General features: G+C 39.9%; 2 protein-coding genes across 6 annotated transcripts; both read left to right on the forward strand.

Annotated features, from left to right (window-relative positions):
• The first annotated feature begins 2,428 nt into the window (after positions 1-2,428).
• TACC2 (transforming acidic coiled-coil containing protein 2) lies at positions 2,429-169,455 on the forward strand. Of its 5 annotated transcripts, XM_067561349.1 has the most exons (23): positions 3,882-3,941; positions 15,398-15,579; positions 24,379-24,507; positions 30,637-36,588; positions 37,633-37,743; positions 62,042-62,164; positions 70,434-70,574; positions 116,323-116,501; positions 125,594-126,914; positions 131,499-131,559; positions 133,020-133,227; positions 137,064-137,125; positions 138,032-138,147; positions 139,001-139,172; positions 140,956-141,096; positions 142,132-142,221; positions 153,234-153,377; positions 154,382-154,458; positions 158,375-158,418; positions 166,009-166,169; positions 166,787-166,893; positions 167,758-167,878; positions 168,948-169,455. In XM_067561349.1, exons 4-23 carry the CDS (start codon positions 30,815-30,817, stop codon positions 169,011-169,013), a joined length of 9,219 nt encoding a protein of 3,072 aa, XP_067417450.1. In that variant the 5' UTR covers positions 3,882-3,941; positions 15,398-15,579; positions 24,379-24,507; positions 30,637-30,814; the 3' UTR covers positions 169,014-169,455. The 5 variants fall into 5 exon arrangements, with proteins under 5 accessions (XP_067417454.1, XP_067417450.1, XP_067417451.1 ...); XM_067561353.1 differs by lacking the exons at positions 116,323-116,501; positions 125,594-126,914 and adding an exon at positions 2,429-2,463; XM_067561350.1 differs by lacking the exon at positions 142,132-142,221.
• Positions 169,456-177,639: 8,184 nt separating this feature from the next.
• BTBD16 (BTB domain containing 16) lies at positions 177,640-216,556 on the forward strand. The gene is made up of 18 exons (XM_067561294.1): positions 177,640-177,755; positions 178,406-178,472; positions 180,710-180,869; positions 183,325-183,445; positions 183,565-183,641; positions 183,805-183,948; positions 184,580-184,708; positions 186,576-186,690; positions 190,557-190,626; positions 191,249-191,379; positions 197,747-197,866; positions 208,663-208,754; positions 209,826-209,908; positions 211,264-211,341; positions 212,442-212,540; positions 214,477-214,665; positions 215,694-215,754; positions 216,337-216,556. Exons 1-18 carry the CDS (start codon positions 177,640-177,642, stop codon positions 216,411-216,413), a joined length of 1,929 nt encoding a protein of 642 aa, XP_067417395.1. The 3' UTR covers positions 216,414-216,556.
• The last annotated feature ends 14,301 nt before the right edge of the window (positions 216,557-230,857 follow it).

Raw genomic sequence — 230,857 nt, forward strand, 5'->3', positions numbered from 1 at the left:
ACAAAATTTGGCGGCAGTCGTTGGGAGTTACGCAAGCTACGCAAAGTAGTTTGCGTAACTCCCATCGACTTTGCAATTTGCCTTTAGTGTGCTGTCTCCACTGTGCTGCACTGATGGGAAATGCATTCCTGTCAATACAGCACTACCCTTTTTGGGGAGGTGGTTTTATTAGATTGACTTCCGGATTGATTGAGCATGTCTTCATTGCCACTCAATCGAACCGGAAAAATCGATCCGACGGCGGCGAATTCATCTGGCTCTGTACTCAGATAATGTTGACATTGTGACACTAAATGACTAGGAATATGTACGTCAGCATTATCTGAGTATAGAGCCAGCTGTTTTTCTGCCATAGAACAAACTGTGAGAACAGAAAACATTTTTGGTCAGCAGCATGGAAACATCAACAAAGTCTTCCTTTGGGGAAAGGATTATAGTGTCCGTAGTGTCTTGTGGTAGTTGTTTAAGTAGTTTGTAAAGGCACTGCTACATGTATATATTTCAAAATATATTATAATGTTTACCTGCTAGTCTGGAATGGCTAGTAGGATCTTGTTTCAGAGACTCATCCAATGAGATTGGAGAGGCAAAGTGGGTGAAGTAACAGCTTTTATTGAACCAACTTCTGTTGGTGAGAAAGACAAGCTTTCGAGTGTACATGGAGCTTTTCTTCAGGTCTGGGAAATGTACTCTGAATGTCACAGCTAAATACAAGATGCAACAGATTGTTTAGCATAAGTGGTTAACATATTTCAAGGAACCATTCAAGGTGAAGTGACCCACTAACACCCCTCCAGTCATCGGGGGAGGGAGAGGATTGGGAGGGAGTGGGGATGATGGTTACTGGGATATAGATTATTGTAATAAGCCTTAAATCCAGTATCTCTATTCAATCCATGATTTTTAGTGTCTAGCAAAGTTATGCATTTAAGCTCCCAGGCTCATCTTTGAAGGTGTTGTATAGGTTTCCTTTGAGGATGGAGAGGTCAGATGCAGAGTGATGCCTTTGTGAGGGTCCTAGAGCTCAGACTCCAGCCCGAGCCTGTAAATCTACACACATGCACAGCAATGAAACAGCCCGGCAGCCCAAGCCCGATTCGGCTGGCATGGGTCAGCCACGTATTTTTCTTCGCTGTGTAGTCATACCCTAAGGGTTTAATCCCGTTCCCATGGGAGCAGGTTCAGGCAATATACATAAATATAGCACCAAGTAACTTAAGAAACAAAAAATGTCAATTTTAAAAAGTTAATACTCTGTCATGGTAATAAAATACTCTAGAAGCCTATGTCATTTTATGGACTACTAGAGCCCAATTGTTTTCTTATGCCCACATAGTGAAAGTTACTTAGTTAGTTACTCTTGATTTACACAAGGGCAGATTTAGGCCAACAAGCTGGAATTTCATTATAAGGCAAAAATGGGGGATGTGTTTGTAATATTCTGGTATAGAGTTTCTTGGTGATTTTTAACACCTGAGTTTGAAACCACAGGAAACGAAGTCTGAACATAGCCTACACAATTGTCATTGGTCAATCATGATAGTGAGTTGATAAATTAGGAATGGGGTGGTAGTAACCCCTAACTAGAGAACAGTTCCCCCTTTTTTTTTTTTTTTTTTAATCTCCTTGTGTCAATTTGGATGTAGACTGGATGAACAAAAGTCCAGTTCTGCACTTCTTACTCAGGGAAATGACCCAGTGGGCTTAATTTCTGGAAATCAGGAGTAATTCCATTAAAATCAATGAAGTTACAGTGGTAGAAAACTGGTGGAAATGAAAATCAGGCCCTGTTTGCATGAAGCTAGCATGAAATCAGAGTCAGGCCCGCTGACTGTAAGTGGAGTTTTGTCTAAGTGAGGACAGTAGGATAAGACTTCATCTATTTAGGGTTGAGGATCTAAAACCAACATGTCTTTATCTAGAGCGAGGTAGAAAAATAGAAAATTCTTCTAATAGTAAGTGGACAGACTTAACATTACAATTCCAGACTCTCTATGAATTCAGGGTAGTACAAGAATTTAAAAGATGATTTGAATACAGTTAAAACCAAAAGATTCAAATGAGCTGTCCATCAGAATTGACTTTGGCAAAGAAAATCCCTTTGCTACTCAGATGATATACACAGTGCTTGTGGTAACTGAGAAACATAGCAACAAAATTGTAAGTAGAGGAGTCTGCCAGCTTTAGCAAAAATAGCGTTGGGGAAGAGGTCAAGGAGGAACATCACAGAAGGAACCTTTCGACAGCTATTTTTCCATGATGTGTCTAAGATGAAGATTATGAGTCCTGACTTGGGGAGAAAAAGGAATGAGGAGGCAGTGTAAAGTTTCAGATCACTCGGTTATACAATGAAGGTTTATGGCGTTTTTATTTCTTCCAGTTACCTTGCTTAACCTAATTATTGTGTGATACTGGATCTCTTGCATCACAATGGGGAATGAAAACAGCAGAACAGAAAATCAGGTGAGTGTGATGAAACTTTCCCTCCCCCTTATTGTTACTGCATATCCTTACACCAAGACTTTTAATAGAACTGCTCATTTTCACAACAATATGTTAAATTCTGCTCTGTAACACCCATGCAACCCTCACTGAAGTCCAACGAATTTAATGAATGCAACTGAGGGCAGAATCTGGCCCTTAAACAAGAGAATGTTATGTTCATTTTCTCTTCTTTCAAGATAACTCTTTAGTTTAAATGTGTTGATCCAGGCATTTATAACTGGCTCAGCACAAGAGTCTTCTAGTATTTAGTTTTGGTGGATGGTGATCTTGGATTATTTGTCTGATAAATTTACAGATGTGTTAGTCCTTCAAAAATTTTATTTGTTAAATACTACAGTGAAAAGTACTTGTAAGCTTTCCCTTTGCTAGCTATATGACTAGTTACATTGGCTATAACTCCAAGGACTGCTGATGTTGAGTTGCAGATGCTTCAGTATCTCTCAGAATTTGGTTCATTGATTAACTGTGAATAAAAGTTGTGGTTAGCCCCTCGTTCCAGGAGCTAGAGATCACCAGAACACAACTGAGATTGGGAGTGGGATCACATAAAGTTGATTATGCTGACTCTATATGTCTGCACTGCAATTAAAGATCGGCAGCTGGCCTGGGTCATCTGACTTGGGCTCAGCAGGGCTCAGGCTGTAGGCAGGGCTATAAAACTGCAGTGTAGACATCCCAGGCTTGGGCTGGAACCCAGGCTCTGAGACCCTGCAAGCAGAGAGGGTTCCAGAGCCTGGCTCCAGCCCTACGCTTCAATTTTACAGTTTTGCAGCCTGAGCCCCGCAAACCCGCATTAGCTGACCCAGGCTAGCTGCAGCTGTGCCACAGGTCTTTTATCACTGTATGTCTCTATCCTTGGAGTGGCTGGTTAAGTGAGCTTTCCACCTACCATGTGCAGTTGGAGTGGTACTGAGCAAGCAAGACAAGTGCCAGATCTGGCCCAAAGAATTCGAAACATTGTGACTAAAAAAAACCCCAAACAAACAAACAAAAAAACCCTTCTTCTCTTAATGGTTCCACTTTTGTGACTCTTGTAATGTTATAATTTCACTTGTTCCCAAGTCACTATAGCACCTTCCAGGGCAGACATCTGAATTTCTAATGAAAAAAAACCTTCATAAACAAAACAAAACAAAAAAAAACAACAAAAAAGCTTCATGTCTTCGTTATACACTATAAAGAAAGAAAAAAAGGACACAAGCCCAAATTATTTTCCAGGTCACTGTTAAAAGAAAACAGACCAATAGGCAGTGAAAATTACAAGTAAGTAGGATTAAAAGAATCACTGAAAACTGCAAAGCATCCCTTGAAAAGATTTGTTACATTTTGTTTTCCAAGTGATCCACATTAAAATGTTTAACTATATTTGTTTCTAGTTAGGAGTTGCTGGCACAAATAAAATCATCCTAATACCACCCAACGACGGAACACAGCAGGTATTAGACAATGAAAATTATTTGCATGGTTTGTGTTTCAACATTTTAGCATAAGTTTTGGCTGTTTGTTTGACATGCATCAACTTTTGGCTTTGCTTTTCTTGACATTGGCTGCAAATTTAGTAAGCAGCCATGTATATGTTTTCAGCAAGTCGTCAAAAAAAAAAATCTGGTTTCTTTTAAATGTGTGGTTAGATTTTCAGTAACATTCTGTGCTATTAGAGAAATGTCCAATGCTAGTATGTTATTGCATGCCGGCTTTCCTTCCTGTTCCTTATGAATTAAGATGGAGATGTGAATTGGAATTGGTTTCATCAACAAAATTCACGTGTTGTTATATTTATCAGGCAGCAACATCCCAAAATTCCAGTACTGAGCTGTGTCATGAACAAAATATACAAGCATTGAATCAGAGATGGGAGAATGTATGCTAAATTTAGCACCGACTCAAAAGTTAGAAGCGTCTGTTTATTACTTTTGAGCACTCAAGACTGTGCTAAAACCTTCACAGAAAAGGAGTAAAATATACAGTCCTGCTCCAGAGAGTAGATAATCTAAATTAAAAAATCACACATCAAGTGGTGGTAATAAACAGATAAAGTAAAGCAGAAAGCTATTTATAACTGAACTTGACACTTTTGAGATTCGAGTTGCATTTGACTCTGGCAGTGCATGAGTTCTAAGCGACTGTCTGACTTTTAAGCCGCCCATCCTCTGGTCATCTTAGACACAGGGCAAAAGTTACTTACAGAAAATTATTCTTGTTGGTGGCATAGCACATTTAGCTTCCACTGAGTTAGAAATACAGAAATGTTAAAGTCACATTTCTTTTGAAAAGCAACAATTCAAATTAAGGGGAAATTTTTTGTTAAATTCAAGGAGAGTTTGTGACAACAAAAGTTTTGGCCCAGATTGTGCAATTAAGGGCCAGCCCTTATTAGTGCTATGTTCACAACATATACACAGAGAAGTTAGATAAAAACATACAATACTCTTGCTGGAAGGTTGCAGTGTAACACTGCTTTCTTTCTTAAAATTCAGAACAATAACACACAAGAATCCAATGAGAGAGAGACAAAGCAGGCTGCTCCATAAAACAGAGGCACAACTCACCCCACCTTACCTGACTGGCTGTAGATTGAGGACATGTCTATACTGCAATTAAAAACCCATGGCTGACCTGTTCCAGTTGGCTCGGGCTCGTGAGGCTTCGGCTAAAACAGCCGCTTAGCCTGGATCCCATGAGCTTGAGTCAGCTGGCGCAGGCCAGCTACAGGCTTTTAGTTGCTGGGTAAACATGCCCTGACTGTTATACGTCCAGATGGCACTCTTCCCTATAGAATCCCCTCCTCTGCAAACAGGACCAGGAAACCCCTCACACTTAAAGTGATAGCTTAGGAGTTTAACACAGTTTTCAATACACCACAAGTAGGTGCTACTGCAGAGTCACCATTCCCTAAGGGGGAAGCTGTGGGAGAAACAATGACTTCTTGAGCTCCAGGAGAGCCCTGCCAGCGTGCATCCCATTCGGCACTTTAAAACACAGCAACTATCACTTATCTTCCTTATAAAAAGGAAGTAACAGGAACTTCCTTCCCCCCCACCCCCCCACCCCAATTAAAGTGGAAGGCTTCTTTTGTGTCTGTATCTGTTCTGTTCTCTCTCCACATCCTCAATATTTAGAAGTTATTTCTCCAAATGAATTTAATTATTTTCCTCATCTGTGTCTATCATTGTATCTTCCATTAAAAATGGAAGTGGCCTTCCTACAGTTTCTGCTTGAAGCCAGAGTTGCTTTTTTCTGTTGTCAGACTTAATACGAGGTCCAAAAAGCCCGTCAGTTTCCAGAATTTCCACTGGGCGACAGATAGCTGCGCAACAACAAAGTGAAGTAGATCACATAGGTAGGTGAAAAACACCAAGCAATTACCAGGAATGTGAAAGCAGTTCTGTAGCTGTCATGCAGTCTCTGGATACAGACTGCTATTGCTTTTTCTGAAAGGAAAAAAAATATATGGCGCGTGATAGTGAGATTAAGACAGTGGCTCAGTGTAGAAGTACAGCATTTTTTAATTTTTTAAAATTTTTACATACACAGCTAGAGATTTCAGTAGGCGGGCACTTATCACTCAAAAGGAGGAAAATAACATGCTACTGTAGGGTCAGACAATAAGTCTCTGAGCAGAATTTTGAAATTGCCTTTGCTTTCTCATTACCACAGTGCCTAAAATTTGTCCTGTTGTTTTCAGTTATAAAGTGGTATGGAGAAACCTCCATGATAACTGGCACCCTCAGCAGGGAGGTTAAAAACTGAATGGTTGTGAAAGCTTAATTACTTCCTTATTCACAGACGTAGTCTCTCCAAGGTTACTTTTAAGACACATTGACGTTTTGTTTATTTATTTATTTGTATTACCGTAGTGCCTATGAGCCGTAGTCAAGGACCAAGACCATTGTGGTTGGGGGTGCACAGACAGAACAAAAAGATGGTCCCTGCCCCAAGAGAACTGCCACTGCCTTTGCTGTGTTGGTAGAGAACTCCTCATGTTACAGCTCTGTCAAGCAGCAACTTCTGCATTCACTAGAAGCTTGTCTACATAGTGCGTTAGAGCACACCAGAGGGTCTGTATTCTAGTGGGCACAAACTGGCCTTGTGGACTGTGCTGATAGGCACTAAAAGTTTCCCAATATGCTTCTGAAACGGGGAGTTGTTACCTGGGGGCACCGATCACTTGCAGCAGCATCCTTTGCTCCCATATCGCAACCCTAATCTTGGCCTGGTGTAGGCGAGAGGCCAAGGGGTCTGAGTTGGAGAGAAAACCCATCCCACACTCACCCCACAGGCCCAGCCCCACGTGACAGGAGCTGCTGCTAACTCCCTGCTCCGAGTGTTGAGAACGGACGCATAGGATTGCAGTGTTGCTCAGGTTTGGCCTGGCCACAGGGTTGTAATGCCTGAGTAGGGAGCTTGTACCCTCCCTGATGGGACAGGAGCTGGGTGAGTAGCAAGGTGGGTTCCCAACTCTCCACACTGGCTCAGGATTAAGGTAATGGTGCTGTGGGGAAGGGTGCTGTGGCACCAGCCAATCACCCCACCAGCCTTGCACCCCAGAAATATATCATTTTACACGGCTCAAGACTCCCTCGGACAGTGCAAGTTCACTAATTAGTTCACCACTCTGACCAAGGGTAGTGGACGTGCAACAGGCCTTGTTAACATGAGCTGAAATTCCCCGAGCACTTCAACCAAAAACCACACTGTTTTCGGTAAAATATAAAAACAGATTTATTACCTACAGAAAGATGGATTTTAAGTGATTATAAATAGTAGGCATAGAGATCAAAATTGATTACATAAGAACAAATGAGAAACGCAGTCTAAATTCTAACTTTAACAGATTAAGCAAAATTTGGTTCTAACAGCTTTTCTCATCCTAAAATAGGTGCTAGGTGTAGCTCACAGTCCTTAATACAGAGGCTGTATTCCGTTTCAGCCTGGGACCAAGCTCCCCAGTTCAAAGTCTTTGTTTTCCAGACAATCTTTCAGGTTTTGAGAGGGGAGAGGAGAGAGGCCAGCAAAGTGATGATGTTACTGTCCCTTTTTTATACTTTCTTCCAGCTGCTGGAAAGATCTTTGCTGTGACATGGGGTTCAGATAGCCCTCATTGCCTACGTGTCCTCTGAGGAGGCTCTGGGATGGCCATTTGGAGAGTGCATTCCCCTTAATGGCTAATCAACACATGTCTGGCTGGTCCTGATGTACATCTGTCTTAATAGGTGTTTTGTTGCCACTGAAAGGCTGGCTGTGGGTGTTTCCCAACCTCACGACGTATTTCAGTAACATACACATACTAATACTTCATAACTTCACATATAGTGATAGTACATATAATTCAACAGGCTATTAATGTTCAACAGATCAAGACTTTTAAAATACCTCACAAGGCATACTTTGTGAAAAACATATAATCAGATCACAGTGGTGAATATGGGGGTCTAGGGTGCTACTTTGAGGTACGGAGTGTCACAGCAGCGAAGGGTGCTGCTGCAGGAGGAGGTAGTGGCGGCGGCAGAAGAGGAGTTCACCCATCGAAATGGGAAGCTGCCGCTGCTCCACTGGTTATTGCAATAGCTTACAGTGCAATAACATCTCTTCCGAACCACTAACAACACCAAAGATATCAGTACTAAAAATATCATTTACCTGACAAAGGGGACTGCAATAGAGCAAAATGACCTTGGCAATAGGGACAGGACAAAAATGCAAATGCTGGACTCAATGTTGCAAGTAGCTCTGCTCAGACAGTTCTCATTTTCACAAAGTGATTTCCAATCCACATGATCGGCACAACTATATTACTTGAAAACTTTTTCAAGAATCCTTCTTGTAAACTTTCTGGCCAATTTCATAGCGTAGATGGAACATTAATACATGCACGTATATGTATATAGGCACTTCTGTCTCATAGCTGCCAGGGTATTAGATTGGTGTTTCTGGCAAGCAGCAATATCCCACTTTGTTTACTTGGATGCACTTTGGCTCTTTTCACAAGGGTTCAGATCCAGTTATATGAAATTGATTTAATTTGTAACTATAAGAAGAATAATGACCAACACTCTATTTCGAGCTTTGGATGAACAAACTTTCCACTCCCCTTTTCTGAAATCAGTTCAGGGCAGGAAAATGAGCAGTGTATTGACCACAAAGTATTAAGTTGAACCTTTTTTCAGAGTATCATGTACATATTTTTTCACTTGATAATAGCCTGTTAAGTCACACATGTGCAAACCATTTGGCTGAAAAGATGTGTGGCCTGCTGTCTTTAACAGTTAACATGTGTTACCCTCCCTATTTGGTCAGCTTGGCAGTTGTTTCTGAAATCTGATTCTTGACACCATGGGGATGACCTTTGGTCCACTTCCCAGCATTCACCTGCAGTCAGATTGTTCACCATAAGCTTCTTACAGAGGAAGTGGTTGACTTGGAGTGAAAGAACTGATGATTCTAACAGAAAAACTTTTAAAGCAATCTAAGAAATAATTTGTAGTTCACATTAGAAAAGAGCAATGGAAGATGTGGAGAAAATAAAAGGTAAGATCTGGTTTATTGATTAAGACTTTCAAAGCTTTGTTCCATCTCTTTTCCCCTTCGCAATAAACACAGGGAGTTATTAGGAATGGAAACTTAGTGTAACTCTTCAAAGATTACTTTCAACAACAGTCAGAACTGTGGCATGTTCCAACAACTGCCATAAAAGGATGTGTGTTTAATGTAGGGAATGTACCACTGGGGAAGATTTAAAAGGAAGTAACTTTATTCATTCAAAGAAAACAAAATAATGTCCACCCATCTCTTGTGCTTGTTAAGTACAAATTTCTACTTTTAAAACAAACGTTTTAGTGGTGCCTAATGAAGAGCCTGCTGATCTGTTGGGGGAAACTGTCAGACCTTTTGGAAATTTGTAATACAATACCATGGCAGCCGCTAATGCTGTTGCTAGGGCTTTAAATCAGACTGGGAGATTCAATGAGTGTCAGAGAAGTGTGTTGTGAATAGAATACAATGTTGTATTCAAGAACTTTCTGATTCAGTAATGTTTGCCATAGTATAACAGTGGATTTTAATGGAAAATTTAAATCTCTTGGATCTAAAATCATTTAATAATAGACTATCCTTGCAAATCATCTGTCTCTTTAGCCCCTGGTCAAACAGACTGCACAAGGAGAAAACAGTGATTGGGATACTGAAAGCTGATCTTTGTAGATTTGCCATGTGCATTCATAAGGGACCTGTCCTTTTGCAAGGATTAAATACAGACCCTATTATATTTTCTTTTTCAGAAGAAATAATTTTGCTCTCTTAAATATAATACAAGCTTAAAGAAAAATGTAATATTGAGCTATTTGTTCTTTCTTCTGATATTTGTATGTCCTTTAAGGTATGGAAATATCAGTCACTCCTATTTTAATGCACACTTTTATTTTTTAATCATCCTTAATTTACAACAAAGGTTTGTTTTCTGATTTGTAATATAAAGGTTTAAGCAGTTTCTCCTTATTTAGTAACTCTTCATTTAGTAACTCTTTTCTGATTTAATGGGTTAAAAACTATTTTAAAATTGTATCAATGATCATTGAATAAAAATAAAGAAAATAGCATGCTCCACTGACAGGTTACATGTCTATATGGTAACTGCAGTGTCAAATCACTTTAGAGACTGCTAGAGTTCAAACAAGTAGTAATCTTTAATTTCATGTGCATGGTTTCTTTTAATGGCAGCTCTCTAACTGTACGTTTTGTGGTAATGATCTCTATTAATTCTTTTTTCACCAGGTGAGAAAAGAATTTTGGTGGAATCTGAGCCTGTAATTTTTTTACTTTAAAAAGAATGTATTGTGGGGAAAATCTAGTAAAGCAATTTGTTTGCATATCTTTGTGATTTAATTCTGAACACATTGACAAAGGGGTTGAATTTTATTTATCTGCTGCTCGACATAGACTTAGTGTGTATATCCTTTTGTGATGGAAAAGTAACTATGAACTAGAAAGCTATGAACACAAACCTGCTTTTGTGTTATAAACACAAAATGCAGTTTTTGATCCGTTAAAAGATATGCTCCCCTTTTGGTTTAAAGACCTAAACTTTGATTTATTTTTTTAAAGATCCTGATATTTGATATTAAAAATTTGAATTACCTGACTGTGTGCTCTTGCCTCAGTAGGTGAAAAGTGCTTTTTACCTTCCTATCATACATGATGGCCCAGACACCTATTGGTGTGGGAATGTGGGGGCAAGAATGAGATTTGCATTCAAACTGCTCAGTACCATTGAGCCAATATATACATATTTTTGCACATTACACTTGTTAGAACAACTACATTCAGAATAATACATATATATAAAACCAGGCCAAGTTCTACCCTTAGCCAGTCAGAGTTGTACAGGTATAGCTGAAGGCTGATTATGGGCCATAATCTCTTAAATACTAAGTCACTGACCAGTAGAAAGATATTTGGAAAAAATGTTAGTATAAGCATTCTAAACTGAGTTGGATTAATTATAGAAGGTTTGTTCATACTTATTTATGGTATGTGGAAAAACTTCTAAATGATTTATGACCTTCAGTTTGTGCTTATAGCTAACCTATGGAACCATCTTCTCATTACTGTTGCCCTTGTCCACTCATTCCCTCTTCTTACTACTGTTTGTTACACACATTCATTGCATCTTGGTTTAATAGATTGTAAAATAATTGGGACAGGGCCCAATACACCCTCCTATATGACTAGTACAAAGAGACCCTAACCTTCTCTGGAGCTATTGAGTGCTACTGTAATATACACAAGTACATAATATAGATTGACGTATGTGCATGGAGGTAACCTATAAATTGTGGTAATAAATAGTAGAAGCCACACAAAATAACACAAAACCGTGCCAAAATAATTCTGGCCCGGGAGTATTCTGGGGAGCAACAGATTTTCTAGAAAAACTGGATGTACATCACAGTGAAGCATGACACCATATAGGGTCTGGAAGAATCAAGCTGTTAGCCGGCAAATGAGTAACTGTATATCAACATATTTTTTTCATCACTAATATCTACTACCTGTGTTTTGGTGGGTGATACTTTGATGATAATTATGCCATCTGACATGCTGATGAGCAAGGATTTTTTTTTCAGTACCATAATCAGGATTACCCTGATCATTAATTTTAGGTTCATCATGCTCCTCTCAAGATTCATGGCTCTGGGTGTAAATTTAGAGGACGTGAGTTGTCTCTATAGGAAACAGTTTTGATAAATGGCTTTGTGTGCAGGAGACATCCCCCATTGCCCTGTGACATTGAAAATGGGATGACTTCAGGTCTGTAGGACACAGAGGATTTGTAACCTGAAAGAGACCTGTGAGTGAAAGGGATGATCTTGTGGAAGAGAGATTAATTAGTACTGAGGTGTAGATACCAGAACCACAGTGGGTTAATGCCTTAATTCTTCACTGCATTTCTTTCAACCTGCCTGAGTCTGAGAGTGGGACATACTGACAGAAAATGAGGTGCTGAGAGCTACAGGTGGCTCATCTGCATCAACTATTATTATTTATGATTTGTAACCTGGTAGACCCAAAAGGCTCCAATCAGAATCAGGGCCCCATTGTGTAAGAAGCTGTACAGAAGGAGACTGGGTTCCTGCCCCAAACAGCAAGTACAATCTAATAACGTTTTAACTAACCTCAGTTTCCTGATTTAGCATTTCTGATATATCTCCAGTTAACCTGAAGGATCTTGTGAGCAACTGTTTCTCTACATCCAGAAACCTTAACAGTGGAATATTAATAGCCTCAGTCCTCTTTCCCTTCCTGCTCAACCTTTATATGAAGGCATGGGGAGACTACACAGGTTTTAGTGCCAGCAAACAACAGCTATCTGTACATCACTCACAGAAAGCACAGCCTCCCAGCTTTCTTAGCTGAAGTCAGCACCTTGATAAAGCGATTGACTAAAATTGAACCCAGGAAAAATTAAGGTGATGTTAGAAGAAGAGGGAAGTACTTAGAAGAACAAGTTTTCTCTATAACATCCCCACACTGCCCAGAGATTGTTAAATTGGTCTGTTCTCTTTTGGTTCTATTAAGTTTCTGTGCTACTGGATTTTCAAATAATCATGGCAGCAAAAAACAAAAAAAAACCCAAACCAACCAATCAAATAAAAAAACCCATATCCATCTCTCACTGGCCAGAAGGTTACACTCCATCGTATTGGACACAGAGTTGGCTACTGTGATACTGGGATTTGTGACCTGGCTTTGATTATTGCAGCTCATCATAACTAGAAATAAAGCCAAAGACATTGGGAAAAAAAGCTATAACTAGTACAAATCAGTTTATCTGCTTAACAGCATAGTTTGCTGTGAGATCTCACCAGGGTACTTTCTGCACTGCTTTCCTATTTAATTAAGTCCAGTTTAAGGACTGACTTTAACACAACAATGCAAAGGCCTCCAAGAGATTAGCCCTGAAAGCTCCTTTCCTTCTATGACCATAACTATTGTGTGAGGTTAATTTCTGCTGCAACTACAAAACTGTCAACCAGCAGAGGGAAGGCTCAAGAGTGAGGGAGTCAGAACATTCACATGAGCAGGACCTAGGCTTTAGAACTTGTTCTGCAAGAGATAAGATAAAGACAGAGGTCACAGCTTTCAGAATAAAATGCAAAATGCAATTCTTCAATATTCCTTTCCCTCACTGAATTCTTCACACACATGTATATACACACACCACAGAGTCTCTCTGTTTTGCACACAATTATAAATTACTCAACCTCTGTTGGTAGAAAAGAGATTTTCTTTTTAAATCTTGGCAGCTACTCAGATACTGTAGTGATAAGAGCCATATACATACCTAGAGAGAGAAAAAGCCCACAAACTAGATGTCCACACACAGAGTAAACAGCCCTGGAGCCCTCAGCCCATCACAACTGAAAAGGTTGTGACAAAGATGAGCCTGCAGCACTGTTATGTAAACAAAAGTGTGTACTTTCCCTCCAGGGATAGGAAGATGATGCGAGAGCTTATCGGTTTTGCATTGAGCCTGAAGGATGTTGACAATTCTTTCTTTCCTTTATGCTTGTAGTATGTCCGGAATGTTTACTCCTTTTCATTGTGCTTACATGCACAATTTTTTTTTGATCCACTGGGTGTCTCTGGCTCTCAGGTTTGACCATGAAAAGTCCAACTTATCAACTTCATTGGTAAATGAAGAAAATTCAAATATAGACACTCAGAACAACAAATCAGTCGTATCAGCTTCTTCTTGTCTTACCCCTGGGGCTCCATTCATATTAGTGGTTGCTGTTTCAGGACTGGGCACTTTGGGCTGCACCAGGCCAGGTGGAGCATCAAGAAGCATTTTGCCTTGGGGAGACAGAGTTTCTCCAGAGCATCCTGGAGCTTAGTGGATGCACCACTAAAGGGGATGGATGCAACTTACCTCTCCTCCCTCTCTTTTAGGCAGCCAGTCAGATCCACTGACCCCACAGTGAGTAGCAGAGCCAGAAAATGGCCCCATGTCCTACCCGTTCATCCCCTTTGGTGACCTTTGCATGAATGATGCAAGGTGTAGGAATGCTCTTTGCACCCTCCTTTCACTGAGTAAGTGCCAGGCAGAATTTGACTCTAAATGGATAAGATGTCATAGTGTCGGTGCCGTCAAGGAATGCACCCAATTGGACAATATTTGTGGAGGTTGTTTTAAATAAATGTGTGTAGATGTCGCTTTGACCTTGCAGCTCAGGCTGAAGGTTGGAGTCTCAAGCCCACCCTTCCTCCCAGGTGAAGAGTCTGAGCTCCAGCCCCAGCTGCAGTGTCTATTTGGATATCTTTAGCACTCTAGTCCAACCTCTGCTAACACAAGTCTGTTGACCCAAGCTAGGAGGTTTGCTCCTAGATACAGTGCAGACATGCCCTTAGAGCTTCAGGTATGTGGATGGGCGATAGAGAGGGCCTCCACACTGAAACAAATGCTGAGGACAGTTTCTCTTTTGAAGTAAAATACGTGTTTGTCAGCCAGGGAGCTAATGCCATGCTGAAATTTCTGAAACTGTTACCATTTGTAGGAATGTGAGCGGGGAGACTTCATCAGGTCTACGGAAAGCTACTGTAAAGAAAAATTCATGCCATATTTATATGACCTCCTATGCTGCCAACAAGGCTGCACGCTTGGCCTACCGAGTCCTGAGTGGAGCCTACTCACACTCTGGGCGAGATGCTCCTCTGATGTATATTTTGTGCAAGCATTTACATCTGTGAAAAGTGGAGATAATGTTATCAAGTCAGAATGACAATATTTCACACTCCCTTTGCATGGGTGTGGATGATTGCACAATTGAGAATCAGGCCTTCCTCTCTTTTTTCTATCTTCACTAATCCAATCCCAAACCTTGGGTCTGAACACCCTCGTAATATGGGTGAGAATTAGAAATATGGCTCTGAATTATTATGCCTTGGGTCCTATACTGATTAATGCTGATTTTTACTGTATTTATTTGTCACCATTATGAATAAAAAAGTTACAGCTTGTTTCCATCCTTCCTTCTGGTCCTTGTAAATGTTCTTAGCACAAGGAAACATTTGCTGGGCTTGAGATAGAGAAGATGCTACTCTCTTTGGGCCAATAAATGCCCTGAGTGGTTTCAGAACAGTTGTTGCATTCTTTCATCCCTGCTCTTTTTCTTCTATTTATTTTTGACTCAACTATTTCCCTCTGTTCAGTATACACTTAGGAAAAGAAAATGGCCTAAGGATGGAATCTCTGACGTCCATCATATGTACCTACTCAAAAGTTTTGTCAGTGGATGGAACAAAATGATGGAAGCTACATAATGGTCTACAAAATCTTCTGTACTCTAGACTATATTATGAGCTATTTACCTGATCCTTTTCCTTAATGTTTCAGAATGTTTCCTCAGCTCTGACTCCAGAACCAGGCCAACCTCCTGGTGATGGGCAAGACATAAAAACGAAAAAGCAGCAAAAGAAGAGTACAGAAAGATCTGGTGATCAAGACGTCTTGGATCTTTTACCTGCTGCTGCACCACTGCCTGATAATGTTTCATCATTAACAACAAGGGCTACAAGGTAGGACATGGACTTTCTTCATATGGTCAATATTCAGAATGTAACATTAAGCTTTGTTATTTGAGAAATTTGCTGTGTGTTGTGTAACTTTGTTAATGGGCAATCAATATTTAAAATCTGTCTTACTCACGGACAATGTGGTGGTCTGCAAAAGCAAAGGATGTTAACATTAAAATTATCTTTTTTTTTTTTTTAAACATACATCAATGTAAATTAGTATTCTCTAGCTGCTATAATAACTGTTCAACTAAATCTCCTTTGCTCTTTGTTCATGTTAGTAAATCTTCCCCTGGGGCACAAAAATACTGAGAAATATCTTTTAGGTGCTAAAATATGGCTGTGTGATGGCTAGTATGTATATATATAGATTTGAGAAATGCCATAGTTTGCTATGTGCAATAATTTAGGGCTAGATTTTGCCACTCTTACTCACACTGAGTACTTCCTTATTCTCTGAATAATCACAGTAGAATCAATGGACTACTAAAAGAGTTAAGTACTATTCGGTGTGATTAAGGATGGCGGAGGGTAACAGAATAATTAAATGACACAGAAAAACTGCTTCCCCCTGAGACACTGATACTATCTAAAGAGAATTTGGATTCCACTTTCTGATGTTAGTAAGGTTTTCAGCTGTTACAATGGGGAGATTGTTTAATGCCAGCATGATTCAACAGGGTTGCATTCTTTCCAAATCATAAGCATGACTCAGGATGCAAGTGATATCTATCATTCACAAGGAGTGGCAGGGATTTACTGGTGTGTGGGTAGGATTTTTGCAATTGTATTTACGTGGAATCTTTTTCAATAAGATAAAGTAGCCACTATTTGGGTGCATTCTTCTTCAGCAGTAATTAAATCCTATAATGTGCACACAGGCTTTCTTCTCTCTCCACCAACAATCGCTTCCCTCTCTCTCTCTCAGCAGTTTTTTATATTTTTAACTTTTTAACCAAAACTGTTTAAAAAAGTGGTGGGCAAGATAGACACAACAAAACACTAGATACAATGATTATCATTAAAAACTAGAGATAAAAATAATCATTTTCATACTTTTTACATTACATTATATTTTAATTCTTTTTACAGTCAGAAAATGTTATAAATATACCCACTTCCAATCTCTACCAAGCATGCAACATGTTTTTTGACCAAACAGAAGTTGGCTGCCTGAATTGTGAAAGACCAGAGAGAGGCTGCTCTGCAGGTCCTCTGTAACATATATCTTGGATGGATGTAACGTAGCATAGTCAGGGGGAGCAACCAATTTATTTCTGTGGCTTTGCGTATGGGACTGCCCTGCCCTGCTCACAGCCCCCTGGCTATTAATATTAATATTATTATTATCGTTATTTACTTATTATTACAATTTATTTGTATTATTATAGCACCTAGGAGCCCCCAGTCATGGACCAAGATCCCATTGTACTAGGTCCTTTACAAACACAGAATAAAAAGGCAGTCTCTGCCCCAAACAGCTTACAATCTAAGCATAAAACAAAAGATGACAGGTGGATACAGGCAGACCATAGCAGGATTAGTATATGTGAAGGAGCCGCAAGTCAGTTGATCTCACCCAGAATATGGTGCTTTTGAAGTATATTAGTATACTCGTTTTGAGAGGTATTACCTCTGTTTCCAGTGCCAGTCAGAACTTGGCCCTTTATGTTATTTATTATAATACTTAGGCAAATGATTCAACTTAATTTTAAATTGTAATTTTAAAAAGTCTTGCAGAAATAATGAAAACTGGCAAACATCTCCCCTAATGTAATCAGTATATCTCATAATACTTACATTAGTAAGGTGACTGTGAATTGGAGTCACTATACAAAATTCAGGTGGTAGCAAATATGTTTTAACAGAACCCTGTTTACAAACACAAATGTCTCAAAACTGGTTCCTCATTCAGCAAGAGCCAAATAAAATTAATCCCTCACTGAAAGAACAATACTGTCTCAAACTATCCAAGACAGTTAGCTCATCTCTTTCTTCTTTTAAGTGATGGTGCAAATTGAGAATGAACACAAAACAGTAATGTTATCCAGTAGGTTGGATTTAAACTCCCACAAGCACAAACATTAAGAAGTAAAGCTATCACTGATGGCTTCCAAAGGGAGTAGCCAAGGGAGGAACCAGCTTATATCAAAAAGGTTTACACAAGGGAGACCAGTTTTAAAATCTATTTGACTGCTGTCTTGTGCCTGCTGTTGTTTTGGAGGCTTTAAAATTCCATTATCTGATTATTATGCTTCAATGCACACAGTATTTTTTTAGAAAAAGAATGATACCTCTTACTTTTGATGACCATAATTAGACAAGTTATTCAAAGCACTTACTTAAGGGAGTTAAGTCTGAGAGAGTCTGTGACAAAACTCCACAATGCACTCCAAATTTGCCCCAGAGTATCATTTAAATAGCAAAATTGGCAAGCGGAATGAAAAGACGTCAACAGTCAAAACTGGTTTTAGTAAGAAAGTTTCCATCAAAAATTAGTTGGATAAATGAATAGACATAGTTCCTGTTGGACACATTCCCAATTTTGTTCTTGAAAACAAAATTAAGTTGATGAAATGTTGCACTTTCTAACGATGCATGAATGAGTCTGTCCCATGTGGAATCATTTTAATATAATTGACTAGGTCTATACATGAAAACATGTTCTTTCTTGGATTAGTTCCTAATATCACACAAAGCATCTGTTTGCCTCTCCGAAATCAGAGAGGTCCCAGTGTGTCATTCACACTAGTTTGGCAAAATTCATTTCAAGTTGTGATGTAAACTTGAGGAGGAGAATTTCAAAGGCACATGTTTTTCCTCACTGTTTATTATTGTGGTTAACACATACCACATGCAGCTACACAGATTCTTTCCCTAGAATATACAATATCAAAGACAGTTTATGCTTGTGTAATCATTATACCATACACTTGCTTGGGGATGGGATAACTAACGAAAATTTAAATTTCTTGTAAATTATTTGAAACTATAAGTTACCATTTGATGCATTAATGTGGGCACTTCCTGCTTTGTTTCTTTAAGTTCCTGTTTCTTAGGCCTTGTGTACAGTAGAAAGTTTTGTTGACAGTAGTTTTTTCGGTGATAAAAAAGCGCTATAATTACAGTGCTCGCACCCGTCCACACAGCACTCATTTTGTCATAAAAACGCATCCACATTTGGTGCTCTAGTATTGACAGTGAGAGCAGTGCATCGTGGGCAGTTAGCCCACTGTGCAACTCGGCAGCTTCTGCCGCTAGGAATTCTGGGAATGGGGGATAGAAGCACGGAGCAGCATGAGTGCTGGTTCAGTGTCCCATGGTGCATTGCGTTTCCATGCCATCATTCATTTCATTGCTGGCAGCGACTCGCACCATTTTTTCAACGGCTCCCTGCACCCACCATCTGTATCAGAAAAGATGGATCCTGCACTACTCTCCACTGTTGCTTTCAGCGTTCTGAACGCTGCGGCTGGTCGCGCAGTACATCATGAGCTCTGTCTTGGAAGTGGAATCCAAGGAGCCTGACCTGCTGAGTGACATGCAGACAAACAGCACTGCATTACTGTTGTCATTCACGGAACATCTGCACACAGTGGACTGCCACTTCTGGGTGCGAGACGAGCACTGAGTGGTGGGATCGCTTCGTTATGCAGGTCTGGGATGATGAGCAGTGGCGACAGAACTTTCGAATGCGCAAAGTCACCTTCATGGAACTCTGTGCAGAGCTAGTCCCTGCCCTTCAGCGCAAGGACACCAGAATGAGAGCTGCCCTCTTAGTGGAGAAGCACATGGCAATCACTGTGTGGAAGCTAGTAACTCCAGACTGCTACCGGTGAGTTGCTAATCAGTTTGGAGTTGGTAAGTCCACCGTTGGAGCTGTGTTATCACAAGTGTGCAGGGCCATTAATCGCATTCTGCTACTAAGGACTGTAACTCTGGGCAGTGTGCGTGAAATAGTGGATGGATTTGCAGCAATGAGATTCCATAACTATGGCAGGGCAATAGATGGCACACATATCCCAGTTTTGGCACTGGACCACCTTACAATGGAGTACATCAATAGGAAGGGGTACTTCTCTGTGGTATTCCAGATGCTTGTGGATCACCGTGAGCATTTCACTGACATCAATGCAAGTTGGTCAGGAAAGGTGCATGATGCTCATATCTTCAGGAACACTGGCCTGTACCGGAAGCTTACAAGCAGGAACTTTTTTTCCAGATGAAAAGATTCCAATAAGGGATGTTGAGATGCCCTTAGTGATCCTGGGAGACCCAGCCTACCCACTAATGCCGTGGCTCATGAAGCCTTACATATGCAACCTGGACGTCAGCAAGAGTGCTTCAATAAGAGGCTGAGCAGGTGCCGAATGACTGTTGAATGTGTGTTTGGTGGGTTAAAGGTGCACTAAAGATGCCTTTATGGCAGGCTGGACTTAAATGAGGACAATATTCCTGTGGTTATAGCCACCTGCTGTGTGCTCCATAATTTATGTGACGCTAAGGGCGAGAAGTTTGCCCCTGGGTATTAGAGGGGCACAACGGGGGGCCATATGCATAAGAGAGGCACTGAGGGCCCATTTTGACAATGAGAACCCATTAGTTGTACATACAGTTGTACATGTGTGTCGGTGATAGGTGCACATATCATGTTCAGCACATAAATAAAGAATGCTTCTTATTTTGAGAGCTTACTTTTATTATTAAACACAAAACAGCACACAACATAAACAAATCCTAGAGGGGAGAAAGTAATGGAGGGCAGTGCCAACTATGACAGCTGCATGTAAGTCCAGCTGTCATTCTCAAAGCTATCTGAGGGGGTGGAATGAAGGGAGTAGCGAGATGGTCCATGACTTTGGTAGGAATGTGTAGGGGGAGTTGGTGGAGTGCAGGGAAAGAAGTTCTGTTGTGGCTGAAGGGGAGGCCAAGCTTGTATGAACTGTGTCTGCAATGACACTATTGTCTTTAGAAGCTCTGTCTGCTCCTCCATGGCCTTGATCATGCGCTCATGGCCAGCTAAAATTCTTTCTTAGTTTTCCTTCCGTTCTTGTCTGCCCATCTTCTGAGATTCTGACATGCCCTTTTCTCTCTTTTGGATGCCTCAAAGGACAGGAGGAGTTCTTGGAACATCTCCTTCTTGCTTCTCTGGGGTTGCTGCCTTATCAGTATTAGGCGGTCCGCCGCTATAGGGGCCTTGGCTGCGAAGGTCACATCTGTGTAAGAAAAAGAAACAATGAACAAAATTATTATTGTGAGTCCCCTAACAGAACACATGAATCACTGTGAAACACAGCTCATTCTCACTGCCCTGCGCAGAATACAGCTCCTTGATCAGCCTGAGAATGGTGAGTTGGGGGCGGGAGTCAAGACCATACAAGTAAGTCTAGGTTCTGGGTGGATGCTTGTTTGGTGCATAAATGCAGGTATATAAGGAAAACAAATTTCAAATTGTGCCACCATTCTCCACCGGCAGGGGCCGTAGAAGCAGATATCTCACTCCTTAGAGTCAGCAAGATGCTAGGATGCATCTCTTCCACACGAGCAGCTTCAAACCGGGCCCTTATGCTGCATAATTGTGCACTGCTTTGGTCCCCACTCAAGTGATTGCCAATTGGCATGGGAAAGTGACCTACAACAGGGGCAGAAACACAGTTGTTCTGCCCTGGAATCTGAGGCAGAGAATCGGGGAGTACCTCCAAGAAAGTTTCCTAGAGGTCACACCAGAGGATACCCACGAAATCTCAGCATGCATTAACGTGCTTCTCAGCCATACTGTCTAGATGCGCAAGGGAACAGGAAAGCACATGCAAACACAGCTACTTCTGTGCATTTCTATCTCTTCCAGTACCTGTATGTTTTAGCCAGGCTAAGGACCCCATGCCTCCAGTACACAAGCCACATCACCTTCCAAACACTTACCAGAGCTCCCCTCTCCTGCATCCTTTTTGTTTTGTTGACAAAAGGATCATTGTAGTGTGAACACCAGGACTGTTTTGTCGACAACAGTCAGCCTGTGTCGACAAACGTCTCTAGTGTAGACCAGGCCTAAAACTCAGTATATTTTAGGGGAAAAGAGGCAAGAGAGGGAAAGAAATAGGGTGGGATAGGGATAATTGCTGGTACTATGTTATAGATAGCATGGTCTTAACATAAATGAGCATATTTTTACAGCCTACAGTTGTTATAAACCCGTGAAATGAGGAGTATGTATCTGAAACTGCATCTCCACCATATGCACACATCCTTTTTATTAGTGGTACTCATTAGAATTGTTTGTACCCACATCTGTAACATAATGAACTTCTAAGATCTTTAGAATGCAGTAGTTCCTCCTTGATCTCTCTCTCTGCTTCTTCATTTCCAGCTCCAAAGAATTATTTCAAAATTTATTTTCTCTTTTCAAGGATCAAAAAGCACCTTTATATTTATACAATTTCAGCATTTATACACAGTTAAGAAAAAAACATACAAAACCCCACTACAATATCTATGTGCGGGCCCTTTCAACCCATTACCAATTATGTAACAAAATTAGAAGGTTGGGTGGTAGTTAAAACATGGGACTGAGAAATCTATGTTCTAGTCCCTGGTCAAGGTTTGTCTGCATAGTACAGCAATGCACACTATGGGGGTTTGATTTCTGATGTGTTGTGCATTAACTGGTCCATGTAGACCATGCTGGTGTTCCCTAGTGCACTTGAACATAGTGCTGTTTGAAAGAGTCCTATGTTAATGCATGTTAACTTAGTGTGCACCATTAGGTAGCATGCTTTAGAAATCACACCCCCATAGTGCACTTTACTGCACCATGTAGACAAGTCCTCAGATTGGGTCAGCCTGGGCAAGGCACTGAATCTCCCTTTGCATCATTTTCTGCATCTGTAAACTGGGGATGTGTGACAGACAGTGCCTGGGATTCTCCTGTCAGGCCGTGCAGGCCCCGAGGAATCCTGTGTTGCCTCTGGCTGCCTCCCTCACCACTGTTCGAGAGCTCCTTTGGTGCAGTGGGGCCCACCAACCCACCTGGGCTGAGTGGGAGGCAGTCCTGGAGTCTCTCTGGGGCTGGCAGTGCTCAGCAAAACAGCAGTGCTGAGCAGTCAGCAGTCCTGAAGCCCTTTTAGGTGTGGCAGGACTCAGCAAAACACTCCTTCTGGCAGGCTTTGGGAGTGAGTCTCTCTCCTCCATTGTCCCACCTCTGCGGCCTCTGCTTTTAACCTCCACTTCCTGCCAAGGAATGTGTAATGTGCATGATGGGGAGGGGCCTTTCTGGCCCCTGAAGGAGCTGAGGGCTCCCCCGCTGGTGGGAGAGGCCTATACACCCTGTCACAGGATGGTAATACTTTTATTAACATGGATTGACATTGGTGTTGAAAGGCTTAATACGCTGATATTTGTAAAGGAGTTTGAGAACCTCAGAGGAGTTCTTAAAGTGGAAAATGTTCTAAATAGCAGCAACTGATATAGTAGAAGGCTTAAATTTCTGCCTATTTAAACAGTGGAATGTAGGCTAACGTTATTCTTTTCTTCCTAAGGAAGATGTCTGAGAGCAATGCAAAAAGCTCAAGCACAGTAAATCATTGGGACACCACCCAATAGTTCAAAGGAAACAAAAGAATTTTCCAAACAATTTTCCCCCCAATTTTTTTTTTTAAATTGAAACTTAACCTAAATTTTGAAATTTGAAATATTTCAACCAGCCTTCTAATGTATAGAAAAAAATGAAATGGGAGGGTGGGGGAGGGGGAGATTTGCAAATATAATTTCAAATTTCTCTGGCTTGGTTGTTGGTTTAAATTTGAAAAATTTTGACCAACTCTTGTCAAAATGATTTCCAGATATTCTTTAAATTACATGCACTCTGGATTACATCATCCCCCCGTCTTCCTAAATTTTGTCGCTGAAAGGATGAAATGAGAGAATAAACCTGCTCAAATGGCCATAAATCTGTTCAAGGGAAGAAACTGAGTTTATCTGCATAGCTACATTTCCCTCCACTTCTCAAAAGCTCATGGAAGCCTCTCTATGTTAATTACATATAGTTAGAGCTCCTTGAGGTGGGGAGCTGTGACTAGGCAGAAAGGTGTGTTTAGAATGTTCTCAGCAGTATCATCCCCCGGCAAACGCGAAGGGGAATGCTGTCCTTGCGATTCCTGCACGTTGTCATTCTTCTGCTGCAAATTTCCACACAGTATTTTTTATTCCAGCCATTCAGGCATGGAAAGCCATTGCAGCTAGTCTTCAGAGAGGTCTGTGCCAATATGTGGAGAGAGAGAAGACCTAGGAAGTTTCTCACAAGGTCTGTCCCTTATGAGTTTTTCCAGAGACCCACAGATCTCAGGACATCTTAGGGGTGGAGTTCTGTCCTTATGTTGCTTGCCAAACCCTACCCACAGGAGGAGCCAATGTGTAGGAAACAAGGCTGTCACATTTTCTGCTTAACTTTGACCTTCCTGGGCTTTTGATGTGTTAATGAATGATCTGGCCTGCTATCATTTTGGTGAAGTTTCTCCTGAGTATCCAGAAATCCAGTTCACGTGCTGTGAAATATTTGGGCCGAATTCTGCTCTCAGTTTATTGCACTGACTTTAGTGGCATTGCTCTGGTGATACAAGAGCAGAATATGACCCTATCAGAGTACTCATGCTACATTTCAGAGGCTAGCAGGAAGAATGTGATAATATTTTGAAAATGTTCTATAAAATGTTGATAGACTCTTGTTATCTTGAGATAAATAACAGGGCATATATTTGTAAGAACCTGTAGTGAGTGTTTCTCTTTTTCCTGCTCCACTTCTGGCAGAGAGAGCTGGCCAGTAGTGTCTGATTTCAAAGAAGGGGAACCCCAGCAAGGAGTTGGGCCCAAAAATCTTCTTTTTGCTGGTCTGGATATTAGTGAAGATGCAAGTTCTCAGATTCCAGCTATAAGCAGGTATAGAAATGCTATGTATGAATGAAAAATAACAGAATTGCTTTAGCTGGCATGTGAGTGTGTGTGTGATACCTTACATTAATATCAGCAGTTCTCACATGTGGACTTTCAATACAGTAAGTCCACTGAAGAAGCAAAGGATTACAAACAAATTGCTTTGGTTTAAAACTATAGTTTGATACATTTGACTGATTTTAATTATGATTTAGAACCCACAATGCCACAAAGTACTAGAATTTCATATTCTCCATTCCTCCAATCATCGCAAAACAGTTTGTTTAATGGTAAGCATGCCACTTTTTTGGTAGCTTTTCAGGGTCTGAAATGCTAAGCATCCCCAAATGTATACTGTAGTTGGTGGAGACAACTTGACATTTTGGTATGGAAAATTTTGATTTTTTTTTTTTTTAAACTAGTGGGATGAAAATTTAGGAAAAAATAATTTTCAAGATATTGATGAGATTCTTGCTTCAGGAGGCATCCTGGATGGTAGAGGGTAACTTGGGAAATAGATCTTTCAGTAGCCCCCACTCTTTAAATTGCTTTCACATAGCCAGGAAGAGACCTGATGTTCACAAATATTTCAGACCCTAGTTTGTTTATTTTAAACTCTCACTCTTTCGTACTTTCTTAACCACATATGGATAGACCTAAACAGAAAAGCTGTGTAACAATCTGTAAAGTTTTAATACTCACTGTGCAAGGCCTGCATTCTTCTGTTAGAACATTAGTGGGTAACATATGGAAAAACTGATTTTTACTGGCGAGGCACTTATCTTCAGTATATAAGGAAAGATTCTGATTTTAGATTCTGTTTCCCTTTTATAGTACTGAATATCCTCTTCACCAGAAATTATTCTTTCCCCACCATTCATCTTTTCAGATGCAGTAGGACTGTTGGGGAGTCTGAGTTGTTAGCTAATCTCAAACTTTGCCATGGCCTTGATGTAACACATAGCCAGATCATTTCCCCCAATACATACACAGAGGGGACTCTATTCACACCTCCACTGTACTATCTTCCCAGGGTTGAGATCTGTATGGGGGAAGTGGGCAGGATGGACTCACATCATACCCTTACAGGCCTTATGAAGTTTGACCAGGAAAGGCAATACGGCTCAAGAACCTCTCTTTAAGAAAATCCCAGTGGCAGCCATGGCCAATGGAAGCCTTGGTACATGCTTCTTTGGAGCCTGCTGTCAGGAGGGCACTACAATCCCAGAGAAAGTGCTGAGGCAGTGGGCTTCTGCCTGGATGATCTTAGCTTCATGCCAGTCCTCAGTGATGTAGACAGATCCATGGGATCCACACAGTTTGGAGACCAGCCCTGTGACATCCGCAGGAGTTTTCAAATTGCCATGCATCCTGCAAGACCCTATTCAGTGCCACATTTCCTGTGGCTCTCAAGCTGTCTCACACACAGAAACCAGAGACCAGTTGCTGAGACAGAGGATTGATTAGGGCATCATGAATACTGTTCGCTTTATAAATTATTTCTTGTCATTTAATGACGTTATTTTGAAGCCTTCCTTAATCATCATTTAGAATACTATAGGTGGTAAAACAAGTTTTGTAACTTAGCTGGAGTCAGGAGGTAGAACTACACAGCTAATAGTTCAGGCAGTGTCTCTTAATAACCCTGGAGTGTTTACCAAGGCGTGGCTTCTCGTGAGCCTTTGGTTCACTTTCCTTCTTGTTTTCCCTTCAGCCCTTTTGGATTTAACTTCCATATATTCATACAGTAAACGTTTCAATATTTAACCCACTACAGTTATACAGTAAATATCCCAACAACCAGGTCAACATACTGTGTTTAATAAATTACAAAGCAGTCCATGTCTGTCTCAGTATGTTTTAAAAGGTGTAGCAGGCTGCATACTTTTAACTTTTGCAGTTACGGGGCTCTTTAAATGTTCGACTGCAAGCAAACGATATTTCTCTGCACTTCTGTCTTATGCAAAATAACTTGATATAATTTTAGCCACATAAGAATTAAGATTATTATTATTTGAGACTATAATTTTAGGGCAGGGTTCATATATATGAAACTTTAGGACCAATCCTGCAAAGACTGAAGCATATGCTTAACTGGAAGCATAATCCCCACTGAGCACAGTTTAATACAGTGGGATTCTCACATGCTTAAAGTTAAACATGCGCATAGATCTTTGCAAGATCACAACCTGTTGTATCTTTCACTGCATGCAACAATTAATTTTAGCAAAATGCTTTCACATGCTTTAAGCTATACTGAAGCGATGAAGACCTACTTTGTTCTTTTACACTTTCTCATTTGCATGTACCTGTGTTTCTCATTTTAAATGTTATCATTTGGTATGAATTGTCCTTTAATGATACCAAGCAAGAACAGATTATGGACAAAGAAAGACCAAGTAGAGGACGTACATTTATTTTACATTCGTAAAGAACTTGTCAGGGGTATAGCATCTTTTAATCATGCCACATTACGGAAATAATGGAAAGGAACACATATTCCCTCCTGGTTATTACTGATGAATAATATTTGTTCACAGAAATTGGATTATAGCTAGGAGATATGTTTTAACTCCTCTGTTGCAGCACAGAATAAAAAGTTAAGACAAATTGGCATACGGTAGAAGAAGACATAGCTTAAGTACTAGATATTTATGTTGCCAGTACAATATATGCTATCATTGTCAGTTTGATTCTGTGTAGGATACATTAAGGTTTAAAACTAACGTACAAATCCTATTTGTCTTTAGAGCGACCAGATAGCAAGTGTGAAAACTCAGGATGGGGTGGGGGGAAGGTAATAGGTTGCCTATATAAAACAAAGCCCGAATATTGGGATGTCTGGTTATCCTACTTGGCTCACTGGCATGAATAAGATGAGCAAGATTTGATCCTTAGACCAGACAACAGGGCTATAAAGGGATATTTGTGTGCTATAATTAATGCACCATGTTAAACAGTCTGGCTTGCAGATTTTCAGGAAAAATAAATCTGCTTTGATGAATGCATCTGCTAATTTAGCACTTGAAAATAGCTGTCAACATGGCATTAGACAGATCAGGAGCTCACAAATCTATATTCAAGAAAATGAAACCAGTCAAAACTTGTTTACAGATGTTTGGCCTTACACAATGTGGACACTGCAAATATCAGTCTGTTGTGATAAGGGGATGTCCCATGCATTTGTCAGGTCGCAGTGATACTCCGGTGAACATCAGGAATCTATTAGAGTTTATGCCCTTATCACTTTTTCTTTATCCGAGCCTGAGTTCTTCATTTCTGATCCCCCACCATTAACCTTTTTAACTATTAAACTGTTTGATAATTCAGTTCATAATCTGGGGTTAATGTGTTGGCAGCACTCTGTATAAATGACATCCATCATTAGTTAAGTGCCTGTGAGTACCATCGTTTTTCAGACCTCCTCACTCTCAGTCTCACATGTCTGATTTTTAAATAATACCTTTTTCTCTCACAGGAATGTGGTTCTAGCTTTAAGAGCCATAGGGTAGGTCGATACTACAAGCACTGCACAGGCACATCTCGCAGCTATGCCACTGTAGTGCTGTAATGTAGACACTGCTGCAGCGATGGAAAGGATTTTTCCATTGCTGTAGTTAATCCACCTGCTTGAGAAGTGGTAGCTAGGTTGACAGAGGAATTCTTCTGCTGAACTAGCAGTATCTATACCGGGTTTAGGTCATGTTAACTACATTCCTGGGGGTGAATTTTTGCCACCTCTGAGCTACATAACTAGGTTAACTTCAGTTTTAGTTGCAGACTAGGCCTTAGGCATGTCACAACTTCCATTAAATAATTTCTTTAAGGAAGAGGTGAACTGCTAAAGGAACAAAAAGCTAAAATGAAAATTGATGTAATCCCAGATATGTGGTGGTTGTTCCTCCTCCCCCAGCCAGGCAATGGGATGCATTTAGCACAGAAGTAAACTTTTCTCATTTGAAATTTTCCTTCCTTACTGAAATCCTACTGGCATACTCTGGTTTGCTGAGGGTATCATTTTGTGACATCACAGATACCAGATATCTCATTGCCATTCATGATGCCATTAATGTCACTGAATGATACATTATGAGGTATCTTTAGTGAGCTGAAAAGTGGCAGGAATATGTTACATTGGAGAAAATAATTTTTAAAAGTTCGGTTGAATCCCCTTAATCTTATCCATTTAATTTGTAAATTAATATTGATTGGTTGATTCCCTGCAGCTTAGTTAATAGAATTAAGCACACATTTCTGGTCTTGATTGAGTTTTTCCTTTAGACTTGTAGTTCATCTTTAAGACATGCAAATTCAGGTGGCTGGCCATTTAAAATTGTTGAGCCTGGGAAAGAAGCCACTCTTTAAAAATCAAATCTTCTTGTGGGATTTGGGGAAACTTTTCTGTAGTGTTTAGAAATAGGATCATATCCTGGAACTTGCTTATAGGGAAGTCATTTGTTCTACAGGACAGTTTCACAGTATAAAGAGAGATTTTTACTATGGCTGCAATAGCATTTTGCACCTTAGACTGCATTACAGCAATCTGAGATTTTCTTTCTACTTCACTAGTCACCTGAGGCTCAGTCTGGTCTAGTAGAGAACTAAAGGTAGTCCTATAAATCAGGCATTTGTGAGTTCTAACTCTGGTTTTGCCACTGACAATGTGTGACTCAGAAGAAGTCGCTTCCCCTCTCTGTCTGGGGCATTCCACGTGCACAATGTAGGTGAGTATTATTTTCTCCATCACAGGTTTTGCAAGGATTAATTAGGGTCCAGTTAGGGTTGCCACTTCTGAAGTACAAAAAACCAGGACAACCTGGATAAGCTTATAAAATTCGAACGTTTGCAGTGTGTATGGAGCACCCTTATAGATTTCCCAGACAGCGACCTCAAAAAAGGGATGATCCTGGGAAAATCTGGACAGTGACAACCTTAAATTTAACCCATGTCCATCCTTACAGAAGATGCTCAGCACTTCAGAGGAAGCTAGACCTTAAAGTTTGTCCAGTGCTTTGAATGCGTAAAGCACAGTATACCACTTCTAAGTATTATAAACTGAGTTTTGCTACCTCTGAATTCGTTATGAACATGTTTCTATGCAGGTATTAAAAAGTTAGGTTTCCAGTCTTTTCCAGCACCCTGAAATTGGTGGTGCATTGTTAGTGATATTAAGTGAAATGACTATGGAGAGAAATCATAGAAAATACCCTATTCCCCCTGCCCATGCGCGCACACACAAATGCAAACAATCTCTTTCTCTTCATTTTTATTTCCACAAGCTTTCTTTTGGGGAGAAGGGGGAGTAGCTGTTGCAAGTAGTTATCTCTTATATGTATTGAAAACATAAACAATGTATCAGAGTGGCCGGACACAGTGTGTATTATTGCTTAACAATGCAGCTTTATGTGCAGAAACCTTTGGCCTTATGACTAGCCTCAACTGTGCTAAAATACAATTTTATGCAGTAACACAGTCATGTCTTGAGGCCTGGTTTTGCAAACCCTTATTACCAGGTGCAGTGCTTATTAGTATCGTCTATGAAATCAAAGGGACTGTTGTACTGGCAGAAGTAAGCACCACACCCAGAAGCAAGTGTTTAACAGATGGGGCTCTTATTGCTTAATTGAATAAGATCAAGAAAAGCACAACAAAATAATGATGATGATCAGGGACATTAGGTTCTTTAATCTTGAACAAACATTTCTAGCTCCACTGGCAAGTCTATGCTAGAAGAAATTCAACAATTGAGGATTTTTGTTGGGTTTTTTTTTTTTTTGTCCAATTATCTATTTTATAATTTGTTTTCATATTTTTCTGTCAGCATTTTAGAAGGAAAAAACATATTAGCATATGAGTTACACTATTAATACAAAATCTGTGGAGAGTTTAAAAAACAAACAAACTGTAAGGCAAGTATGACAGATAGTAGAAAGGCTGAGGAAGTATATTTTAATGTAACGAGTTTTGGGATCACTATAGACTGTGCCTCTGATATCTTGCCTCTTGAAAGCCGATTGTCAGCTTTCTAGTGCATGTACTGCATGGCTTTGAAACCCCAGTGGTATGAATTGTTTTTATGTTTTGCTCCACTTTCTTTGCTCTTATGAAACGAATAAACATTTCCATTGTTGGCAGCATCAGTAATGAAGGCGTCGGTACCCACACTGTTGAAGATTTATCCGATCCAAATTCATGTACAGTGTCTGCAGAGGTGACAACACAGAGTAATATCCTGCAAGAACATGGAGGACAAACTGATTCTGACTTATTAATACAGGCTGCAGAAGCAAAGGAAAGAAGCCTACCTATCTCAATGCCTTTAGCAGAATGCACCAAAGAATATGTCACAGCAGATTTCACAGGCAGCAGTGATGATTTACCAACCCCAAATAGTAAATCCCCAAACTCTGTGAATAACAAAGAAATAGGAACAGCAGATGCTGTATTTGTGGACAGTGGCCCAGAAAGCGACAGTATTGCTGCCTCTTGTATCAAAAAGAGTGAGAATGAGCCAGGAAATACAAGCTTAGAATCCAGCCCTTCTACAGAAGCTACTTTGACACAAGGAGTTACACAAACAAATTCAAGTGAATTAGAACCATTATGGCAGAGTGAACAGCTGGATAGCAAGAGGGTCTCACATACTCTCTCATTACCCCAGGGTAAAGAAACAGGAGATTATTTTACCACTCAAGAGGCCAAACAGGGGCCAGGGTTTTTGGAAGTAGGTCATAAGAAGCAGACTGTCATACAGCGAGGTGGACAGAAAACAGATGGCACAGAGGGTCTGTTAAGGAAAAAGGAAACCTTAATCCTAAATTATCCCACAACAGGAGGCTCAGACAGTGAAAAATATGAAGCAGTTGTGAATGTTCATTGTTGGGTTGATAACCCTGAATTTAGTGATGTCAACAGTTTATGTAGAGGAGATGTAACCACAGCTAAAAGGAATGACCCAAGCCTACATCTCTCTGAAAACAATTGGAAGCAATCAGAAGCTCACACTTTAAAGCCAGGTTTGGCTTTTAACCCTTCAAACCTGTTCTTGGAACCAAAGACAGATGAACTTTCAGGGGAATCCATGTCTGCAAATGAACACGAAGATCCAGTTAGAAATAAAGCACAAAAAACAACCTCTGAAACAGCAGATCCCGTTTTTGAAAGAGAACCTCAAGAGGTAGATTTGTTAGTTAGCTCTGAACCTTTCAATGTGCCTCTGTTGTTTAAGGCAGAGGAAGAGCAAAAAACGGATCTCACATCTGAAAACACAAAGGATCAAGACAGTATTAATGAAACAATAAAAGCTGATATTGTATCTGTAGAAAACATCCTTCTTTCTGATGCAGAAAATGCTATGAATTCCACCAAGGAAGATTCCATGGTAGATGAAAGACTGGCACTGGAAAAATATGTATTAGACTTACCGTGGGGGAGTAAACCCACAGAGCTGATTCTAAAAGAAACTGACATCAAAGTACTTGCTGAAAAAACTGAAGACCCTATGGGAAAGGCCAGAATAGAGAAAGTGCAAGTTAGAGCAACCAGTGCATTACCTGAAGGGTTAAATGAGGCTGAAGGGATGTTATTGAACTCTGGTAATAGCAACCAGCAGGACAGGAAAGATGCCAACTGGGGGGATGATTTCAAAGAAATCAGCTTTTCAGAAAAGACTTTAAAAAGTGATATAAATGAAAAAGCTGTGGAAAAGCATCTGGATTCCGAGAGTAACTTGAAAGTAGCTGAAGATAATTCACTCTGTTTCCAGTGTGCACCTGAGCAACAAATGAGCGAAGAGAAAGCAGTTGCCACACATGACTTGTCCTCAAAGTGCAGCTTTCCCCTTGTGGAAACTCCACAGTTATCCAGGGAAGAGTGCCCTCTGAGTTTTGATCTTTTTAACACTGATGCAGAAGACAAAATTTTAGATTTGCTCGGCTGCAGAATGACTGAAAAGGTGTGTTCAGTTACTGCACATGGCTCTCCGCTTCTGCACTCTCAGAACAGTAATATTATGCAGACTAAGCAAGATGAATCCTGGGAACACGCTTTTGCTAAAGAAGCTGTTTTGGAATCAGAGTGCAAAACTAAGCATCAAGAAATGTTTCCAAGCAATGAAGGGTCTGAAGAAAATATACAAACTGCCAAATCAGAACTTGAACATCAGGGCTTAAGTGAACAGATAGGAACTACTGACTGTATTGCACTGCATAGAACAAAAAATCAGGAGGCCTCATGTAGTTGTGAAAGCAAAGAACAGAACAGACAAGTAACAGAAGTACCTACTATCGCTCCTGCGCTTGTACCTGTAACTGTTGTTGAACAAAGCAATGCTGTAGACATTAAAGAAAATAATGAAATTAAGCAGGAGGAATGCAGAGCTGAATTGGAAAGCTATGTGGATGATAAGGATTTGGCACTGAACACGGCATGCACATCTGACACACCGAGGCACGTTCCGCAGGAACAAATGGCTGCAAAAAGTGACAAAAGTATGCAAGTGGCTCATTCTGAAATCTTTCAAGCATCAGCAAATACTGTGGAGTTCAGTCCCCAGCAAAAGCAGTGGAGTTTAGAAGACTCACATCATAGCAGCATAACTGAGAATAAACAGCCATCCGAGAGTGACAAAGATGGGTCTCCAGAGACCCTAAAAAGCTATATTATAGAAAAGCAAAAAATGGCAGATGTTTCAGTAACTCTTCCACAAAGAGAGCAAAGAGAGAGCCTGAACTTCGCTGCCAGAAATAGTCAAAAGCACGTTTCAAATGGAGGCTTTGAAAAACACAAAAACCAAAGCAATCTGAAAACTATCAAAAGTACTGATAAACAGGAATGTAAAGAAATGACTCCGAAAAATGACCATGTATTGGAGTTAAGTTATCACAGTGACTGTCAGGACAAATCAGATATGTCTCTAGACATTACAAGCAGCCCTCAAACAGCACCTTCTGTGCTAGAGTCAGAGCCATTCAAATATAATCCTGATGAAGTGCCAGGAGAGGACGCAAATAAAAGTACTGTTTGCATGGAAGCGAATATGTGCAACACTGAGCATTTGCAGAATATTTCTGATACTTTGCAAGACTGCACTCAGCAAAATAAAACAGACCTCGAGGCAGAAGAAAATCGCTTCAGTAGGCAGATCTCTAGCAAGCCCAAACAGGAGAATAATTCTTTGATCTCAGTCAGTCATGATGAAAAAGCATGTCAAGAGGATGCGTTTTCAAAAGAATCTGACATAAATGAACAGCCAGACAGCATATGTAAGACAGCAGACAATACTAATGTAAGCAGCGCGGGTGCTATCGACTATATTCCAGGGGCACAGAATTCAGTAAGTGTGACTGATACACCACAGACTTCACTAATTGATATTGAAATAAGATGTTCTGATGATGACTCTAAGAAAAGTATGATTGAGAAAAACAAGAATGATATTCAAATACCTAGTTCAGAAAGCCAAGAAAAAACACGATCGTTGGTGAAAGGCTCATATCTAGAAACAAAAAAGGATCTGACTTCAGAGAGTGAAATCATTCCAAAAGTTGAAAATATAAAAATAAACTCTGAAAGGGACTCTTCTATCGCAGAGAAGAGGAAGCAGAAAGCTGATGCAAATTCAGGTGCAAAGGAATATCCTTCTGCAATACGGGAACACAGGGAAGTGGCTCCCAAGAATGCTTTGTATACATTAAACTGCATTAAAAAAACTGAGAATGAGCATCTTCCTGCTAGCTCTGAAACAGATGAATTCCCTATTCTTTCTACATCGACCTTTGCATTGGATCATCACAGTGAAGCTAGCCAGCAACTTGAAAATGATAAGAATGATGGTGGTGTGTGTGAATTACTAAATAATAAGCTGCCAGTTAAAACATGCCAAAATATCTTAGAAGCTGCTTCTGATTTGCAGAGTACAACTGATGCTACTGCAGCTGTGCACTTAAAAGACATTTCACCAGGAATAGTAAGCACAGCTGATCAAAACAGCACTGAAGTAGCACATTTACAATATACTTCTGCGGAAAATACTTCCATGAAAGAAACGAGTATTCCTGACCAAAGTTTCCAGTGTGAAGGAGAGAGTATTTCACCCATACCAGATTCTGCTGATGCAGGGCAGTTTGCAGGAAACTTATCACAATTTAATTTTGAGAAGCTGAAGAAGGAGATCTCTGCAATTAAAACTAAAGGAACAAAAAGTGATGTAAACTTCAAAGCACAGCAAAGTGACAGTTCAACGGAGCCTCTGTTCAGTCTTCCTAGCCTAGGAGAGAGGGTGCTGAGCCTTTCATCTGCTGATAAACAAGAAGGATGTAATGAGGAAATCGCAGCAAATATCTGTGTAGATGACAAGTATAGGAAGATCTTAGAAAACTCTGGAAGTGCAGAGAAAATTGAAAATATTTTGAAAGAGAATAGCATAACCAAGACAGAAATAAATATTTACAAACAGTCTGCAGAAAACTGTGAAAGGGAGAATGATGTTCTGAGTTCCAGGACCTTTGGTACCAGTGCCAGCTTTCCTGATTTCAGGGAGCATATCAGCAAAATATTTGAGAAAACTGTGCACAATGCTCTGAATGCTGAATTACCCCAGGTTTCATCTGAAACTTATACAGGCAGTGGGCAGTGTCCAGTGGCTAAAGGTACACCAGTTCTGCGAAGTGCTGAGAACTTTTTAGAGCCCACCGTAGGTGAAGGAGTTGATGGAAGCAGCAATAACGCGGGACAAGAAAGTGACTCAGAAATAGAGAGACTAGAGTTGCCTTTGGATTCTGAGATATTCAACAAAGTTCCCAAGGAGAAGTCATCACAGCAAGAAGACATGCTGAGAGAACTAAAGCTGCCGGATACTGAGGAACATAAACACCCAGATAACTTTTCAGAAAAAGAAATGTCCAAATTCGCTGACTCTAAATCTGTTGAACTCTCGCTTATGAACTTTAGAAAGCTGGACAACAAAAGTGACAGCACAAAAAGCAGTCTCATGGAAAGACAGGAAGGTACACATGCTAGCACTGTGAATGATAGCACTCCTGTGGGCCAAGAGAGAGAAGAGCTAGAATCTGCTTCATCTGATGGGGTCGAAACTGCAAACTTCACTGCATTTTCTGACAATAAGCAACAGCTCGCTATTCCTGGTACCTCTTCAGAAGATATAGGCACTGTTCAGAAGAGTGATTTAGAAAGTGCTGCCATCGCAGAGGCAGAGGAATGTAATTTAATTTTACAATGTAATACAGAATCAGTTTTATCTAAGGAAGATCTAATGCCTTATGGAAATCAGTGCCAGGACTTTATGCCAAATGAGCAGAAGAAAATTAAAGACAGTGACCCAAACACCATCAAGGGCACCTGCAACGTATCAGCAGCAACAATTGTCCAAGGAGACATCTACAAAGCTGAAGTAAAAACAGATGATCTTCATATGCTGCCTAGTGAAAACCAAGAGAAATTCACTCCCAATAATCTTGTGCATGAAATTAAGTCTCAGGATGACACATGTATGATGCTGGATGCTTTGGGAAGTAGAAAATGCCTGGAAATATTAGGAAACATACAAGTCCCACAGCAGGGAAAAGAAGCAACAGTACATGGGTTAATAGATTACTTAAAAAATGAAGTAAGCCAGGATGATCGTTCCCAAGCCGACTTTAAACAAGAACTCAGCAGTGTGACTAAGGGGGATGTTAAGGAAGAAAGTGACACCATGTTCAGCACAGTGAAGACAGAAGCTTCTATGTGTAGCAATAAACAACCTGGAGACACCCCTAAAACTGGTATTACAAGGGCAGTATTAATTGGTGATGGTGACGCAGTTTTGCAAGCGAGCATTGAAGATCAAGGGACAGATACAAAAAAACATTATTCAGAAACCATTGCAGTGATGGAGCCAGAAGAGGATTTTGTAAGTACAGATTTTAATGTTGCTTCTGAAAGTCAACGGAGCAAGATGCATTCAGAACATGACAGCTCACTGCTGGATGCCGAAGGAAATCTACCAACCTCTTCATTAGTTGACCCTAAAAAACTTCACATCAATGAACTTCTGGATATGGCTACTGAAGGATTACCTACAGAAAGGTACTTGCTTTTAATCGATTTTGTAAGACACAGTTGTCATTGTCATTGTCCTAGGGTTGCAGAGGGATAAGCTTAATACAGATAAATCTGTTGTTTGTGATGCAGCTTTTCAGGTGGGCATAGCTTCCATTGAATTTTAACCAAAATTTGGTCTAAGTGGAAGAAATTTTAAATAGCTTGTAAGGACTAAATATAATAGAAGAGACCATTTGGGACTTATAAAGAGCTTGACCTTCAACATCTCCCTTGACCTTTCCTAGCTCTTAAACTCCCCTTTAGTGATTCTGTAATGATCCCAGTTTTCACACTTGATTGTCTAAAATTAGGGAAGTAAATGTCACTTAAGAGCCTTAAATAGGTGTGCGGATACTTATCTTTAGGTGCCCAAGTTAAAAAATTGTCCCTGCAGTGTTTTCATTATAGACTGCAATTTGAAACCTAAAAAAATCAGCTACCTTACAACCTTGATTACTCTAACATCATTTATCTAAGACCTGCTGTTATTCAAAACAGTCTGACACATTTAATATTATTTACATTGCCACAGCATTTAGGAGCCCTAGTCATGGAGCAGTGCCTCATTGTGCCAGGTGCTGTACAAAAACAGAACAAAAAGATGGTTCCTGCCCCAAAGAACTTGTGATTTAAGTATAAGACAGACAAAAGATGGATACAGAGAGAGGGAAGTACACATGCTAATTATATTAACAATGCCCTTGATTGTTTGATAATATTCCTTGTCCCCAAAGACATTCAATTAATTGAGGTTGCACTTGTATATTATTTGTGTACTGAGCTAGGAGTTCAGATGTGTAGTTTTTTTAATCAGGATTTATGTAGGTGGAATACATTTTGCTGGGAGTTAAAGAATGCCTGAAACATAGTTTTTATTTTAAAAACAGTAAATGAAATTCTTTTTCTGTGCATTTTTTGCATCACTATTTTGAATTTCTAGTATAAGTATATATGTTAATTCAAAAGAATATCAACCTAGAACCACTTTATCACTAACTAATCATATCACTGCTTTTTCCATAACCTCAGCAACTTCCCTGAACCCTGTCATTCTCTCCTTCCTGTACCTGAGAGGGATGCTATAGCTGTAACTGCCAAGGCCACCTCAGATGAGGCAAGAGATGACATCAGAGTAGAAAGGTACCGTGAAAAACTTAAGTATTTCAGAGGACAATAATGCTCTATTTAGATGCATACTTTCTTGGTGTTATAGATATGAAAAAGATGTAATTTAAAAGCAAGGAAAAATGATGTTTATCAATGCCACAGTCTTTAAAGTTGCAATGGTAAAACAGTGATATAAAGAGAAAACTATGATTTCTGTCTTCCATCCTTTACTACTGCCCATTACGTTGAAAAAAATAGGAATTTTACTTCCTTTCTATGTAATTCTGGGGCAGAGGCTCAATACAGCATACATTTCTGAACAAAATATGCACTATAAAAGCCATCACACTGCGATATGGTTTAATAAACAAAAATTTTTTTTCTTTTGGTCTCTTTAGAAATCTATTTATAAAAGTGATAGGATAAAATTAGATCCCAAGTTTCATAACCTGTCTCTCTTGAGCTTGTTTTCCTTTTTGTGTATGTGTTTCTGTTTTTAAAAGGATGGAGGATTCATAGTGTAGTAGTTTTCAAATTTACCATTCCAATTGTCTGCCTGGTTTAGAATAGCTCAGAAGCCGAGAGAGCGTGTGTATGTGTTTTAAATTAGGGTGGGTATCATTCTTTAAATTAATACCTGTGGCAAACAGGGTGAGGTCTTTGGAACAGCTGTTGGCAATTCATAAGTTATTTGCTTAATACTTGCATATACTTGAAGAATTCGTTATCACCTGTTTTTCCAGTATGAGTATTTTGTACCAACAAGCAGCTGCTACTTCTGTAACCACAACTGTAACTTTTATATCTCTATGAGTATACATTTACGCATATGATATACCGTGTGCAGAGCAATTTGAAATGTGTGTGTGTGTGTTTGTGTGTGTGTGTAAGTGTAGATTCAGACGACAGGTAAAGAGAGGAGACCTTGCCTTTGTTCAGTCTTGTTTCTTCTAAGAAATATGCAATTATTAAAAAAAAAAAAAGAAAAGAAAAATAGAGCTAGAAAACATCTATTGAGCCAACTAGTTTATCCCCTGTTGGTGCAGTGTGTTGCACAGTTCATTTTTAGATAACTAAAGAACAGGGGCTTCCTCCACATTCCTTGGCAGATTGTTCCACAGTCTGGTGGGCCTCATTGTTAGCAAATATTTCCTGATATCCAGCCTAAAATCTCCTTTGTTTAATTTCATACTCTGTCCCATATATCCTGGTCCCTGGACCTTTTGCCCCAAAGTGGTATCCATTTGTCTATTTCCTATGGTAAATGTCCAGGGGTGGAAATTTGCAGACATGAGAAAAAGGCACATGAATTTGGGCCTGAGTTGTTTATCTGGAATAGGGGCAGAGGAGATTCCAGTCATGAAAAATCCCAAGCCAGGTGACTGGAGTGGAAATAGGGTGCTTTGTTAGGAAAAGGAAATTGGTGTGTCTTGTGTTACTTAAAGGGTGGTTTTCAACCCCAGTCCATTCCGGACATAGCAAAATACCTCATAGTGAAACTCCAGTTGTGTTAGGTGGAGGGGGCCCAAATTATTGTTTTTTTAAGCATGTTCTTAGAAGGTGGAACTCCCAACTTATGCTGAGACCTTGCCTGGGTAAAGGGAATTTTCCAGCCCCAGTGGCTCCCTGTCCCCACCAATGCGCAGCATGGGATGGGGATTATTTTGGGGAGAGTGGCTTATGCCAGAATTGTTTTTTTGCTCAGAGTTGTGTTGGCGGATTTCTGATGCAGGCCAAGCTGTTGAAGCCTACAGGAGCTTCAGGAGAAGGAGAGGGAGACTATCCCCTGCTTCCTCTTCTCCAGTGGCCACAAACTTTCTTTACTACTTTCCAGTGTTGTCAGTTCTTACCATTGTATTGCAAGTCTCATGATATTTGTTGTTTTCTGTTTTTTTTTAAAGTCCCAGCTCCTGGAGTCTAATGATAATTAAATGGAAGAAGAAGGGGAAAAAAGTAAATTTCTAGCCCATGTGGTTGCAGAGAATAGTTCAAGAACATGATTCCAAAAGCTCAAAAACCAGGAGCCAAATAAAAAATAACCCACATTTTATTATTTTAAAAATCTTATTTTAAAGCCAATCTCATGATTTTTAAGGGCCTGGATCATGAGTTTGGAATGGGGCTGGCAGGACTGCTCAGGTCAGTTGGTGCTTAGCAGCTGACTGATCCATCACCCACTACTTTCCTCCTGCATGTGTTCATTACTGGGGGAGAAAAGGAAGTATACATAGAAACGGTCTGAACATGCCCCTAACTGCAGACCACAAACCCTTGGAACTATGGAGTGATGGCACTTTCATTAGATGTGCTCTCATTTTCACTTTTTGTTTTTTTTGCTCAAGAGAGAACCAAAATGGCATCTTGTGCTCTTGTTGCTGCCTAGGTGTGCTGGGGGAAGAGGTTCCCTATACAGAGGCACTTCCTGTAACAGAACAACATAGGTCCTATGTATATTTAGGAATCATTGCACATACCACTGATCTGCCTCCATCTGTGCAATGGAGTAAGGCGATTATTGAGCAGTGCACCACAACCATTTAGAACAAGATATGAAGAAAATTTTGTATCCCATTGAAAGTGGTAGGGTAATATTAGATACATTTCTGTAACTACACTGGCATTTGGCTGGGATACCAGAACTAATATCCATTCTTGAAAAAGTACCCCAGGAGCTTTAATGATGAAATGCTGTGATGTCATTCCCAGATGTGCTGCTTTTGGGTGCTAGCAGTAGATTAGGCAAAGTAACCAATTTATTGGTGGACCTCCAGACAATCCAAAGGTTTGAAGATGCTCAGTTTACTAAATTGGGGCTAGATTGTGTAGGTATGTAAGGGGGAGAAGGGCAAAAAGAGCCACAAAGCTGGCCACAACTGCAGATCTGATTTCACAATCTCTTCTGAGTGCAGTTACTCCCAAGATGAAGCTATGACGTTCTTCCCCTGCCCCCAACCAGGCATCAGAGCTGGCTTGCTGTGAGGGGCAGAATGTGCTGCAATTCTTTAAGTGGCATTAGCAATACACCTGCTGCCCTTGACTGCCTTGTGAGTTCTGGAAGGCGTCATGCAATGGTACTTGTATTTCTAAATAGAGCTGGTTGGGAATCTTTTGACAAAATGTGGTGGTGGGGGAGGTTGTTTTTGTCTGAACATGCTAATTCATTGAAACTGAAACTTTCCTCAGGACGATTTCTTAGGTAGCAGAAGGAATTTCTTGAAGGGGAGGGAGGGAGGGAAGGAAGCAGGGACTTGAACTTGGGTCTCCCACATCCCAGGGCTATTGGCTACTCCAGGTTGGGCGTCTCTTTCTCTCTCTCCTTGTTTTTGTTCCACATTGGAATGAAAAGAAATGTCAAAACCTCAAATTTTTTTGCAAAACAAAATTCGTGTTTTCTGGCCAGTCTTACCCTAAATCTCTTAGGTGTTTTTGAAAATCACACCCAATGTCTATTGAAGCTCATGCCATGATGGTGCAGACCCTATTCCCTCCAATATATACTTTGGTTTGCACTCTTTATATCTGTATTAAGCTAGCTCTTTTATAAAGCTAAACCATATTGTTACATGTAAAATAAATCACAGCACTCAAAGTCAAAGCTGGGTAAATTGAAAAACCCTTTTTATTCCATTTACGTAGGCCAGACAGTAATCCTATAAGTAAAATTAGCCTAGACATGTTTTTTTAATTTTCTCCCATGCACTGTTCTTGCAGTTGGAAATTGGCAAGATTAGTTAGCTGTCTGAAAAGAATGTCGACTCCTTAGTAAATACTGTCTTGATCTTTCCCCCCTCTGCATAGTAAATACAGTATTAAATAGTTTAACAGTCTTTCTGAATGAGGTATGGAATGCATCGCTCTTTCTCAGATTATGCACTGAGGTAGGTTCTGATTGCTGGTACTTCATGCCCATTTGAATCCTGTGATGTTTGAAAACAGAATTTTTGAGTTAAAAATGAATTTTGTATCTTAACTGTGATTATGGAGCTTCCCTTCCCACTCTGCGTCCCTGCCCTGCTGCTGTTCCCCACTTCAGAATTTGCTGTTTTGTATTTTCATCTTCTTCAGATATTGCATATGTCTCAGAATTACAACACAGAGAACAAAAAATAGCTGAAGCCTAATCACACAAAATGAAGGATATCTGATTTCATCAGGCATTTATGTCTATTTGCCTTTCTTCCTGGCATCTAGCATCCATATTCTGTCTCTCCAGTTTTCTGCCTGTTCATCTCATTCTCGCTCATAGCAATAGCCATTATAAAAGTGTTACCTTTCTAGTCATGAAGCAACCTGTCCTGAAGTCCTTACCTAAATAAAACTCCCATTGATATCACTACATTGACTACATAAGATGCAAAGCAATGGCAAACCAGACCCATCATAGCATTTTGGTTAAACGTTTTATCTCAGTTAATCCCTTTATGAAATAAGGAGATAAGTGCATGAAAGCAAGGAACTAAATATTTATCTAATAATCCATCCCCTGCCAGCTGCAGGTGGAGCTTACTATTTTGCAATTACACTCAACTACATTTTTGAGAAATATATAATATACTCTTAACATAGGTCCTGAAATTGACTTGGATATGACATATGCTTTTTAAGTGGAAAGGTCCCCTAATGCATCTAAAGAAACTTTATTTCTGTTTAATAAAATGTAAGCATTCTATTAAGGAAATCCACTGATTGCTTTGTGATATTTTCAATGTATGAGTGTTATTCTAATAACAAATATCACAGGATCTTTTTCAGGGGATAAGGCAACAAGCCCGGTTTATTGTGAACACAGAAATTTGGTAAATAGTATCAATAAAAAAGTATCAACACTGTAACAACATCAATATTGTTCTTTACTTAGTGAAATAGTATCAATAATGTAAATACTACAAAAACAGCATCAACATTGTATTAATACTACAATTACAGAGATTCTTGTTTAATAAAATATACTTCATTGACACGTTTCAATTGGTACTTTCATTCACACTCACACACACTGACAGGCATACACAGACAGGGAGACAGACAAACATACATAGGGGTCTCACAGATGTTACAGTTACCAGCCTCTTGATGCTTGTGGTAGTCACTGGCCAGGTGACTGTAGCACGAGGGTGAGGAACAAGGTTCTTCTGATGTGCATCGGTACTCCTGGCTGGTATGATGATGTAGACCCGAACTTCCAGCCTTCATCTTTTTTTCCCCATTTTATAGGGAAAAGACCCCATGTAAGTCTATGGGTTTTTGCTCTGTCATGCTGCATCTGCATTTGGTGTGATCCTTAATCACCCACATTGTTGCAAGCCTGATCAGATTTTGTTCTTTGAAGTGGGCTTTGCTCCAAAGTTATCAGGGTGGGCTCCTCTTCGGCCATTTGAATGGTAAAAGTTATTGTCTTCACTCCTTTCTTCTTCCCTCAAAAGTTTTAGGTGAGGCTGGTGTTTTCTTCCTCTTTTTCGATATCCCTTATTTAGACCAATTGTTCAATCACTCTCCCTGTCTACACCCACCTCAATTGCTCAACCATTCACACTTCAATCACTCAGTACCAACTCCTAGCTGAAGAATTCACATATTATTTTTCAAGCAAACATTATTTCATTTTTGCCAGTGTCTTTCACAATTAGGTAGGTATATTACATTTCACAGTGTGGTTTTTATACTTAAAATAGGGTTTTTACAAATATATTGAAAGTGGGCAAAATTAACAGATAAATGGTCAGTTGAGTGGTTTTACAAACAATCTTAAAACAAATAGAATTATAGAAAGTAAAGACAGGCTTGAATTATTATGCAGTAAATGGAAAGGCTGAAGTGAACATTTAAAAGGGTAGAGCAATATGAGTCAGTTGAGGTTTTAACTTTTGATTAAAGTTACAATGTGTCAGGCTGAAGTGCCTCTTGGTAGGAAGAGAGGAGTGGGGTGGAGTGTTTGTGGCTTTGTTCTTTCATGTATTTCATGAAAACAAGATTGGGCCAACATGAGTAGTCAACTTGCCATGACTTCTTAATTTCCTTCTTCTTTGCTTTCTTTCCCATTTAGCTAAAACACAAAATATTTTATATTGTTGTTAGTTCTCCCCGGATGCATCTTTCAACCTTGCAAGTTCCCTATAATCTCCATATGTCCGCTCTCACTCCTCTCTTTGTACTCTCTTTGCAAATTTAGCAGTTATAGACACAGACATTTTCTCTGTGACTTTGGGTTATGTCTTCCTTCCAGTTTTTCTGCTTCTTGGCACTCTTGCATCTTGATGGTGCCTCCCACCAAAGAGTCCTCTGTAGAGATGTTCTAAGATCCAGAACCTCCAATGTTTACCTCTTCCTTTGCTTTCCATTTTCACTCTAACTATAGTCTGCAGCTGCTCTCTCCTCTTTCCTTTCTCTGTTCCTGACTCTGAACTAAGGTCATAGTCTCTATCTTTCTTGACAATTCCTGTGTATGGAAAAGGTCAAGCATAGGTATTGTTATGCTCAGAGTGAAATTCAAATGAGTCAGACATATAGATTTGGCCAGGCAAATGGCTCAATGCTCATATCTAAATATCAGTGACCACAATTGGCAGTACACTTGTCATTTCAAGGGCAGGTGAATGCTTAGAGTTGACTCAAAAGTGTGTTTGCCTTTGTGTGCTAGCCTACCTTATCATGCATGCAAATATGCTCAACAGCTGTGTGGTACTTGGAGAAGCAAATCCTATGCAAGCAGTATGTAACCATTCTCACCTAGAACTTTGTACTAAGCACCATAATCATGGCAATTTGAATGTGACATCAGAGAGTTTTCAATTAGGATGATGTAACCTGCATGTTGATGTAATGATAGGCTTTCTGTTTACAAATGATGTATTACCCTAGGTGCTTGGAAGCCGACGTGTGTGTAGTTAATAGCGTCTGGGGCTTATGCAAAATTAGCTAAGCCTTAGCATTTATGTAGTGCTTATTGCTGGTGTTGTTAGCAACATGAAAAGTTCTGGATCAGTGTGTCTGTCTTACATACTTATTGTCACCCTTTAAGGGTGACTGCGCCTGTATTGCCTCTCCATAGTCCACTTCAGGAGTGCCTAGTTAGTCAGGTCTTAGGTCTCCAGCCGTCATCTGTCTCTGGGCAGGGGCCCTTGTCCCACTCTTTCCTCACTGGGCTTTTGAGGCTGCACAGCTCCCTGTTTTATGCTGTGGTATCCACAGGAAGGCAGTCTTCCAATGTATTGCTTTCTTTTCCAGGGCTATGAACAGTGTATTGTCAGCAGTTACAAGTTACCATGCAGCTGTTTCTAAGCAAGCACATTTATTCTTAAGGTAAAAGCATTACAGAGAGAACATAATAAAAACAAGAGACAGCTTTAAACACTCTCTAAACATACCCAGGAGTCACTCTTAAGTCTTATGAGGCCCTGGTAGGCTGAAGTCTTTCCAGCCCTGCCCCAAGGGTTGCCCCCCACCGCCTTGGACAGAAGGTCCTGTTACTTTGTTGGTTCTGAAAGAAGCCCACAAATCAATTGAAGTTCATCCTTTTATACCAAAAGCCCCTCCCCCCATGTCTTGGGAAAATCCAGCCTTACCCAATATATGTAAACCACTTCTCTGGAGTTGTTTACAATCTCAGGGGCAATCATCCCCTATTGTTTTTAGCTTCTGGGTAAGTTGTGGTAACCTTCCCCATGGAGCAGAACACAATCATACAGAAATCCATTCATAAATTAAATAAAGTGGTCCCCAAGGATACTGCATGGAGTTACAATATCTGTCACACTTACATCTCTCTATTTTGGGTATCAATGCAGCCCCCATCCCCCCATTATCCGAGTATCTGAGCACCTCATGATCTTGAATGTATGCCCCTATGAGGCAGGAAGACATGCTCCAACTACACTATAGAGAGATCCTAAGTGACTTCCAAGGTCACACAGGATATTTGTGGCAAGAGCGGGAATTGAACTCAACCTATGCTAACCACTTAACTATCTTTCCTTGTATAGATGTGTTTCCAATCAGTAATTTACAATTGCTTTGACCAGTAGCATACTGGATTATTCTTGTAGTTCAGATCTGGAAAACCCCTGTACCTAGGGAGCTGAGGGTAAAGTGGAAACTTTAGCCACAGCAGTCGAAGGCGCTTTGCTGTGAACTCTCTAAGGATATAATCCTGGAAGATGCTGAGTGCCCTTCCAGATCAGGACCTAATTTAATGGTGTTTCAGGACCTAATCACTGGATATTTTTAAACATATTGGAGTCTCTCCTGTTTTATATGCTCGATCTCACCTCCTCCCTTTCTGTCAAGACCACCCATAAGACTCTCCCCATTAGACCCCAATCAGTCCTAATCTTCTTTTAGTAAAGAATCATAGGGCTCAGTAAGACTCTGGTCTCTAGAATGTTTCTACTTAAAATTCTTTCATTTCATTTCACCAACATCTGATAAGTCCCATTGGAGAAAGCCTGGAAAAATAGATAGGCCTTTAGCATAGCATGAAAGTGAACAAACATTGGGATAGAGTCTCGGCTCCAATGGAGTAATACTAGCAGAGAGAATTTGGCACTTGGCCTCGAAAGGCCAATACACTGCAATAAAAGACCTGTGGCATGGTTGCCGCTGGCCCATGCCAGTTGACTCAGGCTTGTAGGGGTCAGGCTACAAGGCTAAAAAATGCAGTGTAGATGTTTGGGCTTCGTCTGGAGTCCAGGCTTGGAAATCTCACAAGGGTAGTGGGTCTCAAAACCCAGGCTCCAGCCTGAGCCCAGATGTCTATACTGCAGTTTTTAGCCCTACAGCCTGAGCCCCACAAGCCCGAATCAGCTGATCCAGAGTCTGAGACTTGGTGCAGTGGGTTTTTTATTGCATTGTAGACACACCCTAAAGACCAGCAGGGGAAATGCATTGCAGAGTCAAGTGTCCTTCACTGGGCAAACCCTGCCTAACATTCCCTTTGGGTTTAAACTGGAAAGCACTTATCTTGAGCCGTTCAGATTCTCTCAACTGCCACAGTAGCAAACGAGGAGGCAGGACATCTGTAAATTGGGCAGGATCTAAACTGGTTGCCAATCTGACCCGTAACTAGCCACTGTTTTTCATCCACCCATACACACACTCATTTCTTCTGATGTTGTGGGGAGATGCAATCTGTGATAAGGGTTCCTAGAAAGTATAGGCTTCTGTTCTGTAGATGATGTGCTCTATACTTATTGAGTCCATCAGGAAAGGGTAACATGCTTGCTTTTATGCTCCTGTTTGTAGGCCCCTGAAGTTTACCAACTTGCTTTTACTCCTTTGAACCCCATAGTTTTTCACAACTAACTTGACTAATGAAAGATAAACAATGTAATCAGTAAAACCCTTTTGATTTTATGGCACTCATGAGCTTCCGTAAAGTCTTTGGAATTTGTTGTTATGATAACATTGTTATGCACTTCTTGCTGATAGAAGTATCAAAGCGAAGAATAATTCTCAGTACTCAGTGAAAACTGAATTTGTTTTTCAAAGGGAGGGCAAAATTGATTATCACGGGGTTGCCTGCCACAGTGGGGGACGGGATTCAATCACTTCCAGTTCTGTCTTTCTAAGTGTGCATACATTGATTGCTTTCTAACAGTGAGGGTAGTTTTATGATTTGTGTGTTTCAAAATAGATTGGTGTTAACTCACTTTGATATCTTCATCCCGTCTCTCTTGACTGAATTCATGCAAAATATTAAATTGGTGACTGATGGGCATTGTGGCATTCTACAAGAATTGTGTGGTTATTTGATTAGATATTTTGAAAATGCTACAGTGGTGTGTGAAACTTCTGCAGTTGGGTTTCCCTCCACAAACTCCCTCTAGTTGTTTGTTTGTTTGTTTGTTTGCTCATTTCACAAACCCCTAATAACAGCTAGCCTTGCCAAAGGAATTGATCACTGAGCTTTACAATACTTGAAGCAAACTTGGGCTGATTTTCAAGACAGCTTGGGCCAATTTTTGTTTTCAACTGGAAACTATGCAAAAGTCTTTGGTTTTCCATCATTTTGACCAGGGAAAATTTTGTAGTTTCAGCTGCATTTGGTTTCTTCAAACCTGAAACTTAGTGATATTCTGGAGGTTCAAACCCCTAATGTGAAACTTAACTTGAAAGAGAGGTTCTCCCAAAGTCTTAAAGAACAAAACTGCTGAGATTTGCACAGCTCTAACGTTCAGCCACCACAAATAACTCTCATGTGGCTGTATTCATGTACAGGAAATTGTGTAAATATCAGGTTCCATTCTGCAGAAGAGGTCTGTGAGTATTTGTATTATGTGCCCAGTAAAGAGGGGCAGAGGCAACTTTTTTATTTGTTTGCGTGGGCGGCAACATTTTGAGGGCTGGCTCATGAGATTTTTGAAAACAGGAGGCAGGCAATATTGCCATGGTGTAGGAAAAACCTCAGATCAAGTTCACAACTGAAGAAGGCAGTGCTGACTGGGCTACCATTAATGGTGCTAAGGCCACCGTTAGCTCCCAGCCAGATGTCTGCTTGCACTGAGCCAGCCCTTCTGACCACAAAGAGGGGCAGCTACAGTAGCATGGTCTCATAGATTAAACGGGACAAATCCCTGCTCTGATAGTGACTCCCTCTGTGGCCTTTGCCATATCACATAATGCAGAGTTTTCAAAGTTGTGTGCCTAAAGTTAGGCATTTGAATCCAGAATTAAAGATTTGGTGCTTAACTTCTTACACCTAGGTTAAAAGTGTTGGCCTTTAAGCTCTCCGTGCCTCAGTTTCGATATTTGTGAAATGGGACTGTGAGGGGTTGGTCTGCCCTTTCAGGTTTGAAAGGTCCAATATTTAGAGAGAGAGGAAGTGGTCCCAGGAATAATTATTGCTTGGGAGAAAATCCCATCACTGTATCCTTATGGGCCTGGGACCAGCAGCCTTGAGGAGAGGGTGGGGGCAAGGGTCCCCTCTTACCCAACCAATTGGGGATGAGCTGGAAGTAGGGACCAACAGAAATGCTGCCTCTTCCCTCATAGTAGGGCAGACACCACCAACAGCAGAATGCTGCTTGATGGATCTTCCTGGCTTGAGGATTAATTGAGGGAAAATGGGCCAGCTGCGGAAGAAGGTGATTCAGGCCTTACAGCCGGCTACCTTATAACCCAGCCTTGGGGAGGAGAGCTGAGTACTCTTTTCTAAAGAGAAATAATAACTGCCTGAATTACCCAGCTCCAGGAAAAAGACTGGCGCTCCTACCATAAGGAGAGACAGAATGACAGTTTCATTGATGTATATATCTTATTTCTGGAGCAGAGTGGAGGACTCCTGTTTTGAAGGAGTAAGAATTTGAAGCACAATGCCAGCTCCAGGAAGAGGGTTGGGAGCCGTGTCTCCTGAACTGGGATGAAAAGCTGACCAGGACTTTTATAAGGATCCAAAGATGGGTACAACCTGGGGCAACTAACAAAGTCACCCTTTGTAAAAAACTGAATAAATCAGACCCCATGATGGGGGGTTGCAGGTTTCTGAACCAATGTAAGTCCAGTAATTGATTGAAAAAACCTGAGAGAGGGGTTCTGAGTGCAGGGTGCCAGCCAGACTACAAGGTGTCTCACCCCTTTGCAAGGACTCATGAAAAACTTGCCTATCTCTCAAAGGACAATGTTTGTAACAGGCTGTGTTTGGCCCCAGTCCTGTAATGTACAACATGTGCTGTGCCTCCATGGAGGCCAGATGCATCCTGTTGATTGCAGGATTGGGACCAAAGTGCTAAAACTCATCAGAATTGCACACAGAACAAGCTGCCCTCCAGCAGCTGAGGTCTGCTTTTGCAGCTGGGAGCTAAGTGGGCAGGATTTAAAGATACGTGCACGCGCATACACACACACCCACCATATGTAAACTGTTGTTAACGATAAGGATGATTCGTTAAGGTAGTACACACAAAGTGCTATGCACTGTCCAAACATAAGACACAGTCTATAGCTAGAAGAGTTCCAAATCTAAGCCATTTAATAAATGACAGCTGGGGAGAGGGGACAAAAACATAAATCCCTTTTTGGGGTTTCCCCCATAAATATCAATGATCTGCAACTTGGCTTATTTCTTGTAGGTGTCCCAGCAAATGTTTTGGGGCTTTTTGGTGAGAAGTGATGTGAAGTGGGAGAGGGTAGTGGCCTTGTGGCTTAGTTCAGGGAGGATACCTTGTGCATAAGGGGTGTCACAGATAGCAGGCTGACTGCACCTCTGACTCCTCCAGCACTCTCACTCAGGTCTTGCGCCTTGAGACGTCACTTCTGTTGGGGTGGAATCACATGATTCTCCCACTCTGAGGCTGGGCCTTTGGCTGCAGTCCCCAGGTACTAACTGTGATCACCTCAGCGGGTGTGGCTTAAGTTCAGCACTGCAGTTCTTTTCTCTCCAGGAGCTTTGTCCAGTGGTTAATAGTGACCAGACTATTCAAATGGAGTATTACTTTATTTAGAACCAAAATGTTTAAGAGAAAAACTGATCTTAAAACAATAAACACCCTATATGCTTACTGACCCTTTCCTGAGCCTTACCAGTTCCTAGAAGCTGGGGGAAGGCCACAGCTGCTTTCAGATACTCTGGCAGGGCCTATCTCTCTGTTCTCCAGGCCCTCTTACCAGGAAAAGCACACTCAACTCTCTCTTTCTCCCTCCAGAGAGTTCTTTTAACTGTTTAATATCCCTTTGATCTCAAAACGCCTACCAAAACATCTGTGTAACTTCTGGTTGGAGCCTGGAAGTTGGACACTGTCTTGTATTTGCCCCAAAGTGTTTATTGGAAGGTTGCTTATTCCTTCCCTGGTATTTTCCATCAGTCCCCTGTTAAACTAGATTAATATGTTCATACAGGGATGTCTAATTACACAGTGTACAGTAACTTCATTTTACTGATCAGGTCACACACAATATTCATAAAATTGCCAGTGTTCTTGGATTATTGGGTAGCAAATCCATGTCCACCATGAGGAGCACTGGGGAAGAAATTGAATGAATTGCTGGATAAGCAACCAGCAGAGGGGTGGGGGGGGTCGATCTTTATGGCAGTGGATGAATGAAGGAGTTGGGATTAGAGATGGGATAAGAGATGAGTGAATAAACAGGGAGGGGTGGATTAATTGAGCCAAAGAGTCATCTCATGACCCCTCCCCATGGTTACCCAGTTTATTTATGTAGTCTGAGAATGTGATGTTCATTCACATTAATGCAGAGTGTGGTGTGAACATGGTGTTCACGAGTCAGTCAGTTATTTATTCTTTTGAATGGTTGGGCAGATAGGACTTGAGTCAGTAATATTTTTGGTGGCAGGGAGTTGGTGGCAACATATGTTTCAGTCCTGGTAAAAAATCCTAAAACTGGTTCTATCATAGAATCAATCATAGAAGATTAGAGTTGGAAGGGACTTCAGGAGGTCATCTATTAGCAGGAACTCAGCTAAGCTTTGGCTATGGATGTTTGCCAAGATCAAGGGTTGCTTTGGAGAGAGGAGCCTTTGATGCAACTCAGTCTCTTCACTCTTTTTCTTCTGTCCTCTCAGGGCTAGTGTAGCTGCAAAAGCTATTTTTAAAATGGATTCTAGGTAAAAGTGGAGTTGTTCCCCCTGCATACAACAGAGGGCAGTTGGGTGGCTGTACCTGCCCCAAAAAATCTTTTTGCAGTCCTGGTTTTCTGCTACTCATGTTTGGGGTGAGGGAGAAGGGAAGTTAGTATTGATGCTGATTCTCAGTATTGGAGCGAAGTGAGTTATCCATAACAAACCATTTTATTTGTCAAGTTTTATCCTTTTTTAAGTCCTGATTTAGCTTTTTCTTAATTTACCGTTAATTGTTTGACAAATGCTTTATGGGAAAATTGAACAAAGAGGGTGTAAACATAGCTGGACAGAAAAGCAAGTCAGAATTAATGAAAATATTAGTGACTAACTTTTCTCACGGAATGATCGGCTCTGCTCGCTTCGTGCTCGGAGAAGTCCAGCTGACATTGTTACTGTCAGCCATCTTGATATATATGAGCATAAACAGAAAGCGTACAGTACTGTTAAGTTCTGTGCAAGACCAAGAGCTGGACAGAGAGATCAAGTTCTGAAGTCAAGGAAATAAGCTAGTTTTGTCACTTGAATAAGGATTAGCCTGCACCTCAATTGAACTGTGGCAGTCTACAGGCTTAAACAGCCATAGCCTTGCAAACTCTTAACTTTTGCTGAATTGAGCCTCTATAGTTCAGCATTTAAATCAAATACCTGGACTCAACATTTGGTGAGCAGTGAATCATTTATATCTTCTATTATATGGACTTGGTTTACGTATAAAATAGTCTGGTGATTAACCCCTTGGTTTCTGGCAGCTTGCGTATACATCCTGGCCACAGAGCAGTCAACATCAATGGAAAATAAGGATATAATTCCATATCCATAGGGCCATATTTATGTTGTGGTGGCATACATCCATAGGGAATTGAAGGAATTAATTAGGGTCTGCAACTACCTCTTTCCACTTCATTGTGCTACAGGGATATAGCATATGTTTCTAGGCATCAGAACTTAACACCACAGTTAAAGGGTCTTGATTTAGGTTTGCAAATCTAAACAAGTAAGGCTTCAATAATAGCTAGTAAAACTAGGCAGAACCTTGCCTGCATCTTACAACTTTGGAAAGCCATCTTTCAAGTAAGGCCAAGCACTCTGCCAACATCAACAATCAGAGTTCCACAAAGTGTTTTTAAAAATTAAATATCAAGTTGTGTGGCTTGGCTGCATGGATTGTTGTTTATTTTTCAATCATTTAATTTGTACAAGTTTTTACTGTCATACATAGTGGAAAGTGTTGTGAAAACTCAAAACAGCTATCAGCTTGTCATGACTCAAAAAGTCCTGGACGAAACTTTGTATCAGACTGAAGAGAAAAGAATGAAAACACGTGTCATTTTCACTAGCTTGTGTGTGTGTGTGTGTGTGTGTGTGTGTGTGTGTGAGAGTGAGAGAGAGAGAGAGAGAGAGAGTGCCTGTGTGTGTGTGTGTGTGTGAGAGAGAGAGAGAGAGAGAAAGCAAGCTCAAAAATCCTACAAATTCAGGAACAGTTTGCTTAATGATCGATTAGGTCCTTTCCTTTCAAGCATGGTGTAAATGTCCAGAAATGCAGAGGCGTGCCGCCAGTAATGCAGTCCTACATTCCTTTGACCCCAAGCAGGATCAGATGCCTTTGGAGCAATTGCATGTTTGTTAGATACTGGCCTTTCCTCGGGGAGCCTCATGGGAGGAGCCTCTGACAGACGGCTCCAGTTTTATAGTCATTGGCCTTTTGTGTGTTTCAACTTTCAAACAGCCTTCCATTCAGAAGAGAAGCACTTTGGAAATGCAGCACCAAACACAGATTTCTGGAATATTTCTTTGGCCGACAGGGATAAGTTTTTACTTTCAGTGGATTCAGCAGTGGATATAGTTAAGGCAATTGTCCTGTTAATGTCTGATGTTGAAGTCTGGACTGAAAGGATGGAATTTTAGAAATTACTCTCATAAAGGAATCTGTGCTGAATTGGTGGGCGTGTTATTGTTTTGTTTTGTATTTTTGAGCTGAGGATGATTTGGAATGGTAGAGCTGGCTATTATTTCTTGACACTGGTAAGTGTGAATTGCTTGAGAAAAATGGTTATTAAACTAAACCTATTTAAAAGTAACTTAAGAAAAAGCATTTGGGGATTTAAAAATGAAAAGCAATGTGTTTCTGTCCTGTCATGCAAACTCTTTATTTCTCTTTATAAAAGAGGTCACACTTTTTTTTTTTTGCTTTTTCCAAGTTGTTTTCCATTCACTTTTGAAGAGTAACATGTCTATAGTATTCATATTGAATGGAATGTTGTCTTTTCGTATAACTCTATACTGAGCTTTTTAAGAATCTTGAATTAGATGGGGATTAGTTACCATTATCTCAAAGTAGCTGAAAAATCTTGGGTTTTGTGGATATTACCATACATTGTGGTCGGATTCCTTTTAGACTCTAGTATCAGTGTGTGTTTAGCAGTTCAATGGAGACTTACTGGTTAGTTATATTACACAATGAAACTTCTGGCTCAAGTTTACTATCCATAAAGTGGAGACTTTTAAATTCTATAAAAGTTAAATTACAACATGACAGAGAGTACTCTGTCCTTAAAAAGCTGAAATACATACAACTTTGTGACATTTGACAGTAATTGTAGCAGTAATGTAGCAAATGCATTATGCTTATTCATCTTGTGCAATCATTTATATTTGTAACATTTCATGCAGCTTTTTACTGTTAGTTACAGATGGTACAGCAAAAACTGTTTCCATCTATGCTATTTCAGTAGATTTACTCTACAGGCTTTTAAAAACTGTAAGTACATAGTACTGTACTGTAACGTTTAATCGTTTGATATTTTTTATATCCCTAGTACATACTTACTATAGAGTGCCACCTTAAGTTGTAGTTTTAAACTTAATCATATAAATAAAATAATATATGCACTTAGGCTTTCTCTTATATCTTAATGACTGATTGTGGTTTTTCACATTAATAGGGGAAATTGAGTATACAGGTAGAAAAAAATGAAGGGAATTCCAAAATGGCATGTGAATGGAAGGAATAGTTGAGAGGGATTCCAGGTCTTCAAGAAATTTATGACTTAACATAACCACCTGCTGAGGAAACTTCTTTATCATGTCAGGATTTCCATAAATACTGCCAGAAAAGTAACACTTCAGAAAATTACTCTTTGCTATTGGGTACTGATTGGCTGAGACTGTGATGCCATTGTCTTTCAGTTGGTATGTGGTGTTTTGTGATTACTGGCAGGGACTGCAAAATGCAATGTAAGTTGAGTTGGGGTTGTCTCTCAGAGGATGGGTATCTACCTCGAGGGAATCACTTGAAAAGATTCTATTTAGAAACAATTCAGCTGCTATTCAGTACAACAGCTGCATTTATCTTTCTTCCATTCTTTGTCACCAAGGATATTTTGCATAGAGAGAGGATTCCCTTGTGCTTTGAAGCCACAGTCCTATGTTGGGAGCAGGGTGGAGCTGCATCTCTGGAGGGATTTCAGGAAGCCTAGTGTTTCAGGCAGGTTTTTTTTTCTTTGTAAGTGCTTCTAAAGAGTCTAGCTACTATGCCAACCTTCTGGAAGTTGTAGTTCGTGCTCCTCTCTATGTCAGGTCAACTTTGCTGCTTATCTTTCCTGCCACCTGATTTCCTTTGGGATAGCTAGTGCTGCAAGTGACACTAATCAGGAGCAGTTATTGTGCTTTTGCACAAACAGCATTTGTGCCCAGCTATAGTCCAGAGATAGAAGGGCTGAGTAGAGGGTCCTTGCTGCCTATCCAGCCCCCTTTTTGCATACTCACACAGGGTCCAGGCATATTCTGGTTGAGGATCTTTATTTCTGAAGAATTCCTCTGATCTGGCAGCTTATTCCTGTGGAAAAAATATATTTCTGAGCGACATAAGTTTCGCTAGCCTAAGTGGCAGTGTGCACAGTGCTATGTCTGTAGGAGAGCTTCTCCCGCTGACATAGCTACTGCCGCCACTGGTTGAGGTGGTTTTATTATGTCAGCTGGAGAACTTTCTCCCATGGGCATAGAGTGGCTACACAATCAGTCTTACAGCTGTGCCACTGTAAGCTTGCTAGTGTAGACTTGGCCTTAATGACCTTGAAGGAGGTATTATAGAGGAAGAATGTTATTTGGCATTCACTGCTGTTGAGTCAGCACTTTTGATTAGTTTATCATAGTGAGATACTATCTCCTATTCTGACACCAGCACAGAAATGGCTTGTTCTCTTCTAAACCTGTTGAATGATCTTTATAGGAATCTCAGAGATTATGAAGTATATATTTTCTTTTTTTAAAATAACATTACTTGGGATGTGCAGAGTAATTACAGTAGCTTATCTCCCTGGTCTTTAATCTTGATATCATCCAGGGTAACAAATGGGTGGAATAAACTTCCACAGCAACCAAGAGAAGTTAAAACTTTGCATCTATCCTAGAAGGAGTGAGCCAACCACTTACTGAAATGGAAGGAACACGACAGGGTACCCAAGCTAGACAGATAGTTGGACTAACTTAGATGGACTACTTGACCTCCTCCCATTATAAAATGTTACTAAGATGTGGTATGCTAATGAGGCACTTTCAGACATCATATAATTACCTTCACAACAGCCTTGTGCAGTTGGTGAGTACTGCTACACTTATTTTGTACACAGGGAAGCTGAGGCTTAGAGAGATTGATTGGCCTAATGTGAGTCCTGGGTTATATATATGGTATTACCATTAACTCAGGGAGTCTTGTATCACAACCCCTGCTCTAACCCCTAGGCAACATTCTCTTTCTATACATCTTCTATGGTGCTGGGCCAACAACACACACACCACTTACTCAGGCCTCCTTGTATAAGTATTTTGGGTTACTCTCCAGTTTTTTCTTTAATCGTTCCAAGAAGAGCTGGATCTACAATATATAAAAAAACAAGCAGTCACATAGGTCTGCATAATATTCAGGGCAGCAGTGGGTTATGTAGATGACTGAAGGATAGCAGGGCTTGGACACATACTGGGTTTTGTTAGAGCAAACCTGAGCTTGTTATTGACAGGCTCCAAAGGGAGCTGCATCCAACCCTTCTGAACTGAAATACCATGAAGTGGGATGGAATAAAGGGGAAAATACTGATCAGCCTGGAGAATTCTCTCCCCTCCTTCCCCCAACTGCCTGACTTCAAGATTTTGAAAAACCTTAATGTAAAAATTATTGTTTAGGGCAGTGGGGGGCCCAATCTTATTGTAGGAGAGCCGCATAAACCTAAGCACAACAGATTCTACATACTTTAATAAGATTTAAAGTCTCCTGTGTTGATTTAAAATATAAGTTCAGCTTGTTTCATATATATTTAGATACATTGTTTCTATGTATAGTAGTGTCTGTTTACACACTTGTATAAATGAAAATGATGTAAACATGATGACAAAAAGCTAATGAATTGGCTGTTAGTAGATTGTGTTGAAGCCAGCCGCGGGCCTTATGAAATGCTCTGATGGGCCATAGGTTGGGCACCGCTGGTTTAGGGTACAGATATTGTGGATAACAATGGGAGACCTGTATATAGACCCAAGACAGTATTTAGCCCTAATTTTTTAAGCAAGCTATACTTAAGGAGTCGGATCATCCATGCTTTCACTCAATGACCCATATGTCAGCAAAAGACTTAAACCTTGCTTTTACCTATCTGAAAAAAATATAATTTTTACCTGTGTCAAAATCAGCTCGTTTTTAAAAAAAAAAAAAAAAAGAAAAGACTCTCAAATAGAAGAAAAATCATAGATGCATGCAGTTATTCCCTGGCCTGTTCAATGATATTTAATGCACATCACGAATTTGAGGCAAACATCGTCTGAGAGACTCATTAGTGATTTTATGTATGTGACTCCCTAGCAATGATTTGAAAATGCATTTCCTCAAGGCCAAGCAGATACCTTAAGATTAAAACTGAGAAACACTAGAAACCAAGGACATTTGTTGATAGAAGTCTTAGCCGGCTGACATACTGATAGCAAACTGAGCCCTTTGGTCTTTTGACTGAATTTATAGTGTGCTAGCTGCAGCTGTTGTTAAGCAGCTGGTTGTTAAACTGTGAAGTATTTTTCCTTTGAAAAATATTTCAGTCATGCTAGCCATAAGCAGAATTTGGAAGTAATTTTTAATAGATCTCCTTCCAGTCTTGACCTGAAACTCGGTCAATGAAATGGAAAGAGCTTTATTGATCTCCCAGTACAGAGTTCATGCTGAGATAAACTTATTCTGAAAAACCGGTTGGTGCTCTGGGGCACTCCTGGTGGTAATCTGAAAGAGGTGTGTTAGGCTAATATGCTTCTGACTTAAAAGAACTTCTGTTGTGGAACTAGATGGAACAATTTTGCGGTTCCCTTTATTATTAGGCGTGTGTCTTTTTAATAAACTGCTTCACTATCATCTTCCCCGTTTCAAAATGGGTTTCAAGTTGTATAGTCAGTGACCTGTATGAAAAGACTTGGTCTCCTGTTCCTAATGGGTTGGTGTCTGTTGGCAGAATCAAGGAGATACAAATGACTGAATTAGAATGGAAACTTAATCTGCTTCTAACCGCTACAGCTGGTCCCTCCAGGTTATGGCAGATTAAGATACGTAAGCATGGCAATGTTAGGAAGTTTCTGAGCCATGACCCAGCTGTACTTTTCTGTGTATCTATAGAAGACTATTCGTGACCGTGCTGTCAATAATTATAATAACACTCAGCACTTATATAGCTCTTTATATCTCAAAGCAGTGTACAGTGGTGAGCTAATTAGTCAAACTTGCACACTTTGTGAATACTTAAAATCCACCTTCTTCCTCTTTTAAGGCAGCGTTTCCCAAAGGGGCAGATGCTCCCCCTTGGGATGGTGCAAAGGATGAGGTGGTGAGGTTGGATGGGGGACCATAAACAGACCTCCTTTCATTTAAAAAAAAACCCAAAACCCAAAAACCTAGCTGTTACAGTTGCAAAAGCAAACCTTCAGAATGTAAGACAAGTATAAAGAATTAAGAGACAGCTGCCTGAGTTTGCAAAGAGCCAAAAACAACGGCTCTGAGGTCTGATAACATTCACTTCAAAAATATCATCATGGATACCAATGATGATACTTTAATTGTCAACAGTGTTAATTATACCACCGTTTATCAAAGCATATACAAAAGGAGAAAAATTATCATAATATTAAGAAGATCAGCACCAGCATTTTCCAAGGCATGTGTAAGGGTGGAACCCAAAGAACAAATTGGGGGACAGGGAGATGTAAGTTAAGATGTTTAGTCTTTTAATAGCACAGTACTTAGCAGGCTTGCTAAGTCGAGATGCAGCTGGTTTCACTTTCCTCGAGGGGGCTAAGTTTTTAAAAATTTGTAAAACATTGATTTAAGGCATGGCCTGTGACCAACTGCAGAGATGACACTCAAGATCAATATCCATTGTATTAATAAAAAGATATGCACCTTTTTCAGTAAAGGGAAAGTGACTCCTTTCTACCAACCAAGCTAGAAAACTTTGGAACCTGCAAACATCTTGGCAAAACATTTCCTTCCGGGAGTGTATTCCTGAGATGATGTTAACCTGGGATAATGAGGACCTTTGCTTATCTAGCTTTATACGAACAATTGCATAAAAGTAATATTTCACCTTTCAGAAACAGGCGAATGTGGTAGGTCATTTTGAAATAATTTAGTTCAGCAAAATGGGTCAGTTCTGCTCTCATGGGCACTGGTGTAAGTTGAGGGAAAACTCTACTGAAGTTATTGGGGTTACTCTGTTTACACCAACATCAGTGGGTTCAGAATGTGGCTGTAAGTACAACAGGAAATAAAAAACAGAAGAAAACACTAGCTCAGTGAGGGACACAATTGTAAGGACATCCTACACTTTAAAAAAAAAAAGTTTTACAAATTATTTTTCTTGTAAGAGTATGTAACTTTATATTTTGGTTAAAATATGTGAAAATAATGATATGTTCAGATGGTAACTTTTAGACATTGCCAATATCATATTGGCATCATTACAGTGCAGTTTAACTCCTTTTAAACTAAACTGTACTACTGTACAATGTCTCATTTAGCAGTTAGATGTCAGGTTATCTAAGAAACAGTCTAAGAAAAATATTTGCCAAGTTTGTTTGTTTTTGGTTTGAAATATTAATATTTATCATATCTGTCCACACGTTCATCTTCCAGCTATTATATTTAGATACAGACCACTTTTCTAGCATCAGCTTCTGGCTGAGCAGGCATGCACATAGCTTCCATTCGCTTAATATCAATTGGAGTAACATGGGCATATTTCAAAGATCAGAACTGGGTGCAGAAATAGGGAGCCCAATGTGACCCTTCCGTGCCTAGGGCAGCCACCTGAGAATGCCAAGGTCAGGGCAGACTGTAAAAAGGGAGCAGATTCTCCCTGCACTAGTGGGTGGCACTGAAGCCAGACTTCCCAACCAGCCACAAACTGTGCTTTTGATTCCCCCAAACCGGTTATCAAGAAGCCAATATACAAATACACACAGACCCCTTTACTGCATTTCAGTCTCTGGCTTCCCAATCAGCCACTAGGTCCAGTAAAGAGACCAGTTATTTAAACTCTATGCTCTTTACTAAAAAGGTTCCCTCTGACCCCAAAGGGTCAGCCACAGTACCAGATCAATATAAGTTTGGATCTTACCCAAAATACCACGCTGCCAGCCAATCCTTTAGTGACTAAAACTAAAGGTTTATTATAAAAAGAAAGAAACAAACCATGAGAGAAGCGTTAAAGGGTGAAAGCAAATCAGATACATACAAATGATTGAAAGTCCATATACATCAAGTTTATGGGAGAATTGTGGAGTTTGCAGGCTTGTAAAATTCCTCTGGTATACATCCAGTATCTGGATGGGTCTTAGTCTTTCGGTTCAGTTGCAAATGAATTGATCCAGAGGTGTCTGTAGCTGAACAGGAACAAAAGACAAAATGGTATCCCAGGCCACCGCCTTATATACCCCCTGGCCATGCTGTCTTGTGGAATTTTACAGGAACTAAAGTGGAGTCCAGAGTCACATGGGCCAGTCCTGATGCCTCATCAGGTATGCTGCCTGTGGAATTTCATAGGAATCAAAATGGAGTCCAGAGTCACATGTGCAAGTAGTCCAGAGTCACATGGGCAAGTCCTGGTGACTCATCAGGTTTATCCCTGGCTTCTCCCCCTGGGCCCCATTGCACCTGGGAATGTCTTAATGGGCCATTAAAGAGGCTATTGTTCTGCAGCCATCCTGTCTGAGTCGTTACCCAGACAGCACAATTTGAAATGCTGATATATCAAACATATCCATAACTTCCATCTCACATATAACACATGAACATAAACATCATCATCTTACTTAGAACATTATAGCCTTTCTAACAGTACCTGACATGACATATCTCACATGAATTATTCTGATTTTGACATATTGATGTTAAACCATATAACAAATACCCCTCCCCCCAATCCACTGCGTGACACTCAATTTAAAACTTAGATACTAGTTCAAGAACCAATTTTCAGTGCCCAAATGTGGAATTGGAGGCCTCAGTTTAGGGCTAAATCCTAAGAGTTAATGAGCATCTGCAATTCCCACTGACTTCAATGGGTGTTGGAGCTACTTGGCATCGCCAAGATTTTGGTCTTTATGGCCCAGATCCTCAATGGTATTTACCCTAATTCCCATTGATTTCAATGGAAGCTAGGCCCAGATCATCAAATGTGGCCAAATTTGAAAAAAGGACTCCAGAATAAATTATGAAGGCGTTGCTCTCTTGTGGTTTGTGGTGGTACATGATGACTTCACAGAAATAACTTCTTCAAAGAAGACTCTTTCTTTATGGATTTGATAATATATTTGGTACATAGCATTACTTTCATCCATCTACTCAGCACTTACACACTAGAAAGTGTCAGCAAGATTTTAGACTCGGATTGTCCAACTGTGCGTGGATATACTTGGTGTATGTAGGTATACTTGGTCTTGTCTTAGAATGGGGGGGTTTGCAGGGTGGACAAGATGACCTCTAGAGCCTTACCTTCCAGACTTACATTTATATGATTCGCAAGAGGGTGTGGGATGAGGGCAGAAGGAGCCCTCCCATGTTCTCTTCCCTTTTGTGGCGGAGAGGCACAGTCTTTTTGGTTGATGGAGGCGATCAGAAAAAGAGTGTGGAGTGACCAGAGCTGCTTTTCCTCCAGCAGCTAATGGAATTGGTAGCAATGTGGGGCGAGAGTGCGCTTTGCAGCCTTTGCAAATAATTAATGGCCAGAGCTGTTGCTACAGTGTGAATTTCCTGGGAGCTCCTGGAGGAATTCTGGCTGACGCAATTCCCATTACAACCCAGCCTCTTCTCACCTTTGCTTGTGCAGCTCTGCCTCGCTCGTTCGAAATATGTTCTTATGAATTTCAATGTAAGAAAATCTTGTCCTTTCTATTGTTCAAACACTCGTTTATTTTCCCATTCATTCTTAACATTGTAAACAAAGCTGGCATTGTCTCACTATTATATAGTAAAGCAGTCTTAATGTAGGGCAAAGTCCTGTTGATTTCAGAGATGCATGCACACACACACAGGCTACAGGATTGGGCCAAGCACATAGGTGATTCTAAAGAAGCGCTTTCCTTGCATTAGCTAATACACATGGAAAAATATACATACGGTTGCTATAGACTACCCATACTAAACAACGTCTCCAGATGTAGGGATTAAAAGCAATTGTAATTCTACAAAGACCTCTAAGTATGCCATTTTTCCATCTCTCTCTTTTTTTAATACAGTTCTCCTGTGCCAGGTGATGTCATACAGTTGGCTTCTTCCCCTGCTTCTTCCAAACAACTGTTAGCTGATTCTCTGCCTTGTGGAAATGTTGCTCTGGGAGCTGTGGAGCTGACTGCAGCAAGGTATAGTGAGGAACCCATTACAGTTGTGGTGATGGAAAGCAACTTCAAACTTCCTTGTGTCGTGGAGAGTACTAGCTAAGAAATGAATGGCATAAGTTTTGGGATGGGAATGTGTCTAGTGCAGCCAAATGATATGCTGATTCAGTGCCTCTTCTTGGTAGCTTGTCACTGACGCGCCTGTAGAATCTATGCCAGAATTTAAAGCTGTCCTATCAAACAGAATCTGCAAGGAAAGGTGGCATATCCCTTCCCTTGTGGGAATGAATCCCCATGGGGCACAGGCTGGGGGGCACTGATGCAGTTTATACCTTTATTAACTTAACCTTTTTGTCAGTGCATGGTGAGTTTGCCATTTTCTCCTAATATTTAAATATGCCAGATTCTTTGCTGGAATGATGTTGATATTAACCAAGTTAGTTATCTGGAGTGGATATTTTTTATTATGTGCTGCTTTTTCAGTAAAGTGAGCAGATTGCTGTTGCTCTTACCTATATATATTGTTTGCAGTTGGACTTTCAAGAAAGGAAAGGCTGAGGCATAGGAGTTCATGTTTTAAACTTCGAACAGTAGATGTAGTTTTAAGGTTAAATTTTCTTAAACATCAAAGTCATTTTCAAAAGTGACTTTGGCCCTAAGGAACCTAAATCCAATGAGTTTTGGGCTCCTAGCTGCCTAATCATTTTGAAAATGGGACTAAGGGCATGTCTACACTACAAAATTAAGTCAATTTAACTGATGTCAGAATACAGCCGCTGCAGTAATTACAGCACTTGTGCATGTCTTCTCTTTGCTTCTTGTGTCGGTGGTGCACGTCTTCACTAGGAGCGCTTGCACTGATTGAACTGTCAGTGTGGGGCATTGTGGGACAGCTTTTGGAAGTCAGCATCAGTCAATGTAAGCAATGCCTTGTTGACCATGACATAAAATGCCTTGTCTTTAGTGTAGGCCAGGGCTTAGGCTCCTAAATCACTTACACACTTTGAAAATTTAACTTTAGTCCTTTTTTCCTTCTATTTCAGATCCTATACTGCTTTAATTCACAATAGGGAGAACAGAGGTAGAAAAGAGGCAGGACAAATATAACTCACCCTAACAACTTGGGGGTACTTAGCAGATGTTCTGGGGGAGATTAGGATGAGAAGTTAGTGATTTCTTCCAATTGCCACTGTAAGGTTTTAATTAATATGCAGATTTCATTGATGGCTTCTTATAAATATACTTGGTTACACTGATATAAGCTTCCTCATCATTATGATTCTGAATCTCTACCATAAAGATGAGCATGTTAGAAAGAGAATGAACTGTTAATGAGTTGGAGCTATGAGATTCTTTCTGACACCAGAGGAATGAGAAAGGGTTACATCAGCAGTTTCAGCAGCATCTACAAATGGTCTTTTGAACACAATCTAAATTACGCGAAGGACTGTGCTGTCTTTGGGTGGATGTTTAGTTTGTGCTCTTACAGAAATAATCAGACTACAGTGCCAGCCAATCTACAGTGCCAACCGCTGTTATTTCAGAAAGTGTTCAGGAAGAGCAGTCTCCTGTGGTATCTTCATTATTAGCTTCCTGAAAACCTCATGCACTCCCACAAGTTAGATGTATGCATGTCTTCCTCCCATGGATGCTAAGGCTTAAGGTTAACTATATCAAATAGAAGGAAGAAATGGTTTAATAAGATTTTGACATGGAGTGGGGGACCTTTTTTGGTGTGAGATTGATTTGTTCATTTCTTCCCAGAAGTTATTGCCACAGAGTTTTTCTTGTTTAATGTGATAAGAGTATTATTGTTTAGATACTATAATTATTTGTCCATGCTGGCTAGCTGTGCAAATTTTCTACTGAGGTGTACAGTTAGTAGGAATCAGTTTAGATTAGGCTAGATTTCACCTCTGTATACTGTCACTGTGGAAGGTGCAAGGATATCAGCAGTGATTCACCTCACATTGTTGCAGGAGGTAACAAAATTGCAATTCGGGATAGAGGTATTTAGCATGAGACTAGAAATCCCTTCAATCTGTTTGTCAAAGTGCACTAAAAGTCAGGTGAGTAATACACTGAGCAATTAGAGTGAACCTGTAGCCAGAGAACTTTAATGAACTCAATGTTCTTAATTTTTAAAAATCACTGCACAGGTTGGTTCTTGTTGACATTAATTGATTGGTAAGAAGAGAAAATAAGAACAATGATGAGTTTAGACATCAAAGCCAATTTATCTTCTTTGTACCTGTTTGCCTGTTATTCTGGGCAATTTTTATTCCCTGCTATTTGCTAACAATGTATTCTCTTGCTTGGGTACTTGGCAGTGTCATGGAGTAGATGTGCTATAATTTCTGTGAATGTCACTGGTATATCTCCTGGAAGAAGAGTACTCAGGCTCAGCATGGCTAGAACCCGCTTCTTAAGCTCCCACTCCAACCAAACAAAAGCAAGGCAAAGCTCCTAACAGGCGTAACACTGGTATAAAACAGAAATAATACTATTAAATACTCTCGCTTGTCCAAGGAGGATGTTTTAAAACAATGGAGGGAAATGTTTATATTACATTTATCTTTTACTGCTGTCTCAACTTTGCACCCCCTCTGTTCTGCATAATTTGTGCTCGCTTATTTAGCCTAACATAGCCCCATTACTGCTGCGGTTTTCACTGCATTCTCTATAGAATTATGCCACAGTTGCCTTTTGATATTACTTTGCAAAACATTTTTTCAGTGCACACACATGTACTGTTTCTGTATGAATGCCTCCTATCCCAGGTTATTCTGTTCAAAACTTAGTACATTGCAAGACAGATGGCTCAATTCTATTCCACTTTGGCGGCAATAAAATCAAATTACAAGGCTTTTTTTTTTGGACCATATTTAATTCCTTATATATAGTTGCTTTTGCTTCCATGTGAATGTTTACGCATAAGGGATGTCCTGTAATTCAGATAGAGTGCACTGTGACAGGAAAAATAATGAAGCATATAAGGTAGGGATCAGTTTGTGCTAAATGTCTTCCAGATGGCAGTGTGTAATAAAAGATCAGATACTGTCCCTCCATCTGTCCAGTCAAGAAATTTTATCTTTGTTTTGTTCCTTGAGGGCAGCTTTCTCCCCTACCCTCCTCCAGTGATAACATATTGATCAGAGAGAGCACCACATGGTCTGGTCCATGTAAGTGGGTTTTATTTACCAGATTCATAGAATAGTGTCTTAATAAGTAATGTGTTCACCAGCTGTTCTGCCAAGCCATTTTCATTTCAGACATAAAACAAACAACCGGCCCCCCACCCGCCCCAAATCCACGTACACATGTGGGTTAGAAAATATTTTGGCTGTATATACTAATCCAGGGGCAAACCTTTCCCCAGCTGCTGAAGGTGCAGAGGGCTTCATAGCAGCAGTGTCACTGTGCATAGGGAAGGAAAGAATTTGGAGAGGCCGGGGAGAGGGCTGGGGAGGACAGGGATGTCCATTGTCTGATATAGAGCCCAGAGAGGCAGGCTAGGGGATTTGATGGTATAAAGATCCTCTAGTCTTTTCTACTTACTAAAAGGAACTTCTGCCCTAGCCATTAAACTGGAGTAGCAGCTGCAGACCTGTACCACTGTTGCTTCACAGCTTGGGGAGGAAAATTCCTTCTCCCTTGGTGTTTCCCAGCATCCAGCCCAGTTGCTCAAGCAACTGGAGGAGTAGAATGGATAAAAAATCCACAGTAGCATTTAAAAATAGTAAAAGGCAAGTGATATAGTGGAGCTCAGTTATGGGAGATAGGAAATTAGTTGCTCTGATCCAGTCTGTGAGGTCTCAGGAAAGAACAATTAATCTCTCAGCCTCAGTTTTCTCATCTGTAAAATAGGGATGTTAGTCAGGGATGTTGCATCAAATTGAGTTCCTCGTGTGGAAACTGTGACTCTGCATGTAAATCAGGGCATGAAATGTGATTGATGTTCATCTGTCATGGTGGCATAAAATATACTAAGGGCAGCACTGTTATATTGGGAAGTGGGTGTGACTTAATTGCATAATATACCCACACAGCAAAGGTCTCTTGGGGATTATTCCTCACTGTGAGCTGTGTGGGAACAGGGGCATCGAGCAATAAAGGTGGTCAAGAAGTTTTGTTTAAAATTAATTTTTTTTTACAAAAAAACCAGAGAGTTTAAAAACGTGTGTTTTCTGACAAACTCGGCTCCGTAGGTTAATGACTGTGCAGTCAGGAGTTCTAAAAGCTCTGGGAGCTACAGGGGACAGCTGGTGTGTCTGGTGGTGTCTTAGTTATGCCTAGCTGCCAATTTGCTTTGAGAATAAAACTCTTTTATACTAGATCACGTTTCAGAAATGGCTGTTGAGTTCTAATGTAGGCACTGCAAATTTGGGGGTGGGAGCTGGCACAGATGTTGCCTGAAAGTCAGAGTTACATCATGGTCTGACTGGAGGGCTGGGGGAACCTACTTTACTTTTGACACTGAAGGTATGTCTGTACTGCATCTGGGAGCAAGCCATCCAGCCCGGGGTAGGCAGACTCACACAAGCTCCACTCAGGTTAGCTTGCTAAATACAGCAGTGTGGAGGTTGCGACACGGGTGGTAGCCATCCGAGTCCAAGACTGCCCAACTCCATGGGTCTGAGCTCCGGTGGCTCACCTGTACCGCAATGTCCACACTGTTGTTTTTCGCTTGGTAGTTTGAATGGAAGTAGCGTAAGTCAGTATACCCAGGCTCACTCCCAGCTGCAATGTAGATATATCCTGAGTTCAGTCACCCTTACGTCACTGCTGCATGAGTGCAACCGCTAGTAATGGCAGACATGTCTCACTTTGCACAGACCACGTTCCCTCTGGCCCAAACCCAACTAGGGGTGGTTAGACAAGTTACACAAGCAATGAATTGCGTGCCCATGCTAATAGCACTTCATCCCACTTCCATGCCGCTACTGATTCTTTTGCCTGCATCTGAATCGTTTTGGCATCATTTACACAACCAATGAACTGAGCCCAATATAGTTACCAGCCACACATGGTCATTATGGCAACGTAGTCATGTTTCATATAACGTTTGAAAAATGCAAAGCGCTCTCTAAACGTGTAGTGTTTTAAAATTGTTTTTATAATCATTGCCCATGTGATAGCCCATAAAAAGTAAACCACCCCTCGTATAAAATCAATTTTGGTGGCTAGTTTCATTTTGCAGCACACGTTAGAAATGACAGTAGTCGAAGTCTGTTTCCATTGAAAATGTTTCTCTTTTATGTGCAGACTGGAAGGAATGTTGGTGGTAGTGAATCAAAAAGTGAGAGAGGGAGGGGTTGGGTAGTACTGTAAGCAGCTCATTGGTGTGCCTTTATTTCAGAACGTTCTTGCAGTATTTTGTAGGGTGTACACTTATTAACACCCCACCCCACAAATCTTATGTGCATTTGGTGTATTCCTGTCTTGATTAGCCGCCTTGTGCATTTGTTTCCTTTTGTGATGCTTGGTTTACACTCCTAACAGATGTTTGACAGTCACTTATTTTTGGCAGTTTACTTTTTGCTTTTAGCATTTTCCTCTAGTTTTGGTGTAACCCTGTATAGTCATACTGCCTGCTGTATACATTTGACATTACTATATAAGGACAAAGGCAATTTTTAGCCAAGGGAAAATATAGTATATGAAAATGGAAATAGCTTGTTTCTTTCAAAACGTGATGGGTCTGAAAATATTGGGAGGCCTTACTGTTCTGTTAGGTCGTTTCACTAGGGCGGCGGGGAACGGGGGTGGGAGGGTGAGTTGTTGTGAGAAGTACATAAAGAAGAGAGAATTAGCTAGTTTCATAGAAGACAATTTTAATAATACTTACAACTTGTGTATGGCCAGAGAACTGTGGGAACATTAGCTAATGAAGCCAGGCTTATTTCAGAAATAATTTTCATAGTTTTAGCAAGGAAAGGGGAGAATAATACCACAGGGAATAAGAGCTCTTGTGCCCACCTATACAGTAGCTGAAGTTGGGGATGTGAAGTAAGTTTTCAAAGTCCTGGATTTCCATATCTAACCAGAAGGAAAGGAAGAACGTGTTCCTGAAGCCGGTCAGAATAATTCTAGTGTTCCTCAATAGGTGAAAATAAAGGGCCTTTTAAGGGGAATGGCTGAATTCCTATCTACAGCGACTGCTGGAAACCCATAAGAAATTTTCATTCTGATCTGACGGGCTGGGTGGGATACCGTCATAAATGTTCACCAATATTAACTTTCCTCTTGGTGTTGCTTCTAATCTTCAAAGCCATTCATTGTGGTCAGGCACCCCTTTCTCCAACCGTGACCTCCTGTAACAACAGTTTTCCTCTAGAACTCTGAAACTGGCCCCATGGAGGGTGAGCTTCCTGAGTGCAGAAGACAGGGTCTTCCCAAGAATTGGCCCAAGATGGGTGAAACTTACTCCCAGAGGAGATCAAAGTGACAACCGATCTCACCACTCTTCAGATAAAATGCAAAACCCACTTATTTACTTAGTTTTCCCACTTCAATACATACACGCACATGTTAGGAGACTAGAGAGTCCTATAAGCCACAAAAGCATGCTCTGCTTATGTAAATAGTGTGAAATGATCTGTGTCGTTGCCTTTTACCTTGTTTCCGTCACTTAACTATAACCTGGTCTGGTTTGAGCTGTACAAATATCTGTTGTCTTACACCGGGTGTTTTCCTACAGGAACCATAATTACTTTAAAATCTTTTGGAGTTTACTTTTTCTGTCATTTGAATAATGGTGTGCAGACAAAAGCAGAAAGCATGTAGTTACTAAATGGTTAAAATTATTAACAGATGGAAGCGAGCTGTTGGAGTGACACTGTTCTGGAGACACAGGATGGGTGAGGACAGTACTGCATGTAGCAGAAAGGAAGTGTAGGAGCAAAGAGGCAGGAGGATTTTTATTTGTGGGACAGCACCCTGTTCTGGCTAGTTTTACTGCTATTCATTTTGTAAAGCCTGACAGCATACTTTTTCATTTTTGCATCTGGTTAACGGTTTTGTTTTTATGAAGTTGCAGACACATTTGTCTGTGAAATTCTGGTCTTCTCTCTTGTTAACTGAACCTGCTGTGCAGATTTCTCACATGCACTGCTCCTCCCTCCCTCAGCTTTGTAAACTGCAAAATTAAGACATCTGTTGCCAGATGAGGGGGCCTGGGGTTTGGTGGACATTGCTCTAGTTGAGGAGGAAGGCTGTCCCCCATGTATCAGCATTCCAGTCACCTGTGCACATTCTTTGTGGATGCAAATGCATGTGTTGACTGTGCAAACCTATTTTTGGAGGCACAACATGTTGGCCCAGCTATTTGAAAATGTCCTCACTGAGCACTCTCCTTCATGAAGTTAAATACAAAGCTCCCTTCCTCCCCATTCTAGATTTTTTTTTTTTTAAAAAGAGCATTTTGAAAAACATAGACAGCTGGACAAAGATTGGCCCCATTGTCACAACTCTTATATTCAAAGGTGTTCACTGTTGCAACATCACATTCCTGTTCTGCTTGCTCTAAAATGGAATGAAAACAACAGTAATGTTTTGTCTCTGGAGTCATGCCGGTTTTTGCTGTTCTCGCATGTCCTTTGTCTTTTCACTGTACACTATCCTGGTCTCTTCATTTAAAAACAAAAAAAGACCCAGCATGACAGAAAGGCAGCTGTAATTTATCACCAGTCTCTTCCCTGATCTAGCCAGGAGAGGGCACTCCTTTTCCAAAATGACTTTTTTGCTGTCACTGTCACCCTTGAAACACCCCTGTTGGCTTTTAAAAAATGTATTTACCTATTCTGAAATTCATGAGCTGAAATCTCATATCTACTCTCAACTCTGTGGGACTTAGCAGTACGGTGGCAATAGCTGGTATTAAAATAATGCCACAGATCTCTAGCCTTATTTTTTTATAGTGTGAATTCTTTTAGTTCTGCGGTATATTGAAAGTTTCGAGTAAGAAAACTTTACTATTGTTTTTTAGCATTGGAAAAGACAAACTGCTAGCTCTTGACCTCTTGGGGCTTAATTAAGGTTTGCCAAGTGCTTTGAGATCCTTGCATGAAAAGCACTGTGCACTGCAGAACTGCCAAGTAGCTAGTTTGTAGCTGTTAGCTATTTATTTATTCTGTGCTCTATATGTAGGAACACAAAACATGACACTCTTAACAAATGAGTCTGACAGTAAGCTAGCGTCTCAAGGGTAAATTTGCAAATGTTGTTGAAAACTTCTTGGCATTGATTACATTTTGCAGAGGTTGTTATTTATAATAATTGAATTGTTTTACAGCACTTCCCAGCCAGTTAGCTGCAAAGAAGTTGAGAACCCTGTTACATCTGTTCTTGAAGATGCATCCTGGGCTCCTACACCCGCTAATGATGTAGAGTCGCCTGCTCAAGACTGTAAGGGATTGACAAAGGAAATAAAGAGGTATTGTATAATTATGCATTTTATTCAACATTAGAAAGAAACTTCTGTCTTGGAATGTCCCCTGCTTCGGAATATATACAATAATTTTGACTTGTTTGTCCAGATATGAGTGTTTGGTTGATTGCTTTTGGAAGAGGTACTGGACTGTTTTGTTTTGCTCAGATATGCATTATTCGTAAAGGCCAGGAGAGGGAGCTTGGATTGCATCAGAGGTGGTTGATCTGATGATGTTCCAAATACTTTTATATCTAGTATTAGTGAATTGAATTTCCAAGCCAGATTTTGCATTTTTGAGGTTGGATTTAAGAATTGCTTTTCTGATGACATATATAACTTCAGGTCCAGGACAGGATACTGGTTTTGCTCAGCATCATCATCCCTCATAAACTAGTAAGATATACCTGTCGGGTTCTGGGGTGCAATTCAGTCCAGTGAGAGGTGGTGTCACTGCTTGTCCTGTAATCCTGAGTACCTTCAAATGTTCTGCTGCTGGTCATCTCTGTCTGGACTCTCCCAATCAGGATATAAGCATTCACGGAGTGACTGTGTGTTGAGCAGCCCTCGTTCAGCAACTCAGACTCTAGCAGCCTGCTTGTTACATTACAGCCACACTCCACCAGTCTTGGTTACTATTAGCCAAGTGACCCTCACCCCATTCCCACCCCAACATGCCCCCATCACTGAATTTCCCCCAAACCATCTGTCCTGAATTGTTGAACCTTCTCCTGGAACAGCCAGAGGAGTAATAAGATCAGTTGCTTCTTTGAAGAGAGAAAAGCATGGCAAGTTGTTGCTTTACCTGGAGTTAATAATCACTTTAAATCAACCCAGTACTGTGTTTGACTTGAGATAAAAGTAAAACAAGTTTATTTAATCCAAAAAAAGAGAGAGTTTAGGTGAGCTCACATAAAGTCAGAAATGGTTACAAACAAACAAAAGTGAAAAATGCTTTCTAGTGACTAAGGCTTAACAAGACTGCAGTCTTTGTTCAAGGTAAGATTCCGACCACACGTCCTCCCAGCAAGATGGCTGACCACCCCTTGGTCAGGATCACCCACAAAGTACAAAGTGCTTAGGTCATTTGTCGTCTTCGGGGAAATATCACTTGGGGTTCTTTGCCTCTCTCTTTTATAATCCAGTGAACTTTTGAAATGTAGCCTTCTCAAAGCTCAGTGTTCCTTCTGGGAGGGAAGGTGCCATGGAATCTGATGGAGAAGAATCCATGCTGGTTTCTTCCCTGCTGGTGGTTTCTACAGTGCAAATGGATCTGTCCCTGCAGCCTCCTCTCCCTCTTCTCACTCCCCCCCCCCCCCCCCCCCCCAAATGAACGGCCACTTAACTGTGACTGCCAGTTGTCTGTGATTGCACCTGAATGGAGGCATCTGCCTTTCCTTTTTTCTGGAAAAAACCTGTCTACTCATTCCCCAGATGTGTCTGGTTCAAACATAGCTTTTTATGTCTTGTGAACATTAACACATTCATTTTATGAGGATATTAATAAAAATGTGAAGTACTATTAATAAAAATGATAATATGATCATATGATACTTGTACAAAATATGTCTTGTGAAGTACTATTGCGGTAGGGTGTGAATATAGGGGTGCCTAGGGTCACAATACTACAGCTGTTGTCAACGAAGGAGGAATTTAGTTCTACACATAGGATAAAAGCCTGATATTGGTTTCATGGAAGACATGTCAGTTTATCCCCATTTCCAAGTGAAAACAGTCCTCCTTAAAGGTTCCCAGTCTGACCAAAGAGATTTGTATGAATTGTGCATTAGTATTTGACAGATGGTCTGTGGCATTTTTATCTTGTTTCATCTATAAACTGAATCTTCCCACTTCAAGTCTAGTCAATATGAGACATGCCTTTGAATATAAATGCCCTTGCACTAAATGACAACAATCTTGAGGTGTGCAACAGCAGTGTGGGAGTGAAGGCACACTCATGTTAGGACATCAACTAATGGAAAAGCCTCAACACAACTGAGAATATTAAGTGGACACACCCTGGAGGATGTTGGCCTCCACCCACAGATGTAGACTGGCAGTTTGTGACAAGTACCATAAGAATTATGAGAAACCACATGTTCACATCAGTGCGCAGAAGTGTCAAAAGATGCAGTGCTCAGTAGGAAAATTCTCTGAATCATGGAGGAAAATGACGGTGCATTATCACTGCACTATTCACACCTCGCTGATGAATGAAATAGGAACAGGGATCTGTGAACCAGTGTGTATGCCACAGTATAGCAAACACGATCCATGGTACTAATATTCTGGAACATGTGGTATGTGTCAGTCAGCGATGCATTAGTCTATGAAGCCAGTTGTTTGCTACTGGTGTAAAACTTGAGCAGTGATGGATGATGATTGTTCCTGTTGTTGTGATTTCGCTCTAATTTTTTTGAGGTATATTTGTTCCATTTGTGTATGTGTGTGATGATTTCTACTATTCATCATAAACTGTTAGTCCATTGTTCTGATCCGGACATGAAAGTTCAACCTGCAGTAGCATATGGGCAGCGTGGGCCTTCTGTTTAATGATGATCAGCCATGATTCTATAATGGACTACTTTTTTTTCTTTTGAACCTCTTAAGATATAAAACTCCCAAACTTGAGGGAAAGGAAGAAAAGGCTCTTAAATGGAGATAGTATAGCCAAAAAGGAGTGCAGAGATCTGTGAGTTTTGCGGAGAATTGTCTGAATGCAGGATGTCACACTAGTTTTCTAAAAAATAAAGCTATTTCCATATGAGGTGGATTAACTTTTTAACTAAAAATATTTTGTAGAAATCCTGGCATCTATTTGTAAGCTATTGACTTCCATAGCCTCTCAGGGTACGTTCACAATGCAGTAAAAGACCTGCGGCATGGCCACAGCTGGACCAATTGGCTGACTTGGACCCGGGGTGTGGGGCTAAAAATGGCCATGTAGCTGTTTGGGTTTGCACTGGAACCCAGACTCTGAGACTCTGTGAGGCGGAAGACTTGCAGAGCCCGCCTCCAGCCTGTGCCCGAATGTTTACACTGAAACTTTTAGCCCCACAAGCCTGAGTCAATTGTCCCAGGCTCTGAGACTCAGTGCCAAGGGTTTTTTCTTGCAGTGTAAATATAGCCTTAGGGCCTAAAGGAACTTTCTGCAGGGGGGGCAAGTTTCTGTATTTTTGTGCTGTCTTAAGGAGGCAGCATAATGGAATAGTTTTAACTACCAGTTGGTTTTGTACAGTCCTAGACTGCAGTGGTGCCATGAGGAGCTGAGTGAAATTTTCAGCGAAGCCTCAAACTGAGGAAAACAAACCAGAAATATGGGCTATTTTTCAGAAACATTCACTGCATTTTTAACTTTATGGCAAGCCTGGCTTGAGTTTCCACTGAATGTGGATTATGGCTTTGGATCCTAGAGGCATGTCACACACACATTGGATGATTGCTTATTATGTAGCCCAAATCAGGCAAAATATAGTGGCTTCACTTTACATTTTTTAGTTCATCACAGCTCTCAACTCAAATTGAAACTCAGGGTACAAAGCTACGTGAATGGGGAACAGCAGGTGTTGAGGTATTGCAGAAAAAGGAAACCTAAAAAAAAAGAGCAAGAGAATTTATACCGTCTCCTGTAATATGAACTTTCATTCAATTCTGATGGCAACTCACATAATTATACCATTAATAATATACATTCAGACAAACATTGTATGTGTTTATATTCCACTGTAAATAATCAGCTGGCTAGTTTATATTAGTAGAGTTGCTTAAAACAGAATCAAAGTCCAGTCCACAGTGTGGAATCTCATAAATATATGCTGCCAAGTATCACATTTGGACCTTGCAGAAAGAGGTCTTAACATCGTCTCTGATTAAAAACAAATGTAGGTGTGTGTTCTCACTGGAGTGTGAGAGTGGAATTTTCACTAATGTTAATGGCAGGTGCGCATGTGAGTTGAGGTTAAAATTGCACTATTTGCTATGGGGCAGTTCTATGGAGGGAAAGAAATAAAATACAATTCTTACTGCCTTATGCAAAGCAAATATATTATTGTCCAATTACTATTTGCCATTGTAATCAAGCCCCTCATGTAAATACACCATGAGTCACAGAAAAATGTGAGGTAGTGCATGTTTGTTATGTCCTGTCAAATCAGCTATATAAATTAACTGCATAAAAATTAGATCATATTTCACTTTGACACATTTATGGCTGGTGACTGGAACAAGGTGCTAACCTAACCTGTAAACCATTGCCCTTCCAATAAATTCTACCAAATTCAGCCCTCAGGCATTTCTACCTCCTCTTTGATTATGATGGTAATATTATTAGATGTATCACAAACACCTTCTAACTTAATCCAAGAGCTGGGATAACGCTAACAAGAGTAAGTAATTTGTCATTTAGATCATTCCTGTCAATCTCCATGCAGCAGTTGAATGTACAGCATCAATAACATCTAGAAGAGTAACTTCGTATCTTGTGTGTCACAGAAAACAAACCAACAGATGGAGTCCTGTTCAGTTCTGAAATGTTTTAAATCATGTCAGTGATAGGACCAGATCTTCACGTGGGCCAGAGCTGAATGGGGGAGGAACATAGGGGGATTTCTGTTACTGACCCTTCTCTACCCACCACATGATCCTGGAAGCAGCTGGCAATGTTTGGTCTCCGATGCAAGTTAGAGAAGCTTCAGACCTGCTCTAACATTTGCCATTAGTAACTGCCCAGCCTCCATGGCATTGTTTTGCTGGTCCAGAATGGCTGAAGTGTAGCTGACTGCCAATCACAGTGCTTATGCCAGCCCTCTGTCCTGGTTGCAGCACCAGAGCAAAGCGAAAGGAACAGATCTAGTCCACTGTTTCTTCTATAACCACATTGATTCTTAGAGAGGAAAACAAAGACTTATGCATGTGCTTAACTTTAGTCCCAGGAACTACCCCAGAAACATAATTGTATGAATAAACTTAAGTTAAGCATATGCATTAGTGTTTCCAGGATCAGGGCCAAAGTCTGTATGAACCTTCCTACAAAAATAATCCTTTAATGCCTCTTTATCTGCATAACAGTACGGTGTGTGATGAACATCCAGGAGCAATCTGCAAGTGCTAAATGTTGTTACATTATATATAAAACGTGAAAGGGTTTTAATGATGCTGCCTCTATAGAAGTACAAAACAGATCTGTAAAGATTGGGAGAAAACCTAAACATACTTTGCGAGAGAGCTACATAGCTAAATTTGACCATAGTCATGTAACTAAGTACTCTGCTTGCAAACAAAACACAAGTATGCACCCAGTGATGGCCTGATTCCATTCTTCATGTGCAGGCAAATCTCCTATTCAAATCAGGGAGAGATTTGCGTGCATAATCCTATCTTACCTTTCTTTACATTAAGCAAAAGTTGATCCTTAGGACTATGATGATGGTTATATATCCAGAATACACTCATCCAGGCTACTCAGGTTACATATCTTAGTATCTTAATTTGAATGACTTTTTGCCCCCCTTAGAGATGACAGAAAGGGAAACAATAAGAGGCCAATGAGCTGTGATACAAAGGAGGGAGGTATTCTCACTGTGGACCCAATCCTGCACCTGCTGAAGACAATGGAGAGTTGTCATTGATTTCAGTAAGCTCAGGATCTGACTTCATGGTTGTAAAGTGGTGATCATTGTATCAAGTATATAACTGGTGTGATCTCTCTTTCCAAACCTCAGAGTTCCAATTTTCCTTTTCATAAGCCTGGGGAATGAGATTATGTTGAGGAGTTGGGTGGGCAGGGTACCTCCATCCTGCCTTATCTCTGACATCTGTACCAGTATCTCAGCAGCTAAACACATAAACACACCTTGACCTAATCTAGCCTGATTTTCATGGCATTAATTTGAAGTGTTGTAGCACATCATCTAAATACTTCCAAAAAATACTTGGAAGAACTTTGTTACTTTTACAGTATGTCCATCCTCCCTCATTGTTGGCTTTGAAAGGCTATTTTCAGAAAACTTCCGTGAGAGATGGTAAGGATACTTCACTGGTGTTACACGCAGGACTTAACCCGATTCTATGACTTCCATGTCATATTCAGTTGGTGCTGTAGTGAAAATAAGTTTTCTGCTTTACTCGGGCCTTGGAGGATGACTTGCTTCTACAGAATCAAGCTGTATCCTCTTCACATTGTATGCTTCTCTCATTTAGAATCACCAATACAAATAATCCTAGAATCAAAGATCACTTTTCCTTTCTCTCTGACTTTGATTACATTGTCTAAAGCAAGCAAAAACAGTGGTTATTTCCCTCCCCTTGCATGAGTTTAACCCTTTTAGAAGGGATGTTTAGTTTGACAAGTGCACTGAGCAAATAAGATGGAAATTACAAAGGGGATATACAAGTGTAACACCAAGATCTTGTTGTTTTACAAAGTGGCTGTTGTTAGAAGAGAAGTAGAATTGTGTGAATGGGGTTATGATAAACCTCTAACTTGTATCTAGCCTGCTTGATGCACAAGTGAGGTGATTATCTATAGTAACAACAACAACAAAAACCAAACAATGTACATTGAAATGATGGCTGTTTAATGCAGAAGAATTAAAACCAAGAATTATCCACATAACATAGAAGCTAGGAACCTTGGGCGCTGTTCACCTTCTTCTGGAGCAGTGGTTCTTAACCTTTCCAAACTACTGTACCCCTGAAGCCTGAGTCCCACCCCCACGGGGCTGAGGCATGTAACTTAGTTTCATGGCGCCCCTGTGGCTCCAGGCAATTGCCTTTCTTGCCACCCCCAATACCAGATCTGCACTTGCGACCCCTCTAAACCCCCAGGTTAAGAAACACTGTTCTGGAGCATGGAATAGAAACTATTGTTACGATCAACTGGGTGCATTCTATGTGATCATTCAGCAATTTTTGCAATGGACAGTGATGAATCTTAGGCCAGGTCTACACTTATCTGGAAATTCGGCAGCAGTCGACGGGAGTTATGCAAGCTACACAGAGTAGCTTGCATAACTCCCATCGACTTCGTAACTCCTCTTGTATGCAACGTTTTCACTGAGCTGCGCCGACAAGAAATGCATTCTTGTCGATGCAGTGCTACGTCGCTTGTGGGGTTGGTTTCAACGCATCGACTTCTGGATCGATTGAGCGGGTCTTCACTAACCACTCAATCGATCCAGATAGATGGATCTGACGGCGGCGAATTTACCGCCATCAGTGAAGACATACCCTCAGACCTTCTCCCTTCTCTTTTGTATCTAATCTCTTTTACAAATAACTTTTAAAAACAGTTTATAGGTCCTGATTCTCTGATCGCTTGCTTATTGGGCTAAAAAGAACAGTCTGTGACGTGTGCAGAATTTACTTAGCTCCAGGTAGCAGGATGCTTTGTTTTGCTAAATAGATACCTATAATAGTTAGCCAATTATGCAGTAACACTGACAAATTGGACAGTGTGCCCTGTCTAGTGTTCCATCAGAAAGATTGTAGACAAAATGCAGTATCTAACTGGCTCTTTGTGTGAGAACTGGGAAACAGTGGGATTCTTAGGGTTAGGGGACAGATTCTGCAGGCATTCCATGCATGGAACTCTCATTGAAGTCAGGCAGGGATGTGTGTGTGTGTGTGTGTGTGTGTGAGATGGACCTACAGGATTGATCCTTGTCAGAGGATGTGTTGAGTGCTGTGTCGGAGGATGTGAAACAACCTCTACTGTAACATAAAAATGGATTCCAGAGAGTAGAATTTTTGTTACTGTTGTTCATAAAACTGTGGAATTTTAGATGGTTCTTATTTGCAACTTGAAATTCAATACAATTTTCCCATCATTTTTTTCAGAAGTGTGCTATTTGGGGGTATATTTTAGATGTATTTTTATAGTTGGAAAGAAGCAGTATTTAGTGAGTGCATGTGTAACTCAGATCTCAGTGTTAAACCCATTTATCAGTATACAGCAGTGGACAAATGATGGATGAGCAGTAGCCCTCTGTTTCCTAGTTAATACACAGATTACTCTCAAGCAGTATATGGTAATGTCTTTGCTTCTAACACAGATTCAGCAGTGTGAAAACGAATCTGTCTGTACCCTAATTAATCCTTTTACAAAGAATGTTCAAATGACATTAATCATCTGCCTTAACCCACAAAAAACATGGCAATAAAGAAATACGACGGACACTATACACCTGGCTTACTCTAAGTGTTGCAGCACTTACTGTGTGCGATGTGTATATGAACAAAACTTTAATGAGCAGTGTGGGTGAATTCCAGCTGGCCTCTGTGGAGTGGGATGCAAAAGTTTGCAATCCATAACTCAGTGTAGAATTGGGACCTGTGTAGGATCACCTACTATTTGGAGATCCAGCAAATACCAGGGTACTGTAATGTGATGGGTAGTAGGTATACCACTATCCACTGGATCCATATTCTCCTTTAGCTCACTTGGTTGGGGGCCTGTGCTTTTGAAGCAGGAGGATTTAAGCTGTATCCCCACTGGGGCTGTGAACTTGTAAGTGGCCATGCTGTGTAGTATCGGGAGAATCTGGGTGCCAAATTCCCAAGTCCCTGCTTATATTTTGCTCAGGTAAAACTTCCACTGACTCAAATCCTGAGTTTTTACTCAGCCTTTATGTAAGTAAACTTCCACCTGAGATTTGTTGTATGTGGGGTGTTGGGGTTTTTGGTTTTTTTGGCCTATATATTGATTTGGCCTATTAAATGCTAGGTGGCAACAGATTGGTTACGCTAGACTGAGAGAATTGTGGATGATGTTTCAACTTCAGTATAAAATTCTCCCCTTAGATATGCATGGTGGATTCTACCCTGTCATCCTGCCCTACCGGCATGCTCTGATCTGTCACTGAAATCAATCGCTTTACAAATGATACAGAATGTGAGTCCTTCGTTGTACTAAGTAATTCACTACCACTGCAGCTCCACCAGTAGAAGCAATAGTGGAAGATCTAGGGAAGGCAAGACTCAAGCATTTTACCACCATTTCATCTAGTCTGGCTTAATTTGGGCTTAGCTGACAAACATCTGAGTCTTTTCTGCAGCTTCTTTCTAGGATTCTGCACAGTGAATTGGTAAATTCCTATCTTGAGGTGTTCCCTGTAGGAGGGGATGATCAGGCCCATGGTGTTTTACCACTCTGTAGATTTACTTTATTTCCTCCCTAAAATATCCTTTCGCATTAAATCCTTTAACATGTACAGCTATCGTTTTATCAGTCATAATTAATTGCTAGCTCATCTAAAAGACACCAGCAGGAGCTGAAATCCTAGGAGACCTCATCTACATGCATTTTTGTTAGCTTTACAGTGAGTTCCAGACACAGGATGTTTCAAAGACTGTATTGGTATGCTAGTTATTTCATAATTTTTAATGCTATTGATCTCACATTCAATTTAGATTCAGCAGAGCCCTTAGTAACTGAGCTTGGCAAACAGTGATCAATTAGTGCATTTTTAGAAATGTATTTTAATCAGTCAGACTTCCTATTCTTGTGAATTGCAATGACCATTCTCAACTGTATCCTTTTTATATACTTAAATATTTTTTCTTTGAATTGACTGGGAGAAAATATGTTGAGCATGTTAAATCCTATTAAGTTAAAAATCCTGATATACTGTATTTTTAATGAATTAAACGAGTGCAAATGTTCAGACTGTGCATGTTACATTAATCGAAAGGAATGATACATAGGATAATTATGTAATAAATACCTTTATATCACATATCATCTTTGACTGATAATTTCTACAATTAGTATGACCATCCCATGTCATTGGCTGGTAGTATTTGTTGTTTGTGTTAGTCATGTATAGATGCTCTAAACAGGATTAGTGCCCCATAGTACTGTACAACTATACATGAAGAGTTCACAATCAAAGGTCCCAATCCTGCAATTTTACCATGTGGATGGACCCTTTCCAATCCTGTAGTTTGGATGTATATTGGAAATGGTTATATTCCCAAGTGCTTTAGAGCCACCAATCTTTGATTAATAACCAAATGCGCTGGTCCATGGTGCAAGAGACACTTTACTCTCTTTTTATTGCAGCATAATCAGATCAAATTCACCACTGACATAACAGGTGCCGCTACACTGACTTCATTTGGGGTTGCTCCTGCTTGTATCAGGGTGCCATAATTTTCACACAACAAGGAATTCAAACAAAATATTCTATTTCACAAAACATGGCAGAACTTGTAATGTTTTCATCGCTATTACAGAGTCCTGGATACAGATAGATGAGTTAGCTATGGGTCAGTGTTAGTGTTCTGATGTCATTTCAAGCCTTACATTACTTGAGCTCCCACTCTGTGTTATCACTCAAAGATCTGAATTTATAACTTGGTGTTTCATCTAGTTTCATCTAATTCCATTTGTTATCCTAATGAACTATAATCTGCAGACCACTTGATCTTTTGTGCAGCATTTCTGCAAAGATATGGGAATTCTTTTATTATGGTTTCATATGTTTCATAAGGTTTCATTATATTTCTTTCATTATGTTCAATCCTAGTGGCTGGTCCACCTCTTCCACTGTGGAGAGCATAATCTAAAACAGCATTGCTGCCCCTTTCTGACCTGAGTGGTTAGCCAGTATTTGGGGCCTTGTTGGTTGTTGCTGTTATGAGGAGAAAGATGATACAAGTCAGGTATTTCTTTATTGCAGTCCTGTTTATTTACAAAGTCCTGTTTCCCTGAACACAGTAGGAACAAAAAGGAGTCAATTTCCTTGTTCAGAAATCCAAGTCTGCCTTTTTAGAGATTACTGTGCCCGCAAAAAGTTTTCTTTCAGCTTTCTTTCAGGGCCATACTCACTACTGTGTCTCTCGCTTTCTGATAACTTTCTGCCTTTCTCACACACAGACAAACACAGCTGCAACCAATCAAGAAGTGAAAGCTTGGTCAGATGACTAGGGAGGATTATAAAAATACTGCTCGAGCATGCAGGAATGAAATCAGGAAGGCCAAAGCACAGTTGGAGTTGCAGCTAGCAAGGGACATGAAGGGTAACAAGAAGGGTTTCTACAGGTATGTTAGTAACAAGAAGAAGGTCAGGGAAAGTGTGAGCCGTTTACAGAACAGGGGAGGCAACTTAATGACAGATGATGTGCAAAAAGCTGAAGTATTCAATGCTTTTTTTCCCTCTGTCTTCACAGACAAGGTCAGCTCCCAGACTACTGCACTGGGCAGCAAAGAATGGGGAGGAGGTGAGCAGCTCTCAGTGCTGAAAGAATGGGGCTGGATGCAATGAATCTGAGGGTGCTGAAGGAGTTGGCTGATGGCGGAGCCATTGGCCATTATCTTTGAAAACTCATGGTGATTGGGGGAGGTCCTGGATGATTGGAAAAAGGCAAATATAGTGCCCATCTTCAAAAAAGGGAAGGAGGAGGATCTGGGGAACTATAGACTGGTCAGCTTCACCTCTGTCCTCAGAAAAATCATGGAGCAGGTCCTCAAAGAATCCATTTTGAGGCACTAGGAAGAGAGGAAGGTTATCAGGAACGGTCAGCATGGATTCACCAAGGGCAAGTCATGTCTGACCAACCTGATTGCCTTCTATGATGAGATGACTGACTCTGAATGTGGGGAAAGCAGTGGATGTGATATACCTTGACTTTAGCAAAGCTTTTGGTATGGTCTCCCACAGTATTCTTATCAGCAAGTTAAGGAAGTATGGGTTGGATGAATGGACTATAAGATGGATAGAAAGCTGGCTAGATCATTGGGCTCAACAGGTAGTGATCAACGACTCAATGTCTAGTTGGCAACCAGTAACAAGCGGAGTGACTCAGGGGTCGGTGCTGCAGCCGGTTTTGTTCAACATCTTCATTAATGATCTGGAGGATGGGGTGGATTGCACCCTCAGCAAGTTTGCAGATGACACTAAGCTGCGGGGAGTGGTAGATATCTGGAGAGTAAGGATAGGATACAGAGTGACCTATACAAATTAGAATATTGGGCCAAAAGAAATCTGATGAGGTTCAACAAGGACAAATTCAGAGTCCTGCACATAGGACTGAAGAATCCCATGCACTGCTACAGACTGGGGACTGACTGGCTATGCAGCAGTTCTGCAGAAAAGGACCTGGGGGTTACATTGGATAAGAAGCTGGATATGAGTCAACAGTGTGGCCTCATTGCCGAGAAGGCTAATAGCATATTGGGCTGTATTAGTAGGAGCATTGCCAGCAGATTGAGGGACGTGATTATTCCCCTCTATTCGGCACTGGTGAGGCCAATTTGGATATTGTGTCCAGTTTTGGGTCCCCTACTACAGAAAGGATGTGGACAAATTGGAAAGAGTCCAGCGGAGGGCACCACAAATGATTAGGGGGCTGGAGCACATGACTTATAAGGTGAGGCTGAAGGAATCAGGCTTGTTTAGTCTGCAGAAGAGAAGAATGAGGGGGGATTTGATAGCAGCTTTAACTACCTGAAAGGGGGTTCCAGGGAGGATGGAGTTAGGCTGTTCACAGTGGTAGTAGATGACAGAAATAGGAGCAATGGTCTCAAGTTACAGTGGGGGAGGTCTAGGTTGGATATTATGAAAACCTTTTTCACTAGGAGGGTGGTGAAGCACTGGAATAGGTTACCTAAGGAGGGGTGGTATCTCCATCCTTAGAGGTTTTTAAGGTGCGGCTTGACAAAACCCTGGCTGGAATGGTTTAGTTGGGATTGGTCCTCCTTTAAGTAGGGGGTTGGACTAGATGACCTCCTGAAGTCCCTTCCAAACCTAATCTTTTGTCATTCTATTAATCCCCTAGTCCCTGTGTTTGCAATTGGTTCCAAAGAATCAGTTCCCCTGGCCCACAAGGTTTCGCTTTTGATTAGCCTTGCAATGAGACTCATTGCCTTGGGCAGTGGCTCCCTGTTGTTTCAGCTGTCATTGCACAAAGGGACATTTGGTTGCTCTTTTCATTTAGCCTGAATGAAAGTGGTTAGTACACACATTAACTTTAACCGGGTCTGTGTTTGACCTAAAGATCAAAGACATGCTCTATGGCTGTCACTAGATGCTTATTGTGTGGCACCAAGTCTCTTGAACATAGGTGTCACAATTTTGGTGACATCTGGTTAATGTTTTACCATTGCTAGAAAACCAGATGGAACAAAAACTATTAGCATTTTTTATGATAAAATTTTCTATATCGGATGTTAGAAAGGTGAATTTTCCTATGCCAAACTGTCTGGAGTGGCTCAAGGACGTGAGTACCAACCTCAGGGCAGACTGTTAAGAAGCAGGGCACAAAACCCAAGCTGGTTGTGACTACTACACTTAGATTTCACCAACCAAGTGTCAAGTGTGAACCCCTTAGGCTCTGCAACAACCTTAACGTGGTCACAGACAGTCCCCTTGGGTACTCTGGTCTATTTTGTCACCTGGGCATGCTTGCCTTTGAGATACACGGTCCCTTACACCAAAAATCACAACAACATTCAGGTTTTCCAAGTTCCAAAGGACCAGTCCCTTACCCCAGGTCAATTGCACTTCAGATCTTACACCAAAGACAATACTTGTAGCCAATCCAATAATAAATTGATTATTTATTAACTAAAAGAAGAAACAAGTTCTTTACAGGGTTAAAGCAGGTAAACATACACACACACACACACCAACGAATTACTTAGGTTCCAAAAGGTAATAGAAGCTGCTGTAATGTGTAAGCTATATATGTTCTCTATGGCTAACCCAAGCTAAGCAGCTGGGGATCCCTTGCTTATGCTTAGAAATCTTGCCCTCCCAAAGTCCAAGCAGCGTAGAGGTACAGTTTCTTCTTGTCAAGGATTTTTATTCCCTTCCACCAGTGTTCAAGCTGATGATGAGTTCCTATGCATGTCTCCTCTTCATGGGTGTGGAGGGAGCAATCAGCCAAGTCTTTTCTCCTCTGATGTTCCACATGGTTTGTTTGGTGTCTGTCGGCCTTCCTTTTTGTGCAGGAGATAACACCTCTTGTGGTAAACTAGTATTTCACACGTGGTAATGCTTCTCTCCTGACTGGTGGCGTTTTTATAGTTTCAATGCAAACACTTAATTATTACTTTATAACATAAGCTACAGATGATATAAGGGAGATTAATTCATGTAACAACTTACAAGCATTTCATAAAGTATAAACACTAAACACATTTTCATAAACCTAATACATATTTTAACAATATTAGAACACAGGTGAGCTGAACCGGTTTCCAGCTATGCATTTGTCGAGGTTCACTTGACGCCTTAGGGGACTTGGCATGAGTTGGCACCTGGTCTGCCAGCGTCACACCCTAATATTGCTTTAAGCTATGTTGCAAACTCTGAAATGAGAAAGATGGATATTGCTAGCTTTTTGTTAACTTTTTCTGTTTGACTAATTCCAAGGCTCCTTTCTGTGATGATTTGCCATAGCTGTCTAGGACCTAGCCTTTTATTAGGAAGACTTTTTCTAAACTTTCTCTTTGTGCTCTCCATGTATTCAAGGACACAAGCCACGTCTTTGTACCTCTGTTGAATTTTCTGAAATGAATGTAGAATCCACATATTGAAATTGCCATTTGTTGTTGCCTTTATAGACGTGTCTGGTAATTAGGAATTAGTGGGGCTACTAAATATCCCCATTTAAAAAAGACTTGCCCAAATATTCTGCACTCAGTGACACTGGTGTAAATCCTTCAAACTCCAGGAACTAGTTCAGATTTACACTGGTGTAAGAACAGAGTTTTGGACCTTTCAGGTACTGTAGGATCGAACTGGGGCTGATGCTGTAGCAGAATTGGGGAGGAGCAGTGTTAGTGAGTGGCATCTGGCCAAAATTAATGTAGCTCTCCTGAGGCCTTCTTTCACATGGTAACAGCAAGCAAGCATGGAGGGGACTGTGTAGCAGCCAGTTTTTCTCCCTACAAAAGCTGAGCGTGGGACCTTCCAGCTGTTACCTTCAGACCGTCAGGCATGCAGGAAAATAATTGAGAGAGTTCAAGCTTGACTGCACTACATATAACTGCGCTCTCCCATTATTTAGCACAGTAGGAAGAAACAGGCCAGGAGGCCGATGGGTCTGGAAATGGTTCTTTGTAGATGGCTGAAGAAAGCTGGTAGGGGTGAATCTGTAAGAGAGGAGGGAAGGAGAATGTGTAGAAAAGTTTTGTGCAGGGTCAGGGAATCGAGGGAGCAGATGAGTGGAGCAGAGAGAAGGATAATAGTATCTTGATCACTTCTTTGGGGCATCAACTGTCACTGATTCTTTACATAGCCCCTAAAATGCTATTTTTCCCAAGATGTAAATACTAAGGGCAGGTCTACACTAGAAGCACTACATCAGTGCAGCTGTGCTGCTGTAGCACATCTGGTGAAGACACTGTATGCTGACAGGACAGCGCTCTCCCATTAGCATAATTACCCCCACCTCTGCGAGAGGCAGAAGCTAGGTCGGTGGGAGATGCTCTCTCGCCAACATAGCGCCAGTGTGGACAGCACTTAGGTTGCTGTAACTTGCATCACTCAGGGGGGTCTTTTTCACACCCCTGAACGACGTAAATTAGATCAACTTAAGCAGTAGTGTAGATCTGCCCTATGTGCTGACCGTTTCTCACAGGTGTGATTAACCTTCCCTGGCATTGGTTTGCCCTGTAACTCAGTTTAAATGGTGCATGATTTGGGTTTTATATACTCTAGTCCTGTTAGCCCCTCTTTAGTGGTGTTGAGACACAATTTCTTTCCCAGCATGCCATAGAATTGTTAGGAGTCCATGCCAGTACCATACAAATGCACTTCACATTCTTGAATTCAGTATAAAAACAAAGTCTGTCCTCTGTTTATTGGCACATTTTCTTAAGAAAACCAGCAGCATTCCAAAGCCTTAACTCTTAGGCCCAAGGATGTCCGAGGAATAAACATGTTTGCCATTGGAACATTACCCTGTTTCAGCCTGGTCCAGAGTTGCTTCTTGAATAAAGGGACTGAAGACAAAATATTCAAATTGGGTGCCTAAATCTAGGCACCTATATCCATGTTTATAGGCACCTAAATAAGTGTCACAAATGCTGGGCACCCAGTCACTTCAGTCAGGTTTGTGGGTCCAAGCACTGCTGAATCAGACCACCCATTTAGGTACCTAAATATGGATTCAAGTGACTATCAATAGATACCCGGGTTTGAACATTTTGGTCCCTGTCACTAATTTAGGGCCAAAATGTAGGCTTTGCTGTGCCCAGTGTGTTGCTAGGAGAGTGACTTTGCTGCAGTTGGCTTCCTGACAGTACCCCTGCACCCCCAAAGGCACCTTCTAGGGATCTTAGACCTTGGTTTTTCTGGGTTCTGGTGAAAAGTATATAGGCGCTCCAGAGCATAGATGTTCCCTTCTGGTTCCCAAGACTGTTCTTCCAGGCCATAACCCTCCCAGTCCACCAGGTAATAAAGTGGATCTTGGATTCACTTAAAATCGAGGATTCCTCAGACTTCATATTTTTCCATAGGAGGCGGCAGTGAAGCGACCCCCAAGTAACTGGTTTATTTTACAGTACCAGTGTAAATCTGCATAGGGATTATGGAGAGACGTGAAAAACTACGTGGACTTTCAGGGATTCAACAGCTGGAATTGGAATGTTTCTGTATTGATTTGCTCAGCAATGGCAAATGGCCCCAAGTATTGGTGACCTAATTTGGCAGATTGGTGAGAGAATCTGAGATGTTTTGTAAACAGGCAGACTTTCCACTCTTAGAGTCAGTGCAACTTGGCAGTTTTACTCAGCCTGGCATTTATACATTTCCTTGGTAGCTTCCAGATGCTCCATTAGTTTCTGGTGAGCTAGGTGAAGGTGGATAATGAGGTCTGTCACAGCACCCCACCTGCCCCACTGTTGGTCTCCCAACATTTTCCACTTGTGACATCACAGTTCATTTCCTGGGAATGGAAGATGGGATGGATCAGTGAGGACAGCTACCTCTTGGAGGTCAGAAAGTGTAGAGATGATAAAATGAGAATTGCTAAAAGCCAAACAGAGCTGGACCTTGCAAAGGAAACTAAAACCAATATTAAAAGATTCTATAGTCATATAAATAAAAAGAAAACAAGGAAAGAAGTGGGACTGCTAAACACTGAGGATGGGGTGGAGATTAAAGATAATCTAGGCATGGCCCAACACATAAACAAATACGTTGCCTCATTTTTTAATAAAGGTAATGAAGAGTTAGGAGTAGTGGCAAGATTGCTAATGGGAATGAGGATATGGAAGTAGAAATGATCATATTAAAGGTGGAAGTCGAACTCAGACAGTTTAATGGGACTAAATTGGGGGCCCTGGATAATCTCCATCCAAGAATATTAAAGGAACTGGCACATGAAATTGCATTCCCAATAGTAATGACTTTAATGAATCTGTAAACTCGGGGGTCGTACCTTATGACCGGAGAATTGCTAATATAGTATCTATTTTTAAGAAAGGGGAAAAAAGTGATTCAGGAAACTATAGGCCTGTTAGTTTAATCTCAATTGTATGCAAGGTCTTAGAACAAAGTTTGAATGAGAGAGTAATTAAGGACATAGAGGTTAATTGGTAATTGGGATAAAATATAACATGGTTTTACAAAAGGTAGATAGATCATGCCAGACCAAACCAATCTCCCTCTTTGAGAAGATAATTGATTTTTTAGAGAAAGGAAATGCAGTAGATCTAATCTATCTAGATTTCTGTAAGGCATTTGATACAGTTCCACATGGGAAATTCTTAGTTAAATTGGGGAAAATGGGGATTAATGAGAGAATTGAAAGGCGGATAAGGAATTGCTTAAAGGGGAGACAACAAGTCATATTGAAAGGTGAACTGTCAGGCTGGAGGGAGGTTGCTAGTGGAGTTCCTCTGGGATCCGTCCTGGGGCCAATCTTCTTTAACCTTTTTATTAATGACCTGGGCACAAAAAGTGGGAGTATGTTAATAAAATTTGTGGATAACACAAAGTTGGGAGGTATTGCTAATGCAGAGGAGGACTGAAGTATCATACAAGAAGATCTGGGTGACTTTGAAAACTGGAATAATAGAAATGGGGTGAAATTTAATAGTGCAAAGTGCCAGGTCATGCACTTAGGGACTAACAAGAATTTTTGCTATAAACTGAGGGACTTATCTGTTGGAAGTGACAGAGGAGGAGAAAGACCTGGGAGTCTGGGTTGATCACAGGATGACTGTGAGCTGCCAATGTGATGCAGCTGTGAAAAAAGGCTAATGCAGTTCTAGGATGCATTAGGCGAGGTATTTCCAGTAGAGGCAGGGAAGTGTTTGTACCATTATACAAGGCACTGCTGAGACCTCATCTGGAATACTGTGTGCAGTTCTGGTCTCCCATGCTTTTGAAAGATGAATTCAAACTGGAACAGGTGCAGAGAAGGGCTACTAGGATGATGTGAGGAATGGAAAACCTACCTTATGAGAGGAGACTCAAAGAGCTCGTCTTGTTTAGCCTAACCAAAGAAGGGAGATATGATTGTTATCTATAAATACATCAGAGGGATAAATACCAGGGAGGGAAAGTAGTTATATAAGTTAAGTGCCAGTGTGGACACAAGAACAAATGAATATATATTGGCCATCAACAAGTTTAGGCTTGAAAATGGATGAAGGTTTCCAACCATCAGAGGAGTGAAGTTCTGGAACAGCTTTCCAAGGAGAGCTGTGGGGGCAAAAAACCTAATTTTCTTCAAAACTGAGCTTGAAAAGTTTATGGAGGGGATGGTCTTATGGGACTGCCTACAATGGCATGTAGCCAATCTGCAACTGCTTGTAGAAAGTATCTCCAGTTGCCAGTGATGGGACACTATAAGGGGTGGGCTCTGAGTTACTACAGAGAATTCTTTCTCAGATGTCTGGCTGGTGGGTCTTGTCCACATGCTCATGGTCTAACTGATCGCTATTTTTGGGATCAGGAAGGAAATTTCCCTCCGGGTCAGATTGGCAGAGACTCGGGTTTTTCGCTTTCCTCTGCAGCATGGGGCATGGGTCACTTGCAGATTTAAACTAGTGTAAATGGTGGATTCTCTGTAACTTGAAGTCTTTAAATCATGATTTGGGGACTTCAGTAACTCAGCCAGAGGTTATGGCTCTATTACAGGAGTGGGTGGGTGAAGTTCTGTGGCCCGTGATGTGCAGGAGGTCAGACAAGGTGATCATAATGGTCCCTTCCTGGCCTTAGAGTCTGAGTCTGTGAATGACTTTGAACTATGTGGGCAAATATTGGTGCCACTATGAGCCTAGCAACCATCACTTCTGTGTGATCTTGTTTTATAAAGGACTTCGTGGGGCTTGTATGTATATCTCAGGTTACAGGCAAGTCCTTGCAAAATGAGTCTGTGGTCTCCATCTAGTCCCTTTATCATAAAAGCCCAGCACTAATTGACGTTTCTGTTGGCAGTACCAGCAGATGGGCTGAGGTCAGGGAATAAATAGGCAGGGAGGCTGAGCTCCTCGTTCTCCTGTGGAGGTGTTCCTGGTAGATCAGTGGGGAGGCTGTATGGAAAACCTAGCATTGCTGCTGCTTGTTGTGTACCTATTTTGTGGACACAGGACTTCTGTTTACACGTCTATCAATCTTTCCTGAGCATGGTGTTCACCTCCTACAGAAGAAAAAAAATTGTATTTTTGTTCTGATTTTTAGTTGCCAAGATTGGATCTTGTTATGATTTCATCTACTAATTAAAGGTCAGATAAATTCTCCTTGGATAGGTGCCTAAAGACCATGTTCAAATCACCTGTTAACCTTCTCTTTGCTATCCAGTATAGCTTGTGCTTAGCTCTCATTGTAAAACTTGTTTTCTGGACTTGAAATCGCTTTTGTAACTCTTCTCTAAACTCTCTCCACTTTTTCAATGTCCTTTTTAAACTGTGGACACCAGAACTGGCCATAGTATTCCAGTAGTGTACTCACCAGTGCCATATACACAGGTAATATCACCTCCCTGCCTTTACTCCTTACACCTCCCTTCTTTACTTGTATTCCTCTTTTTACAGATGTATCCAAATTGCTTAGAAAAAAAAAATGATTCCTTAGGGCTAAGGGCAAATCCTGTACTGTCTATAAGTAGGAACAGTGCTGTGTATGGGGAACTGTCCTCATGGTGGGAATCAGCCATGCTGTTGCTGCAGAAACAGAGGCTTGTGGAGGATTATGTTCTGCAATGCATGTTACTGCTACTCCTGAAAGAAGCAGAGTGCAACCCTTCTAGAGTTTTGTGCCAACCATGACGTATGTAGGCCAGAGTCATGGCCACACTTCAAAGTTTGCAGCTCCTGAACTTGTGTGATGAATGAGTGTGTTAGCCAGGACTCCTGAGCGGGAATCCAGTTCTGCTGTTATGTAGCTGTGTTTGGGCTGTGATAAATAGTCTTTACTCTTGGCCCTGCAATCACTTCCTGCCTGGGTTGCACGGTGCAGTATTTAACCCTACACATTTAATTACTTTTTGCAGCACTTTGGTAACATTTGAAAAAGTTAAACATAGCAAACCACTATATGATGATGCCCTGAAACTTGATACGATCAGAAAACATGTTTTAAATGCATGTTTCACTAGTTTTCTGTTGTTAATTAGCAAGCACTGCTAGTGTTACTATCAGTAGAACACATACTTCTTATTATCCCTTTTGCTTCACAGAGCATAGATGGTAACCCTGTTGCTTTTTTCGCCAGTGGGATTTTTCTAAAAGTAAGAAAGATAAACACTTGTCTGTCTTCCTCTCATCTATAAATAATAAACACAGCAGGAAGTTCGTATGCCATTCAAATGAGTGTTAACCAGTAGCTCAGTATTAAAATAGCACATAAAACTGACATTGAGTGGCAGCCTCAACGTAATGGAATGGAATTTTCCCAAAACGGCAGCACAGTTTTACTGCTGTTACTGCTTCCTGTGTTAAATAGACACTAGAGTCATTAAATATTGTCATATGTACTGCAAAAGTAAATTATTTTCAATGCCCTCTTGAAAGTCCATGTTTTACATCGCTGGTAACACTCCTGATTTGATAGCTAGATATTTGACATTGCTGTTAAATATTAGTACAACTAAGTCCATGTTTTTATTAGGCTGCATTGACTTTCACAAGGATTTTCATCTTTCAGTTTATATAAACACAGTAGTCTACACTATCCTGGTAGACCTCCGTTGAAGCTAGTGCAGTTATACCAGGCATGAATGTAACTCCGCTTTTCTGCCTAACATGCCGAGTATGCAAAAATGTAAAATAATTAACAAAATAGTAATACTTTTCCAGTTTTATTAGCTATTTTACAGAGCTGTAACTGTATATGGTATCCTAAATGATCTAGTGGTCTGGACATTGGACGGGAAGTCAGTGATTCCTAAAAAAAAATTGATATGACCTCTGTCTCTTTGGGCCAGTAAATTAGGACCAAATTTTGAAAAGTGGCTTACTAATTTCTGGTGCCTAACTTCCACCCCAAAATAGAGGCACCCAAAAGTTGACGATTGGGAGACAAATTTTGGTGTCCCACTTTCTTTCCATCTGTAAAATGAGGTGAATCACATATATGTTTTGCTGGCAGTGTTGTTTTGAAGATGAATTAAGTAATCTTTTGAAGGGTAGACAAACCCTAAAGGACTTTTTGAAAGCAGAAAAAAACAACACAAAAGCTATTTAAGTTGAGTGTACATGGGGAAGTAGGGGCGTCTTTACTGAAATCTGAAAGAAATACACTGCTATATACTTCAAAGTTAGAATGATTTACTATTTCTATTTAATGTCTAATCTCTTGACTTTTTTCCATTTAACTGAAGTTTACTATGTAGCTTCAAAGCATCCAAGTCACTGGAGTAAAGTGGAGTTAGTAGTGTGATCCTGAATGTAGATAGAAGAGCTGCTGACATTTTGCTCTCTGGGGTGTATGAAGTTTAATTTGTTTATGGAGCATCCATTTGTTTGCCAAATATGGTAATATGAAGAGAATGGTGCTGCCTGGGCCTTCCAGCAGCTGCATTTCTACGAGATACTCCTGAAACACTGGAAACCTTTGCAGTAACAAAAAGATAAACTTCTCCATTGATTTTGAAATGCTGGGTTTTTTTTAAATATCCCCAGCTCACGTAGCCTGTGCACAGCATCACGCCCAAGGTTCTCCAGCTTATCATTGGCAAGAAGGTTCACACACACAGAAGCAAAATGGTTAACTGTAACAATATCTTTGGATCGAACTGCCCCCGGTATGCTCACACATTGGCTTGTTTACCTTGGCTCTTTATGACAGCCTCTCTATTTCCCTGATGGAAGATTCCATTTTTGCCAGAGGGATGAGCTCTTTTGTTTTTAATAATAATAATAATGAATACAAATACATTAATTTTCTCTGTTGTAATCACTGTGAAATATACAATGTGCTTACTATTAAAAAGATATGCAGGCGCAGGACTAATACACAAATCAATCTGCATTTCAAATCAGCTGAGTCAAGACAATATAATGGCCCTGCCTAGTAGGTCCTTGGGGAGCCACAGTAGCTGACAATGTGCGCTTAAAGGGAGGGTCTTCCTTTTTTTTTTTTTTTTTTTTTTTTAAAGTCCATCTCAATAGCCAATGGTTCTGTTTATAGAGGTGCTTCATTGTAGCTGCTAGAACTATTTATGATTAATGGTTGGTAACATCAGTGCCTGATCCAGAGTCCGGGATTTTATTATATTTTAAAAATAATATTCATCTGGGCAGAAAAAATAAAATAAAAACAAAAAACCTGGCAACAGTTCAGAGAAGAGAAGCTGTCTGCTGAAGTGTCTCTTCTATTTCTGCCACTGATGCAAGCAGCTGTTCCATCTGCACTGCAGTATTGCAGCCACCACAGTCAGACCTCTCAGGGCTTCTTGCTGCGGGAATTAACAAGGAAGCTGGCCCTGCTTGCAGCTAGCTTCAGCTCAAGGCACGCTGAGGATGGGAGGGTCACAGTCTCTGCAGCAGGCACAGATAAGTAGCCTGAATCGGGAACCTTCAGAGGCAATGTAAGTGTACAATACCTTTGCTCCCTTCCTTTTTGTATTGCCAGGCCGTCTGCCTTTCTGCACGTTACCTACATGGTATACCGAGAGGCCTTTGTTAATATTCATCGTGTTCAACTGAAGATGCAATTAAAGTTTTGCTGTCTTTTGACAATGGCTATTTCTGTAATACTTTCATAGCACACAGGCGTTCTAGGTTGACTCACGATTCCGATTCAGTTAGGCAGTAGCTGTGTACCATATGTTTGTCCTTTATATGGTCTGGATGCATGATCAATCAAACACAATGACAATTTCCAGCGAAAAACACCTCTGTGTTTCTGTTTAAAATGCACAGCGTGTTGCTTCATTTCACCGTTTTCCAGGGCCTCTTTCCTCTCCATACAGACATTTTTGGGGTTTTTTTGGTTCACATCACCCTTATCAACGTCAACCTATGTCTTCTTAATATTATTTCCTGTGATGAATCATAAGAACAAGGTGTCCTTAGATCTCTTCTTATTGAAGGGCAGTCATGAACGGTGGGTTTGTTTGAAAAAGGAAAAAGCGAACAGTTACTGCTCATTTAGAACAGTGTATCATTTTCTTTTCAGAAGGATATATCAAATACACACACTTATAGCAAATTCATTTACTATTTGTAAACTGAAATTTGTCATTTATTGATTGTGGATTTATCAGTTCACTTAGCCAGCAATCTCAGTGCGTTTTTTTTGTTTTGTTTTGTTTTTTTCCTGTAAACCACCGAGCTAATGCACTAGAAAGTGGCCTTTATTCTCCAGTGGATTTTTATTAGACTTGCCAGGTCTTTATTGTTTTGGTTATATGGACCAAATTTAATTAACATGTTCACAAATTAACTTAGCCTCAAGAAGATACATTAAACTCACCAAAATGTATGTATATCATTACAAAGGCAGGAGTCCAAAACTGACCTAATTTAGCTCATTTTTATTTACTTATTTTTTAAATGCAACGTCTGTTTCTTAATATAAATCTTACATTCTCAGAGCCCTTAAACATTTTGTGTGTGTTTCTTATAAGAATGTCTTCAAAGTCAATGGGGAGTGATAAGACAGGAACTGGCTTCTTACCCTGATAATAAGGCCATACAACTCCTATTGTAAGATTCCAGTGTACCCTGCAGAGAGCTTTGCTTGATATTACGTTATATTCATAAGATACTGGCCTAAATGGGTTTCTGCAGCCTTTGTTCTTAACACCGATACACCAGTGAAGATATTTTCCATATAGTCATATTTTATGTAATTATGATGTTCTCATATTAAGCATGTTTTAATGCTAAATTAGAATGAAATGATGCTTCATTATCTCTAAAACCTTTTTAAATTATGTTTTCATCTACACACACCATTATATCTATTTTTTTTAACATTGACTCGTGCATCAGGCAATGAGAGATCTGGACAGAACAATATTTCATCTATAATTTTCACAGCCTTTTAAGAATTCATTACATCACAGCCTGAGAACACATTGATCAAAAGGTACTACTTATCTTATGGGCAATGAAAGTCAAATGCACTAACTGTCACATCTTTCAGCAATGTTTGTGTACAGAAATAATATTCTAGATCCTTTATCTTTAAAAGAATTGCTATGTAGTTTCAATGTACCTTTTGGGGCCTAATAAGAACCACAGATGTACCTTTCAATTCATAAGCCAGTAGATAACTGGTAATGTATTTGGGAACAGTTAGTGAAAGACGCTGATGGTCTTGTAAAACAACGAGAGTTCTGTGGCACCTTAAGGACTAACAAATTAATTGGGCATAAGCTTTTGTGGGCAGAAACCCACTTTGTCAGATGCATGAAGTGGAACCTTCAGTTAGGTAGGTATACATATACGTGCAAGGATGGGTGAGTTACATCACAGTGAGGAGGGCAAGTGTTAATGAGGTAATTCAAACAGGGTGGATGAGTCCATTCTCAACAGTTGATGAGAAGGTGTGAATGCCAAAAGAGGGAACATTATTTTTTGTAGTGGGCTAGCCACTCCCAGCCTCTATTCAGACCTACTCTGATAGTGTCTGATGGTCTTGTAAGTAGATGAATAATCAAGAATATCGAATTAAGAAAATATAGTATTTTCTAAAGAATCTGAACTGCACGTTATGAAAAATAAGCTATTTAAAGCATGGAGAACCCTCTCTTTCTCCCTGAATATGTGTGGACCTGTATTCAAAAAATGTGCATATAGTTGCTCTGTCTTGTGGAGACGAGCTGTGGTATGAAGTTGAGAATGTCTATGCCTGAATTGCACTATAATTTTCAACTAACCTTCTGATCAGCCTCCCTTTTTGTGGGTGCATTTTGCTTCTGCAAAATTGGACCCATATAACTTTGCAAACAAATTGTGGGTGCCAATACTGGCAGTTTGGTTAACTAAATATCTGACTGACCCATGTAAATTATTAAAGGTGGTGGAGAATTGTAGTTTGTGCACCTGATCCTCCACTAGATTACAACAGTGTGTGTCAGGAGTCACTACTGAAATCAATGGAGTTACACTGATTTAAAAAATCAGCTTGAGCGGAGAACTAGGTTCTGGGATACTTGGGAAAAGTCTCTTTTTTTAAAAGACAGTAGTTTGCTTAACAAGGGTAATTTTGGACAGGTTTTGATGTACTACATGCATGTACAATCAGTTGAAGGCATAACCTGCACTCATAAGAAGTGATGCTATGTTTTCTTAAAAATTGTCTTCCTACATATTTTACTCACTGGTTTATGTGAACCCTTATTTATTTGGCTCCTAAAATTTTAATCAGATTAATCTGTAATTGAAAAATAATACAACTTCTATCCTTCATTTTGACCTGTTTTCATTGCGTTAGCCAGGATCATTGGTAACTCAGTCACTGGCAGTAGACAGTTGCCATTTATTAAGGAAGGTCATAATTCTGAAATGAGATAAAGAAAAAGAGTCCAAGGGAAGTGCATGATAATAAAAGTTAACTGCAATTAAAAGTTGTGTAATTCAGATCTGGTTACTGACATTATAAGCTCTGCCATGTGCTGTGCAAACTGCAGTATGCACCCTGGTGGTCATATGGATAACAAAATCAAGTGCTTGTTATGGTATGGAGTTGATGCTTAGGTATGGACTTGATTGAAATAAGAGGAAATGACTTTGAATGCTGTATTTGGGTGTGTGAATACTTGTATTATACACACACACAAAATGTGTGGCGTGGGATAATTTGTTTCCTGCCTAATCTTTGACTGACTCACTAAGGGAATCTTAGAGCATAAAAATCACATCCAGCTGCCAACTGTTATATTATTTATACGAGAGTGTTTAATAATATTTCTAACTTTGTAAATGCTTCAGAATATTGGAAAAGTTGAACTGTTGGTGAATATTTATCCATTTTTCATCCCACTGATCCTTTGCTCCTTATCAAATTCCAAGATTTCCCCTGACGCTAAACACACCTTGCTTTGAGTCACATCATAGACACCATCCTTATAGCCAGAGGAGACTGGCTAAGATTCATTCAGAGCCCATCAGCCAATTCCTTGATTAGCTAACGGGTTGATGATGTTACTTTCTCCCATCAAGAGCTCTACATTCTGTCTTTCTAAAATTTTCGCCCCCTACCAATCCAAGGAGAAAATGACTCAGGCCTGAGCCAACTCTGACTGAAATCATATGGTGAAACTCCCACTGACTTCAGCGGGAGTTGGCTCAGAACCCAAGAAAAGGAACTTGACACTACAGATCATTGGTATTAGGCCAAAGTGCCCCTTGCAGGTTGTGTTCAGTATTTTTTTTCCATTGTGTGCAGTCTGTTTTTGGTATCTTGGTTGCCTAGAAAGACACAGAAGACTTAAATGTGAGTGACTGTCAGGTTTGTGGGTAGACAATTTGGAATTTTATGTTTGTATGTACATAAACACAGGCATTGCTGACAATTTAATTGTCATATAATTTTTTTTCTTTTAAGATACTTTATTCAAATATAGCTTTGCCTTCTCAAAGGTTAAAGGAAATAAATTACTCTATCTAATTTAGTTCTGGGAAAATGATTTTAATGGTATGAAGAAGGATTTTTTATGAACTGATTCTGGCAAAAGCACAGGAGTTTTTGTGTAAAACTTGTTTATTCTAATAGTAATAAAGGATTTTTTTTTTCTATTATTGAACCAAAACTGTTAGAGATTCGGATTGATAGTGAGAGCTAGTGCAGCATAAATTTAATTTCAGATCCAGCCTTTGTTGACCATTCTGTCTATCCAGCAGGGGAAAGTGTTCAGTCCAAGAGATCTCTCTACTCAGTTGGGGTTATTACCTGCATGAACTCACAGGAATGGGTCATCGAGTCAAGGAAAGAGGAGAAATGCCATGTGACTTCTGCCATCAAACTTGTCATCTTCTAGCCTAGCAACCCTGGTCTGAACTATTAATGGCTTGATCCAATGCCCTTTGAAGTCCGGTGAAAGTGCTTGAATTGCCTTCAAAGGGCATTGGATGAAGCCGGTCCGCACCAGTCCGGTCAAATGTGTAGAGACTCAAAACCAAAAAAGTTAGCCAAAAGTTTTTATGGGATGTTCTTGGAGATGAACAAAATTTGAGCACTCATCCTTTATTTCCAAGGCACATAATATACTTCCATATCACATAAAATGTTTTTTTACAACTGCATATATTGTGTTGTTCCCAACATGGACCATAATGGCGCCTGTGGAACCATTATACCTCTTCTTTAACTATTCATATAGGGAATTTATAAAATGTATACTGGTGTTGGTAGTAAACATCTGTATAAAGAGGCATTTGTGCACATACATTGGAGCCACTACTTAAAGTTAAATAGTTCACCCTTTTTAAAATTGTGGGTTTCTTAAATTTATCAAAACCAATTTGCCGGTAGAGTAATTGCTCATTAAATTTATATCAATCATGTTTTCATGCCGTGTGTCTTGAGATATTGAGATATGCCTGGGAATGTTTTCATATTTTGGAACACTTGTATGATACATGCAAAATAGCTCTATCCATTAAAAAATACATAACTTTCCTTTTTTTAAATCTTATCTCCATATAGAGTCTTTGCATTTACTAACTTGTTATATAGCATCCCCTAACTTCCTTTTTGGTTACAAAAGAATGCCACAGATTTAGCTACATAATATGCCTCCCATCAAAGTCAATGGGGCAAATTCTTCAACTAGGGTTGAACAGGGCTTTAATTGAGGCCAAAATTTGGTTTAATAAAAATATGGAAATGATATCACTAAATTGTATGCAAACTATTACCACCAATGTTAGAATGCCTCTGTGAGGTGCGTTTATATTTTCCTTAGGGAATCCTTTGGGTCTTCCACCTGCCTAAACAAGCATTAAGTGCACTTCTATTGTGAAAAGTGAGTGGGGGGGGGGGGGGAATAGTATGTCCCACTTAAATATGTGTATTTAGAGTCAGATTGGCTGTTTTTATTGGCAAAATAAATAATACTGCTTTATACTCCTTGTAGACCTGCAGAGCCACAAAAGAAAGAGAAAATGAGCTGGATTCTGTATTTCTTGTGTCATCAAAAGAATTGTTTATGAAATTCCAATTGGTCATACCTGTGCAAAGACATTGAATTGTATAAGGTTGCACAGATGCCATAGGGGGCCTAGTATGGCCTGCAGAACCTTCATAAACAATAATTATATGCATGATGGAAGCTCTCGAAGCCCAGGTAGAGTTTGTACTTTGCAGTCAGAAGTTTTAATTTGTTAACTGAACATATTGGATTTGGAAAATCATTTAGAGTTGATAAATATTGAATGCAACATCACCATTTTTATAAACAACTTTAGCAGTAGAACTTTATTTAAGGACCTTGCTTCTCCATTTAGTGTTTCAAACAGCTGCTATCTAGCCAGGCAACTGGGGAGTTGAGAATGTTCAGCACCACCCAGTTTGCAAGCTGCAGAATCAGGATCTTCCTTTCCTTGGTCTGAAAAATTAAGTTTGAAAAAAAAAACAAACCCACACCTTTTTCATTTAAAGTTTCTGTGCCTCAAAAGAGGGAGGGTTCTTAAATTAAAATAAATATTCAGGTTTGCAGAGTTCTCTGATCTGATTGTGAGAATTTTTTTTCTGCACATGGTTACATTATTCCTAGTGTTAAATATAGATCAGCTTTTATTTCAAATGCAGAAATAATTAGGCTCAAAGGAAACCTCTGCTTCTGAGTTTTCATCTGCTTCAGTATAAAAAGTTACATTTAATGAGCCTGCTGTCTGCTTCTTGTTTTAATTTAGAGCCATCAGAGATGTGCTGGGAAAGGATTTTTTTAATCTTTCGGGGAAAGAATTTGAGAGCCTCATATTTTAACATCCAAAGTGCAGGGCCATCACTTCAGAAGACTAATGGGATTAGGGAAGAAACAAAATATGTGTAACACATCTCTCCATGATTTTAGGAGATAGAGGTGTGATGCAATTCAATTAGGTGTCATCCTAAATCACCTATAACTTTTACCAGAGGGCTTTCTCTCAGTGCTTATTGAGCTGCTATTTCATTGTATTGAGAGAACTGAAGCAGCATATGGGCTGTAAACATGAAGAGTGAAATCATGGCTCCATTAAAGTCAAATCTTCCATTGACTTCAGTCAGCCAGGATTTAACCTGCAGTGTGCAGTCAAGCCTCTGTTTCAAGAAGGAAAATAACTAGGGGAGCAATTGTTCTCTGACATAATTAGCATGTACAATGGATGTCTTTTTAGATGCTGAGTTCTGTGTCACTCTTTTGCTCCTCTTCTGCTCCCTGGCAGTGTTGTCTTTCATTCAGTTTGCTACATGTTGACCACTGAGGAATATAGATTAGTGAAAATCTGTTCATCTGCCCTGCTCTATTTCCCATGCATTCAGTGAATTCAGAGGGTTTGCATGAGTATAAGCCAGGAAGAATTTGGCTTGGGGAAGAGGTGTTAGGAACTTTTCCTCTTTCCTGTACTGTATTTATCAAATGGCAGACTTAATCCTTCCCCCCATCCCTGGAAGGAGTCACAGGCCAATATAAGGTTTTGGCCAGAATGACAAGAGAACAGCGTCTCTCTGCATGACGGATTAATGCTGTTTCATGAATCTTCCGCTTTACCATAGCCAGTGGTTCCCCCAGAGGTTAAATGAGTCATAAATCCATTTCCACAACTTGCAGTGATGGGTTTTCTGTTACTGTCTTCTGAACTCTGTGGTTGAGCTAAACTGTGGGCTACAGAAGGTGTGTCCCTAGTAGGATTTAAGGGAAAGTTCTGATAAATAAAGTAACCATTATTTATGGCTCTCGATTCAAATGTAGTGTTGGTGATTTTCTTTTGCAGTCTTTGCATGATACTCTAAAGCATTCTGAATGGGGCCACCTGGCTTGCTTACAAAGGTATATTTAACAGGCTTTTGTTTCCTGCATTAAGATTTTAGTACTTGGCACTAAGTGGCAAATGAAAGCTGCCCGTCCTGGGTAGGAAGTACTTCTGCCTTTAACAGCTGATGTTAATTTGAATGCCATCACTCTGATATAATAGCACTGTGAAACAAAGAATCATGAATAAGGTTCACCAGTAACTTAGATTACAACTGTTCAATAATTTTAACTATCTTCCTGGTAAGTATTTTCTAGTCCTGAATATTGGGATATCCTAAGTATGTCTGTTGTTTCCTCACATCTCTTAAGAGACTTCTGCATTTGTATTGCATATAGAACAGTGACCTGGTTATTAGATGCTACACAGATCAAGTTTTTGTTGTAATAAATGTCTGTTGATTAAATTATCTTTATCTGTTTTTTCACTGAAAAGGAAACATGGGCTAAGAAGAAATTTGGAAATGGAAAATTATACATATTGGTCTATTCTTTGAGTCTTGTCTCTGTACCTTATATGTGATCATTCAGAATAAACCTGAGGTAAAGATAGAGGACAAACAAGCTTATGAGAGTGAGAAGGGATTAACATCATCATTCATTTATTTTGCTAGTGCTGAAAAGCAAACCCTATTAGAGCTGCTAGCTCTCAGGAAAAATTATAATATAGAAAAAGATTTTAATGTGCAGTTTGAACTCTCTTGAATTAAAGCAATACAGGAAACTTGTATGCTAGTCAGTTTCAAAACTGAGTTAAAAGTAGTTTTGGGTATGATCTGCATCACTTTTCCAGATTTTTGTGATTTTTTTTTTTCAATTATGGTTTTCTATATATTATTAAATTTTTCTGATTTCTGTTGCTGTGTGAAAGATGCACATAGGTGGGAATGGGCCTTTATCGGAGAAAGAATGCAACTGACTTAAATACAATTCTGTCAAATTCACAAAATCTAGTAGAAAAATAATTTATTTTTTCTCCAATCTTATTTACGTGTTTTAATGAGGTTGCTTGTAACAATGGAAGATAAAAAAGGGGGGAAAGTGTGTGTTTTAAAATTGATCATTTCCCTTTAATTCTTCTCAGCTGCATTAACAGTCTGACTCCCAAAATAGTCTCAGCCCATGAGAAAATCAGCCTTTTTTCATAGTGTGGGTGGTGTTTTTTTGATTTAGGTTTCCTTTTGTAATCTGTTTAAAAAGACATTTTCAAAGTGATTTGCATGGTATTTTAGACACAACCCCCATTAAGGATTCCCCACAGCTAAAAGCCCAAAAAATGCTTTGAAAATATAGTCCACAGCATCTGAGTATCTGTTGTTACTTAAAGAAAATCTACTATTTTGTACTTTAGTTAGCTGCTAAACTGTCCAGAGATTACAAACTGCAAATTCACTGGTCTTCTGATAGCATGTAAACCACGCAATTAGTGTTACATTAGAACAAATATGTCATTGGACCAGATTTACTCATCACACTGAATTTATACTGGCGTAACTCCATTAATATTTCAATGGAATTATTCCTTATTTGCACTGGTATAGCTGAGAGCAGAATCAGGCCCATAGGATATTTTTTTGAGGGTGGGAGAGGAGAGGAAGTGGAAGTTTATCCAAAACAGGAAAACAATCCCTCCTCCTAGTGCATATTATGCAGAATTATCTTGCTCCTTTATGTCCTTGAGTTAAACCTTGTGCTTGTCATGAACCATCATTTATGGGCTGGGAAACATCAGCTCCAATGTAATATTGATTATTTTCTGGGAAGCCATGTTTTCCCTGAGTCCTGTAGGTATATTTATGCTGAAATAATCTTGAAATCCTTCTCTAGAGACCAATTTCTACCCTGCTTGCTGCACACATTAATGCCAATAGTACTACTTGTATAATTGCATTGCACTAAAATAAGCTGCCTTTCAGATGAACAGAATTTATTTTATGAATGCACCTTTAAAAAATTAAAATGAAAACCGCAAATTGTGCTTCTCTTCCTTTCTACTTCAAGCCATAAAATAGTCATGTGACACTTACCAACTCCTTATGTTGGGGAAAAATTCTTTTGGATTGAAAGGGGAAAAGCTCTTTAATTGTTTAGCCATGTTTTAACTTCCTAAAACTATTTTCAATAGGATTTACTGCACCAGGAAGTTAGCCAGGTATCTTTATTCTATAGTGTGTTACCAATAAGTGAATATATTCACACAAGTCCATCCTAGCCAGACACATCTTCTGTGAAGATACTTTTATTTGTACTGGTTCAGCTGGATGCATGGGAGCACTACAGATGGGGCTGTTCTTTGGCCTAACGTGGCCCAGTTCGAAGGTGGTTCCAGTGTGAGATGCTCTAGAGGGGCTATTAAATAAGTGTTACATGGTGAGGATACAAGGAAATCCACTAACCAGGTAATCTATAATGAAATTGTTCTGTGTCAAGATAAACCTCTGCTGCTTTTGGCTATTAAGCTGGGTAAGAAAGAAACTTATAAATATCCCATTGTTGGGAGGCATGTCAGGCAGACATTGGCTTTTTAAATACTTCTCTCTTGACTGGAACCCCTAAGCAGACCCCATTATTTTCCCAGGAAACGATAGTTATTTACCAAGGGTCCAATTCTCTAAGTCCCTGAGCACTGTCTTTTTTCCCCATTGGCTTCAGTGGAAACTGAAAGCATTCCGTATCTCACAGACTTTCAGAATTCTTCACAGAATAATACATTGCTAAATCCCCCACCCCTTTACTCACAAATAATCCTCCAGCTAGCTAGTATTAAAAATGGTACTTTTTGTATAAAAACAGCCATAACCTAAGTCCTGATTCTGGTCTTATACCTGGGCAAACCATTAATAATGTTCTACTTAAGACAGTGGAGTTACACCAGTGTCAGTGAGATTGGAATCAGGTCCATAATTTTGTCTTCAGCTCAGCTATTCCCTCGTCAGTACTCCTTTGTTACCACCATTGTCTAGACATTGAGACTGGCTTTGCAGTTTGTCTCATATCAGTATGGATTTATTAAATCATAGGATAGATGATCTTGTTGCTGAAAATCCTTACAACTGTGTGATAGCAGTCCATTAATAGTTAATAGTAAAAAATGTGCCCCTAAGGAACTATCTTGTAAATGGATTCCAGTGACACTTATGTGACATGTGTGCACCTCCCCCATCTTCTGACAGGATAACTGCAGTCCTATACTGAAAATGCTCCCTCATGGGAAGAAAGGGAGTGAGTAGGGCAGATAGCTTTAAATGGCACCTGATAAGGTGCTGACCCAGCTTCTGCATGTCAGACTAAGGTCACTGTTCTTGTTCTTCACCATGAATGGAAAATGGTTCTCTACTCTGGCTGTACTGCTACCCTGTATCTGAGGATTTCTGCCATTTTGATTGCATGCAGAATGTAAAATGAGGGGAGAGGCGGGGGAACAACTGCAAATAATAAATCATACAATAGTCGTACTTAATTTGGGTATATTTCTCTTAGGGTTTCCATACCACTCATCAGTGGTTTATCTAAAGGTTTGTCAGTTGCCTTAGAAAACTAGATTACTTTACCTCAGCATTTGGACGATTTCCTATGTGTTCCGACGCAAATATATCTCAAAACTTTTAAGCATGACCGCTGATGGATATTAAAAATGAATATATAATAATACATTGATACAGCTAACAATCACAATATTAAAGTGGCTATTTTAACTTAGAGTCCCACATTAACTTGTTTAATTGGAACTCACTAAGCAGTCAAATATTATACAATAAGATAATTAAATGTGATGTAACTATTATTGTGTATTGTAAAATGTTTCCCAGATCTGGTACTAGAAATAGTAAATCAACTTCAGCCATAATTATGAAATATTTTCACCCCCAGTCCTTTTATGGAACATGCACTGTGGTCAGTAAATACCTGCTACTCTAAACAGTTAACTTAATTTTCCAAACAATATTTAGAGTTTAGGTTGTCTTTGATTCTTCTTCAAATGCTTGCTCATGTCTATTCCAATATAGGTGTGTGCGCATCGCGCTCACCGTCGCCAGAAGCTTTTCCCTAGTGGTATTGGCTGGGTTGGCTCTGGTGCCCCCTGGAGTGGCACCATCATGGCACGGTATATAGGCAACTGATGCCCCTTCTGTTCCTTTCTGTCAGTGACAGTTGCTGGAGTGCTGTTGTCTCCTTTCTCCACAAGTGATTCTCCTTAGTGGCTGTTTTCTGTAAATAGATTGTAAATAGAGTGTTAATAGTTGATTAGATCAAGTTAGATAGCTAGTTAGAAACCCTGTCCTGTGGGGTTAATTCACAAGGCCACAGTGTGAGACTTGCCTGAAGAAGATACCGGTGAGTGACCCACACGACAGTTGCTTGAAGTGCCTTGATGAAAGACATGTGCCAAATCTGCAAAAACTTTAGACCAAGGATCAAAGGAGAGGGATAGTAGACTGAAATTTCTCCTAATGGAGGCAGCACTTGGCCCTGCTTCGGAATGGCAACTAGACCTGGCACCGAGTATCTCCTTGGTCAGGAGCATCCCAGCCTCCGTCAGAGATCCTTAACGTGGCCTGGGATCCTCAGCACTGACACTTTTGGTGCCCGTGGGATGGCACTACTCCTCATCACTGGTGCCCAAGAGGAAAACAAAAGTTGAAGTGGGGATGCTCCCTGAAGAAGACCGCAGAATGAGTGAAATCCATGTCGGACCACTCACAAATGGTCACTTCCCAGCTGACACCATTGACTCCAGCCCAAGGTGAGGAACCGTTAAGTCGGGTGTGCATGGATTCCCCATCAAGGGTGATCTATGGAAGGGACTTGACCCTGGCAGCCCCATCAATGCCAGAGGTATATGAGGTGATGAGGAGTCTGCTAACCTTCCCAATGCCTCCATCTCCCCAAGGCCATGGCCCACTGAGAATGGCTGAGGCACCGCAGAACCCTGCCACGTGAGGACAAGTCCCAGTCCTGGGCAAGCCAACAAGAATGACCTCCATCTCACGTGGTTTCCAGGGGCTTGACACTGCGACCGTGTAGGCCACGGAAGATATTTGTGATGCATTGGACAGAGATAGGGGCCTGATGGGTTTGGTCAGAACCGGTTTGATAAGAGGCGCTACTCAGCCTGGTAAACAGGCTGTGCGAGACCATGTGAATTTGTCTGTGGTGCCAAAAGAGGAGGAAAGTTAGGAAGCAAGGTCACGTACTGTAAATTTGCCAATGCTAGCTGTACCTTAGAGCTGATACGTTATGCTGCATATAAAAGCTTGAAATGCAACCTGCGAAATGGGACTCAGCCATGAATCCACTTGGATTGCGTGGCACCCATTCCCCGCAGCCCACTTCGCAGAGTTGCTTGCTAGAGTCTCCCTCTGCTGTTTGGAGCGTAAGCCGTGATTAAAGATAAGTGTACCTAACTGGTGTGGGCGTGTTTTTTATTCCTCACCTGGTATCTGGAACCTGCAGGCAGCTGTGAGCAGCAGTGCCTGGCATAACAGACAGCAGTTGAGGTCACAGTCCCAGCGCTTATTGCAGTCAAGACAACGATCGCAATCTTGACACCGTTCTGGGTCTAGGCACTAGTCATCCTCACGACAACACTCTTCTTCACATCGCCGCTTTCCTTCATAGCACTGCTCTCCATCGGCACCGATGCACAGTGCTGAATGGTAAGGCACCTCCATGGTCGTCCAGGAGCAAGTCTTCAGGCTCCAATTTGCAAACGGAGTCCTGTGTGTCCTGAAGTAGACATCGGGTGGACCAGAAACATGCGCTTGGCATTCAGGGGGCCATTCCACCATCATGGCCACCTTCCCAATGGCAGATACTACCCAAATGGCCAGTGTGGGCACCTGGGGCAGCTCATGCCCTCCAAGGCTCCTTCATGGGGCACTCCCATTTGACTGCCTCCAAGGTGAGAGCAACCCCAAATTGCCTATGAGAGGGGTGTTTGGTTCTGAGGGCGGAAACCATGGATGCCCAGGATAGCCCTCTAGGGGACCCACCAGCTTTAGAGGAAGTGCAAGAACCTGAGACAGCTCTAGCCACGTTGTTCTCTTCTCTAGATGAGGCAGTGGCAGGCATATCCATTAAGCCAGAACAGGATGATTACAAGGCTTACCAAGAACTCCTGGGGGAGATGGCTCAGAACCTTGGCCTACAAGTGGAGGAGAAAGAAGAGTCAACCCTGGTTTTGGTGGACATATTAACAACATCTGGTCCTGCAAAGGTGACCCTACACCGAATGAAGCGATTTCACAGCCTATAAAGGCCTTGTGACAAACACTCACATCTCTCCAGCCCACAGATTCTGAGTTATGCACAGTGATTTCTATGATGAAACATTTCGGAAAGTGATGGATGGAGGTAAGACCGAAAAATTCGTTGCACTTCGTAATTCCAGTTCATGTCTTAATGGGGTTACAGGGATACCATTAGTTTTTTATTTTCAATACTAAACGCTAACATGATAAACATCCCACTTTCTCTTGCTGATTTAGATTCCTCTCTGGGTACAATAGACAAATAGTGCAATAAATACTGAAGTGAAATTTATAGCTTAATTTTAGTATATAACAGCTGCAGACGTTTTAGTGGGAAGTATAGTAGGAGATGCTCATTGTCTTCAGACAATGCCATTACATATTACAATCATGAATCAACCTTAGGCTTTGGTCAACATTGGTCCATCAGACTCAAGACTATCTTCTCCCCTTATATTTATGACTTCGAGTATTATAGAAACCTTGGTGCACAGGAAGTAACAATATTGTAAGGTTCTCATGAAGATGTTTTTCTTGGTAATATAGGAGCATGTCAACACCCCCCCCGTCCCCCTCCCCAACATGCTGTATGATGCCAAGAGGAACGAATCTTCAGAAAAAGCCATGGTGGAATTATGGAACTTGGAGGAGAAAGCGGTTCTGTGGAATGAACCTATGTAGCCACCCTTTTCCCTAATCTGTAAAACATGGGCCTCATGAAAGAAGTGCGTAGAGCCAGAGGTGACATGGAGGAACAACACTGAGGGTATGTCTAGAGAGCAAAGAAAAACCCGCAGCTGGCTTGTGCCAGCCGACTCAGGCTCACAGGGCTGCTTCATTGCTGTGTAGACGTCAGGGCTTGAAACCTGGGCTCTAGGACCCTGTGAGGTGGGAGGGTCCCAGAGCTTAGGCTGCTGCCCGAGCCCTGAAGTCTACACTGCAATGGAACAGCCCCACAGCCCAAGCCCTGGGAAAGAGGCCAGCCGCAGGTTTTTCTTTGCTGTGTAGTGTGGAAGAACCCAAAATGGCCTGCTCCCCCTTAAGAACTCAAGTCCGCAAACAAACTGCATGGAAAGTCTGCAGAAACAGTTGGTTAATGCTGGTCTGTTGAATTGGTGTGCCTCACAGGAGATTTCTAGGGAATGTAGAAGGGCAGAATCCACATAGCCAGGGGCTCAGTTCCCCAGCATTCCACTATCTTTGAGACCTTCTCCTTCTCTCCCGTCCTCCCACTCCCAGTCAGTCCTGGGATCAAAAGTTGGATGAAAATGTTTAGATTATATATCTCCAACAGAACTGCAGAGTTCTTGCATTAATGCTGTTACCCTTCATGTACTTTTACACAGGGATGGAACATATAGTCCCGTATTTTCTGTTGGAGAGTAACAATGTGCATATTTAACATTACTAAAGTCAATACATGTAGTCAACTCCTGGTGTATACAGATTATTTTCCTGCAGGTTATGAATCTGCCAAATATTATAGTGTCGTTGTCCTAGTATCACTAAAACAAGACTGCTACTTAAAGAAAAAATAAATGTCAGATATGGTTTGCTTGAAGTCTGACAATAAGGATCCGTTTGGTGTTTTCTGGAGCGTGTTGGCTTTATACAGTAATGCTGCAGCTTAGACTCACAAATTCTACATACCCCTTACAAGACAGAGAATTCATTTATTCTGAGCCAGGTTTCTTCTTTTAGCAAATTTACCTAATCATGCTTTAATAGTGAACTGTGGAGTTAGGGAGGAAATATTCAAACTTAAATATAGAGGGACAGATGCTAGTCCTTGTTCCAGGTGCTCTGTGTAGCTCTGGTAGCAAAAGCAGCCTGAAAATAGGCATAACTGGCTACTTGGGGAATCCTTTTGGCTCCATTCCCAGTCCCCAGTACTCGAGCATTCCCAGAGGAAGGGGCATGGTGATGGCACTTCTTCACTCCAGTGATCCCCAGATGCTGGTATGGTTTCAAAACCCTCCCCCTATATCATGCAAGTATGGATTATGTGTCACAGTAGCTCGCAGATCAGAATGCTCCCTAAGGTTTTTGAGTAGCTGGGTAAGGATTTTCTTTTGTATAATAAGAAAAGAAACAAATATAGAGTTGATTCAATTGGAGGAAACCTCCACAGAGTTTAATAAAGCTGTGCTTGCCTACATTGGTTCTGAATCTGGACCATTGTGCCCAACATTTGGGGATGATGTACTCTGTTTAAACTACAGTTTTACAAAGCCTGTGCTAAACTCCTTGGTCTTTTGATTAGTGTAGGTACAGTAAAATATATCCATTTTTCTTTTTCTTGATAAATGAAGCCTGCATGCACAGTTTCACGGTTTTCTTATTGCTGGGAAATAAATATAACAAGAGCATGAAATAAGTACAGAACCTTTGATAAGGCTGAGGAAATCTGGTCAGCTTTGTAGCAGGTTTTATATTGAACCTAGTCTCAAAGTGATGATTGGAATCACTTTAGTGATTGCTGCACTTTAATAAGGTGAAGTAGCAAAAGAAGGAAGTGATCAGAATGGAGAGATCCCATTCTCACTTAATGAATTCTGTCCAGCTGTAGTGTCACTGAATGCATTCTTCAGACTGAAATACAGGAAGGGAGGACTTGTTTTAATGTGTACCCTTCAGTTTCATTAATGAGGGAAGTAAAAAGTAACTCATGAGGATGGGTTTCTCTGAGGACAAAGCTGAGGAATAGAAATCATACCAACTCATTTCCTTTATTATTTCCTCCTGAGATTTGTGTAACAGCTGGGCAAAATCCCAAGGTTTCCCGACTGGAGTGGGAACATTGAATTCTCACAAGTGTTCTAGGACGTGCCAGAATTGTGTTCAGTCAGTATTATTCTTGCATTTCCTGCCTCTCCCCGTAGTCTAAAAATGCTCTATGTACACTGCTTTTGCTGTTTATGTAGTAACTTTGGAGAAAGATTCTTTCATCTCTTTCTAGTCACATTCATTGTAGTCCATTGCTACCAACGAGACCCTCTCTGTGCTCTGGAGTCTTGTATACACATCTAATAATTCTGTAGTCCAATTCAGGCTTCTACCATCTGTATTTTCTTTATTATCTTCCTAACTCAACTGATTTTCATCTTTCACTGGCTGTCGAGTTATGTGCAGAAACACACAATCACAGAAGTTCTTCTTTGAGTGCTTGTTCATGTCGATTCCAAGTAGGTGTGCACGCACCGCATGCACAGTCGTCAGAAGGTTTTTCTCCTAGCTGTATCCATCAGGTCAGTGCAAGTGCCCCCTGGAGTTGCACCTCCATGGCGCCTCAATAGGGCCCTGCTGACCCACCGCCTCTTCTGTTCCTTCTTACCACCCGTGATGGTAGTTGGAGCTTCTATCTTCTCTTGCTTCAGCAAGCATTTCCCCGGTGGTCTTGTACTGTGATTCCTGTAAATAGTTAGATTAAAATTAGTTATTAGTAATTAGCTAGTTAGCTAAATTTTTCTTTGGGGATTTTCCCTCCCACTACGTTTTATCCCACCTGGGATCCAGGGCATGCGTCAGTCCCAAGGATTCGAGCCATGTGGGAATGGCATAAATCTGTGCCAAAGGGTAATCCCCACAAATCATGTCTCAAGTGTCTGGGTGAATCCCACCAGACTGATCGCTGTAGGATTTGCAAGGGATTCCATCCTAGGACCAACAAGGAGAGGAACGCTAGACTTAAACATCTCCTCATGGAGGCAGCTCTGTCCATAACTGGCCCCAGGCCACTCAGACCCAGCACCCTAGTGCCTCAGTGCGGAGTGCGCCGGCCTCTATTAGAGAGTCTATGGTGCCCAAAAAGGACTCAGAACTGAGAAATTCCCAGCACCAAAGATAACCAGGCACTTCTCCCACTCTCTGGTGCCTCAGAAAAGACTTAAAAAGACAGAGAGGGTGTTGCCCACAGACCAGGCAGTGGAGAGGGACAGCATTAATAGTGTGTGTCCATCCTACCCCACTGGTGGCAGCACCATTGACTTTGGACCCGTAGAGGGTTCTATTGAGTCCGGCGCCAGGGGGCTCACCCGTAAGGGAGAGTCAGGTGGAAGCCTGGACACTTTTGATAGCCATGATGGCACAGTATTGCCCCGCCAGAATGGAAAGAGCACCAGAATAAAGACCTCTGGCACTGCAGTGAAACGTGGTGCCATCTAGAGGCAAACCTGCCATGATCCAGCACCAGTCACCTTCCCCTTGGCACCATTCTCCGCCACTGTCTCACTTGGCACTGCCGTGGTCCTCACAATTAGTGTCATTGGACTCAGAGGCGGAGTCATACACCTCAAACCATAGTTGGCACTGGTCAGAGTCGTGCTGCTACAGGGAGGAAAAGGGGCAGGCCCCTCTCATGGGACCTTGGCCAGTGCAGCGGCGGATGCCTGTGCAATCGTCCTTTTGGACCCCATGGGCATATCACCATGCTCAGGGGTCATACTCTAGGCATTCCCACCCAATCGCCTCTGATAAATGGGCTCCCCAGCCACAATAGAGATGCTTGACACTGCCTGGCACCAAGACAGACATCGAGATCGATGCCAAGGCTGGCACAGACTATTGTGCTGGGTCTGGCACCGGGGCCACCCCCAGCACTGAGAAGTCAACCCGGCACAGGGCAAAACCCATGTCCTGGAGGATCAGGAAGGCCTGATACCACCCAGAGCATCCTCATCATCCTCCCTGATGAGGTGGTTGCAGGGACTTTGACCACACCACCCCCAGTGCACAACAGAACTCACCAGGATCTAATGCAAAGAATAGCCCAGGCCCTAGGACTCCAAGCGGAAGAAGTGATGGAGTCAGTGGAACCTATGGAGGACAGCTTAGTGCCAGAGGGCCCCTCAAGGGTGGCACTTTCCCTCATAAAGCCATTCAGATTACCACCAAAACATTGTGGCACACAACAGTCTCTATCCCCGCCAGAGTTAAAGGGATAGAAAGAAAGTACTTTGCACCCTCCAAAGAGCATGAGATCCTCTTTACCCACCCACAGCACAGAATAGAGTTTGTAGAAGCAGTCCTAGACTCGTTCCAGGCCAGGGCACTTCTTCCAGAGTCTCACTTCCAGACAATTTGCTCCATAAAAAAAGGACTTCAGACGCTTTCCCATACGATGGCACAGAGTTGCTTGAAGCTCCTAGGTCCCATGCCCTCCTGCATATATGTGGTCCAACACGCGAGGCTGCAGCTCAGACCTCTCCAGGTTTGGCTGGCATAAGCATACCAGCCAAACAGAGATAGAACAGACAAGGTAGTTTCACTGCCCTCTTATGTAGCTAAGTCCCTTCTGTGGAGGCTCCACGCTCACTCAGTATGCGTGGGAGTGCCCTTCTCCAGACCCCAGCTGCCGTTGTGTCTAGTCACGGATGCATCAGTGTTGGGATGGGGAGTGCATCTAGGAACCTTCAGGACTTGAGGCCCCTGGTCTTGAGCTGAGCTATCACTCCAAATCAACATCAGGGAGCTGAAAGCAGTTCGCCTAGTATTCCAAACCTTCCAGTCCCATCTACAAGGCAGATGCGTATCAGTCATGATGGACAGTACAACAGCGATGTTTTATATAAACAGACAGGGTGGAGCACATTCCTCTCCCCTGTGTCGAGAAGCCCTCAAGCTGTGGGATTTCTGCATAGCTCACGCCATACACCTAGAGGCATCTTATCTGCCTGTATCTCAGAATAAGGTGGCGGACCCTGACAGCAGATCCTTCTACTGCCACAAGTGGTCTATTCGCCTGGACGTCGTGAGCAGCATCTTCCAGCTGTGGGGCATTCCTGTTGAGTCTTGTCGTGAACAGATCTACTTGGGGAAGTGTCAACAGCGTTTTGTTCATTCCTGAACCACAGCCTGGGCTCTATCACGGACATATTCCTCCTTCCTTGGAAGGGCCACCTACTGTACGCATTCCCTCCTTTCCCGCTCATTCAAAAGGTCCTGCTCAAGATCAAGAGGGACAGAGCATCTGTCATACTGATAGCCCCAGCCTGACCCCAACACCATTGGTATACGATGCTACTGGAACTATCAGTAGTCACTCCGATCACCCTGCCTTTGGTACCAGACCTGATCACACAGGACTACGGCTGCCTCCGACATTCCAACCTCGAGTCTCTCCAGGCTGATGGGGCCTCCCTTTGAGTCCTTAGCAACATGATCACTTCTCTACCTCTCATGGAATGTGGCATTCCTGGTCGCAGTAGCCTCAGCTAGGAGGGTGACTGAGCACAAAGCTCTTGCATCCAAACCTCCATACATGGTGTTCCACAAGGACAAGGTCCAGTTGCAACCACATCCGGCCTTCCTCCCTCAGGTGATATCCCAGTTTCATACGAGCGAGGACATCCTCCTCCCAGTATTCTTCCCTAAACCGCATGCCAATAATGGAACGAAATCTCCATTCCCTAGATGTCATGCAGGCATTGACTTTCTACATCAAAAGGACAAGACCATTTCATAAATCAAACCAACTCTTTGTCACAGTAGCGGACAAGATGAAGGGTCTCCCCATGTCATCCTGGAAGATTGCATCATGGATCATCCTGCATTAGGACTTGCTATGATCTGGTAAAGGTGCCAGCCCCGGTTCTAACAGCACGCTCCCCATGGGCCAAGGCCTCCTGAGCAGCCTTCCTGACGCGTGTCCCTACGCAGAAGATCTGCAGGGCTGCAACATGGTCATTGATCTACACATTTACCTTGCATTATGCCATAACCCAGTAGGCCAGGGACAATGCAGCATTCGGCAGAGCAGTGTTTCAATCAGAAATTCCATGGGCTCCGACCCCTCCTCCTATGGTCAGCTTGGCAGTCACGTACTTGGAATTGACATGAGCAAGTATACTCAGACCAATATAATATCACACTATAGTCATATGTTTAAAAGGAGGAAAGGAAAGGTATTCTTTGTTATGTACAAAACATGATGGAATTATGTAAAATGCTGTTTGATTTGTACTATTTTTCAATCCCTTTCATATATATGGTAACTTTCTAATTTTATTTTTTAGTTAAAATAAATTTCTTTATCTCTGTTAGAAAAACATCAAACAGTAACCAAATAGTTTCTCCCCCCTGTATAGTTTCAAAGACTAAGGTTCCTTGTCAGGAAAAGGGAAAGGACTGTATTTGTTTAGCTAGATGCCGATTGTAAGGCTTTATTTTTATTTACAGAAGTTCTTCGTATGCAATGATTCTTGGTCTTCAAATATTGTGAACTTGGGAGATGCTGCATCTTTGAAGGAATATAATTTAAAAAACTACAATCCACCTCTTCCAGTAAGGTCACTCAGCTGTGTGGCCTGCTGAAGAAATATGGTTTGAGCTCTGAAGCAAAGAAGGCATTTGGGGAAATTGATTCAGTAGTAGTAATTGATAGGCAGATGCTTTATTTTAACGTGAAAGCCTTTGTGCAGTTCCCCAGGCAGGAGGTAACTTTATGCACAATAGACTTGGCCAGAAAAAAACAAACAGAATAATACTTAGCAGAAATCCTTTTGCTTTGCAGAGGTGTAGTGGTGATCAAATAGCTCGAGAACTAATGGTAGGGTTCAACTGATGTGTGTGTTGTGACAGTATAGCTAGAAAGATGGAGCTCTCATTGGGATTCTGCAGAGATAACCAGAGAGAATCTGGTCCATCTAACCACTTGAGCTGTCAGGAACAATGACAGTCTTTTCTGCTATAGCCCACACAAGTTTCATGCTGAGACAGATTTAGGCAAATGTAATAGAATGCAAATCCACCACTCTGACATGTAGCTGCTTCAGATAATCTAAAAGCCTTGAGAACCCAAACAGAATTTATGGCTTGGCAGTACCGAATTTTCTTTTAACTTTAATGAAGTCAGAGAAGTCCTTGATTCTACATAATGTATCAGGACGGCTTGTAGAGTGCTTCCATGGATGAAATGGCTTTCACTTCATGGCAAATTTTGTCCCCAATGCAGTGGGCGCGCTGGATGTGGACAACTGTGAGAAGCAGTGGAGACTACAGTCTCCTAGCCATGCAGAGAATCACTGGAAATAGGCAAGTCAGTCCTGTCTTTCAGGAAACTGTCACACCATTCAATTCATCGTATTGCAGACCCAGAGAGAAAAGCTGCCTCTGATCAGCAGAAATGCTTGCTAAGTAATTAACAAGACAATATTGTTACTGCATTCTTTGCTCACAAATTTTTTTTTAAATGTTAAAATATAGTTTGTGTTTAAAAGTAAACCATATGCATAGCTTTCAGTTCTAGAAGGGCAGTTTCCTAAAGTGGTACCCCTGGTAGAGCAACTTTTATGTCCTTGTAGATCTTCATTTAGTTTTGAGGCTAACTTAGTGCATCCTTTTGTATAGTTGTTTCCTTTCAAGCTTGCATTTCCTTTGGTTGTTTCCATTGCACATACTGTTGTTTCCTTTACATGCTTGCACCCATTGTGATCCTCCTATTTTTTTGTGTATGTGATAATGCAGTGGTGGAAATATATTACTGAGAGCACACAGAAACCAATACATTTTCCAGCATTGTCACGTACCATTGCCCAAAATGCTACGTAAAAATGCAGCTATGATGAAATGTAATATTTCTGAGGAGCTGGGCTGCTCACTGACTTATCCATCAGTTATCCTAGTGCGTTTTCTCTTGCTTGTCAGAACACACATAGCAATATAAGGCTTGATAATGTTAGAGCCTTAGTCTTTAATAAACAGCTATGAAACTCTTCTGAGAAGCACCTTTTTTTGTCATTCTGAGTTGGTTGGTCTATGCTCGTGACAAGAAAAGTGGCAGAAATTCATAAAAAGGTTCCATTGTTTTTGGCTTTCACACTGGAGTCTCCTTTACACTGCACAGCAGGCTTCTCAGGAAGCATTTACTTTTTGAGTGCATGTTCACTTTTGTGACAGAGAAATCTTAAGGAGCATAAAGATTTCTTCAGAGAAAGCCTGCGACCATGATATTCTCGCTTTAGAAATCATGCTGTGAAATTAATCCATCGTAATCCGCCTTTGAGAAATGCAGAGGTAGCCTGACGGCTGAGGTTTGCGTCCTCCACTCAGAAAACCCTGCATTTCAAAATATGTCTTGCCCCCTCCAGACACAAAAGCTCACTTTGCTGGTTAAAGAAGCTCTTGTTTTGTATTTTCCTCAGGAGTTCAGACTCTGAAGAAGCATTTGAGACACCAGAATCCACGACTCCCGTAAAGGCTCCACCTGCACCACCGCAGCCTCCACCGGAAGCAGTGGTGGCAGAAGCAGCAGCAGCAGCAGCAGCAACAGCAGACACAGATGAACAGGAAATAAGGCCACAGCTGCCCTTGGAAGATACAGGTAATGAATGTATAATGAGTGGGCTGGATTACTCAGGAAGAAGTGACTGTAGGGGGACATCAGTGGTAATCCCGGTAAAGAAAGATGCTAATAAAAAGATGTTTGGAAGATTAGTTAGTGTATGTTGAATCCTCTTCCTACTGAAAAAAATTGTATATATATCATAGTTTGATAATGACAATTACATATTAAAAGTCTTCCTTCAGAATTTCTGGAGTAAAAATTCTCTAACTATGTGAGATTTGATTGTAATTATCATTAACAGAAGAAATGTACAGGTTACAGAGGCCAAAAAACTAAAAAGACATGCTAAAAAGAAATCCTGTCTCCTAGTACCTCTTCATTTTCATCCTCAGATCTCCCTTTTCCCAGCTTTCCTCATTCTTTATCAGTTTTTACAAAAAGTTATTTACCTAATTGCAAAAAAAATTTAAATGCAGAGAGAATAAAGGAGCAGATATGGGAAGCGGGCTTGGAGTGTGATCTTTAATTTCTAAAGTAGATTCACATGCACTCAGAACCCTTGATTACACAGGTACTTTCCTCCTGCCCATGTGTTTCTCTTCTTCCCTGCCTTCCTTGCCCCTCTTTTAGGATATTACAGTGCTAAGAAAAGATGGGCGTTGGTATGTATCTATTTGTAACCAATGTGCACTGCACTGTGTTAAAGGCTATTTATTCTGTACTTTGATGCAAGCATTTCATTTGTAGGTAAAACTTGCCTACAAGAGACAAGTTTCAACAAACTAACAAAGCAGTACACAGCTTTCCAAAATATTGTGAAATGAAGTTCTTCAAGGGGGTGGCTTGCTGCAAGAATAGTTCAAGTGTAGGTGGGCAATGCAAAAGCATTTCTTTGTTTTCAAAATCTATTAGGAGACATGACTTAGTATTCCTGTAACTTGGTTAATGGCCGCTTATTTCAATGTGAACAGTGAAATGTTTCGTACTATGAAAGCTACTTTTAAAAATCCATTATCTTAGTGTTAACTTACCTCCTAGGTTATCTGCATACACACAGAGAGAGTCGGTCCCTTATACAGGGCTTCCATGGAAGTACAGCTCCTAATTGGTAGCATAAATCTGGGAAACAAAGTCCACATTGGTGCCATTTCATTAAAAGAGAAATAACGGCACCTGCAGGGCCTAGCAAACAGCGACAGAGAAAATAACATAAATCTGTGCTCCAGTTTAGAGACCAGGCAGCTTTGTCTTCTCAGAGAGGAAGCTTTGTTTTCTAGAGAGTGGGGGGGAAGAAGGGAGAATGGTAGTCTTGGAACAAATTATTTCAGATAGGCCTGACAATAATAACTTATGCAGACAATTGTAATTATGCTTCATGATATGATTAGCACAACAGCTGGACCGCACGGTTGAGGAGACATGAGAGTTTTTAATTTGTTAAACTCTAGTGTAAGTTTCATAAGTGTTATGAAAGTAAAATGTAGTTAAAACTTAAGGCTCGATATCAGTTGTTTAGGTGCGTGGTTCTCTGACTGATGGAGGTCTCCCCTATCTCCATGTGAGCTGGGTGGGATATTGGGTTGTCTTTGACTTGTGGGTGAGGAAACAGGGTTCCAGGGTCCTTCCTACCACCAGCTCTTCAGACACTGGGTTGGGCATGGGTAAGCTGTAGGTCACCTACTCTGTGCAGCAGCAAATGTCATGTTAGTTGCATGATTTTTTTTGAGGGCATGCTTTTAGTTTGGAGGGGACCAGATAAATGGAAAGAATAGGGAAGGAAGCGAGGGCATGGAAGGGAAAAAGGGTAGGGAGATAGCACAAGGGGAGAATGGGGTAAGAGGGGCAGGTGTGTAGTGAAGCTGAGGAGAAGAGTCTGTGGGGGAAGGGTAGAGCAAACAGCCAATCAGCACAAGGCAGACTGATTTCTGTCTGCAATTTTTCCACAAGCCCACAAAGCAAGGTGCAAGGGGAGGAGAGGAAGGAAGCTGTGCAAAATGTGAACTTTCCTGCAGAATTTTTTATGAACTCCAAACTCCGATCTGGACTTCAACACTTCCTTGTCCATCCATCTCTAATATATTATAACAGTGGTATTTATCCTAATAAAACTCCCACTCCTATACGGTATAGAAAATTCATTCCATTTACATGAGATTTGTTTAAATAACTTTAGTTACAGTTCAGATCTTTTTTGTATTATTGTTATTTACAAATATAAGTGAATTAGGATAGATGGGTCTAACTCCATTTCATTCTGCTCTTGTTATTGCAGACCACTGGAGCTTTACTTTCATGGTTTAAAATGTCATCAAAACCTAATTGATTTATAAAATACTGCATAAATGAAGTTTCAGTTCTCTCTCTAATTAACTACAGAAAATTAAGCAGTAATTCATTCTCCCTGATATCAATGGAAGAAAATAACATCCCTCTACCATTAGTGCAAACATTTCAGTTCATTGTAATACCCTTCTATCCTCATCCATTTGTCAGATAATAAGCTATAGATTAAAATGCCAAACGTTACACACTGTCATGCTCTCACTTATGAGCAGTCGTAGAAGTGTAAAATCAGCACACTCATTTACTATCACCCACTCATTATTTATTATTCATATTATACTAGTGCCTAGAGCATTGGGGGTGGGGTCGCAATGTGGATATTTGGGGTCACAAGCTGTGAACCCTGACCCGGTCAGGCATGTGAGCTCGGAGCACCGCCAACCAGCGAGCTGTGAGCCCTGACCCCAGCCAGACATGGGGCTATGAGCTTCCCTGCTTCCTCCCAATGGAGGAACCCGAGGGGGGGTGCGAGCGGTGACACACAGATACTGCTCACCCTCCCCCCCCCCCAGTGTTCCGCCGTGCCCCCTTAGGGGACTGGGGGGAAGGGGGGAAGGAAGGAGTGAAGAGCAACACCAGGGCTCCCTGCATCCAGGTCACTTTCCCCAGCTGGGCTGTGCTGTGAAGTGAGCATCAGGAACTGCTGCTTTTTGCCCACCCCTTACACAGCTCAGGGGGGAAAGTGACCTGGATTCAGGGAGCCCTGATGTTGCTCCTCGCCCCTGCCCCCCATCCAAGCCCCTAGGAGTGCGGAGAGGAGCATCAGTCAAGGGGGGAGCGAGCAGCAATATCAGCCGTTCTGTGCATGCAGGTCAGTTACCCCAGGGGTAGGGAGGGGGTTCAGGGGTTGTGGGCAAAGAGGAGAGTGCAGGGGTTAGGGGCAAAGGGGAAGTGGGGAGCCAATGGGGGTCAGGGGCAAAGGGGGCGCTGCTGGGGTCCGAGGCAATGGGGGGGTGCTCATCCTGGGGGCCAGAGGCTTGCACTTAGAGGATTGCTGGGTGAAAGGGGTCACCCATACAAAAAGTTTGAGAACCACTGGCCTAGAGCCTCCAGCTGAGATCAGCTCCCATTGTACTAGGCGGTCTACAAACATGTAGACGAGACAGTCCCTGTCCCAAGGAGCTTATAATTTAAGGAGAAAAAAGGTGAGAGGGGAAACTGAGGCACAGAGAGGTGAAGCAATGTGCCTAAGAGTACACAGCAAAGCTGTGGAAGAGTAGAGACTACAACCCAGTGCTCATGATGATCTCCAACAGCCAGACTGAATAGTATGCTCTAAACCATTACGTGCTGCTCTTCTTTAGTTTATATCAACATACATTTTTCATACTTTTTGTATGTCCTTAGATGTGTGCTTGAGTAAGGAATGGAGGATTGGGCCCTGCATCATAGTGGATAAAAAGCTGGAATTGCCTCCATGGCCTTTACCACTGTTCATAAGCCACTTGAGTTGCAGTTATCCACTGAGTACAGCCTAGTATCCAACATCCATCCATGGTTGTGCACGACCTATAATAACTTATAGGTGAATTTCACCTCAGTGCAGAGGGCCAGCACAAAGTCTATTAACCACATAAATCCTCAAAATAGGGCCAAAAGTGAGATTTAACTGGCACATCAGACCTTGTGCTGGCCCTCTGCAAAGGAGCGAATTTTGCCTTCTTATGATTGCATAATATGTATATTACATAATGCATTCTTTAATGAACAAAGAGCAGCCTGTGTGATGGTGTTGTGAGTAGGAGTGTCCTTTTGTTAAGATCACTTTGATGTGAAAGGGCAAAATTCACTGCTCTGTTGATGAACTTCTAAGGTCAAAAGAGCATGGTCTAAAAACCTTTTTGTGTAGTAATAAAGCTGCATTGTCTCAAAACAGTAAGTATAATTCAAGTCTCCATCAGTTGCAGTTCTATCATCAGAGGACATTGAGAAAATTTTGCTGTAATGTTACTTTGTCATAGGACTCTTACTTCAAGTAATTTCTACCAAAAGCCCATATTTTGCATGTATTCATAAAATAACAATAAAAAAAATTGACAATGCTAATCCAAAATGTACTCTGCAGAGCACTAGACTGCAGGAATAAGTAAAGGACTAGATCAGGAACATGCTGTGGGCAGGAAAAAAGCAACATAATAGGCAGGAATCAGCGTCTGCATTATACGTGGAGCTGTCGGCAGAATTTCAACATTCTTATTTCAAACTGTTGGAAAGCATTGCGGTTTTTTTAGACAGTTTATCCTTTATTACCTATAGCTGTCTGCAGGAGAACTTTAAAATGAGCCACCCAGAAAAGCAAATCATGTAACTACTAAAACTTTCCTCACCATGTTAATTTGTTTTATGATATATCCCCATCTCCAACCTGACATTTGTTTCTGTGTTTTAGATTGTAAGCCCTGCAGGGCAGAAATGATCTTGTTATATATGTTTATACAATACCTAGCACAACAGGGCCTCAGTCCTTTTGGTGCCTGGCATAATGAAAGGCTTTGTTGTTGTTACTATTTCATTATTTTATTTATTATTGTTATCACAATTTTTGAAGACTCCCTGTTGGAATCCCTTTTCATTTTACATTGTCCTACATATTAGACTATGCTGATATATTAGAGCTATTCAGTAGTTTATTATTATGAATTGCATTTAACTGTCTTCCACTCCATTCCCATGTAAATTGTACAGATTAGACTACTACCGGTATTTTGTGACACTTCTGGTGTCTCCTTAGCAGTACGCTGATCAGCGTCAAAAAATGATGTAATTGTGTGAAAAGTGAACACCAGCTCATCTGCCAGCATCAACTCTAATTAAAAAACATTCAGCAAGACTGAACCCAAACACAACCCCTTTAGAGTAAGGAGAAAAAATACACACATAAAATAGCACCACCTTATTAGCATTCATTTTAAAGAAAAACACAGTTTGTCAGTTTTTAAATTTTTTTAATTGTGTAGCTACAATTCCAGTGGAAAAGTGTGAAAATGGAGGGGTTGATCTGAAAGTACTGATTTAGGAAGTATCTGCTATCTTCAAAGTTGTTAGCTCTTTATATTCATAAAGAATATTCCTGGCAAAATCCTTAAACAGATATTTAATTGCCTTTTTGTTGCCTTAATTGTTCCTCTTTGCTTTTTATGTACAGGATCTAGTAGTAAAATATAGTAGTAAGAATAGATTCTTTGTGTTTCTCTTTAATCTCTGCTACTTTTACACAAAGTATTAATGGGCAGCGCTGTGAAGGAAAAAAGAAATTTAATTTCATGAAGAACTTCAAGATTTCAAAATTTGGTTCTGTCCCGATTTCAATGCAACATTATTTTCCAATAGAAAACTGTTCTAAGTATTTCCAGCCAGATCTATTAATGAGTCTTTATCACAGTGAAGTGACAGTGACAACTCTAATATTTATGCTAGGCACACTTTTGAAATTATTTTTGTAATATGAAGAAAGAAATAATGAATGTCAGGTCCAGACAAGAAGAATGGTAACAAACTGTTGTTTAACATTCTGTAATTATTAATGCCTGAAAAAATGAACAGAGAGTAAAACACAGTAATATCTGATGAACTATCTATTGTATGGGCATACTGCTTAAATTTGTTATGGTGATGGAGGACACATGAGTACCTAGATGAACTTAAAGGAAATATGAATGTTACCAGATTCTGCACTATTCTGTGACTCCTTAGTTTTTTTAACCTGAAAGACTACTGTGCTTTCTTTGAATATGATCCCAGTACAATCTGATTTGATTGGTTACTATTCATAGATAAATATATTTGATTCTGAGAGTGCTTATTTTGTAGCCTCCCATTTTACTGCTAGTCTTTGGTTCAGTGTAATTTAAAACACATTAGTAAATAAGCCTTAAAGAGTCTTTTTAAGGAATTATTTTTTCCTAAAACAGAAGGATAACATAGTTGTAATCAGATGACCACATGCGTTGCTCTAGTATTTAAACCAACTGTGAATGCCCTGTGGTCTCTGCCTGTAGCTAGAACTTTACGGAACCACATGTGGAGCAGAATAATTGGAAGGTAATAAGACCAGACCAATGCAGTCATCACAAGTATGGTGTTTAGTGACTACTAACCATGAACTTGGTCTACAAAGTACTTGCATCTGAAATACGAATTTAAAGGACTTCATTTTCTGTTTCAAGAAAAAAAATGGGAATGCATATATTACTCATTAACGGTTCTTAGGAATGGTACATATCCTTAAAGCATTTGGAAAAGAGTTAAGTTAGTATTAGATGAAGAAAGACCAAACAATCTACTCTATGTAGCAGTTATAGTGTTTTCAGTATAGAGTAGTATAGATCATGTGAAAAATTACTGAGAACACAGTGCAAACCCTGTAGTACACAGTGTTGTATGTTTAACACTTACATAAAAATATTGTATGATCTGCAACCTTGCTTTCAAATGTTCATTTGAAACTAGGCTCCTCATGGATCCCACTAATGACAACCTTGGCAAAATATCCAACTTCTTATAAAAGACATAGGAACTCTTAAGCTGTATCCTGTGCAAACCACCCCCACCTCAGTATAAGGGGCTCCACCAGTTCTCAACTCATGGATGGTCTCTTAGGGACCATATGTAGTTGGTTATATTTAGAGTAGTCTAAAGGCTGTTCTGAAACCATAGTGAAGGTTAGAACTAGAGAGCCATATTCTGTTCCCTACCATACCACTGAGGACTCTACATCAAGCAGATCTTGGAGTAGGAGAGAATCTAGCCCATTATATTTATCTTCTGCCACTCTGATGACAGCATGTGATGATCATGATTTGCAGAATTTTTTGTAATCCACATAACTGAGTTTAGAGGTGGAAAAAGGTCTAATGGGCCTGTAACAGTTTGGGGCAACTGCATCTGTATTCCCCCTCCATGGTACAGCAAGGACATCCACTCTTGGATGTCTGGCTCCCTGTCTGTTGCCTCTCTTGGGCAGAGACACGCGTTTCTGTCCCTCCTGACCGGGATATTTCCAGGGTGCACTGCTCCTGGCCTGTGCTATGACTTCCCCAGCAAAGTCAGGATGCCTAAGCAGCCCTACTTTACTTTTCTCTCCAGAGATAACAAACAGCGCAATTGCCCCAATTAAGCTACTGCTCAGTTCCTTCTAAGCAAGCACATTTATTCTTAAAGTGAAAGCATTTTAGAGAAACTATATAAAAAAGAATTCACACGCATGCTGCTAAGCTTACCAGAGATCACCCCCTGACTCCAACAATGGCTGTGGCTGGTAAACAGTCCTTTAAACCCCACGCAAGGTTTTCCTGTGGTCATAAATTCCTAACAGATGTTAGTTCAGAACAAGTTCCCCCATGACTCTGAGAGTCACTCCTTTATCCAGTTTGTATCTTTGAAGAGACAGTGAATAGGTAATCAGCCGGACAATGGGTTCTGCTGAAGGCACAGCATCAAAAGGATGGATCTGGAGGTGAATCATTTGTATTCCTCTCTTCCCAAGCATTTCCTAGGAAACTCACTCAACTAACAATTCATTCTTGTCTTGGCCTCTTGTTTAAAAAAGTGTTGAAGCTCATAACACTTCCCAAGGTTTACATTAGTCATGTTTCCTACACAAGTTGCATACAGTCCCACAATAATGCATAAACATTTTCATTTTAATACAATGAGAGCCTAAGATCCTTTAACTTGATTCAATAAGGTTTTCCAGGATATGGCAGGAAATTGCCATCTCTGTCACGAGGTCAGTTAATCCATTTCCCTCTCTGCCTGTGTCCTAAAATATATTTTCTTCTCCTTTAACATCTTACTTTCAAATGTCCAAAGTCATGGGGCTTCTGCTAATCCCTTTGTAAAACTTTGTCATAAACAGGTCTATATGCATTTATCACGAGAGAAATTTCTGGTTGTAGAACTTTAACAAATAGGTTTTTTTATTTCCACTATTGATAAAAAATATAACAAAGTTAGACAGTTTCCAATGTTGTTTCTAATGGAAAAGTGCAATTTCAGAAACGTTTCTACAGTCAACTTTCTTTTTGACTACTTTCCCTATTTTCATATTTTTAAAAATTTGAAATTCTCAGTAACTCATACATAACTCCATTTTTATGTCTTTATCAATTCAACTTTGAATTTTGACTCTTCCCCACACCCCTTCACCAGCCAGAATAGGAGTAGTATTATTAAGCCTTGGAAAGAAAGCAACACCCAGTCATTTCTTGCACTGGAAGGAAGGTCAAGATGGAATGTTGAGACATGAACCTGGGGGTGGGGGGAATATGCAAGTCACCGAAACTTCAGTCTAATTAGAGGACTACAGTACCAGCTATTGTAAAAAGAGCGTATCTTGATACAATTCTGTAAATGGAAGGTATCAAATCATTGTCATAGTGGGAAGTGTGGGAAGTATTTGATGCTCAGATTACCAATATATAGAGTATTTTGTCATATTCTATTAACTTGATCTGCATCTCTATCTTCTTAACTAGCTCTGAAATAAGAACTAAAAAATACTCCATGTAAACATTTACAAGTGTATATAATGTATTGTCACCAAACTACAAGAGAAAAAAGAACTGCCCAAAAGTTCTTCTGCATTTCTACCATGAGTTAGAAATGCCCCTGCTGTACATATGTCCTTTCATTTTGGATATAGTCCACTTGTATCACTTGTATTTTTTGTTTTGTTCCATTTTTGGCACTTTTGGTAGGCAAAATACAATAAGACACTTAAACAGAAAAGCATTTGGGGCTTAATGACTGATGTGTTTCATTCACTTTTCTGTTTGTTCCCATAGGATTCTGTTCTGATACTGTGTCTATAATTGATGCATCACACGGTGAATCAATTGAAGAAATCCCCTTCCGTCCTCCCTCCCATTCATTTTCTACTGTCTTTGATGAGGATAAGCCTATAGCCAGCAGTGGGACTTACAACTTAGACTTTGATAATATTGAGTTGGTAGATTCTTTCCATACCTTAGAACCTAGCACTCCAGAAGCTAAGAATTGCGACCCTAAAGTGAATGTTCGAAGAAAATCCACAGATTCTGTCCCAATTTCCAGATCTACTTTGTCTCGCTCTCTTAGTTTGCAAGCTAGTGATTTTGATGGAGTTTCCTATCTTGGCAATAATGAGACAGTAGTTCCAACAGCAGATGTGTTCAATACTGGTTCAAGTAGTGCTTCTAGTACTCTTAAGCGAACGAAGAAACCCAGACCGGCTTCCTTAAAAAAGAAGCAATCAGCAAAAAAATCTGCAGAATCTCCACCAGTGAAAGAAACGCAACAAGAACCATCTGACATTAGCCAACAAGTTTCTGTCCCAAGTGAAGAAAAACTGGTGTCAGAGGTAAAGATTGAATCAATTAAATTTGAATGTACTGACCCTTCCCAAATCTCTGCGGAGAAACAGGAGGCCCCTGCTGTGCCTGAAGCTTCCTATCCTTTTGATCAAAAAAACTTTGAAGGGATTAGTACATTTAGTACTGGAGGAAGCAAAGTGCAAAACTCTCCCCCTGCCAGTAAAAAACCCCAATCTCTTACAACGGCACCAGAGGCTGTGGAGGTGACTCCATCTGACACTGGAGGACAAGAGGATCCTCCAGTCAAAGGTCTAGCAGTGAGATTAGAGTTTGATTATTCTGAGGAAAAGAGCAGCAGAGAAGACCAGCAAGAAAGCACTCCCCCACCCAAAAAAGCAGGTAAAAAACCTGGTGCCAAAATGCCACTAAGGAGGCCAAAGACTAAAAAGACAGTGGAAAAGCTTGACAATGCTCCCACCACACCAACCAAGTCACTCACTGATTCAAATGATATCCCAATTTCAAAAGGCTCTTATACTTTTGATATTGACAAGTGGGATGATCCCAACTTTAACCCATTCTCTTCCACTACAAAAATGCAAGAATCTCCCAAATTGCCTCAACAAACATACAGTTTTGATCCAGACACATGCGAGGACTCAATTGACACTTTCAGGTTGTCTTCTAAGATCACCAGCTCACCTTCGAAATCTCCAGCCTCCTTTGAGATACCAGCCAATGGCAATGAAACAAATGGAACTGAAGGAGACAACCTAAATAAACCTGCAAAAAAGAAGAAGACACCACTAAAGACGTAAGTCAAAGGGTTAGAGACGTTTCTGGATAATGAAGTGCTCCTCCTTGCACCCCACCATAATTACTATAGTTTTATATTTGATGGGTTTCAGTAAGGATAGAAACATCATGCTGACGAATGTATTACTAGACAACTGGATTTATGTCTCTGGCTTAATATGGCAGGCATAGGCTTTCCTGTACACTGTCAATACCATGATACTCCCAGCACCAAATAACTTGTAGTAAAAATCCAGAGGAGTCAATGCAGGCCAGGTCATTGGATTAATAATTGGATTTTTGAAGTTTAAGGCCCCATCCTACTGCCACTGAAGTCAGTGGCTGAATGCCCATTGACTTGAAAGGGACTGTGATTGGGCCTTTAGCAGTTTTTGTGCCAAATCTTCAATGTTAATTTATTCACTGTTGTGTGGTGTGAGTTCAGCAATCCAGAAAAAACAATTCCCTGGCCTGTTACTAATGCAAGGCTGATCCTGTGACCCTTTACTTGTGCAAGTAGTCTTCACACACACAAGCCTATTGAAGTTGAGGAGACTCCTCACATAAGTGAAAGGTATTGCTGTGAGTTCACTGGACTGGGACACAGTGAATGAAATCCTGGCTCCACTGAAGTCAATGGCAAAACTCTCATTGACTTCAGTGCCCATTGACTTCAGAAGGGCCATGGTTTAATCCTGTGGATTTATTATGTATTTTATATATCTGAGAAACAGAAAATTGTCATATTTTGACTTGTTTGAATTCCTGTTTTTCAATATTTTTTAATGTGCGACTATAACATTTGAAAACATTTTTTCTATAAAAGTAGTTTCACAGAAGGATCAAAATCCCCTTGGCGGCTACATATTAGACACATCTCCTATTTCTATGCCCATAGGCCAAGTTGTAGGAGAAATGGTTCCAGCTGCTACATTTGGTTAGTTGGTTAATAAAACTTGGTGTCCATCTGTACTGATTCCCATGTAGTTAACTTGCTCATGTGCACTTTCTGCTATCTTATCCCTCAAGCATAATTTTCTTTGAATTAGTTACCGAAGATTTTATTCACAGGATTTTAGGTTTCAGATAAACAGAGAACATATTTAATAATATCTCTCTGCAAGTCCTTTTGTAGCTTAATAGTGTCTGCTCATTAAAGATAACGTACTACATCTTAAGATTTAAGTTTGTGACTAAAACTAACAAAAGACTGAAGAGCTACAGATAAGGCAAACATTGTAAAACAAAAAAGTAAACTCCACAATGTTATGAGAGGAATGATGGAGAATGTTCAATTGTGCTTTTTATTTCCTGGCACCAGTTAGGCTTCCGGCCAGATTTAGGTTCGTGTGTGGCTTGGGGGTGTTTTGCTTTTTTAAATAGAGGCCATTTTTGAGTTACATGAGTGGATGTTATGTGATATGACACTGATGGCTTGGGTTTTGAGGGAGATGCCAGATTTTCTGATAAATTTTAAACTTTGGGAAATGCCTGGAGCACATGCCACTGAAATTTAAAAAATGTCTATTGAGCCAGGAATTTTTCCTCAATATTCCTAAAACCCAAAGGGTTCCCCAAGAATAAAATATTCAGGTCTGAACAAAAATAACAAGACTAAAATGTTATGCCCGCGGTGCATCTGAATGTGTGAGATTTGAATTTCATTCTAGGAAGGCTTTTAATATCCCAGGCCTCAATCCAGCAATTTACTACCAGGAAGAGTTCCCCTGTGCCTATATGGAGATCCACTGAAGTCAGTGTGCAAGCCCAGGAATCTGCCCATATTTTGTAAATTGCAGATCAGCCCTTGAGTTATTAATCATTGAGAACAGAGGTTTATGATGGGACACACTGGTCTAGATTGCCCCATCACCTGGAAAAATTTACATGAGCTAGTGAGAACATCCCATGGGGTTTCTTCTGCAGAATTTTCTCTGCAGTCTTCCACAGGCGGAAGGGGTATAACTCCCTCCCAAATATCTCTGGTCTGCAGAAGGCATAGAGCATATCTGGCCTCTGTTGCTTTTCCCTGACTCCAGGCAACTCAGCTGCCTGTGCTTTGCTTCCATGGAGGCACCTGCTCACAGCAGCCTTTGGAATCCCTTTAAGTGGTTGTCCCCAGGGAGCAGGAGCTGCATGTTAATGACAGCATAAGATCATCCTGCATTAAAAGGATGGTATTAAAGCTAACAAGCATGGAAGCTGATGAAGAGTTTTTTTAAACACTCATTATTCAAATAGAACTGTCCCAGTTTCCAGAGCATTCACTTTGAACTGTCAGTACTCAAACTGTAAGTTTATTAAGAGTCAAAAATATGAAAACTTAAAGAAATTTCCCTTCTTTCTTAGTGTGTGGAAATAATTTGAAATATCCAGAGCAGGAGCTTTCTCTGCTGCCTTTTACTGATAGATCAATAGTCATAAGAGCCCAGTGTTCTCCTGTTTCTTTAAACTTAACTGCTACTAATTTCCTTGGGAACATTTTTTACATATTGTATATTAGCAAGTGTTCTATCTTGAAAAGAAAGCAGATGGCTATCTCAAGAAAGGCAAGAATGGGCAAAGCATTGACAGCAATTAAACTGGTAGGCCTCCGTTTTGAAAAATGGCTTTTATAAGGCGAAAACATGTCAGAAAATTATTATATTGAATTTAAGAACATAAAATGGTTTAGGAATTATCACCTCTCTTCTCCCCTCCTTCCCATTAAAAAAACATGTTTTAAAACTGTGCAGACTTCCTAGGATATCGAAAGTGTGTGATGATGTTGGTTAACACATTAACAGAGTGTCTGCAGATTTATCCTTTTCGTCAGTTCCTTCTGTCTGTCTCTCTTTTCTTTGTCTTATTTGTCTTAGGATGGTAGAAGATGTGATGTCTGTATGTTCTCTGTTGTAAGTAAATTTAATCTAATGGGCCTATTATGGTGAAAGTGCCTTATCCTTTGTTAATGATTTATGGGCTTTTTAAAAAATATGATTTTACTTTATTTTGCAGCATGATCAAGAATTATTGGGCATGGAGCTTTACGGTGTTGTTTTATTGGCTTATGTAAAAGTTACTTTAAGTGAAATTGCCTGGCTGTGAATGAGCTTGAGGGAAGCTGTTATGTCAGTGTCTGGTTGCCTGTCTAGAAAGATTGCTTTTTAAAACTGTGTATATTTGTGGTCCTCAGCTAAAGCATTAACACTTTCTTATCAGCTTGATTAATAGAAAGTGACATTATACAGCACTGTTCTTAAACGCTATCTAATGTTTATAAATACTTTTTAAAAGAAACAATTATTCTGATTTTTTTATATTATCATAATTAGTAATTACCAGCCAGTGTATAATACTTATACCCTGAACAACTGGCCAATTTTTTTGGTCATGTATGCTTGTAGGTGCGGTATGGACTTATTCTCTATCATTTCAAACGCTTCATTGTAATCTTCGTTTGTTGCCTTGCAAGTCATTAATCAGAGCAGAGCTATAATTTTCACCACTGCATCTAAACTCAACAACTAAGGCTTTGTTGGGTAACTTGGTGTGAAATTGTGCAGGCTGTTTCCCTGCCTCTTCCACCTAATATCAAAAGCCAGTTAGATCAGGCCTGGGAGCTTGCATTTGGAGCGCTGGTTACTCTCATGTCTATCTGGGACTGTTCTCTTTAGGGAATTTTTAACCCTTTGGAAATGGCAAACACACAAATGCAGGCAGCATACATTATGTACCTATACCAGATCATATGGAGATGTTCTCCTTTCCATGTGTTTGATTGGAAAATGCCATATTGTAAAGGGTTAAAATTATTGTATTATCAGTTTATATTCTGAGATTTAGAAGAGCCTGAAACAGAATTGCCATGGCAGTAAATATATTCAAATACCATGTAGGTCCAAATTCTGTGCTTGGATGTTTGTGAGATTTCCTTTCCCACCACTTTGAACTTAATGCATGTTTCTGGTCCTGAAATCTTAGGAGCAATGTGCATATCCTGCCACAAACCTTTGTATGCGGTTCATCAAAAACCTATTATCATGTGGCAAGGAAATTAATTTGTTATCTATTTTATGTTCATATGTGGCCCCATTTATCATGATATCTGAATGCTTCACAACCTTCAATGTATTTATCCTCGCAACAACCCTGCGAGGTAGGAAAGTACTATTATCCCCATCTTACAGCTGAGGAACTGAAGACACAAAAAGGCTAAGTGACTTCCTCACGGTCAGAGGAAAGTCTGTGATGGGGCAGTGACTTTTGAACCAAGGTTTCCCAAGTCCTATCCTAGTGCCCTAATCACTGGGTAATCCTCTTTCCCTATCACTATTTGATTTGAATAATCTTTTTGAATGAATTTAGACATATGGCAGTCCTGCTGTTCAACTCCATTACTTAGTTTTTCTTACTGGTTTTGGGAACCAAGTCCTATACCAAAGTGCATGATAAAAAGCAATACTTAAAGCATGTTTTTCGGTGGTATTGCTTTGTGTTCGAAGGAGTCTTAAAGCAGAGGGGCTTATAGAGGTAGTATTTTATCTAGCTCTGTATTGCTAAATGTTATGTGCTGCTGATTTTCTTTGGTATGCCATACTTACTGTTTTAACTTTGTTTTTAGTGATACATTTAGGGTGAAAAAGTCACCAAAAAGATCTCCCCTCTCGGATGCACCCTCACAGGTAAAGTGCTATGTTGTTTTGACATATGTCATTAGTTTTGCTTATAGAAGGAAAGTAAATTGGATGTAACATGGTTATATTTGAATAGTTGTAAGCATTGGTAAGGTTTATTAATTTTTGTTCTCCATTTGTAAGATTAATTTGTACAACACAGGGTAGACCTGGTGTTTGTCGTAGGAATTCCAGTTAGACTGTTCAGAAATACTCTTTGAGAAGTCCTATGTTATAAATATAGTAATGGACAAATATCTTTAGGATATTAGCACTCAGAAAAATTCAGCTAATCTATTAGACCAGAAAACTGTAAAGTATGTACACAAATAAAAATGATATGCTGAAAGAAAAGTACAAATAATGCAAGTGTGTTAGTCTGCAGAGAGTATGTGTTTGGACAGAAATAGTATTTTTATTTATCATCTTAAAAACATTGGTGGTTGGCTTTTCCTGGGGGAGGAGTTAACAAAGGCTGGGCCATATAAGGGAGGATGGGCTTTTGCTCACTACTTTTCCTGTCATTGTCCACCTCCCACATTATGTATCCTAACCTTCCTCGTAAGCTGTCTGACATTGGAGAGGGTGGGGAAGAATTCATGACTTTTTGAGCTCTGTGTTTATGTTATGTGAGATGACTGCCATAAGGGAAGTGAAAGGACTTATCTACATGGTGAGTGAAGTATTTCAAGCAGCAGTACCTCGCTCAAAGCACACCTCAAAACTCTTAGTGCGTGGAAGCTGGGTCCAGACAGCAAGCTAGTGCACTGTAGACTACCTGGCTTTTCGTGCACTAACTCACCATGCAGACAAGCCCTAAAAGTCAATTGGCCTGGCCAGCACACATGAATTCCTAGGAGACTATGCATTTTGTGAGCCACTTACGTCATGTACTGATCTCCAACAGCAAATATTTCCGTCTTAACTCCTGACAATCTCTGAGCTCACGTGCATGTTCATCAGCTCCAAATAACATCTCATTTTTTTACCTGCATCATCAGAATCTAGAAACTTATAGATGGACCGTAAATCATGCTATGGAAAAGGTAATATGAAAATAGTGTTCAATAAAGACAGTGAAAAACTCCTGTGGATCCCTTGTATGGTGAAGTCTCTCCTTCTCTCCCCGCAACTGAATTGCAGTTGGCTCATTTCAGTACACTTAAGTCAGGATTTTCATTCTACCTCATCAACACAGCTTTGCAATATCCATGTTCATTACCAAAGGGTTTCACTGTACAGAGTAAAGAGCCTAATTATTGAGACAAGTTATTCCTGGCATAGTTCCAAATGCTACAGATGTGAGCTGGTCTCTTTCCTCAAGTATTTTATAGGGAGCTGTAGTAGGTAACATGGAATTAAAATAGCAAAGGGGAAAGGAAGACACAAAAGAATTCAGACAAATGTTTCTTACTGATGGTTCATCGAAGTAAAAGATAATAGACTCAGTTAACATTTGTTCTCTACAGGATTCCACTCCACTGCCTACTCCAGAAACACCACCGGTTATATCCACCATTGTTCATGCAACAGATGAGGAAAAACTGGCATCTTCAGTAACCAATCAGAAATGGACTTGCATGACTGTGGATCTGGATACAGATAAACAGGATTACCCACAACCATCTGATCTATCTACATTTGTAAACGAGACCAAGTTCAGCTCCCCTACAGAAGGTAAGCTTATAAATGATCATTCAGCTGCAGTCAATGTTTTCTTTATCAAGGAAAAGAATAAGAGTAGTGAAGAAACTGAAAGAGAATGGAAACATTCTTATTTTTGGCTTCAGATAGGATAGCAGGGCAGCACTTCAGAGCAATATATGATTACATTTTTCTTAATTGTAAGTATAATCCACTGTTTCATGTTCCTGCTGTGCCTAACTCAGAGGGGACTGTGGCATGCCATTCGTCCCACCTAATGAGTTTAGGATCCAATCCAAATGCTACTGAAATCAGTGGAGGGCTTTCCTGTGTTTTTGCTGGGCCTCTAATTCTTTAACTCAAGTGATAAAGATTTGTGCTTCAGTATTCAAGGTCCCAGCTTCAAATCTGGCCATCAGTCTGTTGGCTACATAAAGATCCTCCTTAACATATCATCTTTACAAACTCTGGGGCTCCAGCTTTCTTCATGCATAAGAAATATATAAAACCCCACAATATCAAGTGATGTATGACTGTTATCTTTCACAGACACAATATTCATCCCATTTCTGTATCCTAAAGGATGTCTGTCTTTTTTTATGATGCAAATAATTTCATGTTTATGTAAGATTATTTATGAACCATGAAAGGGTCAGAACCTATCCCACTTACGTATTTTTCACTTACATGTGTAGGCATATTGCCTTCCTTGGGACTACATGAAGGAGTAAGGCAATGCAGGTTCTGCCCTGAGGGTTTATCTTATAAATGAATGAATAAATAAATACTAACACATTTCCAGCTTCAAGTTTATGGTTGGGGGTGCTTCAAAATCTTATGATCCTTTTTGATCATGTTGGCTATATTTCCATCATCATAGATTTATCTTTTCTGCCCACATGCCCAATGTACTGTTAAAATATCCTTCAACAATTTAAGGCAAAATCTGAGTAGCTTTACCTGGTAATGAACTGCAGAACTGGGCTTTTAGGTCCATTCCTGCAAACAGTTTACATGTGTGATTTACTTGATGCATGTGAGTAAACCTGCTGACTTTAATGGGATTGCTCATGTGAACTCTCTTATGCATGTGCGTAAGTTAATGCAAGAATCAGGGCTTTCTGAGATCTTTGGATAGCCTGTGCAGATGGCTTAATATGAATAATCCTTTCATTTTTGTTGTTGTTAAATTATAACTAAACGCATCTATTTATGACTGCATTGTGTGATGTTAATGTATCCTTCTTAAAGAAAAAGTGAGACCAAAATGATTTTTTGAACAAACAACATAACATATGGATGCACTAAAACCATCATTTCAACTCTCAGACTGGTAACAGAAAGTGAGCAGAGTTCCTAATCAAATGCTAATCCTCCTGCTTCAGAAATGTGCTGGGTGATATGTTCAGAATTTCAGATTCAATGTTAATTATAATCAACAATGCTTCCTCTTTTGAGGTCATTTAAATTCATGATTTCCATTGACAGCTCTGTTCATGCTGCTGTGGGAAATCGGCATAATTCAAATCATGTTTCTTAATAATATAGCAGTTTACACTTCTCTTGATACTAGTGTGGCTGTCTTCCTGTAACCAAGAGCTACCTTTGTACAGATAGATATTTGCAGTCAAACAATACATAGTGCTCAGACTCATTCATATCATTTTGGCACTTTGTTAATACAATGGAGTTGCCCTCCATCTTGCCATCCACTATGATTGTGTGTGTGAAGCCACTGAGAGCAGTGAGACAAAAGATTAATCGTTACTGAGCCAAGTTATTTGTTTTGTTTCTAGTTGATGTACCTCAATCTACAAACTATGTTTTGTGTCAAATAAGGTTAAATATCTATCAATCCAAAAAATCAACCCCTATGGATTACAGCTGCATGGCCTTTAGGAGAGTGGGAATTAAGCAGACGCAGAGTTGTCATTATCAGTGCCAGCAGAGGACACTGACAGTATGTCTCCTGGCTATGAAGAGCATTTGTATATATTGTAACAAATTGTTTCCCAGCTTGTAAGTCTTCGCTGTCATACAAAGTTATAACAAATGAAGAAAGGTATTTCAAAGCATTTGATTTGTTTTGCCTTGTAGTTAATAGTTTCTCCTAAACTCCTTCCACAGATTGTATATGTTTTATTTTATTCTTAATGCCATTATTTGTTTTTTTACTCCAGCTAGAAAGAAGTATGTATTTTATATAGAAGCCTTTTCCTTCTGTTTGACTTCCTGTTACCATTAAAAACATGCCATGGGATGCCAAATGTCGCAATTTACTAAATCTGCTATAGCAGGACTCCCTTCAACAAAAGGATTAATTGATACTTTATCCTGAACTTCATCTATTGCTATTTTGCAACTATTTTTTCCTAAATGGATGACCTATGAACTGCATGAATTTTCAAAAACATTCTATTTATACTCAGAAAAGCTTGTAACTAGACGAGAAGTTAACAATATTTGTGGGTATTTTTCAGCATCTGATCTTCTGCACAAATACCCTCCAATATTGTTTTAACAGTGAGATTTTCACTTTGCAAAACAGTTAAGACAGTTATACTAGTTTGGGGGGGGGAACAGTTTTATTTATTTTAAAAATATATATCTGATATAGGCCCTTGTTCACTGGACATCATCCCAGTTCAGGAAGTGTATTTAAGCACATGTTTAAATCCCGGTCACTAGTGATTTACTATACAGGAATGGAATTAAGCATGTGATTCAGTGATTTCCTGAATTAGGCTCATAGGAAGAGAACTGACTTTACTGTGTGTAACTTAACAAAATACAAAACTGAATAAAAATACACGTTTTTGAGACAAGGATATTATTTAACAGGAGTCCTTAATTTTTATCTTCAGGAAACAAAGTCACTGTTGTGTTGGAATATATCTCTGAACATCACTGGTGATTGGAGTTAGGTGCAAAACCTAAGATTAATCTGTTCCTTCAATCTTTGTTTACTGCTTTGTTCTATTGCCTTTAATGAGGCTACTCATGTAAGGACTCCTTATGTATTTGCAGGATCAGGCCCTAAACCCTAGATTTGTTTCATTCATCTTCTGTTCTGTCAACAGTTTCTTTGTCTGTATATCTGTCTCTATCAGCTCACTCTCCAGTGACCAGGATTGGCAAGAAGTGCTGGTTAATTCTTATTGAATAATTAAGAGATCTGAAATAGTAGAGCAACAAAAGGTCTGTTTAGGTACGGGGGCAGAGCTTCTCTGTAAATATTCATGCTTTGAACTGTCCCTTGTAACTAAAATTTAAAAATAAGTGTATCTATGCTACTGTCCTATCCTTCATCAAATGAGCAAATATATACCTAATCCATTTTTTAATCTAAAGTAACAAGATAATAGTTTCTGGTTAAAATCTGCATGGTTTACTGAGGGTGGAATCATTTCATTACTTGTCAGGTTGCAAATTCTTCCTTTTTTCAGTGGATCAGCTATCAAGACTACATCAAAATGTTTTCAAAGATTTGTAGTGTGACATAGCACTTCAAATACAATGTACTGGAGTGTCTCATTGGGCTCTGTAATAGAATCCTGAACAAAGGAAGCAGATTAACCTGGAGTTTTACAGGAAAATTGATTTATAATGACTTGAACCAAATTCTGCCCTTGGATATGCCATGGGGCTTCGGTTGACTGACAGCTGCAAATCAATGCACAGAACATTCTGAGCAGTCTCTATGTATTTTGTTTGTAAGGCCAGAAAAAGCATCAATAATAAAACTGCAGGGCCTGGGTGACACTTAGCAATGAACAGCCAAGATTTCATTCACACATGCAAAAATTATATCCCCCTCCTCTCCCACCTCCCGCCATGCATGGGAACATTTCTCTTTGTTTCTGTTACAGAGCTGGAATATGGCAACTCATATGAAATAGAATATATGGAGAAAATAGGTTCCTCCTTGCCTGTAAGTTTTCACTCTCAGATTTTCATTTACATTTATTTACACACTGTATTCATTATGTATGGATATGATAATGCTGCATGGACAATTTCCTGCTCCACAGTGCATTCACTGTACATCTGCAGTAGATTGTAAACACTGTTCGTTTTAGTCAGCAGAGTCAGGTAAATTGCTTCTATCCTTATAGAGGCAATTTCATCTTTTTAATGTTAAGGTTTCATTTCACTTGGGGATTTAAAGGTGTTCAATATTTCAAACTATAGCAAGTCTACGTTGGATTACCAAACAATATATGGAAATCTTTACTTCTCCGAAACCATGACTAAAGCTTTTGTGAAAAGAAGTGATGAGCACTTCCCTTCAAAACAAAGACTTACTATAAAATGTGGGAATATAATACTTTATAACATCAACATTTTTTGCCTTACTTGTATTCACTCGATTAATTAGATAGTATTCATAAGCTCCAAATGTATGAATTTCCCACAGTACTTATAAGAATAAAATAGTCAGTCACTGTGGAGACTCTTGGGTGTTCAGTCTGATGAGATGAAGGTTCCAATTAATTTTTTGGTAAGACTTTGTCAGCAAATGCCATATAACCCATTCAAAAAGAACAGGTACTGAACTTGTACAGTACCTGAATTCTAATTAATCCAAAATGATAGTGGAGGAGCTATTAAAATTGTAAACTACACAGCCTGTGTTGTGGTCACCTGCTTTTCTAAAATAGGCTGTTCTTTTAATGATACTTCCACTTGATCTTAGCACCATAGGGAGTATCATGCTAGGGAACCTAGTTTATCAGCTCCAAAAGAGAAGTGGAATTTCTCGGTCACTTGAGGCAATGAATTAACCTTAACAGGGAATGGAAATTTGGATGATAATTCTTTTATTTTCTTTTCGCAGCAGGAGGATAGCACCCTGAAGAAACAATCTTTGTACCTTGTGTTTGATGCACAGCAGGAAAGTCCAGTCAAATCCCCTCCAGTCAGACTGTCTGATTCTACAACTCCATGTTCAGGGTACATCACTGCAAAAAACAAAAAACAGACCCAAAAATAAACAAAAACCATTTAATAATAAAAGGATTGTTAGGAAAAGGATAACAGTCAAATTATTTCCAGTCAGGCAGTGCTTTTGTAGTGTGTTTTAGTTTTTGTCTATTTTCTTTTAAAACATGGATCTATGCCAATTAAACATTTAGAGTCCAGCTGTCCCTTGTTACACCAGTCAATGGTGTAATGGAATGGAGACTCAGGACTTATATTTCTGTTGCATAGATTTGCTGATTACTTTAAAGTCTGCAGTAAAGAATATGCTCTGTCTTCAGTCTAAGTTATGGTTCACTACTTATAGTTTTTTTCTTAAATAATAAGAACAGTTTCATTTCAGTATATAGAAAATGTCCCTCCTATTGTAACTCTCCTAAACTTAGTTTTCAGAACAATTAATCTATTTTAAAATTATATATTTTACGGGTTTTTGTTTATTTTTAGAAGTGGCATTGGCTAGACTTACACTGCTGCGACGTAAAAAAAATTTCATTTGATAGAGATGTATGTAAAAGTCAGAAGTAAGGGCAAAGTGATAAAGTGATGAATAGGATGTGCATGCATTCACTGATCTCCTCCAATTAGTACTAGGTTTATCCAGATTTCTTTGGGATACTACTTTGAAAACATTTCTCAAAATCTTACAAGATATATTGCTGTGATTCAACCTTATGTAAGTTATTCTAATTTATCAAGCTCTTGTGAAGAAGAGAATATGACACTTTAGCATATCAGTTTAGCTGAAGAGCATTTGCTATGATTTTAGCAGAAACTTGGCTCCTAGCTATGTCTGAAAACATATACACTATCTATCTTATCTCAGGTCCAGTTTCGAGGAAACTGAAGCTCAGCTATCCTCTGTAATGAAAATACAGCACCCTGCATCCCGAGTTCTAACTGCCAGCCAAGAGACATGCTTACAGTCACCTGATAAATCAAAACAGAAAGAACTGGAGCCCATGAGCTTAGGAACAGCTTCAGACACCATTGGAATAGTAAGTAATGTATGAGAAGACTGATGGAAACATTTTCCCAAAAAAGCAATCTTCCCCTGTTTTAAGAGAGGAGAACTTAAAGTCTGTGCAATTAGAACATGCGTAGAGCTAGATGAAAATTTCTGGAGTGAGAATATGAAAACCCTGAATGAAATGAAAACTTTAACTATTCTTGGAAATTTCTTAACCAGAACAGTTTAAAAAGCAAGATCACTTGCTGAGAAATGTAGCTTATTTAGCTTTCTGCCTTTTCACATTAATCATCTGGATGACAGGTCACTTTTGAGAAGTGCCTCCAACTTTGTGCTTGTAAAATTGCCTGTGCAATCTTCCACAGGTGTAAAACCAGCATTTGCTTTTCCAGAGCATGTAATAACTAACCAGGAAGATTTCAGTGCAGAATATGTGCCCAAATCTACATAGCCAAAAATCAGTCCTTGGTTTTAGTCTCCCATTGATGAACATGCTTAACAATTTCCATTGGTAATAACAGGATTTGAGAGGACACCAATGACGGAATTGATCCGCATTTTGGCCTAACAAAATACTGTTAGCACTGAGAAAAGTTGTCCTGGTTCTTACCTTAGCTTAAATGTAAATTTCTGACCAGGCAGGCAGATAGTCTCAATAGCTTATTTCTTATCAGGGGTTTTTGTTATGTTTCAACCTCACACATGTAGATTTGTAGGCTGTGCCCATGTGCCCATATTTCCTCAGAGGGATTTTGCATGAAAATATACAGAATTGCTTTGTGAGTGTTCCGTATCTCTTGTGATGTTTTTGCATTAATGGATGATGAACAGCTATTTCTCATTTTCTGATAAATTGCCAACTGTTTTGATAGTATGCAATACTGCAAATGTGAGAGTTTGTTGGAAACCTGCACTTTTGAACTCAGTCCAGGTCCCAGTGTAAAGACTTTGAGTCTTACTTCCAAGGCTGTAGCCACTTCAAGACTTTAGAGCACTGGTTCTCAAACTTTGGAATATTGTGGATAGATTCTCCCAAGGACCCCTGCTTTCCCAAGCAAACCATGATATCACAACTGCCCTGCAACACTTGAGAAAGTAGGACAAAATTAAGAAGACAAAGTGAAAATACATTCACTTTATAAAGGCATGGCTTATTAATGCTTAGTTACATCTCTCTGTGTTGAGTATCTGTGCTGTTGAGTTCCTCTTCTTTGGCAGAGGATTTCACATTTATTAGCCTGAAGACTCTGCTCATTGACTGGAGCCTCCATTGTTTTAAACTCAACAGGTGAGCTGCTGACCCCCTGTGTGTTTGATAACTCTCTAATCTTGATTGCACCTGCAAAATTGATCATAGTTGAATTTACACAAAAGGAACAGAGAGCCACATTGTAGAGAGTGCAAAAAGTTGTTTGGGGTTCGTTTTAGTTTAATTGGCCAAAGAAATCTCTGAAGAATCCTGGACTGAGCTTCAGCTTACAAGAAGTTTCATCGATTTAAGATAAACAGACCATGGTGGCTGGCAGAAGGCTGATGGACAGTTGTCATAGAAGTACCTAAAAGTGGTCCATGGACCACAGTTTGAGAACCGTTGCTTTAGAGGCTTTCACATAGTTTATTTCATTCTTCAGTCTCAAACTTTTAATGTATAACTGACCTTCGTTATATTTATTTCTGAATGGCTGTGTACGTGTGCCAGAAATAAAACACTACTAAGGCAGTAAACAAATGTTTGAAGCAAATATCTGGTTTTCAGCCTGAACCACTTTGGCAGCCTCTGTTATTTGTTCTATATCCTCCTTACCCTTCAGACAACTCCTGAGGACTCCTTTGTCTCTGCTGATGCTCTTCTCAATAGGATATCTCATCAAACATCAATATGTGATCAGCTTGAATATCTAGAGCCTGACTTAGCAGAAAAGAACCCCCCAGTATTTGCTCAGAAACTTCAGGTTTGTAGCACAAATGTAAATATCAGTGTTCCTTTCTTAAGTTTGTCTAACACCAGTAGAGAACACATTTCCCTATCTTAAAAAATATAGTCAGTTAAAGAAAAATTCAGGCCCTCTTCAAAGTTCCTTTTGCCTTTCAGAAACTTTGAAGAGATGATGAGATTTGAACTTAACTCTCAGAACAAATAAGTTAGCTTCTTTAACTCTTGTGTTCTAACATTGCTGAATAATCTCAATTAGATGATCCCATTAACTGTGTGTTGTAGTACAACATATAAAATAAAACTCTTACGTTGAGCCCTGTGTTCAAGCTTAAATGTGGGGGTTAACTTGACTGAATACACTTGACTTTGGTAGGCTATCAATATTATCTGTAAACACAAAGGCAGTTTCAGAGATGTAGGGCCTAATTCCACTCTCAGGTACACCAGGGTAAATCCATAGTAATCCCATTAATGTCAGCGGAGTTACACTGGGTGCTAAACCCAGGTAAAATGAGAGTCAAGTGTTGTTTTTCTGCTAATTGTGTCTAATCTGTAATTTGAGTTGGCATCCTCTAATAAAAGGAAATCTCTCTGGAGAGCAGGTTTACATGAATCATGGCAGATTTTTCAAATATGCAATGCAAATTTTACATTTCAAAACTGCTGAGTTTTGAAACAAAAATGAAACAAAAATCACAGCTGTTATAAATCAACATATAGTGAATAATGAAAGGGAAAAACAATTAACATGACAAGAAATAGTTTTATCTTATTGGTCAACATAATTGGAATACATTTATTCCATCCAAAAAGTTAACAGGTAGCCCCTAGTGAAAGAATTTCTGGATATAATTATCTCAGAACTACTTGAAACCTTGCTTTTGTGTTCTGCTGATGTTTTAATCCTGAAAGGAACACTGAAAGTGTGTTATCCGTTATTTGTTACCATGATACATTAAAATACAACATTCATTCTGTGAGTGTGAAAAACATTTACATCATGTTCTAAATACATTTTTTTTTCTGTGGATTGCTTAAAACCATCTGACAGGAGGAATTAGAGTTTGCTGCAATGAGGATAGAAGCATTGACGCTAGCCAGACAGATTACCCTGTCTTCTTTCTGCTCCTTAGATACCGAGGTATCTGTTTTATGCCTGCAATGTGTGTGTGTGCACAGATTAAGAACCAAAGTGCTGCTTTTTCTTTAACAAGGTAACTACGCCTCTCTGAGTGGTGTTTGAAGCTGTGTGCACTTCAGTACATATGACACCAAAGAGCATGCTGATAGCCTTACTCTACCCAGAAATGCTGTCACCTGCTACACTCGCAGAACAATTCTACTTCCAAAATTAACTGGAGGCAGATCTAGAGGCAAAAGCCAGTCACATAAAACGGGGGACAGCCAGATTCTGCCTTTAAATGACCATGTGTTTGTATCTGAGATCAGGATTTGGTCTCAAGAGTTTATTGGCAAAATGAATAAGAAGATAGTTTTTGTAGAGTATTACAAATTCTGGCGAGTGGTGCACTTTGCCTTTTACATGTCATTTAAGCATGAGATCTAATGAATTGACCTTAAAAGTTGAAAATTCAATCTACCCACACTTCAGGCTTCTGAAGAATGGTATTCAAATGATTTTGGATGACCTCAAGGGTTCTCAGGGGAAAGAGCCTCCCCAACATAAATCCTCTTTATTCATTAACATCTAAAGCTTTTCTTTATTGATAGTCTTACAGCATGCTGGCTAGTGTCATGTTAGTGTGATGCATCATCAGAGTGATACTGCTCCAGTGATGCATGTGGTCTCCCTTGTATTTGAAACTAGACTGAAGTGTTAGCTCTGATGTAGTATCTTTGATGTTTAATACAAATGCCAGTCTAGGAGAACCTTTATGGTGCTTTTAATAAAAAGCTCTTAATAACCCTTGGAGTTTTGCCTCAGTGGTATACTTCGACGAGAATGCTGACAGGACAATGGGGTCTTGCTGAAATGAGACATTTATTTCCCTATCAGGAGAACGTTATTCCAACTTGTCATTTTCCAGTGGCCTTTCTTTTTTTACACTGAATGATTAATAAAGAAGTCAATGGGAGGGCCCCACAACTCATTCCATCACTATTTAAGTGGCAGCTGTGTACTGCACCATAACTGCATTTTGACTGGCTCAGAGATTAGACTTGATCTGTGCTTTAACCAAACATAAATCAGTTGGTTCATAGAAGTAAGTCTCTTTTGATGGTGTACTATACTTTTATGAAGAAACCGCTGGCCAATTAGAATAAGTTTGGGTAGTTTAGCTTACATTGGTGAATAGTGGCCTGCCATGCAGCTATCTGAGTGACTAATGGCTATTTCATTTGGTGTGATGAATGGTATAAAAATGATAGTAAGTAATTAGTTCCTTGTGAAAATGTGCATGTTTCTAAGTATGTAGGATCCAGTTTTTAGTGAAGCGAGGGGGAAGCTTTGCTCTTGACTTCAATGGTAACATGTTTGGGCCCAGCTTTCTAATTAGAAACAGAAGGAATAAATAGGAAAGGTTGAAATGATAAATGGTATTTTCCCGGTAGGAGTAAAATACTTACAATTGATCTTACTGCTCTGCAATCCTGAAAAATGTGTTTTATATATATATATAAAAACACACATTTTTCAGGATTGCAGAGCAGTAAGATTAATTGTACATATTTTACTCCCACTGGGAAAATGCTATTTATTTTTTCAACCCTTTATATTTATTGCTTCTGTTTCTCGTATACATACACACGCACACATACAAAAATAATTTTTTCTCATGGAGGAAGGTAGCAGTAGAGGAATGAAGTGAAATCACTTATGCTTACCATATCTTTTTCCCAACTGAAAGTCTCTCCCAGTTACCTATAAAATGTGTAGCACATATGGCTTATGCATAATCAGCCTTAAGAAAAGCTAAGGTTAAACGTTTAATGTTGTAGATACAGTTTACAATTTGGTTAAAGAACTACAGATAGCCAACTGGGTCTCTCAAAGTAGATCCCATGATGCACAGGGCATTAAGAAAAATAGAGTAGCAGAGATGCATTATGTTGGAAATATCTTATGTTATTTTAGGTTGAGGGGTACATATCTTCATGGATTTGAATACTTAAATATAACCCACAAAAGATTCTGAGCTGCAAACACATTGTAATATGTGACTTTTAAATGTAATTTATTTTTACAAGATAAATATTTTAAAACTTTTTTTAAAATCAGTTCAGACATTTTTATAGAGCAGATAGTCAATGCAAACAGGGAAGTGCACGAGCAACTTGCAGATTGGAATTGCCTTAGAAGGACCAGATATAGCACCCTTAGAATTCCTGCTTAATAATAAATTAGTGAGTAATTTCCACTTGAATGCCTAGAAAATGCTGCTATTCTGTATTATAAAATAACAGCAAAACATGAGGTTCAGGTAGGTATGAGGGGCAAAATAAGCAATATCCCTGCCTCTCACAGGTGGTGGTTGGGATTTTGGCATCTGGAGAGGTCCCATTTATAACTAAACTATAGTTATTTTCTTTACCTGAATGATACAGATGTCATATTAGGTTGGGAAGGACTTTTGTCCTTGGTTAACTTTAGTCTTTAAGTGGATGTTGCTAATGACAAATTAGCTCATGATGATAACCCTTGTGGCTATCACTGAGTGTTTTATAGTGACTGGATGGACTCAATGTGGATTAAGTATAATAGGATACACTAGATGACAGCAGTGACTTAAATCCAGAGGATACTGGAGATAGGCAGCGGATACTAGCTGGCAGGAACACTTTCTGAAAGGCACTGGTTATTTTCTTAATATGGTATAAATAGATTTATAACTGTTTTGCATACAGAAGTAAAACCTTGCAATGTCTTTTTAATAAAAACAGAGCCATCTTTCACAATGACAAATCAGAAACTCAAGCACTAACTGCTAATTTAAAAATGACAACACTTGAATCATAATAATACAGGTAATAGGAGGTAGTTCTTTTCATTCAGATGAAAAGGGGTTTTTGTGAGAGATGACGTTAGGTCCAATCTTGACCTCCTGGAATCAATGGGAGTTTTGTCATTGACTTTAGCAGCAGCAAGATAGGACCCTTATTCTTCCATCTCCAAAGATGGAAAAAGTGCAGATGGAGTCTTCTCAGATACAACTGAAAAATAAGAATGAAAACAGTAGGAAAAAAAGCACTATGCCCTGTGCTAAGATGCCTGAACACTGCTTTGCTGAACAATATAGGACTGTTGAACAGACTTGTGTGTCCAATACCCATTTTGTTGTGCAGGCAGAACAGGTCACAGAAAGAGTCCTTTTCTGGTGCTCAGGAGTTGCTGAGGTAACATGTAGAGATGTATGTTGAAATAAGCACTTTTCCTGGGGAAATTAGAGAAACAGATGGAAAAAAGAGTTTGGGCAAGAAGAGAAGCAATGTATATAATGGTTTTGAAAGGATAGAGGTAGTAAAACTTTGAGTGGTGGGGTTTCAGACAGGAACTTTCCTTTTTGTGGCACAGTCGTGCTTGCAAAATTTAGGCACATGTTTTTGGGCCAACAATTTAACCTAAGTAGAAGCACACAAATCATGTAGTTAAAAGTTGTGATTATTCCACTTTTTGCCTAAAGTACATTTGTGAGTGCAAAAATATTACTGCAAGCCAGGGGTCAGCCCAACTCAATGGATACTTTTATGTGGACATAATAGTAATTTCTTCCATTTCATTTCAATGCCCATACATATCTTTCTTTACTTTGAATTCTTTTGTGAGCTGGGATTATTATAGTTGGTAAATCAAGGTGTATCAGGTCACATTCCTAATTAAATATTTGAATTCTAGAAGAGATGGTAGACAAAGGAAATGTATATGCTGCCCAGATACTTACACTAAGATTTCAGTGACCCACATGTAACATTAATTCCCCTGCAGAATCTAATCCTTCTGTGTAGGGGTCAGTGATTTATAAATCTCTCTGCTTGTAATTACCCTAATTAACTTTTTACCTTGTCAGTGGTGCTGTACTGTTGTTAGGTGCTGAATTCATAATATTGACAGAATAATTTTGCATGACTACTGTAGCTTTATTGGTCATGTTGTCACTTTCTCAGCTGTTAAAAAGGAAAATTTGAATCTGAGAAGATACCTGTTACTATATTTTGCAACATTTTAGGTGCTGTGTGAAATTGGTTTGCAAGATAATATTCCAAGGACTAGTGAGGGTCACTCCTGAACAGGTGTAACCTGTATTTCCAGGAGGTAAAGCAATCTTAGGGTCCAATAGAACTATGATTCAGAGTAGAAGTTTGCAAGATTAGGGCTCCAAATACATGGGTAAATGAGTTCACTAGTGGACAGGGCACTGATCTAGAAGGTTTACTCCCAAGAGTTTTTACAGTAGTTAAAAGTTTCTGAGTTTCAAGTTAGATTGTGTTCATTAGTTTTTCCCATTTTTACACATTTAATCAAATCCCATGGGGAAAAAATGGGCAAAAGCATAATTAGTTAAATATATCAGTGAGATATCTAACAGAGTGTAAGAAACAACAATGTTGCAAAATATAGTAACATGTATCTTTTCAGATTCAAATTTTCCTTTTTAACAGCTGAGAAAATGACAATGACCATTTGCAGTGTTATGTATAAAGCATTTTAAAAGTTTCTTCTCTTTCTCTTCCCCCTTTCTCAGAAAAGTTTTCATTATCCTGGCAATTTCTTTGTCCCCTGCCTCGTCTTTATCAGAATAAGGGTAGTAGGTGTGTGCTTGTGCCGGCTACCACACTGAAGGTTTTCTAACGCTCACTTCAGGGAAACAGAACAGTAAAATTCATGGGGATGCTAGTCTAGACTGATTACCAATGTCCTCACAAATATGCTGTCCCAAGGGCCTGTCCCAATCCAGTGTTCTGGTCTGAGAGACCACAAAGTCCCCTGCATCTGAAGATTGATACTGTCTTTCCCAGTCTCTCTTCTTCATCGTTTAACAGAAAATTCATCCATTGACTGATGCAATTCCAATGTTTCGGCTTCCTTTTTTAATGGCAGCTTTCAACAGTTGTGTTCCTTTAAAGACAATGCTGCCATGAGTGACCTATATATTTATCATGATCAATTTGTCCCATTTCCTGGAAGCATATTATTACCTGACTTCAGTTCAGAGGGGCATATGAAACACACCGGTAGACGAACTCCACACCATTGCACAAGTACTTGAGCTATTGAAATCATATAGCGTACTGTATTCGAAGAGTCATGCATCTCTGTCCTCCTATCTCTGAGGCTGAGAGCACTGAAAAGTAAATGGCATAGCAGTTTTCTCCCTGCGGCCCCCAAATTGCCATCTCTTTGCCATAGCTCATTTTCCACAAAACATTCTGCTGGGGAGGGGAGAGAGATTCTTCTCACCCTCCTCCTTTGCTCATCATGTATCTCTGCTCTGGAGGTAATGGAAACAAATGAACTCCCGGGCTACCTGAGTACTTATCCCCAGTGTTGAGAAGGGAAAGGAAAAGTATCTTCTTGTAGTCACATAAGTCCTGTTGTTGCCTAAGTAAATTTTTTAAGACTAAAGAAGTCTGAAGAGTTCACAGGAGTTAGAGATGGAAAAGAGCATGGATCATCAAAGCTGTACTTTGCACTCCACAGACAGGGTGTACTGGAGATCAGACTACTGTACTGTATTCGTCCAAGTTCAGAGATGTCTTTCATTTCTCTGTCTTGTGTTTGATGAGGAGACAAAAGGCAAATCTTTTTTCACCCAATAATATTGAACTTAGCCAGAAATGGTAGATTTAATCATAATTATTGAATGACTGGGACCACTAAAGAATTTTTGTTTTTTGCGTGCATGTGAGTGTGTAAAATATATATATAGTCTTCTAAATATGTATTTTACTACTGTATATTGAGAAGTATCATTGTATATTTTGGAATATGGAGTACAGAATAGTGCTTAGAACCCATGGTGGTGTTATTGTTAAGACAAGTGGATCGACTGGATTTGATTTAGCATTTGATAATCATATTGGAATTGGTCATGTGTCATTTCTTATTTCCGTTATTTTGCATGCGTGCAATCCCAGTGCAAGAAAGGTGGACAGAGAAAAAGTAATGTATTTGGTTCCCAAATACTAATAAAATTTTTTTTAATGACCCTGTAAACTTAAAAAAAAAAAAAAAAAAAAAGGGGGGGGGGGGGGGCAGCGATGCTAGTCAATAGGATACTCCTACTGGCTGATCCTGTGTGTGAAATATAGTAGTTTGTAAATCCCTTAGCTAGTTGTTGTCCTAATTAAATTCACGTTGCCTGGCTTTTTTGTGTTGGTTCGTAGATGCTGAACCCCCACAGTATTGGGCTTTATAGATTTTCTGTACAAATTGTCATATATATTTTAAGATAGCTTGTGCAGCACAAAATGTGACATGAGAACTCAGGAAAGGTTATAAAGGGACTACCTGGAGTTTTGCAGCCCTCTATTTTTATAGGACAGTGGAGGAGGAACAAAGAGAAGAGGAACTGAGAACAAAGGAAGAAAAGATTCCTCTTGGTTAATCTTAATCTTATAGAATAATTATTTGACAAATCCCACTTGACTATGTCTATACAAAAGCAGGCTCATCTCTAACTCACACCATTTAAGGCTTGTAGAGATTTTCTTTCATCAGTGTGTTGCTGGTATTAACAGGATCTATTGCTGTGGACATTCTGGAGAGAGGACCAGGCCCTTTGAACATTACATACTTTCCGTTAACAGTTCAGCTGCAAGTGATTTAGTGCAATCTACTGCTTTGTGATTTCAAAACTCTCTAGAACTACTGACTCTATTCCAGTAACTCTGAATCAAGACTAATCTCAAAGGGACTACATTATTACATATAGAGAGGATGTGTGAACATTAATGCTGGGTGTTTCATAGACTACTTAATCCTATATTTCAACATAGACAGAAGTGAAACACAGGCATGGAACTCCATCAGTACATAAGGTAACTAGTAGATTTATGAAAATATTTCCCCCCTTTTTAATAGTATGGAAATCCTTTAGTAGGAAAACTATTTATGAAACTGTATGTGCATGTGAATAGCTCAGCAATGTTAATAAAAGTTTTGCACATGCAATGAATGTACAATAGGCTCCCAAAAATAAAAATCATGTACCAGATTCTAGCCCTGTGCTTTGACTGCTTTGCATTACACCAGCAATGGAATCTGGTCCTAAAACCAGTTTTACTATCCTAAGGAAACTATGATCTTTCAGTAGTGTAGTATTAGCATAAGTACAAAGCTGAGCTTCAAGCCACTGTGCATGCACACCCTGCCTGCATATAAAGAATGTGTATAGATATATTTACACTTAATTATGTAAAATAATTTGACTAAAGTTCTAATCTGGAAGGAGGAGGAAAGAATACTTATTTGTGGGTGCAAATTTACACCTTCAGTAGTCTGAGTTAATAAACATTTAAAACATATATACTTCAGACTGCAATTTTGGGATTATGTTCTGGACCCACAATTGATTATTATATATGGGGTATGAACGAGAGAGACAGTGTGTCATGGGACTGATCTGACATCTGAAATAGGGTTCGGTAGGAAAGGCATGCAAACGTAGGACACAATGTGAAATGGAGATTTGTAATATGGATTAGAGAAGAGAATAACAGATGGTTCATCATCAAGGAATTGTTATTAATGGCTACATATCCCATTACCCAAATTCTTGTCCATTGTGGCATTTTTGTTTACATTTTCATTTGTGGCATTTGGTTTTAAAAATTTTATCAGTAGAGATGAGTTTATGTCAAATGATAATGAATCAGAATTTGAAATACTGCATGTGACCGATGAGGCTGATAACTTCTGTGGAGGGGAACTCTTTAAGAACATAAGAACGGTCATACTGGGTTAGACCAATGGTCCATCTAGCCCAGGATCCTGTTGTCTGACAGTGGCCAATGCCAGGTGCTTCAGAGGGAAGGAAGCTTGAGCTGGGTGAAGTGCTGCAAGCTTTTTGTATTGCACAAGCTCAATGATAATACAGTAGTTAAGTCAAATATGGCATAAGGAGTTTTTCTTCTTTATCTGGAGTGCTATGGTATAAAAGAACCTTGAAAAAACATTCTGTTACCAATATGCTTGTTTCTAAGAGCAAATGAGCTATTTGAGAAATAAGTTAAATCCCTTATCATTACATTCTATTTAATTGTAATTATCGCTATGGTTGTTTTGCTGCAGTTCAGGTACAGTCCTGGTTCTTTAATAATGCACCTGTTCTACAGGAGACTTCCTGCCCTGAATTCCATTGAATAAAACTGAGTTTCTGTGAAGCAAGACAATCCCTTCATGGATTTTTCAGACACATAAGACTGTAGCTGACCATCTGGGGAAAACAGTGATCTGAACTCTGAGTTTCTGCAATTTAACATTGTTTTGTTTCTCTGACAAAGCCATCAAGAGCATCAAGAGCTTATAAAGCACAGGTGGACATTACCATGTGAAATACTGCTTTTCAACCAAGAAAAACAGTGTTCGATTGTTAGAGATGTTGGTGTTATAACTCCTTGTTCCTTTCTAATTGTAGCTTTTAGTTTAGTTTATGTGATTTTTTCCCCCCTCTTCCAGGGCACCTGTATGCTGGTCATAAACATAACTGACCAGCTGGCTGTAAACTCTCTCTACCTGAGAGTATTTCCACTGGCTTTCATTGTAATATATACGCTGTTAGTGTTGATGTACATAATACATGATACCATTGTGATTAGCACAGCTAGGCAAAAGGTTGTTCAGATGTTCATTTGAATTCCTAAATGACCTTGTCAGTGTGTTTTTAGTGTGTTTGTGTCCCTTTTTTATTTTGATTCCCATGAATATTCTACAAACTGCTAGGAATGTTTGCTGGGAGGCTATATCTGGAGAAATATTGTATAATCATGGAAAACAAACTAAACTCAGAAAAGTGAATATTCAGAGCAGAAACATGATAGCAAGAGTACATTCATCCAGTCAGGACAGGAACATGCCATGTCACTCGTGTCAAATCTAGCCTAATGCAGTTTCAGTTTCAATAGCTGCAGCAAATGAGGTATAGAACTAGAATTACTAGTGGACATAACACAGCAAATAATTTAGAATATCTGAATTAATCACCTGACCCTAATAAATAGAAAACAACTGTAACCGGGACCATAGAAATTTCTATAAATTATATAAGCAAAAGAAAATAATAAACAGTATGCCATCATATTAAAAATGAAAACAACCATTTTGCAGAGTGAGGTATACTTTGCTTTAATTGTTCAATATACATTTTTAAGAAAAGTAAACAGCTTCATAAATTTATGGATGAAGTAAGGCCTAATGCCAGGGCAGCATGGGATGGAAGAATTAGCATAGGGCTGGGAATCAGGAAGTTCTGAGTTCTAATCCTGACTGTACTGTGGACTCACTAAGTGTATGGGCAAATCATATCACCTCTGCCTGTTTCCCAGTTGGTAAAAATGTAGGCAGTACTTACCTGAGGATTAGTTAATAGGCCAAATACTGCTAACTTTAGTGAGCCATTTAATGTATTGGGTAAAGTAAGCAGGATCTGGCTCAATATTTGTACTGGGCTGTGAACATATAGGATCAAATACAACTTGGATATAAACAGTGCTAACAAACCCCAAAAGCACAATGAATACCTGAAACAAAGTCCTAACAGTGAAAGCAAAGCCAAAAGAAGCTAAATTCCAGGCACAGACTCCAAAGGCTGTCACATGTAGTGTTTTTGTAGGTACTTGCATGTATACTACTAATTGAATGCCACAAGTTATGTCAACATCTTTAGTCCTTGAAACTTTGTTTGGTCTGCATGACTAATTACTAGATAAAGCAAGTTGCTTCTATTGCCACCTTTAGTATTTTACTTAATACGTTAGCTGTTCTGTGTGTAAAGACTTAAGTTAAAGTCCCTTGATACTTGATCTTTCTTTAACAGAAGTTTGTCCCATTTTTCCTACTATTGTGACAGCTCAAAAAAATTCTTACAAATTCTCTTTTTTCTTAAGAATTTTATATATCTTGCAGAAGTCCCCTCTAATGCAAAGTCCCATCCATTTGCTAAAGGAGTGGGGTGGAGGGTGTTCTTGGTTTGGTTTTGTGTTTTTAATCATTCTTAAAGATAATTTAAACCCAGCTACCCATTAAACTAGGTTTGAACAGGGCTAAAACATTTTTCATATGCCTGTTTGAGACTCATTAGAACTTGTTGGTCGTTAGTTTCCTGGACCTTTCTAAACAAGGGTATTACCATCTTAAACACGGCTATTACATTTTAGTTAAAACACTGGACTAGGACTCAGGAGACTTGGGTTTAGTTTCCAGCACTGTTGTAGATTTCCTATGTGATCTTGCACAAATCATGTCCCTGAGTTTCCATTGCCCTGAACTTTGTGTAGTCACATACATTAGTACATTGTGAAATTTTCACCCTCTACTTGTTTTTCTTAAAAACAGTGATTATTTCTTTTTCAGCATCCTCCTAATTCTCTCTTGTAATCTTTTTTTAATCCCCCCCCTTCCCCCCCTCCCCCCCGTGGCTAGCCTTCAATACATTGTATTGTGCATTGTTTAGGCTTAGTACATTATTTGCAAGATAATGCACATACATTTTGCATAGTTGTTTTCACATTTTTTCCCCCCATTTCTCATTTCATTTGCACTTTTGGGCCAAACTGTGTTTGCCTTACTCAATCAAGTAGTCCTGTTGATTTGATCTGAACTATTCATGCAAGTAAGATGAGTACAATTGGCCTTTTAGAAATAAAATTGGACTTAACTGAATCCCCTTCACTGATGACTCTCCACTTCCAATTTTTTCTTGTTTCATTGCTTAAATATTTCATTTTTTTCTGGTATAGAGTAGTCTTGAGAAGGTCTAACTCATGGCTCCAAAATTTTAAATTTCACAGAATTATCTTTATTGCTTTTTGTACAAGAACAAAGTGGTAAATATTAACAGATTGGCACTCTAATGTTTTTCATTCTTTGTAAAGTCGCATTTCCTCATTATTCCATTTTCCCCATTAAAGCCCAGCTGATCCATTAGTAAACCCATAATTAATGGTCAATTTCTTTCTATTTAAAAAAAATTACAGAAAGAGCCTGCTATCCCAGCAGATGTTTCCATCTCCAAAAGTACGCTGTACTCCCGGATCAGCACTTCTGAGGCAGAAAATACCACAGGTCTGCTCTACCAACAGCAAGATTTAGATTCTGCACTACGAATTGCCAGAGAGGAGGTAACTTGTTATAAGTCTAGAAACAAGTTTTTTCTCTTGGTATTTTACTTCTTTCTAGTTTTCTCAATAGCCGTTCACCTCAGCTAGACATAATCAGTATTGAAAACTGTAGGCCTGATTCTCATTTACACTAAAGCTACTTTACTCTGGCAGTGTAAAAGGGACGTAAAATGGGACTAACTTTTATTTGGTGTAGATGAGAATCAAACCCTGTGTATGGAAATGTGTATTCTTTATTTTACCTAGAAGAACTATGCACTTACTTGAAATCTAGACAGCTTGAGTAGTGGAATATTGGTCTATCTTTTTTAAACAAATGTTGTAAGGCCTCTACTTTTTATTATTTTATAGTGCCTACAAGATGCCTCACAGAAAACATGAAAGACTGGTCCCTGCCTGAAAAGATGATACAATCTAATGTTAGACAATTACAAACTGTGTGGACATAACAGATACCAGAAAGGGAAGGGGCAAGGAGGAACATAGGTTATGGATATTGTGATTCCATGATTACTCAGTTCAGACATGCATGCACGAGAGTAGAACCTTTCTACAGGACAAATCCTGAAGGCGTTACTCAAGACTTACATAAGAGCTTGAAGATTTGGTCCCTTGTGAAACTGGATATGAGGTCACTCCATTTATAGAGGAATAGAATACCTCTGTAAAGATATCTAAGTGTAATTAGGGATAAGCGTAAACCCAAACATAGGATTTACCACCTCTCAAAAGAGTTTGGGGACGTTTGAGTCAGATTCCACATACACACTTCTGAATTCAGCTTGAATGGTTTGAAATGAAAGAGTTCTTTGGATCCAAATCTAGGTATGAAATCTGTAGCTCAGGCCTTTCTCTAGTATCAGCATTGAATATTACATTTTAAAAGCAGTTGTGTAATCCATTGAAGTATAATTTAGTTCTACTATCTGGCTAACTAGCTGTCTTAATGAATTCCTTGGATTTAACTATTTTTCTTACAACCCGTTTCCTCTTCCTCTGAATAGACTGTGGCCAAAGAAAGAGAAGTATCTGAGTGGAAAGACAAATATGAAGAAAGCCGAAGGGAAGTGATGGAAATGAGGTGAGCTTTTAGCACAGCTGGGGCAATCATTGATAAAATTAATTGAATTTTTCCACTTATGAAATATCTGCAAGCAAATTTTGGATTTGTGCACATGTATTAGTTATTTCAAATTATTCAGTATTTTTTCTGACTGCAGTCTTTCGATTGATCCTAAGCCATTTTCTGCTAGTTTCTGCTATTCACAGCTGGTGGAATTAACCACTGTTCAGATAGACATCATAAGGCCAAATCACCACTTTAGCCCCATAAAATCCTCAAAATAGTGAGAGTTAAGAGAAGTGGTGCATTGATCTTAGGCTAGTTCTCTTCGCAAGGCTAAACTTTCTCCTATTCAAGCCATGTTGTTTAGCTGTGATTAGTCAGATAAATAACATGGCATTGTTTCTGTTCTCTGGCTGAATGAATGCACCTGCACTTTTGATAGGACTATTCATATTGGTCAACTTAATAACATTTGTGCCAGTAGAACTCAATTGCATGAACGTTCGCAGACGGTGGACATGAAAAGAGCACAAACAGTACAGGAAAAGCAGATTCGTTTAAACATCCACGTGACTATTGGCGAAGAAGTTTTTGGCAGTATTCACCCAATTCTTGCTGTTAGATTGAGGTCATTTTACACAGAAGAAAGATCATCTTGATTTTGTATTTTGGATCTATTTCTACCATTCCAAAGAATGATGATGAATTGTAGCTTCTCTATAATTGATATATTCAGAGGTATTGCGCAAAGATCAGTGTTGTTTTTCCCCTTTACTTTCATGAAATTTTGGTCCTGGTACAGGATGTATAACTAATTTTTTTTTCCTTACTGTTGGTATCATTGCATAAATAGGTTGTGCAAGATCAAATAACACACAGGATGAGCTGGTGTGTCTCACCAAACTGAGCCTGATAATATGACTAATAGGAAAATAAACCTTATAAAAGACATTATAGAGAGTCTTCAAGGTTTTTAAATTTTTTGATGAATTTTTACATTTTTATCTTGTAAATAAAAAAGAACTATTTTGGGCCAATGTTTTTTAGTCACTCATCTAAGGAGCAAACTATCACAACCACCTCTGAGGCTTTAAAGCTTTGCAGGAAGGGAGGAGTTTCTTCAAAACATTTCTTGCAAAGATACTGCTTAAACAAGCATTTTATAGCAATATCTAAGGGTCATTTCACATGCTAATCTATATGTGCAACTCCTGCTGCTATCAAGGAGAGTTGTATGTATGCATGCATGAAGGGTAATAACATAATAGTGTATCAAATTGGAGAGTATTGCCTAATACGTGGATTGGTGTTAGGAGCAATCTTTTTAAACATCTTCATTAATAAGTGTGGGAGAAAGAGTAATGTAAATCCCAGTTGACATGAAATTGGGAGAAGTTGTGCAAAAAAAAAAAAAGGTCAAAGGAAAAAAAGGGACAGAGAGAGGTTAGAAAATTGGGTAGAAAATACAACAATGAGATTTAATTTGAAAAGTCCCTAGCTAATGCATCTGGTGAAAAATAATTCAAAACACACAACTCATTGAGGAAGAAATCTTGGAAAGTTAAGTGCTGAAAGCAGTTATGAGGTGATTTATTAGAGTTGCAGCAATTATACATGATTTTGCAATGTAAAAAGAGGTCATGTGATTTGGGGTTGCATAAACAGAGAATGGAGGTAATAGACTTTTCTGCATAGCTCTGGCGTGACTACTCCTGGAACACTGCATTCAGTTTTGTGCACTGTGTTGTCAGAAAAATGACAAGAGTAACTGAAATTATAAGCAACCGGAGAAGCTGATTTATGAAGAAAGAATAAAAGAGCTAACTAGTTTGGCTAAGAGATGACAAAGAAAGAGTAAGATAATATTTGAAGGGTAAACACCAAGGAGAGACGGGGATGATTTAGTATGGTATATGGAGGTATAATGAAAAGCACTGGGGTGAAACAGAAAAAGCAAAAATGTGGGCTGAATATTATGAAAAAAAATGTTGACAGTAAGCTCTCTGAGTCTGTGGAGTAGTCTTACAAAGTTCACCTTGAACTTTTTAATCTAGACAGGGCAAAACACTGGAACATTTTCTGTAGCAAATAGTCCTACAGTGGCAAAGAGATGGACAGGATGGTCTCATGTCTTTCCATTTCTATCTTGTATGGGCTTGTCTAGGCTGGGAAATTACACTGTGTTAGCAAATGGTGATTAACATCAAGTAGGATTCCATAATTCCTGTTCTAATACCATATAACTTCCTAGGACTGACAAAATCTTTAAGGATATGATGTGTCTATAAAATTTTTAAAGCATCCTACTGTAGGTAGCTGTTGGACTCTTCTGAGGATGCCAATAGAGTCTGTCCTTTTAAGGGAAAATCCCTGCAGCTATTGAATTTGTCACCTATTTTTACAGCAAAACTAAAGCTTTGCGAGCAGTTTCCAGAGCTCTGAGCAAATCCCCAGGTGGATGTTACAGAGCTGTGCACTTCATGCCAAAGCTCTGCCCTACTTTTCCACAAATAGCAGAGCACGTGATCTTACATTTCCTGGTTCCAGTCCTGCAAAGAGCTCTACAAACATGGCTCGTTTTTTCTGTGTGGAGTTTCACTGAGCACAACATGACTCCCCAGCTGAGTAGGGGTCATGCTTTTTTGACCCCTGGGCAGGACTGGGGCTAATATGAGCAGCACTGGGCAGTGAGACTAAGTACAGTTTTCATTAAGGGTGGACTTTACATTAATTGCCAGAGTCCGCTTTTATTTCTGGTTTCACTTTGTTTTTGTTTGGATAGAGAGATTATAAATAACTCGTTTGTATTTTGTGGGTTCTATCCCATCACTTCTCTGTTTGTTTCCAACTTCTGAATTCGAGCTTTCTCCCACCCCAGTAACCCAACCTATTTGCAATATACTTTTCCAAAATGCAACCATTAAATTTGAACCAAGACTTAAAGAATACAAACTAAAAAATGTCAAAGGGATATTTTGAAAGTGCACTTTAGATGAACTAAGCACGTGGTTATTTTGTTTTGGTAGACAGTCATATGTGGCTCATGATTCAAAGCACAGCTAAAAGTCTCATTTCATTAGCTTGATTTGGCTCTGGGAAGGAATGGATCAGCTTTTTAAATCACTTTTAATCTGCTTATTTTTGTTAAACTCTTTTCAAGAAGAAAATTCAAAGCAGGATGTGACTGTATTATTTAAATTATGGACAAAAGCATAAAATTACCATTTTGCTGCTTGTTTTATAGACATTGCACAAAATGAGGGTATGGGTGGATTTTGTGCTGCATGATTGACTATTTGGTGGGATTTTTCAGTCTTAAGAGCTGAATGAATGACCTTTACTTTGTATTTGATGTGTGTAGGATTGGGTAGGTATCTTTCAAATGAGGGTTTCTCATTTTTTCCTAATCATCCTAACTTTCCTGTAAAGTTTAAAGAAAAAATAAACACAAGCCAATCAAAAGAGAGAGAGAAAAAAAAACAGAAAAAAATTGTTACCCTTCACTGACATGAACCAAACTGCCCATGGCTCCAGACTCTAAATGAAAATTTGACCCTTGATATAATTCATTGTTGGTAAAGTACTTTAGGATTATTGTGAATAAAAGATGCTATTTAAAATCAATTTATCCTCTCTTCTTTTATATTCAAATGGAAAATTAAAAAATCAGAATAAACATTTCAGCTGCTTGGTTCTATTAAATTTATTGCTCAATTATTTTTGTTTCATATAGTCAATAATGCAACAGCCTCAAACAAAAAACTACAAGAGATTATACGGTCTCTAGGTGTGTGTGAAATGGATCTGTATTGTATTTTGCCATGATATAGAAGTTCACCTATTTAATAATCTTGTTATTCAAGTAAGCCATTAGCAACTATAACATTTGCAAACATTTGTATATACAGCTTTCTTTTCATTTCTTTTATAGGAAAATAGTTTCAGAATATGAGAAGACGATTGCTCAGATGATAGGTAGGTGTTACTGCTATGGAACATGCTGTTCTAGACTCTGAAGAGAGCACAGAAATATGTTTATGGCTGGGGGCCTAATTCTGACCTTGGATACACCTGTTGAACTCCTATTGACGTTCATTGTAATTTGTACATCTGAGGGCAGAATTATGAGCTGCTACTTTAAGCTGAAAAATAAGTACTCCATTCTGCAGATGCTAGAACCTGAAGCATTCAAGAATGTCCGAGGTCTCTCTTCTACACCAAAGCAAGCTATTCCATAGAAAACATGTCCAGAATGCACAACTGTTTTGGCTGAGATTCATCAATATCTTATGCAGAAAGGCATTTGGGTCATTTAAATTACTCTTATCAGACACACACTTTTTTCTTAACCACCAGTACCAAAATTTGGTTCTTCACACTAACACAGGCCATCTTTGTTAGGCACATTTATCCCAGCAAAAATGTGAATTAACTCCACTCCTGGATCAGAGATCACTAGGGGCGAAGCCTGAGTGACTTACTGAAAATAATGGGGCTGTCTGGAATATAAATCAGAACAGGATCTAGTCCTTGAAGAGCTGGAAAATATCTGTTCACAAAATGTTTTGCAAATCAAAGATTACTGAAAATATTTCTTAAAAACAGGAATTGCAAGACTTTGTTGGCATTTTGGGCCCAGCTCAAAAGGTACTGTTTTAAAAAGTCGTCTTTAGCGGACCTCATAACCCTTATAATTGTCAGATTCTAGCTTTCTTGTTATAGAACAGGGGTGGCCAAATTTACTGACTCCCTGAAACTCCCTTCCCTGTTGGCAGAATCCCTTAGCTCCACCAATCTGCTGCAGGACAGAAGCTCCGAGCGCCCCACCCCAGGCTGGTAGGCGGAGAATGGGGGGAAGAGGGCATAGGGAGTTCCATGAGCCGCATTTTAACCGTAAAAGAGTCACATGTGGCTCATTAGCCACGGTTTGGCCACTCCACTGTTATAGAAGGTTCTCAGCTCGTGGGGGCAGGGGATGGCAGCTATGCAGTGTCCATCAGTATGCTTCATTTGGAGCTTTGTTTCCGAGGGCCAGGAAAAGTAGGTAAATTTATAGCTATCTTTTTTGGAATGTGAGCTTCAGAAGGGAAGTCAGCTCAGACTAATGACTTCATCGAATAGAGGGGAAAGTGGATGCACTGTAATGTGCTCAGGGTATTTGTAGTGTTCTACACAACGTAGCATTATTTATAGCAGAGAATAGTCCTGGAGCGTACCGAGTAAAGTTTTACATGTGTGGCATGGAATGTGTATGTGCATCTGTAATGAGGAAAGTTTTCATTACGTCTGTTAGTGTGTAATCACTGACATTTATAAATGTCATTGTGTTACTCTCTGTTGATATTGGCATTTGCCATTGTTTATATATCGCATGACACCAAATGTTTTGGTTATTTCTACCATTTCTTCTATGTTAATATCGTTAGCATCAGAGTAATATTTTCATAATGCTGGCACTTCCCGACATGTACCACAGAGATATATTTTACATGTTGTGGAAGGAGTAAGTGAGTCAGCAGCTCAGAACGTGAGTTAAACGCCTTTCGTTTACACAGTTTTATATAACAGGCTTGCTCGTTTTTTGCCCACAGCAAAATAATAATAATGATGATTAATAATTTGACTATTTTTGCAGCATCTGACAGATCTCTACTTCTTTTCATGTAAATAGAGTCATAGGGAGATACATTCCCTCCCCTGAAGATCACTGATTTCATTCACTGCAGCATGGTGCATTTCTTGCCATTAATATGAAAAATTTAACCAAGTACTGCGGAAGTGACCTCAGAATACTTGAAAACTGACCTAACTTCTCTTACTCTTTTGAATTTTAGAGGTTTAACTCCCCATTTCATTTGGATTGTCTTTAGCTGGTGCCCTGCCATTTCTGTAATGCATATTTTATAATAGCATGACCAGAATACACGTCGGGCTGAATTCTCCACTATTTTACACTAGATTTATGCTGGTGTGTCTCCACTGAAGTTGGTAGAGATGCAACAACATAAAACTGGCTCCGCGCTGTGAAGATTCAGGCCTTACAGTCTTCCAAAATGTGACTTTGCTGATCTCTTATGCAGCACTGAAATTGCTTCCTGTGTTTTATGTCCAAGATTTATATATCCCAGGACTGAGTTTGCTTTTTCTGTGTCAAATATTTTCATCCCGTACCCCAGATAGATCTTTATGTTAGGGTTTTGCAGCACATAGTTAGGGAGGCTGAGGATATATTTCCATTTTTTATGTTCCGATACTTAAGCCTGTATTCAGCCTCCACACAGGAATTTCCTTCCACGCACTTCCACAGCAGGAACTTAGAAAGTTCTTCAGTCTCACCTGGCCATACATTTGGGCAGACACGAGAACTGCCCTTTTCTCCTAAGCCAGTTTGAATTGTTAGCCAGCAAAATGTTCTTTTTCGGTGACTACTCTTTCAAGTTTTACTTTTCAGCTACTTAGAGCACTTGATTTTCTACCTCTTGGGGGAACTGCTTATTTCCACTTACACGGTGATTTCAGTGCAACATACTTTTTGTTCTGTTAGTGCTTGGGGCTGTACAATGGGGCCTTGGTCGAAGCCTAGGGCATCTAGGCAGTATGGTGATACAGATGATAATAATAATAACACAACAAAATGTACAGCATAGGAATTTTAGAGAAAAGGGATACTGTAGGTAGTAGCAAATAAGTGGCCATTCAGATGGCTTAAACTACACACAATTTTTCAGATTGAAGCTTACTATATTAACAGTTTTAGTCTTCGTCTGAAGATGAGAATTCAGTGTTGGAAATTTATAAACAAAATAAAATATAATTTAATAGCTGTACGTCTCAGTCAAAGCTGCTCCTATCTATTTATTTTATAACTAGCCTGTTATGGCACACATAACTGGGATGCCTGACCTACTTCCACTGATACACTGTATCAATGTTATATCAGGTATTGTTTGGTGAATGGAAATTCCTGTCAGTGAAATAGATTCTAAAGAACTTCACCTGTTCCCTTTATCATTATTTCACACAAATGAAGAATAATTAAAATGTTTGGTCTCTGATCACAGAGCAAACAGAAAGGTCTTTATACTCTGAATTCATAATAGTTGATGGTGCTTGTTGAACTGTGTCAAATTATGTCAAAACAGAATCTGTGGCAGAGTTTTAGAACCTGTGGCTCTAAATTAAGTCATTTCCTATTCCTTTATGAAAAGCACTAAACTGTAGTAGAGCATCCTGTTCACTAAGATGGCATCTAAATTCTGCAGCATTTTGTCTGGTAATATGTTAAACACAGGCTGTCATTCTATGTTTACTGTAGAAAGCTTCTCTGAATATTTCTTGTTTTCCCTGTGATTTGGTGCACATACCTATCCCTTTGGATAAAGATGAGTTCACTTAACTGAATAAGAAATATGGTCATCTGGCATGTAGAAAAAGCTGATTGGCTATATACTATACATATACTCATAAAAAACCAGGTGTGCTTTGTTGCTGCAAGCCATGCTGCCTTAATGATAAAACAAAATAAGGAAAATAGTGTACTTCCACATGAGTACGCTCCCCTGAATTGTTTCTATTTATGACCGAACCCTTCTGAGCTCTTTATAAAGCCTTCTACTAGAAGTAGACTTAATTACAACTGGACCTATTTCACTAATCCTGTTTGAAGGAATATTCAATTAGGTCAATAGGTCCTAATAGAGCTTTTCCAGAATGTCTTGTCTCTCTGTAATACCCAATAATGGGAATTTTGCTATTGATTTCAACTGGAGTAGGAGCAGGTCCTACATTTGCACTTATAGAGAAAAATATTGTTCTATTTAACTCATATAAGTAGTTCGTCAGTGATCTGTATTGTGTGTGTGAGAACACTGTAGCTGTCAATACAAAGCTCCACACCCTATTAGTGCCATTTTGCACATATCTCTTTGTTCTGCTTCCTTTTTCGTTAAATTAATTCCAGTTTGCCTCAGCATTTTGCACGTTTGTACACACACACACACACACACACACACACACACACACACACACACACACACACACACACACACACACACACACACACACAGGGCCTTACTACATCCTTAGCATGCTCTGCTCATAAAAGGCTCAGAGAGTGGACTAATAACACTGTTGCAGATCAGGAATGGGGTGCATCAGCTGAACTATGTAAGAAAGCTTGCACTGTCCTTGTTTTCACTGGGCTGGGCTCAAGTCAACACTCCATTATAAAATTCATCACTCTGCAGTACTTAAATCCCTCTTTGGGCTTAAGAGGTATGTAGAACTTGTACTGACCCTTTGTAGAAGGATGCATTTCCTTCGGTTCTTCGCTTTCATGAGCACCATATACATCTATAATTTTTCCCTAAAGGTCCATTTTGTGTATATTTTTCACCATTGCAATGGAAATGTATTTTTAATTTTTCCCTCCAAAAATTTATTCCTATATTTCAAAGTTAAACGATGGTGTTTAAAAAAAAAAGAATGTTATGCTTTTCTGCATTACAGGTTGTTTCATGTTAATTTATTTATGCTTTCCTAACAAATTCCCTGATTTTCTATTTTGCTTCCATTTTTGTTGCTTCTTGCTATTTGCTTGCAAAACAAATAAACAGGCAAACCTGGTAAGTAATGCTTTTCATCAACTTTGACATACTGCATTTCTTTTGCTTTTATTCTTTGTATTTGCTGTATCCCCATTAAATAATGCAGATATTAACTGAGATTGAAAACAGGTTTGAATGATATTACTTAGTATTGCTAGTACCAGTTTTTCTCCGGTTCTTTCAATAAAAATATTATTCTTAAGTATACAGTATAAAGGAGGATTTTCTTATTTCTGAATTGTGGACAGCATGCTTAAGTGATATAGAAGCCATTTTAATTAAGGAATTATATAAGCTTGTATATAAATATATATTTATAATTGTCTAACTAGGTTTTGGCTGAGAGTTTATTAGCTGCACAGTACTACTGAGCAGAGAAATCACTGAAGTTGAATCATAGAAAATATCTATTAGGTCTTCCAATCTCACCTCAGCCAATGCTGGATTAGTTTCTATAGTGTATGTTCACACTTTGTCCAATCCTGTTTAAAATGTCTCAAGCAATGGGGCTTTTAACATTTTCCCTTAGGACACTGTTCTTACGTTTCCTAGAGCTCATGGTCAGGAAACTTTGTCCTGATAGTTTAAATTTTCCTTATCATTATATCCAGTGCTTCCTTGTGACGCCTAAATAATTCCTCTCCTTCTTTGGAGTCTAAATGGGGTCTAAATGGGGTCTGGCCAGATGGTGGCATGAAGGCATATCAGGTACAGCATGCAAGACGTGAGGGAAGTGAACTGAACACCAAAACCACTCTCTTCTAATCTCCACTGGCCAGCTGAAGAGAGTGTTGGTGGTGGTGATCTGCTTTGGTGAGAGCTGGTCCCTCACTTTTTTGACGTAGGGAAGGTAGGAGGTGGAGGGAAAGGAACTTCCTTCATGGATGTGAAGAGGTGTGTGGTGAATTCTTAACAGTCCAGATTGCCGTAGAGACAGAAGGAGAAAGAAATGGCTGAAATATCACAGGGTTTAGTATAATTGCCGACATTGAAAGAGGCAAAATTTGGTTTTCTTGAGCTGTCACTTAAATGTATATTAAGGGCTTGATCCTACAAACAGTTCTACAATATGGACCCTTATTCCTGCATGGAATCACAAGGAGGTGAGATTCGGTGCAGCAGCAAGGGCCTGTGCCTGCAGATCTGTTTCAGGATCAGGCTCTGAAGTTGTATGTGATCCTCAAAAAAACAAAGCAGGAATAAAAACTAACATTATGATGGGACTTCAGCAGAAGACCCCTGAGAAGACAGAAAATAAATGAGGGATGAAAAATTAAAATAGTTCTCCCTTTATTCGCTCATGGCTAGAGATATTCACAGCATATCTTTTAGAGATCACAGCTGCAACAGATACTTAATAGTGATTTCTAAAATATTACTAAAGGGGAACTCTGAAAAGTGACAGGGTATTGTGGGGGTCAGTGTTTCGCAATCATTTCTCCTAATCAGATGGGTTCAGTTTACAAGTAAAAGAATGTTATTCTAATTCTTAGCTCAGCTCACTCAGTGTGAGAACCACTCCAGTTTTGCATCTCATGCATCACCCATAACAAAAAAAGGTCTGCAGGCCAAATTATGCCCTCAGCCACACTTGTGTAACTCCAGTGCTGTCAATGAGTTTGCACAACTGTAACTGATTGGAATGTTGAAAACCATTCTCAGTTGATGGACAAGATAGAAAACCACTTTCTCTCAACAGCATTGGCTTAGCAGGGCTAACAAAAAAAGAAATAGAAACCCCTGAATACCCAAGAGGAACAGATGATCTGAGTGTGAGAATGTCATTTCTATGTTGTCACGTTTCCGAGTTGAACTGCTCTTCAAAGAGTTTATTTCAAACTACAGTCTCAATTCAAATTACAAATTGAACTCTGTTCCATATTTCAGAACACAATAGGGCAAAATGGTCTGTGTGAAAACACTTTGGAAAGTTGCAGGTTTTAAAATGTGTCAAGTTGTTTGTGCAGGAGAACTTGTTACCTCATCTGAATTTGCATAACAGACTTAAGAAAACAGTATAAAATTTGTACACACACACGGCCCTACTACATCCTTGGCATGCTCTGCTCATAGGAGGCTCATAGAGTGAACTAACTCTTTCACAGTTCGTTTTCTTTACACTGTGTAACTATGCAGAATGGACTTTGAAATATGGAACGTTGGAATCGTAGTTTGTGGTATGAAAAATGAAACATTTTAATAAACAGAATATCAAAGCTTCATGTTGCAAAAGAGGTGCCAGTTTCTCTCTTGGGTCATCACTTGGAGAAAAGAGTGGTGGAATATTTAGTATAGAATCAGGCTCTTAACTGACTTTATTTTTGTTTTTGGAATTACAGAGATGAGAAGATCAAAAAAGATGCTGTTGTATTTGGCTATTATGTTTGCCATACAGCTGAACTTAGAAAATATAAATCTGATGCCAAGTTGCCTGACTTGCATTGGGCTACAGTACACAGCAAAATCATATCTCATTTCTCCAGAAATTGAGGGCCTCATTTCTCAAGAGTAGTCCTTGCACAGAATTAAATGAAGCCAGCAGGTTGCACTGGATTAATCGCTACACCAGGAGGCCATTAATCCAATGTTGAGCATTACAAATAATATATGCCGTGTATCAATAGCATGCAGAAATTTAACTTATATACAGTTCACTCCTCTCCAGTGCAAAAAGGGAGGATCCAACCTCTTTCTTCAATGTGAACAACTGAGTTCAAAGTGATATAAATCATCAGTATCAAGCTATGATCACATTTGTTTCTCACATCAAAAATAAGATCCACTATAACAAGAGAAATTATACTGAACATAGGATTGTGCCTCTGTTTAATGCCTTTTTCTGGATCCAATACAAACACTTAACTATTAATACAAGCCAACAGCATAGTATTATAAAAAAGAGGTGATATTTATTCAGTGTTCTTAATGTAACCTGTTCCACATATTTGCTTTGTTCCAGAGGATGAACAGAGAGAGAAATCTGTCTCCCATCATACTGTCCAGCAGCTGATAGTGGAGAAGGAACAAGCTTTGGCAGACCTGAACTCTGTGGAGAAATCACTGGCAGACCTCTTTAGGAGATATGAAAAAATGAAAGAGGTTCTGGAGGGATTTCGGAAAGTAAGTCAAAGTTAGAGATTGTACAGTTTAAATTCTCCTCCTTCCAAAAAAATAAAGAAACCCTCTGGTAGGTATATGTAAATATTGCTTACCTTTTGGTACTGTCATTGTTTTGAATCATTTGTTCAAGTTACAAGTTGACTTTAGATTGTAATTGTGTGGGGTGTGTGTGTATATGTATATATTTATGCTTGGTTAGTATTAGAGTATTACAGAAGAACAACGTGCTTGCATATATGCTACACTGCAACTGCAGTATATGTTGTTTTAACGATATTTGAATTATCTAGCACTTTATTAAGAGATGGCTCACTCATAGCTAGCGTTGCTGGAATTCAGCCTGTAATTGTTCTGATTGAGGACCATGTCTTCGTATATGTTTGTACAGGGATTAGGGCAGTGGGTTCCAACCCTGTAAAACAAATAATTTCCCTCAAATACAACATACGAAGCTCAGTATTGTAACTTTTATTGGCTCATAAAATATTGCCAGGTGGCTTGTGTGTGCACCAATATATTGCTACAGGAGTTTAAATCATATAATTTCACCAGCGCAGACTGAAAACTGTCACCTTGTTTACTGAGATGCCATTGACACTTCAATCTTCTCATTTAAGAATGAAGAAGTGTTAAAGAAATGTGCCCAGGAGTATTTATCACGAGTAAAGAAAGAGGAGCAGAGGTACCAAGCACTCAAAGTTCATGCTGAGGAAAAACTTGACAGGTAATTGCTTGAGTGTTTTCAGATGTTTAGATTACAGGAACGTCCTCAATAGATAGGTCTAATATTTTATGACTTGCAGCAGCATATGCCTATATTTTACCTTACAGAGTACATGGCCATCTGTGATGGGATGGGTCGGGTCTAATAAATCCTCAGTAGTTTTTCTTTATTTATTTATTTTTCTCTGTGGGGAAAGTCCATGGCCACAAGTGAGCACTTATCACCAACACTATACTAACCTATCACAGAGAACAAGGCAAAACCATCTGGTATATTATACTGGTGCTCTATGAAATGGACTCTATGAATTGCCTCCCCCTAAGACTGACAGCTTCAGATGGTTTCTTTGCTAGTTTGTTAAGATCAAGTAAGTGTTCTTAGTGCCCACTTAAGTTTAAATCTTTTCATAATTACCTGAATTGAGACATAAGAGAGACCTCCAAAATGTTAGCACCAAAATTGACCTATGTCGACAATGAAATGACATTTGGGTTCACTTCTCCAATGTTCTCCCAGTTTCAGTCTCGTCCATAGAAACCAGAGATGGACATGGTCAGAGGCTTATAAAGAGCTTCAATTGAAATGATGCTAGATTTTGGTACTAGATCAATTAACTCAAGGTGAAACAGTTGGCATAAAGAATTTCACAATCTCTGTTCAGGGGAGGCCTGAAGTAATGAGAGAGAAATATCATCTTATTTTAGTGGAGGGTGGCAGTCAAGCTGAAGTTTCAAGGGCACATTCAAAGTGGTGCCCAGCAACTGCCCATCCACATTCATCTGCCACATCTATTTTAGCTGTCATTAGCCGTAGTCCTCTCCTTTTCAAGAATTAACATTCACCAGAGCAATCTTATTTCTATAGAGCCAATGCTGAAATTGCACAAGTCCGGGGCAAGGCTCAGCAAGAACAAGCAGCATATCAGGCCAGTCTCCGTAAAGAGCAGCTGAAAGTGGATGCATTGGAAAGAACACTGGAGCAAAAGGTGATTTAAGTGTTTCTGTTCTAAAATATCAGTTACGGTGATGCAGTTTGCCAGCATCAGTTGCTCTAGGTAATTTGGAGCATCAGCAGACGTAGCAAGTGGATTTCCTCCTAGCATGCCCTTTAGTTCTAGGTAGGAATTCCTGCCTGGTACTGTCTGGATACATTGGGTGAGGCAAGGCAGTGGAGTGGGAAGAGGCTTCAGGTACCCTCTTCCCTATAGTGCACTCACACAGCACAGAACCATAGAAATGTTGGACTTGAAGGGACCTCAAGAAGTCATCTAGTCCAGTTTTCTTCGCTGAAGCAGCACCAAGTACACCTGGATCATCCCTGACACCTGTTGCACTTTATTATAAGTTACTTTCCTTATTCCCAACATAGTTTTAGGGGCCAGTGCCAAGGTCCTAACTCTCTCGAAATTCCCTGTTTTCCTATGTAAGAACTACTTTAATTTGAGCAGATCATTTTAATCTTTATTTTAACTGTAATTTTAGATTCGGAATAGCACTGATGTCATCTTAAATGCATCAACTTTATTAGTTACTGTTTACAGACATAGAGTGATCAACTACAAATATAGGCAATTTAAGGAATCAGTGGTTATAGGAAACCTCCATTTGTGTCTTGTTCTCTAACCTAGCAAAATAGCTCACTTTCACTGTAATGTAATTAGTCAATTTTGGTAGGTTTCAAACCCTTAGAGAAGGAAATAAAGAATAATCCAGTCAAGAGTGATCCAGAATTTACTTTTTTGCAGCTCATATTTTTATTTCAACGTACTAGGAGTTATCACTGTGACTTAGCATTCCTTAAAGATAAATTGCATTTATTAAAGTAGGCAAAAATCTTTATGGAAGCAAATAAGCATACTATTTGAATGTGCTATACTTATATATACAGTACTATTCTGTATTTAAGATTATTTGTTGGTCCATTTCTTTCTTTTGTTATTAGTGGAAAAATATTTTTTTCCCAAGATCACAGAATAATAAAAGCAAAAGATGCCTTAATATTTATTTTTTAAAAGATATTTTTGCACTATTAATCTGTTTTTGTTTGTTTTTTAGAATAAAGAGATAGAAGAATTAACAAAGATTTGTGATGAACTGATTGCCAAAATGGGGAAAAGCTAACTTTTAACCAAATTTCTGGACTTCAATATTGAGTGCAATATGACCATTGGCACACGGATGTCCATGTATTTATGTGGACAGGTTATATTTTCACATTTTCGTATGCACTACTGTATTTTCTTTCTAAATAAAGTTGATTTAATTGTATGCAGTACTAAGATTACTATCAGAATTTCTTGGTATTGTTTGCGTTTTCATAGTATATTTCATAGCAAGTTGATCTCAAAGTTCCTGTATCAGGGAGATGGTCAAGTTCTCTAATAAATTACAAATTGCTGATCCTAGCCTTCCCTTTGTACATGAGTTCCCATGTTGGATGTCTTTTGGATTTAATATAAACATGTATTACTTGCATGGGGACTCTTGCCTTAAGGAGTGTAAACTTGATCTGCATTTGCTGATTTGTAAAATAAAATTTAAAAAATTAAAAATGCATGTCTCTCTAATAAAATTCTCTATTGTAAATAAATTTTTTTCGTTGAAACTTGGAAATAATCATGATTTTATTTATTTTGTATTTGGTGCTTTCTCTACATGTAATGCCAGAAACATGGTAAGGGGAAATGCCATTTTTGCTCAAGTAACTTACATACATGAGTAACTTTACTCACACGAGCAGTGTCATTGTATTTAATGGGACTGCTCACAAGAGTAAAATTACTCATGTACATAAGTATTTGAGCATTGGGCCCTGTAGGCACGTACACGTAGGCTTAATCCTACAAGGCGCTGAGTACTCTGACCCCGATCCAGCAAAGCACCTCCGCAGTTGAGTAATGGCATATGAGTAACAGGTTGCAGAGTCAATTTTAAGTATATTTAGGGTACATAGAGAAGACATTTTCTTTCTGATATTACTTTAAGAATTTGCCCTATGGAAATGGACAAGTGCATCTGGTTGGAAGTATAACCAGAATAAGCTAGATAAGTAGCATTCTGCACACCTCTTCATCCTCTAAGACATCCTCTATAGAGGATTAGGTATGTAAGACAAGCATTAGGACTTTAATGACAGACAAACTGCTTTGTTTGTCTAATGGTACATCTCTTGGGTATCCATGATGAAGACAATCTTCAGCCTGGTTCTTCTCAGCTTGCTTTTTGTAATCAAAAGTAAGTAATTTCAGTCAGTTCTGTTTATGGTCTCTGATTACAGACACATGCAAAGAGTTCAGCATCTTTGTCCTTAATCTTTGCCAGTTTTGGCTTTCCATTGGCTTTGTGTGCTATAAAATTAGTTTATATATATGGATAACAGCAGAATTTTATTGTAAAATACAATCGTTAAACTCATAAATTTTTAATGCATGTTTCCCAATGGACAGTAAGTGCACCTTCTTGTTTTTGCACGTTTTAATTCAGTTGTTTAAAGTGCTTATCAAATTCATGCTTACATTTAAAAATACCATACAGCTTATACTGTGGATCAGCCCTGGGAGGATGAGGTTAAGGAATAAAATTGTGACTGTAAAGTTTTGGCAAAGGGCGTTGCAGGAAACAGAGTCTTCTGCACAACTTTTAACATGACATATTGCCATAACGTTTCAAATGAATAGATACTTTAGGGGAAAATTAGCCCCAGTATCATAGTGACAGGTAGATGTATTACAGATCTGGGGTGTGTAAACTGAAGACGATGAAAAAAATGCATGTTATACTTCCAGTTTGTTTTAGTGGAATCTGTTTCCAAACTGTTACAAAAAGGTGTGATGCCTACTACAGTGCTCTAAATAATCTTAGATGTCTCGTTATGTGCAAAATACCAAAACTAAAGCAATGTATAGATTATATGCCTTTAAAAGCAATCTTGGGGTCCAAAGCTGAGAAATAAAACCTGATTGGATTTTAAAAAATCCTCAGGCACAATGTAAGTTAAAAGTTCAGTGTAACTAAATTAGCCATTTTCAATGTTTGCTTCAGACAGAAGTAAAACCAGGAAATTGCACAGTTGCTTTTGAAATATTCTTTACAAGCTCAGGAGCGATACCTATATAAAGTGATTTTTCTTAATGACAGGTGAAGCACTGCAATGTTATACTTGTGTAGGTTCTAGTGATGAAGAATGTAACAGACAAGGAACTCAGCAATGTCCAGGACATTCAGATGCATGTGCAATCATAAAAGGACAAGCAAGTAAGTAGTTACAAAACTGTAACCAAAAAGTGTCAAATTTATTAATTTCTGTCAAGAGATTCTTTTGAGAATTAAATTACCAGGTTGGTAGCAGAGGCTAGTCAGATGATGAGAAAATATAGGTAGTTAAACATGTTCTCTTTTTTTTTTTTTATAAAGTACTGTTAATAAATCTTAAACTCTTATCTTGTCTGGATTAGCAGAAATGTGACAAATAGTAATATAGGTAGCCATTGAATTCTTATTATTAATGCGTAATAATGATGCACCATGTAGATGTGTATTATTGTACATGAGATAAAATAACAAGTGTTTGAATTAATTTATACTTATAAACTCGTACTTTTAAAAATGCCATAGCATCAGAATGATTGTTTCTTATGATGCTCATCTCTTCATTATGCTTGATCGCTGCAAGTTTAGATTCATGTTAATAAGACAGTGAAACAAATAGATAAATTTAAACATCTTGATATGTTTGGGATTAAATGTGGATCTATTTGTAGGTGGTGTTATGAAGTCCTGTTCATTCAAATCATTCTGTGAACGGGCAAGAAGGGATGGATCCAAAGCACCTGGAGTGAGCGTTAACTGTTGTTATTCAAACAACTGTAATGCCAAAAGCCTGAGTTCAAGAAACGCCATCTCCATAAGCTACTTATCACTCCTTGTCTCTGCGGTGTTGTGGCATCTGCTGTTTAACTTGAAGTGAAAAACAAAACAAACCCCTAGTAAATCAATGCTACAAGGCTGCCTTTTTAGAAAAAATGACTAGCTATTCCTAAGAATGTTACTCACATGTAATACAACAATTAGTGGAGGTTGGAGATATCTGAAAAGGAGTAGACAAGTCTGGCATGAAAAGATGGTGGCTCAGAGGAAATTTACAGCAGCAGATAAAGATTGTACTGTGATTTAACAGTGTAGGCAGTTTCCTTCTCCTGCCCCCTCTTTACCCTAAGGAGCCTCTAATAATAATATTTAATGTTCCACTGGAACACACACATGATTATAGAATTTTTATACATGAACATAATATATGCCTATAAAAAAGAAACTTTAGCTACAAGTAGCAGCCTTGTAGCATAATAAAGAAGGATTTACATGTTTGAAATGCTTTTGAATTGTTGGCATACGTAAACTCAAAAACAAAGTAAAATGTTCAGAAAGAAGTAACTGAGAATTCTAATAAACCATAACATATCTAACAATCCTTCAAAGAATGTTCACAAACTGAGGAGAGAGGGAAACTCAAAATGAGACAGGCTTGTCATCATTAACATTAATCATTCAAGACCAGATCATGGTGGGGAGGGGGAGGGAAAGGAACAATGTATGGAAAGATTCTACATTATGCATATTTTCTGTAGACTAATATTAGTCAGATAATCTGAGAACCTTGCTATGAAACAGCAAAACCAGATTAATTAGCAAAATGGTTTTCAACTGGTGGGCTTCCTTCCAAAAGATCATCTTACTCTATCTCTACCACTAGATTTAAGGATAGTGGATTTAATCCCGGTGTCCTAGCCAAATTACAACTTGAATAATGACGTTCTGCGTATCCACCTGTGGTTTCAATTGGATATAGTATTCTTTGCTTCCTGTCCTAAATTTATGTATTTTAATAGTGTGTGGAGTGTTCCCTGTATGGCAAGCCTGATCATCCTCTCATTGACTTCAGTGGGAGCCGGAGCAAGTCTACCATAATTTGTATATTTAAATTTGCTTAGACAGTGAAGCATAAAGCACCTCGGGACCTTTCAAGATGAAAGACACAATATAAACAGCAGGCATTAGTAGTAGTATAGCTATTGTGTGCTCCATAGCTACCTAAAAATCAAATCTGTCCATCATGTGTACATTTTTATAATATATTTTGTAATATAATATTTTTATATGTTTCCCTATTAGTACTTTGTTAAAATATTTTCATAGCATAGTAAAGCAGTGTCATCTCTCTCAAAGTTGAGCGTGAGCAATGACAGCGTAAGCTTGTTGCCAATGATTACTGTGGGAAAATGATCAGGCCCACGTAGTATGTGGTAGTATCGGTTGTTATACATACGGACCAAATATTTCATACTTGGGCTCTTGATATTAGTGGCTTGACTTTCAGAGGTACCGAGCACCCATGGCTCCTGTTAACTTATATGATAGTAGCAGATGCATAGCACCTTTGACTGTCAATCTACTTATTTAGGTGCCTAATATTCATAGATTTTTAATGGCCAGAAGTGACCATTGTAATCTTCTGCAAAACACAGGCTGTAGGACTTTGTTAATTCCTGCTTCAAGTCCAGTCGTTATAGTTAAATGAGAGCATATTTTAATATGGATTTAGAGAGCTAACTTTACAAAATTACTGAAAAATAATGGTCTTTGTGTTTATGGAACTCACTTGACAAAAAATGCAACTGTACTCACAATAAAATTAAAAATTGAGATTTTCAATTTTGGTTCTTAAGTAATTCATTGAAAATCATTGCAAGACAATAATTTATTCTTAGGAGTCTCCAGACATCTACAAAACTCCCTTAGTTTTATTTAGGATGATTGCAGAATGCATTTGACTTAATTGCTGTTTTACATAAAATGGTTGAAACTGCTATCCCTTCAAGGTACAGTGTAACCCTGATATGCTTGGAAAGTATTGCCGATCATGATGACCAATATTATCTAAATGCTTCCTTGTACTTTCCCAGCTGTCTGTATCCATCTGTGGTTTTGTTTGTTTGTTTTGTTTTGTTTTTTGGTTTTATGCTTAGATTGTAAGCTCTTTGGGGCAGAGACAGTGTTCTATGTTTATACAACACCTAGCACAATGGAGTCCTGGTCTACGACTAGGGCTCCTAGGTGCTATGGTAATAGAAATATTAAATAATAATAAGTTTGCAGCAACACAAAGGAACTCAGCTGAGAGTATTTACTAAGATTATTCACACAAACCTAATCTATTCTGTATGAAAAGGATTTTAGCAAATCAGCAGGTTTTTTCATTTCATTGTTAGCTTGAATTAATTTGATCCAGCTCCTTAAAACTGTTATATTCTGCTAAATATTTATTGTCTTTATTTTGGGATAGTACTGTAGTAGTAAAGTTATACTCAGAAATAATGTCTTTATACACTACATACTTTTACTTTAATGAGAGAATAAAATTTGTGCAGTGTCTAATAATGTTTCTTAGTTAACAGAACTGCATCTTTGAACTGGGATTGCTAATAACTTCCTGTGCTGTGTAGACTGAATCCCTACTGACTACATTGCTTAACAGGATATATTCCTTTAATATGGTAAATAAAAGGGAAAAAAAAAGTATGTGTGGGGTTTAGTTGTAAAAGTTGCACAGATGAGGATGAAGGGGAGATTGTTTATTCTTCTGATACACACTGCCTTTCACCCAACACCTGAAGACAGCATTTAGGGAAGGCCCTTTAGCCAAGTTGGATCTACCTGATAGTTACCTTTCAGCATTAAAAGACCATATTTTCCTTTATATACATGTAGCATTTCATATTTTGTAATACTGGAAATTAAATACATATGTTAAACCTGTGTGTGTGTGTGTGTGTGTGTGTGTAAATAAATGATGGCTGATGTCTTTGGGGTGAGTATTTAAGAGATGATTTTAAATGGTTTTAGATATAGACATTCACTGAGGTGGTGGGCCTGAAAGAGTCTGAAAATCTATATACAATTAATCTCCATTCAGAACACCGTGAGAACAGACACTACAAGTGAGTATTTGCCATCCAGAGAACAATATTTGGGGGGTGGAAGAATGGGCAGGGAAGTATTCTAAAACTTCTGTGTGCAGGGCTTGTCTTAGGCTATTTCTGGGGCCCTATAGAAAGTAAAACATAAAGGACTTCATCCAGTTTTTTCCTCATCTAGGATCAAGTTCGCCTACCCGTGTCTGGCTGTTAGGGATGCTAATTCTTCCTCCCTAAATGTTGAAAGGCTATGGGGATGAATGGGATGGGGTCTGATTGTGGGAATCCATTCTTGCTTTCCAGGAAGTGCGAGCCCAAAGATGGGATCAGTGGATCAGTTGCACCAATATTTTGGTTTGTTTTTACTCCTAGCCTCTGACCTTCATGAGTTTAGAGAGAGACTTAAGGCTCATCCCTGGGAGTCAGGAGTGGTTGAGTGGGTTCATGTGGACTCATCTCTACCTGTTGTGGTAGTAGGCTGAAATGGAACAGAGAGTACGTCTCCACTGCGAAAAAAGACACAGACCAGCATATCTCAGTGCTCAGGTCATCAGACTTGGTCTCTTGGGGCTCATACTACGGGGCTGAAAATAGCAGTGTAGACATTAAGGGTCAGGCTGGAGCCTGGGCTGTGAGACCCAGCCCCTCACCAAGTTTCAGACGCTGGGCTCCAGCCAGAGTCCAAATGTCTACACTGCTATTTCTAGCCCTGTAGCACAAGCCCAAGTCATTTCACCCAGACTCTGAGACTTGATGCCAAATGTCTTTTTTTTTTTTCAATGTGGACATACCCTGAATCTCCTTTGCTAAGCTTCTTTGGTCACTAGAAGCAGAGACTGGGTTTCCTCTTCTCCCAGTGCCTTCATAGATGGTGAGACTCCACCTCCCAATGAAAAGAGCCTGTTCTCTGGGATGGTATTTCTGGGTCACAGGCTTCCCGAACATAACCATCTGTAAGAATGCCAAACCCCAACCAAACCCTTGTTTAACAGACAAACCCTAAAACTTCCAATCCCTTTCCCTGTAAATTAGTTTCCCTTTGATTACAGTCATTTTCTAAAGAGTTTCGTTTTCAGGCACTTGTAATGGCTCAATGCTGAAATTTTTTGGTTCAAGGCTTCAGTGGAATATTTCAATCCAAATAAAAATTGGAAAAAAGTAAATCAGGAAATACCTATTACTATTAAGTCTTTCTAAAATGTGTGTTATTTTTAAAAAGCCTTAAAATTTTTGACTAATTTGTGGGACAAATGCACCTTTAAGAATGTATACATCTATTTTGACTTATGCTAGCATCGATCCATTGCTTTAATTAATCCCTAAATTTTCCTGCTACCAAAATCAAGCTTCATGAATGGTCTCTAGTTCTTGATGTGGAATAAAAAACTGCAGACACTGCTGACTTAAAATCTATATTAAAAGGGGAGTACTTAAAGAATATGCTGTGCATTTTAATGATGATGCGTATCTAAATTGCCATTCAGGGATTTGGGAACAGAACATATGCTGTCCACTGTTGTTAAATTTCTTTCAAATGAACATTTTCTGCATGAGGATCAATTTCAAACCATTGTTCAGTAGTGAATGAAATAAAAACTTGTATGCAGAGCTCTCGTGCCTGTGTGTGTGTGTGTGTGTGTGTGTGGTGGGGCAATCAGTATTGTATAGTTGTTCAAATATTCAGCTGTAAGGCTATTTCAGTGTGAATGTAACCCATGCTTACCTCTTTGTCCTTTCTAGTGGCTGGACTACGCAGAAGCTCAGGGCTATGCTACTGGCTTTAAGCTAAGGGCTCAGTCTTTTGGTTCAGGCAGTTGAGGTTTATACTTTTAGATCCAGAGGGTTCTGGATTCAATCTGTTGACACCCCATCCAGGGCCTTCACATTACATAGCTGTACAACCTCCAAGTTGTGATCCATAATTCTAATGTATAGGCCGTTTTTTAAAACTGTACTTCAGGCTACCTAGAGAGGATAAGTCTTTAGCACAGTTGGGCTACCCTTGTCCTTATTTCTGTCCACGCTATTCATGGTAACTAGGCTAGAGCTGTGTTAGCAGTAATAGCATTTACACACGGGTGTAGCTAGCACAGTTCTTCTGATGCAAAGCACAGGTACAGGTAACTATAGGCTAGTGAATCTGACATCAGTCCCAGACAAAATAATGGAAAAGCTGAGAAGGATTCAATGAATTAAGAATTCAAGGCTAGAAATATAATTAATGTCACTCAACACAGTTTTGTGGAAAGCAGTCTTGTCAAACCTGATTGCATTATTTGAGATTACAAGGTTTGAGTGATAAAAGATAACTGTGCAGATGAGATATACTTTGACTTTTGTAAGGCATTTTTATTTTAAATTTAGCTCTGTATAATATCAAAAAGCACACTTAAATGGATTAGGAACTAGCTAAATGACAGATCTCAAAAATTAATTGTCAATGGGAAGTCATCAAATGGGGGTGTTTCTAGTACAATGTAGCTGCAGGATGCTTCATGGATTTCTTCAAGGATTTTGTGATGTCATAAAAGGAAGAACTTGTCATAGTAACAAACTGCCTGCATTTGATGACCACCAGAATGGTCCCTGGTGTTCCAATACATGCTCTCTCCTGTCTTCCATGGAAACATGATGCAGCAGCCTGTCTAGAAGAAATCCAAGGCAGTGGATGATGGGAAGAGGGCTCTGAGCCTTCTGCAGCTAGTCCCCAGCCTGCCCCAGCTGTGTTTAAGACCAGCACTATATAAGGAAGTTTACTGTTATTAACAGCATTCATCATGGCAAATGTAAAGACCACTGCTGGTTTTGTGACCAGTCGGCAATCACTAGAGTTAGCACAGCTGACTACTTTTGTTCCTAAGGTTTCTTCTTTAGATACTAAACCAACGGATTGGTAAGTATGAGTTAATGTTTCCAGATATATTTGAAAGGAGCAGTGAGATTTCCTGCTGAATGATGATCTAATAATAGAGACCACTTCCCATCTCACAAAAAATTGACTTTTGTTTTCAAATGAATCCTATAACACTCTGCATCTGATCAATGCACACTGCAGGAAAACTTCCTTCTGACGCCAGACGTACTGTATTGTCCTTCCACTATTCAAAGGGCACCTAGGGATCTGCAGCCATTCCTGAATTTAGCCTAAAAAAATTCTTGTGAGAGGAAAATATTACGCCCGTTGTACAGAGGTGGAAACCCAGGCACGAGGTTAAGGCCAAATTTCAAATGTGCTCACTATTCTTTGTGTCTCAATTGGAGACTCTATGACCTGACTTTCAAAGGTGCTGAACAGCCCCAGGTCCCATTGATTTTAACTGCAAAACAGTCAAATTCTATCTTCCGAACGGACTGTGCATTTCCCACCAACTTCACTGGGAGTTGTGCACCCAAATCAAAGGGTAGAATCTGATCCTTTTCTATTAGAGAGAATGTGAGGAACTTTATGAATTTTTAAAATATAGTTTTGGTCTCCTGCTTTTCTGACATGAATGATGAGAATGTGTTTTCTTGACATTTTAATGGTGCTCCTTTACCTCTCAGCTCTTTGCTCTCAGCCCCTTTTGCAGCCCTGGGAGGACTTTCCCCAAATGAAAAGAAAATATCCAAGGTAGGTATGATATCTTCAGATTGATACCTATGTCTTATTAGAGTTAAACTTCTAAACAGCATAAGAATCTCTAAACTGTCACTCCCAAACATGTGACAATTATTGATTTTTTTGTAGCTATAAGCACTGAAGACTCTGGTCTAGTATCTCACTGATAGTATATACATGTGGATAATTACCAATAATGCTAATGGGAGCTACGCATACGTATCTAGTGTACACCATAGGCAGGCTCCTGCAAACAACAGACACCCTACAACCGTAGTAATTGTAATTCAGTTCTTCAAGGACAATCCATTGTGAAGCAAGATAATTAGGTGGCAGAGATTGCAAATGCTACTCCAGCTCTTTGGAATTGTGATATTCAAAGAGCCATTGACCTGTAGATACAGGAATGGTGCAGGGATCGGTTTTAAAGCAGACAGCCACCATTTTATTATCTTTTAACTTTTATCGGGAAGTCTAAAATGGGTAGTTTTAGTTTAGTTTAGTTTACTCATCCCAAAAACCAAGAATAGTATTAAATAGCCTCATATATTCAACCCACCCCCGACAGTTCAGCTCACTTTTGGATCCTCTTGCTTCCCCCCATGAGGAGGCATGAGGGCACTTAGTCTATGAAGACTTAAGGGTTCCCTTTCTTCCTCCAGGCTAACAGAGTCCACCAGTCATCTCCAGAATTTCTCACCCATGTTTGTCTCTGGGAACTGGCCCCTTTGAGCATCTGACCTGCATGGCCTTGGGGATGCCAGCAATTAACTAGGTGGCACCCTCCACCCACTGCCTGGTATCTGCCTTCCATCAATCCAATCTCTAAGTTTTCCTAGCCACAGACTGGCCCCAGTGTTTGATAAATGTGTCCAATTTCCCTGTCGTACTCAAGTCCTGATTTTCCTGTGTGCTAGCATTGTGTCATCTGTGTCCAGTAAGACTGTAATGATGTCTTGGTTCACACTTCTCCCTAATGCATTTAAGCAGACTTGACGGCTCCCTCTCCTAGCTGCCTTGCAAGCATTTCAGACCAAACCTCCTTAATATCTGACACCACTGGCCCACATCCAACCCACATTCCTGTTAAATGCTGATTCGCAAATTCACCCCAGTGCAAGCCTCAAAATCATTCTCCCCTAAAGGAATAATCAATACATTAGATGGATGTTGTTATACTTTCAGTGAGTGCAGGAGAGGCATGAGCTACTCCCACAACATGGTCCTCTTCCCATACCATCAAAGATGGACAGTCACTGAAGCCCAGGTGCAACCCACCTGTCTCTACTGCCTGTTTGTGGGCCCAACGTGCTATCAAGTGCCCACAAATCCAATCTTCCTTCCAATGGTGTACAAAATAATTTACCAGCCTACCCAACAAATTCATTATGATCACTAAGAATTAAATAAGTACATCTCTAACCAAAAAAAAATCAAACATTGAAAATGGCACAGCCATCTTAGAGAAAATCTTGGAATAATTCCCATATAAGGATGCACATATTTGTACTAAGGGTAAAATTTTATTTTCAGACCCAATCAACATTTCGCCTCTCCAATATTGTGTTCTTTCTACCGTATGTATATAAAGTTCCTGGTGACCTCAGAGAAAGCAGGAGAGCAGACTGGTGCAAGTAAACGCATGTGGCATGTGCAGACCATGCAAAATGTCTGTTGTGAACCTGAATGCACATGAAAGTCATCTAGTTTCAGGTTTTTGATACAAATTCAGAATTCAGTCTAAGCATATCAAAAAGTTCACATACATTACCATAACCCATGGCCAATTTAATGTTTCATACAGTAGCTAAATTTTGAATGTGCATTTTTTCATGATTTTGATGTGAAGCCAAGTGAATATCAATGCTTGTAGTGGAATTTTTATTGGGATTAGTACTGAGTTTAGAAATCAAAGAGAGACTCTAAAAGTATAGGTGGGCAATACCTGAAGTATTTTGTGTTTTGCATAACTTTGTTAGATGGGTATTGGCTTAATAAAACCAAGACAAGTGTAGTTTATATGTGGATCCCATCTGATCAGCTCTCCCAAAGCTCTGGGTCAGGAAGAAGAAGTTGCTATATAATTCTGGTTTTGACCAACCTCTGTTCTGAGAAGTTATGACTGGTGTACACATTGTAGATTTGACTTGATAGAGTACTTGCTTCTGTGCTCCAAGAAGACTCTTGGTGTAGAAACCCAGAACTTGAGAAATGCACATTACAAAGATTTATCAATATGTTTGTTTAAGGCTCTATTGCCCTTGAGACAACGTTACTTCCGCATAGAAGCTGGTTTCACCAATCGCTGGCAGTTTCCTTATGGCCTAAGCTGTGATCTGTTAGGAACTGCACAAGCCAATAAGGCTTTCAGAGTCTGCCTCAACGAGACCCTGAAGAGGATAATGTCAGGTAGGGAGACAGGAGTAAGCATGATTTTCTGTTTCTCATGCATTTTAAGTAGAAATGAAAATCTCCATTCCAAACACTCCTGAACTTTGGGTACGTTTGGATTTAGCATCCAAATCTGAAATCCAACATAATGCTTTGTTCAGAAATGATCATCCTGCTTAGCAATACAAAAAAAACTCAACATGTTCCATACTTTCGATTTAGTTTGGATAAGAACCCAAAAGATTTGATGCTTATCCAAAACTTATTGGAACTTAGAGTCCTCCCTCCTCCCATCTAAGACCCAGGACCACTGGGTGCCCCTTACTACTTGGGGAAAATCCATGAGATCAACCACCACCTTCAGATACAGTCTGCTATTCCAGGGATGAACAGATGTGTGTTACGCTCCCTGCTAGGTGTTTGGAACCAGCCAGTAGATTCCTTCTCCTTCTTTGGATGTTCAGGTCTGGCCAGTAAACCTACTGCTAGAGATAAGCAATAGGCATGATGTCTTTGACATGCCAGCTGGTGCACATTTTCCTTCCCAACCTCTGAAGGCCTGTTCTTCTGGAAGCAGATGGCCTGCTTACCCTCCCATTCTGCAGAAATGCAGTGTAGCCAGCACTAGCAAAGTTATAGTGAGTTTTGCACATTTGGTATTCTACTTAAAGCCCCAGTTTCTGGAAACAACTAAGTAGACGTGAATCTCAGCTTTCATTTAAAAAATAAAAAGAACCCTTGTGGTTGCACAGAAGAGCTTGAACATGTGACCTAGAGTACTGTAAAAACTCAAAAACTAGAAATCAAAGGAAAACATGCAAATTTATTATTTTTAAAAAAATTTCTTTAAAAAAAAAAAAAAGCCAATCCCATTCTTTTTGGAACTGACTCTTGATTTTTGAATGGGGCAAAGACATGAGAGAATGGACAGATCTAACAATCTTCTGGGACATTTACAGACTTGACAGCAGTAAAGCATTTTGCTGCTGCAAAACAAGGAAGTGGACACCCAGTCAAGAGGCAGCTCTGACTGAGCGTATTGGCTGAGCATTTCAGTATCTCAAAAGGGGTTCCAGTTCTGCGTAAATGGTTTTTTGCGAGGAGTGAGTCCTGTGTTGGTATCTGAACCACTATAACACTAGGCACAGCTATCTTTCATCACATTGCCACATGTTTGAACAAATTTTTTAAAGGTCCTTTCCTAAAAGGTTATCAGTGCATTTAGGTGAAGCCATTATTAACCCTTAGATTCAAAAGACAAAAAGGCCTAATCTTTGGCAAAACTAAAGCTACATGGACAATTCACATCAGAGACGTGGGTTTTCAGCTATAAGTCATTCAATGCAGAGAGGATTTAGTTATCTAAAAATACAGTGGTCAATAATGCTTTGCTTTGTACAATGCTTTTCATAGCAATTAGCCACACAATGCACCTTTCAGGTTGGGCAAGAATAGAGGGAAGGCTGCAGCTGCCTAAAACTTCACAGTTGGCACTCTCCTTCACATTATCGCTACTTGGAACAATACAGTGGCAACAGGAATAGAACTTAAATCCTCCTGCCTCATAATCACAGGCTCCTGGCAGCTGAGTTAAGAGAATGTCTGATAGCCATTAGATGTATGAGCAATTCTGATTCTGTGCCGTCTGGGGCAATTGTATACATACTAGAGATGGTTGGGAAATTTCAAAAAGTTGAACTAATGAAAAACACAAGATTTCTGATGTTTTTCCACAGATTTTTTTTTTCAGTTTTGCAACTGTGTCCTATACATATGCATTAACCAGTTAATTATAGCATTGTTCCCATTTCATTATGAGGAAACTGAGTCAAAGAGAAATTTACACTGCAGCATGGCAAAGCTCTTACGCAACGCAAACAGTCCTATTTAACAATGCACGTATGCATGTCTGTCCCTTTAAACATGTGCTTAAGTCTCATTGAAGTCAATGGGCTTTAATCATGGTCTTAAAAGCTTTGCTGAATCAAGGCCTAAATGATTTGCTTAAGCTCAACCAAGGAAGTCTATTGCAGAGCCAGGAATTAGAACCCATATCTTTCAATTCTCCATCCGTGTGCCTTAACCAGAAGGCCATCCTCACCCTGAGAATTCCCACTGTCAGTCTTTTCTTGCTTTATTGCAGCTAGGTGCTCTTTATTTTTCTGTATTTTGTTATTTATTATTTGTATTATCACAGCATACTGGAGCCCTAATCATGTTGTATTTGAATTCTGACAAGATAGTAAAGTATTATTTTCCTCTGTGAATGAACTGAAAATTGTAAAGAGCCTGTAATTGTGAATCAAGAACTCAACTCTTTGAGTTCTTCAGTGACAATGTGATCAATTCAATTATTCTTCCTGAGTGGGGGGAAAAAAGGTATTGTTTTGCTAAACTGACATTGTGTGCGATTTTTCCTAACTAATATACATTCCGTCAATAATAAGGAAATGTGATTTCTTTAATCCTTCAGCTGACACCCCTGTGTCCCTGTCTGATGAACCAGAGGGTCAGACATCAAGTCTAGAATTTGAAACACAAGTCCATTGGCCACATTTATCAACACAATCTCAGAAGGGCAGTGAGCTGGAGAGGTAGCAAGTGTTTCTTACATCTTTTTATTCTAGCCTAAAAAAAAACCAAAACCAATTATGAGGAGGAGTAAGTATAAATGTATTTCACATTGGCTTTGCCGCTACTTCTCTTCTTTGAGGTTATATGCCAGTCAAGCCTGCCCGAATGAAGTCATCTTTTCCCACACGCAGAAGATGACAGAAGATATGGAACCGGGTGAGTCATCTCTGATGGATATAATAATGATCTGAATAAAAAACACTCCATAGAGTTACTCCACATTCACACTGGTGTAACTGGGATCAGAATCTGTTCCCTAGTTTGATTATCTGAGCTTTAACGTACGTTTTATAACTACCAAACTGTTCTGTCTTTTTAGATGTAGCTGTGGAGTGCTTGGGCTTCCTGTGGGAGCTTCATCGTATCTATTTATTTAAATCCAAGACGCTGTCACAACTTTTAATTTCTGCAGTAGAGCCAATTAACATAGATGGCTTGGAAAGCCAGCACAAAAGCAAAAAAGGTATTCTTATTAGTATCTAATTAAAAAAAATCCAGGAGCCTTGTGGTAGTGTCTGGGAGAGAAGGTTAATAGGAAATCAAGTTCATTTCAATCTCGTAAAATTAAGGTTTGGGTCTTTTGAGGACAATCCCCCATTATCATTCAATACAGTTTGTCATGTGGATCTATCCTGACGTTTGAGTGTTCCTGAAGGGCTTGGGCTTCTGGATTAATTCCTTTACAGGAGAGAAATGAGTTCACACAGATTCATGCTAACTTCTTCTAATCTGTTCTGCATGGCAATAAGAACATGGAACCTCTAACCCAAAGCCCACTGAAGTCAATAGACACATTGTACAGCTTTTGGCCAATATCTCCTCAACCTGATTTTGGAAGGACCACCGTAAGGAGTGAGAGGACAGCTCAGTTTCCATGGTTGGTTGGCTTCTCCATTGAGGTTGCCAAAGAAAGATGGCAATTCTGCTGCTGAGAAAATGTTTCATTCTTTGTGTATTACACATTTCTCTAAGCATGAATAATTTATTGGCTGCCAAAGTGAGTTGTCTAGCAAAGTATTCTGGGGTGTGTATTATGATTACTATGTCATACGACCCATATGAAATCTTCATGTATATCCAAACTTGTTTCGTAGCAGAAGGTAAATATAACAAACAGTCCAACACAACTACTCAGAAAACTAAGGCACTTGGCAAAGAGAAGTCAAAAATGAAAAAGATCACCATTTCATTGGATGTTCAGGATCCAGAAGTCACTAGAACTGGTAATGTAGAGATGACAAATTGTCTTTTAAATAGCGACTATCACCACACATACAAACTGGACATTTCACTGCATCCGCAACATTCTTACATTAAATTACATTTTTGTGCTCAATTGGAGGGGTGGGGGGAACCTAGATGGATTTCTTATTGAGACACTTCAGGAATGTTGATATAAAGAAAAATTCATTATTTTGTTATAATATTAGTTTGTAGGGATATTTCTGAATAACTCAGCACACAACTGATGCTGAAATTGGGCCCATTGATCAGGATACGCACGAGACTGGAATGCAGGCATAGGGATGCAGGCCACAACTTTATCAACTTTTAATTTTAATGGGGTAGCAGGGAACAGGGATGGGGCTAACCCACCCCCCTCCAAAACACTGTTGATATTGATGTTATACTACAAACACCAGGCAATTAATTGGGCCCAGTACAATGTTAAATGGCTTCATTTCAATTAACCATTATTCAAGCTTGGTCCCCTTCAGACTAACTGCTGGGATCCTGCCCACCTCAGCATCCTTTCAGGCTTCCCCCATGAGGGAGAATGAGGACACACATGAAGGACCTCAGTATAAGAGGACTTAAGGTCTCTCATTCTGCCTCAAGGCTATCCGTGTTCACCAACCATATCCTGGCTCCCTCACTCCTGTTTACTTCGGGAACTGGCCCCTTTGAGACTCTTACTTGCATTGGCCACTGGCCAACAGTTGCAATAAAATTACAACTCCACTTATACAAGTTTTAAATTCCAGTCCTTACTCCTTATTAACTAAAACCAGGCCTCTGGGAAGCTGCAAGGAAAGCCAAAAAACCTCATCTGCGCCTTTGCCCATCATTTCCTGCGTGGAAAAAAGTCCTTCCCGATCCTGGTGATCGGTCAGACTACATCTTGGAAATGCAGTTCAAACTTACATCTCCATTATATAGAGTGGAGAGGATGGGGCAGCAACAATAGCAGAACTGCTGCTATGTGCCCTGTGGACTTCATATAGCGCAAATGAAGTGTAGGCTAGGAAAGTCAATCAGCTCTTCACCTCCCACCCTCAGTCTAGCTAAAACATGTCTGGCAGAGGTGGAGAAATCTCTTCACCTCCCTTGCCTCACTCCCTGCCCGGGCACAATCTCCATATGTGTTCTGGGGAGAGGGAAGATGCTGGAGCAGCCCCTTCCCCTCCCCCTTTCAGGACCCCAGGGCTCGTCTGTCTTCTGCCAGTCTGATTAAACAGACTCCCTGTTGAGCCATGGCGTGCGGGTGGCCTTTTACATGATAGAAGTAAAACTCACCTCTGTGCAGAAGGCCTGCAGAAAGACAATCCACCACTTAAATCCCATTTAAGCAGGAGCAGTGCATAGGCTTGTACAAACCCCATATAAAGGAGTGAATTTTATCATAGAGTGCTGCCTATGCTTATTTTGTAGCCTACTTATTTGCAGCCACGTGGGAAAAGCGTGCAAAACATTCCTCTCAGGAAGGGTAGCTGGGTTACCACATTTATTTGTTGAAAAATTCAAAGGGCTTTTTTTTCAATATCTTTCTCTAAAACCCTCAATACAGGGGTTTCTGGGACTTTTTCACCATTCAGAGGGTATCTTTTGGGCACTGCCCGATTCTTGGGTTGTAGTTATAAACCCAGGGTGAGTCTCTCAGCATGAACTGTACTGACCATGAAGCTAACAGTATGGCTTTGTCTGCACTAGCACTTTTCCCCACCATGTGGCATCAGTTAATAATTCACTATCACCACTGAACAGGAGAAGCTCCGTATGTACTTTGTGCAGCATCCATCCCCATTTTAAGGGAAAACAAATCCTAATGCTGAAGGTTTTTTGTTTGTTTTTGTATGTTGCATTGTAAAGCCTTTGCTATAGCACTCAAGAATTTATACAGAACTGAACCAGAGGTGGAAGAGGGTGATGTTGTGGGAGTCCTGGCAGCAGCATCAGTGCTGCAGTTCCCTAGCCTTTTCCAGAAGTAAGTAAACTTTGCATAAGGTGCTGGTTGTGTGTATATATGTGTGGTGCTGTGTGGCTTTTTCTTTACCTCACGTGGTCGAGGCCTGCACTTTTGGAACTGAAAGGATCAGGATTCTAGGCCTAGCTGCCCTGTATGATTGTGATTTTTTTTTATCCCTGCAACTGCTGCGTGTAGCGAATGGGTTATTTACAACACTACCCCTACAATATACACTCTTCCCAGCTAGCCTTGCTAACATATACAAATGTGCACAAAATCTACATTGGAAAGTGGCTGAATCTTGGAAACAGAAAAGGAATGCCAGGCTAATCCTAAAATTTGGTAATTTTATAGAAAGAAAATAAATGGCTACTTCTTTCTGACTTGACTGGATTTGTACATGGATAGCTGTGATAGGTTAAGTGTAGAACAGCTGATTCCACAGCTGTCGAAAAGCCTTACAGGGCAGGTAGTTCACAGCATTAGATTATCTCATTAGATATCACATTGTGTTCTGTATCCACTTTCTCCTGAAACTCAAAGTAGCACTAGAGTCTTTGAGGGAGTTCATCACACTCAACTCTTCCCTTTTGCACTTGATAAAGAATGAAAACTCCCCCCATTATATTTAGTGTTTCTATTCCACCATATTGCTTTAGTTCTCTCATAATCATTTATTCACCTGTATACCTTGCATTTAAAAACCGGTGAGCGTTATTTGTAACATAACTCTTCGTTCCATTAGAGGTTCAAGTCCTAAACTCTTCTCAGTGTGTAAGGACTTAAGTATTATGTATAATGCTTACAGAGTGGGTTAGTTGTCCTGCTACTACTCCCTTAGCTAGTCGAGGGCTTGCTAAGGAAACTTGGGCATGGAGGGTTTAACGTCCCACTTCTGCGTCTTCCCTGTAACCTAAATGAAAATATGGCAGTAAAAATGTAGACGACATCACTTGGAAAACTGAGTTTCTCTAACGTGCCAACCATGTTTTATCATTTTAAAGAGCAAAATGAAGTGGACACAGTCCCTTTTATAGTCATGGCAGGACAGAGTACATCAGAAAGCATCAAGAGGCATTAATAATATGTTTTATTGGCCAGCCACTGAAGTTATGCCATGTTGCAAACCATATCAGTTAATGCTGATACTTGATGCTAAGGCTGCAACCTCACCAGATGATAATCAGTGCTGCAGGAAAGGACCAAATGAAAATTTATTTCAACCACACCAGCTGTATAGGAATGACTTGGTTCCCAGTAAGAGCTTTGTACGTATAGTGGCTTAATAATAAAATAGATCAATAGATCCTCTTACTGTAACTAGAATTGTCACGTCAGTAGAATCAGAAATGTGCTAGTTAGGTCAGGGTTACCATTTTGATTAGCAGAGACTTATGGGAATGCACTGTGCTATGTCCCACTTCGTTTATGAATTGCTTTTAAAATAGCAGTACGCAAAACAATAAATTAAAACTCCCAGAAAGGTAAAATCATCTCACTTATAGCAGGGGAAGCAGCATACAAAGAATAACACGGTAGGGCATTTATGCCAGCAAAAACCAATTTATACCACAGGAGGCTGTGACTGTAGACTGTGTGTTGCTCTGCCCTGCCCAGAGGGCCAGAGCCTATAGACTGCTAATTGAGTATTATTTGCTACCTGATAGTGTGGCCTCCCTCTGAGCCTGAGACACTACAGTATGTTATTAGTTTCCTTATGTCTTTTACTTGATTCAACTTAAAACGCTAGTTGAGTTGCACTAGCACTTCAGTATAGTAGGCTATAAAACTGCGATTTACTGTTGCCAATAAATGCGGTGGCATAAGGGTGTTTTGCACCGCCTGTAACGCACATGAGACAAACAGTTTATTTTATTTCTCAATGGCTATATTTTCTGTCTCTTGGCACATGGGCCCTGCCTTGAGCATCCTTAGATGAGAGAATGGAAAAATATGTGGTTGTCACCCAACGGTAGCACAAAATGACATCCTTGATTCTGCCAACAGCCATGAAGTGACTCATCCATTGGTTTATTTTACTGGAAAATGTTTCATATATTTTTACAATCGATTTGGCCAAGTGAGACATTCTTGGCAAATGGCACCTGACCTCAGGAGCTATGAATAGGTACACCTATTTCTCACAGATTAAAAAGGAGATAATTTATACCTCTCTTCTAGAAGTATGTATTCACCCTAACATTTGCCCTGAGGTGTCCGGGCTAAAGGCAGAATTCTAACTGTGCAATATAAAGGAGATGATGGATACCAATATTTAAAATAAATTGTCAAGCCACTCAAGTGGGGCCCAGTTTTATGAATTGTGTTCAGCATCTGCAAGTATAATGATTTCAGCATTCAGCAGCATTCAGGATTGGTCCCTTGACAGGGCAAGGCAGATCCACAAATGGCAATCTGGAAATGGATGCTCATGGAGTCACTATTGTCAGAAAGCAGCTCTTTCAGGATTATTAAGTTAGACCAAGTTCCCCAAAGAAATGGAAAGGGAAAAGCTTATCAGGGAAAATACTGGAGACACTTTTATGTTTAGACGAATATTTACAGGTAAAAAACAAGAATCAGTTATTCCTCTGAGAGAACAATATACTTACCAACGCACCAGGCATGTCTTGTACAGCAAGTCAAGGTGTGACTGTAACATGGATAGGCATGTTAGCCTGGGTATGTACTCAAGTAGCTAGCACATGCTGAAACCCAAGCCACCACATCTACATTACTATAGTTTCCCATGATAGCTAGACTAAAGCCAGCATGGGTTTGCCTACCTGTGTTACAATCACACCTTCACTTGCAGTGAAGACAGAGCCACAGAGACATACACACTCTACCAGTGATGAACTCTGATTGCCCAACCAAACAAAACAATTTAGGTTATTAATGTACTGCAAATACTCACATTACATTTTCCCACATGGTGTAACTCTGGGTGACACAGAAATCGACTGGAGTTTTTAGAGCGATTTCAGTGGGATCTGGACTTTAGTCTTATGAACATAAAACTATTTTGTAAAATGAGTACTTATTAAAGCACTTTACATATATTCCATGTACTACATCTCCAACTCAGTCTTTCCAAAATTTCTCCCTTTTCCTCCTAAATCCACTGCTCTGCAGCCTTCCCTGTAATAATTGATGACTCTGCTATTGTCACTGTAACTCAGGCTCTAATATAATCTTTGACTACTCCCTTTCCCCATGTCAGGTCCTTGCTAAGTCTTGTCACTCCTTCCCCGCACAGTTTCACTAAAATCTCCTCTTCTCTCACTGTCCCCAGTATTAAAAACTTTTATCCATGCTTTGGTCACCTCTAGTCTTCACTATTGTTACCTTCTCCTTTCTTGTCATCCCATTTCCTCATTCCAGTCTATCCAAAATACCAGTATATTCTTGACCTTGTGCCTTCTATCATGCAGCCCTTCCTGTTCTTGGAACAGTCTCTCGCTTCAGTTCACTAAGCCAATTTTCTCAAGAATCCTTTCTTCCTTCATTTTACAAACAATCTCTCTAAACTTTATTTTCCCTGAATGGTTGCCCATATCATGTCTTATGTGTAACTTCCTGTCTATCTTACATTATGAGTTCTGACTTGTTTTGTGAAGAGCTGTTTAAATTTACCATATAAATGATTACTATTAAGGATGATAGGGAAGTATGATAAACTGATGGGTAAGATGGGTAAGCCGAGGCACAGAAAGGTTAAGGGAGTCCTCCAATGTTACAGTACAATTTAGTGGCACAATCAGGTGTAACTGGAGTGCTTATTTCCATGTCAGTGCTTTAACCAGTAGACCATACTCTCTTGTTTTTTAAATACTGTAATATTTTATGGTTTGCTTTTAAAACTAGTTATTTCTTTGTGCTAGATGTGTGTCCATTATGAAGAGTGGAATTTGCTCAGCCAATGTCTGTAGCTATTACTGTGCTGCTTGCAAGGTGAGCTACAGATGCTACTGAAGTTTAAAAAAAAATTCACTTGACTAGCAAGGTTGCTTCAAGTTACATCTCAGGCTTCCAGAGAAAGCTCAAATTGTTTTAAAGGTTCTAGATTCCTATTGGTAAATTCTTTCAGGTGTGTTGACTTGTTTGTAACATCATATTGGATATTTATCTACATTTATAATACATTGCATTGCTATCAGCAGTCTAATTTAGGCTGTTGGATCCAAATGTAAATGTTGAGTAGTTCACCAACTAATTAATATTTTAATATTCCAATGAACAATAGATTTGGGCTATGGAATTTTTCCCAAAAGGATGATTTGTCTTTGGCTTTTGAACTTTTAAAACAATTTCCCTCTAATTTTGAAACAGACCAGATCCTAATGATTGTGAGCCATATGGTAAAAATAAATAAAAGTGTAAGTAACATTAATTGAATGCATGGTGCTACACAGACGTGTAGTTGAGGATTTAACATTTCAGTGAATAAAAGCATCTTATCTCAATCCTATGTATAAGCTTGAATGTTACCAGTTTCGATCACAAGGTGGTACCCAGGGTTTATAAATTTCTTTGCACATACTTACTGTTTTCTCTTTTGGTATTTCTTAATCAGTACAAACAGGAAACACTGGCAACAGACTGTGAAAGATGGCTAGAGGTGAACCTTGTTCCTCAGCTTAGCTCTCAGATCCATCTACGGAAACTTCCACAAGAACTTCTGCAGAAAGTGCTCAAATCTTCCAGGTCAGACTGATGTGCCATTCATTGCTCTCTGGACATGTAAAAATATTCTTTACTCCCTATGCACACTCCATAATGAATATCTCTTCTGATCAAGTATTCAATGAACCTTTCAAATAAATATGGCTTTGTTGCCCTAACCTGCAAAGGAAAGTACAGCATGCAGTTCAAGATGATAACTAAGAGGTTCTCTACAGATTTAAAAGCATTCTTACAGGCTTAGAAATACTGTGTTGTTGCACAGAATATCTGCTATGCAGTGCTGTTTGTCAGAGAAAAATTATGATGGCCACAAAAAGAGAAAACTTCTGGTGAGGTTAATAATAGTTTAATTTCAAAACAACTTGTGGACTGGCAAAAAGGTTCAGAATATCAATAATCTGGTCTGCTAAACATTTTGCTCCTAAGAACTCCTCTGTTTTATGTAGATGGGCATATTTCCTCTGTGCTAAGTGTTGTTTCTCTGGACCAAAATCCCATCTGGTAATTGCTACTAGTAAGAGAAGTGAGGAATAAAATCCAATGATCTCACAGTTAAAAATAAGCATATAATACTATAGTCTACTTATCATAGGGGACAAACTAGTTTGGGTTTATGTGATAATGAGCTTTCCATTTCCTGGCATGAATCTGTCTGCAGGATATCTAATGATGGTTACATGCTCTTTGTATGTGAAATGAGAGGCTATCACTGCAATATTTGGTGTCCATGGATCCATGTTGTAATAAAAATGGCATTTATTGGCACCTTTGCTGGCAAAATATAGAACAATTCACCAGCATCAAATCCATGATTCTTCTTCACCATTTTACCCATTGCTAATTAATTATTTTTGTATCCTTAAAATACATCTTTTGAAATTGGCTAATTAATCCAGCGAGTGGAAATAACTCTGAAAAATGACTGTACAGGTTCCACATTTACAGTTTCTCAGTGGCATCTACATCACAATTTATTCCCTTTAGCCTTCTCAAAGTGCCTGCAACCCCTTCCAGCTTAGTGTCATCTGCAAGTTTTATAAGCATACTCCATTTCATTATCCGAGGAATTAATGAAAATGTCAATTAGTACTGGACCCAGGACAGAACCCTGCAGGACCCCACTAGATATGTTCTCCCAATTTGACAGTGAACCATTGATAACTACCCTTTAACTTCGGTCTTTCAATCACTTATATGCACCAACCTTACAGTAATTTGATCTAGATCACATTTCTCTAGTTTGTTTATGAGAATGTCATGTGGGACTGTATCAAAAGCCTTACTAAAATCAAGATGTATCGCATCTACAGCTCCCCCCTATTTACTTGGCCAGTAATCCTAGGAAATTCAGATTGGTTTGTTCTTGATGAATCCATGGTGGCTATTACTTATAACCCTACTATCCTCCAGGTGGATATGAACTCATTGTTCAATAATTTGTTCCAGTGTCTTTCCAGGTGTTGAAATTAGGCTGATCGGTTTATGATTCCCTGGGTCCTCTTTGTTCCCTCTTTTAAAGATAGGTACCATGTTCGCCTTCTCCAGCCCTCTGAGACCTCACCGTCCTCCATGAGTTCTCAAAGCTAAATGCTAATGATTGTGAGCTTGCTTCAGCTAACTCCTTAAGTGCCCTAGGGTGAATTTTGCTAACTTGCATAAACATACTTTCTGTAAATATTTTTTAATTTGTTCTTTCCCTAGTCTGTCATGTATTCCTGTTTCCTTGTTTTTAATATTGTGTTAAGTATCAGGTCATGAATAAGATGATGATATTTATACAGCTACTCAGAATGCATGATTGTAACATTCATTGCATTCCATACTTCTACTTTAGCCAAATTATCAAGATTAAATTATTTTTAAAATAATTTACCGATTTGTTCTGTCCCTTTTATTCCAAATTTGCACCTTGCTTTGTCTACTTTGTGTTCCAGTCTATTAATATTGTTTGGGCAGGATATCCACTTTTTAAAAAATGCCTTTCCCAGTCTCTTTTAAATGCTGCCAATTTTACCTCATTGATTTTGGTCAAAGCTATGTAAAATTTCCATGCTTCTAATTCTTAAGTAGATTCTAGACTCGGTATTTTATTCAGTTTGCCAGTAAGTCTTAATTATCTCCTTTTCGCATAGTTTTAAAATCTGCCCTTTTAAAGTTCATTGCCATGCTACTCTTAGAGGAGTCACCATATATTAATACAGCAAAGCTAATTGGGCTCCTATACTCGACTCCTGTATTAACTCCTGTGTATTACATAAGATTAGTTTGAAAGTCATCACTTCCTTTGCAGGCACCAAGACAAGCTGCTTTTAAAAGCCACTGATTAGAGTATAAATAAATCGCTCCTCCAATCTGCATGCTCATTCAAGCCGTTATTAATGTGATAGTGAAGAACACCATTATTATTCTATTAGAAGACTTTTCAGTTTCTTTAATCCCTTTTAACCTAGTAATTTCCTAATCATTTTTCTAACTGGGGTCCTGTATGGTACTCCTAGAATTGTGCTTGTTAACCTGTTAAATGCGACTTGTAGCCAAACAGAGTGCATGTTGTGGTCATTTTCACCTAATAATGATCTTTTAATAGTGTCAACTGCTCTTATGTATAACCAACACCACATTCTACAAGCCACTACCGTCCGATCCCACTGAGGAATACCGAACGAAACTACAACATCTACTTAAGAAACTCCCTAAAGAAACACAGGAACAAATCTATACAGACACACCCCTGAGCCCCGACCAGGGTTATTCTATCTGCTACCCAAGATCCACAAACCTGGGAATCCTGGACGCCCCATCATCTCAGGCATTGGCACTCTCACAGCAGGACTATCAGGCTATGTGGACTCTGTCCTCAGGCCCTATGCCACCAACACTCCTGGCTATCTTCGTGATACCACTGACTTCCTGAGAAAACTACAATCCATCAGTGATCTCCCAGAAAACACCATCCTAGCCACTATGGATGTAGAAGCTCTCTACATCAACATTCCACACAAAGATGGACTACAAGCTATCAGGAACATTTTCCCTGATGATGATATGGAACACCTGGTAGCTGAACTTTGTGGTTTTGTCCTGACCCACAACTACTTCAGATTGGAGGCAATCTATACCTTCAAGTCAGTGGCACAGCTATGGGCACCCGCATGGCCCCACAGTATGCCAACATTTTTATGGCTGACCTAGAACACCGCTTCCTCGAAACTCGTCCCCAAGCACCTCTTCTTTACCTATGCCACATTGATGACATTTTCATCATCTGGACCCACGGGAAAGAGTCCCTTGAAGAATTCCACTGGGATTTCAATAATTTCCACCCCACCATCAACCTCAGCCTGGACCAGTCCACACAAGAAATCCATTTCCTGGACACTACAATACAAATAAAGGATGGTCACATTAATACCACCCTATACCAAAAACCAACTGACTGCAATACATATCTCCATGCCTCCAGCTTCCACCCTGGACACATTACACGATCCATTGTCTACAGCCAAGCCCTAAGATACAACCGGATTTGCTCCCATCCCTCAGACAGAGACAAACACCTACAGGATCTCCATAAAACTTTCTTAAAACTACAATACCCACGTGGAGAGGTGAAGAAACAAATTGACAGAGCCAGACTGGTACCCAGAAGTCACCTACTACAGGACACATCCAACAAAGAAAACAACAGAACACCACTGGCCATCACCTACAGTCCCCAGCTAAAATCTCTCCAACACATCACTAAGGATCTACAACCTATCCTAGCAGATGATCCCTCACTCGCTCAAGCCGTGGGAGGCAGACCTATCCTTGCTTACAGACAGCCCTCCAACCTGAAGCAAATACTCACCAGCAACCATAGACCATATAAGAACATTAACCCAGGAACCTCTCCCTACAACAAACCCCATTGCCAGTTCTGCCCGCGCATCGACTCTAGTGACACCATCACAGGTCCACATCAGCCACACCATAAGAAACTTATTCACCTGCACATCTACTAATGTAATATATGCCATCATGTGCCAGCAATGCCCCTCTGCCACGTACATTGGCCAAACCGGACTGTCACTATGCAAAAGAATAAATGGACACAAATAAGACATAAAAAATGGTAACATCCATAAACCAGTCGGAGAGCACTTCAATCTCCCAGGACACACTGTACCTGACTTGAAAGTTACCATACTTCTACAAAAAAAACTTCAAAAACAGACTTCAGCGAGAAACTGCAGAGCTGGAACTCATATGCAAACTTGACACAATCCAACTGGGTCTGAATAGGGACTTGGAATGGTTCTCTCATTACAAGTAATCGTCACTGTTCACGCATTCTCACCTTCTAATCAATGGTTGTGAATAGGCCTCATCTACTCTAACTGAATGGACTTTGCTAACACCTACCCTCCCCATTGTTGTTCTTTACCCTTGGATGTATATATATACCCCCTATCTGATTTCTGTTTCTTGCATCTGATGTAGTGGGTTGCAGCCCACGAAAGCTTATGCCTGCAGAAATTAAATTTGTTAGTCTTTAAAGTGCTACAGGACTCTCGTTGTTACAGCTCCCATTATGATCTAATGTGTCTCTCCTGTGTAGCTTGTAACCAGGAATCATTATATAATACTGATCTTGAAGGTCCTACAAGATTTGAGGCACTAATTATATCAGTCTCCTCTTACTTCCCAAGCCAAACAGTCCCGCAAGCTCAATTTTGGTTTTACGCTTCTAGCCAATAGCAGAAAGCCATCTACTTTTTACTAACTGTATGGCCTTTCCTATTCGACTACTCCACTATGAGCTATGCTTTTCCTTGGACTGATATAACTTGCACTGAATTGTCTTTTCCAGTGGAAATTCAGTACTCCCTTAAACCTTCTTATCTCTTAGCCTCCCCGTGCACCTACAATCAATTGTAATAATTGATTCCTCAACACCTGCCTGCTTCTTCTCACCTTTTTTAACAGTCTTCCAAGTATTAATTTCACTGACATGATTTTGATTCCCTTCCCTAATCGGAAGACCACAGATTATCCTTTCCCTGTAACTTGAAGCTCTTGTTTCTGTAATATCTTTTCAACCATGGATTTGGGCTGCCTGGATTCCAGCTGCATAGTTAGTGCTGTGTATGGAATACAGAATATGTAGCCTTACACCTCCTACAATACTTAGCAGTCTCACTTTAGGTTCCAAGACCTCCCTCCTATATTTCCCTGCATCTCTGGTGCTAAAACACACCTCAACGGCAGCTCATTCTCTAAACTCTCTTCCAAGTTGTCAGTCTTCCTTATCAGATCTGATACCCACATGCCCAGTAGGCAAGTTACTGTGTGGTTCTCACGCTATGACTCCTCACAAAGCCAGCTATTTCTTTTTTCCGTCTGATGCTCAAATCACCTGACACCACACCCTGCCCTTCCCTATTGCTCAGGCACTTTAATTCATAAAATAGAAATAAATTGGTTTAATGGAAGAAAGCATGATTTCATAATTCAGGAAAGTATCAATTTCCCAATAATTGGATGGATATAGTTCTGAATAGAATAAAGTGATAGTATTTAATTTTAATGGGCAGGTCCGACCGAGCTGTACATTGAACTGGAACTCAGATAGTTTGTGCCCACTTGTGCTTTAGGATGATTTAATTCTAGAATTCCAATAAAAGGACAACTCAGAATATTGGGATCAGGGAGGAATTTTTCTCTCCTGCCCTCTCCTCACCCCCAACAATCACCATGTTCCGTGATATAGTACTGTCACACAAAGAGTGAAATTCACTTTTCTTCCATGTAGCCTGAGTAAGTCAGCTTTATAGAGGTGAAGTATGCTGAGGATGGTGTGGGGGCAAAATCTGTTTTCTTGGCCTGGGAGAAACTTCTGACTTTGATAGGTTGGAATAGCGCAGCCCTTCTGCAACATTTGCATGATGACATTATTGCCCCTCAGGCAGCTGGGCCCCATCACCATCTTTCACACAGACCAATTATGGGATCAGAGGGGAGACCCTCTCCCAATGGTAGACTAGATGTGAAAGAGATCTTTAGGTTTAACTGTAATGGACCCATTGCACCAGCTTGAATTTCATCCAACAGGAAGTGAATTATGGAAGTCTGATGCCTTATCTTGAAGCATTGGGCACTGACTACTATTTTATACTGGGAACAGATAAGTCATTAGACTGATCTACAGTAATTCGGATGCTGCAAAGTTCAGTTTAAATGTGAAGTATTGTTATTTTCCAAATACCTCTAGAAGTCAAATCTATAATTCATTCCTGATGGTCTTCAATTGTAATTTTAAATAATCGCTTGCATTTATTATTTTCCTTAGATGACAGTACAGCAGTCCATACCAACCTGTTGTTCACATATCATTTCTTCCTGGCAGGTTGTTTACATTCAGTGAATTCCACCTCCTGAAAACTACTCTTTGTTGGACCTACCTACAGCTAAATCCAAAAGTTCAGATAATACCATCTCATGAAATAATCCTAATGTACTTTAGCAGGTAACAAAGTGAATGTCTGCGTAAAAAGAAATCCTTTCAATCATCATTATGGTGAAACACAAACATTACTTTGTAATATAAGTTCACATGCCTTCCAATTAGTCCTTAAATAAGAATCCATTACAGAATGTATATTTTCAATTCATCTTTAAATGTTGGGGCAAGAAATGACAGAACTTTGTTTCTCATATGGTAATTATAGTAGATACATGCAGTTTACTTCGCATAGTATCCCAAATGTAACTACATGGCACTGCTGTTGTACAGGCAAGTTACCTCAAGATCCAAAATTAATTACAATGTAACCTAAATCATATCTGGGGTGCAATAAAAGTAACAAATACTATCATAGTAATAATTTTTCATATTGAGAAAACAGAGTTCAATTATGAACATGCATTTGAATTTAATTGGCATTCTAAATGTTCTTTAAATACATTATATTCATAATGAAATATAATAGTCTGCAGTTACTATTCAAGAATAAACTGCCACATATTAATGTTTTGTTCCTTGTGCTCGGGCTTTTATGTTCTTTGTCATCAGAACTCAATTGTAATAAGTCCTGATGTTACACTTACTTACAGGCTGTAAACATACATAACTAAACCTGTTGAAATCAATATGCCAGTGGCACGCTGGAAAAAGAACTGGAGGTGATGTCACTGGCACTGCTGTTAGAAGCTAAATTGAAACTCTGGTTATTTCCACCATCTGTGGTTTGCTGAATTGGTATGTTGATTAAATATAATTAGTGGATCCAGATTCATGCCTGCTGGTGTTAGGGGCTAGCAGGGAGCCCTGGGCCTCAAGGGAGAGCAGGCAGCATTTATTACAATTAATAGCATTTTTCATCTAGCGATCTCAAAGCACTTTGTGGGAGGGTAAGTAGCATTATTCCCATTTTACAAACGGGGAAACAAGTGACACAGGGGAGATTTGCCTGTGGTCACACAAGTCATGGATAGAAAGAGAGGTATACTTATCTCCTGACTGCCCATTCTGTGCCCCATCCAGTAGATCTCTCTGCCACACACTTCTGTTGGGAGTCCACTAAGAGAGGATGTGTTGCAGTGTACCAACACCACACTGGGCTGAAGAGGTTAATTGGAATCTGTGGACACAACCAGCCTCGCCCTTCTACACCTGCAGTAGGTGTCAAGTTTTGAGGGAGGAGTTAAGAAGAGCTGGGCCTTGACCAGGAAGGAGAGCAGGTGGTTGGCTCTCATTGAATGAGAGAAGCCTGGCCAGAGTCAGAGAGCTGATTTGAACTACTGGTAGACAGAAGGAAGGTAGGTCTGAACAGGCATCTTAAGGCAGTTGGGAAGAAACCGGGAACAAGTGAGTCTGCCTAGGACTTTGCTTGCTGGTGGAGAGGACTGCGGGAAGGAGGAAGATTCCCACTGAGTTAGGGACTGGCATGCTAGGGGAATGGAGAAAACTCTCCTGCAGCAGGGCCAACTGTGGAGTAGAAAGGGCTAAGAAGCCCTGCAATAAGCTGGTGGAAGAGGACTAGAGAGAGTGAAGTTGATAGACTCTGAGCCCGGGAAGAGACTGAGGCAAAGGCCCATGACAGGGCAAGACAGGAAGTGTTCTGGGTATGCAGCAAAGGGGTCTGTGTATTCAGCCCTTCAAGGGTCCCTGGACCAGTATGCAGTGGAGAAGGCGGGCCTGGGTTCTCACAGCAGCCCATCAAGGAAGGTGGAGTGGAAACCTACTTGCCTCCTCCACACCCACTCCCATTCCCACAATAAGTCCAGATTCAGACCAAAGGTCCAACATGAAGTCAAAGGACTATTAGTTGTTGAACTACTAGTTTACTTTGGAATGGATGAGACTGTGTCTGATCCGCCCAGGGCAGATTTGCAATAAGAAGCAGAGCACCACAGGGCTGGAATGGTTGTCAGCTGGGGGAGCTGAAGAAGGAAAGCCTGCTATGCCATGCCCAGCCTCTAGGGGGAAAGTTAGCTGGTGAGTCACATGCTCACAGTGGGTAGGTTTAATTTATAGCAGAGTGAGCGGAAGGAAATGTGCTGAATCAGGAGTCATAATCCTCCTGCAGTTCCTTGTCAGATACATAGACCAGATTCACTGTTGCTCCTTTTTTAGGAGGTTAAAGGTGGCTTTAAATCACTGTTGTGCTTCCTGAATTCTGAACTGGGCTTCTCCAAGTTGTTCTGGCTTGTATTAGCATTCAAGGGGCCGTTAGCTGGAACACAGTGTGCTCTGGCCACATGCCCCTTCCTCTCCTGTCTCCTGGGCTACCTTTGATACACCTCCTGCATCAGAAATTCCATGGGGTTCTGGTATAGAGCCATTATGTAATTCAATGCTGGTTGGTGAAGCCCCCCACCAGGACACGAGGATTCTGTGGGGGCCACAAAGGCAGTATACAGATGTCAAGCATAGGGAAGATCCTGACTATTTTTCCTTAGTTTGCTTGTATGCTTGTTTAAAATCAATGTACTTAGGGATTTTTTTTTTAAAAAAAGATGATTCTCATGAGACATTCTTTCCGATGAGTCATGAACACCATAAAGAAATTACCATTTGGCTCAGAATTATACTCCCATTCTTGGAATCAACATTTTTGCAGTGAGAGATAGGAAATGAGCTGAAATTGTGGGTGATTTCCTTATTTACTAGTTGGACCTGAGATGTGTTTGTGTAAAAATGTTAGTGGCTAATGCATGATAAACATGACTCAAGGTGCTAAATATGAAGTTTTTAATAAGCTAAGAGTTTCCTCTGTTATGTCAAAATCATAATATATACATATATTTTTGACATGGATTTTACATTTTAGCAGGCCTATTTGATAATATCTGAGTTGATTTAAAGTTCCCCCTGAAATTTATATATTGCATTTAAATAACCTTGTCTATCATAGCATTCTTTGTGTTTAGATTTTTATGCTATGATCTGACATAACCTATTGATATCTATAACATTCTAAGAGAGAACATGAAGTATTTATTGCATCTTTAACTTCAAATAATGCACATAAAATTGTACTGGGCACTAAGAGCTGTCAGAATCAGGTTATAATAAACAAATAGACATTGTTACACATATATTTATATAGGTCCCAGTCCAGCACATAGGATCACAGGTGTGGTCCCATCTACCTGTGTGGACTTCCACTGAAGTCAGTAGGACTCTGACAGTTTATAATGCACATCTCTTTGCAGGATCAGGGTTATAGTTTCCACAACAGCTCCCCATGCTCTGTTTAAGGCAGCCCAGGTTATTATGGGATCTGATGTATAACACTGACTCCCCCTACCCCTGTTTTGTACCTACAAATAACTGCAGAATCTGAGCAGAGTTGATTGCAAGAAAATTATGTATTCAGCTCAGGAGGATGACTCAGCCAATCAGAAAACAGAAAGAAATACCACAGTGACTTCAGCCATGTGCACAATTCCAGCTCAAACCTCACATTTCAAATTCACTGAGTATATTTTGCTGATAACCAGATAATGCAAAATATATTGTGCCCAATTTCATTATTTGTTGGGCCCTAATATGACAGCCAAGAATTCCCCAGGGTGCAGACCAGTTGGCTCTCCACCACCCCTTCAATAGAGAGGACATGTCAGAGCACACAACACTTAGGTGCTATTACCAGCCACCATAAGTTAGGATAGTCCTGAGGCTGCATCCCCACAAATGGGAGTTTATAGGGGTAACTTTAAATGACCTTTACTCTCCTGCCCCAGGTGCTGTGTGAGCAGGGCTCAGCTACTCTGAGGATCTGCTATATCTGGTTAAGGGAGCTTCATTAATTCAAAAGCAAGCCTATTTTGCATCTTTTTACTTTTGCATCAGATACTTCGCCCTGCTCTAGAATATACTGTAAAATTAGAAACTACTTTCTTCCATTCTTTAGGAGTAAAACTATATATGGCTTGTGAAAGTGATTTTTCAGGAAATGAAATCTGTCTTCTCTGCCTCACCTCTGAACAAAGCCCTACTACCTTCCTCTTCCTTTTAAGAACATTAATAATATGTACAAAAACATACATTTGCTGCTCTAATCTAACTTTTTGTCCACTGTTAAATACTGGGGAAAATACAAAATTTTCATATTTGGTTTCCTTGGGTTAAAACCAATTGTTGATTATAACCAGGTGTGCTATAAATGCAGTACTGGACATTTTAGACATTATGATACACAAAAAAAAACCTACACTGTAACCTTAATAACATTTTAAAGCCAAGTATTCGAGATAGGAAATTAAAAAATTAAGGTTGACTTCAATCTCAATTTTACCCCTCATGCAGTATGATACTCTTTAATTACATGATCACATACTATATTTTCCACGATGCCCATGCCTCATTCAATGCACAGAATAGATGGTCCTCTCTTAGTGATCAGGTATACAATTTTTTTGTTTTATCCTCATTGTTTGCTGTGTGGCCCCAGGCTTTATTTACTGCACACTATCCAAATCATGCTCTGAAGACAGAATGATTAATTTCATCATGGACTGCATTCCTCATGGGCTTTTCTATGGCTCTCATCACATCACTGCTTCACAAACAGTATTTAATATTCACAAGACCCCTGTGAGGTGAGAGGGTGGCATTATCCCCATTTTGCAGATAGGGAACTGTGCAACAGAGAAATGAAGGTCAAAAGTATTCAGTAACCTTGGGTGCCCAATGTGAGATATCGAGGACCTGATTTTTCAGAGTACTTAGCATTTCATAGCCAGTTACATGTTCAAAGCACAGCTTCCATTTATTTAAATTGCTTCTGTGAGAGGTCAGGGCTTCCGCAAATCAAATCCTAGGATACCAGGTCAGGCCCCCAGAAAAATGGGAAGTTTAGCATAACCTACTTGACCAGCATCATAAAGGAATTCTGGGGCAGAGGCAGGAATACATCTCCAAGACACCATTCAACGTTTTTAACCATGAGATCATCCCTTCTCTTCCTGCAGTCCCCTGCCTGATTCACTACACAATTTCCAAATTCTGCAACAAATGAAGCAGAAGTCCTACTTTATTACACAACCATGATTCATCCCTGGAGCAGGTTCATCCTATGCACTGAATGAGTCAGGAGTCCTGTGGGGAAAACAAGTATATGATTACATGATTAATGACTGTATCATAATGCATAATCAGAGGAGGGCCAGATTAAGGTTGCACAGGCAACCTTAGTTCTGGCATTTCCTAGCTTCTGAGTGCTTCACTTTCCAGCACTAATAATCTTTTAACATAGGTTTTTATTTGTAATTTCATAGCTTTTTTTTTAAGCAACCTGGAAAAAAAAAAAAACAAATTCCATCATGCGGCATCATGTTGACCCACATATGGTTCATCAGCAGGGTTGGAACCTTTAGATCCACCACACCGACCTCTGCTACTTGAGCTAAAGGAGTAACTGATACTTGTAGTAGGTTGTTATCCTGCATATGTACTAGAAACTAGAACAATATAGGACATTTTGCCAGTGAATTTCATAGATGTTTGCTGATATTTGGTGAGACTCAGGAATCTTGGGTTCCATTCCAGCCTCTGGAGGGGAGTGTGCTCTAGTGCAGTGTTTCTCAACCTTTTCAGTAGCAAGTACCCCCTAACTTCTGAAAATTTTAATAAGTACCCCAACACTCAGTTTTCCACTCTGAGAAAGACAATCTTTTTCCCCTTTACCGCTGGACAACTGTATTTCTTGTAAAGCAGGAGAGTTCTGAGTTCTGCAGTGCTGTGTGGCTGTGGCAGACCACAAAACCCCTGCTGTTTCTCCCCTCCTTCCTCCTCCCCTTCCTCCATGTAGGAGCAAAGGTCAACGCCAGCCAGTCACTATGGCCTGATGGCGGGGACACGTGGTGTTCTCCTCACGCAGGTGGGAACTTGTGAGGTATGAGCAGGCACTAGCGGCCCACCAGAGTGGATAGCAGCGCTCCCCCTGGCCGTCCCTAGGGGGGTGCGGGCCTGGGGCAAATCACACTGTGTGGGCCCCTCTTAAGAATTTTATACTGCTAAAATCTGGGGCTGTCATAGTTGTCAATTGACAAGTAAGCCTGCGGGTAGAGCCCAGCTTCAGGACTGGGCAAGCCTCTGGGCTCTCCGCATGTCTTTTTGGGCACTGGGCTTTGAACCGGAGAGGAGAACTGCCATATGGGCAAGTTGCAGGTGGCTGCCGCCTGGCTGCCAGCCCAGGAAATGGGTGGCTGCCACCTGCTCTGAGCTGGGGCGGAGGAGGCTTCCGTACAGGCTGGGACCCGGGGATGTGGGCAGGCAGCAGGCAGCTGCTGCCCATCTTCAAGCCAGGGCATGGGTGGCAGCCAACCAGCTCTGAGCCCAGCTTGCAGGGTGCAGGAGGCTGCCGCTGGGCTCCCATCTGGGAGCTGGGACCGAGTGGGACGTGGGCGGCTGCTGCCCAGCTTCCCAAAAAAGCCAGTGGCTACTGCCCAAGCCGGTGGCTGCTGCCTGGCATCCCAAGAAGCCAGTGGTTGCTGCCCAGCTTCCCAGGACTGAGGCAGCTGCTGTCTACCTCCCAGCTAGGAGTTGGAACTGGGCAGGAAGCCAGCGGCTTCCACCCACTTCCCCCAGAAGCCGGTGGCTGACGCCCACTTCCCTTCACTGGGTTTTTTGCCACGTAACCCCTGCCTGTGTCTCGCGTACCCCCAGGGGTATTATGCTCTACTGGGCAGATGCTCTAGGAGAAACTATGCTCTAGTGGGCAGATTCTTCTGCTTATTTTCCCCAGGCTTGACCCCTTTCATCTCCACAGTAGTTTAGGCCGCCGAAACCAAGCTGCCATTGAGCACCAGTGTTTGGCCAGAATCAATGTAGCAGCATTTGTTATGGCTATGCCTCCTCCAGACCCTGGGGTTTGTGGAGGGGTCCTAGTAAAACAACCTATAGTTATTCTTCCCAAGTTGAACCCAAGGTTTTTCTAGTCCCCCTTATGCTGCCACAGCAATTTAAGGAGATAGAGCAGAAAGAGGAATCCTTCTCCTTGATGTTAGTCTGGGCTTTCACACTGACTCATTGCATGCCCTTGGGCATATAAACGAATCTTTGTGCCTCAGTTTCCCCTTCTGTTAGATTAATAGATTTCAGTGGGAGTTTTGACTGAGTTCAAGACTTAGCCCATTTATTTTTATTAATCCATATCCCGAAATGGGTAGAGAATTTCCAAGGAGGCTACACCTTTCAAGACCTAGCCAATTAACCTTATTAAATTTGGGGTAGCAGACTGTCCAAAGATAACAGACAAGGCTGGAGCCTACTATATCTTAAAAAGAAAGTTTTATGAAGCGCCAATTCTTGCTTAGCCTAAAAAGGGAGCAATTGCAACGAAGGCAATTTCTTCTAATGGTGACATGAATTTGCTATGTGTTAACCCTGTTAGTACCTAGGTAGATTCTACTCCTACGCAGTTCTGTAGCTGAGATAAATAATTGTTTCCCCTTCCAAAAAATGGAAGTGGACTACAACTGCTCTTTGTGGGGAAAACCACTTTTAAGTTCCTTTAACACTTTTCTGAGCTGAGATATGGTAACGGGGGAGGTCCAGTCAACACTGACCTTTTCGATAGAGGTCAGGTACCTCTACTGGCTCCAAGCATGTATGGTAAGAATTAAAACTCATTTCTGGTTTGTAATGATCTCTTTAAAAATAAATAGTACCCAACGGTTGGAAGTAAGTGGGAGTTATGGGTGCCAAGCAACACGAAGAATCAGACCACCAATATTTTCTTTTAAAGCTTCCTTTTATGAGTTGTTGCAGTTGCAAACAGACTGTCCTTCAGACCTGAAATTTCATTCTTTGCAGTGCTGAAGGTTAGACAGCTGTAAAATATCTCAATGGAGAGCAATCCATAGGAAACTGCATGAAAACACGTGTAAATTACATAAGAAACAAAGCAAGAGCTTTCTTCTCTTGCCAGGTGTTGATTTGCTCCCTGGGAAATACTGGGGGAAAGGCATTTTGTCTTATCAAATACCATCTAAGCACAGGGGGTAGATTAGTGAACACTTGACAGCATTGTTTAGGCTACTGACTGCATAGGACTATATTCTTCCTGTTTGGCAAGGAATTTATCTTGAAGTGCCCATTAATCATTACATAACACAAGTTGTTAGTTAGACATTATATATAAGTTAGTAAAGCAATAGACAGACAACTTTAGAGGCGACCTGCATGTAATAAAATTCTGGAAGACTGCCTTGAATCAGCTTTCAGATCTCAGTCAATAATTGGGACTGTTTGAATAAGAAATATCAAAGCAGTAACATAGTAAAACTATTAACTAATTTTTGGTTTTTTTAAATCATTTACCATGCAATTTGCCACCAGTCACCAGCAGGGCATTCTACTCCTGCCTGTAATAATGCCTATTTGTTAATGCCAAAGAGAGAGAGAAAACTAGTTACTGTAAGAGTGGAAATGACCATAAACCAAATTCTGCCATGACTTACACTCCATACTGCCCCATAACGATCAGTGAGGCAACAATGGGATATAAGTGATGCAGGATCTGGTCCCAGGTCCTTCAACTCAAACAACCCAAGAGAAGAGCCAAGAGAAGTGTGTCAGTGATTATTGGAGGTTATGTTGCAACAGTAACCAGTGCATTTAACAGCTTTACATTTACAATAGAGTTTTGGACGTCACTAAATATTGGTAAATGTGAACAGCAAAATGCTTAAATAAATGGGTCATTCAGTTCCTGCAGACGATGTGTTCAATTCAGCAGGTATTAGTAAGCTTCCTCAATGCCAGAAAAGCTTCCCAGAGGCTAGAAACCTATGTCCCGCCACCCTGCCCCGCCCTGCTGTGCCTCTTATCCCAAGGCCCTGCCCTCGCTCCGCCTATTCCCGCCCTGCTCTGCCCCTTCCCCAAGGACCCCCCCACCCGCTGCTCACACCTTTCCATCCTTTCTCCCCCTGTCACTCGCCTAAGACATGAAAAAGTGATGGGGCCATGCCCCCCCCCTCGTTCTGAGAAGGGGGCGGAGAGAAGCCAGCATGGGCGGGGGGGGGCCTCAGGGGAGAGGGTGGGGAGAGGAGCTACTCAAGCAGTGGGGGGGGGGGCAGAGAGGCCTCGGGGGAAGAGGCAGAGAGGAGCAACTCGAGCAGTGTGTGGGGGGGACCTTGGGGGAAGAGGTGGAGAGGAGCGAGCAGCAGCGGGGAGGGAGCAGTCACAGTCCATGTGCCAGTGACCCCTCCCACTTCTAGGGAGCTCACATGCTGCCTATGGACCCAGACATGTGGACTCTGTGTTCCCAAGCCTGCGCTGCATAGTACGCCTGGCTTTACAATTGCTGGACCCAGGTCTCACAGCCGCGTCTAACATGTCTATGCTGCACTGTGCAAACCTTCTGACTTTGTCTGCCTCCAAAATGACAGGGCTTGCATCCGAGTCACAGCAGGAGTCAGGCTCTGACCCCACCCTCTAGCAGGATCCTAGAACCCAGGTCCTGAGTGCTTGCTGACCTGTCAGAATGATTTGTGTGTGGAGAAAACGGGGACTCGGACTCAAGCCTGAGTCAAAGCCTGCACTTCATGTGCCGCGTAGACATCCTTCAGTGACTCCTCCCAGCCTGTCAGCTTTTTCACTGACATGTCCTGGTCAGCATCTCTGACCATTTATTTCCCTCCTCCCTTTCTGCCAGGAACATCTTTTTAACCCATCAGGGTTTTTTTGTTTGTTTTGTTTTGTTTTGATCTTTTGAGTCTCCTTTGATCCCAGGCTAAGCGTTCGGAAGAGTAAAACATCCTTGCCTGGACAGAGCCAGCTAGCTAATTTCTCCCCACAGCTGATGGCCCAGCCATTGTTATCTCCTTTGAAGCTGGTACAAGAGGCTGACTTATCTGTGTCATTGTTTTACCTTTCTTGCTTGGCCCCTCAACAGCCCATGCACGGCCTCCTTTGACTAAACTCTATGCATTTGGACAGACAACAATACACAGCCAGAACAGGAAAACTAAGCCACACATAGTCATGCGACCACTTTCCCAGTTCATCACATATGTGATAGTTACATGCTCAGATAAGCTATTTTGGGTAATTTTTAGCGATGTTTTACATATATGAATTATAATTTTCTTCACTTTCCGATCTCTGTACAGCTGAATATTAAGAGCACCTGGCTTCAGAAATGAGGGATTAAGAAAAAGAGAGAGAGACACACAGAATCAAATTTTAAAAACTGTCTAAACCATTTGTCATTTTTTTCTGTAGCAAGGAAGCTGGCAACAGTGAGGTGCTGGGAAGAGCTTAGTGCAACAACATGGGCTTGGTATGGGTAGGGAAATTTTTGTTTTGAGTGTAACTCTTGACTCATGGAAACATAATCTGTGTGTCTTTGGCTGGTCCCTGTCTTGATATGCCTTGAGTAAGTGACTGCCTGTTTCCAAATGAATTCTGAGAAACTTGCATGATAATGTTTTCCTCTCCTTTTGAAAAGCAATAGTCGCTTGAAGTGACTTTTTAAAAGCAGACTCACTATGTAGGTGTGGTTTTTACTTTAAATGTGTGGAATTTGATGACCATGTCTATCCAAATCCTACCACGAGTACACAAGCACACCTTCCATAAAATCAATTTTACTTTAAAAGAACAGCGAGAGGACATGAAATTAAATCAATACTTATTATTTCTTATGCTGTACAAGTTGCCTTATACATGTATCAAATATGGTCCCGTTGAAAGCTAGTATGTTGAGAGGCACATACACAGAAACAAAACTTACATAGCTAAATTTAGAATCTGGATATGAAATCATTTTGGGTTAAGTTATGTTTTCTCCTACTTTGTTTTGTTTTTAGTTTACCCAAGAGATGTTCCTTTCTGGAAAGGGAAGCAGGACAGAAATACATAACTGTGTTTCAATCCCTTCGTTTACACGGAATCACTTCAAGTAAGTTTATAGTGTGTTTGTAACCGAAGAAGCATCAGCCCACACTTTCAAACTGGCATTTGAAATTACACACTCAAAAATGCAGTGTATGCAAAAGTATGCACATACGTGAGATGCCCATATCAACTAATTATGCAACTGTTTACCTAGCTTATAAAGTCACGCTTGTTTTGCACTCATACAGAATGCATAGGTACGTCTTAAAAGTGAAAACTTGTAGGAGAGTAGGAATCAATATTTCAGTGTTTTAAAGTGGATTTCCCTGAATATATATAAAAAATACTGGCCCTTGAAATGTACACTGAAGGAGTGAAAGATCAGTGAATATGGGAATCTTCAGAGCCCAACAACTTTCCAAACCAATGTAAATATTTACCTGTGGAGTATATATTTTATACAAAGCTATTCTAACATTTTTGTTTCAGTGCCATTTTACTGGATTTTAAGTAGAGATGCACCCAAATCCCTAGAGCTCACTAGCCCCAGTCATTGTTAATATGTGCCAATTTCATAGCATTATACACCCCACCCCAAGTGGACTAATCCTATCAGAATAGAGATAGGAAAACATGCACAATTGGATGCAAGCAGGAGTTATTAATATGCGAGTGGCAGTCTGCACACAAACGTGCATCATGACCCTGACCATTTAGACCACCCCCAGAATGCTCCACGCTAGCTCCTTTCGTGGATGCCTTGCACAACAACCCCTCCATTGGTTATGTGGGGAGCCTGAAGTGAGGCTTGGTGATGAATTTTTAGTGGACTTCTATGTTCCAGGATTCTCCCACAATTGCCATAACTCAGAATAAATTGGATTGGATCTCGATATGGAGTGTTAGCCTCAAACTATGCATGCTACTCCTTCAACTGAAGTGGCATAGGGGCTTATGATTTTTATACTATGATCCCACACTTGATACTCACGGATTGTTCAATGTATGTGGCCACAGTGCATTTCAAAGACATCTAATTTTTCTCTGCATATATCACTGTTCTCTGTAATATGTCTGCTTTAATTTCTTTTAATAATACAGTTTTATTAATCAAACTTCCCCTCCAAACCCAAAGGTAAGAATCTGGAGGATTTACGTCAGATTAACTTCCTCCCGCTGCCCTGGCTGACACAGATTCTGTCCAACCATTACCATGCAGTGAGTTGGTATGCTTCTATATTGTTCAAAAAATGAAAGTATTTATATATACATTCACTGGAGCTCAGATGTTATCTTATATTTTGTTATGAGGTTATTTTTTATTTATGGTGTTATTATTTATATATTTGTTATCAAGGCCACAGGTAAGATATGGGCCTCATTGTGTCAGGTGATGTACAAACAGACTAAAACATGACCCCTGGCCTAAAAAAGCCTGTAGTCTAATTTTTTCTATGTAAAATTGCTTTGCATTGGCAATCTTTGCCTCTGAGCTTAATGTATGATAGTACTTAATATGATATTTTGATGCAAAAAGGAAGATAGATGAGAAAGGGGTTAAAAGGAATGAAAGATGCTTTTAATTTGGACCATGTAGACCAATGCTACATAGAATATACTTTCTAGATATAATTTCTTGACTTTTCTGGAAATTTATGAAGAACTGTGATTTGTCCTAACCATGCTTACATGTTTTTTATGCTGTCATAATACAAATACCCAGCTACTCTTTCTGAGTGAGTCTGTTTCTATTAACAACTTATCGGACACTTCTGTTGTTTTGCTGTTAGTGTTTGTTTTTTTCACATAAGCAGATGGGGACGAATTCATACATGGCATAAGCAGGTGCATATCCCTTTAAAATCAATGGCTTTGCAAAATGGGAAGAGGAAGACAGAGCACAGCTGCATAGAACTTGGGTCGTTACTGAGGATGTCCCACTGTTTTGCACTGATTCCCTCTCCCTTAGGAGCTTTGTTGCAATTGGCTGCCCATGTTAACAGCTGCACATCTCAAACACACTTTCTGAGGAGGTAAAACTGTGTAGGGGAGTTAATGCTACTTCTAACAGAAAATACTGAAATAATAATGAAATAGAAACGTGAATCAGAACATTTTACCATAACTTCCTATAACATAAATATACTCTGCTTCATTAAAAAGATCATTTTCATATTATGTCCTGATTCTCCACTGCCTTGCAGCTTGTGTAGTCTTTCACACCTGTGTACTAGTAAGTGTAAAATGCTAACATTCTGATTTGGTACCACTTTACACTCACTCTACCATCACTTGGCACAGCTGTAAATGACTATACAAGGTGCAAAAGAGTGGAAAATCAGGTGCTGTGTCACTAATTGCTCAGTTGGTCCAAACTACTGGGAAGAAAAACTATACAATCTACCATATGCTGTCAATTTATATGCACAATATTCATTCCTATGAAGATTGCCTCACTGAGAAAACAGCAGAAATTAGTCATATGTTCTTTGTGCTTAGCTTTGTGCTTCTTTTAAATAACACATTGAATCAATTGATTTCATAAAATGAGGCATATTTCCCCTTCCATTCAGCTGGAGAATGGTGGTGACATGACATTCCAGAGAGATTTTTCCATGCAAGCTGTGAGATTTGGCCTGCTGCTTAAACAGGTAGGTGACAAAGAAATAAAATCTGTATGGTGAGAGTCTCCAGGCTTTGGTGTGTTTCTCGGTGGATACCAGTATTTTTAATCACATACTTTTTATTGTAAAAATGGCAGCTGTTTTCTATGGTCTCAGATTTTTAATCTATTTTAAGTGGCAAAACAAATAAAGTATGATGAGCTACATTTGTTAGGACAAAGAAAAATAGTTTAAAAAAATGAGACGATGTAGAAATGCTAGATCATGTATATTAATTCCAATTCCTATTCTTCGGTGTTTTCATGGACCCTGAAAAGAGCAGAGAGTGAGTTGGGAATGGGCCTTGGATCAAGCTCTATGTAAATTGACAGTTATCTATCTAATTTATAGCAGTTGCAGTCCAATTCTATGCAGGCTAGTGTCTACAAGATAAAATTCACTGTCATAATTGTCTCTGAAGTAGCCAGTGACTGAATGCACCTGAACACCACTCTCAGACTGAGACAACTGAATGCAGAAGCTTGCACTGCAATTGCCTGTGCTGTATCTGTTTTGTGGGGTTGAATGTCCCGCTTAGTCCAATTCTGAGGGCTTAGGTAAGACTTATGTAATGCATTGACCTTGTGCTGGCACTCTGCATTGTGGTGAATACCACCCTGGATGAATAGACAACTCATCATGTGCAATCAGGCACAATTCAAGGCCTTCCTTCCTGCTCAGTCCTCCTTCCAGGCTAAGTTCCTAATGCTCCTCGATCCCAGTTGCCATACATATTGGAGACACCTTTGAATTTGATGAGGGTATAGAAGCAAGAACAATAAGACACAGACATCAAGCTTCCAAGAGACATCTCACTGAACCTAAAAGTTCCCCGACTTGATTAAATTCCTTCTTACAACACTTATAGACATAGCTCATTATGATTTGTCATGTCTGTATTTGATTGCCATTGCACTCCTCGTAGCTTTCCATTAGTTTAAATATAATTTCACAGTGATTGCATTTTTTCTTTTATGTGACAAGCAAAATGAGTAATATTTTTCCTAATAATAGATTATTTGTGATTTCTGCCCACATATTTTTGAGATTACTGTGGACAGAGTTTTTCTTTTTTAATTGTCATTTAGGAGCCAAGATATCATGAAGAAATAATTTCCATTTATGGGTTCTTCTTTGAGATAAAAGCAATCAGACATGAAGCTTCAGCATACAGCTTTTATATTCAAGTGAGATAAAAGCACCACTTGCTTATGTGAATTCTGTTTATTGTTTATCTGATTATTATGTTTATTGTTTATTATCTGTTTATTTTGTTGCATTATGTAAATTTTGACCTTACTTTAAGGTAATAATTTGAGATGCAAATGATTATTCACATATCTCTGCACATGATGATTTTAACTAGACTCAGAAGTGGGAATACTAAAATATCACAAGCAAAAATATTCATTCTGTATTTTAAAGTGTCAATAATCAGGAAATATTGGAAAATCCATAAACAGCCTATTCTCATGTGATTCTCCAAGCCCAGTTTTGAGAACAATAGTAGCTACATGAAATATCAGCAGATATCTTCTGCCTAATAAAACATCTCCTGCCTAATAAAACATGTCATCTTATATGTTCTTTGTATGGTATCATCAACAGGTCATAGTAGAATGGACATAATCTGGTACTTGATATAGATTCTAATCCTTTTTCCTCTTAAAGGGCAGGTAATACTCAGAAACAGTCTTTTAGAAAACTCTAATACTAGTAGTAAATTGCACACTGAGATGCTGACTGAACAGTGTATTTCAGTGTACATGTTACCATTTTAATTCTTCCTTCCCTGTAAGAGTCTGGTTTTAATTAAATGTCAGTTAAATGCCAAAGTGAGAACTTATCTCCTGGCCATTTAAAAGTCCTCGGTTCCCTTTGTATTTTGTGGCTTATTACTAGATTTGAATCAGCAATGTGGTGGTTTTGTTTGTTTAGCAAAATTAATATGTTCAGTCGCAATTTCCTGTTCAAATAAGTCCTAGAACATATTGCTAAGTTTGATGTTTGTAAATATTGTTGGTGCAGTACAGAGGACCTAATCCTGCAAATCTTCTACATGAGGAACTCCCATTGCTTCCAGTAGATATTGGGCATGATCCTGCAATCAAAGTTCCCATCAAAGTAAATAGGAGTTCTGTGCTTGCAAGGTCAAGCCCATGATTAGAAATGAAAAAGGTACACTGAGAAGTCAATGTAGTTACACTCTGGTCATGCCCTCTGCCATTCCTGACCTAGCCATACACTGGGAGCTGCTAGAACTGGTAACATAGGAGACTGCTACACTCGCCCTATATTAGCTGAGGATTTCCTCAAGCTGGGGAGATCTGCAGTTTTCCAATCTCTTTTTGCCATTAAAACAATACAAAGGGGCACAATTATACCATAGAATTGAGCCCATAATTTATTTATACCATAATTTATTTATTTATTGCATGAAAATGTAATTACTTACATTTATAGGACCAAACTCAGACCTGGTACATGTAACTGAAACGCCACTGACATCAGTGATTATTTTCCTTTGCTTACACAGCTCTGAGTTTCATCCAAAGGGATTACAAAGTGCTTTAGAAACTATACATTCAAACCTGCAGTTCTTACTCAAGACAAATTCCCAGTGATATCAAAAGGGGATTAGACACAGAAAAGACTGCAGTACCAGGTCCTCTATACAGAGGAATTATTTCACTCATCACTGAAACACGTCAATTGTTTAATAGTGTGCAGGTACTCTCAGGTCAAGAACTGAAGAATGCCTTGTCCATTTGAAATTATTAAAGCAGTTTTAGGCAGGCAAAGGTAATTACTAAAAATTTGGCTCATGTAAGTGCCATAGGAACTTTAATAACCAGAGCTTGGTTTTACATCTAATCAAGAAGACAGAATCAGGAAGAAGAATGGCATCTATTGACTCACCAATATAATTCCATTCAGCAACTAAAAACAGATTTTCTTGGAGGTCCTCCATCCAAGTAATGACCTGGCCAGATCAGTATTTACTGTGATCCTGAAGACTTATACCTCAAATACGAAGTGGAATGTACATACATATTAGTTGGTTCTCTAATAAGCAAATGTTATTACAGATTTTTAACTGACTTGAATGCAATGTCTTTTCAGAGAGTCAAACACACAGATCCAGCTTTATCTTTCTTTACTGCTGAACGTAGCCCTGTCAGCCTTAGGCAGGAGCGAGAAGTTAAATATGAAATAAAAGCACAGTGCCTGATGGATGGGAAATGGAGGGAATTCAGTACTGATCAACTTACCCAAAAGTTTGGAGTTACAAAACCGTCCTGCAAAAGTCAAGTAAGTATTTTTTAAAAATATATAAACTCTATCAGGTGTAGCCTTTCTATATCAAAATATTGATATAGCATGCATGTAAAACAAGCATTCCTCACAATCGAAAAGCTCAGACACTGACATGATACTCTTTCAGAATGATATGCAAGCCAGAAAAAAAATAGTAGAAATGTCTATGAATTCCAAAATATGGAATGTTGACAAATGCTTTAGAAACACTGAACCTGATCCAAATTCCATTGCAATCAATGGAAAACTTCCCATTCTGATTTTACATTATTAAACACTGATGACAAATATAATGGCATTTGTGCCCAAAGTGGAACACTTTGCCATTGATAGGAGCATGCAAGGTACTGTCTGCAAGTACCTCTTAGTACCACCACCAGTGTCCAGCAGTTATTGTTTAAACAGCTGCCTCATATAGATTGCTGACTTATAGACCCTTTTGGTATAGTTATTTCTTCAGCCTTGTCCATTTAACCTCGGCAATCTAGGTATCACAGTTAACTAACTTGCAGCTTCCCAGGGGTTCATAGTATTTGCAAAATTACAGTTGGTTTATATGGCATCAGCATAATCTTCTTAAAGTTTAAATGTTTTGGTCGTCAATGCCAATATTTATAACCAATCTACTCCTTAACTCAAATGGTCTCCATAAAAATGGTTTTATCTGGGGTTTGATTCTGGGAAGTGTTGACTGCCCTCAACTCCCATTGAAATTAGTGGAAATGGAGGAAGCTCAGCCCCTCACAGAAATGATAAGCATCATACAAAAGTGAGGCTTAATGGAAATTTTTAACCCATAGTTAACCTAGCAAAGTAAATTACTCAAGCGATAGTAACAGTATATGCAAATCAAATGTTTAAAATGGTGAGTGTATTTCTTTCCTTAAACTTATTTCAAATACGGGTTAGACCGAAAATCATTCACAAAAGGAAATTGGCCAAATTATGTTGTGTTACACATGATCAATCAGGTTATGGATGTAACTGAAATCAGAATTTATGCTAATACTTTGTGTTTATAGAGTACCTCTCTTCTGAGGATCTCAAAATGCCAGAACTGCCCCCTCCCCCTCCATGAAATAGGTAAATACCCCATTTTACAGATTGAGGCATAGCCAGTTTAAATGACTTGCTTGAGGTCACAGATATGGTTAGTGACAGAGGGGAAAGGAATCCTAGTGTTCAGACTCCTAGTCCTGTGAACTAACCACTAGACAAAGTGGACAGATACATTTATAGTGGCATTATAAAGGATATATTGCACTTGTAAAAACCATGTTCCTGTGAAAACATGGGAATATGTTGTTACATTTTTAGATTCTAGAGTTCCCTTTAGCAAAAAGTAATTTAGAGGTCTGTAGACGAATCATAGATGTTTCTTATGTCATGACTTTTGGCTTCTTATTCAGAAAACGAAATTGCCTCTTCACTGTGCCTGCAAAACTTAGATTCCTGGTACAGATAATACATCCTTTGCCCCCTCCCAGGCAAGCACAGAGACTAGATTTACATTTATTCATTTAAAGGGAAACTGCCTTCTCAGTAAAAGTTCAAAAAAGCAGTTTGCAATTTTTCTGCTGAACCAAGCACTAAACATGAGTCATTTTATAGTTAACTAATTATGGTGTTAGATAAATGTTAATTTTTGTTTGATTTTGGGCATAGGTCTTGAAAGCACGGATACCATCAATTCCAGTCTATGTGACATATGCTCTTCTTTTTCCATCATCTTGATTTGCTAAAAGAAAATAAGCACTAGAGTTTTCTCTAGCCTGAAGAACTGATTTCAGCACTTGATATGATCAGCAGAATTGAATTGCATATTTTAAGGGTACAATCTGCTTAGCCAACTAACCACATTTGTCATAGTATGAAAATAAACAACTGCAACCTTTCCTTGTGTCATGCTCGTTTCAGGATTAAATTCAATCAACTGCCTGTTTCTGTTACCCATAAATTATAATTGCAAATTGGCAATTTCTATTTTATTAGCCATGAAGTCAAATTACAAAATCTGGCTCTAGATTTCAAACAGAAACTTTGGGGGTGTTCAGATCTGGGTTTTCCCACAGCTCCATGGAGTATTTTCTAGTTTCCCATTATTGAATAATACTTTCCAAGTGGGCTGCAACAATATGAAAAAGCTGTTGCTTCTGCAAACCATGGATGAGATTAACAAAGGTCACTAGTGCAAATTAATCTCTACAGTTTCTGCATACACTTCTGTGCTCTACATCACTCCTACTTCTTAGTCATATCTCTAGCTGCAACAATGTTGTTGCATGCATTTTAGTGCACAGTTTTCAGTAGCTTTTGTTAGCTGGAAACAAGAGCTCTTCTGTGGCCAACTAATCATTTACCAACTCCATTCAGAACGGACAAAATACAATATACTGGCTGAAAACCTGGCCTTATTGAAGTCAATGAGAATTTTCCTACTGATTTCAATAAGGTCAGGCTTTCACTCCCCACTCTGGCACCCTTATGCCATGTAAAAGGGCTGGCCGGTGCAGCGTAGAGCCCAGTATCCAGATAAGAAAGGATTCCCCAGAACAGGTATTGTGGAAGACAGTTGGAAGGCTGCCTTCCAACAACCCCCTTGTAAGCCTCAGTACAGCGCTGGGGGCTGGGCTGCGGTGCTGCATCACAAAGCACTATGGCTAGTAGAGCGACCTGGAGAGGCTGCCAGAATTCAGAAAGCTCTAAGATATGCTGTGGGCCTTTCCAGCCCCCAGAACAGCCCAGGATCGGGAGGGCAAAAAGATGACTCAACGCTTACCCCTCCCCTCCTCTGAGCTGTGAATCCTGTGCTACACCTTTTAGAGGTGCAGCCGAGAATCTCAACACTGGTATTTAGCCAGTTAAAATCAAATGTAATGAAGCCCATCTAATCATACTAAATCCACAAGTTAAGTCTAAACTGCATGTTTTGGTAGGATGTTTCCAGCATTGTCCACTACAGTGAGAGTTTTTCTTCTCTCCCTCGACAGTCTTTTTAACATACCTCTTGATGAGAATCTGAATTCAAAATACTTTATGTAGCAGGAGTGACTTGGTTTTCAGATTATTTATATACAGTAAAACAACAGCTGCTATGGTCTCATAGACAAGGCATGGGACTTAAAGACAGTAGGCCAGTCTTGTGCTCAAGGACTTCAGTGGAGTCACTCATTTTAAATGAGAATAGAATATAGCCCACTAACTCACAAGCATCAGTCCTTGCTCTGTCACTGACTCACTCAACCATTGTTTACACCACAAAGCATTTCCTAATGTTTTCTACTGTGGCGACCAGTGGTTTAGCTTCACCAGTGGTAACAATGGGAGCTTTAGGGTAGACAAGATACCAAGATCTGCTCGTGTTTTAAGCACTGTGCCACACAGAGCTGAGAAGACAAGGCACTGAAAACATGGATGGCTGTTCTATACTAGCATTCCCATCTCTGAACCACACTGCTGGAACAGAATCGGTAGCAGAAACAGGTTACAGTATTATTGTACCCATTCAGAGATAAAATAGAGGCAGAAAAATTAAGTAACATACTTAACCCACAGAAGAAGTCAGTGCCAGAACTGGGATTCAAAACTATGGCTAAGATTCTCACTCCAGATAAGATCCTCTCTTCTGCTCCAGCGTCTTTACTCTAACTAAGAGTGCCAGAGCATCTAAAGGGGCTCTAAAAGCCTCACTTCCAGCTGAGAGAGGATTCCCGTGGCACAGAAGCTATGAAAGATAGTTGTAAGGCTGTGGAAAATCCAGACAGCACTGCCGTCCATAAAGCTGCTGTCATCTATATAGGCCATCAGGGCTAAATTACACTGTGGGCTTCTACAGCTCTTCGAGCGGCCCAGGATCAGGAGGGTGGTAAGAGCGGCTTAAAGCCATCTTATCCCCTTCACCCTAAAACGCAAGTATTGTATTGTGCAGCACAGCATCTCACCCAAAGAATTCCTTGTGCCCCATCCTGTGATCAGAGAAGTAGCCCATGTCTGTATGAAAAGTAAGAGATAAAAGAGGGTTAACTATTATGAAACCATGCCATGGGAGGATAATATGGCTTGTTTGTCAGAAAATACATCTCCGAGGAGTTTTGTTTGATTCTCACATACACTCTCCCCATTATAATCTGCTTCTTTATAAAATATGACCTAGTAGCTTTTGCAAAGTTCTTGGCATCTCAAAACAGCTATGAATAGATCACTGTGTATTTCTGATTAGGCCCCTTCATTTGGAATTCCAGTCAGATTTGCATTCCTGTAAATACATTTATTCTCATGATTTTCATTACATAAAATGCAATTTTTTTGCAATTATGGGGGCAGGAGAACATTCTTTTTAAGACCATCTGCACAATCCTACAGCATGAGGTTTATTTTATGTTGGTTAATACAAAAACCAGGCAATTCCATATGTATTTAGTGCCAACATTAAATCAAATATTTTGAAATAATTATTTTGGCTATCTTATATTTTTGCAGTCACTTCTGTAAAAGGATACCCAGTAACCAGATGGCTGAGTCTTTCGGTCTAAATGTTTTCTAAGAACTGTACAATAAATCTTTGTTTAGTTATCAAATAGTGAAATACAAACATTGACTCATTTTAATGAATCATCTTGTTACTCAAGTGCTTTCTTCCACTAAGATCTAGTATTTTATCCATTATAGTTTCTTTATGTTCCTCTTTATCCTAAAAAATTGCCTAATGAGCTGAAATAAAAATGGAAACAGAGGGTTTGCAGCAGGTGTGCAGAGTGATGGGATATAGCTGAGCTCACATACTGACCTTTTTCCATATACTCCTAAACAAGAATCTTCATTAAAAGAGAGTTAAGGTTGGAGGTGCATATCCGTGGAGTCTAGCTAACACCCTTGACAATATTATTTCTTTCCAAAAAATCTATATTTAGTTTAAAAAAAAATTACAAGAGCAGAGTCTCAGCCCTCCAAATTCACTTCGGGTACTGAAGTATCAAAAAAGTAACTTGAAAGCTGACCTAACAGGTTACCAAGAAGTCAGCCCCCTCCCAGGGTGCAGGAGACAGGCTGGGGGAGTTAGGACGTAATCCCAAAGGCCAGATAGAGTGGAGCCAATGTGTAATGTGTTCCACCAATCCCAGCCATTGGATCAGTTCCTAGGGAATCAATTCTAGCTGCTCTGAGTTAATTAAGCCAGCAATTTTCCCTTGGTAGCTATGATCAGGAGAGGCACAAGGGTTTTCCTCATCTCCCCACAGCTGCGCCCTGATCAGATGATCATTTGTCCATAGTTTTTGGAAATGGATGCAGCCATCTCCTACTACCACATTCAGAACCCTGCATCACTAATTATCACCCCAGCTGATTTACACCACCCAGCCACCTTAACTTTGTCCCTTAAAATTTGCAACTCCCAAACAGCAATTTATATTAGCTGTGATGTTTAAAAGAAAAATAAAGCTAAGGATATTTCAGCAAACGCAACTATATTAGGTTTATGGCAAGGGTCAGCATGTGATTGTGGGAAATTGCAGGAAATATGATGTGGTTACTGAAAGAATGCAGACATGTCAGAGATATTTTTGTATTTGTAAACAAACAGTTGAACACCCAAGCTGGGTCTTCGCAAAGTCTAGTGGAAAAATATCAGTCATAAAATCAGCCAAATGAAGGAAAACAAACTTGAATCACACAGCAGAAATACATGCTGTTTTATTGCTTCTTTCCTAAAGGGGGGAGAGCTTGAGTGTCTGGGAGACAGGGATGACAAATTTTGATCATTTCAAGAAAAAAAAGCTGCCATATATAGGTCTGCAAAGGTATAATTTCAGCACCGTCATGTTCATCCAAAATGATACCTAATCTATTTCTTCTTTTTATTTCCTGATATTTTTGGATACTCCCCCTCAGCCACCCCTCTCCACCACTAATCTTGCTTCTATTTTTATCTTTCCCACATCCCTTTGCTTAGCTACTCCTATCTCTTCCCCCATTTCCTCCTCCCTTTCCTGCTCTATTTCTTTTTTCCCTTCAGCCACCCTTGACCTCCTTAACACTCAACAAGTCTTCTGTGTATTTATGACGTTCATGACCATTGTCACTATTTCAATATCTTTCCTGTTGTTCCTTCTCTATTTACCTAGGTAGTTCACTAGACACAGTGATGGTCTGATTCTGCCACCCTTAGGCTATGTCTACACTGCAGTTAAAAACCTGTGGTTGGCCCCTGCCAGCTGGCTCAGGCTAAGGGGCTGTTTGACTGTGATATAGATGTTCGGTCTCAGGCTGGAAACCAGGCTGTAGGACCCTGTGAGGTGGAAGAGCCACGAGTTTGGGCTGCAAGCCGAACCCCAGTGTCTACACCACAGTTAAATGGCTCCTTAGCCCAAGCTCCACAACCCCAAGTCATCTAGCACAGGCCAGCCACAGATTTATAATTGCAATGTAGACATACCCATAGTTATGCTGAGTAATACCCACTTCATGTGTAGTCCCATTGATTTCAGTTACTTTCAAGAACCTCTCTTTATCTTATTATGAATCATGAATAATTATTTCTTCAGTGCCATAAGACCTTGTAGTCCTGCAATGTTGCCTTTCAATGCCTTTTTTGTTCCATTTTAGGTCATGACTCATCTTATAATGAGACAAGGTGAGTGAGGTAGCATCTTTTATTGGACCAACCTCTGTTGGTGAAAGAGACAAGCTGTCGAGCTCACATAGAACTATTCTTTAGATCTGGGAAAAGAACTGAGTGTCTGTTTTCACCCACACGGTTTTTAGTTGGACATTTGGTGAACTGGATAAGGTACACCCCATGTTGTGATAGGCATGTGTGGGACCTTGGATCTTGAAAGATGTGTTGGGGGGGGGGAGGAGGTATTGATCATCAAGGCTGTGGAGATGTGTCCGCAGTTTTTGCATCTGTTCTGGCAGGGTCTCGTGCTACTTTGAGTTAGCGTGTCCTGGTCTGAGGGAAGCTTGCTTTGGATGATGAGCTTGGTAAGGTTGGGGGGTTGTTTGAAGGCCAGAAGAGGGGGGGTTCAGGAAATATTTCTTTCAAGATGTGGTCCCCATCAAGTACTGGTTGTAATTGTTTAATGATACCCTGCATGAGTTCTAGTGTGAAGTGGTAGGAGGGTTTTTTCCCCTGTATTGAAGCAGGTTCTCTCAGGGTATTTGGGCAGCCTGTTCCATGATGCAATCTACTTCTGTGGTGGAGTGTCCTTGTTTAATGAAGGTGGTTTTAAGTGTGTTAAGGTGTATATCCTGCTCTCTCAGCTCAGAGCATATTCTGTGGTATCTGAGGACCTGGTTGTAGATAACCGATTTCTTGGTATGTATGGATGGTTACTGGATCTGTGAAGGTAAGTATGGCTATCCGGGGGTTTCTTATATGTAGTTGTCTATACTAGGATTTCATTGTTAATGCGTCCAAGAAGTTGATGATGATGTGGGAGTGTTCGAGATCGAGTCTGATGGACGAGTGGTGATTGTGGAAGTTTTGGTGGAAATCTGTGCGAGAGTTTGTGTTGTCTTTTCAAAGGATGAAAATATCATTGATGTATCACAGGTATTTCATTGGTTTCATGGTGTATCTGTAAAGAAATTCTTCCTCAAGGTGGCCCATGAGGAGGTTGGCTTACTGGGGAGCCATCCTAATACCTATGGCTGTTCCCATGGTTTGGACAGAGTGTTTGTTGTTGAATATAAAATTGCTATGCTTGAGGATAAAATGAATGAATTGGGTGACTGTGTTTGGGATAGATATCTGAGTGTTGTCCACTGTCTTGTAGATATTTGAAGCAGGCAGCAATGCTGTTGTGAGTGATGTTGGTGCATTGGGAGATGACAACAATTGTGGCAACAATGATTTTCTCAGGGAGGTTGTTAATGTTGTGGAATTTCTGAAAGAAGCTGCTTGTGTCCTGGCGGAAGCTGGTCCTTTGTGTGGTGAGGGATTTGAGGATGGTTTCCATGAGTCTTGCTATACCTTCAGTACGAATGTAATGGCCAGATATGGTGGGTCTGCCTAGGTTCCCTTTATATTCCTTGTGTATCTTGGTAAGCATGTAGAAGGTTCCTGGGATGGGTTCATGGCGAGTGAGGCTGTAGAGTTTCACTTGCTGTTATTTGGGGAAGTATTTGATGATATCCTTAAATTCCTGGGTAACGTGTGGTGTGATTATGTAATATCATTCAAGAAATGGATATTTTCAAATATGTCATACAAAAAATACACGTGCAAATGCATAACCACAAGTGTATCATTCTGGATTTACTATCATTGCTTCATAAATGTAGTATATTTAAGCACAGCACAAAGTCTGCCGTCTGCACAGCTTACCTGATTTGCATGCTCAGTAGTGGTAATTTGCATTGTAACATTGTTTGCACTGTAACATTGATTGCACTGTAATTGTAACAGCAGTTTTCCATGAAGTCTCCAGCATGCCATGGTACCAAACGTCTCTGACACAGTCCCTGGTAGCAAACCAGGTGTGCCATTACTGAAGCAAGCCCTGCAGGTGCTTCAGTTGCTACAAATCTTTGGACTCTACCACCTGGCACACTCCTCTCATTGCTTCCAATACTATGCTATCAAGGTGCCAGAAACCCTACCTTTGTGATTAAAGCCACACACTCCTCATTAGCTGCCTCCAAGTGCCACAAAATCTCTCATAGGACCCTCTAATAATGTGCTTATTTGCAAAATATTATTCACTCACACTGTCTCTGCATGCTGCATTGAGTTCCAGAGAGGGTGTGGTCCTTCGTAAACAAGGGAGACGAAGCTGGAACTCAAGTGGTGTGGGAAGTCTGATTGTTTGTGCCTGAGTTTGTAGTTGCTTTATTTTATAAACACTTCCTGTTTAAGAAGGCATTTAATTCCACATACTATGATAGCCTGAATCTTGCAGTCCCTGTGCTAGCAAAATTCCTTTGAGTCAAATGACTGTAGGATCAGTCCCTTATTTAGTAGTCTGGGATGATTCTTAAATCTCGTATTGCTTCTCTGAAGCCAGAATAACTGTATTAGCATAACTGTAACAGGGTGGGATGCACCTTTAAAGGCAAGAGGCCTTGTGCCAGTCAGCCTGTTCCATTAGCCCCACCCCGCTACACCTGTGCAGGGTTGGTCATTAGAGGAGGGAAGCCCAACAGTAGGTACTGGCTGGAGAGGGGACCACAAGGCAGGCAAAGGTCTGTGGAAGACTCCAGCTAGAATGGAATGGGAATGGCTGCTCAGAAGAGAGCAGGGACCTAAAGGATCCCAGGATGATCTATGGGGAAAGACTGAACCAAACTTGGGAAGGGCTAAAAAACTGTGTTCAACTTGGAAACTGAAAGACAGACGGACCTCTGGGAGGTGCCCAACTTGAAGCAGGGGTAGAAGACTCATTTGTGTTTGTTTCCAACTTTATGTTAAGAAACCAGACCCCAAAAAGGGCTATTGTTATTGGATTTGTGAAAGCCTTTTGTGGGTTATTGAGGAGTCCAAGAGGGAAAACTGAGAGAGGATGCCGCAGAGCTGCCCCAGGCCACGTTCCCAGTCAGAAACCTGGCTCACGCCACTACATAATACTACTAAATTTGCTGCAGAGTGTGTGAGCCTGCCAAATGTTTAGTGAAAGCATGAGTCATTTCTATTTTCTGTCACCCATGACAAAAATAGGACTGATGGAATCAGTCATTTCTTCATTATCCGTGGCTGAACCACACTCAATCACATTTATAAAAAAACGGATAAGACATCTTTTACAGAGCAGTCAGCATCCACAGAATCACAATGGGAATCTGTAAAGGTTCTTAGAATAATAAAACTGTACAGTCAAGTCTACTGTAACTTTTGGGACCATTGTGTCCTAGATACCAGGGGAATAAGAGTCTGATAGAAAGCCCACTGAAGGCAATGGAAAGGCTTTATTAACTTCAATGGGTATTCTGTCAAGCCCTAAGAGAGTCAGATTTCTGTCTTACAAAACTCTCTGGTGCATTTTGAGATTATATCACAAAGGTCTGTGATGCAGCCCTTAGAAAATTTATACGTGACGTTGATTCATTGTTGTAAGTAACTTTCTAAGATGTTTCCTTGCACATATTTGCCTAAAAGCTCAGTTAGAATTTAATGGTAACCAGGGAAGGCTATATCTGCAAAGTTACCTCATTATCCTCCTTCAAGTCTCTCCTTAAAAAGCTCCTTTTGCTGTGATGCCTACAAAAATGTGATGCCTGTCAACAATGGTTAGACAGCTGGTATGCTCAGATCACTGCGTGTCCTGTCTTATTATTATCTTGTGTTCCCCTGTGTATCTGTAACCATCTATTGTCTCGTCTTATACCTAGATTGTAAGCTTTTTGGGTTAGACTTTTTGTTCTGTTTGTACAGCACCTAGCACTATGGCACCCTGGTCCATAACTGTGGCTCCTAGGCACTATCACAACTCAAATAATGAATAAAAAGACGACGACTAGGTCTTAGCTTTGATTTAGAGAATGAGCTTCTCATGAAAGGCACTGATCTCAGATGAAAGGCATTAAGTGCAAAGTATTATAATCTACGGCTGTTAATTTCATAGTCTCTGAACAGGGTGTCTCACTGTAACACTATTATATCTTTTTTTATAACTGTTTAGTACAGATTTGATATTAGTAATTTACTCCAAAGAGGTATATATACTTCCTGCATTGATGATAAGCCACAAATCATAGGCAACATCCTCAGCTTGTATAAATTAGTATAGCACCACCAAAACCAATGGAGCAACATTGATTTACAGCAGCTTAAGATCTGGCCCCATATTTTTTGTATGGTCAATGAAGAATGTAATGTAATGAACTTCTGAAAGTACAGTTATAGTCTGGAAAGTGACTTTTAAAATAACAGTGTGGTTACAGATTGATTATTTCCTTAATTCCAAATCAAATCCATTCTATTTAGGGAAAAAAATGATATATTTTTAGTTTTGTCTGTCCTGCCTATCCTGGAATCTGAAAATTAAGCTGAATCTTTTCTGGTTCATGCCTCATCATTCAGAAGAAAAATATATTCTGCATTCAGAATTTAAATATCAGTGATGACATATAAGCCACAGTAGATTCCAGCGACCTCTCCCATGGTTGTGGTGGCTCTGTAATGATAGGAGTAAAAAGTACTAAAAAAGCCAGAAAAATGTCAGTAAATCAAGTGACTCAAGCTTCAATAGCTTTGACTATGCTATGGTTGTATCTATAATAAAGTACTTGTGAAATTCTCCTGCTATTGCTACAGCACCAGGAGGATTGCTAGACTGGTCACCAGCATATTTTTTACCACTGCATCATCTCATCTTGTAAAAGAGTGGTGTCTCCCTTGGTGCACCAACTCATGGCTGGGCATGGTGTAGCAGTTCTCACCCCAGCTAGCGCCCACTGCTGACAGCCACTCTGGACCTCTGGTTGTCTGCTCTCCCTTAATTTAGTCCTCCAGCCAGGTCACAATTTAATCCCACCCTTTTCAGAAGTCCAACAGAAAACGATCCAATTTAACAACTTCCTCAGGGTTCACCAGTTTTAAACCAGAAAAACTACCTGACTCCCACATGAAACAAAAATACTGATTTTTGCCACAGAAAAATGGTAAGGAAGCACCTTCTCCTCCTCCCCCCAACGAAGTCCTTGACTACACTGAGAAGGAAACCAAACTAGCACTTCACTTGCAAACTGTGCTTTAATGTGACGTTTTTTAAGCGATGCTAATACTGCTTAAAAGGGCCTGTCCAGCTCCCATTGACGTCATTGTAAAGACTTCTGTGGATTTCCAAGGAAAAGTTGAATCAATCCCTAATTAGGTTCACCCCCCCGGCCATATTAGATGCTGACACTCTTACCAGATGCCAGACCACACTACTGCCCATGTCAAGATACATCAAGCCACCTCCTCTTGTTAAAGATCTTCTCTCCCACTCAAAGAGACGATGGCCATAATTTGGATTATTTCTTACAATATCCTACCCCTAATCTGGGATGAACTGATACAATTTCTCTTCATTTTCACTAAAAAACATCTGCAACTGTCAGCATTCAATCTAGTAGTCACCAGGACAGACAATGTAATATAAAAGCTTTCTCCTGCTAGTAGTATAGATTGTTTAAAATTATAGCACTGAAACACACACAGCAGTGCTTTATATGCAGCTTCCTCCTCTTTGCTTTGTCTGTGGTTTAAATTCATAGGTATAGGCCTACATGCATAGTAAGTAAGCCACTTTCTATATAGATTACAAATCAGAGAGCAGGAAGGAGACAGAGGAGTTAAAGGACCACAGGTGAGATTGTCATATCTGCTGCAGCTTCTTTATGCTGCATTATAGAGCCAGAATGATGTGAAGGAGCCTTAAAAGCCCCAGTTCTGGCTGGGAAGTTTGGATAACAGGCTACCTCCAGAGAACCCTCTACCAAGCCCTAGCATAAGGGTGGGCTGAGGGCAGGAGGGTATTGTTATCAATAGCAGTGCTTTGTAAGTTAGATCAAGGTCCTCTCTAGCCCTCACAGCAGCCCAAGATCAGAGACCATGCAGGGGGCTAAAAGCTGCCTTACTCCTTTTCCTTTTGGGCTGAGTTCTATATTATGCCTCTTAGAGGTGCAGCATGGAATCTCAGCCCAGGACTTTAAGCTGTCATGCTAAATCATGATCTCCCTAATGGCTCCCTGGTGAAAAGACATATCAGAACAATTCCAAGTCTCAGAGTCAGTTTCACTGCAGTGTATATCAGATACTGTATATTTCATTATAATAAACATTCTTTTTCTAGTAGAAAACCTTTTTCTAATAGTAACTATTAATTATTCTTTGCAACAGTATAGCACTCTTTTATCTGTAAATCTCAATGCCGTTCACAAAGGTATGTATCACTAATCCATTTTACCGCTGGTGAAAGTGAGGCACAGATAGATGATGTGGCCTGCTCAAGGCCAGGAGATGTCTGTGGCAGAGCCAGGAATTTAATCCTCATGTACTGATTAAATCTTAGCCATAAGACCATTGAAGTATTAAGTGTTGACTTTCATTTAGGCATTTTACTGCTGAATGTAATAACAATAAAAGATGAACCAATACTCCAAGTTGAACACGTGGCTGCAACAATGATAAGAATAGTACCTGAAAGCCCTGTGGGCAACTTGCATATATTTCAGCAAAGAATATACCCTTCACTGAAAGAGAGAATAAACCTTCTTGTTTCAAATGTTGGAAGTAGAGGGGCATAACCCTTGACAAGAAAAGGTTTTCAAATTTTTTATAAAAAATAGTCTTTAAAGAAAATTTCCACAGCTGTTAGCCAGAATGACTCTTGGCTAAAAGAGAAAAAAAGGGAGCTCATTCTTTTAAAATAATAAATATTGTATCAAAAGAAAACTGCAGGAAGAAATGTAGTTTGGTAGTTACTGGAGAAGAATCCAGATATTCTTCAGTTTAAATGATATGCACATATGAATGAGGAAAATATCTTTAACATTTGACTTTAAAGAGAAAGATTTAGGAAAAACACAAAGCATGTAAAGGGTTCTCAAACGCAAGCTTGCATGCATACACAATTTTACTATAAATTGCTACTGTTATTCACTTTTCCTATTAAACTAAGAATACAGCATTAGTCATAAGAAACAGCAATTAAAAATACTTTGCCAAAACATTTACGGACAGTGGCTAAAAATGTCAATGCATGAGGATTTTTCTTTCTGAGTATTACAAAGGGGATCAAAATTAGCTTCATAATGAAACCTTAGTTGCAAGTCTGGGGATACCACCTCATTGCAAACCACACACATTTGCAGAGTACAGATTAAAACTCTGGTCCTATTGCTTCAAAAACATCCCCCTCTTTGGAGTCTAAGAAAGAGTGTAGGTGACTATCACTTTTAGAATGACCCTTATGCTTTTTGTAAGAGCGGAAGAAAAGCAAATACTCTCACACACCTATAATAGCATAGATTCCTACCTACGACCATTGAAAGCAATGGCCAAAAACTTCTACTGGAATCAATGGAAGCAGGATTGAATACAAAAACAAAACACAATAAAAACAATTAGTAACTTGGTAACAATCTGTTTTCTACAAATACTGTTGGTGGATGCATATTCAAGGAGCTGTAATTATATGGAAATTATGAAGGGGTTGTAACAAACCATTTTTAGGTAGGTTTCAATATATCTCAACTGAAGGTTTCAACAAACTGTTGGAACTTGATGAGGGATTTTTAAGGCAAACAAGCTTTTGTTTGTGAAGACAGTTCTGAAAAGTTGTAACAGTAAGTAAAACAATCTAGGAGAAATTCTATAGGGCCTTATCCCAATTCCACAAGCCGACTGCATGCATTGGAGTCAATGGGCTTTCCAAGCATGGAGTGTCTGATTTAGCACAGTATATAATTTAAGCACTTAGGTAGTCCCATGGACTTCAGTTGAAATACTCTTGTGCTTAAAGTAATGCATGTATTTAAATTCTTTATTGAATAGGGCCAAAGTCTTTGCAGGACTGGACCCATTTGTATGGTGACACCAATAGACCTTCCAGTCTCAAGTCTCCCTAAATCCGTCCCTCCTGAGTTTTTAACTACCAGACACTTGGACTTTCACCCTGTTTCATCATCCCCAAAGGTCTGACATCTATTCCCCAGATACCAGCTTACTTACACCCCAAACAGTTGGCACAACAGAGACCTGCTCAGGGTAAAAATAAGAGATTTATTTATGAGAAAAACCAGACTCAAAGACGAAATAGTAAGGGAGAGCAAATGTGTACAAGTTACACAGAAAATAAACATAAAGATGCAAATTCAGGATTTACACTTCTATATTAGATAAACCCCTTTTCTAATACAGTACAAGTTACCTATTGCCTTTGCACAGTTTCCTAACGTATCCCTTAACTGTAGGGAGGATCCAGAGTTTCACAGACAACTTCCCACGTACAGGCTTGTCCTTCAGTTTCTGGATGCCTTTCATTTCAAATCCCTTCCGTTTTAAAACTGTTTGTAGTTATTTTTTCTTCAGTCACTAAAGATACTTGAAATAGGGTCTGTCGGTGTCTTTCCATCATTGTCTTTTCCTGGTTTGTACAATAGCTCATTACCTGAGTCTGGGTTGTGTAAACATCTGGCTTCCAGAGTGCCTCTGCCTGTCTGATCACTCACTGCCTTGTTGTGAGATGGAGCCAAAGTTTTATGAGGATAGTTCTCTATATACACAAACACATAAATTCATAACCATAGCCTGTATGTATGTATATGATTATTAAGTTTAAAACATTATAAGCTTTCATAAAAGACCTTACTCAATAACACTGCATACAATCAGTTGATTCAACTGCTTATTCTTTGGGGTTCTTTGGGGTGTCTGGGCCCTGATTCTCACTCACCCCCATGTGGGGTCTTGCAAGAGAGTCCCTAGAAGGCAGTCTTCTGACTGTCTTTTGCAGTTCTTGTGCCAGGGGAATTCTCTCAAAGGTGAATCCAAGGTTTCTGTAGCCCTTTTACCTCATTCTAGTCATTTGATGCAGCGTAAAGTGGTTGGAGCAGAGGTGAGAATCTTACCCATAGGGTATGATTCTGATCTCACTAGTAAAGCAGCAATAACTTCACTCCACTGAAGTAAATGGAATTACACAGGCATAAAACAGGATCAAAATCAGCCCCTTAAAATCTATCATTTCATCTCTCTCATTAACAATGTCCTTGTGAAATGGTAGAAAGCACAAAGGTAACAGTTAAGTAGATCTTACTATTTAAAATACCATGAAAATGACACATGCCTGCACTCGAGCAGCACTTCTTCTCCCAAGTCTAGTACTTGAACCTAACTATTAAAGATCAGAATATGGTCCTTTGTTTAAGGCGCTTTGCCCTTTCTTGTTAACAAGAATGGGCTTGCAGAGACAACAGCTCTTCTTGACAAGGAATTGCTTTATGTAGAATGAATGAATGCCTGTAAACTCAAATGCACTAACATAAATATGATGAAATGATTCAAGGATACGTAACTGTTTAAAAGAACAGCATGAGTCAAACTTTACCTACTATGACATGGCAACCGTCTGGCTAATCCAAATGAACAAGTGTGCTAAGCTGAAGACCACAGTTACACATCGGTAATGAACTGCTATGTATCCATACTAGTGGAGCTTTAAGAATAATTGAAACAGCCTAAACAACAGAAAAGCAGCAGTGA

This window comes from Emydura macquarii, unplaced genomic scaffold (genome assembly GCF_026122565.2).
Source record: "Emydura macquarii macquarii isolate MOO-44397 ecotype Brisbane River unplaced genomic scaffold, CSIRO-AGI_Emac_v2 contig_2372, whole genome shotgun sequence".
In the NCBI taxonomy this organism is placed as follows: Eukaryota; Metazoa; Chordata; order Testudines; family Chelidae; genus Emydura; species Emydura macquarii.

What these genes read in the sequence shown, in the direction of transcription:
- TACC2 (XM_067561349.1), top strand. Translation starts at nt 30,815, where the DNA reads ATGCCTTTAGCAGAATGCACCAAAGAATATGTCACAGCAGATTTCACA. An exon ending in GACGATTGCTCAGATGATAG is followed by an intron (nt 158,419 to 166,008) that starts GTAGGTGTTACT and finishes GCTTTGTTCCAG; the next exon opens with AGGATGAACAGAGAGAGAAA. An exon ending in AAAGAACACTGGAGCAAAAG is followed by an intron (nt 167,879 to 168,947) that starts GTGATTTAAGTG and finishes TTTGTTTTTTAG; the next exon opens with AATAAAGAGATAGAAGAATT.
- BTBD16 (XM_067561294.1), top strand. Translation starts at nt 177,640, where the DNA reads ATGGCAAATGTAAAGACCACTGCTGGTTTTGTGACCAGTCGGCAATCA. An exon ending in TTTACACGGAATCACTTCAA is followed by an intron (nt 208,755 to 209,825) that starts GTAAGTTTATAG and finishes CCAAACCCAAAG; the next exon opens with GTAAGAATCTGGAGGATTTA. An exon ending in TGTCCAACCATTACCATGCA is followed by an intron (nt 209,909 to 211,263) that starts GTGAGTTGGTAT and finishes CCTTCCATTCAG; the next exon opens with CTGGAGAATGGTGGTGACAT.